Raw genomic sequence first — 288358 nt, 5'->3', positions numbered from 1 at the left:
GGAATCAGATCCCATTACAGATGGTTGTGAACATGTTGATGCTGGGAATTGAACTCAGAACTTCTGGAAGAACAGCCGTGCTCTTAACAGTTGAGCCATCTCTCCAGCCCATGTGCAAGCCTTAAGCTTGAAAACACTCTTACTTCAACTACATATATGTGCAATATTTTAGCTGGTTATAAAACCTTGGCTTCAGCAATGTTTTTCACAAACTCTTATAGACACCTCTGTCAAGCTCTTACACAGGGTGCTGCTGGGAGAAAATCTAACACCGAGTTGGTTCTCCTTTAAAAACTGACCTGCTTTCCTTACTAGAAGCCTTTGGGTTTTCTTTTTGTCTTTCATGTTCTCAAATTTGCCCATAAAGATATTAGTTACTGGGTCAGTGGAATGACTAGTGTGAAAGGGTGCCTGTCATCAAGTCTAAATCCTGAGTTTGATGTCTGGGTCCTACATGCTGGAGGAAAGAACTGCTTCCAGCAAGTTGTTAACTGACCTTCCCCTACCTCACCCTACCCTACCTTACCTCACCCTCCCCTTCCTCACCCTACCTTACCTCACCCTCCCCCTCCTCACCCTACCTTACCTCACCCTACCCTACCTTACCCTACCCTACCCTACCTCACCCTTGTAAGGACTCAGGCATTACCCTGGCCTGCCGCTGTCACCTGGCAGAATGCACTCAGGCAGTACTCTGGTCAGCCCAGGGTTCCATGAGTACTAGTGTGCAGGCAGGTGCAAAGGACCCCTTTAAAAGTCAGATGTCTGCTCACTTCCGCTTTCTTTTGCTCCCTCTCTCCTGCTTTCAGTTGGCCACCAGTTACTCCCCTCTTCTTCTCTCCCTTCCCCTCCCCCTCTCCTTCTGTTCCTTTCTCCTTCACTCCTCTTTCTAAATAAACTCCTCATTTAAGCTCTATCTGCCATGTGTGTTATTCCCTCCCGCCTTGGTCACCCTCCCTTGCTGTGGAACCTGCTAAGCTCTTCCACGTGGTCCCCACTGACCTGGGACCCCCACTCAGGACCACCTCCCCCCCTCCACCATTTATTCTTATAACTGTAACTAAAGAACAACAACCTTACCCTATCCTACCTTTCCTTACCCTACGCTCCCTTTCCTTACCCTACCCTACCACATACACACAAAATAAACAATTTGAAAGAACTTAGTATTTTATGTGGGTTCTGGTCTTTGATCTCTTTAAATTTGAAGTATTGCATATTTGTTTTCTTGATCACTTATTTCCTAACATTTTCTACTCCATTCTTCCTTCTTCATTCTACTCTTACTTCCTCCCAGGCTTCTGTCACATAGAGCTTATCATTTTTATTGCTTTTCTTCATATCTTTATAGCTTTTGCTCTCTATTCTTTTGGATATTTTCCCATAAATTATTTAATCAGATTTTTGGTCTTCCACTCTGCCTTTTAAGTCTATCGATGCTGCTATTTGATTTGTTAAATAAGTTCTTTATTTTTATCAATGGTTGTTTCTATATCTAGGGTCTTCAGCTGATTTTCCTTCATTTCTCTGAGAAGCTTTTGTGTTGTGTGTTTGAATTATTATTATTTTTCTATCCTATCTACAAATTCCACTTTCTCTCCTATGATTGAGATGGATTTCTTTCCCAATGTCTATGCTTCTTATATTATATTCCTTCTAGGGATTTTCATTCACTCTAGTGTGCCAAGTGCCTCGGCCACTGATGTGTTCCTAGGGGGACAGACACAAAGCTAAGGCCTCAGCTGACCTGTCAATGAATGTCAGGAGGACCTGAGTTTGAGTCTAAAGCCTCTGGCATTGCATTTGTTCCTGTTTATCTTGCTCTGCAGATCACACACACACACACTGTGTGCACACACATAGAGGGGAATCTCACATACTCAGGGAATCTGCTCATCTCCTAAGTGTCTGTCTTTTGTGATTTTCTTACCTGGGGGACAAAGTGTTCAGGGTCACCTGGATCACCTGCATTCTTAATCATTCTTCATCCACTTCAGCTAGGACCTAATACTACCCTGACTTCTGCTTCCTTTGGCTAGAGAGAAACTGGTTCTGTTGTTTGTCTCTTCCACCAAGATCCTAAGACAGTTCTAGCAAATTGTGAAATACAGAATAAACAAACAAACAAACAAACAAAACCACAAACACTGAGACAAACGCACACATACATATACATAACAAAAAAACAAACTAACAAGCAAAAATCCCAAAGCAAAACAAGTAGAGACTGTCTTGTGCAGAATATCTTGGTCTCTGTTCTCTGGCTCTCCCTTTGTGTAAATCCAGCATTTCCTATCCAGACTGGGACTCATCCTTGTCTTCTTCCAAATCTCTCTCTCCCCCCTTTCCTCCCCGTTTCCCTCTCCTGGGCTCCAAAAGTCACTCTCTTGCTTTTGTGACACATCCATGGTTGAGGTGAGGTGAGGAAGGAGGAAATTGTTTGTTCTTTTTTCTTCTCACTTCCCTGGCAGCCAATCTATGATCTGCATGCATGCAGGCCAGAGACACTGTTGACAACAGTTGACGTATGTCTGGGGCTGCTCAGTCTGTCCTTTGTTGCATGCGAGGCTCTGTCCCACTCAGGCATTTGTTTCATGTTGGTCTGCATAAGGCTGGGTACTTTTCCTTCAGGGAGAATTAACAGTCCCTGTGGCTACAGGGGTGCAAGGCTTGGGTTCTTGGTTTGTCTTGTCATGTAGATAAGTGTCAAATATGATGCATGGCCCAGGTTGGCCTGGAACCCCTGATCTTTCTGCCTTTACCTCCCAAATGTTGATTTTATGTGCATGTACTGCTACACTGGATCTAAAATCCGGTTCTTAGCTAAGGTCATCCGTTAACATTATCTGCATCATGTGAGTTCAAGGGCATTCTGGAATGTAGGTAGGCTTCCTGGTTTCTGCAGAGAGGCTCTGTGGGAATCTGCATTCCTGAGGAGATAACACTCCAGCTCTTCCCATTCATATGCACACTGTACCAGCTAGAGAAAGCCTGGCTGGTTCTTCAGAAGGAAACTCCTTCCTATTCCTCCTCACAGATTAGCTGTGAGCACAAAAGACAGAAAGGGCGTGCAGTGCCCAGGGTGAAGCCCCACTGGTAAAGAACTCATGACAGGGCAGATTCCATGGCTTTTGAGCCTTAGCTTGGCTGCTGTTATTTTGCTTTTGTGAGTCCTTAAGCCCCTGTGTCTTCACTTGTAAATAGCAATGATTCTCATTTATATACTGGAAGGTTGTTTTGAAAACAAAAGGTTATTTCAAAATTGAAAGCAACCACTCAGAATGGGGCCTGGCATGAAGAATATAATTGCTCTAATTTTTATTTTTATGGAATCTCCAGGGTTTCTAAGCCATGGGGATAAGGGCATGCTAATGCCTGAATGCTGGTGTGTGGCTCCTGCATGGCACAGTCCATGCTGCCACCTCTGAGGAGTGCCACAAAGGTTGGTGAGTGGAATACAGTGTCAGACCATTCATCCCCACCCTCTTGCTCATACTCTCTTGCCCACCGTTCAGGTCGCTCTCTCTGCATTAGGACACAGTGGCAGACCTACTAGACAGCAGAAAGATATTAATAATATTTATATACTTAATGATGTGTATATCTTAGCATTCAGATTTAGGCAGTATTTAGAAGCATTAATTTAGAAGTATCAGTGTCCTCCCCTCCCAGTCTGAAATGTCATGAAATATTTGAATCAAGTGCTTGCTCTGCAATGTTGTGATTTCACACCTTGGAACAGCCCCACTTGAGCCCCAGCACTGTGCTCAAATGAATCTTCAGGAGAACACAAACTTTTTAACCCTGTTTCATGATGTCACTAGCAATGTTTCCCTACCCCATGAACATACATTTGCATAATCTCAGAAAGCCAGTTTGAATTCAGTTGTTCATTATGACCTCTTAGAGCCACTTGAAATGACTTGAGGCATGAGCTGTGCCTGTTGCCATGGAGAAATAATTAGTGCCACATCTGTACTCAACTTCTTTGCCTTGTGAAAAGACCCAGTTTCCCCCAGGTTTTCAAAATCTGTAATTCTAGACCTCAGGAAGCTTAGTTGGGGGGTTCTGAGTTTGAGGCTAGCTAGGCTAGGGAGTTCCTGTCTGGCTTGGGTTATATAGAGACCGTACCTCACTCCCCACAAAACAGAAACTGTGACCATTGTAGGTAAATGTGTTCTCTTCAAACCATTTTTTAGTGCCCTGTAATACTCACAGCACTTTGTTATATATTGAACATAAAGCACTTATTTTCCTGATAGATAAGTTTGAGTCTTAAAACAGGGTTCATCTTATATTTTAGCATATTTGGTTATTTTTTTTTCTTTTATGATGCTAGTACCTATTTTGTTATAATAAAAATTAACTGAGATAATATAACTAAGGTCCAGGGGACAGTGTCTGAAGCATTGGGGGGACCCTGGGATTATTGTCATTAGCAGTTATTATCATCATGGCTACGTTACCCATGCTCCCTCCCATCCTCGTGCAAGTGGGAAACAAGAGAAAATAGGCTTAGACTTTTCTCATCACTTTTCCTGAGGTAGGGACTAGGGCTTTGTTGGAAGGACAGCCCTCCTCAAATATGTGTTAAGGTAGATGGAGTTTCTATTTCTCCTAGTCCCACCACCTTTAGTCTCAAATAAATACACAGAGGTTTATATTATTTATAAACTGTTTGGCCAATGGCTCAGGCTTCTTACTGGCTAGTTCTCTCTTAATTATTAACCTACTACTATTAATCTATGTATTGCTACATGGCCTTAACTTCCCTGTCTTCTGGTACTACATGTCATCTCTCTCTGGCTTCTCTCTGTTTCCTCTCTCCAGAAGTCTCCTTGTCTCATAGCCCTATACTTCCTGCCTGGTTACTGGCCATTCAATGTTTTATTCATCAACCAATAAGAGAAACATATATACAGAAGGACATCCCCATCAGTTAAATGTCACTGGCATGTAAGCTATGTCCCCAGTATGGCTGCCAGTTGTGTCTGAGTTCTGTTAGGAAACTACAAACACTGGATTGCCTTTCTATTTATCTGGCTGCAGCTGAACACCTACCTTTCCTATGTCACAGATGCTGCTGCAGGAGGCGTGGCCTCCTCACCAACCCAAAACCAGAACCTGAGGCATATCTAGTTCCCATAAAAGTCTCTTGACCCCTTCTGAGGACACACAAATTCCTCTCTTTTCTGCAAAATGAAAGCAGACATCAATGAATTCAGAAGTCACTCATCTTGGGGATTCAAAACCCAGGTAAGGAGCAAGACAATCTTCCAAGCCTGCTTGGTAATAGCAAGAGCAGCAGAATCATTATTTCAGCCACTCTGTGGTTTCCAAGAGAAGGGGAAATACTGTTTTTATTTTGAAACTGAAAAAAAAAAAAAAAAAAAAAAAAAAAAAACACTATTGATGTGAAGTTTTTGTCTCACCCAGTCCCATAGCCTTTTAGTCCCAAATAAGCACACAGAGGCTTATATTAAATATAAACTGATTGGCTGATGACTCAGGCTTCTTATTTGCTAGCTCCCTCTTAATTATTAACCTATCTCTATTAATTTATGCATCTCTATGTGGTCTTGGTTTATCAGAGAATGCCTAAGCCTCTTGCTTTCTTGGAAGCTACATGGCCTCTGCATCTCTCCCTTGACTCACTCTCTGCTTTCCTTTCCCAGAATTCTCCTAGTCTGGTAGCCCTGCCTGGCTACATCCTGTTTGTCTATTGGTTGAAACAGCTTTATTCATCAACCAATAAGAGAAACATATATTCGCAGCATACAGAAGGATATTCCCCTTCACCTGACTAATTAAAAGAATAGCAGCAAATTGGGATTTCCCCCATAATGGTCATATTCTTCATCCTACAGATTGAAAGGCCAATCTGACAGTGATCCATATTTCAGTGTGACTCAAGTTAATGTAATTATTAGGCCACATTGAGAGAACCTTGCAATGTGACTTTTTGTTATACTAAAGAAGGCGCTACCTCAGGGTCTGTAGAATGGAGGGTACTTTAAGACAATGTTACTCAAGTTTGGAGAACATTTCACTATCAGAATGGATTTAAGTTTGACATGCACAGCAGGCAGACAGATGTGTATCAAATAGCATCTACAGCATATGAAAGTTAATTTTTCGTGACCAGTAAGATATAAATATAGCAATGTTCCTCATTTGAAAGTGTCATTCATATCAAATGGAAGTGTGATATGTTGTGTGTGTGTGTGTGTGTGTGTGTGTGTGGGTGGGTGCTCAGTCAGTCTATAAATAGTCCTGCTTAGGAATTCCCATCTTGGTGTGGCTGAATGAGAGAGGGAAATTGGTGGAGTATTCTATCTGACTACGAGCTTCAGTCTAGCTGTCTGCAGCTCTGACATTTGGTTGTCTCCAGAGTTCCCTGGGCTCATCATTCTCTCTCTCAAACTTGGTTCTCTTCCTGACTGTCTTTGTAGATGACACCATTGTCTGGTTAAAAAAAGAAGAATGATAAGCTCAGGAACAGTCCTAGCTGCTGCCTTTTCCCCACGCCCGTATCCAGTCCAACTCATTCCTCCTTTATTAACTGTTAGTCTTCTTTACCCTTGACCATCACATGTTTACACCATTAGAAATGGCCTGTCCAACACAATGCTCTTACCTTTGAAAGTGAACCTGTTTCTAGTCCAATGTTATAAGGCATGTAGACACAGGAAGGAAGGGAAAACTGTATACACACAGGTATTTAGAACTGGAGCCATGGGGGAAGGAGGGACTTGGGGACACTCAGGTTTGATTAGGAGTGGGGATGGACATGAGCAGCAGACTTGGCTGTGGTTTCCATAAGAAGGACTGGGTAGACTAAAGGTTGGCTAGTTAGGTAATTCTGGCAGATACCTGAGCATGGGGGCAGTTCCTAATTGTCTGGTACCTTGTCCTCAGAGATGAGGAAAGTGGCTAGAAGCCAGAGAGAAAACTAGAGGCAAGAGGGTGGTTGGGGATTCAAAAGAAGAAGCTATGTAATTGGTTAATCCTGAAAAGGGTTGTCCTCCTAGGATTAGCAAAAACACAATTAATACACCTATTCCCATCTTCTCACAGCCACTCTTCCCAATCAGCATGAGAGCCCTGAAAAGAAAGAGAGGGTGAGTCTGGTTGCCCAGTCCTCATTCCATCAGTAATACCTTTTTCTAAGATGACCTCGAGTAACCTGGTCCTGACCATCCCACCTTAGCAAGCCTCTTGGTTTATGACCCCCAGCCATGTTAGCTTGCTTTCTGGTCCTTACATGTGCCATGTTCCCTCCTGGGCCTGTATATGTGGCCCCCCCACACGCACACACACACATGCACACACACGCACACACATGCACACATACTCACACACATACATACACACACATACATACACATGCACACACACACACACACACACACACACACACACACACACACATTCCTCTTTGGACAGAATGACTTCCCTGTGGTTGTACCTAACCTCTCTGGCCATCAACCAAAGCATCACTTCCTCGAGGAAATCTCTCCTCCCCATGGCATGTCTGCCTTAAGGTAACATTTCATGCTCATCCTTCCACGTGCCTATCAAGGTTCATGACTGCATACTTATTTTTACGATGAATTTCTGCTTCTGGGGAGGCAATACTGTATCTATTTGACTCAAAGTGCATTTTTTTTTTTTTTTTAATTTTACATATCGATCCCAGTTCCCTCTCCTTCCCAGCCACCCATGTCCCCGCCTCATCCCCCGGTCCCCCATCCCATTCCCCGTCCACTCCCCAGGGAGGGTGAGGCCTTCCAGGAGGGATCATCAAAGTCTGCCAAGTCATTTGGGGTAGGGCCTAGGCCCTCCTCATATCTCCAGGCTAAGGAAGTATCCCTCCATGGGGAATGCTAGCAGGCCACCTCAATACCTGTGGAGTGTGCTTAACTACTGAGCCATTGTTCCAGCCCTATCCACCTGAGTTTTTGAGACAGTATCTCTCCCTGAACCTGGAGCTTTACTGTTTCAACAAGGCTGACTTGCTAGAGACCCTTTGGACTCTACCTATCTCTCTACCTTTAAGTGCTGGGATTGTGGACACACGCAGCCATGCCTGGCTTTTGCATGAGTTTGGGGATTAACTCAGGCCTTCTTGATTGCATAGCAAGAGTTCTTATCTACTGAGACACTTCTCCAGCCCCTCATGGCTGTTTCTTCAGGGGATGGGGATCTGTGTGACAATCATTTCAGATGGGAGCAGATAGGGAAATTTTGTGTGTTCCTCTTAATCATTTATAAAAGTTTCATTATAAAAAGATGACACACCAACTTCCCCTTGTTGTTTATCAAGGAAGAAAGCATAAAACAAAGAAAAAGAAGAGTATTAGAGTTCACGTTTTTATGAAGTAGCGTTTCAGATGAGTCACTTAACGTCAGTGCCACAGACCGGAGGGGACAATGCCATCAAGGGGCTCCAGATCTGTACAGGAGATGCCAGAACTTTTTGCTTTACATCATTCTGAAAGCACAGGGGACTTTTAAAATATTTTAAAATAGGATTTAAGATTTTATATGTATGTGTGAGTTATGTGTATGTGTATGCTGTGTGGCAGGGAGTGCCCATGGAGGCCAGAAGAAGAGCTGGGTCCCCTAGTGCTGGAGTTATAGGTGGCTATGAGCTGTCTCACATGGGTGCTGGGAACTGAACTTTGGTCCTCTGCAAGAGCAGTACACACTCTTACCTGCTGAACTATGTCACCAGCCCCCTAATCTTTTTCTGCAGTATAATTCTCCATTATCTATATATCTTCTGTTTCCTCTCTAGGGTTTATTTTCCCTGGAGATTTAAGGACCCACTATAATAAGATCTGCAGATAGGGGTTAGAGAGATGGCTCAGAGGTTAAGAGCATTGGCTTTTCCTACAGAGGTTTGAGTTCAATTCCAAGCAACCACATGGTGGCTCACAACCATCTGTAATGAGATCTGGTGCCCTCTTCTGGCCTGCAGTCATATATACAGGCAGAATACTATATACATTAAAAAAAAAAAAAAAAAAAAAAAATCCTCAGATAAAGCAGAGATTTCTCCTTTCTCATTTGGGCTGACATTGTTCCCTCCAAGATACAGAGACCACCTACCAAACTCATGAGATGAGAAACCCTCTTTTGAGTTGTTGGCTAGGCCTGCCCAAGAGACTCTCAAAACATACAGTCTATCGCTATTGTCCTTGATTACCCCTGAGAGGTGGAAGGCGAGTCCTATTGTAAAAGACACCATACACTTCAGTAACAGGCCCAGAGATCCTTTAGCTAGAGCTGACCTGAAATACCCTTCCTTGGAGACTAGCTTTAATGGCACCAGAAGGTACCATGAAAACTTACTATCAATTCTGCCTATCTATGACACTTAGGAACCATATCAACAACCAGCATGGCACAGTAACCCCAAGGACTCAATTGTGGCAAAAAAAAACCCAAAACAAAACAAAACAAACAAACAAAACTGCAGTAACCAACAGTTCTCTAATTGGACTTAAGACCTACTTAACAAGAGGGAAACCATGCCTGGTACTGGAAACCTAGCCAACCTAGTAAAATCATGGTTTTGGGAGAAGAACATATAACCACTAATTTACTAAGCTAGCATAATCCCTTGCAACATTCTAGACATTTGTCCTTATACCCACAGATAAGTGTAGTCTTCACCCCTCATCAACAGATGACACCACTACAGAAAATCAGTCAGAATATAGAGTCGTGAAGTCCTGTCTCAATAGCTTTTTCACTTTCCTGATAATCTGCTTACATATGAAGATTTGGAACTAGAAATGCTAGAAATGAACCAAAGGTGAGAAAGCCCATATGGCATTTGTCTTTCTGGATTTGGATTATCTCACTCAATATAATGTTTTGTAGTTCTATCCATTCACTTACACATTTCGTGATTTCATTTTGCAAACAGTTATCAGGTATTTCCCTTCATCTCTGTGATAGGGTAGCGTCTGGGCCATGTGACTCCTAAGTTCTAAAGGATGGCATGCAATGGCTTTTTAGAAACATCCCAGTACATTAGACTTGTTTTTTTTTTTTTTTCCCCAAGACAGGGCTTCTCAGGTTAATAACCCCTGCTCTGTAGACCAGGCTGGCCTTGAACTCACAGAAACTCACACTTACCTCTGCCTCCTGTGTGCTAGGATTAAAGGCATGGCCACCACCACCCAGCTGTTGCCTTGTTTTTTTTAAATGCCCACAAATCTCAGGGATGGACATCCTTCACTGTTATCACAACTGCGGGGTCAGGTGCTCACCTAGCCCATTTACTTTTCCTATTACTTCTGTGTTCTCTTTTTGAATAGCTGGCATAAAATGAGTGACTAGGCATTGAAGGACAAGACATGGAACCAAGACATGCAGAAAGAGAGAAAATATGTAAGTCAAGAGAGCTGTATCTACAGCTTATACAGAGAAAACTTCTGTTGTTAGTGGGTCTTATTATTCTTACTAATTTACATACTGATGAATAATTTAATCCACAAAGTGGGAAATTAGGTTATCTTTCACTGACTGACTCCTTAACACACACAAAAACCAGTACTTTGTAGATGTCTGGTAAAATAAAAAAAAAAAAAAAAAAAAAAACAAATTAAAGATGCCTTTTAGGTAAACAAATATATACACATAGCCACGAGTGAGCATGGTCACTTGTATGAAGGCTAGAAAAAAGCTATAACCTTGACCTTTAGTGTCTGCAGGCTTTCCATGCATAGATTCCAGCATCTGCCAATCAAAAAGGATTTTATCTCAACTGCAGATGAACACACATTATTTCCTATTATCACATCCTGGATGATACACCATAATAACTAGTTACAGCATTTACACTCTGGCAGGTGTTATAACTGATCTAGACATGATGGAAGTGTGTGGTAGAATATGTGTAGGTTATGTGAGATACTTTGCCACTTGATTATCTGTAGATTTTGTCATATGTGGGGACTTCTGGGAACAGTTCTGTACAGATACCAAGGAATGGCTGTACATTCCATATTAAAAACAAAAGCAATCCCACTTTATGACAGAATGGTTTTGCTTTTTTGTTTGTATCCTGAAATTCTTATGCTTCTGAAATATACATCTGTCTGTTCTTTACTACCTACCTCAGAGAATTATTCTACATACAGTAGTAGCTTACATTTTGATATCTTTGACTAGAACTTGAATTCCTGTCTCCTGCTGGCTTCTGGGAACCTTACCTTTGAATCAATTCTAAAGGACTCTCTTCTTTACTTCTTCTGTTACTGGTCTTGTACCCTGACAAGTGCAGGTATGTCTGTTTGTTTCTGTAACTTGGGGTTCCTTTTATGTTGCTTTTAAAAATAGAACGGCAGAGCCTGGGAAATGGCTTGGTGGGTAAAGGTACTCGATGCCAAGCTTGATGACCTGAGTTTGAGCCCAGGACCCACATAGTAGGAGAGAACTGACTCCTGAATATTGTTCTGACCTACACAGGCTTGCCATGGTACTTGTACACACACACACACACACACACACACACACACACACACACACACACCATAAATAAAAATGAACTTTAAAAAATAGAAATAGAATACAAGTTTCTGAATTCCCATCTCTAGATCATATCATCTTGCTATGTAGCCCAGGCTACCCTTGAATTTATAATCCTTCTGCCTCAGCCTTCCTTTCAGAGTCCTAGCATTACAGGCATATGTCACTATGCCCACCTACCTAATCATTTGTGGTAGAAGGAGTCATGGGTCACACTGCCCATTCTCCCTAAGTTATGTTAAAAGATGGTACTGGTGTAGATGTTTTGCTAGTGTTCACTCTGAGTGAGTTGAGCTGAGGCTAAACACAATAGACCCACCTGGAAGGAACATGATTGGTGGAGGTGCCACTTGTATAGCCTTGAATGAGGCTTGAAGATAGATAGTAACTCAAGGATGCAACTTTTAAACATTGGAGCAGGCCTTGTTCTCAGGTAGCAGGCAGGCTGTGCCTCTCAACTAGGGATAATGAATAAATAATGGCAGCATACTTGCCAGCCAGCCAGCCAGCCAGATCATGTGAAAATCAGAAAAGACTTCTCTGCCTCACAAGATGAAGTGATGCTGGAGCAGGAAAAAATGGGTCAGGACTGGAAATGCAAAGTGTGGTGTTGTTCTTACTGTAACTTCAAGCAGCTTTCTGAATTTGATAGGAAATCATGGTCCAGGGCCCAAGGTCAGCCCTAAGAATCAGAGTTCCTGGAGGGTGGTCCCCATTTCCTGATGTTGTCTATGCACTTTACTGTTTGAGAAGCTCCAGTGTATAGTACAGGGTCTCTCCTTCCTGGTGGAAGACTGTTGAGATGATGTGGGTTGTAGCAGGGTTGATCTTGGGAGTGGTGTGAGAGAGGCTAAGTTCCAAGCTCTGAAGAGACAGATTATCTTTAAGACAAAAGGAAATTTTAAAGTAGTACCCCAGCTCTGCTAAGGGGAAGGTCGTTAACCCACTTACTCATGAGACAATTCCAAGCTGAATACGGAGTTGCTAGAGATGAGGACAACAGTGAGCCACTGTTGATGGCTCTGCTCTCCTGACTTAGTCACACTTCAAGGCTCTACCACTGGAATGATCACATGAGGGATTAGGTTTGAGTGCATGACTTTTGAGGAAGAGATAGGCATTTAAACCATAATATGTGTCTCTTACTGTATGGAGCAAATCTGCTGTCTGGGCCTTCTAGATGCTCAGACAATCTTCTTGGGCAGCACACTCATCAGGAGTTACTCCCTGGAAGCCCAGGTACATGCTGCCAGCCACAGGAGATGTTCCAGAGTCCTCTGCCTCCCCAGTGTGGTTTTTTTCTTTTTTCTTCTTTTTAATGAAAGGTGTGTGAACTAAGACTACATTTATTCATGAGGGTGTGGGTTATCATGAATTCTTTCTCGCTTTGAATGGTAGGTCAGTGTTTCCTGTCAAGAGTAAATATATTGTTTCTATAATTTTTCTCCAATGTAAAAAAATATTTGTGTATGACATATAATATGTATGACACAGACATAACCACATGTATGTCTGTGTACCATTTGTATGCAGTGCCCATGGAGGCCAGAAGTGAGCATCAGATTCCCCTGGAACTCGAGTTACAGTAGGTTGTGAGTTGCCATGTGGTTTCTGGCACTCAAATCACAGTCCTCTGGAAGAGCAGTGAGTATTCCTAAAAGCTGAGCTATCCTTCCAGCTCCAGGAACTGCTTTTTCTATCATGTCAATCACCTTAAACATGTTCATCTATTGTTCAATAGCATTCTTTCCTGACATGGTTAACAAATCAGTAGATTTTGATGGTAACAGTCACAGCTTAAAGCTGCTACAATAGTCATGGTTAGGATAAATTATTTCAAAGATGCACAGTCAGAGAGATGTTCTATGATGAAACGCTATACTACGTGCATGATTCAGATCCACTGACAACATGGTCTCAGAAGATACTGATTTTAAATTAAATACAAAATTTAATCTTTTCCATCAAAACAAAAGACCACGTGGAAACAAAAAGGAAGATGGAGTTTGGAATTTTGAAAGTAAATGAAGATGTGACCATAACGCCCAGATCAATCTCGATGGTATGGGAAGAAGAACCTTGCCATGAATTAGTGAATGATAGCGGTGTGTCTTTAGGATGTTTGCTTATTAGCTTACTTTCTTAGGGGATCATTTTAATTGGCGAAACAGGTGTGGAAGGAGATGAGTTTGCATTTATAATTTGTGCTGTTTCTCTGTCTTTATACAATGCTGTATGTGACAGGTCACTAAATTGTACCATTTTCTTTCTAATGTTAAACAGATGAATCTCAGAGGAGCCACAGTGTGGTCAATGACTGAATGTAGGATGTGCAATTCACTTGACCAAGACTCCAAATAAAATGTTATTTCATAGAAAGACTCCAAGAACCATTGCACTTTATTATTTCAACCAGACCCCACAGTTAAACTTGCTTTTGAAGTAATGGCTATTTCTTTCAAGGTCTGATTCTGGGCTATGAATGTCCTTCATGTTAAACTTGACATTTTAATGAAGTTTTCTGTGAAATCTTTGAGGCTGTATGACCCTGATATATCATGCTGGAGGCCAGAATCCTGTGTGTTGGGCTGAGGACAGATGGAGCTGTCCGTTCCATTCCTGATTAACACCATCTGAATATAGATCCAGGATCCAGGTATGAATCCCCAGTGATCAATCCATCATGGCTTGCTAAATAAATCTGCTGCTTTATAGCTATATTAGTTATGAATATTTAATTAAATTTGGTTTAAAAAAAGTTGAGCCTATACTAAATATAAAGACCTGGCTCTTCACTTTTTCCAGAGTACTTCATTCATGGTCTTATTTGTCCTTCACAATACTTCACCTCCGCTAACAGTGACAGATCCCAGAGTAGAGCCTGTCCCCCCTCACCTCCCCACCCCCTGTCAGAATTCTCTTCATTACTCTTATCTCTGTCCAGCCGGCAGCACAGTCATTGACCTGTTGCCATCTGGTTGTTATTGATGAACAATGGGTGGTAGAGAACACCAGGGTACAAAGAATTTCCTGGTTGCTCCTAACACTGGCTTCACAGTTTTTCATCTGCCAAGTAGCCCTGACCTGGCATGTGCGAGGTTGACAGTGTCAACAGGTGCGACCCGTGCAGTCATCTGTCACTGTAACAATGTCACTTCTATTCTTTACAACCTTGCTTTGAAGTATAGCGCTAATGCTAAAACTCTATTTTGAGTGGAAGGAAAAGAATATGTCTGTCTTGAGGAGTGTGCCTACTCCATCAACTGCTCCTTGGGATAAGTCAAAACCTGTTCCTTCTTCTTTTGTGAAACCTCACCCCCAGAGTGCATTGGAGAGCCTATGCTAATCCCATCATAGTCATCTAATTTTCAGGAAAATGCCAAAAATACATATTGGAAAAAAGAAAACCTCTTCAACAAATGATGTTGGCAAAAACCTGATATCCATGTGTTGCAGAATGGAACCACATCAAAAGAGACCATTAATGAATTTAAATTCATTACAGAATTACAGAATGGAAGAAAACTTTCACTTGCTGTCTGATGGAGGATTAATATCTGTAATATATAAAGAGTTTAAAAACCCAAATGAGAACTCAAGCAACCCAAGCAATATGTATGCCAATGAAATAAACAGACTGTTCACAAGAGATGACATACAAATGGCCAGGAAAGATATGAGAAAAATGTTCAGCCTCACTAATCATTGGAGAAATGCAAGTCAAATGTTGAGATTCCATCTCACCCTGGCAACCATCATGAAGGCAAATCACTGAAAACTCTGTAAGGATATGGACAAAAAAGACGTCCCCCCTCCATGCTGTTGGTGGGAAGGAAACATGTCCGACCAATATGGGGATCTATGTGGAGGGTTCTGAAAGCCTAAAAGGAACTCCACCTGAGCCAGCTGTATCATTCCTGGGTACTTACATGAAGCCCCACAAGTCAGTATACACAAAGACACTTCATACCACAGTTCATTGCACCAGTACTCACAACAGCTAAGTATGGAACCACTCCGAGCATCCAATAGCCTTGAAATGTATAAAGAAGGTGTGGTCTGTGAGCACAGTGGGATGTTCTTATCTACAAGAAGGAAAATTATGTCACTTGTAGGAAAATGGATATAACTGGAAGTGATCATATTAAGTGGTTTAAAGTCTCAGAAAAAACAAACAGCACATATTATCTCATTTGTGGGTCCTAGTTTTTAATATAGCTACATGAAAAATATAAACATGTACATGTGGGTATCAAGGGGAGATAGAATGGATGGATGGATGGATGGATGGATGGATGGATGGATAGATAGATAGATAGATAGAGAGATAGAGAGATAGAAGGAGAGGGCTTAGAAAGGGAAGGTACCAAGGCATGCAGAGGAATATGCTTAATGTCCAATGTCATTGTGTCATTGGGAGAAAGTGTTCTTATATGACATAGTATCACATATACAACAATTGGACGATAGTAATGGTGACAAACTAAGAAATGCAGAATGCAGAAGCTGGGAGAGACAGGAATACATTTTCCCCTTAGACATACAGAAGGAGCACAACTTATGAACACCTTGATTCTAGACTTCTGACTTCTAACACCATGTGAGCATGACTTTGCCTCATCTTAAACCACCAAGTTTGTGCTCATTTGCCTCAGCCACCACGGGACGTGGATATACTATAGTTGGCATTTTTCCCCCCCTGGGGACAATTTCTAAGTCAACTCTTACCTGTTTTTTTTTCATGCTCTTGAGGAATAAGCTCAGATGTTAACTCTGAATGGAAAATGTTCCTGACACTAACTAGATAGTTTTCCCTTCAAGTATTGCTTAAAGTGGTAAATTATTCTAAAAACTAAATCCTACATGAACATAAGTGATGCTTAGTTTAGTCTCATAAAATTAGTATGTTCCCCCAAATATTTCAAAAGATGTTCTTACAAAATTATACTTTATATAAAAAAATACAAATTTAGCTGGATTTCTTGTCCCTCCCGTCCCCCAACACACAATAAGACATGGCAATGGTGTAATAAACAGAAATTGCTATGTTTCGAGGGAGTGAGATCCTGTTAAGAGGTTACAAACCTTTCCTTTAAACATCTTTCTTTGCAGTTATTCTCCACAGCTTTAGGTGGTGCACCAGTGAGTTCACCTGCCTTCCTTTGAAACCAAATTAGAGGAGGACCACTTGGTGCTCCCACCATCCAGGGAGAGGAGGGCTGTGCTGGGAGAAAGCTCAATCAACTTCATGAACGTATCTCTACTCATGATGGTGCGATCAGGTCAAAATCCCAAATTGTCAAGGGCCAGTGGATTTCTCTATACTCCATACAATGTAGAAGACATCACGGAAGATGGGAGGGCAATAAATGCTTCTGTTGGTGCACAGAAAACCATAGGCAAACCTCAAGATGAATAGCACAGTACTGAAACAGAATGACTGTGCTATGCCCTACAAGAGGAAAAAGCAGCTGTGCATCACAATGCAAGACTTCAAAATAGTCAATGATCATGAAAATTGGCCATCTATTCCAATCTCTATGTAATTGCCCATCATCTATACTGGTTAAACACCTTTTCAGATGTCCAGTTTTCATTTTTAAATGGTCAGTATTATTTTCCCCCCAATTCAATGGAGTATGTATGTCATCCTCCCTCATGTCCAGAGCTGGAGTTATAAATTATGTAAAGGCTGCCAGCCATTGCTAATCTGTTTCATAGTTTGGGCAAATCTGATGACATGAAAAGCCACGGTCACAATGTACATGACTGTAGATGTAAGCATAGAGTGGGGTTGTGGAACACAGTCGTGGGGCACGCCTGTAATCCCAGAACATCAAAGGCAAAGAGAGAAGGCCTGTGGGGGGGCCAGCCTGCATGTCTCCAGCATGCATGCATATACACCATACACAGAGAGGTGGGGGAGGGAGCTGGAGGGATGGGGGAAGGAGAGAGAGGAGAGGGAAGGGAAGAAAGGGGGGAAGGGAGGTAAGGGGAAAGAGCACCTCAGAAAGTTAAAGTTTTTTAATCTGTAGCCTCTGTGAAAGAGCTCCCAATGGAGTGCTTATCTAGGAGGCATGAGGTCCTCAGTACAATTTCCAGGGCACTAGTGATCAGTCAAGGTGATGGCTCTCTGGGTGGCTTATCTTCCGTGTAGCCCATCTCATCAGGAATTTTGTCAGTGCCTAGTAAGGTGCACTTGCACATTGTACCTTTCATACCTTTCTGAATGTCATTGGTCTGTTTGCTGTTGTAATGGCTACTGTCACTTTATAGCATTTATGCTTAGAGAGGAAGGAAGGACATTATTGTCTGTCCTATTGTACGAGTGATCTTTCTTGCTTTTTGTTTCTTTGAGTCAGGGTTGATATGTAGCCCAGATTGGCTTTAAACTTGTAATCCCCTTGCCTCCAACTCCCAAATATTGAAACTACAGGTGTTTCACTAGTATGCTTGTACTTAAAATTGTACATAAGTATATTTTAAATAACTTAAAAATTATTTTTCCAGAATATTTCCTGGATTTTGCTCTTTAGGCATTTGCAATTTTACGGGTTGATTTTTGGTCATATCACCACTTTGGGCTATGACATTGAGATTACATTGTAGGATTAAGACTCAGAGTCAACCTGAGTATAGGCAGAATCTATATCATGGAACTACTTACATACATGACAGCAATGTAAATATTTTGAGAATGTTTTCATTCTTTGTTGAGATTTTTGGGCATGTGCTATTCCCCAGGACCCTAGCCAGTAGGATAAACAGAGAAGTTGAACTTGATGTTTCAAATGCCACTAGGGATTTTTGGTGATGGCCATCTTGTTGTCTGGGGTCCCTTTGCAGCTCACATCCATGCATGATCACAGGTTGAGGGGGAAATCAGAACTGGTCACCCTGCCAGAGCAGGTCATGTTCTCTGTGGGATCAGGAGAGTCACCTGTGCCAAGAGGGCAAAAGACCATGCGTGGGTTCCAGTGGCTCGTTGCCAGCCAGTTCCATTAAGTATTGCCTACAGGTCTGTGTAGCCAGGGCATTCTCACAGGGAGGAAACTTCGGGAGTTAGAGATATGACCAACTCCCTAAAGCACTGCCCTGCTCACACGAAGTGTCAGTATTCTTTTCTCGTTGGGTTAATGTAGGAATACGAAAAGGGGAACAATTACTTCCCACTAGGATGCTGCTCCAGGAGACAGCTCTTATTTACAGAATAGAGTTGCCAGTGCTGTGGACAGATCTTACTGACCTTTGCTGGCCACTGTGAGGCCAAATACTTCTGCTGGACAGCGTGACAGCTTGGACATTTAATAAAGCATACCCTGAGACCTGTGTTACCTTCAAGTCCCTTAGAATCTAAAAATAGGAGTTCTGTGCTGGAAGGCTTTCCACCATTAAGGAAGGGTCCAAATGCAAACCTCAGCCTCTATACCTCAGTCTACCCCAGGTGTAAAACACCTCAAGTCTGCTCCTGTTTTCTCAATTAGTTCAACCCAAACAACATAATAAAATGTTCTAGGGAAAGAAACTCAAGCAATGACTGAAAATTCAGGGGTATCCTTAGAAACAGTGCATCTTTTTATTATTCACCTGTTTATCTTTAATTTTCATTGTACATGGGACTATGTTACATAGGGACAGTTTTCAAAGAGTGTACATTGTACAGTGAGCATTGCCCCATATCCTCACACCCTCCCTGTCACCCTCCGGCCTTCTATTAGTCTTCCTTGTTTCCTTCTTCTACTTCCAGGTTATATAGCCATTCATGATTTTATTTTTCTATATACAATTTCAGAACAAAAAGAATTAGAGAAATAAACCTGTTATTCTGAGGCCACTTACCTTGCTCAATATGATTATCTCCAGTTACATCTATTTTCTGGCCAATGGCACAATGACACTCTTTATGTATGTTTATAATATGTATTTCCTTTATCTGTTCCTTGGCTGTGTGACTCCATGATTTAGCTATTTACTCCCACTGAAATAAGCATTGATGGGCAAGGATCTCTGGGAGTCATTGATTTAGGCCCTTTGCATAAACACCAACAGCTAGAAGAACTGGGTCGTGTGGTTGATCGCTTTTGAGTCTTTTAAGGAACCTCTAGACCAACTTTTACAGTGGCTGCATAGGTTTACACTCCTACCAACAATGTATTAGGTTTGGCTTTGGACCACATGCTTAACAGCTGTGAGGAGCAGAGGAAGCCCTGAGTGAATGTGTAAAGAGCAGAGGAAGCATTGTTGACATGAGCACAGCCATGTCAAGGATCCTATGCCTCAGACCCATGGGAATGTCAACACCTTCCTCAGATCAGGCTCAGGGAAATGGCAAAGCCTTACCTTGGTCTGTGTGCAGATCTTGGCAGTATGTCCAGAAGGTATTAACTGCTGATCCCTCTTTCCATGTGTTTATAGTTTGAGTGATCCCCTGTAGAGATCTACTACCAAGATTCCCTAAACCTGCCTCGTTGTTCAGCTGTATACGATAAACCCACCACTCAATGCAGAGTTTCTTTGCATCTCTTCCAGAGCATACTATCTTCCTGATCCCAGTTCATTCCCCCCACTGAGTGTGTCTTTTCTTCATTCACTTATTTCTTGTTAGGGCATCCCCAAGCTGTGCTGTGCAACCAGCATTTGCTGTTATTGATAGGACTCTCACTTCATTCTACATGTGGGCATCTACTTTGTGTGTGTGTGTGTGTGTGTGTGTGATTGTTTTTCACGTTTTTATTGTGGGGACCCAACAGGGAAAGGGGTCTCTTCCATCAGCAGGGGTATTCACAGCAGGGCCATTGTAGGTTTGGGCCCTCAGAGTCCTGGGGGTGGCTAGGCACATCAGGTATATTCCCATTATTTTGCACAGACACTGCGGAGTTGTAGAATGTGGGTTGGTTGATCAAGGCAGCAGATTGGGTGTAGGGGCTGACTAAGGATATAATTATAATCCCAGCCTTCTTGGTTTTGGTGGCAACAAGAGCCAGGATATCTACTTTTTAAAAACATAATTTGTTTTCTTTTTCCATTGTGTGTTTTTATGTGTTTGCCCAATATTAGAAAACTACAAATACATGGATTTATTTGGATTCTCTATTTTGTTACATTGATGTATGCATTTTTTTGCCACTACTATGTTGATATTTATATTATGATTCAAATATAACTTAGAATCAGGTATGTTATTGTCCTTTGCTTTGGCCATCTGAGATCATCTGTTCCTTAAGATTTCTTTTTTTTTTCTCTTTCTTCCTTTTCTTTTCTTTCTTTTTTCTTTTCTTTTCTTTTTTTTTTTTTTTTTTTTTTTTTTGGTTTTTCGAGACAGGGTTTCTCTGTAACTTTGGAGGCTGTCCTGGAACTAGCTCTTGTTACCAGGCTGGTCTCAAACTCACAGAGATATGCCTGCCTCTGCCTCTGCCTCTGCCTCTGCCTCTGCCTCTGCCTCTGCCTCCTGAGTGCTGGGACTAAAGGCATACGTCACCACTGCGTAGCCAAGATATTTTTTCTTTGTGTGAAGAATTCTGTTAGATTTTATTGGAATTGCATTGAACCGGCAATTTACTTTTGATAGGACAGTCATTTTCATTGTGTTGATTCCAACAGTCCACGAGTTAGGGAGTCTTACCATTGTCTAATATCTTCTCCAGGGCCTTTCTTCAGTGTTTGGAAACTTTCATTGTGGAACTTTCTAGGTTAGGTTTATTCCAAAGTAATTTAATTTTATTTTGAGGTCATTGTGAACAGGATTAGTTTTTTATGATTTACTTCTTTGTGTGTGTTTTATAAATGTAGAAAGGGTATAGACCATTTTTGTATATTGACTGCATCATGCCACTTTGCTAAATATGTTTAACAGGTCCATTTCCTATTAGAGTCTTTAGGGCCTCTTGCTTAGAGACTGTATCATCCTCATGTAAGGATACTTTGACTTCTGCCTTTTCTGTTTGTATCCCCTTTATTTCTTGTCTTACTGCTCTAACTAAAGATCTGGGCACCATATTGATAAAGAGTGGGGATAGTGGAGCCCTGTCTCATTCCTGATTTTAATATAATTGCTTTGAGTGTTTCTCCATTTAGTGTCATTGATAGCCTTTATTATGTTGATTTACATTGTTTTTATTCTTAATCTCTTTGGGATTTTCAGTTATGCATGTATGTTCGATTTAGGCAAAGGCCTTTTAGGCATCTGTTAAGACGACTGCATGATTTCTGTCCTTGGAGTCAATTTTAATTATATTCATTTATTACAATGTCAAACTGTGCTTGCATCTCTAGAATGAAGCCAAATTGATCATGATGGATGATGTTCAAGTGTTCTGTAGTTTGATTTGCTAAAATTTTATTGAGAATTTTACATCTACTTATTCTGTGTGTTTGTGTGTGTGCGTGTGTGTGTACATACGTGTGTACATGAGTGTCGTGACATACATGTGGAGATTGGGGGGCAACTTTCAGGAGCTGGCTCTCTTTCCCCACCATGTGTGTCCTGGGGGGGGGTCAAACGCAGGCCATCAAGCTTGGCAGCAAGCCCTCAGCTATAGTCTGTGTCGGTTGACTAATGAATTGAAACCATTCATACACAAAGTTATCACTGAATAGTGAGCACTCTAATTACTGCTATCTTACTGATTTTTAGCATTGTTGTTTTCTTGTTCCTCAGTTGTATAACTAGTGTTGTGACAGAGTGTTTTGCTTCCCTGTAACTTGACTATGCTTATCTTTTTCTTCAGCCTGAAGGATCTTTACACACATCTTTACTAGAGCTGGCTTGGTGCTCATGAGGCCCTTCAGCCAGATTTTGTCATTTTTCTTTCTCCCTCAGTTATGACAGGTGTTTTTCTGCGTATCGCTATCTGGGTTTGCAATTATTGCCTTTCAGAGCTTGAAGTTCACCGTACCAATCCATCCTGGCCTTTTAAGTTTCTGTTGAAAAATCTGATATTGTGATGGGTCTGCCTTTATTGTCTTACTGTTCATCTATTATATCTCTCAATATACGTTCTTTCTTCTCATTTAGTGCTTAAAAATAGCTTTACATGTGTAGCCTCTTTCCTGGTCTTGTCTGGTCTGTGTTCTAAACATCTCTTGTACCTGGATGGGCATCTCTTTATCCAGACTTGGTAAACTTTCTGCTCTGAGTTTATTGAAAATTTTTTTCTGTACTTTTGTCACGAATGTTCTCTCTTTCTTCTATATTCATGATTTGTAGAGTTGGCATTTTAAAGCATTTTTAAATGCGATATTATTTTCTTATTATCTGTTATGATCTGAATGTTCTAATTCTTCTAGCTTCTTTTCAAGCCCTCATAGTTTATATATCCCTTCATCATTTCAATTGGTGAGGTTTTCCAAGGAGATTTTTATTTGGCTTATTGAAAATTTCCAGTATGTCAGTTTGAACTTTCTTCAATGTTTCTATTTCTTTATTCAATTCTATTTTCACATACTGAATTGATTTCCTTATTTCATTCAGCTCATTTTTGTGATCTCTTGGAAACCACTAAGTTCATCCATGTCCTCTTCTATTTTTTTGCACATATTTTGAATACTTTATTTAGGATTTCATCTAATTCACTATCATTGGAGGCAACTGCTATGGGATGAGCTATTTCTGGAGGAATTATGTTGCCTTGAGTTTTCATGTTTCTTGTGTTTTTGCACCGAGGCTTGCATATTTGATCTCAGGTTATTATTTAGATTTTTTTTAATGTCACCCTATTCTAGTAAAAATCAATTGCGATGAAGAGGAAACAGATTGTAGTAGAATGGAAGCATCGTTTTCTTCCCCTTGCCTGGTGTTTAGGGTATCAGGATCAATCCCCAGTACTTCCCCCAAAGTAGAATATTGTCAATCACTGTCATAGACATACCATAAAAACAAATTGATAATCAAATAAAAACAATCACCCTTTAAGCACCAATCACTTTAGGAAGTGTAGAACACTTACATTACTGTATATGCTAATGCATCAGTTATATAAGCATGAATAAAGTATAAATCAATCAGTTTAAGACTAACAGTATTGAGTAGATAGAGAAAGAAATAGGAGAGGGGAAGCAAATAAAAAGGACAGAAGGCTTAAGGGAAGAATGAAAAGAAGTGCAGCCAGGGCTGGTGAGGTAGATCCATGTATAAAAGCACTGACTACAAAACCTGAAGACCTGAGTTCGATTCCTGGAACCTTTGTGGTGGAAGGAGAAAATTTGCTCCTTCAAGCCAACCTCTGACCTTCATATGCTCATCATGGCATGTATACACACACACACACACACACACACACACACACACACACACACACACAGTTAAAAAAGAAATGCAACCAGCTAACCTAAAATAGTTCAAGGTCTCAGGAGACTTGAAAATGATTCTTTTACTGTTGACCAGTAAACAAATCCTGTGCACAAATATTAAAGGAAAAGGAAAACCTTGGATGGATTCAAGGTATCATAAGAACACCCACAGCTTTTCATTTCCAGGCTCCAAAGTGGCCTGCACAACCTTCTGGACCAGTCTCTTCCCTCTGGGTCACTCTTTCATCTTGGTCCTCTTAGAATCGCTGATCCACGGACCAGTGACATAAACAACAACCATGTAACAGAGTCTGAAACATGGAGACTTGGGAAACCAAGCTGATCTGTGTATTGTGTGATGTCCATCTCAGATAGGGAACTAATGACAGACCAGAGTAAAAATTGCTTACAGAAACCAGGGTGAGGTGTTACTTTTCCAAACAGAAATAACTCAAAGACAGCTGCATCACTGAACCTGCCCACCCCAGCACAGGTGACAGACAACTCAGGACAGATAGAAACCTAAAGGGCACTGTGCAGCCTTCAGGGAGCTCAAGAGACTGGAGAGTGTCTTTTCCAGGCAGCTCAGCTGACCTTCCAGGAAGCATGTTTGACTGTGTCTCTTCTAGACAGTTTGGCTTATCTGAGAGTTGTTTAGCTTTCCTTTCTGGTTATATATGCTTGTGGGCAGTGGGGCAGTATATCTGGTGAGTTTCAGGAACTTCCTGAAGCTTTTGAGTTGTTTACTTCCTGAGTTTTAAGGATCTTCCTTGAATGATGGACCATTTCACTTCCCTTTAGCACATCCTGTGTCTTACTGAGCTTCTCTGCAAGATGAAATATTTTATCTCAAGGAGCTTGCTACCCACTGTGTTCTTTAGGTAGGCCTATCTAACAGGATGTGAACAAGGAAAGATAAGAAGAATGAAGAAAGAATCAGAACAGCAAGAAAGAGCAGGCCTGCTAAATTGCCATTGTGTACTAAATAAAGGAGGGATAAATGTGACAAGAGAGTCTGTATGTAGTCTACCTGTTTGCTGGCTCCAATCTGGAGTTTCCCAAATGATGGTCACACCTCTGGGCAGTTTTTTGCAAGGTAGAGTTACAGTTAGTGTTCTCACCAGCGGGTGGTCCTCCACACACTAGGTCATAGATACTGGTCAAATGTCTCAGCCATCCTTCAGCAGTCTGTCAATGTGGGCTCCAACCTTGGGCAATCCTTCCTGGTATCCTGCATGTGTTTGGAATCGGTTTCTGTGTTCCCCTGTGGATTCTGGCTCCACACAAGTTTATAGGGTAGTGAAGACTGCAGTTCTGATTTATAATTTCTTCCCCAAAGTTTGGAGGAATCTGCTTGACTCTGCTCCTTCAGTTTCCCTAGAGCAGGGTGTGGTTCTCAATGGGTCTGGGGTGACCAAGTGGCTAGCTCAACAGTGGTCTTTTTAAGTGGTATCTTAGTGTTGTTCCAGGTTAGTGTACGAAGATGCTTCTCTAGCTGCATACACGTTGTGTCTCCCTTCCTCCCCCTTTGCCTTTAAATGCTTGTTGCTGGGAGTGGAATGCAGTTTCATAAGACTCTCAAATTTTAGCATGGCTCTGCTTACTGTCCTTCACTGAGTGAAGGGGTGGGGATTCCTTTACCTGCCAGTCTCTCTGGGATAGATTAGATGGTTTTTGAGACTCTCCAATTAAGACATGGCTCTGGTTACTACCCTCTACTGGGGTGATGTGGTGGGGCGCCCCATACCTGCCAGTCTCACTGGGATAGACTGGGTTTTTTCCCCTCCCTCTGTTCGGTTTTGTAGTTTTTTTATTTTATTTTGCTGTTAAACTAGAGCTTTTCAGCCACCATACTCCCTTGCGATAGGCATTCCCCAACTTCCTCCAATTTATTCCCTGGAGATTGTAACTCACTGTGCTTGTGTGTCATCCACCATCTTCCTAAACTATAAACTAATTTCTGTTTTCTTTTAAACATCTTTAGCACAATTCCCCTCAATCTGGCCGGGAGAAAGGGAAATGAGAAAAAAATTCAAAACATTGTCCTTGGCTGGTTCCTTTCCCATCTTCCACAGTTTTTTTTTTTTTTTTTAATTTTGTCTTTAAGAGTACAGATCACTGCAGAACTGTCTGTTTTTACTCAGAACCAGCTGAGGATGCCCTGTGATTCTTGTTTTCTACAACACATTCATTTTCCATCTTAGAGAAGAGGCTGAGCCCTAGTGGCTAAGACTAGAAGTGGAGTGACTTTTCCAAAGACCATCACTAAGAACTGAGCCTGCCAGGAATTCACTCTTTGAGATCAAGTGTTTGAGATTGCCAGTACATAATTTGCCCATTTGTATTCTGAAGACTTAAAAAATGAAAATCTGACAGACAAGCCCAAGCATTTAAATTATTGTATTTGTTCTAGAAAAAAATAATGATCCAGGAATTAACAGCCACATTGGTGTAGAAATATCAAACTTATTTTCATACAGTGGTAACATGCCGTGTTGAGGGGTTAGCTAAGTGGATTTGATCACAGAAATTGATCTTCTCTAATGAAAACAGTAAGATCTGAGTTGAACCTTATACAAGAAGATTCTCAGTTTTAGTTTCACAATACCTATTATGTAACTCCTGTAAATTTCTAGCAACATTTGAAAATCTTTAAGGCTGTATGTGCTTTAAAAAAATTCCTTTACTGTATTATCAACTAATTAAAAAAAGAATTCATTTTAAGAAGAGAGCATATACTCTTAATGCTTTTATTATTGTTCTTAGCTTTCTCTCTATATGTAAATATATATTTGTAAAAAATTCATTTTATCAAGCAAGAGGTTCCCTTCCCTTTCCATCTCGGTCCTACATTGGAGTGATAGCGTTGGTAAGTTAGTGTAGATACTTTCTGGCTTTGTTTCCTGTGCACAGAGAAATATTATTTTTGTTTACTTTAGTCTTTGTTATGGAAAGTTGGAAACTAAAACAATAATAATATAAACTAGTTTTAACTGCTGCTGAGCTACAAATATAATAAAAACATAGTCTTATTTTTTTTCCATTTCCCACTCAGCTTTCCTTCACACTCCACTGGAGAATTTGCAAGCTAATCTACAACACAGTCTCTTTTCCCACCCCTGGCATCACAGAGGCATGATGACTGTCTCAAAATTGTACATACTTATTTTTGCCATCATGTCATCTTTTTACCAAATGAACTTATCTATTCTAATTCTTTCTTTTTTCACATATAGAAAAAGGATTTGTCCTTACCTGCAAAAGCCTTCCGATTTTAGTAAGAATTCTATTAAATCTGTATGATGGCTAATTTTACATGCAATTTGTCTGGACAATGTGATGCCCAGAAATCTTGCTAGCCATGAGTTCAGGGTGTGTCTTGGGGGTATTTATTTTAAGAAGATAGGGTTTCAGTCAGTAGATCGAGTAAATAAGTAAATGCAGCACAGGTAGGCATCATTCAGTTGCTGCTTTGATAAAACAAAAAGATGCAGAAAAGTAGGGTTCTCCATTTGGCTACTCAAGCTGGGAAGCACTTCTTTCCTTAGATTGGAATTTGTAGCATTGGACCTTGAGTGCTCAGGCCTTAGAATAGAATTGCACACAACTACTGGCTTTCCAGGGGTTCCTGCTTGCTGATAGCAGATCATAGGACTTGTCATCTACCATAGTCACAGGTGTCCCTTTATGTATAACAGCATGTAATTAATCTCTTTATGAATATATATGTTATATGGCTATAATATGGATTTCATATAAGGTGACAAATACATTATGTATTTCACATCTGATTTTAGAAAAAAATTATTGTGATAAATTGCTTTATAATTGTTTATTTTGAGTGATTATATATATATATATATATATATGCATACTATATGAATACAGCTTGTATGATAGTTTGTGGAGAAGTAGCATCCTTTCCATGTTTTAAAATTTTTAGTTAATTTTTTTAAGGTAACATACAGAGTAATGGGTTCCATTGTGGCATCACAGGACATAGGTGTCACACTGTGTTTTCATCTGTTGTGTTCTCCCCTGCCCACTGACCCCATGTCCTGCTGGTTCCCCACTCCTGCTTTCCCCTTACATGTATTTCACAACTCTTGTATTTTCTACCTCCCTTAAGGGCTCTTACTCCCTCTTCAACAACCTTCTTCCTAGTTTGTTGACCTACACCACACACACACACACACCCCACATTTTGAATTGAGGTTCTGCAGATGAGAGAAGATATGTTGTTGATATTTCTGAGTCTGGCTTATTTTGCTTAACATGATGATTTCCAGTTGCATCTATTCTCTGTAAATGACCTAATTTTTCTTTGTGGCTGCCCAAAACTCCTTTATCATCTGAACCATGATTATATGCATTTTTTGCATTTAGTATATATTTGCATGTATAGTAAATGTTAACATTGTTTATTATTTATGCATCAGATTTTTCTACTAAATTGTATGTTTGTGAGAGATTAAAGCCACTATTTTACCTTTTGTTCATCAGCATCTCCAACCCTGGCCAACAATAAGTGACCAAAAGAACAGATAGTTTTCTTCACAGTTCTCTCCAGTTGCACCCATTTTCCTGCACATGACCCTGGTGACTGTGTCCTTCACTGAAGCTTCTTAATTTTATGCATTCTCATTTGTTAATTTCAGGGTTATTTCTTGTGCCCTGGAGTCCTTGCCCAAGCTTATATCTTCAAGTGTGTTTTTCCTCTATTTTATGTATGTCTTTTCTTCAATATGTACACACTGTATGTTTCTTCATGTAAATCTTCTTTATTGATTTCTTTAACATTTTTAGGTTTTTCAGAATACAGGAACCACACACCCTTAGACTTATAATGAGGTATCTTTTTTGAACAATTTTAGTTCACATATTTTACAAATTTGTTTTTGTCAGCAAACTCTCAAGAAATCTACAAAATTATATAATTAATAAGTGGCCTCAGCAAAGTTACAAGATGTAAGGTCAACATTTAAAACTCAAGAATGAAACTGTACCTTTATTAACAAAGATTAACCCATGCAGCCTGGCAGTGGTGGCAGTCCCTTTAACCCCAACACTGGGAAGGCAGAGGCAGGTGGATCTCTGTGATCAAGGCCAAAGCCACAGAGAAACCCTGTCTCAAAAAAAAAAAAAAAAAAACAAACAAACACACAAACAAAAAAACCCCCAACAACAACAACAAAAAAGATTAACTCTCAATGAGGATCCAAAGACTGAATATCAAAGTTATAAAATTCTTCAAAACCACATAAGAAAATTGAAAAATTTTGGTCCTGGATTGATAATAATAATGAACTGCATAAGCCACCCAAAAAAACAGCAGCTGAAAAAACATTTTAAGTTCAGTTCCTGAAAATTTAATATTTCTATACATCAGAAGCTATAATCAACAAAATGCAAATGCAACCAATGGGATGAGAGAAAGCATTTGCAAATTGTGCCTCTGAATAGGGTAGTACCCAGTATACATAAAGACCTCAGCTGAACCTCAAAATACCAAATAATATAAAAGTTAATGAACACAAATATTCACCATCACTCACCTTTAGGGATAGGTGGGTCAAAAGCATAACAACCTTCCCCCTCAGTGTGTGAGTCCTGGGCCATAATCCTCCAGCCAGCCTCTGCTGCCCTTCGGAGAGCCCCTCAGTGCACATTCCCATCAGTTCCCGTCAGTCATGTCCCTCTTAGCTCTGTTCACTGTTACCGTCTGTTCTTGATCATTGTCTCCAGGTTTACTGACTCTGCGTTTCTTCTGCCCACTGACTCTTCTGAACCCCTTTGCTTAAAATTTCAATTCACACATGATTTTCAGCATCAGAATTTCTGTTTGATGTTTAAAATACGGCTTCTCTCAGCTGATGTTCTCATTTTGTTCACATACCACTTTACCTTCGTGTTGAGCTGTCTGTTCATGTCCTGCTTTAACTTACCGATCGTATCTAAGTTGGCTTAAAGCTGTGGTCAGGTTGGTCTGAGGCCACTGTTCAGGGCCACACCGCTCTGTTTCTTTTCACTTTCTGATCTTGTGATGAGGGCTGAGCGTTTGAACATCCCCATATCCCCATCATTTGCTGACTCCATGCAGGGAAGGAAGACTGTTACTGCTCAGCTCATCGTGCATCTTACCTACGTCGGATCTTCTTGGTCTTCGCTGTGGGCCCATTCCTCTAATTTCCCCTTCTGTAAGGCCTCTTCTAAGTGTGACAGTTTCCACGAGTCCCAGGGCCTGCTTCCTTTTAGGGCTTTTGAATTTCTCTGCCATAGTTTCTTGCCCAGTGCCAAGGTGTGTGGTCTTTGTGCATCACTCACACACCTAGTGATCCTCACTAGGCTTCCTACTTGAATCTGAACTATGGTACTATTCCAGTGACATTCAGAGAAACACAAAGTAGAAACAGGTCCTTTATGCCTTCCTTAGGCAAGTGGACATTGCAAATAATTTTTGTCCCTTTCATGTAGTTCAAAAGGAACAGATTCAGCTAAGCTTTGTCATACTGGGGGCCTGTTTTAGGTTAGGTCACCACACTATGGCAATGAAGAGTACCAGTGTCCTGGGCAGCTGACTTTACTCTTTTTATTCTATGGATTTTGCCTCTGAAAATGTCTATATTTCTTCGGGAAGGAAGACCTAGGATAGATGCCATGTATTACCACGGTAATTAATTCACCTGAGTTTTGCTTGAAAGAGAAAACTGACAAATGGAAGTACTTTCCAGTTAGGAATTGGGATTTACAGAGAGCTTCTTGGACTTCAGTACAAATGTGAATCACCCTGTAAGCTGTTTTAAAATAGCCTGGGGGCAGAGCTCAGAGTCTTCATTTCTCATTAGCTCCCAAAGGCTTCTGAACCAACCCCAAAGGAAATCTTATAAGTTATGAATTTTCCTGAAACTAGACGTTGTAACTTCTAGTACAGAAGGATCCATTGTGTGGTACAGCTTTATCGTATCTGCATTCGCACATGACCCAACCTGGGTCCTGCCTGCATATCTGAATTATTTAGAGGCATGTTAGAAAAGGGTCAAGGCCTGGGCTCTTCTATCTGAAGAACCTAGACAATGACATGAAGTAGTGTTTAAACTGCTGTTAAGTTTAATTCAGCAGCTCTGGCCTGGAGAAGCTCATCAGCTCATTTATAGATACAATACATACTCGGGGCTTAGCATTAAAATAATTTTAAAAATGTCTTTTTATTTAAGATTTGACTGGCTATAGCAAGATTTTCCTTTGGGCCACCAACCAGCTCCTGGATCACGAGATGGAGACTTATTATTAGTTTTGGGTGCTTGGCCTACCTTAAGTCTTCTCTGGCTAGCTCTTTTAACTCTAACTAACCTGTTTTCTTTATCTCCCTTTTGCCCTGGGGTTTATTACCTTCCTTACTTCTGTATAACTTACTTTCACTGCTTCTCTTGTCTGGCTGGCTAGTGGCTGCCTTGCATGGCCCTGGACATTTCCCTCATTCTTTCCTTCTCTTGTTCCTCATGAGCCTAGATTTCTCCTATTTATTCTCTCTCCCTGCCAGCCCCACCTATCCCTCTCCTATCTAGCTATTTGTTGTTCAGTTTCTTAGACCAGTCAGGTGCCTTAGGCAGGCAAGGTGAAACAAATGCGACACATCTTTACATAGTTAAACAAATGTAACATAAACAAAAGCAACACACCTTTACTCAGTTAAAGTAATATTCTGCAGCACAAACAAATATAATACATCTTTTTGCTTTTTTTTGGTTTTTCAAGACAGGGTTTATCTGTGGCTTTGGCGCCTGTCTTGGAACTAGCTTTTGTAGACTAGGCTGGTCTCAAACTCCCCAGTGCTGGGATTAAAGGTGTGCGTAAAACATCTTTACCCAGTTAACTATTCCACAACAGTTGACTACATACTTCTCAATGTAGAAAACAAAACCCAACCTGATCATGTGTGCACGGTTTTCTGGAAACATCCGTGTACTTCTTTCTGGAGGCGATTATCTGAAAAAGAGAAGAAACTGATCCTACTAGACTAGATAATCAATTGTAATCATTTGGCGTCATCAAAATGGCACATTCTCAGAAATGAAGTGGTAGATTGGGTTATTGCTGCGTTCTTTGTTTCCTTTGGTATTACAGAGTTATAGGGCACTGTGCCTTTCATCTGTAATTTTGCAGTACCTCTCACAGTAGGTACTGGTGTGGGCTGAGAAAATGCATCACTAACACAGCAGAGGTATCCTAGGGTTCAGAGTGATTTTGCTAGCAGGAAGTCACACCTGTGTCAAGATTCTGATGAAGATCTGGGGGAAAGTTCAGGTTTGCATTAAACTAGACCCAAAAAGTTTGCTGAGCTTATATGGCTTAGAGGATTAGAAAGTAAAACAGCTGATCCAGATCACTGACAGGGGCTTGAAAGTTAAACCCATGGAATACAGTTTATCAGCTGCCAGGGGCTCTCAAGGAGTAGTCACTGTGAGTTACACTGTGTGAGCCTTCACCAAGCAAAGTATTTCATTTAAAGATTTTACTTAAAATGTGTTTCTGCTTTTGAAATCCTTGTCACTTTCATAACATGATAGGGTTAGCACTTTAGTGATGTTATCATGCCTTAGAAAATCAATATCCCCTAATGTGGGTAAGGTACAAGGATAAATGCAGAATTTTTACAGCATAAAAACCTAAAAGTCTCACTTTTCCAAATCTGACAACTCCCTTCCATGTGGACGAGTCAATCAGAGAGGGGGAATGTCAGGTGAGAATCAGCCAGCTTGCTGTTGTATCTTTCTATGTGGCTGGTAGCATATGCAAAGTAAGACAAAGGAATCTATATTCGGATGCTACCCTCAGGGCCATATTTTGTCATTTGTCTTTGCTGTGACTGCATCTTAAGCCTGTGAGTCTTCTCTGCAGAAACCAAAGACAGATAAAGTAGAGTTTAGCTAGGTGTACTTTGTCATGTGGCTATGTGAAAGGCAGTCTTCTGAACAGTGTCAGGAGCCCCTCTAAAATGACAGTTGACTCGTCTTTCTGAGATTGATAACTAATGCCAGACTAATGGTGTATTACCTGCTGCAGTTCCAATGTTAAAAACAAAACATTTGGTAGAACTTGTCCAGTACAGTCAACCCAGCAAAACTGAGTTTATGGGTGAAGCCATCCCACTGTTTAGGTGTGGTAGGAAGCACAGAGAGCAAGGCAGAGCAAGACTGACTGGGGCAGTCCTGGCTTTGGTGCTGGCTCTCTGGGTGACCTTGGACTCCACTTATTCCTGAGCTTTGGTTTAGATAGTGTGGTTTTAAGTACGTATCAGATGAAGAGAGAAGTGAAGTGACTTGGGCTGTTATTCCTAACCAATTTCTTGGCAAACAAGGCTACAGTCACAGAGCGGTTAACTGCCCAAACCACACAAAACCTAACACTTGGTCCTTTTCATCTAGATCCTTAGAAATGGAGAGACTAAGGGCAGGATTTGAGAGCTCAAGTCTTTAAATGAAATCCTGAAACTTGATGAAAGCTCACAGTGTCCCTAACTCACAGTGACTACTCCATAACAGCCACCAGCAGCTGGTAAGGGGTGTTCTACATGTTTAATTTTAGACTCCTATAAGGTGTTTGTTTTACTTTCCAATGGCTTCAAAAAGCTATGGTCTAGGTTTTCCTTTAGGTAAATATGAAAAATATTGTTTTTTAAAAGTGAGATTATTAGATTCAGAAGAAATACTTGATAATCAAAGTCAACTCTTTGTGAATACTAAGTGCCCCGAGCCTCTAGTGCCCTTAAGAAAACCCAAGAACTGTTTGCTAACTCACAGTCTTGTTCCCATTGCTACTCCGTGCACTTAGGAGGCATGAGCAGCTGGAAGTGTGTGCTGGGCCTTGCTTTCTTCCAGCACCTTTTGCTCATGTTTATTTTTGCACAGGAGCCACCCGAGATCTCTAAAACATTGCCTAGAAGAAACCTTGACATCTTGAATTTGCACATCAGGAGATCACAGCACAGAAGTGGTCATTAATGTTCTCGAAACCACATAGAAAATTTCAGTTAAGGCTGGGATTCTGCTGCAGGCTTCCTGGTGTTGAAGATGTACCAGCCTAATGCTCTTCCAGTGTTAGCTGGCCTCACACACTGATTTAGACTGGAGGGCTCCTGGGAAATACATCTTTAACAATCCTAGAGTCCCTGGATATGGGCACAGGTGGCATTCCTAGGTAACAGATGACAGGTCTTGTCCAGGAATTCAGAAACCTCAAACATCAAGGCAAGTTTGAGGACACTGAATGTCACCAACCTGTGGCCTGGGTTTGAGCCCCAGGATCCATTTCCCGCGGAGCTGACCACTCCAGATGGCCAGAGAGCATTTGTTTTTAATCCCATGCTCTCCTGAGACCAATGTACAAGGATATAAAGACATTGTCTCTTCCATTTAGAATTTTTGTTTGTTTGCTTAGTAAAAGCATATTTCCGTGCAGTTAGTATGAACTCCCCAGAATGGCACTGCACAAATCATATTCAAACAAGTTTCCCCAACCTAATTAGAATACTGTTTTATTACACTGCACATTTCCTAAATCTCACGCTAATTAAATGTATGTTGTTCTTCATTATTACCAACAAAAACTATCTGTGCTCCAGATTTATGCTTGTGTACCGTGGCGGTTGACGGCTATATCAGCATTTCAAATTGAAATGCATTTTCAGAGGTTTAGAGCTTTTTCTGGAAAATTAATTGCAGCTGGAACCTGGCACAGCGGTGCTTGCAGATCAGCCTGGGGGCCCCTGTAGCTCCTGGCTCTTTTTTTCTGGAACAGTGTGGCTAGGGGAGAGGAGGAGCCAGGAGTGTTGGAGAGGGAAGTAAATGGGAATGGAAGGAATGGAGTGCTGTTCCTCTCCTGAGCCTTCCCACCCTTGCTGGCTCTGTCTGCAGGGACATGAGAGTACTCCTTTGTCTACAAACTAGTGGGGAGAGCTGGTTCCCTGCCTGCCATAAGCAAGCCTACTGGAAATAATAAAAGAATTTTCCCTATGTGTATTGTCTTGAAAGCCAAAATTTTAGAAGATTGCTTATTTGTAGTTGATCTCAGCTGAAAGAGGGTTGTAGATCTCCATGTGTTTACTAGGTTAAAAGTAAATTACTACCTTCTGTGGTAACTTAAATGAGGGTTGTCTTCCATAGGCTGTGGTATGTGAACCTTGGTCTCCTGTTGGCAGTACTGTTTGGGAAGGTTTAGGGGGGGTGTGGCCTTGCTGGAGGAAGTATGTCATTGGGGTTGGGATTTGAGAGCTCAAAGCCTCACCGTGCTTCCAGATTGCTAGCTCTGCCTCATGCCCATCATTCAGATGGGAGCACTCAGCTTGCTGCTTCTGCCAACATGCCCCCTGTCACCATGCCCCCTGCCACCACACCTCTCCGGCACTATGGACTTTATTCCTCTGGAATGGTATGCCCAAATATTCTTCCTTTTGTTAAGTTGCCTTTGTCATGGTGTTTTATCACAGCAACAGAGAAATAACTAATACACCTCCAAGGTAACAGGACTTGTTTCCTTCCAATTTGTCCCTTAACTTTTCCAAAAAAGAAGAGAAGTGACATTAATAACTACACCCTTTGTAACTCAGGTTTCGCATTCCTGCTTTGTGAGGTTTTCTGGATCCCACCCATGCTCCATTTTTTTTTTTTCTTTCTTCTTCTTCCTTTCTTTTCTTTTCTTTTTTTTTTTTTTTTTTTTTTTTTTGGCAAGGAACAAAAGACGATCTCAAAATACAAAACCCCAAATCCCACTGGTCTTAGCATAGATGAGGGACTCTCCCTGCTTATCCTGAACAATGAAAAATAAAGACTCTATTGGCTCCAGATGCTCGTCAGTGGCAGAAACTAGGGCACTCTGGCTTATGGAGGTGGGACCTGAGAGCAGGAGCCCAGGAAGTTTGGATTGTAAGCTGAGGAGCCTTCAGGAACAGATTACTTACTTGGTCCCACCTCTTCCTTTCCCATGTCTCCACAGCCTATTCATTCTGCAGAGTGTTTACTGTCTGCTCTTTTCTGCCATCTGGTCACCCTCTGCTCACACCATAGCCTGCTTGTTTCCTATGCATCCACTCAGTCCCCAGACTATCCCAGCCTTCAAAGTCCATTCAGCCCTCCAGTTTAAGTCTCTTAATAAGGGAATGGCCTCTGTTGCCTCAGTGCGAGTTGGATGCCCAGCTTGCGTTGAATCCATTGTGATGGGTGTGCCAGCACCACAGACACTAGCTAGGTTGCTTTGCAGAGTGTTCAAGAATAGCATTGTCAAAGAGCAGGGGTTGGCAGGGCCCAAGTTTATACCTACATATGTCTAGGTGGATATGAGTCATGTGTAGATGTGACTGAGAGAACATTATCATTGGTGAAAGATGGCTAATGTAAACTAGTTGAATTCATTCCCTTCAAAGCCCCTGATTGAGAGGACAGAGAACAGGAGTCTGCACTCATGAGAAGCCCTTGTGGTGCATCTGATGAAGTAGCCACCTACCATTTTTGAGAAGCACCTGCTGGCATGCTGGAGGCGTGCTTCAGGGTAACCAATGGCTAGTGCTGAAGTTTTCCTTCATGAAAGTATTTATGGTAGTGAAGGACTTGTGACTGCCCCTTTGTAGCTGGAAGAGGTCCAGTAGTGGGAATGGATGCTTCCTTGTCCTGCCTGGGTGGGGCCTAGACACACACACACACACACACACACACACACACACACACACACACACTTCTGGAGTTGATTCAAAGAACCTCAGGGTTTCCGTCTCACTCGCTCTAGTCCCTGTCTGAAAGAGAAAAGGAAGTTAATTATCAAATAACATGGTCATGTTAATAATGCAGTCCCAGTCAGCACTAGTGAAATATGCCAGGGTTGATTGCATTATCCAGCCCAGGGGCTTGATTCGGAGCTGTCAGGAGGGACAACTCCATCGCTGCTTCTTCAAGCAGGAACATCAGCACAGAAGAAAATATAATGTCTTTCATTCTCGTTTCCAGGGTGTCATACCTTGCTGAAAGTGCTAATTTCTAATTTTAAAGAGCATGGATTTGTGTTTTTGTAAATCCCAAAGTTAAAAATACAATTCACATTTGCAAGTTTGCTGTTCTCTATTTGCTTCAAGGGTGGTTATGGTCTGCCGCTGGGCAAATATCTACTGCACAAAGCCCAAGGTTCATCAGTGCTTTATTAGGTTAAAAAAAGAGAAACAAAAACAAAACAAAAAATACCAAAAAAAAAAAAAAAAAAAAAAAACCCAACAACAAAATGCATGCAGGAGAATGAAATTAAAAAGAAATTAGGATATATAGTATGTACAGCCAAGCTCGCCATCTTCCTGCCACATGCAGCACAGAGGGTGGCCTTACAGCAAGCAAGTAAGCACACGGCACCTGCATTCATTTAAATGATTACATGTTCACAGCATCTGAATGTGTGGTGTGCAGTCACATGAAATGCTCACTATGCATTAAAATAAACCTGGATAAACACAGCCTGTTCTCTCTGCCATTGAGAAACTAAGTGAATTAAATAAAAGAATGACATAAAGGCGATGCAAGGATTAAGATTTGACATACAGGAAGCAGAGAAGTCACAACTGTCTTTGACCATGAGCCAGTTCCTTTTAGCCCTGAAGAAATGTAGTTAGAAAAGCCACAAAAGAAAGGGGCGTGTCTGCTGCATGCCTCTGACCACCAGACCACTGGCTTGACACATGGCTTTGGGCAGTAGCCCAAGAACTGTGTAGCTTAAAGGAGGAAAGTGGATGGGGGGTGGTGGTTCCAGGGGGAGATGGGAGGACAGAAAAAAATCCCTGGGGGGGGGTGTAGGCTTCTCCCGATGTGTTGTAATTGTCTCTAGTTGTTGTCTGTTCTTTTTGTGTTTTTTACTTATTTACTGGGATGGGAGGGTTGCTCATGCCATGACCCACATGTGAAGATTAGAGGACAACTGACAGGAGTTGGTTCTCTCCTTCTACCATGTTAGTTCTGGGGATTGAATTCAGGTCATCATGTGAGGCAAGTGCTGTTTCCAGCTGAGCCATCTTGCTGGCCCTTAAAAAAATATTAAAAAAAAATTAATTTGGTTTCTCCAGCCAATTTGAGTGGTTTTAACGTACAGACACTGTGTTTTCTGAGTTTGTTGTGTCTGTTCTTAGCTTTGTCGGCATGTGAAGAAAGCACCTCCCACCCTTTCTGGAGCATCTTAGTTCCCAGCATGCTTTCCTGTTCTCCTGAGGTTCCTCTTCCTCCCCCATCAGTGCCTGCATGACTGGCAAGTGCCACCTTTCTCTCTTCAGGTGACCATCACCCCCCCCCCTTACACACGTAAGCAGGTGAATTCACATTTGCAACCCTAGCCTGCAGGGCTTCTGAAGTCCACATTTGCCTGTCCAGTAGTTTTGACACCTACATCTGAAAATCTATAAAGATCTGGAACTCTATAGGGTATGGTGGACGTCTACACCGTCGTTCTCTAGGCCACCATCTACCTGATTGCTCAGGCAAAAACTAAGTCCCCTCTTCTCCGGCTTTCCCCCTTTCTTGTCATATGCAGGCCATTCGAACATTACCTGGAGACACCTCCTCCCAGTTGTCACATGGTGACTGCCACAGCTAACAGTGCTAGCTCCTCTACTTCCCATGACCATGAAGCCTTTCCCTATTTTCTCTTTTCACTCTTGCCCATCCACCTGGTATCGCTGCTAGTCACTACCACTGCCTCTGAACTGACCTAACAAGGCAGGCAAAGAGATCCTCCAGGAGGACACGGTCAGATATGGTCCCCCACCCCCACAACGTACATATCCAAATATATGCTCTCTGTTACACTTGGAAAATATTAAAGTATATAGTGGCTCCATGCTCACATTTGCCATAATTGTTAATCATCATTCCTCAGATTAAAAATCTTCAAAGTCTAATAATCCTTACCACATTGAACAGTATCTTGTCTGTTAAGAATGTGTTTGGCCCTGAGTAATGGAAAAACTGACTAATGAATAAAAGGATGTGTTTGCTAACAGAACAAGGCATCCCAAGTAGGCAGTTAATTGTGCTGGTATAGATTTTTGATTAATGCAAGGAACACTAAGATTCTTTTTTTTTCATTCAGCGTGCTAATGCCATTTCATATCACACTCCATATGCTTGTCACCTCATGGGTCCAAGATGGCCCTCACGGCTGCAGACATCACATGTGTGCCATCTATGTTCAAGGCAAGAAAAAGGTAAAAGAGATATAAGTTGTAAGGCACATACATTCCCACTCCAGAGCTTTTGCATTCATCATTTCTTCCAGCTGGCATGTGTTTCCCCCAGGTTTCTACATTGTTTATTCTCTATAACCACTCATGTCAAAGCCCAAATGTCAACTACGAGAGAGGAATGGTTAAAACTGGCATTGCCTTTTGCTCTCCATCATACCTGTTTTATGCCTCTGTCTTTTTTTTTATATAGAAATCTATATTAATTGCTAGGATTGATAGAACCAAGTATCATGGGCTATTTATCAATAAGATTACTGTCTCTTTTGATGTTTAATTTTCCGTTCTTTCCCTAGTTCTGTATGCTGTTTCTTTACACTGCTATTTGAATCTTGGCTGTGCAGAAGCTTTCCAGTTTTATGGGATTTCATTTGTCAAGACCCACTGTTATTTCCTGAGACATTAGCATCCCATTCACAAAGATGTTGCCTGTACTGTCTTATGACAAACTTGACACAAGCTAGAGTTATCTGAAAGGAGGGAACCTCAGTTGAGAAAATGCCTACATAAGATCCATTTGTGGGGCATTTTCTTAATTAGTGATGATGTGTGGGGGGGGCAGCTCACTGTGGGTGGTGCTACCCCTGGACTGGTGGTCCTGGGTTCTATAAGAAAGCAGGCTGAGCAAGCCATGGGGAACAAGCCAGTAAGCAGCACTCCTCCGTGGCCTCTGCATCAGCTCTTGCCTCCAGGATTCTGCCCCTTTTGAGCTTCAGTCCTGACTTCCTTCTGTGGTGAACAGCAATGTGGAAGTGTAAGTCAAATAAACCAGTTGCTCCCCAAGTTGCTTGGTCATGGTGTTTCACCACAGCAGTAGAAACCCTAACTCAGACATTGCCCCTGCCTATATCTTGACATGATTTCTCTGTCTTCCTCTAGCATTTCCACAGTTTTGTCTCTGACATTAAGGTCTTTGGCACAAGTTGGGTTTTTTTCCCTGAGCGATCAGGGTTTAGTCATTAACCTAGCCCATTTTCGAAGCCCCACATCCGTTTCTGTACCATGCCCCTTTTGTTCCTTTGGCTGTGTAGTGTTGCTTAAAAGCAGGTGTTGTGAATAACTTTTTCCCAGGTGCTGCTTTGGTCTCCTGATTTCCGAATGACTTTTAGGGCTTTAAAATTTTTTTTTCTGTAATGAATATCAATGGGTATTTGATGGAAACCAAATCAACTTTGGATTATTTATCAAAATGTTCATTTTATCAGTGTTAATAGTGCTAAATCTAGTATCTTCATGGTTTTCTTTAGAGCTTTGAAATTTATTTTTAAGTTTTTAAAACTTAAAAAAAAGTTGTAAATGAGGTTTTGTTTCTTAATTTCTTTCTTACTAGTTCATTATCAACATATAGAAAAGCCCCCTATTTTATTATTTGATATTTTTTATTTTACATATCGATCCCAGTTCCCTCTTCCCTCCCATCCTCCCATTCTCCCATGGCCCTGTCCCATTCCCTATTCTCTCCCCAGGGAAGGTGAGGCCTTCCAGGAGGGATCATCAAAATCTGTCAAGTCATTTGGGGTAGGTCCTCCCTCCTGTCTCTAGGCTAAGGGAGCATCCCTCCATGGGGGAATGTGCTCCCAAAGTCCTTTCGTGCACCAGGGATACATCCTGGTTCCACTGTCAGAAGTTCCTTAGACTGCCCAGGCCTAACTGAGGGGGTCTGGGTCAGTCTTATGCTGGTTTCCCAGCTCTCAGTCTGGGATCTATGAGCTCCTCCTTGTTCAGGTCAGCTGTCTCTGTGGGTTTCTGCAACCTGGTCTTAACCCCTTTGCTCATCACTTCTCCCTCTCTATTACTGGCTTCCAGGAGTTCAGTGTTTAGCTATGGGTGTCTGTTTCTGCTTTCAACAGCTACTGGATGAAGGCTCTAGGATGGCATATAAGGTAGTCATCAATCTCATTATCAGGGGAAGGCATTTAAAGTAGCCTCTCCACTATTGCTTAGATTATTAGTTGGGGGTCATCCTTGTAGGTCTCTGGACATTTTCCTATTGCCAAATTTCTCTTCAAACCTATAATGGAAAAGCCCTCTAATTTTTGTGCATTCGCTTTGTTTCCTGCTTTAAGTGTTTTCTGGTGGGGACTTTTTCAGGCTTTCAAAGGATGAGGTTGTGCCATTTGCAAATAGGACTAGTTTGAGTTTATACCATTTTTTAGTTTTTTCCTTTTGTCCTCTAGGTAAAGCTTCAAGCATTTCACTAAATGAAAGTGGAGAAGAGTAGATGACCTTTGTTCCTTATTTTAGAGGACATGCTTTCAACTTTCTCTCCTATAGTATGCCAGCTATAGATAGTTGCTTGCAGCTTTTATTATGTTAGGTTATGTTCCTCTACTCCTAGTTTCTTCAAAGCTTTTATCAGAAAGACACACTAAATTTTATCAAAGGCCTTTTTTTCTATCTATTGAAGTGATGGGAGAAAACCAGGGGAGAAATTTGTTCATTTATAATAACTTGGGTTTCTGAACATTCTTATTCTGATTCTTTCTTTTTTAATCCATGTTTTCCTTTGGTTCTTTGAATTTATAACAGTTGTTTTCAAGTCTTTTTATGTTATATCCAAGTTGTGTATTTCTTTAGTTTGTATTTCTTTATTTATTTTATTCTTTAGTTTCTTCAGTTTTACTGCTTTTCATTTAATTTTTTTCACGGTTTTAAAGAACATGTTTTGTGGTCTTGGGGGCAGGCAGATGCTTGTGAGAAAATTCAACACTTGCTAAGACAGCCACCTTTCCCCTCTTGCTGATCACAAGGGAGGTGGTATCCAGGACTTTTGTGGGCTTAGATTTTAGTAATTTTCTTTTAAGTGTTTTAATTTCTCTAAGAGTCTTACACTTGCTTCCAGAACATTATCAGCTCATCCTCCCCACAGTCATTTGCCTCTAGATGATTATGGGTATGACATTTACTTGTATGCTATTTATTTATTTTTTTTCCTTGTGCTCAGTTAGTTACCCATCACTTGTTGTAGAATATTATTTTAACTAGGCAGAGATGTGTTACATTTGTTTATGCTGAGGAATATTCCTTTAACTGTGTAAAGATGTGTTACATTTGTTTGTGCTGTATTTGTTATTATGTAAAGATGTGTTGCATTTGTTTCTCCTTGTCTGCCTAAGGCACCCAATTGGTCTAATAAAGAGCGTAATGGCCAATAGGTAGGCAAAGAAAGGATAGGTGGGGCTGGCAGGCAGAAAGAATAAATAGAAGGCAAAATTTAGGCTCACGGGGAACCAAAAGAGGGGTAAGAGAAGGAGAGAACGAGGGAGACATCAGGGGCCAGGATCCAGGCAGCCACTATAGTGCCAGCCACACCAGAGAAGCAGTGAACATACGATATACATCTTATATACAGTAAGATATACAGTAAGAAAGGCATGAGCCCTGAGGCAAAGGATAGATAAATAGAAACAGGTTAATTTAAGTTAAAAGAGCTACGCAGAAAAGAGCTAAGCTAGGCTGAGAATTCAAAACTAATAATGCCTCTGTGTCATGATTTGGGAGCTGATTGGTGGCCCCACAGAAGAAACCTGGTACAACAATGGCTGTTCATGACTTTGAACCTGAGAGCCAAGTCTTGCAGCCATTCCATCCCTTCTGTTCCCGGAGCAGGTGATACAGAACCAAGCCCTCGGGTGTACTGCAAGTAAGTTTTTCATTCTTTTCCTTCCATCTTGAAAGAGGGACCTGGGAATTCATTTCCACCAAGCTATGCCATCTCAGGGAGCTGAGGAGGCAAGGGTCAAAGTGGGACTTTTTTTTTTTTTTTTTTTTTTTGGATGGGGCATTTGACTGTTGAAAATCTTTGACTCTTTCCCAGGGTTCCATTTAATTTAATCATTAGTGTTTATTTGATATTTCCTTGGGGGAAATAAGAACATTCCACTTTGCATCTCTCTCTCTCTCTCTCTCTCTCTCTCTGCTAACATCACTGAGGAACTATGCTCTCAAACATACATGAAATATTTAGAAAAACAGGTTATGTATTAGTTAAAAAATCTAGTCTCACAAAATGTGTTTGTATTGAACTAAAGATTTTCTGTTATTATGAATTTAAGGTTAGACTTAATATAAATGAAATCTTTAAAAGTTTAAATGACAGAATAACTTAACTCAGATAAAATAAATCATACCCAAGCTGCTATTTAAATGTTAAAGGGAGACAAAGGCATTCATGATCTTAAATCCTCAAATTAAAAAAAAAATAATGATCTAATTAACATGGCCTCTGACAAGTAAGACAATACCTGCCTTTTAATATACAGATGTTAGTTGAGTGAATTAGCTAAATTAAATAAATTAAAGGAGAAATCACAGTTGATATGAAGGCAAAAAGAAGGATGTATTAGTCAGAGTTCCTATGGCTGTGATGAAACCCCATGACCAAAAGCAACTTGGGGAGGAAAGGGTTTATTTGGCTCATGCTTCTATATTGCTGTTTATCATTGAAGGAAGTTAGGACAGGAACTCAAACAGGATGCTCAAAAAGACAGACATACCCAAGTTGGGGGAATGTGATTCCCAAGAGAGTGGGGGAGGGTGGGTAGAGGTAAGAAAAGACATATCTGTGTGTGTGTGTGTGCGCGCGCGCGTGCGTGCGTGTGTTTGCACACACACACGCACATACACATGTTTCCCAAGAGAATACACAGGGAAGACATCCCAAGCATGGGTATAGACTTCTCAATGAGGGTTGCAGGGAATTCTCAGCACTAGCCATTGGTGTCTCCTAGGTTACATGTCAAAAACATTCCTAAGAAAACCACCCTCCTCTTTCTCTATTTTGTGACAAGTGAGATTGTGGATAGTTCTGGAGATGAAATTATAATTGGATAAGGTAGAAGTATATCTCTCTGGTGCTGCAGGAGAGGTTAGCATGTGTCTTCCCCTGTAAACATGTCTTTGATGCTGCTTAGAAAACTCAGATTAAAAGCTGGGAAAGAGAAGGGCCTCCAGCAGTTTTCAATCACATGGGAATTCTTGCTTCTTTGCCCAGATTCCTGGGCTAAAGATTCTCCTCTCCTTTTCCCTCGAGTCTACCTCGGCCAGCAAGGAAACACGACCATGACTCTTCTTCAAGCAGTTTATTCAGGAACCTTGTATATCAGCTTCTTCCTCTCTCAGCCCCAGCAAGCCCTTAAATGTGCGCTCATTGCCCAATCAGCTCATGCCACCTGGCGATCCAGGATAGGCCACAGAAGGAGGAAGTGCACCAGATCCATCAAGTACTTCCAAATAAGGCTTGTTTACAGCTAAGCTCGGACTACCTGGCATCCAGCCAGGTGCCATCTTCGGGCTGTGGTGTCCCACACTTCTCATGTCCCTTAGTTTGTCTGTCGTCCTATCTTTTCTCAATCCTAAACATAAAATGCTGCAGTTGGCTGGCTCTTTATAAAACCAAGTCTTTAGCCAGACAGTGGTGGCACATGCCTTTAGTCCCAGCACTCGGGAGGCAAAGACAAGATGATCTATGTGAGTTTGAAACCGCCCTGGTCTACAGAGCAAGTTCCAGGACAGATTCCAAAGCTACAAAGAAACTCTGTCTCAAAAAAACAAAAGGAGGGCTGGAGAGATGGCTCAGCTGTTAAAGGCTAGGCTCACAACCAAAAAACAAAACAAAAAACAAACCAAACCAAAAACAACCAAACAAAAACAAACCCAAGTTCTTGGTCTCACTGCTTTTTATGTTAATTTTGAAAAGTTCTGAATTTTTATTTATGTGAATCAGCATAAATCAGAAAAAAAGGCTAAGTTTATTGCATGTGAAACAGAAAATGTTCAAATAAAAGGTAACTACTTTTCAAAATAATACAGTGAGCAAACCAGACAGGCATTGCCTTATATTGTAGATGTCTGGCTCAATCTTGAATTTAGTTGGAAGCTAGAACCCACAATTGGGAGCCTCTGCGAAGTCATCCATGCACAGAGAGGAGCTGAAGACACAGGCAATGAGGATTTGGGATTAATCTCAAGTTGTTTTTCCTCTAGGGCCTTCTGTTCTGGTCTCAGGGCCTCTGAGAGAGCCAGGCTCACTGAGAGCCTCAGGTCTACCTCTGACCACTGACAAGCTGCCCCCAACACCTGTCCACACTTCTCAGCCGTGTTCTGCCCTTGAGGATAACCAGGAGGCAAAGCTCTGCACTCAGTGGGGGACTTCTGTGCCCCTGCTGTCTGTCCCTTTCCTATTGAGTGGTATCTGTACACTTGCTTGCAGGGGGAGGGGCGCTATGGTGACTCATCACAGGTGTACAACATGTAATTGTCAATTGGGAGGCACAAGTGTTCTTATTTGTTAATGTTTATCTATTCTATGTTTGTTTGATACTTGGTTTTTCTCCGAAGCTCAGTCTGGCAGGGAACTCAAACTCACACAGCTTATGCTTTTGTCTCCTAAATCATCATTTTTTGTACGTTATTTTAAGCAGTTGTTACCAATGGCGCTACACAAATGAGAACTAATTGCTCCTGTCTGTTTTGGTGCCACTCATCTGATGTCATTCTGATCCCATTGCCAGCCCTTCCAGTCAGCTGTGTCATCACTTTCAATCCTCATTCTTCATAGGCCAGACTGCAGCTCCCACAAATGGTGACGACATGTGCCATTTGTCCTCCCGTCGCTCATTTATTTCACTTAATAATGTCCAGTTCCATCCATCACCGGAAATGACAGGCTCTCTTTAATTTTGATAGCTTTAAAATATTCAGCTGATTACATATAGCATACTATGCTTCCATTCATTCGATGGTGAGCACGTCAGCCGATTCCGTGCCTTTGTTCTTGTGTGTAGCTCTGCTGTAAGTGTGGGCGCCAGTATGTCCTTGCTTCATCTCCTTTGGATATGTTTCTTGATTTCTGGTAGTGGGATTGCTAAATCACATGGCAGTTCTGCTTTTAGTTTTTTTTTTTTTTTTTTCCTTTTTGTTGTTGTTGTTGTTTTTGTTTTTCAGGACAGGCTTTCTCTGTGGCTTTGGAGCCTGTCCTGGAACTTGCTCTGTAGACCTGGCTGGTCTCCAACTCACAGAGATCTGCCTGCCTCTGCCTCCCCAGTGCTGGGACTAAAGTTGTGCACCTGCTTTTAGTTTTTTAAAGGAGCCTCCAGCAAATGGGTCAAGAAATCACAAGCCCCTGGACTACAGAATCAACTAAGCAAGGGTCATAGGGTTCACAGAGGCTGAAGTGACAAACATGGACCAGATATGGGTCCGATCTAGGTCCTCTGCATATACCTTATGGTTGTGTAACTTTGTCTCTGTGGGACTCCTAACAGTGGGAGTGGGGGTGTCTCTGACTCTTCTGCCTGTGCTTGGGATCCTTTTCCTCCTACGGGGTTGCCATGGCCAGCTGGGATATGAGGGTTTGTGCTTAGTCTTGTTGTATCTTGCTAGGCTGTGTTTAGTGGATATCCCTGGGAGGCTGCTCTTATTTATTTGTTTGTTTGTTTTTTATTTATTGGAAAGGAGGAATGGACAGGGGTGGTGTGACTATGAGGAGTGGAGGAGAAACTGCAGTCAGGATGTAATATATGAGAGTATGAAAGAAGAACAAATATTGAAAAAAAGAAGTGAAAGAATATTGTATCAAAAAGTAGTATTTGTTTATAAAAATGTAGCTGTGGTTTAATATTAAGAATTGATAAGGATGGAATTCAATGCATTGCTCACTAATGGAGAAAAACTATAATACTAATAAGACATTTAATGAAATTTAAGTGTTCGTTACCAATCCCCAAGAAACAAAAAAACAAAAAAACAAAGCCTCCACACCATTTCCCATGATGGCTTCACTAATTTACATTTTCACCAGTGTGTCTGAGATGTTCCCCTTCTGTGCATCGCCGTCACCATTTTAAAAAATCTAATGGGTGGGTTGATGAGTTGCTGCCACTGCTGCTGTTTGCTTTTACCTGACACAGTCCTGCCCTGTAGCCAGGGATGGCCTCAAACTCTGGGGTTTTGATTTGCATTTCCCTGATGAGTAGTGTGATAGAACATTTTTTTAAAAAATAAACATGTTGACCATCTATAACTATATCACCTATATCAATGAGAAGTATCTACACCTTTATTTAGCTGAAGTTTGAATTGGATTTATTTTCTCTTGAAGTTTTATTTTTTATTTATTTTAAATTTATTTTTATTCATGTGTATGTTTTTGTGAGTGCCCCCAGAGGAGCTGGAGTTACTGATGGCTGTGAGTTCTACTGTGTATGTATGTCCTGGGAACTCCCTAGCTTCTGGATTGATCATTTATGTATGTATTAATTTGGTAATTAGAATTTCTTTTTTTTTTTCTTTTTTTGAAATGAAGGCATTTAATTGGGCTTTGGATTCCAGAGATTTAGAGTCCATGAAGGCAGAAACAAACTATATGGCAGCAGAACAGTTGGGAGCTCACATCTTGAGCCACCTGTAGGAGGAAAGAACACACTGGGAAATCTCTAGCCTGCCCTCAGTGACACACCTCCTCCAACAAGGACTTGTCCAATCCTTCCCAAACAGTTCTAACCTTTGAGGATCAAGTATTCAAATATACAAGCTTATTAGGGCCATTCTCATTCATACCACCACAGACCTTTTGAGACCATCTGTTTAGCTGAGCAGAATCTGAACATAATCCTAGGTGTCAATTCTTTTTTCTTCCCTCTCTGTTTTTGAAGTCTCATCTAGGGAATCCACCTGTGCCAATATCCTGGCGGTTTCCTTATGCCTTATTTTGGCTTCAATATGGTTTTACTTAGGTGTTCTTGGCCACTTGAACTCCTTTGTGTTTTACATGAATTCTGGGATTTTTTTCCAGTTATGCAAAGCTACTCTTGCTGTTCAAAGTCACCCACTGTTACATTGGGGCCAACATCTTTTTATGTCTAGTAGTATTTTGTTTTTATAAAATTAAGCGGTATTCCAACACATGGCATATACATTTACATCTCATTCTGATTTTCTTTGAGTAGCTTTGGATATATATTATTTCTTTCTGTTTATCTTACACATTTTATGGTTTACGATATTAGTAGTATTTCTTATTTCCTATGGGAATGTTTTTTTATAGTGGTGTTTATTCACATTATTAATGATAGTATTTACTAAATCATTTCTCTTCTGGGTATAGGATTCTCTGAAGCACCTCTTGTAATTCTGGTCTCGTGGCCATAAATTCCCCCGGTTTATCTTTATCTTGGAAGGTCTTTCTCTTTCCACTGTGAAGCACAGCCTGGGTGGGTACAAAAAAATCTTGATTGGAAGTTATTTTCTTTTAGGACCTGAAATATTATTCCATACCCTCGTGACATGTAGAGTTATTTCTGAGAAACCTGCTGTTAGTCTAATGTATTTGCCTTTAAACGTTACTTGACATTTCTCTTTCATAGATTATAATATTCTTTGTCTTATACTTTTAACCACTTAACTATAATATGTTGTAGTGATGTACTTTTAGGGTCATGTGTGTTTGGGGTTCCAAACACTTCTTTCACCTGGATGTCATGTCTTCTTCAAGATTTGGGATATTTCTGTTATCATTTTTACTGAAAAGGTTTTCTATGCCTCAACCTATATCCCTTCTCCCTCAGGTATGCCAATGATTTTTAAAGGGTATCCCAAAGCTCCTGCATTTTCTTTTCATGCTTTTTTCCCTTCTATTTTGTTCTGTCTGACACTAACAATTCAAATTATTTGTCTTTTTTTTTTTTTTTTCTTTTTTGCTTGATCTTATTAGTTACTGAGGCTGCTGGGATGGCTGCAGTTGGTATTAACTCGACTACATCTGTAATTAACTAAAGTTAATTACAGTGGCTGGGTACACCTGTGAGGTTTTCTTAACCATCAGAAGTAGAAGAACCACATTTAATTTAGATGAGGGGGAGATCCACCTTTAATCTGGGCCACACCGTCTGCTGGCAGCCTGTATAAAGAACATGGAAGAAGGAAGCCCTTTGCCCTTTACCTGCTTGTACTCAGCTTGCTACTACATCCTTCACTGGCAGTAAAGCCTACTTGTTGGGGAATATTATTTTAAGGTGTGTGACTTTTGTTTATACCGTGTGACTATGTGACACTGCAATTCTTTGTCTAAAACACCTGATGGTCCTAATAAAGAGCTGAATGGCCAACAGCAAGGCAGGAGCAAGGAAAAGCAGGACTGGCAGGCAAAGGTATAGATAGAAGGAGAAAGGAGGAGAGAAGGAGGAAGGAGCAAGAAGAGAACAAGGAGAGGAGGACATCAGGGGCCAGCCACCCAACCAGCCACAGAGTAAAAAGGAAAGTGAGAAAGACAAAGCCCAGAGGGAAAATGTAGACAGGACAATTTACTTTAAGAAAAGCTGGCTAGAAACAAGCCAAGTTAAGGCGGGGCATTCATAACTAAGAATTAGCCTCTATGTGTTCATTATTTGAGAGTTGTTGGGTAGCAGCCTCCTCAAAAAGACAAAAAAGCTAAAGAGTCAAAAGAGTAAGAGCAAAAACATAATTTGATACCTACTTCTTTGAGGATTCCAGGTGAGACATCCAGCCTTGTAGATTGAGCAACTACTGGACTCTTGGACTTTCGGTTGGACTAGCTGAACCACATCCTTTAAGCCACCCTAATAAATCATATATGTATATATGCATATATGTGTATGTATATATATATTATTCATTGTACACAGCTGCTAGCTAGTGTTTCTATATGAACTTTAGAGCTTCTTCTTTCCTCTGTGATCTCTGTCCAGTTTTCTTTCAGATTCTGTTTCCTTCCTTAATTCATTTAGCTTAAATCATTGGGTCTTGATATTTCCCATATGTCTGTGTTGAGAATTGTTCATTTATTGGCATAGGTATCTTTTATGAGATTATGTGATAGCCTCCTTAGACTTTCTCTCGATAATACCCTGGGAGGCATCAATCCTGGGTTTGACTCACAACACAGATTCTCTCTTTCTTACCACAATCTCCAAGGGCAATCTCCCACCACATTGTTTTCCTCACCTCACCCTGAAGAGGCAGAGCTTCGTGCTCTGATTTTGAAATTCCTCATGCACTCTCAACAGCAATTCCTTTTTGCATAGTTTGTGGATGTTTTCTTCCATGCTGCAGGTTGAAGCTCTCTCTCTCCCTCTCCATCTCATTCCCCCCCTCTCTCTCTCTCTCTGTGTGTGTGTGTGAGAGAGAGAGAGAGAGCAAAGGATATAGAATCTTAAATACTTTTTTCCGTGTTTTGAGATGAGCATGTGATCTTTGTCCTCAGTTCTGTAGCTGTAGCTATGTTGTGTCAACATTTGTGCAATGTTGAGTCATCTGTATATCAGGATGAAATCCATTTGATCATGGTGTGTGGCCTTTTGATGTGTGTTAAATTTTGTTTGCTAGGATTTTGAGGAGAATTTTTATACTGTTCATCAGGGGTGTGTTGGCAATTGTTCTGTAGCTGTTTTGGACTCAGGACTATGTTGGCCTCATAAAAAGTTTTGGCAGTATTCCCACCATTTGAAAATGCTGATAGTTTAAGAAGAATTAGAATTAATTCTTTTTAAATGTTTTATAGACTCTAGCAGGAAAACCTCCAGAACCTGGACTTTCTATAGTGGGAGGCTTCTAATCACTGCTTCAATCTTATCACTCATTATAATCTGTTTATATTTTCTATTTATTTTTGATTCAACTTTGGCAGTTTATGTATATAGGTATTTACTTGTTCCTTCTAGGCCTCCAGTTTGCTAGCATATAATTGTTAATGATAGTATTTCTGTTGTATCATCACTTGTTTTCATTTTTCTCTTTTCTGGTTTTATTTAATTGGTTCTTTTGCATTTTGTTGTTGTAGCTAAGGGTAATCTTGCTTTTATTTTAAAACCAACTGTTATAATAGTCTTTTGTAGCGTTTTTGCTTAATGTATCCCTGCCCTGGTCTCTATTCTTTTTCCCTACTAGTTTTGATTTTTGGTTTATTATTTCTTTTCTAAATCTTTGATATGTACCATTTTTTCCCATACTGGCATATTTTGCCATGCTGGGCATAGGATACAACACATAGTAGCAAGACATCTACTCTCAGCCCAATACTCTCCACCTCCTGTTTAATTCTTTTCAACATATGCATTCATTATTATAAAGTCATCTCTTAGAACTGCTTTTGCTGTATGCTATACTTTTTCCCCTGCTTCTGAAACAGCATCTTACTGTGTAGCTGTAGCTAGCCTGGAACACGCTGTGTAGACCAGACTGGCCAAGCACTCACAGAGATTCACCTGTATCTACTCCAAAATTGTGGGATTAAAGGCATGTACCTCCATGTCCAGCTTTGTGACCTATACATTTTGAATTGTCATGGTTTTATTTTTACTTATTTCAAGATGTTTTGAAATTTCTCTTAATTTTTTCAATGATTCATTGTCCATTTGGGACTGTGTTGTTCAATTTCCATGTATCTAATATTTATTTTAAAATGTTTGTTTTATAGTTTTATTCTACTATAGTCTGAATAGATACATGAATAGAATTTTTATTTTATTTATTTATTTATTTTTGAGTCAGGGTTTCTCTGTGTATCCCTGTCTAAACTGAAACTCTCTCTGTAGACCAGGCTGACCTCAAACTCAGAGATCCGCCTGTGGCGATATATTATTTATGGTTTATTAAAGCTTGCCTGAGGATTCAGAAAGTAAAGTAAGCCACAAGTTATAGAGGTTTGGAAGTGATGGCTCACACCTTTAATCCCAGGACTCAGGAGATAAAGGCAGATGGATCTTTGTTAGTTCAAGGCCACCCAGGGATACATTAGAGTGAATCAGTCTAAAAGAGAATTATAGCTCACACCTTTAATTTCAGGACTCAGGAAAGGTTTATAAGGCAGGAGCAAGGTCTTAGTATTGAACATTCATTCTCCAGCTACATTGAGGATAGGAAGACATTCAGTCTTAGGATTCCACAGCCACACCAAGGATAGGCAGCAGGATCAGCCTGTTCAGCCTGAGGTAGTGGTGAGAGCTATTGCCCACTACTTTGCTTTTATGATCTTCAGCTTGAAGTTTGAACTCCATTATCTGTCTCTGGGTCTTTTATTTCTTCGTGTTACATCCAGCTGCTTCCTGAGCCCTGGTATTAAAGCTGTGTGACACCACCAACAGCTAGAATTTTTTAGAACTTGTTGAAACTCAGTTTGAGGCTTTCCATGATGATCTATCTGACCTAGCAAACTTCTGTGTGCTGATGAGAATGAAGTATGTTCTGCTGCTGTTGAGTGCACAGGTCTGTAAGTTCACTGGAGGTACAGTATGTTTAATTCAGATGTTCTCTGATTTTCTACATCAGTGATCTGCCCTGAGGAAAGTAGGGTGCTGAAATCTGACTATCACTATATTAAAGTCTTTTTGTCTCTATGTCTAATATTTGCTTTATGTATTTTGACTATCATATTAAAGTCTCTTTGTCTTTATGTCTAATAACATTTGTTTTATATATTTAGTGGCTCAGTTTGAGAGAAACACATACACATATTGTGTCTTTTTGTGAATTGATCTCTTTATCAACATTCTCATTCTCATTCATTCTCTTTCCTTCCCTCCATCATTCCCTCCCCCACCCCTGTCTGTTCCCAAAATCTCCATGTGTTAGATTAGGCTGGCGTTGACTTCAGTAAGTGGCTTAGGCTGGTCTCAATCTTACAGTTCTCTTTCTTCAGCCTTGTGCTAGGGTGACAGGTGTACATCATATCTGGCCCTTTGTCTCTTTTTATGATTTCCACTTACAGCTTTCTTTGATGTTAATACAGTCACTCATCTTTGTTTGGAATTTTCATTTAAATGATATAGCTTTTTCCAGTCTCTTACTTTCAGTCTGTGTTACTAATGAAGTGAGTTTCTTGTAGGTAGCATATGGTTGGATTTTGTTTGCTTGTATATTGTTTTCTAGTTGTGTATTGTTTTTAGTTGTCTTTGATTGGTAGATATAATGCATTTACATTCAAGATGTTACTAATTAGTATGACTTTCCTCTTGTTTCATTCACCATTTCTAGTTATTTTTTATATTCTTTCCCACCTTTCCTTATCTTTGTAATTTGGTAGTCTTTTTTAGTCAAGTAGAATTCATGCTGCTGTCCTAGTAAGTTTCATACATTTATATGTGCCTTCATGGTGGTGGGTCTCATCCATTTGTGTCTAGTGTAGGATTCATTTCAGTATTTATTATAGGAATAATCTGACATATGTCTCTCTATTTCTGTTTACTTGGGAAGATTTTATTTCTCCTTTTCTGAAGGATAGTTTTTCTGGGTGTAATCTTGGCTGACAGGATTTTGTTCATCTCCTTCCAGGAGTTTGACTATAACATACCATTCTCTTCTATCCTGACAGTTTTCTGCGGGGAAGTAAGTTGTGTCTAATAGACATCCCTTTATATATGAGTCAACACTTTTCCCTTACCATTTTTATAATTCATATTGTCTCTCCCTTTTACACATTTGATACAGTCTGGATAGCCTTGGAAAAGGTTGTTTCATAGAAGGTTCCAACTGAAAAGGTGGGAGCTCTATGTTTTACTTTTTAAATTATGAATATCTTCCAGGTGTTGGTGGCTCATGCCTTTAATCCAAGCATTTAGGAGGCAGAGGTAGGTGGATCTCTGCGAGTTCGAGGCTAGCCTGGTCTACTGAGTGAGTACCAGGACAGCCTCCAAAACAATAGAGAGAAACCCTGTCTTGAAAAAAAAAAGTTATGTATATCCATGTATTCCTATGTGTGGGTATGTGCACATGAGGGCACGTGCTCATGGAGGCAGGAGAAGGCACTGGATATCTTGGAGCTGGAATAATATAAGGTGGGTGCTAGGAACCAAATTCAGATCTCCTGCAGGAACTTCAAGAGCTTTTGATTGCTGAACCCAAGGCTATATCTGTAAATGAAGGAGGGGAGCAGGGCAGAGCCCAGTGGAGACCCCCAGGGCTCCACCTCATCATGTGAAGCATTAGAATCATGCGACCATGGGTTATACTCGTCACATTGAGTGGGTAGCAGCCTTTCAGAAGACAGCATGATAGAAACTTATCTAGGAATGGTTTTGTCTTGGGCTCTTAGTGCCATCACCTAGATTGAAACAAGGAAGGTAATGAAGTGATTTATCCCAGTGAAGAGAAGAGGGCCCACACATTCACTTGCTTGCATCATTATATGTGAAGGCAAGCATTTATGGGATGGTTTCCTCTGCACTCCATCCAGTGAGAGTCCTGGGGCTGATTTGCCCCACCAGTCATGTTTCTGGAGAATTTCCTTACATATATTTGCTTTCAAGTACTTGGGCAATGGCCAGAATGGACTGTAAGTTTTTCTTGGTTATATGCAAACAAAGCAGACCATTTGAACAGTACCTCTCTTCTGTCCTTTTCTGGAAACAGCGTTACTTTACAGTTTGGGTCCTAAGAAGTTGAGTCCTAAAAATAGAACCCTGGAAGAGCTGGTGCTGCTGGAACCCAAGTATTTGAGAGCAAAATTTTACTTTTTTTTCTTTTTCTTTCTTTTTTTTTTTTTTTTTTAAGATAAAAGACCCAGTGCTGAGGTGAGTCCTTGAACTGTGACTCTGCCAGGACTTGTGTCCTGTTCTATATGACACAACAGTGACTCAGCTGTGGGAAGGCCATTTCACCTCACATGCCACAGACATGGTAGCCCACATACGAATCCACTCTGAACAACATTGGGGACTGAGTCTACTGGCTGGACTTTCATAGGAAGTGGTTCTAATTACAAGAACCGAGTTAAGGTTCCAGTGAAGTAGGTGCCCAATGAAAATGGCATGCGTGTAGCAAGAGCCTGGCTAAGTGAAAAAAACTCAAACCACCATTGCAAAATGTTGCAAATGTAAGTGCTGTTTCAAGAAGGAAGACAAGGTCTGAGGGGCATTTGCAGAACCTTTCTTTGTGAGGAAAAACAAACCAAATGAAGCAGTCCTGCCAGTCCCCAGGATTGTTTTCCCATTTATGCTCCACACACTCCAAGGCTGTAAGTGAGGTCTGCACTCTTCTCCTCTATTCAGGAATGCCACACTACAAGCCCTCATTGTGAGAATTGTCACTGTGGCTTCCATTGTTCCCCTCTGAAGCCTTCCCTAGACTCCCATGCCCAATGATTTGATGCCCACTTTCAGAAGACTCACTTAGTGACTACCAGCACCCCTCCCCTCTGACTCTTAGCCAAACTAAAGTTTCCAAATATTTGCCCTCCACACCCAGCAACAACCACCTCCTTTGCATTGATAGCAATAGGAAACCAAACCAAACAATAAGATTATTGCTACATAGCTTGATATAGCAAGGAAGTCAACAGTCTTCACCTCTATTTGAACACAGACTCACAGCAAGGCAGAGGAATGGGAAGTTGTGCAGAAAACGAGGGCAACAGGTGTACCGTTCCTGACTGGAGATTGTTGGCAGGGAAGTGATTGGCAGCTGCTAGAAGCTGGTGTACTATGGGGTTGGGTAGGGATGTGTATGTAGCATTCTCTGATTTTGTACTAGGCTGCAACTGGGGACAAAAGATGTCAGTTACTAATGAAGCCCTGGCAATATCAGGTCAGTTGTTACAAAAGTTCCTGTTTGTTGACTAGAGATGGTGTAAATCTGGCTTACAGCAATCTGGCCACCTGACTGACTACTATAGGTAAAGGATTAGTCTCCTGTGCCAGTTGCAAGCTCTTTTCTGATTCATGATCTAGCCACTGTCCTTTGTCTGCTCATCCCCTAGATAATTTGGGTAAGAAGGGGGACAATGCTCTATTTTAGGAGGAAAAAATACTTCTGGAGAGTTAGGTCTTTGTAAATTCATAGTTATAACCTCTCAACTGGATAAAGAGGAAATGAAGTACCACAACTTTATCCAGATATTTTAATAGCATGTATCACTTACAAATATTGGGATTGTTCTTAACTACTGAACCATCCCTTCTGTACCTTTCTGTGTCTGTCTTCCCATTTCATCCATTTTGCAGAATTTCATTTTTCTTTATGCCTAAATTATACTTCATTGTGCATGTATGACATATTTTGCTTATCCATTTGTAAATGGAGATTTTTCTGTCTAGTCTGGGTCCTGCTGGACTTGTTTTCTCTCTAGCCACCAGTTTCCACAGCTGCTTAATGAAATTAACACCCCCCCCCCCCCCGTGCTTCTTTGTTTGGAATTGCTACCTAGCTAAATCCTGCCTGCCCACTGGCCAAAACAGCTTCATTCATCAACCAATAAAAGCAACACATATTTGTAGCATACAGAAGGACATCTCATATCATCCAATAATATGTTATGAACACCTAGACTGAATCCATGCCTTGGCTATTGTAAAGAGTATTGGAGTAGGCATGTGTCTCTTTAATATGGTTAAGTAGACAAGCTGGATCACTGGATCATTTAGTAGATGAAGGGTGTGTGTGTGTGTGTGTGTGTGTGTTGTGCGCGTGTGCGTATTACTTTTTATTATGTATATGCATTGTATACTGGTACTATATATGTATTTACATTATCTATACAATGTATGTATAAGTACATCTTGCTTCCCTCCTTTCCTGCCCCTTTCTCTTCGCTGCCCCTCCCATGAATTCCCTTTACCCCAAGATGTTTGCTTCTACTTTAATATTGTTACCATATAGGGGTCCTTGATCAGTTCATTTTCTCTACCACTTAAGGAATTAAAAGACAAGAAAAATTCTTGATTGGCGAAATGTAAAGATCACAAATAAGAGCAGACAGGAACAGGTGTTGAAGAAGAGCATGATTTGGCACCCAGAGAAAAAGACCCTCCCTTTACAGAGCATGTTGTAGGCACCCAGAGAAAAAGATCCTCCCTCCACAGAGGGGTGGGGCACAGGAAGTTGAAATCTAATCTCTTTTCATAGACTACTGTCTCTCTCCCCTAATTTAACATTTGTCAGTGAAGGAAGACTGGATGATTGATTGGCCCACAACAGTTGTATAACTAGTCTTGATCTAGCCTTGAACTTGTTGAACCAGTCCATAAGCAGGGGCCTACCAGTGGGAGGAAAAGGTCACAAGGCCTTTGTTTTAAATTGTGGGGCTTTTCTCTCAGGTCCCAGGGTGAAGAGGAAGAAGTCACCATCTTAAAAGTTCTCTACCCTTATTTCCTAGCCATGGCCCCCCTCCCTATCTGTCTGCCTTCCAGAGAGTCTGCCTGATTTCCAGTGTCTCAATGTCATATATACATGCATGATTTTATATAGCTATGTGACACAATGTGAAGTCACAGGTATTTGTTGTTCAACACAGTCTCAGCTAGTGCAGCATGGTTTCAACAGTTGGCTCCAGTTTCTTGCAAACAGTAAAATCTTCTTTATGGCTAAAAAAAATTCTATTTGTACATATGTATACCATTTTTTTCTTTATCCATCTTCTGTTGTTGAACACCTATGTTGGCTCCATAGGTTAGCTATTGTGAAGAGGGTTGTGATAAACATTAATGGACTAGTTTCTCTGTGTTATGGTGACTTTTAGTTCTTTATGCTAAGTACTCAGGAGTGCTATAGTTGGGCCATACAGGGTACTTTTTTTTTTGTTTTATTGAGTGACCTCTGTATTGCTTTCCATAGTAACTGGATTAGTTCCTACAGAGGTGTATAAGGTATCCTTGTGTCCACATCCCTGTGAGTATTGATTATTATATATTGTGTATTGATTGCCATTCTTCCTGGGGTAAGGTGGAATATCATTGTAATTTTCCTGGTGGCTAGTGAGTTGAACATGTTTTCCTATGTTTACTGGCAATCTGTGTCTCATCTTTTGTGAATTGTCTATTCATTAGTTCATTTATTAATTAGGTGGTTTGATACCTTGTGCAATATTTTTTATTTATTTTTTTTTAGTTTTTTGTATAGTCTAGATATTAAGCTTGTCATATTTTCCTTTTCTTTCTTCCTTTCTTTTTTCAGCTAATATGGATTTTCTGTAACTCTCTAAACTGCCTCTTAAATTAGCTGTTTCTTTTGCTGAGCTGAAGCTTTTATTTTGTGAGGTCCCACTTATCATCCATTGGTGTGATTTACTGAGTGAAGAGAGTCCTATTCAGAAAGTTTTGCCTATGTCTTTCTCTTGAAATCTTATGCCTACTTTTTCAGTTTTAGCATTCAATGTCCCACATTCAGGTCTTTAATCCATTTAGAGTTGATTTTTGTACAGGGTAATAGAGATCTAGCTTCACTTCATTCTTCTACAGATAGAAACCCAGTTTTCCCAGCACCATAGAAACAGTGATCTTTCTCAAATGTTAATTCATCTTGGCATCTTCATAAAATAACTTAGGTGTTTTATTGCTGTGTGCATTTATATCTGGGTCCTCTACTCTATATTTGCAGTTTTGTGCCAGTACCATGGAACTGTGTCCTATGTTGCAATCAGGTATAGTAATATGATTTTTTGTTCAGGATTGTTTGATTATCTGGGGTCTTTTGTACATCCATATGAATTTTAAGATTTTTTTTTTAATATACGTGAAGAGTGACATTAGGGTTTAATAGAGATGGCATTGAGCCTGTAGATTACTTTTGGCTTCTGGGATCAAACTTAGGTCCTTGTACTTGGATGGCAAGCATTGTGTTGACTATTTCTCTCACCCTGAGAACTTGTCATTGGTACATAGGAAGCTGCTAATCATAATGCTAAAAGTGTGTATCAGTTAAGAGCTTTCTGGTGGAATCTCTAGGATCTCATATATAGAATTACAACCTCTACAAGTAAGAATACTTTGACTTCTTCCTTTTCATAGTTTTATTCATTTTGTTCACTTATCTTACTGCTATAGCTATGACTTCCGGCATTATTGGCAATAAGAATCATAAGTGGATAAAAAAAACATCACTCTTGTCTCCTTGATTTTAGTGGGAATGCTGCAAGCTTTCCTCCCCCATTTGATACAAAGTTAGATATGGATTCTCACATATAGTCTTTATTATGTTGAGTTATGTTTCTTCTAGTCTAATTTTCTTTATAAGTTTTAACAAGAGGAGAATTGTTTTGACTTTTTTTGTTTCTTTCTTTTTCTTTTTTCTTCTTTTTTTTTTTTTTTTTTTTGGTCAAAAGCCTTTCCTGCATCTGTTGAAATGTCTGTGTGATTTCTTTCTGTCCTTGAGACTCCAATTTATAACATTTACTGATTTCTGTGTATCAGCCCATCCCTATATCTCTGAATCAGCTTGACTGTGGTGAATGTTCTTTCTGGTGTGTTTTTAAATTCAGTGGGCAATTGTTTTGCTGAAAATTTTGTATCTATGTCCTTCAAGATGTGTGGTTTGTAGCTTTCTTTATAGTTGCATCTTTGTCTAGTTTGGGCATTAGGGTGATAGGAGCTTTGTAAAGAGAGTTGGTAGTGCTCTTTGTTTTTCTATTTTGGAGAATAGTTAAGACACTGGTGGTAGTTTTTATTTAATGTTTGGTAAAATTCACAGTAAAGTCATGCAGACCTGGACTCTAAAATTGGTGCTTCAATCTCACTTCTTGGTACGTATCTTTTAATTGTTTATCACATCTTAGCTTAATTGTGGTAGAGCATAGGTTTCTAGAAATTCATCTACTTCTTTAGAGTTTCAGATTTAGTGAATATATATGTATATACATTCCCTTCCATATCTAATTTAAATTAATGTCTTCACTCTTGTTTAGTTTGGCAAAGGGTTTGTCTATCATTTTTGTCTTTTTAAAGAACCAACTCTCTGTATTATTGATTCTTTGTATTGCTTGTTTCTTTCCATTCCATTAATTCCTGCCTTGATAGTAATGATTTATTTCTGTCTACTGATCTGGGATTTGACCTGTTGTTCTTTTTCTCAGGTATTTAAGGTATATAATTAAGTTATTTGTCTGAGATAGTTCTGATTACTTAATGTAGACATTAAAACCATGAATTGCCTGCCTTCTTTGTATTGCTCTTATTATATCCCACAAACTTAGTATGTCATATTTTCACTTTCCGTTGATTCTAGAAATGTTCTCTCTCTCTCTCTCTGGACACAATTGAGAAGTGTGCTGTTTGACCTTCATGAATCCATGTGTACTCTCGCCTTTTTCCTGCTATTAATTGGTAGTCTTATTCTATTGTGATCAACAGAGTACAAGGAACTATTTTGATTTTCATTTATTTTTTAAGACTGGCTTTCTGTCCTAAGGCACTGTCTATTTCAGAGAAAATTCTAGGGGCTGCTTAGAAGAATGTGATTTTATAGTGTTTGAATGGAATATTTTGTAGACATCTGTTAAACACATTTGACCTATGATGTCACTTAATTCAGGTGTTCATTTCATTTGTGTCAGGATGTCCAATCAATTGGTAAGAGTAGGGTATTGAACTTGCCCACTATTATTGTGTTTTGGTTACTCGTTGACTTTATATCTAATAGTATTTGTTTTATGAAATTTGGTGCACCTGTCTTTCTGGCATATATGTTCAGAGTCATAATATCTTCTTTGTGAATTATTTCCTTAATCAGTATTAAGTCTCTCTCTCTCTCCTCACTAGTTGTAGTTTAATGTCTATTTTGTCAGATATTAGAACAGTACCATCGTCCTGTGTTCATAAGTCCATTTGCTTTGAATATCCATTTTCCATCCTTTCACAGGAAGGTACTGTCTGTAATTGTGGTGAGGTACATTTGTTGGAAGCAACATATTGTTCCTGCATTTTGATCCAATCTACTAGTGTATGCCTTTAAAAAATTACTATTACTTTGTTTTGCCCACAGTTCAAACTCCTTTTGAAAAAAAATTTTAATTAGCTGACAAATTTATCACTTATTTATATGCTTATTTATTAGGGGTATGGATAGGCATATGCACCATGATACGTGTGTGCTGGTCACAGTGCAACTTGAAGGTGCCAATTCTCTTCTTTCATCATGTATGTTACATGGGTTAAAGTCAAGTTGTTAGTATTTACCTATTGAGCAATCTTGCAAGTCCATTTGTTCCTTCTGATTGGTGAACTGAGATTATTAATACTCAAGAGTTACTATTGAAAGGTGTGCATTGATTCCTACAATTTTTGTTGATTTTGTAGTCTTGGGTTTTTTCTCTCAACTATTAATTAACTTTTAATCTATTAATAGTTTATTGTTTCCTGTGGCCTCATGGTGAATCTGTTTTTCTCAATCTAGATGATCCCTTCAAATATCTCTGTAGAGCTGGCTTAGTCACCATGAAGTCCTTTAATTTATTTTTATTATAGAAAAATTTTATTGTTCCCTCAGTTATTACAGATAGTTTTGTTGGGTAGAGTAGTCTTAGTTGGTGGTTATCTTTCAGAAGCCAAAATACATCTTTCCAGGCTATCTTGGATTTTAAAGTTTCAGTTGACAAATCCACTGTTATTTGGATGAGTCTGCCCTTACAGGTGACTATTGGCTCTCTTTATTTTTGCTGTATATTTAACATTTTAATTTTATGACAAGGAGGGAGGATTCTTATGATCTGGTCTATTTGATACCCCAAATGCCTCTTGTATCTGATTGGCATCTCAAATCCTAAATGAGAAATTTTCAGTTATAAATATTTTGAAAATGTTTTCATGTCTTTAAAATGAAATTCATCTTCCTTTATGGCCAGTATCCATAGAATTTTTCCTTTTAATAACATCACATGTATCATTAAACTCTCAGGAGTACCTTGTACTTTTGTGTTTTCTTTGTTGGAGTATTGTTTCCTCCACATTGTCTTTAAGTTCAGATGTTCTGTCTTCTTGAGTCAGTTGCTCATGGAGACGTTACATAGAATTTTTTTTATCGTGATTATGTTTTCTATTTACAACATTGCAGATTGTTTTCTCTCTGGTGTTTCTATCTCATGGCTAAGTTCCTTTTTCATACTCTATGCATTACCTTTCTTATTTTGTTCAGATGTTTGTGTCTTTCCACATACTAAAAATCATTATTTTGAATTTTCTGGGATTTCATCTAACTCCCTTTCCTCACTCTTACTGTAGGGTTAATAAATTTCAGGAGAATTAGGTTGCCTTGGATTTTCATATTTTTTGTTGTGGTGGTGAAGTTTTGTTTTTGTATTGGGATTTAAACATTTAGTGATATTTTGTTGCTTGGTTTATTTTTTAGCTATATTCTTTTAGTTAAAATATCTGTAATATCCAAGTGGGCCTCAGTTGTAGTAGAGCTGAGTGTGTGGTTCAGAAAAAAAAAATACCTCAGTCCTGGAGCTGAGGGTGTCTGATATAAATTCTGTATTTCCCAAGTAGAGTATTAACTGGGAAGACAAGCACAGTTATATTAGCCAGTTCACACCAGTGGTCACTTGGACTTCAATAACTGTTGGAGGATAGATAACTAAGGGTAATATAGTGTATACTTGGATTTCAGTCAATAGTGTGGGCAAGGGTAAGGATCAACTTGGGACAAAAAATGGAGGTAGACAAAGTATAGAGATACTAGAGTCTATAGATTTTAGAGATTGCCAAATCCACGGAAGGTTTCAGTTAAGAAGTAAAAATGGAGCAGATAAGAGTGAGAGGAAGAAGAAAAGATGTAGGAGTAAGGAGAGTAGATGAGAGGTAGCTGAAGATTATAAGAAAAGGAATATGGAGAATATAGAGAAAGCCTTAACTGAGTGGAGAGACACAAACAACAGTCCTAAGTCTAACCAATCAGAAGAAAACTGGGAGACATGTGCAAACTGGGCGACATTAAACAGTACAAAGTAAGGACAGAGTGAGAAAGCTGGCATTAGAGGTGTGGGTGTGGGTGTGGGAGAGCCAGTCAGATGTGTGAGCATGGGAGAGCTGGCCCCACCCCTCACCTGGCCAGAGAGGAAGCCTGCTTTGGTGGCATGGATGCAGGAAAGCTGAAAGGTTGACCAACTCAGCTACCACCCAGGTCCAGATCCAGGGCTTTGAGTTGGCCCACATCAAAATCTTCCCTATCTAGAAGCTGTATGAAGTGTTGGAGTGTATGAAGGGGTGGGTCCTACAGGACACCCATGACTCATGGCAACAGTAAGATATCTAAGGGTCTCTATGAAGGTTCAGTATTGGTGTAGTAGCAGAAGCCAGAGGCTAGCCCAAGGACTTGTTGCAACAAACCTTCCCAGGTAAAGCTGTTTAGGCTGTTCTGGCAAAAGGGTGTGCCACTATGAACAAACATATGATGGAGATGTGGGAAAGATGGAGGAACCATACATGCCCAGGATGCTGCTGCTATTGATAAGGGAGCAGGTTATTGCCCAGAGGGGTTGATGAGATGGTTTTGTTTTGTTTTCTTTCTAATTTTTATTTATTTTTATTCTAATTTTTATTTATTTTTTGCAGGGGGAGGTCTACAACAGTACATTGCTGATATGGAAGGACTGGAAATGAGTGGGGTTGGGGTGCATGATGTGAAATACACAGATTCAATAAAAAAAAAATTACGTTAAAAAGAAGGAAACAAAGAATCCTTATGGAGAGAATTGCCAGCATGGCTATACTGAGTTTTAAGGGTGATGTTTTCAGGTTGCGGTTCTCAACCTTCCTAATGCTGTGGCCCTTGGATACAGTTGGTGACCCACATCCATACAATTATCTCATTGTAACTATAATTTTGTTGCTGAGTGGTGTCTCAGTTACTAAGACCATGGAAACATGTGTTTTCTGATGGTAGTGACCCACAAGTTGAGAACTGCTGCTTTAGTTCTAGCAGGTTCTATATGGTACCGTGCAGAGGGGAGAGTGGGAGTCACTCTCTACAGCTAGTGCTTGTAGGGTTCTGGTGTGGCAGGGAGACTGTAATGTAAGTTCCCTCTGATGCCTGTAGTCCACCATGGCCCCCTCTGCTCCTGGAGTTCCAGATTATGTGAGGGACAGCATTCATGCAGTGTCTGCTGTTTTCAATTGTTCCTTATCAAATTCATTTTTGGTGAGTAAGGACTACTGTTTTTCTTTTTTCTTCCTTCCTTCATTTTTCTTTTCTTTTTTTTTTTCTGTGTCAATTTCACATTGCTATTTTCCAGAATTAGTTTATCAGTTCTAATGGTCTTTAGTGTTTACCTTTTTCTCTGGAGAATCATATCATTTACAAACATATTTGTGACCTTTATTTCTTTCTCTTGCATAATTTCTAGGGTTCTAAAATGTGTTGAATAAAAGTAGTGTGATTGTGAACCAAAATTTTGTCCTTGATTTTAGAGGAAATGTTTTCCTTGTCCACATTCAGTATGATGTTGGCTATGGATTTGTTACATACAGCCCCATTTTGTTGATGATCATCCTTCATTTGTTCAAAGCTTTCACTGTGACAGGATGCTGAATTTTGTCAAATATATTTTTGGCTTCTATTGAGATAGTTATGTTACTGAAAAAAACCTGCCATTGTGTTGATGTGTTTATATTTATTGATTTGCATGTGTTAAGTCATTCTTGTATTTCTGGCATGAAACCAGTTTGATCATGGAGTTTTACCCTTTTGATCTGCTGTTGAACTTGATTTGAGAGTATTTTTCTATGGACTTCTATATCAACAGGGATATTACTCTATAGTTTCTTTCCTTCCCTTTCTCCCTTTCTTCCTTCCTTTACTCCCTTCTTTTTCTGGTCTCAGCAAGAGGGTAGTGCTGGCCTCCTATAATCAATGTGGGTGGCCTTCTCTGCTCTTTCAATTCTATGGAGCACTTTGAGAAACACAGATCTAAAGTTTGGCAAAAACTCAGCAGTGAAGACAGCCAGTTCTGAGCCTTCCTGTGTTGGGAAGAATTGTATCACTGATTTCATTATTGGTCACTTTCCTTTCTAGGTCAATTGTTATTGGTCTGTTCAGGTTTTTAACGTCATCTTTGTTAAATTTTGGTTAATGTTGTATCTAAAAATTTGTCCAGTTCTAGTTTTTTCGGCTTTGTTAGCATAGTTTCAAACAATAAACAACAAAAACCCAAGCAAATGAATCCCTAATAAAACCTTGGAATTTTTGTGTACTGTCATCTTCTGTAATTCTAATTGAATTTGGATCCTCTCCCTCATGCCCTATCTCTGTTAATTGTCAGTTTTGTTTCTTTTCAACTAATGAACTGTCTCACTGATTCTCTGTATTGTTCCTTTTGGCTACTTCTTTATTTCTGCTCTGATCTCTTAATTTCTTTCACTCTGTTTGGAGTGTGGTTTATTCTTAATTCTCTAAGACCTTGAGATGGGACATTAAGATGTTTTGATTGGGACTCCACTATAAATTTCTCTGTTGGAATTTCTTTTTAATTTTAATTATTATTTTTATAATTTCACATATATACTTTGCATACTGACCACACTAGCCTCCTACCTCCTGACCACTACTGACCACTCTTCATACATCCCATGAATCTTTCTGGTGCACTCAAGTCCACTTGTTTTGCTTTGTGATTCACCAGAGGTAATAAGGGCCATCTGTGTGACTGTTGGAGTCTGATGGACTCAGCAAAGGGAACATAACTAAAGACAGTTGATTCTTACTCTTCCAGAATTCATTGATAGACCATAGTTGAGTGGTAAAGGGTAGGGTCCCAAGAGCTGATCCCCTCTCCTTGATTGATTGATTGATTAGGCTGCTCTTGTGAGGGTCCATTCAGGTAATTAGAGCTGGTGTGAGTTAATGATTCTAATAGCTGCATCATTTTGTAGCCCTTTATCCTATCTTCTGACTCCTACATGCTTCTACCTACTCCTTCTGTGATGTTTCTTGAGCCTTAGAGGGGACAATATAAGTGATCTGCTTACAGTTAGGCCCATATCCTTCACTTATTTTTTGCATCTTGGATAGTCATGAATTTCTCCATTTACTGTTGTTATTGCAAGAATAGGCTGTTCTGATTAAGGCTGGAAGCTGCCTTTATCTGTGGATGTAAGCATAGGTAGTTAAAAGGCAGTTTGCTGCTATGTTAATTACCAAAAATATATCCCCTGAATGGACCTACTACTTCCTTATGTGTAGATTATTAGCCAGGTTTACATTACTGACGTGGTGTTTTCAGTCCATTCAGAGTACAGTTGGTTACCTCCGTGAGATGGGTGGGTACATCCTGCTTTCCACATGTTTTCTTCATACTCCCCTTCTCCCACTGAATCACCCACCATTCCTACACTCATCTCCCCAGTCCCTTGCCTTCCTCCCTGTATAAACCCTTGCATCCACAGTATCCTCCTCTTTACTATTTAATGTTATCCTCTTCCTTCTGCCTTAAGTTAATTCCTTCCATTTGCATCCCACAGGCTATGGTATTAGGCTTCCACCTCATTTTCGCCACACAGCTTTTTAATATACATTCAGTTCACTTGAGAAGTGTCATGCTGTATCTGTTTAAATATTTTCCAAAACTTCTCTGATTTTTAATTTCATTTTACAGTGATCAGAAAAGATTATAGGATCTGATATTAACATTATAAAAGAGTTCTTTGTGGGTTGATGTTTTCTATTGCAACAAGTTTATATCCTGATGGAAAGAATATGCATTTTTTATAGCAGTTGGGTTCTTCTGTAAATGTCTGTTAAATCTACTTGATCTGTAGTGTGATTTCTGTTCATTCATCTTTGCTGACAGGCTCTCACTGTCTCTCAGGCTGGCCTCAAACTCACAGATCCTCAGGCTCTGCCTTGCCTTTTATGTGCTGGGGTCACAAGTGTGTGACACCATACCTGGCTTATGCACTGCAGTTTAGCTTTGATGTTACCTAATTTGCTCTTCCTCTTTTGATTCTAATTGGTAGTTTTGTTAAGTATAGCAATGTTGGTTGGCATTTATTTTCTCTGAGGACTTGAAATATATCATTCCACAGCCTCCTATCCCATAGGACTTCTACTTAGGAAATGTGCTATTGCCTTAATGGGGTTGCTTTTAAGCGACTTGGCATTTTTTCTCTCCTGGCATTTAAAACGATCTGTTCTGTACTTTTGGCAATTTGACTGTCAGGGTGAGGATCTTTTCTGGTTGTGTCTATTTTGGAGTTCTATAGGTTTCCTGTGCCTAGAAATGCGTGCCATTCCAAAGACTAGTTGAGTTTCCCATTACAGTTTATTGACTAGGGTTTTCCATGCCCCTTGCCTTGAATTCTTTCCATTTGTTTATACTGATCTGCAGATTGGTCATTTAATGGTGTTCATGTGTGCTTTCTTCATTCATTTTCCCCACCACCCCCTACTTCCATGCTGCTTTGAAAGCTTATTTTCAAGCTTTGTCACTCTTCCTTATTTAATCCAGTCTGTTGTTTGTACTTCCAATGAACTTTTATGATATATAGAATTTTCTGGTTTTAAGATTTTTTTTAAAATCACATCTTTATAAAAAATTCTTATTTCTTGCTGTATTCTTATTCATATCTGTCTTTGTGTTTCATTTTAACTATTTGTATTTTGTTTGATCTCATTGACCTTTTCAAACAATCATTCTTTTGAATTCTTTAGCAGACATTTTAATATCTTGAGAGTCATGATTTAGTAGGTGTCATATTAGTGTTTTTTTTCATTTTTGTGGGTTTTAATGTGAAGTTTATACATCTGGTAAAATGACTCTCTCTCCTACCTTCATTGGCAAGGCCATCTTAGTAAGTGGATTTCTCTAAAAGAGGTGTCTTAGTGTGTCAATCTGACATACAATGTTGAGTTTACTAATAATCTCATATCATAGTTATTCCCATGGTTTGATTAGTGACTTGGAGCACAAGCTGCTATCATGTTGGAGTTTGACAGTGTGCTAGATTTTTTTTTTTTTTTTTGTCTCTCTGACAAAAAAACCTGAGTGAAACCACTGGGTAAAGAAAGGACATGTTTTCGATATAGTTTCAGGGCTTTTAGTTCATAGTCGGCAGAGTCCATTGTTCCCAAGCCCGTGTGAGACAAAACATTCTGGTGAAAATGCGTGGTGGGACAGAGATACTCACCTATGGACAACCAAGAAACAGGAGTAATAGAGAGGGGCCAGGGTAGATATAGACTCTGTAAAGACATGCCCTGTGACAGTTACCTAGAAGAGGGAACCTCAGCTAAGAAATCCTTTACATCATATTGGCCTGCAGACAAATCTGTGGGGTATTCTCTTAATTAGTGTTAATGTGGAAGGTCCCAGTCCTCGTGAGCAGTGCCACCCCTGGGCAGGTGGTCCTGGGTTGTATAAGAAAGTATGGTGAATAAGCCAGTAAGTGTTCTTTCATGATCTTTGCTTCAGGTCCCACCTTAGCTTCCATCGATGATAACTCATGTGAAAGTGTATGCCTAATAAACTCTTTACTCTTCCCAGTAGCCTTTGGTCATGGTTATTACAGCAACCGAAACCTAACTAGAATACCCATGATTCACTTCTCCAAGGATACCTCACCTTCCATAGTCCTATAACTTCCTGCACTCTATTCAAATTCTGAATCCATGAATGGGTTAAACATTTGATGAGTGTCTTAGGGTTACTATTGCTGTGAATAGGCACCATGACCATGACAACTGTTATAAAGGAAAATATTTAATTGGTGCTAGGTTAGTTTCAGAGGTTTAGTTCATTATTGTCATGGTGGGGAAACATGGTGGCATGCAGGCAGACATGGTGCTGGAGAAAGAGATGCGAGTTTTACATTCTGATCTGCAGGCAACAGGAAGTGAACTGTGTGCCACACTGGGCTTGAGCGTAGGAGATCTCAAAGCTTACCCCAACAGTGACAGACTTTTTCCCAACAAAGCCACACTTCCTAATAGCGCCATCCCCTATGGGGGCCATTTTCTTTCAAACCACCAGTCATGCTGGTTGATAAAGCCCTCATGCTCTGTCAGTTCTGGGAAATGTTCTCACAGACATACCTGGAGGTGTGCCATACTTATTTCTATCTAATCAAATTAACACATAAGATTAGCCATCAGAGGGAAATCACAGATTAAGAGTTGATTTTTATTTGTGTAGCTATTCTAGAAGTTTCGGGATGTGTGCTGTTGGCACCACTATTTGTGCTCCCTTGCAGCTTTCCCATGTGGTACTTAGTATTGGGCTTCCTCAGGCACTGTGACTTGAGTGACTCATGGTATGACTGCCCAACTAGATCCAAGGAGCCTAACACGTTTGTCCTCTGACATTGATGTGGAACCAGGCGCTTAATGAGAAGCAGTGTCAATAATCACAGTACCTGCTCTGTCACGTTCATGAGGTTTCATCAACACCACAGAATTGGCAAGGAGCCAGTGGTCAATGTAAGTGACACACATAAATGTTGATGCAGGACAAATTGTGCATTCTACTGCTGTAGTGGGCTTTTGTGCGCAGGCACAGGGCTTCCCTCCAGCTGTGCATGCCTGTGGGTGGATGGGTGATGGACAAGGTCTTCTGTCTGGTTGGAGCTTTTAGTTTTAATGATCACCAGAACAAGCAGATGTGGGCCACAGCTGGAGCCAGCTGAGCCAGGAGGAGTAGGATGATGATGATATCAGAAATAGTTTCTACCTAGACCTTGTCACTCTGTGCTTTGGAGTTGGGGATACAGGCAGGCCCTTGGCACTAGAAGAAACTCAAGAGATTTTTTTTTTCAATAGCAGGGAGGAGTTGCACCTAAATGAAGCCACACATACAAAGGTCTCAGCAGGCTCCTGCCCCCCCCCCCCCAGTTCTTATGGATGGTACCTTCAGCTTCTTTCTGTGTTGCCACACCCAAACTCCATTATGTAGCACTCAGTGTTAGCTTTCTGATGACTATGACAGAACACCTAACATTAACAGGATAGGACTTACTTACATTTCAGAAAGCACAGTACATGGTCACTGGTTTCTGTGACTGTAGTGAGGCACAGATGGTGGGCATGTGGCAGAGAAGGTTGAGTGAGGAAGGGTGAGGAAGGGTCTGGGAACCATGCATAAAGGTATGCCCCTAGGAACCTACCTTTTCCATCTCCGTCCTATCCTAAATTTCCCACAGTCTCTCCAGATAGTGTCACTAGCTGGTGATCAAGCATGCACTAAATGACCTTGTAGGGGACATTTGATATTCATATCATAACAGTTGGTCTGTGACAGTCACTCCACCAAGTCAAGTCTGGCTCCTGGGAAAACCATCAGCTGAGCCAGTATGGTAGAATGTCTGTGGAATCCTAGAGATGGGATATGCAGGAGTTTGACTCTCAAATCTGTCCAAATTTGGGTACTGTCTCTTTTCAGGATAGGTCTAGGTTGTCGTATTCTGAAAATGCATGTTTATTTCTAAACGCTTTGAATGCCTTCATCCTTCTTCCTTTCCCTTCCCTCTCCATCCCTCCCTCACCCCCTTGTTTGAACAGGTTATTTTAACAGTTTGGTTTGGTAGTCAAATGTTCTTTCTTCCTGTTAAATCCAGTTTGTTGTCGAGGCTCTCTCTCTCTCTCTCTGTCTCAGTCTTACTGAGCTGTTCATTCATAGGCCTCCTCACCCCTGCACCCCTGGCTCTGAAACCAGGGTCATACCATGTCCTACCTTCCTCAATCTTTTAAGATTTCAGTCTCCTGCTCATTTCCAGTATTCAGTCACCCCTGTGCTTCTAAGCACCTGTGACTGATTCTTCTGTGGAGAGAGAAATGAGTACTGGGTCCATCTATTTAGCCACCCTGTGTTCTAAGGATTACTTTAAAAACATTAAAATTTCAAGCAGAAACAAACATGCAAGTCTCTAAGATACTGGATGGAAAATTTGCATTTTCTGGTCAGATACTGATAAGTTCCCCATTGAGAAAGGGGTGCTTTGTTTTAGAAGTAAACTTGTAGTACACTTTTGCTGGGTTTACAACATTTAAAGTTTATTAGTACTGTTCTGAAGTGCATTTAGGGTCCATGTGTGATGGCTCATCTATAGTTCCAGAACTTGAGAGGGTGAGACCAGCCTGAGCTACAGTGCAACCCATTTCCAACAGAACAACCTAAAGAGAATGCTTGTGGTGGTTTGAAAGAAAATGGCTCCCACAGGGAGTGGCTTTGTTGGAGAAAGTATGGAAGAAGCGTGTCACTGCGGAGAGAGCCACACCCAGTGTGACTCACAGTTGCTTCTGCTGCCCGAGGAGCAAGATGTAGGACTCTTAGCTCCTTTTCCCACACCATGTCTGCCTGCATACTGCCATGATGGCAATGGACTAAACCTTTGAAACTGTAAGCCAGCCCCAATGAAATGTTTTCCTTTGTAAGAGTTGCCAAGGCCATAGCATCTCTTCACAGCAAAAGAAACCCCAACTAAGACAGTAACAAAGGCCTGCCATCTATCTTACCAGTGACTCTAGTGCACCTGGCTTGGGAAGTCTGCAGTTCCCCTGGATTTATAGGCTCAGCTCATCTCTAGAAGCTATCTAGGCTGAAACCCTATCTCTAATCTTTTAAGAAAGTCCATGTAACCACAGGCCATGGAAAGTCATTTTAGATATACTCTATGCAGTGGTATATATCCATTATCTAACTTATACTTACCCCGTTGCTGGCAAATCTCAGGAACTGGTTCCCTTAAAAACACTAGTAAGGCAATTGAAACTAGTTAGCCCACAGAATTGTTTGTAAAACTGAATTTATTAAAATGCTCATAATTAAAAAATATTAAAATGCATAGAAATGAACAAACATCAGTTACAAACAATACTGATGCTACATTGCCTGGGAAGCATCATGATTTTCAGCCCCTTCTTAGCTAAGCTGTGCACTGCTTCCACTTCTCGACCATAATGGGAAGGTGAGGAGAGCACAATAAGTGTGTAACCAACACATCACGTTCTGCTGCCAACGAGAGTGTCCTGTGAAACTCACGGCGCATGTGCACTACAAAGAGGAGAACTTGACACACTTGTTACCACATGGCCTTGTTTGATTTCAAGACTAATAAAGGCCTTCTATGTCTAATGGACTATCTAACTGATCTGAGGAACATGTAAAGGAAAATCCCCTGAGTTATTGGGTCTACTGATTCCATTGATTAAGATTCGAAGGCAATATAAACTTTGCTAGTGGTTAACGCTGAACAGGTGGAGAGCCGGATCCTTCCCCCACTGGCCACTGTCATGCCCTTGATGCCCTGGGACTGGGGACTACCTCACTGTGCTGGCAGATGCAGACTGCCACTGCAGGTGTCCCTTGTTCCTCTCCATCACCAACTTGACACAGGCCTCACAGGAATGATACTGATGCCTCGGGATCCAACAGCTCACTGGAACTTAGCCTTCAGCACTCCGGCGGTGTCAGACGCCACACCTGCTCCCTTCGGAAAAGCCGGTTTTGTTTTGTTTTATTTTGTCTGTGTTTTCTTCTCCTGTCCACAGTGGCACTTTCTACACTGTGAAGGGAGTTCTTGGCTGGAGGATACTGATGAATAAATGCACTTTTCACTTGCAGTTTTCTTTGTGCACACAAAGAAAGGAGGAAAAAACAGACGCAAGGCTGATTTCCTTTTCTGTTATGTAAAGTGCGAGTACATCCTTAGGAAATGAGCAAGCATGGGCTCTGGAAAGGAGGTAATATAGTGAGGCACTCCAGGGCAGTCTGAGTGGGGACAGGGAGTGGCACCTGGTGTCAGCTGTGGAGGGAGGCCATCCCCGGTGTGGGGGGAGGCAGTCGTTTATGTCTCAGCACAGGTAGACACTCTATGGCAGCTCCTGGACTCCCAGTACAAGGGAGGTGGGGAAATGTTTCTGCCAACCCACTGGTCTACTTAAAAGCCCAGAACACTGCTTTCTTAATCATGTTGAACACTCTAATACACTGTTCTGGGCGGGCATTTAGAACTGTGGCCCTGAGGAGGTCTCTAAACCTGTTCACTTTCCTTGGGGCTCCTGGGCACCCAGGCATTCCATACCAATCTAGTCAGCAGAGGCCCATCTCAAACTGTGAGGCAGGCCCTCCCTTCTTCACCCAGTACTGACCTCTGTCATCCATCCTCAAGGGTTTGAGGTGTAGCCACGTCTCCTCTAGACGTGCTGGAGGAAAGCTGAGAGCGCATAGGCTGCAGAGCTCAAGAAAACTTTCCAGTGAGCAGCAAAGACGGCAAGGCACCAGTGGGCTAGGGCTGAGCAGCAAGTTACCAGCAGACAAACCAGCCATTCCTTTAACTGCCTGATGGCTGAGAGGAGGCTGGGGGCTCAAACTAAATCCAGGGTCTCCTTCCTCAAATGGCAGTAATCCGGGTAGATTTGTCTCTAGCACAGCTGGGATTACAAATGGGATACTGGACCTAGGAAATGAAGAGATGGCAAGCAAGCTGGTCACTGTGGCAAGCAGAAAGGTCAGTAGGACTCCCAGTGGGTGCAGCTGGCCATGCAAGGTTCACAGGACAGGGCTAGTTGCTGGCTGTTGCTCTGACCACGCCCATTGCTGTCAGGGCACCAACCTTTTCAGCAGACAGGCTGATTGTAGTGCCTTCCTTCCGGGTAAGTCAGTTTGTACACAGTTGATGGGCTTACAGTTCCCAGCCCACTAATGGTGATAACAACACAGTCACAATCATTTGATTATCACTTCCCCAAGAATCTTACATAATCAAGAAGAGGTAAATTAAATGTCCAGATCGGTACATCGCACTCCCTCACGATCTACAGAGCAGTCAATGTTGATTGGGCCCAGAGCATGCTGGGAGTGCTGCTGGAAGGCAGGTGTCCCATGGAGTAACAGGGACAGGCTTCTTTTAATACCCTCTTTCTTCATGCCTATCTAAGGCTGAAATGAAGAAGGACGTTGTTTCTTATACCACGAGGTCTCCTTCCTTAGGGGTGTAGTAAGAGAGACTGAAATACTGTGAACTCTTCAGTATACCTGGCACCTAATATGGCATCCAGACTCAATTCTGAGCTGGCTATTGTTAATAACACAAAAACGATTAAGGCTGAGGTATGCCTGGTCTTTGGTGATGCTACGGTCAGGACGGATGAAATAGGTCTTGGATAGATTTGGCAAAATGCAAAAATTAAGCACAGGAAAGTACTTGAGACCAGACAAAGTCCCCAGGAAGGACTCAAGCAAGCTTCGAGGCTTTTCCTGTTACTGAAATTCCAATTTATCAAAAACAGGGAACATATTCAGGTTTTCCAGGTAGGTAGTTTTATGCCTTTCTTGATCAATGTTTTCCATTTTTCAGTTCCCATATTGCTAGCTGAAACTGAAAACCAATACAGGCAGAAATGGGCACAGTGAAGACTCCCATTTGCCTGAGTGAGTGAACAACATCCTCTCTAGAAATTCGAGACATGCCTGAGAGCTAATTCTTTTTAAAGTGCTTCTCGGGATATATACTCTTCCTCATTCGAGTTTTGGCCGCACACTGTTGTCAACCACCTCTCCCATCCTCTCGGCTATAAGCCCCATATTTTTGGTCAGGTCTTTGAGATGACTCTCATGAAGCAGCTTTTGTGTGAGGTATTTCTCCCTCTTGATCTTGCTCTTCGTGACTTTTGACACATCTGGAATTGCATATGAAATGAAAAACTTCACAGAGTAGATGACATGCTGTTGGGGAGAGAGAAGACAATGTTAGGGGCACCGACTCCTTAAGATTATCCGTGCTTGTCATCTTGGCAGTGTGTCTGGACAGGGCAGATATTGTAGCTCTTCAGTCTCAAGCAACAGGATATAAGGAATGACCTATTAGCATTCAGCTATCCTGTGTTTCTCTGGCACATGGGAAGAAGTGTATCCCTAGTGTGTGCATCCTCACCCATATAATTGCTACTTAGAAAGGGTGAAGAATAAATAATACATCACAAGAGACTGTCTGAGGTCCATCTAGGCTATGTAGTAAGAATAAATAAAAACATGTCCCCTACATCCTCTGCAAGTTACAAAGTCAGGCCACTGACAGTGCTGTTGTATTTTGTATGCTTTTTCATAATTCCCTGTTCCTTTCTCAAAGGTCAATATTATCCTACATGTACTTATAAAGAAAAGTACCAAAATATGTATGTATTCACCGTTAGTAAATTTAGTCTTACTTGATTTGAGCATTATAAAAATAGGTAGTACTTTATAGTCATTTAACAACTATTTTTTGTGTGTTTTCCCTGTATGTATATATGCATGTATGCATACCATGCTTGCACACTGCCTATAGAGGACAAAAGGGGGCATCAGAGCTCCAGGAATGGAGTTAACACACAGTTGTGAGCTGCCTTGTGTTTGCTGGGAACTGTTTCTGAGTCCTTGGCAAAAACAGCAAGTACTCTTAACTGCTGGCCCGTCTCTCCAGCCCTTCCACACAGTCTTTGGAAAAACATCCCTTTTCAATTCAAAACCTGTTTTTAAAATTCTTCACTGCCATTCCCATAGCACATTCAATTCCTTTCACTGTGGTACAATGTTCCTGGTGACTACACTGTAACATATTTCTTTCCCTACTGATAGGCATTGGGCTGCTTTCCAGTTTTCATATTAGCAGTGGTGCCCTTGTGAGTATGTAGATCCTGGAACTATCTCTGTAAGTTTCCAAGGGGGCGCTGCTGAGATACCCGGACAAATGAATGTCCAGTTTTACAAAGTAACAACCTACTTTCCCCCAGCAGTTGCACTGGATTGGCTTGTACCAGGGGCAGCACCTGGGAAGTGTCAGCTGTGCTTCATCCTGTCAGTGCTTGGTGCTAATTTTTTCTCATTTGCAAACAGACCCTCTGACTTTGATCTGGCTTTATATTTCTGTGACTGCTAATGAAGTTAAACTTCATTTGTTACTCACCATCCTAAAGTCCCTTTGGTTATGTTGTATATTTTGGGGGGGGGGTGCAAAAGGGATAGATGAGTTGCATAAAAATACTTAAAAAATGGATTGCGCCTAGTGTCAAAAAGTGCTTAGAGCTTTGGGAGAACCCGGAACAATGCAACCCCACTGAGTGTGACAGGATGCTGGACACATCATAGACACTATGAGGAGTAGTTTGCACATAAATAACTCGTCAGAGGGTTTAAGGGGTGAGGGAACAAATTATGCAGAGACCAGGAAAGCAGAGTCAAAGTAGGGGAAGCTTCCAGGACATGATCTAGAATGGAGAGGCTGAAAGGAAGGAGTGACAGGGAGGATCACAGACATGGCTGGACAGTGTGAGGCCTTGGGTAGAACAGTAGAGACTCTGGCTTTTACTCTGAGGTCAGAACATAGTGGTCTCCAGGCAGAGACCAGGCCCCAGCCAGGCAAGAAATGATGGTGCCTCTGGCCTGGTGGACCTTGATTTCTATAAAGTTTCTCCAAAACCCTGTGTTAAATGTTGGCTGCAGCCTGCAATTCAATTGAGGGGATAGGGTTTGGTAGGAGGAGGTTAGGTTATTGTGGTGTGTACTTGAAGGGGACACTGGGACTCTATCCCTTACTCTCTACTTTTTGGCTGCCACAAGGGGAGTAGCTACCTCTCCATAGTGTTTTCCTGGTTCGGGATGCTGTCTCAGTAAAGGCCTGAAGGCAGCATGTGACCATGGAAGAAACTATTAGCCAGAGTAAACTAACAACCCATGGTGAAAGCCGGCAAGACTATAAGAAGTGGTCGGTGGTCTACCGTTGAGGAGTAAGCCAACGGGCTTGGATGCAGGGGTGAGAGGAAGGGGAAAGGGGCAGGAAGGACTCTAAGAACACTGTCCTGAGCAGCTGGCCAGAGGATAAAGCTACAGTGCAGAGTAGCAGACTGTTCGGAGCAGAGGGTGAGTCTGGGGTAGACCAGAGTGGATACGAGAACACATGGGAGTAAGGCAGCTGCCTGGGATAACCAAGCAGAGAGGTTGGTGGTGCTGGGCTCTGACCGAGCTGAGGAGAGAAGTTTGTTTCCCGTTCTTGAGGTAAGACAACAGGCTCTTTGGGATTCTTCTGCTAATCTGATGTGTCTACTGATAGAAACTTACCTCAGTATGACCTTTATTATATTCCATAGGTTTTGGCATGTTTGTTTCCACTATTATTTGTTTAAAGGTTAAAAAAAAAATCCCCTCTTAATTTCTTTATTCATTTGTTGGCTGTTTGAGAATGTCACTTAATTTCTCTGCACATGTGTACTTCCCTAGATTTTTTTCTGATTAATTTCTTACTTTAATTGCACTGTTCTCAGGAAAGCCGCTTGGTATGATTTTAAGTTTTAAAAATGTGCTGAGTGAGACTTGTTTTGTGGCTTCCCAGGTGACATGCTCTGGGAGATGCTGCTCTGTGGAGAGGAATAAAATGTGTGTGTTACCCTGGGCACAGGGTTCTGTGGATGTCAGTCAGACCCACTTGGTCACAAGTGAGACTTAACTCTGCAGTTTTGTAGGGAGGCTGATAAACATCTCTGTCATTGATTTGAAGGTCACTTCTCCCTTTAAGCACATAGATCTTTTTATACTAGATGATCTACTACCGAGGATGCATTGTCTATGGTTGTTACTTCCTTTTGCTGAATTGAGCCCTTTATCATTCTCATGTAGTGGCATCTTGCCTGTGTACCTGTAACAGTGGCCACACCCCTTTGGGCATGGCTTCAGGTGTGGATGGAAGCAGAAAGAGAAAACTGGCAGAGAAATGCTGCAGTGTACTGTTAGAGGTTCACAGGCAAGATGCCACTACATTCTCACTTTCCTTGACTTCTCTTTCCTGCTTAAAGTGTTTTCTGGAAGCCTCAAGCGAAGATGCTTTATGGAAGAGTCAGAGGTTGGCTGTGTGGTGGTGCTCAGGGCTAGGTAACATGTGGGTGGAGGGGCTGCTCAAGGAGTTCACCACAGGACAGACTGATGGACAGTCACTATAGCTGGATCAGGTTCAGTGACTTTGGTAGAGGAAGGGGAGTGTGGAAGGCAAACCCTGCCATGTCTTTGGGGACCCTGATCTCACTGGGGGAAGAACAGTAGAGTTGGTGTGTGCAGTAGGGTGCAGCAACCAGGTGTGGTGGAAGGGAGCACAGCAGAGGAGGGGCAAGACTCATCTTCAAGTTCATCCATGTAGCGGTTGCTAACACTCACAGGCTGTGGGGTTCATTTTCTGGTTAAAATCAATATGGTGTGATGCTGTTTTTTAAAAATATCCTGCAGGTTCTACATTCTACACACATTCTACGAGGACTTCTGTATTTATGACCTGTGAGAAAGCATTCTCTTTAGAGTTTTGGATTTTTTTTTTTTGTTTTGGAGACAGGGTCTCACAGTGTAGCTCTGGCTGGCCTGAGACTCACAGGGATGAGGCACCTCTGCCTCCCCTGTGCTGGATAAAAACATGCCACTATGTCCAACCTATGTTTGTCTGAGGCTACAATGTATATATAGGTCAGAGGTTCTCAATCTATATGTTTCGACTACCAGAAAACAGACATTTCCAATGGTCTTAGGAACCCCGAACTATAGATTGATTTTTATTGCTACTTCATAACTGTAATTTTGCTTCTGGGCAGTGTCTCAGCTCCTAAGACCATCAGAAAATAGATCTCTGCACAACACATTTTGAGGCTCCATAATTTGTTACTAGTTAATCTGCTCTGAGAAAGACATTGGCTAGCTCAATTGACAAACTACAGCTGTGACAACTTACAGCTGTGTCATTTCTCAGTGCTAATTTAAGAGAGAAAAAACAAAACAAAACAAAAAACCACTAGAAAGTGTTGGGTGTGCTACATGCAGCGGCTGAATGGTAACACAGATACAATACAGTTCTACAGGCAGAGACTTTCACAATCCAACAGGCTGCTGTTCAGAGCCCCAAAGTACAAAAGACACCCAACCCAGTTAATACTGTACTAACTGGAACCAAATCTCCTTGGACATAGCACACTTTTTCACATTTAAAGCAGACAGTCATTTCATTCATATTATGGAAGATCTATTCTCAGGCCAACATTGATTAGCCCTTTCTCAAACCGTCATTAGCAACCAGTAAGAAGGAAGGATTATACATTTTATAGAGTCTGCAATACTTAAAGGGCATAGATGGCCTAAGAATGTGCATGACTATAGACCATCTGGGAGCATAGCTCTCTCACCTCCATGACAATGATAAAAGCCAGCTTGGCAGCAATCACATGCCAATAGTAGATATTGCGTTTATACGCTTGCGGATGCCCAGGTGGGTTTCGGAAGTCTCGGTACCTGAAAACACAACAAGACATATTAGGAGACACATCTTTTTGATTAATATTGTAAACCAGGGCCCGATTTAAAACCAGTCTTCTTTGATGCAATGATTTTTAAATTGGACATCACATACATTTCACTTAAAGTTCAGTTTGGTATCGAATACTGGAGGAAATTTATCCAGTAGTAACTTATTGAGCATGTTATCAGAAAATGACAGATTCTAGCTGTGTAAAATAAGGTGCATCTTTATAAAGTAACCAAGTATTTACGTATTTTCCCCAAGGCTTTATCCTTGCATTTTGAAAAGACATAAAACAAGCGATCATCTTGACTGGGCCATAGCACCCAATACTGCACACTGGTCAGAGCTTTTCACCTAACTCTGTTGCTGCATCAGGCAGTCACTTCTAATTTCCTGGCTGTAAACAATTAGACCCACAAGAATGCAATTATTGAGATCAGCATATGTACAGTCCGAACAAGCAGACCACTTCTCCATTGTGTTACTGAAGATCTGAACCAGAATGGCTTTGAATGGTTGCCTTAAATGAGTTTGGGTTTAAGAATCTGTAGTAGAGAAGATAAACTTGCATGACCTACATGTTCAACCCTACCAACCGGTAAGTGAGCTAGGGTGCACCATCCTTGTTGACCTTCCAGCCACAAATGCAGAGCACTGGAGACACCTCACTCCATCCATCTTTATGTCTTTGCTAAGTGAGGTGCTAGCATGTCATTGTTAGCTTTAGGTTGTCCTTGAGCTGTCTTATTCCTCTTTCCTTTCAATGTTGGGAACAGAACCCAGGGACAAGCCTATGGGAGGTAAGCACTCCTACTGCTGAGCTACAGCCTGTGTGCCTCTTTTCTTTTTCTTTTTTCATTTTTTTTTCTATTTCATTTTACTGAACTAGTTTGGCCATGTATTTCAGGTTGGCCTTGAATTCAGGTTGTATCCCAGGCTGGCCTTGAACTCACTATGCATTCCAAGCTTGCCTCCACTAGAAGCAATTCGCCTGCACCTACCTCCTCAGTGCTAGGGTTATGAGCATGTACCACTACTGGTTTCATGCATTGTTCAATCTTGGCAAGAATTGCCAATTGAGCTACTGATATCTTATTTGTACTCTAACAAATAAAGCTTGCCTGAAGATCAGAGGGCGGAGCTAGCGACTAGCTAACCATAGAGGTCTAGAGGTCTGTACAGACAGACAGGAAGTGATATAGCTGGACAGAGAAGAAGTAATAAGGCAGGAGGAGACCGGAACTTGGTCTCTTTTCAGCTGGGAAGTTAGGGAGATAAGGTGGCTGTGGTTTGTTCCTTTCTTTCTCTCTGATCTTTCAGCATTTAACCCTATATCTGACTCTGAGCTTTTATTAAGACAAATTAGAACTTGTGCTACATTCCCCAGCCTCACAAAGGCAGTCTTAAGAACTGAATGATTTGAATGTGTAAAACTCTTAGTATTTCTAAGAACTATAAGGTTCTTTATCAGTTATGATGTATCCATTTGAACTCTTTTTCACATTTGGTTTAAAAGTCCTACCCTTGGTCTTTATTAGCTTTAATTTTTTGGAATAATATTATTATAAAAGAAAACCATGTGAAAACTATCCCTTAACATAGACTCAAATGATACCACATAAGATGAAGTACATTTTTTAAACAGGTAAATCCAAACTTGCCTGCACAAGGTATAGTTGCCAAGCCCAATGTACGGGTTTTCTTTGTCTGTGTTTTTGAAGTCTGTGATGTTGAAGACGGAGAGAGTGTTGTTGATGTAGCCATCCATGGTGTAGTAGGAGTGGTCCCCATAGGGAGGGATGGAGAAGGACCAATAATACACGAGGCGAGGGATCATGTCTGATGTGAAAGCAATGATCATGGCCTATGTTGTGGGAAATGAGAAAGGAAATGTTAGTTTAGACTTGTAGCTATGGCTTGCCATATGACAGAATCATTGTTTTTATCAAGTTGCATTTCTAAGTGTGAGGTGTACATATTTAAAGTAGAAGACACTTTGGGAGGTCTTCCATTCTAAGCAGAGTCATGAGGGAAAGACCCAGTAGTTGCTCGCTGAGTTTTTGAAATACACCATTGAGAGTAATCGTCTTGTGGCACCATGAAGAGCAGGACTGACTTGCATAATTTGTACGTAAATCTGTGCTGTTCAAAGTGTGGTATCTGGTTGACCTCAAAGCTCTACTAAAGAGAACTGGGAGTCTGCCATGGTTTAGATTTAGAATGCTTTTATAACACTAAGGTCAATATTAGGAAGATAATCTTGCTTTATGGAATAAAAAATTCATACAAAATTGATTTTTTCATAAAAATCACTTTTTTTTCTCACAAAGAAGAATGAGAACTGAATAATATACCTCTCTCTTGATGTATAGCTGCAGAATGGCCACTAAAGTCATACTCCTTACTCCCATGGTATCTTAGACTTACTTAGACAATCCATGGCCTGAATAACTAGATTGGGTTTGTTCTGTTCACTCAGTCAGGAAACAATGGTAGCTTTAAAACATCTAATATCTGAGCATCCAAACTTCTGAAAGATTAACTGGATGAAGTTCTGAAATCATAAATTATCATATAACACAGTTTAGTATGTTTCTGCATAGAAGGAACACAGACAGGTCAATTAGGAGTCTGTGTCTATCACAGGCAGAAGTATATTGGATGAAAACGCCTATTTAGAACTGCATGGACCTTCCCCAAAGATCTTTAATTTGGCTTTTAACTCAGTATATGAAACTGGTTTGCAGGAAGGACAAAGGGCCAATCACCAGCTGGAGCACAAGAACAGACATGTTTTTGGCACAGAGTGATTTGTAATAGTATTAATCTGGACACAGGGTTTAGCTGCAGTGAGACCACAAACCAACAAGCAAGATTCAGGCAAAGCAAGAAAACAATTAAGCCCCCCCACCCCTCACTAAATTCTAGTTTCCTTGCTTTCTGTGAAGTGAAGAATCCATGTGTGTGCGCACATATGTCTGCCTGTCAGCAATGAGGTATATGTGTGTATATGTATGTCTGTCATCAGTGAGGGGTGTGTGTGTGTATGCATGCGTGTATACATGTGTGTCTGCCTGCCAGCAGTAAGGTATATATGTAGGCATGCATGCATGTGTCTGCCTGCTGTCAGCAGTGAGGTAAGACAAGAAGATCTGGTGTGTGCTAGATTTCAGGATATGAAATTTTCCTGTTATCACGTAACTCAACACTATCTTTATACAGAATCACTGGGAGATGTGATTCAGGAAGGTACAAAAATTCCAACAAGGAAGATAATGTTCTCATTTTCTGACAAGGTACCTTTTCCCCCTGAATTGAGCTACTCTGAGATCACGGCAAGAATACACATAACGGAGCTTGCCTCATTGCCCATGCTGTTCTACACACAAGTTCCATTTATATCAAAATAAATTAAAATTGCTCTTCAATAGCAGATGCTCTGGCAAGGCACAACAATGTCAGCTGTGCTTATTTATGGAACCAGCCTTAACTCAAATGACTTCACAGCACATGCCTGCTTGGTGTCTCCTATCTTGGTGGCCTTTCTCCCTTCTTTTGTGCATATTAGATTGTGGACATCATGCAGGGTGTGTGAGGGGGAGGGGTATACATGTGGGGTAACACATGTTTCATGGTTACCAGTATGCATGTGTATTGACATGCATGTGTAATGACAATGTGAATGAAGGATTTTCCTTAGTTTAGTCAACAATGCAAATCTAGTAAGGGGCTTTGTTTAGGGTATATTATAGGAAAAAAAATAACCAGGAGTCCCAATTAGCTAACGAGTGTCTGTGCCTGTGTGAACACAGTGCTTTGGAAACCCAGCCAATCACCCATCTGTGCTCATGGAGTAGAGCCATGGCATGGATATAGGGAAAAGGTATCTAACACAATCACTCCAGAATGCTTGAGGAATCAGGAATTTGAACTAGATTTTTTTTTTTTCCTGAAGGCCAAACAAAAACCCTTCTAGTGTCAAACCTTCCTGCCCAAAGTCTCCCTAAAGCACAGAGATCCATGTTCCTGCCCTGCCTAATGTAGTGTAGCATACTGGATATGACAGATCTGTGCTCTCATGACTGTAACACTTGAAAGGCCTTGCTCTTGTGGCTCTAAACATCAGTCTTCATTTTGAAACACAGTGGGCATTGAAGGTAGGGGCTATTTGGGTGAAAGGAAACTTATTTAATCTATCAGTTCCCCAAAGCTAGATGTAGCCTGAAATTCAGAAAACTGGTGGGGGTGACAGCTATGTTCCACATAATTTGTTTCATTGTATCCAGTCAAGGGGGGTGAAGCTGGTTTTGAGGTGCCTGTCAGAGTCCTCGGGGAGCCACGGTTAATGATGTCAGGTAATGAAGTTAAACAGCAGCGACTGTGTGAATGAGGACAGGGCTCCGTGTGTCTGTGGTAACTCACTGACTTCCCAAACCATGCTGAGTACAGAATTCATTTAACAAATACAAAATGGGGCTCTGAAGTGTACAGGGCCAAGATCACATAGCTCAAGCTGTGGTGTGGGAAGTGGAACTCAGACAGACCTGACTCCACAGCCCACTTCCCTCCCCCAGAGCCTGAGACAGACCCAGCCACTCTCTCTTCTGCTTTCGCAGGAGTTCATGGGGACTCAGCAACTGCGGCTTAAGACGCCGAAATTAAAAAATCATTTTGCTTGGGAAGCTGGCCCGGTGACATTGGTAGTCAAATATGGGTAGAGATAACCCTGGTTTGGAGGACATTTGTAGGCAAAGGATGGGCTGGCATCAAACTGCTGGGCCTAAAAGCTGCCTCTTGGCCTGTGCCCAAACAAGCAACCTGTGCAGGCTGTACAACCCTGTTGTGTTCTCTCACAGCCAGGGGCACATGCAGTCACGAGGCTGCTGCAGTCATGACATAGGGACTGCTTTACCTCCTGCAAGGTGTTCCCCTGGAGAGGACAGGGTAACTGACACCCAGTTAGGATGGCCAATTGATTTCTCCTTCATCACAGTTAATATTTTAAGATGTCATTTAGAATATGGTGGGGTACTTTTAGGGTGCTCTGACTCTAAGTGAACCCATATGTGTCTATGTTTAAACGCATCCTGTGGTGATGCCTTTTATGTCACATACGAGTCAAAAGTATCAGTATTTATTACAATACTACCTGTGGAGGCTGGCCTGAGTGGGTGAGTCAATAATAATTATAAAGCATACTGGGGGCTAGAGAAATAGCTCAGTGGTGAAGAACACTGGCTGCTCTTGCAGAAGACCCAGGTCCAATTCCCAGCCCCAACATGGTGGCTCACAAACATCTGAAATTTCAGTTCCAGTGGGTTCTACTCCCTCTCCTGGCCTGGGCACCAAGCACACATGTGGTTTATAACCATGCAGGCAAAACACCCATAAAAATAATAGTGGGAGATGGGCCCTGTGGACCCCAGGACTACTCACATTGGTCACTACAGCCAGGATGGCTATCCCTTGCATGATGGGCTGCCACGCGCCGATGTCCTGGGCTTTTTCTGGTACCATGCGTCTAAACTGTGTTGTCAGCTTCCAGGCATCCACTCTTATTTCCAATATATTGTTCACCAGAGCCAGCAGGGGAGCCAGTGGAAAAGAGGCCACAAATAAGGTGACGAACCCAAACTGAATAACTGTCAATGGAATGGACACATATCATGGAGGGGACGACAGATGACAGGACAACACAATTTCCTTTACTCTTGTAAAGAAAAAGGCAAACAAAGAACCCACCCGAGTGAGGAGACACATTCACAGGCCAATCACAACTCAGTGCTCACAGCAAGACAAATTAAACAAAACAAAACAAAATATGAAACCTAAAGAAAGGAGACTAAGTACATCTTATTTCCTTCATATATATTCCCTCAAAAGAAACAACATATTGGAAACTCTGGATCAACCACAGTTACTTCCTGGTAATGCGTTTTGAGGCATCCTAAGCATACTTCCTTTGCATGGTAAGATAATATTAGAAGCAGATTCATGGTTTGGGATTTCAAGAAAGAACAAAGTAGATGTATCTAGTAACCAAAGAGAAGCAGAAATGTGTGGATATGAGAATGTTCAGAGAATGTTGGAGGTGTGCTAGCAACAAGCAGAGTGCAAAGCCTTCAGAGACTTCTGCCACTTAGCCCTCAAAGCTCTACATATCACAGGCCCTCACCACGGCATGGAAGCTACAGAAGCCACTCGTGTCTCCCTGAAAGTGGCTGCACATTCCAAAGCCCAGGAGACTCTTGACCCTGCTACAGACATACAGTTTTTGACAGGGCCAAGCATCTCCACTTCCATGGGATGGTTTTCCTTGACTTGTTTTGCTTTAAAAGCCAAGTTATATATTAAATAAGAGCCTCTAAAAAGACTTACCCATAGGGCTTCAACCACTTTTCCAGTTGCAGCAACTAACAATGTTTTAGCGCTGACTTTCTCTCCTGTCTTCTGCACCTTTCTGCCATGTTCGAATCCCCCCCTGAGCAATGATGTCATCCTCAAAAGTCTTCTCTGCAGAAATAACTCTGCTCAAGTTTTCTACCTGCTTTGCTCCTCTGCCCTGGTCTCCTCAACATCTGGTAGTCTCTCACAATTCCTGTTAGGTATGCCTGATCGACCCACATGACCTCACCTACGCTCCTTAGTGCCTGACCTGGGCACCCATGTTTCCCAGAAACATTGCCATCCTGATGTTCTTCAGACACATTGCCACACCGGCAACCCTCCTGCTTACTTACCCTGCACATTCCATCTCCCAGGAGGTAGTCACCCCTTCAGTACTCATCAAACCACTTTCCCCATTTCTGTTCCCATGCCCATAACCTCTGTTCAGGTACTCATCTCTTAAAAGAATTAATTGCTGATGACAGTTGATGGTGGCAGCGGTGGCGGCCACTTGGGAGGCAGAGGCAGGCAGATCTCTGTGAGTTAAAGGCCAGCCTGGTCTACAAATGGAGTTCCAGGACAGTCAGGGCTGTTCCATGGAGAAACACTGTCTCAAAAACAAACAAAGGAGCTAATTGCTGTAATTTCACTACTGTCCTCCCACCAAATACAGACCCCATCCAAATTAGCTTCTACTCTACTTCTGGAGTAATCTGACCTTCAGTAAAAACACCACACAATTCTCTTTCTTACCAATATTCCCACAAACCCCCATTCTTATGAAACCCAAGCCTTAGCTATACACACACAGGCCATCACATATGTCTGTAGTTTACCCGATATTCCCATCATCAAGCCTCTGCTTTGTCTACATAAATCTGAAGCAACCAGAGGGCGTGGCTTCGTATTTAAAACATGCCCAGTTCTCCACTACTTTGCATGTATCACCCATTTCCTTCACCATACTTTTGACACCACCATTCACTTTCCCAAGTCACTCCAACACCTCCTGCTTGACCACTAAGTCTTCTTGCACCAAGTCTTAGCATCTCTGGCAAATACAACAGTGGTACACCCGACACTGCTACTCAAAGAAGAGACAGGCGTTCCCTATCTGCCATGCTAGAAAGAAATTCCTTTAAAGATTGTTTTTCCCTGCATGTTGTGGACAGGAACACAAGAGACAAAGAAGAAAGGCAAACCCAAAGTCACTCAGAGTGTGTAGCATTTGATAGATGTGGTACAGGGAGGAAAAAGGTTGAGCCAAGGCGATGCTGACAAGCTGAGACATTTGCAACAGTAAGGAAATACAGAAAATATACGGAGATCATTGTGATGCTTGGTGCTGTCACCTTGACAGGACCTAGGATCTCCCGAGAGATGGGCTTCTGGGCATAGCTGTCAGGGAGTATCTTGATTACATTGTGTTGATGAGGACTCTTTGATTGTGGCCAGTAACTCCTAGGCTGTATATAATGTCAAAAATCAAGGTAAATATTAGCATGCATACATCCTTCTGTTTCTGTGGATATGATGTAAACTGCTGTTTCAGGTTCCAGCTGCCTGGACCTCCCCATCACAATGGGCTGTGCATTGAATTGTGAACTCCAATGAACCTTTTATCTCTTAAATTGCTTTTCTCAGGTATTTTAACACAGCAACAGGAAAGGAATGAAAATAGCTATTATTGTCGTGACTCTGCAGAAAGGCAAAGATGGAAAAGGTAGTCCAGGGACACAAGGGACTCACTGCATCACTTTAGTACTCTTCACTATGCCATCTGTCAACTATGAAGATGTCTGTCACAAAAGAGATCTGTGTCTATGGCAGTTAGAACCTAGGTACCAAACAGTATCTTCAGCTTTGGGTTTTAGGATCAACTACTGCTCTTCATTTTACATTCTGTATCCTAAGTTCTCAGAGTAAGGGCCTAACTCTGGCTAATACCTCAGAATTAGTCAATCTCAAATCATAGGGAAATGTACTAGATACAAAACAAAAACTTTGCTAGCAGCAAGCAGTTAAGAAAAATTTAGGGCATACAGCCTCAGTGGGCATTGAGAGGAGGCAGGGCAATGCAAATGTAAGATTGACCTGCAATTGCAAACATGCTCTAAAGTCAACAATTATCTGTAAGTACTAGGTTCCAAGTACTGGTGCCAAGGGTTTGATAGCTGAGTATAGCATGGGAGAGGCATTCATGCACACACGGGACTATGGGAGCTGGGGATGCTTGGCCCTACAAGTGCAATAAAGCAGTGACAAGAGCTGACTGGATCTGCTGAGGTCCAGCAAGAGCCAGTCAGGCAGGAAAGAAAGGGAAAGAGCGGGGTTGGTGGAAGGAACAGGCAACCTGCAGGAAGGTGGCTTTGCTGGTGAGTTGGGGGACACTATGAAGGTCACCTCAGAGTGACCCCACTCCCAGAGACAATATTTGTTTTTAGAGAAATGAAACAGCAATTCAAAGGGCACTGAAAATTGCATCTTTCATAGCTTAGGACTAAACACAGATTTCACTGTTACCAAATACAATGTAATATATTGTCTGTGCAAACTCAAGAAGCTTCTCCAAGTCATTGGCAATTGTTGACATGGCTATAAACATTGTAAGAAACCTCAAAGTCTGCCTACAGCAGCTGCTATGGTAGAATATCGTATATACATTTTAGAGCAGGATAAAACCAATTTAATTCGTTCATAACTATTTAATAAGCCTACAAAGCTCTAAATGTCTGTTTTTCTTCTCCCCAAAGTATGGCTATGTAACTTTCCCCCATAACATCATTCATTTAACTAATCAATCAGGCAAAAAACGACTTCCTCTGAAGACTGTACTGGAGACTCAAATAAGTAACATCCTATGCCAGGGAGCCACTATTAATGCTAATAACAGCTCTGGTAGGAGATGTTAGTAATTGTCTTGTAATCCATTCCGCATGGATGCTGCACCCTTAATACAGCCCAGTCTTGATAAAAAGCAACAATTTTCAAATCTGACCCCAGGCTGCTACACACACCAAGTGGACTGTTTTACCACCCAGACAAACAGATATTTCTGTGTATTATGCATATTTTCTAAAAGATATTTTATACATAGTAGGTAGCTTATTAAATTATACTCTATCTGCAGGAAACACTGTCCTGGTAGAAACATAAAGACTTATGCATACACATGAGGCCTGTCAAATTTTGTACTTGTTTTCCTGTTCCCTCAAGCTTAAGAAATTGTGACTCATTGTAAAGGATAGGTCAAGGACAGAGATGCAAAATCTGTAAATGGTTAGCCATCTTTTAGCTATAAGCAAGCCATTCCCAATAGAAAGATTAGTGTTTCTGATAAAAATCTGTTTTGATATGTTTTAGGCAACAGAGTTCAAAACCATGTTCAGCTGATGAAGAGAGCCTGCCAGGTAATCCACAAATGGCCAAGATGTTCAAGAAGGTGGGGTATCCCCATGCCAAATCCTAACTAATTCCAGGCCAGTAAAAGGGCTCCTTACTTAGAGGGTCACTCAAGGCACCACATACAAACCCTGCCTGCACCGAGGAAACAATAGGTCATCTAAAGCAGGAGTGAGGTATGAAAGGGGGACAGGGACCCTTTCTGCCATGAGGGACCATGTTCTCACAGGCTTGCTCAGTGATCCTCTTACGGCCAATAGCAGTGCCTGCATGGACTTTGGCCTAAGCAGAATGAATCATACCTAATGACAGTGATGGGGTCCATTCACAGACAACACAGTCAAAATGTTTTGAGAATGTCCAGTGAGGTAGAACCTCAGGGAAAATTCCATTTAATTGCCTGGTAATAAATCCTTAGCTTCGAACAATATAAATACTAACAAGAAACACACACAGCTATCATATATTTGAAAGCTTTGCTTTTTTCCTCTACTATATACTTCTATCTAGTGGAGAAAAACATATTCATATCAATATGTTATAATAGTTTTGTGGCTCAACCACAGATTCCTTCAGCTCCAACACATGTCCTGGCATATTTTACTGAATACTTACTCATTTCGAGATACTCATAGAACAACCCCAGCTTGCCCATGGGCTGTAGATGGTAGTCCTGTTCCCACCGTGGAATTATCTTTTCTGATCCTCCTGAAACTCGTTGATAGCGTCCAATCAGATTCATGACCCATCTGCCAGAAAAAAAAAAAAAAAATCAAATTATAAATTAGAATGAAAAGTGTCAGACCCACATCATGAATTATTTCTTGCTATCTCAGAGCTGAACAGGAAATCCTCCCAAGAAATCAGTTTCTCCTTTGCAATGCTAAATGTCTCCAGTTTTCCATATTTTCCTTCTAATCATTAAAAACATTTTTGTTCAGCATGAAAAATAAGTCAAATGAAGATAGCGATGCAAACTTGTGATACCTGCTGTAGGCATTACAAAAGTTCCATTTGTAATGCTGTGCAGGGAGAACTGGGGATGTTATCTTGTGACTGTGTGAGGCAGAGGGCTGAGCAGCAGGGCTAGAACCTCCAGGCTGGGGACTAGTGGCTACAGACAGCACAACACAGATGCTCTTGTGCGGCCTGGAAGGAGGAAGCAAGGCTTGAACACTAGGGTGGGATCCAAGAGGGAGGATTTGCATGCTCCTAATTTAGGGGAGGAGTGGCTGCTGCAGAACACTAGATCTCAGGCTCTGCCTTGAACCAGACAACTTCAGGACAACGGAAGAGGTGGATGTCCCTTTAGATCAGCTGCAGAGCCAGCCCTGCACACTGCTCATACTGCTCCCACCCAGCCGTCTGTTTTCTCTTTTTGAACATCATGCTTCTCGTGTCCCTGATACATGCCTCCCACCCTTTGCAGGGCAATCTGCCTTGAAAACAGACCTGAGATGGCAACAGAACTGGCCACATAGCTGTGACAAAGAAGCTCCGCCCCGTCAAGTAACAGTTGGCTTCAAGTCCACACATAGCATCTCCTGCACTTTGGTGAGTCAGACACAGGTTTGTGTGTCTCTGAAATTCTGACACTGAGGACTCATCACAGAACTGTGCAGACAAATGCTACAAGAAAATGGCACAGGCCCTCACCAGTTCCTCCAGCATACCAAGTGCTTAAGATTCGAGGCTGGCAAGAGTGGACTCGCTATGCTGGGCTTCTTCCTGCTACTGGTCTCTCTTCAACCTTCCTGGACCACTAGTAAGACTTAATTAGGGTAGATGTTCTCCCACAGAACATAGCCCTGGCTTCCCCATCTCTCCCTACTTCCCTACTTCCTCTGTAGGAGGCTGAGCAAATAGAGGAACTCAGACTTGGAAACTCTTGAATCTGAACCCACACACTCCTGCTTCCTAGCTACTGTACTTTGGTAAAGTTAAAATGTGCTGATGTACATTGGCCAGGGCTGATGCCAGGATTAATGGAATTTGACACGGGTAAAAAGGGCAAGCATATTTCCTCACACACACAGGACCTCCTGCTAACCAACACGAACTAACAGGCAGAGGCCACTGAAGACAGAGCTATGATACTGGGACACTGGCTTCAAGGTATGGAGTATTTGTGGACAGCAAAGCTCCTCTTTGTCAACCCAAAGATCTGAGGATGCTCTGGAATCCTCAATGTTGTAGCCATTCCAGGAGCCCTTAACACAGGTGGTACCCAAGGGCCACACCTCATAAGCCTTCATGACAAATCATGGCTTGGCTTCCATTGGTTTATTTTTTGCTCTGCCTCCCACTCCCCAGCCACTTCTGAACACTGTCCGAGCTCTAGAAAAAGCTGCCGTTTTCCTCTGGGCCTTCCGATCCACCTCTGTCCTGGTACACACCTAACTCAGTAGATACTTCCCTCCTACCATGATGTCTATAGACCACAGCAGACAACTCTCTTGACCTGTCTTTAGGAGCTAGAGACTCCAAGCCTCTTGCGCTGTTTTCCTGAGTTGAATCCCTTAAGTCCAATAGGAATCCATCCAACTTTGCCCTGAATCTTTTGAGTTTTTCCCCCCCTCTGTTGTTGTTTTGCTTTTAAACAAAAACAAATAGACCAAACAAACAAACAAACAAATGATAACAATCAAAACAAAACTGGACTGTGATTCTGGGGTCAGATCTTAACCTTGACGACACATGAGAATTTCCACAGATCTTTACAAACAACAAAAACAGAAACAAAACCACCAGAGAGCCTTTAACCCTCTCTCTCCAAGATTAGGAACAGAGGTTACAAAGTAATTTCTGTAAAAATTTACCATAACATTAACATCTTACTAAATTTCCCGTTAATAAGTTGTGATAGTATTTTTATATCTCACTTTCTCAGCCTTTTATCAAACTAGAGCCAGATGCCATTCCCATCTAGGTACATCCCACCTACAAGCACACATCCCTGGGTGAATGTGGCTATCAAGGCCTCATCCACAGCCTCCCTTGAAGGCAGGTATTTTCTACAACAACAGTCCCTTCTCTGGTTATGTAAGTTCACAGCCATTTCCTGGCTAAATGTCCACAGACACTAATGTTCCACATGTCTTAGGGGTTTCATTATTTTCTTTCTTTAATGTTAACACCATCTACCATCTTTTGTGAAGAAAAAAGAAAATCCCTAGAATATCAGTGCTGGGATGACCTGTGGGCTGACATTTGCTGGGTCCAGCTAAACACAGTATCAATCACTGACTGATGACTACAATTGAGGTCAACACTCACTCCAGGCCTCATGCCCCGTACCTGCACTGCACCTAGGACAAGTCTAGGTATGGGCTCAGCTCAGTTAGGAAGCCAAGCCAAAAGAAGGGTGTGGGACCTGAAATGACCAAGTCTCAGAAATTTTGACCAAATACCCTTTCCTGCATTCCTGTGATTAGCAACCTCATATGAAAGCTGTGACAGCTTTTCCCTGATGCCAATACTCTTCAGGGGCAAGGGACACACCACTGCAGTGGATTCTGTGTGGAACTAAGGAACAGGCCCACACAGAGAGCAGCACAGCCCTAGGGACACTGAGACTTGGCATTCTCAGGTTTCAAGCCAGGGGAAGGGAATTAAAAACATGACATCATTATCTTCTGCCAGAATGGAAATCTCTGAACTTGTTAACAATAAGCTTACTTGAAGTCAAAATTTCTCAGAATTGATTTAGGAAAGACGCCCTTTCTGTTAACTTTTTAAAACTCAGAAAGTAGCTCACTGTTAAGCAGTTACTTCTCAAAAAACATTTGGAGTCAAATAATCTACTTGGTTCAGGAAATGCTGCTTTAGTCATACAAGAATGAGTTAAGTGGGGCTGGAGAGATGGCTCAGCTGTTAAAGACTAGGCTCACAACCAAAAATATAAGAATGAGTTAAGTGTTTTTTGTTTTTGTTTTTTTAAAATCCATTTTCATATTGAAATGGCATGATTTGCCCATGACCTACTTTTACTTATCTGGAAAAACACGGATATGAACTTGATGAAAGGAAGGCTTGTTTTCTGTGTAGCAGGATTAAAGTTATCTCACAGTTAAAGCTGGAGCCCTTTCCTGGGATGGGAGTGTTGTCTTTGCTGGGAGAAGGCTCTCAACCGTTCCCACTGAAGAGGAAAAAAGCCCGGTGATGTGGATACACTGAAACCCAGGCAGCTAACTATTCCAGAGAGAATGAACAGAAACCTGGCAATGGAGGAATGAGACGAACATTCGGGGCAGAAAAAGAGACAACATTGTATGTGGTGAGGGAACACAGTGGAAGATTCAGGAAGGTTCAGCCTAAACCAGGTGGTGAGCTTTAAGCAAATCCATACCACCGAATGGTGAGGTAAAAGACTATACAAAGGAAGGACTTTTATTTCGAAATGTAAATCCCAAGTTTACCTTCATGCTCGAGTGGGTGGCTCAAGAGGCCGTTAAGGCAAGGTGACACTCTGCATTGGTGTAGACATGCCTTCATGGAGGAGGCAAAGTTGTAGAAGGGGGAATCGGAAGTTTCGTGAAAGCACAATTGGAAGCCAGAAACTACTTTGAAAAAGTAAGCATGTGGTCAGGACAATGTCCCAAGGAGGTTCCCTGATGGGAGATGTCATTCTGTATATATGTTTTTCATACTGGTTAATGAATAAAGCACTGTTGGCTAATAGGTAAGGAAGCTAGGAGAGACTAGGAGACAAGGAGGAAAGAGGAAGTAGGAAGGGTCAAGATGGAGAGACCAGGGAGAGCACAAGGCCAGCCCATTCCCCGGTAAGATGAAAGCACATAGAAATACGTAGATTAACAGAAATGGGTTAATAATTAAGACAGAGCTAGCTGATAAGAAACTAGTACCTGGCCAACAGCATTATATCAAATACAGAGTTTCAGTGTGTTAATTGGGGCTGGCACGGCGGCGGGACAAGACTGGCGGCAGGAGGAAAAATCCTACTCCTTATATATGGCGCCCATGTGGCTAATAAGAACTTACACTTAAAATTTAACAAAAGCTTAAAAAAGGGTTTTAGAAACAAAAGAACAGAGACAAGCAAGGTTTCTTGGTAGCAGCATTTTCTCGGTTGGACTCTGATTTGTGAGACAAGCAGATATTTGCGTGGCTCCTTTAGGGAAGATTCCTGACTCAGCATAAGCGGCAAAAAACCACACGGCTTTAAAAAAGCACTGCTAACAATTTATTGGTGTGTACGAGAGCTGGCAATGACAGTGACCACATCTCCAAGCCGGCAGCATGCTGCTGGATAGCAGCGCAGACAGACAGTGACCACAGCTCTCAGTGCTGTCGGTAAAATAGCTGCCGCCATCTTTGATAAACCGAAGCAGAAACAACTATGACTTTCATTTTAGCAATGTTGTTGTTTAACAGATAAAGACTCATGGCCAGACAAAGATAAAGATTTACAGTAAAGACAGATTCACATTAAGAAAAACCACAAACCACTAAAGGTTTACAGTGTGTTCTAAAATATATGTAGGCTTAGGAGAGAAAAGAAATAAAATGGTTTTAAAAAGAGAGAACAGCTGGGTGTGGTAGCACACGCCTTTAATCCCAGCACTCAAGAGACAGAGGCAAGCAGATCTCTGTGATTCCAAGTAAACCTGGTATGCAGAGTGAGTTCCAGGACAGATAAGAGTTACACAGAGAAACCCTGTCTCAAAAAATAGAAAAGAAACAGAATAATAAAAAAGCCACATAAAGATGGACAGAATCTGCATACTGTATGGCATTCTATTGTCTTTGTATCATTTGATTGCTGAGGAAATAACAACTGTTAAAACAAATGCTGCTAGATCAGTCCAATTTATATATTTTAAAAATGCTTTGATTTCAAAATTTAAATCTAAAGACAAGTTACTGGGGAAAAGGATTTCTATTTTTGTTTCCACAGAAAATGAAAAGCTGTGGATTCCTTCCAGACTAATGTGGTTTGATTAAGCCAGACCCCCTGAAACAACGTCCCAGGTGATCCAACATTCAAAACAGCTTGGACAAGCCAGCCTTGCAGACTACAGCCAGGATTTCTACGTCTTCTTAGGATCCCCATGACAGCGCCCCCCTATCAGCAGGAAGCAGTTTGGAAAGATGACACCCAAATTCCCAAATATTGTTTATGTTTGTTTACATTTAAATGGGGTTGGTTATGATCACAATCAATCTCTTTTTAAAGGTTAAAAAGGGAATTATGGTATAGATATGAATACTTTGTTTTGGAATTGATTTTTCAGTTATTGATACAATTTAAGGTCAATCTTGTGATATGTATATTTCTCCTCTTGTTTAGGTATTGTGTTTTTATAGCTCATTTAGAAATGTAATGCATAATTTAATGCAGATTATAGATTGTTACCTATAATAGTCAAAACTTATAGTTAAGTTAGTTAGGTTTTCTAGATATACAGAGATGTATTTGAGATGAATAGGCATTCTTCAAACCTTTCAAAGACCTACAGAATATAGCATTTAAAATGGTTTAGGGTTTTCTTGACAGTGAGACATAAATGCTCCTGGCAACACCATCTATGTCAGAAAGAAAGATGGACATCGAAGAAACATGTATGGAGTTTGCTTCCATTATGGCAAGACTAGCCATTTGGAAAAGATACTGTTCTTGTCTGGACTGTTTGACTTTATGCTGTATAAACTGGACATGCAGGACCCACAGAAAAGTGACTGCTGATTCAAGATGGACATTGCTACAGAGTTCCTGCTTCATGGAAGAGTCTGCCAGATAGTCTACAAGACACAAAGGAAAGTGACTGACAAACTGCCAATACAAGAAGACAGTTTAAAGTTTCCTGCTTTGCTGAAGAGTCTGCCAGACACACTATGGCCATTGGGCTGAAGATGGAACATTACAGAAGAACTTCAGGTGACTGAGCAGGCAAGATGTCTCTGTCATTTCTAGAGTTTATAGACTATCCTTCTGTGGTCTTTGATGGGAGTTGAAGACAGATAGTTATGGTTATAGTTTTCCTTAGTTAGGATTAAAGATAAGTTACATAGACTTTAGACACACAAAGATAGGATAGATGATGAAATATTTTCTTAAATCTTGTTAAATGTTAATGGACTAAATATTGTTAACTGTGATTCTTATTTGATAACTGTTGTGTGATATATTTTGCTATGTTAAGGTTAAAACCCTTCCTTTTATTTAGACAGAAAAGAGGAGATGATGGGAGAAAAACCCTACTCCCTATAGTTCCCTGCCCATCTCCAGAAGACCCAAAGAGTGTTGGGTACCATGGAAGCATCAGCTATAGGACACGGGGGACCATCCTGGATGATGTAGGGCGGGGTGAGAACCACAGAGCAGGCAGAGGCATGACAGGCAACATCCCAAGAGAAGGGTCTATCTGGGTGGCCCAGAGACCAGAAAAGGCAAATGCCTGAGACCTTCTGCAAAGGCCCTGGCTAGCCAGCACCATGGTGTTAGCTCAGTGAGACCCATGTTTGACATCTGACCTCCAGACTGGGAGACTTCAAATCTTATTTTAACCCACTGACTTTGTAATAATTTGTTAAATTGCAACAGAATTTTTATATTAAGTGTTCTGTTTGCAGGAAAATGTAGACAGTGCTGTCTACATAATAGGGCCTTTGCTACCTGTCTGGAGGGTAACTGGTTCCTGCCGCTATTCTCATTTTTACTATTCAAAACCCTGATGGTAACTGTTTCTGATGCTTTGTGGGATCACAAGAGACATCTATTCCTGACAACACCAAGTCTGGAATCATGTTATCCTAGAATTGAATCCCACGTTAGCCTCTCATTGCCAGTATGATCTTAGGTAAACCATTTAACCTCTTTAAGCCACAGATCTTCATTAGCAAAAGGAATACCTATGGAATTAAACTATATAAACATATACATTTGCACATCAACATATACATGAAAGCATATAGCATTTGCTGCAGAGACTGGCACATATTGGGCACATAACACATTACTATTAATGACTTCTAGATGCATGAAGGTGGGGGATACTTGTGAATGTGTGACAGTAGCAGTTCACAGCTCTAACAAGGGCCCTTTCTCAGAGGCTTCTGCTGAATCAGCCACAAGCCTAAGAGGCATAAACTACAGCAGGTGGGATTTCTGTTAAGTATGAAGATGAAAGGTCTTATAGGACTGTCTGTGCTTGTGTGTGCACACATGTGTGTATGTGTGTGTGAAGGAGCATGTGAACTCCAGAGGTTGACAATAGGTGTGTTCCTCAATTAGTCTTCACCAGCTTTTTTCAGCCATGGTCTATCATTGATCCCCAAACTTCTCCAATTTGGCTATGCTCACTGGCTGGCTGATGAGCTCTGGGGATCCTTCTGTCTCTACGTCCCCAACCAGGAGGTTACAGGTGTGTACAACAGTGCCTGGCTTTTTACATGGCTCCTGGGGATTCCCAGCTCCAGCCTTCATGCTCACAAAGGAAGCACATTACAACCCAGCCATCTGCTGGGCCCTGTATATAATCATTAAACATGTAGAAACCACTGTTTAGACCCTTTTGTCGAGAGGCCTTTAATTTTAATGGATTCTAGTCTGCTTTAGAGGTAGATGTATGGCTATGTGGGCAAATTATTTCAGTGGGTGGGCTGACCACTCTCCCATCCTGACACCCAGGACTATGTATCTAGTACTCACGGGAACAACACTTCTTGTATGTTATTCCAGATCGCCTTTCCGCCCATGATGATTGTCAGCTGTGTAGTCAGTTCAAGGAGACAGCCGCCCGGGTCGCACTGACATGTTACAAAGGAAACAACACTCAGATTTCAGGTGTGTAACTTGCAAAGAAACACTGCATTAACATCTCTATTTGTTCTCTTAGGCTAAAAATAGCTCAGAAATACACAAGGAAGTCACTTTCATTAGGCAGCTGAGAGAAAGCGAGCAGCAGCTTTAACTGTCAAGAGAGTAACAACATGATTGTGTTTTCGCACCTCTTCGTTTCTGTACTTGCCCAGCCAATACACTGGGTCCCCTGGATAGCCGACAAATTTGCCCTTAAAGAACGCAATGTAGAAACACGAGGAGTAGTAGTTGACGAACTGGAACAAGAACATCTTCATGGTCAGGCTATTCTCATAGTCAGTCTGGGTCCTTGGGAGTTCTGCAGTTAAAACAGCAGCAAGAAAGATGCTGAGATCCTGAACAGCTCTGAGACCCTAATCAAAGGCTCGGATCCCCAAGATGGCATGCTGAAAGGAATACAATTCACACTGTTCCTGTTTAATCTGCTTTCCACTTCTTAATATAGCCACTGTGTTAATTCTGAGTTTACACATTGTTATGAGTTCTCGTCCTATATAAATACAATATCCTCCATGGCAAGCAACACACACACACACACACACACACACACACACACTTATTTTCTAACTGCTCCTTAAAATTTAAAAAATGTTTTTATGGTCAAATGTCCAAGAATGTTTTTGTTCTAAAACCCCAATGCTATTTTTGTTCTGGTGCTAGGGATCAAATCCCTGTTGTCACTGAGCAACATGTCCAACCCCATATGGGCTTTAGAAAATATGTTTGCACTCAGAATTTCCTAACAATCTTAACCTACAGGAATGAAGATAGCTAAAAGTGCTCTAAATCTCTCGGAAATTGTTCCAGCTGGGCAGGACCTCACCGAAGTTGGTGATCATGATGGCCACCTTCTCATAGATAGTGTTCAAGATCATGATGATAATGAAGCTGATGATAGAAGCTGTGATGGATGTGGCCATCTGTGGTGTCAGGTATTTCTGGATTGGGTCAGTCCCGTTGAGATTCTTGGGGAGGGTTGTAGAGAACACAATAAACACCGACAGCCTGTAGACGATGATGCCGATCACAGACGCGATGATGAGCAGGATCTGAAAGCACCAGCATCAGCAGTGTGAGCCTCGGTGGGTCTCAGACTGTCTCCGAGATGGGCCCGGTGAATTAGATAAACAAGGGGCAGGATATAAGTGCCAGGGAAGAGCTGATAAATGGGGCTAGATGGGAAGAAACATGGGAACGAGAGAGGGAACATCTACCATAGTGGGATACTGTTGACAGTCAGACTGGGCCAGGCAAGAGGAGATGTGGTATCCCTCACTACATAGTCTATACAATTGTCCTATAAAACTAAGAACACCAAGAAAAAGTCTCTGTTAGAATGAAAATGTTCCTTGTATAATACTCAGTGGTTCATGTGTGGACCCATCAGGGGCTTTAGTTCTACTCTAAGGAGAACCATTCCTCCTGTCAGAGAGCCAGTCACAAAAAGTCAGCATGGGCTGGCTTGCCTTTACCATGGTAGTATCAGGGTCTTCCTGGAGCAGTGGCCAAGGTACTAGGCTGTTGGTATTGGCAGCAAGCCTCTGCTTTAAGAGCTCATGATTTCCACACTTGGGTTCAAACTTTGCACACTCCTGAGCCATCATTCACTCTCTGAGCCCAACCATTCTCACCCTCAGCTCCACAAGCTCTGCTGTACAACCTGCTACATTTCTGACTCCTATTTCCCAGGGCCACTGGGTGGCGTCCGGCACAGCCTGCACGTGGCAGGGTTTTACTTTCTCAGGAAACAGGATTTCTCTCTCTGGTCAGCATTAACTGCATGTTAAAGATCTAAAGTTGATTCAGCAGTATTTAACTTAGACAAGTGGTTCTCAACCTGTGGGTCTTGACCCCTTTCAGGGTTAAGTGGCCCTTTCACATTGGTGGCTTAAGACCATCAGGTATATCTGATGTTTACATCATGATTCATAACAGTAGCAAAATTAGTTGTGAAGTAGCAGCAAAATAATTTTAATAATTGGTGGTCACCACAACACGAGGAGCTGTAACAGGTTACAGCGTCAGGATGGTTGAGAACCACTGATTTAGACACTTGAAATTGTCCCCTATTTCTTCTTTCTTGGACATACTTCAGAACCATGGACTCTGTCTGAATGTTCATGATCAGAGGCAGGGCAAAGGTACAGAGAACAGGAACTCTAGCACCAAGCAAGGCACAGCATGTGAACCCCAGCTCTGGCACTGGCTGTGGAACCCTATAAATGTTAACCTCAGGCATCACTTTCCCATGCGGTGGGCAAATACTACAGGGAGAATACTATACCAAGGCCTAGGAAAAGCACTGGGTAGTACTAGCCGTGATCATGGCGACCAAAGTGTTAAAAAGACATTTTCTTCCTTGCCGTGCAATCTTTGTATAGAGAAGGCATTGTGTTTCCCTGTAATCTCGCTCATTATCTCCTCTCCTTCACAGTTAAGTCTTGTGAAATGAAAAGAATTGGTGTGTGTGTGTGTAAATTAGCTAGGGCTGAGAAGAAATTGGAAAAAATGTAGTGTCTTCCTCCCCCAGCATAATATAAACAGACCACTTAAGTCTCTCTAATAATCACCCCCACAATTACTTTGCTAATTATTCATCACAAGAGCACCCTTTTGGCGCTTACTGCTGACCTCAACACCCTTTCACTATTGAATTCTCTCACAAGAAGTTGGCATAGCAGGCAGTGTTAGAAGGAAGAAATACAGGCTGAAAGTAAAGATTTGTTCTGGAGTGAGTTGATAGGAAGGGAAAGCATGAGAGTCACAGGACTCAAAGACACAGCCTGGCAGCTCGGCTACCCCCTTGGCTTGGGTAAGGCTCTGGTTATCTCCCAGGCCTGCTATGATCCCGAACTCCTCAGCCTTCCAGGCATCTGCTCAGAGCAGGGTACTTTCTCCATTTAGGTTTACCTTTTGCTGACTCTATCTTTGATGTAAGTGCTCTAGGTGAACAGACATAGAAACTTTCCCATCTTGGAGAAAAGCCTGGCTTTGCTCTGTGGGGTCAGCCTCTCCTAAATTCTACCAGACACTACCTAGGTTACAGGCACTAGACCTCATCAAAAATTATACCTCAGACCCAGAGTTCAGTTTCAGGAATTGAAACCAGCCTTCCCCAATTTCATTATTATACATTCCAAATAGAAATTGGCTTTCTCACCTACAATTTTAAAAAACCTTTTAATTACAAAAAGTAATATAAAAAAATAGGTAAGATCTGTCGCTATTAAAATAAACGCAAAATTCTTTCAGAACTATGCCTTATTTGCATATTAAAAGCCAGTTTTTGTATTTTTATCTTTCCTTTTAACTCATCATAAACCTTAAGAATTTCACACATCATGGGATATTTCATGAGCATACTTTTGCTAGGATGTACAATATTCCATTGTCTGGCTACGTCTGAAGGGGGAAGAACATTTTTGGCTGTGGTGTTCATGTGCGTATAGGCCTCAGTGTGTGCACATGTGTTGTAAAATGGGATAATGTCTGTGAAGAAATCTTATCTCTCTGTAACACCCTTACCCTTAATGACGTGCTCTTACTATGTGGTCCAGGCTGACAACTGTTCTGCCTTGGCTCTGTGAATACTAGAATTATAGATCAGTGCAGCTACTCTAAACTTTGACATAGTTCTTGATTCATGGTTTCTAAAAGCTAAACAAAGCTAGTGCATATAAATCTTTCTGAGTGTATCTTAATACATGCTTTTGAGGAAAGATGAGAAACAAAATCACCTGTCCCAGAGGGAGAAGCTGACATTGCAGCCTGTCACCTCAATGTGGCATCTCCAAGGAGATAGAAAGGAGAATCTCATTGTGTGTACCCATACTCCCAGGGTCAGGCTGTTTTCCCAAATGGGCCACTGAGTTTGTCTTGGTTGGTACACATGTATGTATGATGTCACCTGCTGCTGAGCTCCTATAGCTGTCTCACAGCGGACTGGGCCTCCATCCTAAAGGTATCAGTCCTTGCATACCATGTGTTCGTATTCTGGTATTTCATTTAAATTCAGTGTATGCAAATCTTTACTTTTCTCTGAAATGTCTTTCACTGCTAGCAAAATTTAGAAGGTCATCTTAGACCTACAGACTGCATTCACTCACATTTATTTCCAGTTTATGGCTTACAGTTTAAAAAGTATTTTGGAATTTATTACAGAATGTGGTTCAAAGTATGACCCGACTTTTCCTTCCCCCAACAGCTAGCAAACAAAATTCCCACTGTTCATTAACTCAGTCTGGATCAATAACCCTTCCTCTCTTATGTATTAAATCATGAGACAGAGCTTGGATCTGGCTGTCATGCCCACTTCTTTACTCTGTTTATTCCTAAGCCAAACAAAATTCTCATTAATAGTATCTTTTAGCAATATCTTTATTTTTTTTCCTTCCTCACCTAAAACCAGTTTTTAAAACTTTTCCTTTCTTTAGTGGCATATCTTTTTGTTATGGAAATTCCTACTATTTTTAATTTTAGTTGCAATTTCAGGGAGTTCTTACTGCCTCCCTACTTGGTTTCTTCAGTAGCAGCTGGAAATCCTGACCTGATGGTAGGAATGAGGTAGAAGGAACGAAAAGCCACAGTGGACAGGAAGGTGTCCCCACCTGGCAATACTCGATGTGGCAGCCAGGGAACACTTAGGGGCCATCTCTCTCAATGACACCATGTAGCGACCACACCTATCTGGAGGAGACCACATGGGCACCTGGCTTGCACTTTCCTTGATATTTTAAATGAAATACTAAAAAAAAAAATTGTCACAGAATAAAAAAATTAAACATAAGGTTTGTGACAGTTTCTTACCCAGAATAAGACAGCGCTCGCACACAGGGTGATCCGGATACACTTCCCACAGGTAGTAAACGGGATACGTTCCTCCTCCTGATGAAGAAAAATGGCTGGTCAAGGAGGCAGCACCAATAAACTGTTCATATCTCTGGATGCCTCAGCATATCTTAGACTTAACTAAAAACAAACAAAACCCAAGTATGCAAGTGTACTGTTCTCACTGTTAGATGTGAGGTTGATCTCACACAGACACCAGGCCAAGTACAGCATTTGTTTGTTTATTTATATAGTGGTGGTATTACATATTGAATTCAGGACCCTGAACTGGCTTGGCATGTGCTCTCAGCTATCACATCTGTGGGCTTTGGTAAGACTTTACATGTTAACATGGTGTAACAATGAATTTTTGGAGGTTTCCATCTCACGTTTATCAAGAGAAGAAAACAAGAGGAGTTCTAATTTACCTGGAAGAACAGCCAGAGTGTAACACCAGGTGTGAGCTTGGCTGGCGTTCACTCAGTGCCAGGTACTCTCCTGAGTTTTACACACAAACGCCATCAATACTCATGATAGTAACATGGAAACATTCTGTCACTTCCACTTTATAGACGAGGAAACCGAGGCACAGATCCAGGGTCACCCAGCCCATAAGCTGCTGTCATATCTGCAATGTCAGCAATGTCTCCTCTCTAACCCAGGGATGCACAAGGCAACAAAGGTGACACAAGGAATAAAGGAAAGTGAGATTTCATTAGAAAGTTTTAGCAAGCAGCATTTTGCTGGGGATTGAATTCATTAGCTGGCAATTTTAAATGAGCGGACCATCTATCTACTTGAGTTTCAGCTTTCATATTAAAATATCCACTCATAGGCGCTGCCCTGTCCTCTGCAGCAAATAGCAGTCACTATTCAGAATGGGGACAAATGCCACCTGCTATGCTACTCATAATGGGGATGTTCAAGTGCCCCCTACCTTCTAGCACCTCTATTCTGAAAATCTGGGGGTGGAGTTAGAACCCTACAGTTGGGGACATTCCTCAAGAATTTTCCTTCCAGGAGAGACTCCTGTTCCCACACTGGCGACTAAGAGCAGCTTTGGATTCCCTATGTTGACAGAAATAGTATGGAAAATTCAGAAATCAGCTCTTGGAGGTTTGGGGATGAACAGGGAGACAGGGAGAGGTGTAATGTTATTTCTTCTTCCTCTTCTTCTTCCTCTTCTTCTTCCTCTTCTTCTTCATCTTCTTCTTCCTCCTCTTCTTCCTCCTCTTCTTCCTCTTCTTCTTCCTCCTCTTCTTCTTCCTCTTCCTCTTCTTCTTCCTCTTCCTCTTCTTCCTCTTCTTCTTTCTCCTCCTCTTCTTCCTCCTCCTCTTCTTCCTCCTCCTCTTCTTCCTCCTCTTCTTCTTCCTCTTCTTTTTTTTTTCCAGCAGTTTTAGCTAATATACTCTTCCAGTGGCGAATGCCTCACACAGTGCTGGCTCACAGTAGGATCTCTCAATGTGTGCTCCCCTCCTTCAACCCTTTCTGACTTTAGATTAAGAGTCACAGTGGTTTGTTTGTTTGTTTGTTTTTTGTTTTGTTTTGTGAACACCCCAACCAGGAGGGCCAGTGACTGAGCGCGCCAGAGAGAGGGACAGCAAGCTCAGGATGCATACTGACAGCAAGAAAGATGCCTGAGACATCTGTATGCCAACATATCTTACCTTATACAACTATGTCATTCTCACTCCCTCCAAAATATATGCATTTTATCACTATTGAAAGAGAGGGACCACAATGGTCTCCACACACACTGTCCTAAGCAGTGCCCAGAACACATCTGGGATACTCAGCATCTCAGAGATGCCAAAATGGGCTCAGGCACCTGCACTGTTCAAGCCCTATAATGGCTTGGCAGATTGTGGTGTGAACCACTTCAGAGAAAGCACTGAATTACCTTGCTGAGCACTTCAGGGAGAGCACTGCACTGCATCACCTTGCTGACCACTGCAGGGAGAGCACTGCTTTGCATCACCTTCCTGAGCACTGCAGGAAGAGCACTGCACTGCATCACCTTGCTGAGCACTGCACGGAGAGCACTGCTCTGCATCACCTTCCTGAGCACTTCAGGGAGAGCACTGCACTGCATCACCTTCCTGAGCACTTCAGGGAGAGCACACTCTACAGCAGAACAGACACACACCTGAGTGATCTCGTTTATTACCACGTGATTGCACTGGGCTTCATACTCTGGCCGGGCCTGTTCCTCCTGCTGTAGCTCAACGGTGTCCCATTCGTACTCAAGCTCTGCCTGGCGCCGCTTCCAAAACTCCAAAAACAGCGTAACTGACAAGAGAGAAGAGGACAGTGTGGCTCTGAGGCTGGTGCCAGAACGCCATGCCAGGAGTTAGCACTCCTACTCATGTGGTGAGCATAATGTATTTATAGGTTTAAATGACATTTAAAAGGCAGAAAATGTTTTCTTTAAATAAAAGTGTTGGTAATTTACAGATACCATAAAACATGATGGTCTGTGGGGGGTGATCGGGATGGTCAGAAGGCAAGTATGTGTGCTGGACACAAAGCTTGCAACCCACGCTTCACCAACTGAACACACAAGTAAATTCACTATTCAAGAGCAGTTCATGGTTTGGCCCTTCCCTACATTCTCATTTCTCCTCTTCCTCCCTCCCTCTGAGACAGGGATAGAAAGGACACTTTAGTGCTCTCTACATAAGCTGAAACAATATTTTTAGATGGAATAATCGATCAATTTCTCAGTTTTGTACAAATATGAAAAATATTAGGCATCATTATTTTTCATAATCTGTAACTCAAAAAAGCTAAAAATGTTAAATGTTAATTGACGATACAGCTTCCAGGTCAGTCCCGTAGGCTTTTTTAATTAGTCTACAGTATTTAACCCTTCTTAAAAATTCTGAAATTATCATGGTTTCATTCATAATTACTATTCAAGTGTCCACTAGATGCTGAGAAAAAGAACGAGAAAAAAGAGACTTCTAGATGTATGGGAATGACAGTTACCGCAGACAGAGCAAGAACACAATGTTCTGGACACATAAGTGAGACATCCAATGAGCCACCCATCGGTTCTCAACCTGTGTGTTGTGACCATCACAGGGGTCACATGTCAGATATCCTGTGTTATCAGGTATTCACATTACAATTCATAACAGTGGCAAAATCACAGTTATAAAGTAGCAAAGAGAATAATTTTATGGTTTGGGGTCACCACAACATGAGATACTATATTAAAGGGTTGCAGCATTAGTAAGGGTGAGAACCATTACAACAGATACTTCAGGCACAGATTTCTGTAGGAGGGGACCGTGTGGGTATCTTGGGATGGCTGAGATGATCGGGTAAAGGAGAAAGGCAGCAGGTGAACAGTTTAGCTTCCCTGGGGAGTTGCCCATGAAAAGTTAAGGAGGCCAGGGCACCAGGTACTTTCCATTCTGGCTGTCACTGAAGTGTTATGATGAGGAAGGTGGCACAGCCGAGTGACAGACCTGCAGGAGGGCATGTTACAAAGACATTATGAGCCTTGAAAGGAGCTAGGAGTTTAATAAAGGTTGGGAGCACATGAAGGCGGTCTAGTGTGAACACAGCTGCAGGAAGACCTGCATGCGAACAACAGAGAAGGTGTGAAGGATGTTGAAGTGAACAGAATGGATGCAGGTGTAACGAAGGGTCAAGAATGCAGGCCAGATTTCTGGCTTGAGCAGTGTAGTAGAGGAACACATCTCAGAGGGGAGACACTGGGCCAGTGTAGTGCAGTGAATGAGAATGACACCCCACTCCCTCAGGCCCATATATTTGAATTCTTGGTTCCTAGTTGGTGGAACTATCTGGGGAGGATCAGGAGTGGCCTTGTTAGAAGAGGTGTGTCACTGGGGCAAACTTTGCAGTTTCAAAACCCCTGGCCATTCCCAGTAAGCTCTCTCTTTCTGCCTCCTACTAGTTGATCAAGATGTGAGTCTCACCATGATAGACTCTTAACCCACTGAAACTGTAAGACCAATTAAATATCCTTTTGTAAGTTGTGTTTTATCACAGCAATAGAACAGTAACTAAGACAGACAGTGATGATGTGTGGCTGTGGACAGGTGTCTAGAGTATTGGAAGGGCCAGCCAAGTCAGGAGTCTAATGCCTGACTAGGGGTGGACGGGATCACTAAATGAGGGGTCTACAGTGGTAGGTCTCAGGTGGGCTGCATGCACTTAAGAGGTACTGGGGAGCTTTAAAAGTCCGAAGCACAGGTACCAGCCCTGAGATTCTGGTTCAATGAGCCTGGAATGGGGAATGCTGCCTGAGCACAGGTGGTGGTATTATTTTTTTCTTGCCTTCCAATCAGCAGTCAAGGTTGAAAGTTGGTCCTGCAGAGCAGAGTGGGAATCCAGAAGCTAGAAGGAAAGTCTAGGATGCGGAGAAGGAGCCTAAATGCAACACTTTCCAAGGATGAAGAACAATGAAAGGGGCAAGCACCCACTTCACAGTTTTGCTTGTATGACTACTTCACCAATGGTCAGTTGGAACAGAAATGTCCTTAGGGTTGGAATCGGTCTCTCCCCCCCCCCCCCGCCCCCATTGAGGGCAGAATGATGGTCCCACTGAAAAGCATCCAGGCCTTCAGTGTCCTTGAACTTGCCTAAGGGGAAGTGAGGTAAGTGCTTGTCACTGGATAAACACCTTCAGGACACTAGGCAGTTTTGTGGTGCAAGCTGTGACTGCTACTCTTATTGCTCACAGGAGCTCTGCTAGCCTCAAGTGGCAAACATTTCCTGAGACCCCTGCTGGGGAGTATGAGCCACCCTAAGGCAACCCTCTCAGGCTAACTATGGAGCTAACGGCCCTCAGAAAATACCCACACAGTCTATCAAACAGAAGGCCTACTTTAATTTACCCAAGAATTCTGCCAAATATATGACCTACTCCAAAAGCTGACCCCACTGTCTCAAAACAATGTGATTATTCTAGTAAAGTATATTCTCTCTCACAAAGAACACACTATTCCCTCCATCAACCCTTTTTCTCTTCAATACATATAGCATGCATGTAAGCCTAGGCTTATCATCTGTCATGGCCATAGCATCACTGTCATGGAGCAGGGATGAATGAAGCACTAGTATACAGTAGGCACTTAACAAACAAATGCACTGAAGGCAATGTACCAGAAACTGGGTACCCCTCCAACCTCAGCTTGAGAAACCAGTCTTAAGAGTCCCCCAGCTTTACTGCCTGCTTACCTCTGTGTGACGCTCCCCTTCACCTCTCTACCACACCAGATGGCCTGGATCAGGTGCTTAGTTTCAGTGAGTCTTATTTGTTCATCTGTTTCCCAATTCATTAATTTCTACCCTCATTTAAATTATTTCTTCTGCCTACTAATTTTGGGCTATTTCTTATTTTTCCAAGGCCCCAAATTACCTTAAATTACTTACTTGCAACATCTTATATCTTAATGCTAGTACTGGTAACTACAAGTGTACTTACAACTGATTTCATTGTACCACACAGGTTTTGGTAGGTTGTGTTTTAATTTTCATCTGAGTCTCAGAACTTTTTGGAGCTGTTTCTTATTTTTTTCAGTGATCCATTCATTCATCATTCAACATTGTGTTGTTTTATCTTCAAGAGTTTTGTCTGTTGTGTTTTTAAATGTATTTTTATTATTTTAAAAGCTGCGTGCAGGTTCCCATGAAGGCCAGAGGTTTGGACCCTCTGGAGCTGGAGTTCCAAGTAGTTGGGCGATACCTAAGACAGAACTGGGAACTGACCACAGGGCCTCTGTAAGAGCAGTACCACCTGCAGAACCATCTCCTGCCCACATCTTTTCTATAGTTATTTCAATCTTCTCATATTTGGGGGTTCTTGCTCTGTGTGCTAAGATATGATCCATTTTGGAGAAAGCGCCATGGGCTGCTAAGAGAAGGTATTTCTTTGGTGTTTGGATGTAGCTCTCCATTTGATCATTTAACTCAGATACTTCTTTGTGGGATTGATATTTTCTAATCCATTCCTACTTTTCTGAACCCTAAGCAAAATATGAATAAAAATATAATTAAATCAATAAAGCTAAACATTTTTGTCTATTTCTAAAAACCTTATTGCAAATTTTTAAATGTATATTTTAGTTGTTGTTCAGTTTTTTTTTCATTTTCTTTTATTAAGACAGGGTCTCTCTATGTGGCCCTGGAAGTACTAAAATTCACCATGTAGACCAGGTTGGCCTGGACATTACAGGGATCTGCCTGCCTCTGTCTCTGCTGGCTAGGATTAAAGGTGTATGCCACCACTGCCTGGTGTACACTGTATGTGTCACCGATTGAAGGTTGAGAAAAAGAAAACCTTCTGCTGAGCTCTTATTTGATGAGGCCATGGGCAACTTAACCTACCCAAGAGTTATTTTTCTCACTTTTAAAATCATGACAGATAAACAGAATCTATGAAATAACTCTATCAATAGAGGAGGGTTCACTAAAATAACTTTTCTTTCAAAAAGCAACATGAGATCAACTCTAATTGACACCTAAGGAGAGAATAGCAGCTCCCTTCCCACCACTCCTGACCTTAGGAGTTGAGAGCTATTTACTTCCTGGGCAGTTACACTTCGGAAGTGACTGGATTTGAAGGGAGCAAGTGACTGGGTGGGAAATACAGAGTTGTTAGCAGATTTTCCATCTTGAAGGCAAACCCAAGGGTTGCAAGAATGGAGTTGGTATTCATCATTTCATTCACAGCCAAGAACTCTGTGGGGTGCAATTACCCAGAATACTCCTAGGAACTCTTAGTGTGGGTTCTTATCCAGAGTGTCTTAAATGGGAAGAAATGCTGTTCTGTATAATACAGTAAGCCAAGTTCAACTGGCTGACAGTGTACTTCAGTACCTAGGCACACACCAGGAGGCTCTAGTACAGTGGTTCTCAACCTGAAGGCCAAGACTGCTTGGGGGGGGGGTTGGACAACCCCCTTTTAGGGATCACATATCAGATATCCTGCATATCATATACTTACATCATGATTCATATCAACAGCAAAATTAAAGTTATGAAGTAGCAACAAAATAATTTTATGGTTGGGGTCACCACAACATGAGGAATTATATTAAAAGGTCCCCCCAGCATTAGGAAGGTTGAGAACCCCTGCTCTAGTCAATTAGATGCAGTTAAAATTCTTCCAGTACCCACCGACATAATAAGAGATGATTAAGGGTTGCATGGATCTCAAAATCAAAACAATTTCTATATATTATGATAGTACTGCATCGAAAGAAAATATGTATTAGATGAAGATGCCGAAACACACAAAAAAGTTGATGGCAGTATAATATTATGTTCTGTAACATAAAAGGGCAAGACATAAGCTCCAAGAGACGGAGGTGTTCTGATGCTGTAAGAGCATGAGATGTCTAACTTTTCAGACCTCTGTTAACAATGTTCTATAAGGTAAATTAGCTTATTCACTCCATTCTGTCTTTCTAACCTAGACTCTCTTGCAGCTGGGGTTCTAGAAATTACTTTTTAATTGCTCACCAGCTGTGTCATGTCTGTCCCTCAAATAGAGACAGAGAGGATGCAGCAGGGACATCTTAAGCCTGGGACCACCATGTGCAGCCAGTTCCTAGATGTGTGAGTCACTGGACCTTCTGACCCCCTGGGTCTTCAGGAGCCATGGGTCTGGTGGTCTCCCAGACAGCACTAAGCCTTGTTTAAAACTTGCCTTCACATGTGATTACTAAAAAATGTATCATGTAACCACATGTCTAAGCCAGGAGAGTCAGGTAAGGAGGAATGACAGGACTGGGTTGTACTCAGGATCTTTAACTACAGCTTGTGTTTAAGACTCCACGAGTCAGCACAGGCTGGAGCAGCCAAAATGGGGGATATTTCTAGGTAAGTACATGATTGGTACTTATAAACTTATAAACTTATAAAACTTTTCCTGCCCTCAATGTTTCCCGTTTCTAGAGAACAGAGAGAAACAGTCTTTGCCAGACACACTGTGAGAAGGGAGATGTTACAGGAGTGGAATGGCTGTGGTAAGGAATGACTTCATTCAGAGCCTTCCACCGCCTCCATTCTGCAACTTCAGACTTTCTGTAATGAGGTTCACAGCGGCAGTCCTTGCAAGGCAGAAGTGACAAGGAAACCAGCATAAAGCACATCAAATACACACGCTTAGAGACATGTGCATGTGATGCTACAAGCCGTACAGAGGCGCTTTCTGCATTCTAAAGTCAGACAAGATGGATCAGCAGCCAGGTGCAGGACAGTTCCATAACAGGGTGCAGTTAATGGTCACAGAAGGTAAAGCTAATTAGGAAATTTGAGGCTTGCCTCCCCTGTATAAAAGTTATACATATAAATTAATATATATTGATATATTAAAATTAATATGGCATACACAATTTAAATGTAATTAATATGCATTTTAATATGTCAACACATTAACCTATATAGAATATTATACTGTTATATTATGATTATATTATAAATACATGCATATATGTGCATATATACATAAATGCATACATACATACACACATACATATATATGTATGTGTGTGTGTATATATATGTATATATATATATATATTCTAAACAGAAGTATATATATATATATATATATATATATATATATATATACTTTATTTAAAATGGCTTCTGTTTAGAGTCATAGCAATCACAAGCTGTGGCTAAGGCAACATGAAGAGTGCTGATCCCTGTGCATAGCTCCCTGGCTACTACTAGGGGAAAGGGATGTATTTCCAATAGCGGAGGATGTAAATACCCGAATCTGACCCAAAGCCTCACTCATGCCAGGCAAGCACACCACCACTGAGCTGCATCCCCAGCCCTCTCTGTGCTTCTGTGGCAAGTATTTCCCAGAGTGAGGTTTCCAGTAAAACAAAGAAGAGTCTCAATGGCAATGCCTTCTCTTACTGGCTAAGTGTGGCCACCTTAGACTTCGCTGTCCCCTAACAGTGCCCATGGGTATTTCTAAAGGGTACAAAATAGCATTTGGTGGCCTTTTACAAGTACAGCCACCACCCATCCTGCAAGGACCCTCAACCCCCACTTCCATGTGCTTTGGTGCATGTTTGTGTGCATGGGCTAATGCCTCCCCTTTCAGGTTGAGAGACATGGTTCAGTTCCTCGCTTGCACTTACCTATAACCCAACGCTACTGATCTTAACCTACACAATACAACTGGAAAAGAAATGCATGTACCTTTGAGCATGGCAATGTCCAATCTATATAAGAATTATTACACTAATTAAACACTCAAAAGTCCACATTTTAATAAAATGCTTTCATTGTAATGTTCTTAATACTACATAGATTAAAAAGGATGACCACCACCGAGTTTCTGTGCAGAAGTTACACATAAAGATTGATCTTTTCTATTTATTACAGAACTTGCTATTACCACTTCAGTGAAATAGACTTAAAAGCCTTTCAATCCTTGCCCCCACCCCCACCCCGGGCTGGATCCCAGCTGTGGAATTGTAGCATGAGGGATAAGATAAGCATTCTTGATCTACAAACCATGCTGAGTGCCTACTTATACTAACTGTGATTTTGTAAGTTTAGATTTTGTATTTTGTTTTAAAGATGTTCCTGTGATAGTCTATTCAAGGGGAGGAGGAAGAGGAAGATGTAGAAGAGGAGGAGCAGAGGGGAGAAGAGGAGGAGGCGACTCCAAGTTTTGAGGCACTTTCAGTCCTGAGCATTTGGGACAGTGGGTACTGAAACTATAAGGGCTTCCAATGACTCATGCCCTTTGCCCTTGGGTAGCCGTCTCCACCTCTTCCTCTCATTGCTCAGACTTGGCTGCCTGACTTGCTGCAGCTGATAATAGGCCAAATGCCACTGTTGCACATGTGGGTACACCTTGCCTATCAAGTTGGTACCCAGGGGGCAGTAGTGGCATGACTTTTATAGGGTAACCAATTGTTTTCTGATTGGATTTGGTCTGTTTCACAGGAGAAATTTCAGGCCTGGTACCACAAACCTGTTCAAAAGCTCATGGCTGAAGAAGTCATAGGGCCTAGGGTAGGACCTACTCTTGTTACTTTGCTAAATGGTTATGCTATGAAGCTATCTTCATTTAATTTAAACCCATAGATCTGGGCTGCTCTCAACTCCAGAAGAGAAGCTTTGCCTTGTGCCGTGCATCAGTTAATGAACACTTATAACTGGTCAAAGAGCTGATAACAAGTAACCACGAGTGCTTAGCCCCAAATGGGAGATCTTTTATCAGACCAAGGTTAGGTAATATTGCAGAAGAGGAGGTAAAAAGAATTTGATAGCCGGAGGAGCAGGGCAAGTGCCATGCTTCTGGGAAGATGTGGCTATTGCACTAAAAACTTATCATTTATGGTTACCTGCAGGAGACCCACACAAAAGAAGCCAGCTCAAATTACAACACAGACTGGGAGTGAGCTCACAAGACCTCACCCCTAACAGAGGAGCTGTTGGCATTCAGTAGTTGCTTGGAGAGGGAGAATCATTCTTTGGAGGGGTGGCCATAGGTAGGTCGCCCATGCTCCAGTGGATGGTGGCACACCCAGGTAGCACAAGCTGGACTTAGTGTGTTATTTTAGAAAAGAAAAGGACTCCAGGAAGTTGAGAGAGAATCTGGAGGGAGTAGAGAGGAGAAGTGTGTGTGTGTGTGGGGGGTGACATTTCATTGTATAGACGTATGACATTCTCAAAGAATAAATAAATATCAACAATTTTTAAAGCTCGAGACATTGGGACCTGTGTTCCTTTGCTTCCTCTTGTAGCTCTAAAGCCTCAAAAAAAACCCCATAGGATTGACCATTTGAGGGTGAGAAACCACATGGAATCCCACAGACCAAGGCAGCCTTCTTCCTGCCAGATCACCTCTCAAGCCAGTGGCTTACCACAGAAATCAGCTGAGCCAGGCCAAGTATGACTCAGGGAATTGAGAGAAATAATGAAATGAGAAACCAGGTGTGCTTGTGAAGCTGCAGCCTTTTGATACAGTAAAATCTAATGACACCTACAAATAAACCTCTTGGGGAGCTGCCGCTCAGCCAGGACATGGTCCTAAAAGTGGACGACTTTAATAGCTAACACAAAATTTTACCAACGCTAGCAAACTGAAAGGCAAAAGTAACTTACCCCACACTCCCATAAATACTGCAAATACCAGGGTTCCGAAACTGTCAAAGATGCACAATTTCTGGAAAATAGAGCAGTGACACATAAATAAATGAATCCTTCGCTTATCAGCATTCAGCAAATACATAACGCTTCGTGCTCTCTGCAACCTGAGTGTTCTCTAGGGCTGATGCCGGTTTAGCAATCACAACACATACGACATACTCACAGATGGAATTTCTCACATTTTAAAGGCAAACAGCTTTTGCCATCTGAGCCCGAGTGCATTTTCTAGTGGAATCTCCCCATGCCGTAATAAAGATGTAGGCACATCTGCTAAGATTGTGAGCTGCTAAAGCCTCTTTTATGAGCTGTCAGAGTGAAGGTAAGGATGCAGCCAGTGGCTCTAAGAATCTAGTGCCCTCTAAGCAACTTTACGATTTGCCTCTTATCATTGTCTCATTCCCCTCAGAGGATAAGTTCCAGAAATACTTCTTTTCTTATTTAAAAAAAAAAAAAAAAAAAAAAAAAGGAAGAAAGAAAGAAAAGACAAAGCTGAGTTGAGTTTCTGTGGCTATGGCTTTCCTCCAGGAGTGTTCTGCTTCCTCCAACCCAAGAATGGCTTGGCTCCTGTAACGGCCATGCTTCCTTCCAGTGGGATAAAGCCTGTGCAGGTGCTACTGATATCCCCAGTACAGTTATCACTAAGGATCACTCTCTCACTGCTGCCAAGCTTGATCTCTTTGCGGATAGATACACAGCCTTTATGACATCCCGGAAAAACTTTTCCTTGGTTACCAACTTTCATTAGCAAGCATCTAAAAATTTCCTTTAGAACCTACAATGCTAATGGGAAAGTGGGAGCATGTATTCTGCCTACTTTACAAGCGGCCACATGAAGAGTGAAGTTGGGGGGTTGGAATTAAAGGGGGGGCAAAGGCTCTGAGTAAATAAGGAAACTTACAGTGATGACATATTCAAAGCCATTTCTAAACAGGAAGTGTACTTTGCTGTAGGTAGTTTTTTGGAGGTTGCCTTTATACTCAAACAAAGTGATGTAATTCTTATGTATGCAAAATCATTAGTTATTTTCATAAGGCATATATCTAGTTAGTTATATTCTCATCCACCTGGTTCCCAAAGCAGATATATGTCCCCTCACCGTCCATGTGGACCTTGAAAAACTACCACGATTCTAAATGTTCTCCTGAAGCAATTCCTCTTAAAAACCCTCCAGGTTAAGGAAGAACTTGTCATGCTTAGATGTCCAGGAGAACAGAGCCAATGCCTGTGTCCCACAAATGATGCTTTCCATAGCTTTTATCTTTTTGTCTTTTGGAAAAAACACCTGCTCTGAGATGTCTTTCAACATTATGTTCTACCCTTTATTGCAAATAACTGCACACAAAGAGCTGTGAAAAGTATTTCAAATGTGTAATCTGCTTCTCAAGATCCCTTCCAATGCCATTCCCATTTTGGAATTGGTACAATTCATACCTACTGCCCAAGGAGGGATATGTCTGATACCCTAGGGCAGAGGTAGACATACATGAAGCTGCCATGCTAGTCACACTTGTGTGAAGCATGGGTACAAGAAAGGAAGTTGACATTTGGCCTTTCTCCTTTGTCCCAGGAGAGCGATGAGGGCAGGAGTACAGGAGGTAGTAAGGGACTGCTTGGTTAGCAACCTAACTTAGGTCAACTGGCAGCTGGCACAGAGGACCAGATGCCCCAAGTCAGCATTTGGTTGGAGTCCTGTCAGTTAGTGAGCATCTCTTCAGAAGAGAGGTAGAAATTAGTAAGTGGATCAATGAGTGAAGATGGAAGAAGGAAGAACTCCTCTTTTCTGCCCCACCCCTTCAGCCCTCAGATGCGTGTCTTTGTCTCCTCTTTGTATGCAGCTCCCACAAGATTCCAGAATTTCTTTAGGAAAACCAACAAAACCAAAGAACCCCCTTAGGCACCCCCCCAACAATAAAAGATACTTGAAAGTCCTGAGCTAAGGTGGAGTAGTAGGTGGAGTCTAAGGAATGAAATCTTGAGTGGGGGAGGGGAGGGAGGAAAGGACCTCTCAAGAAGGGACCCCACCGCACCTGCCTCAGGTCCAGAGCCTCTGGGAATGCGCTAACAAGTGCCTTTTAATTTATCAGTCAAAAACCAGTGACCAGCAGCTTCCCAGAGTCTTATTCTGTGTAATCTGCAACATGCAGGCCACTACTCCATAGTCTCGGCATTGCTGTGGCTCAAGTGGCAGGTGATGAAATCTTTCTTTTTAAATCTATAAATTCAGTGTAGAAACGGACAAGGCTGACAATGTACCACAAGCATCACAACTAGCAGTGGGACAAGTTTTTCAAACACCAATCTGGATTTCAGGGTCGTGTGCCTGATGGCAGCAGCCAGTGAGGAACGTGGCAAGGCCATGGTGACCGGCACAGATCTGCTGCAGCTCCTGTCCCTGCCAGCATCTAGGTGTGTGAGCATAACAGGCCACTTAGTCTCTCAGGGCCTCAGTGTTTCAACTTGTAAAATGAGAGAATGATTACAGCAGGGACCATTATAGTCATGAGAGGACAGGCTGTTTCCCTCCCTGCCCAGGAAAAGCACCTGTGATGCAGAATCACTTTCTCATTTTACAAGTTGAAAGCTGAGGACCTAAACGACCAAGCTCTCTGTTAAGGTTGCTTCTTCTGTGTAATCCCTCCTATTTCAATGTTCAACCCAAGCTTCCTGGGTCTTAAGAGCTCACCCTGCTTGCCAGCATTTGGGGCATCTCTTACCAATCACTGAGATACAAACCCTTCCTTCTGCATTAATAGAAACAGTCTTAATGGACCAGCAGGGTCTTTTAAAATCCAAGCATCATTTCCCCATGCTTTGAAAGGGGGAAATACAAACTGCATGATTATAGACGTCAGACTTTATAAGCACGCATTTATGAGCACAGGGTTTAGGTTTCTACTCAGTTGAATTAAAGCAGTAAACCTATGGCTGAGGTGATAGCTAAAAGGTGGCAACCCCCAGCCCTGAGAAAATGAAAACTCTACTCAAAATGAGTTTGGAACTTTGGTTGGATTAACTGAGATACTTCAGTAGGTTCAAACCCTCCATGTCTTTCCTTTCCCTGACGCTGAGCGGTCACTCCCAACTCATTGCCTGTAAATGTGGAATAAGCATGTGTTACCTTCTAGTGTTGGCGGGTCACTTAAGGACTCCTATCTTAATATCCTAATGGGGGAATAATGTTATGATTAAGTGATTAATTAGTGTAAATATCTAGAAGAGCAATAATTACCTTCGAAGACTCACAGGTGATATTTAGTCTCCAGAATGGACACAGCTTGTCACACTGGGGACACATTAGGATCTGGCCGCCGATATCAGGATCACAGACCTCTTTGCTACCAAAAGAGAGATAAAGCAAGTCAGAAACCTTAGTAAAAGGCTTTCATTTTCTAGTTGCCTCATAAAATCCAAGTCCATCCATCACAAGCAACAAAACTGAAGCCTACAAAATAGTATCACGGGTAACAGTTATTATTCTGATAAAGACTCACCATATAGAAGCTATAAAAAGCATACAGAATAGTAAGCGGTCTACTTCTTTTCTTCAAAAAAATATTTTTAACCTTTATTTTTATTTACATGGGCGGGTGTTTTGCCAGGCTGTATGTCTGTGCATGGTGTGCATAGAAGTCAGAGAGAACATTGGACTCCCTGGGACTGGAGTTATAGATGGTCATGAGCCAGCTGGGTGCTGGGAATAGAACCCAGATCATCTGGAAGAACAGTCAGTATTCTTAACCACCTAGGCACCTCTCCAGATACTAATATTTTAACACATTTTTTTATTTATCCTTTGAGAATTTCATACAATGCCCAAATGCGCCCTTAACTCAGGGATATGACAATGGTCCTCCTCCATAACCACTTTGGCTGGAGGTCTCTGAAGCACAGAGAGCCCAGAGAAGCAAGGCTATGAGAAGGGGGGGCTGTCTCCATGTACCTCCTAGGAACCTCCCATTCTCCACAAAACCCTCCAGTTGCTGGTTTTATTTGATATAGAAATTACACTTCTACTTCTCCTTCCATGAGCCTCAGACAGAAGCAACCTAACCCGTCCCCCACCCCAGAGCCTAATATTTGTCAAACATTCTGTCTGGCCTTAAATCCAGAGATAATAAGAACATATTTAGTAAAGCTTGTGGACACAAAATCAATATACAAAGTATACATAGGGAAAAAAAAGAGATTTTCTCCTTATCTACCTGTAACAATTGGGAAATAATTTTTTAAAAGCTATTTTTCAGTAGCTTTACAAGTAGAGTGTCGATGAATGAATCTAATCAAAATATGTATTAAAGATTTATATGAAAAAAAACTGTAAAACTTGGTTCAACATAGTGAACTATGATTTTCAGAATTGTTTACGGTAATGGAGATCAGTGTTTGTGTTAGATCACTTCCATTTGATCTACAAATCTCACCGTAGACAAGTTACTAATTAGGCATGGCTCGCACAGCTAAAACAACTAACCAATAGCACAAAATGAAACATGCAAAGATTTCTACCTATATCCAAAGATCTGGTCCCCAAATTAGGAAGAGCAGAATGGACAACTCAATTCATGACACTAACAAAAACATGAACATAAATAAACCCCAATCGTATCAACAAAATAAATTCCACTTAAGAAATAAGAATGACGACACTACAGAATAGGAAAACTAGATAGGGCTGGAGAGATGGTCTCCACAGTTAGAGTATATACCGCTCTTACAGAGGACCTGAGTGGGTTCCCAGCACCTACATAGGGCAGCTTACAACTGCCAACAACTCTAGTTCCAGGGGACCTGATGTCCTCTTTGGCCTTTGGGGCCCCTGTGTACACACACACACACACACACACACACACACACACACACACACTTGAAAATGAAAGGAGTCTTTTAAAAGAGAAAATAACAACAATAAAAGAATATTTCATTAATCTTAGGTTAAAGAGAAATGCTGTCAACATGGAAACAAAAAACACAGAGGAAGCTACTGATACATTCAGGATTTAATGAGAAGAGGCAAGAAGTTGTGGACTGCTCCTACAGGTGGTGCCATTTCAGATGGACCCTGCTGGAATGGGGCCAGCATTATCGTTGACTAGGTGACCTTGCAAATAACTCAGAGAAATGAGTGGGTTTGGGAAGCATGTCTGAGAGAGCTGAGTAAGCGCTTAGAAAACCTACTCATTCACAAAGTCAATGAGAACAATGACTAAAATGTTCAAACTCACCCTTTGCTGATCTCTGAAAGTTAACCGAATACTTGCAGTTGCCCGTGTGTGTGTGTGTGTGTGTGTGTGTGTGTGTGTGTGTGTGTATGTGTGTGTGTGTGTGTGTGTGTGTGTGTGTGTAAATGGGCTGGCCAATCTGAGAATACAGCTTTGTCATGCCCATCTCCCCAGGTTTGTGTCAGCTTTCAAATCCAGCAGCCATCCACCCACTACGAACAAGAGCACCCTCAAAGCCACCAAGTGGGGCAGGCAGTGTCTGTAGCTGCTCCAGGAACCCCTCCCCAGGCGTGGCTGTGTTTCACCTGTCCAGCAGCTCCCTGGGAAAGCTCCATGATGAGTTTTGTTGGTTTTTCACTTCATACCCAGAGCTGTGAAAAAGCCTAGTCTCCCAACTGTCCACTTTAAGAAACTCCAGGAATTACTTAGCATAGCACCTGCTTTAGTGATTGTAGATGTAAACTCAAAAACTTTAAAGGAAGAACTAGTGTGTGGTATCCTTCAACATATCTGTGAGACATGGAGGAGCATCATGCATGTGAGCTAGACAGTACATACAGGAAAGATCCCAGAGGACCTGGAGGCTAACCCTGGGCTTCTGCATAAGCTAGGAGGAAGTCTTAGGAGAACTGAACATGTCTGCTGGAATGTTAGACACATTCCCACTACACACCACACACAAAGAGGACATGGCCCAGCACCAAGGAAATCACTGCAAATCCAACTGCTGTCTAAAAATCCACTGAACACAGACTTTAGTGCCCATATAAGGCAGGTAACACAGACCATGGCATCAGTCCAGGAAAAGAGCAAGAGGAGCAGAGGCAGTGAAACAAACAGAGGTGGCAACAAACCCTCATGGAAAATCCGATTCCCAGGGTTCTTACGGTGTAATATTTAAAACGCCATGTTCTCAACCTTGCAAGTCGCAGGCACACCAGAAACCTGAAAAGTATAGCTCTAAAAGAAGAAGGGCTGACCGGGGGAGACCAGCACATTCTCTTTAGTAAAGTCTTTAAGCAAGTGTGCACACAGAACTAAAGCAATCATACCTAAGGAATTAAAGAGATGATGTAAGCCTGTCTCATGAAATGGGGAAGCAGGAAGTTAAAGAGAACTAAGTAGAAACTTATGCAAAGCACAATAACGTCAATGACAAAAATTCATAAAAGGCAACCTCTGCAGATAAGACACACAATGTTGTATCTGTTAAGATTTTATAGTCTGAGAAATGGGGGGGGGGGAAGGTGGCAGGAGAATTCATAGCCCACCCCTCTTTCACCTTTTAGCCTCTAAAGCTAGCACCATGTGAACAACACTGCTAACCCTGGTTGTCAATGGACGATGGACTCTGGCCCTCTTGAACTTCACTAGCAGCAGCTTGTGTTTACTATTGCTTTCTGGGAGCAGAGAACACCCTAGGTCAGAGAACACTGGAAGCTCAGTGGGCGGGTCTTGCCTTCCCTTTGTTCCAGTGCAGAGCAGCCCTCTCCTTGGTGCAGTCTCCCTAACAACTACAGCCTCTCTGCCAGCACATTCCTTAGCTATAACATTAAGCTGCCTGGGGCCCCTTTTCTTTCAAATCTCCTTTTGGGTCTCTGTCCCACTTGCTCTTTTTCATTATAAATCTGCATAAACCATTAATAATAACCATGCCACAGATTCAATATCATGACACCTTATTGCTTCTTCCAAAAAAAGAAAAATTACTCCATTAATTTTAATTTAGTGTCAGGCAAATTCTCAAGACATAGGCAGAAAGCAGCAAGATTCTTTGCCAAAATATTACTGGAACGGCGTCTAGCCCCATGGCTAATATTGTTCCCTCTCAAACTGGGCTTCCAAGTCCACACTGTTCTCAGCACTATTGCTTTCCAGGATCCGAATAGTATGGGCCTTTAGGCTCTGCTTACAGCACTTAACTGAAATAAAGCCACATAGTTTTGGACACAGGTAGTATATTCCTAAGACCCTTTCCATTTTCCATAACCTGTGTAAAGTGTCAGGTAATAGGTGACTGTCATGGTTACTTCATGAGAGGTTTATAAGCACCAGGGACTGAGGTGATGGTTTAATGGGTAACAGCATTTGCTCTGTGGGCATCTCATCATCAGCACCCATGTAATGATCCAAGCATCAGTGGGCATACCTATACTCTAATACTAGGGGATATCGACAGTAGGATCCCAAGAGCTCGATGGTGAGCCAACCTAGGAAAAAAGGTAAGCTCTGGTTCAGTGAGAGATGCTGTCTCAAGGTGATAAGACTGACAGCAGGAGAGGAAGACACAGGTTCTGTTCTGGCTCCTATGTGCTCACATACTCCTGTGCATGGACCACAGCCAACATTCAAAACACACATGCATGCACACACGCACACACTCTCTCTCTCATGCATGCACATACCACCCAATACAAACACATACAAATGAACCTTGCAAAAGTAAAGCCTGCTCAATCTAAAGATCAATTCTGAAATGCCACGGGGAGCAGAACAACGTTAGCCCAACAAAGAAGCCATAGACAGAGGGAGAAGGTACCAACATTCAGTCCTTGGCTGAAAATTCGTTTTCACAAAGAGAGAGAGAGGGGACTTCAAAGAGATATCTTGGGCACACAGGCTCTGCAGCCTGTCAGTGGATTGGGTAATGTGCCTATATATCAGGGTGACAAGCAAACATCCCACTTCAGAGCCATGATGACATGCTCAGGACTTGAAAAATGTCACCACCTCAGCCCTGAAGCCCAGAAACTGCAACCTGCCTGTTACACCTGGGCTGAGGCCAATCCATCAGTAGACAGTGTCTGGCACAGTGAACATCAAAAGCAGACACATGATAACATGACCCCAAATAGCACACAATAATCCAGCATGCCACAGGACCCAGGGACTCCCCTTGAATGAAGCTGGCATTCCACTGCCAGTATCAACTGCAAAGAGATTCTTGGGTATTTAGTTACCTTCTCCCAACATTTTGTAAAATTAAAAACACAGAACCACAACTGAGTTACTTAAGTTTCTGATCATGCAACTGTTCATATAATTTAAGAAAAAGTCATTTCTAAACTCAGAAAACCACGAGCTTTCTGTAACCCCAAGAATTCAGAGCTTTCCTTGGCTCAGGTCAGCAAGGATGTGAAGCATCCCTCAGAAGTTCAAGGGCAACCTTATCTCTTTTGTTTTCATAGAAAGAACTACTTTTAAAAAACCAGAGTTTTGCTTTTAAATTTGAGACAAAATGCTCCCATCAGAGGCTGTGTTGCCTTAGCTGTGAAAAATATTTCCATTTCATTCATTCCTGTTCTCAGAGCAAAGGAGAGAGATCATGCAATGAGCTTTTGTAATGAGTTCTCCTTTCCAAGACTGTCTAAAGCCCTGGGAACACCATCATGACTCATAAGGGTGGAAACAAGGGTTAAAGAGAGATTACCTCCAAGTGCAGTTATCCTGATTGAGATAGCCATAGAGGAAGCAGGCCACGCCCACCACAGCTGCAAGCAGGAGCATCTGAGTGTAGTAGCCTAGCCAAGCAAAGTAGATTCCAATCTTCTCTCCATAATACTTCCTGGAGGGAGAGAGGGAGGGAAGGAGAGAAGGTATTTTTAGAGGATCTTCATTGTGCAGCTTAATCCCAGTAAGGCTGTTTGTTTTTTAGGTAAAGGAGGCTTTTTACATAAAACCTTGATTCAGTTCACTGCTTCAGCATGCTGGCCTTCACAGTGGTGCCTTTAGTTTAACTATGAAACAGCAAGGCCGTGTCAGGCGCAGAAGCAGAGTGAATTTCAAAGTGACCAATGGAGGGAAAAGAGCTGCAGAGGGGCCAGATAGGGTGTCCCTTGTCCTTGGTGAAGAAGAGTAGCATGTTACAGTCTGGGAAAGACCTGTTAATATGTGGGAATCTTCAGCTACCTGCTGTTCCATACTCAAGAGAAAATGCAAGAAGCTCAGTACAAACCCAAATCTTACTGCTGATACAGTGGTCTTCCCATGTGTGAGGTACATTTCTGAGAAAACAGCTGGTACCTCTGACCCCAGGTAGTGCCACCCCACATACCAACTGTGACTTCTCTCTATACAAATATACCTATGGTACTTGAAGAGAAAACTAATAGGAAAATAGAAGTCATTCTTTTTCACATGTTTTTTTTTTTTTTTTTTTTTTTTCTGACCACAGGTAATAGAATGAATAAGATGCAGGCAAAAACGATTCCTGCCCGAGTGGCGAGTGAGGCCCAGGCGGCTGCTGTGCAGTGGGTTTCTACTTTGTTTCTGTATTGGTCTGTAGGGACCACAGGTTCGGTTTGGAGCTGAGCCAGTCTCCTCAGGCCTCACCTAGTAGGAACTCAGCTGTGAGTATAGCCTAGGTCCCTGGGAGGCTGGGCCAGCTTCTAGAAAAAAGGCAAGTTCAGCACCACAGGCTGCAAAGGAAGGCTAGGAGCCACAAGGCACCGTGTTAACAGAAGCACACAATACTGCATGTCCTTGCACAAAGCAGGCCACAACCCCGGACACGGATGATGTCACCGCAGCAAACGCACAGGACAGGGGTGAGCCTCAAGAACATCACAGTGCCCAAGCCACCAGCTTCTGAACTGTAACCTTTATGTTCCGAGAGACAAGCCCCGGTGCAGTCATGATTTCCTCTGAAAATGCTCTCACCTGACCATGCAATGAGCTACTAATTCTAATACTGACTCCTGTGCAACAAAGACTCCTAGGTTCCTGATGGGTAAACTTTAACCCCTGTGAGAGAAGTTTCTGAGAGAGAAGAAAGTCCTTTCATTCATGGTAACATCATCTAAGAGCTTCTTCTGCCCAGGTAAGTCATGCTGGCGCCCACATGAGATGACTCAGGACAGAGCTGGTCATGCCAGAAAGATCAATCAGGATTGTCAAGTCGGGGCTGTGAGCCAAGTGTGACTGCCGGACCTGCAGGGGTAGGAAGGGACTAGATTTTTTTTTTTTTTTTTTTTTTTTCAGTGCTAGGGATCAAATCCAGAGCAGGTCTTTCTTAGATAAATGCTCCACCACTGATCCAAGAGTAGACACTGGTGCTGTGGGACAACCTTTTTCTACACTATGAGTATATATTACTCTCATTTTGCTAGCAAAACGTTGATAGCTGGGCAGGAAGAGACTGAGTGAGAGAGGCAGACTAGGAGAATGCGGGGAAGAGGAAGAGTGGATTCAGAGAGTCACCGGCAAATGCAGAGACACAAGATGAGAATGACGTACTGAGAAAAGGTACCAAGCCCTGTGGCAAAGTGCAGATAGAGATATGGGTTAATTTGAGTGTAAGAGTTAGCTAGTAACAAGCCTGAGTTATCGCCAAGCATTTATAAGTACTATCCAGCCTCTGAGTGGGTTATTTGGGACCAGACAGTCTGGAGAAAAATGTCTGATCACACACTGGGGCACGTAAGTTATAATCTATCCACCATGGGCACATAAGAAAGCCTTGAGAAAACCCTGGGTATCACAGAGCTGGGTGAGCACCTCTGGCTGGCAATACTGTCTGAAAGCTGTCATGCACAGACACCACAAGGGACCCCTGAGTACTTCTCACTGGAATGCTCTCTCATGCTCACCTGATAAGGTCCAAAGGCTGCTTCTTATAGATGCTTCGAGGGTGAGCCCATTCCCTGTACAGGAGGTAACGTTCACTAGGACAGCTGGGGTCCTCCGACTCATAGTTAAATTTGCACTGAGAAACAGAAAGGAAGAAATGAGTGTCAAAGTCCTTGATGTACAAATCTGACCATTAAATATGGCACCAATGGCCATTTGTGGGAGCTGGGTCCGCTTGCTGGAAGCAACAGCTACACCATTTAATTCTTAGTGATTCTAAAACAAGGGTGATTAATTCTTAGTGATTCTAAAACAACACTACTGCCCTTGGGGGATATTTGGGAACAGAGATGGCAATGAGTACTTGGATAGTGATGCTAGCAGTGGTCACACCTAGGGAACAAGGTAGGGAGGTGGCTGGAGCTTCTTGGATGCTAATGTCAAGTGAGGTAGTCCTGATGAATGAGATAACTGGGCCACTCAAGACCTCAGATCCTCACAATCAAGGAATAGCTATCTGAAAGCACACCCCTTCTTGGATGCTGGGGGACCAGGACACTGTCTGGTTAGCAGCAGGCCACTGACACTGCCAATGCTGCCTCTCTCAGTTCAGCAGTTATATTGATGATGCACAGAAAACAAGTGGCAAAGACTATATCATGTCACTCATGCACAAAACCATATTACCACAGAGCCCAGCCTTGGTGAGAGCCCCCATCTTTGTTTGATTCCCCCTCACACCACACAGGATCACCTCAGGCTTGGAGACAGACAAGACCCAGGCCCTTGCAAATGTCAATGAATATTCTAGGACTGTGGTGTCCCACACTGACATCCAGAGAATGGTGCACAACTGTCTCTGAAGTTCAGAAGCTTCCATTGCTAGGGCACAAAAACAGGACAAACTTTCAGGCTGGGTGGCCACACAGGCTCTCCCTGGAGGCTCAGTTTTTGCCATCTTGCCCCTGCCGCCCTCTTTTTCCTTATCCGCGTGAGTCATTCCCTCTTTCCTTATCTGTGTGGGCAAACACTTGTTTGATGTTCTAGTTTTGTTTTGATACATGGCACACTTTAAGATAGTCTTCTCCCCCCAATGCACATAACACACGGTAGCAATGATCAAACTCAGGCCTTTGCTTTCTTTGGTTGTAGAGATTTAGATAAATTGGCCTGTAAATGCAACAAAGTAACAATGTGATTGATGTGGAACTTAATGCATTTCAGGGACAGGATATGGTAAATACTTTTAGATACATGACACCCTCCCACATATGTGGTCATGGGGGACTGGAGTGATCACGTTTAGAATTTTCATTCCATAAGAGATGCTAGGAGTTTAATAAATACTCCTGAAGCCAATGGGTCACTGTAGACTTTGAATAGTCCTTTCATATTGTCAATAATCTGGGGCTTTGTCACGGTGACATAAACCCTGATAAGCTCCATTTTAAAAGCCCTGGTATAGCCTGGAAATAATATTTCAAGGGGGTAAAGTCTATTTACAGAAACTAACATGTTTTCCTTACAAAACAAAGGCCCCTGCTTTTTTCTGGTGATGGCATCTGCCAGTAATATTTTATATAAATTTCATTAACTCTCAAAACAACTCTGTGAGGTAGGAACCATCACTACACCTTCCTTACTGATAAGGACACATGCAAGCAGAGACCATTGAGCCAGGGAGTGGAAGAGCGGGACTTTACTTCCAGACACACAGGCAGCCGCAGCCCTGACCTGTGAGATCTGTACTGCTGCCACATTGCCTGAGGGAGGGAACTGTTCTTTCTCCCTAGTCCAACCCAGCACCGTCTCTACACCTGAGGTCCATCAGTAAAGATGCTTTGGATCTTTCTTGCCCTGGATCAGCCTGTGATCCTTCGTGATATTTTCTTTGTCTTATAGAGAAAAGGACAGAGGGTCAAGAAATTGAGTCCTTCCCTGTAAGCACCAGAGTACTCACTGGACGTCTCTACTGTTGCCATCTGACTTACATCGTGCAGAGGGAACGCTGCCTTGTAGATTCCAGAACTGACCAGTCTATTGATCCCAAATTTGTTAACGTTGTTCATCACTTGGTATTTGACTCGAGAGAGGATGAAATAAACCTAAAAAGATTTTGAAACAGACCATGTGGTTTTTATGGTAGAACTAGCTAATGCAAATCATTTATTACTGTAGCAGAAATCTGTCCACACTGAAATAATACCAACAGTACTAATAAAAGTTTTTTTAAGTATATATTTTAAAATCAGAAATGCAATGACCCAACCAAGCAGCTAATTCTTCAATAGCAGGTTTCAAACCACACCAAAACAGAAACGGTATTCTGTCTAGACTTACAATGCGGCTTCTGGTGGCAGGGTTGAAGAAGGAATCTCTATCAAGGATATAAAAATCATTCATCCGGCTCTTCTCAAACGGGGCAGTGAAGAACTCCTGCTCTGGCTTGATGACACTCTCATTCACGCGGAGGACCTTGGTAAACCAGTTGAGGGTGCCAAAGGCTGAGCGGGTCTTCAGGTCATTGGGTTTCAGGGGGAGTTTGATGTGCATGATCTCAGCATAGGTGCACAGCACTTCCCAGGGTGCGTGTACTTTTACAAACACAAGCTTGTCATCAGAAACCTATGAAGGGACAACAGAAACCAAACAACTATGGACACAATTTTAAAGCACAGATGTTTCCCTACTGTGCTCCAGTAGGTTTTAAAATGAAAAAAAAAAAAAAAAATCCATGTCAAGAGGACACCAGCAAAAGGGAAGATAATATCAGATCTGCAAATGATTATACAATTTTTACTTAAAGATAATTCTTTAGTTTGAATTAAGAGACACAGAATTAGCGATTTTCTAAATAGTTGTTTTGTTTTTTTAAGTTGTATTTGTGTGTGCTTGTATGTGTGTGTATGAACTTGTGCAGGTGGCCCACAGCAACCAGAAGAGGCTGTCAGCTCCCTTGGAGCTGGAGCTACAGGCAGATGTCCTGAGAATAGGACTTTGGTCCTCTACAGGAGCAGCAAATTCCCCAAGACTCAAACTAATAATATTTTTAGTGAGAAAAGCAAACTTAATTTGCTATCACACAATCTATTAGTGACCCAGAATCACAACATTAGAATATCCATGGCAAGGCTGTTCCAATGAAAAAAATTTCTAAGCCTGGAAATGGGCGACTTAATCTATTTTATATCTACCCATTATACTATATGGCCACTGATGGCAACAAGTTACCCTCTCTGCTATAGATATGCTGTCTATGTAGCAAAGAGAAAAAACAAGGCACAAAACTGAAATGTTCTCCCTTTGAAAGAAAAAAGTATGGACATGGTGTATCCATTGTTCACATGTGCGGAGGGCAGAGGGTGACTCTCGGTCACCAGCACTCACCCATGCAATTCTGGGACTGAACTTGGGCCACTGGGCTTTTTGTGGCATGTGACTTTGTCCACCAAACCATCTATCTCACTGGCCTGTAGTACAGGCTTTATCTGTCTGCTCTACTCTCTGTGCAGTGTGGCTGAGGCTGCATGCCATGCCTCAACTCCAGGTGATGCACAAGCTCCCAACTACAGTGGTTCACAAAGCCTTTCAAATAAACTAACACTTACTGATCGTGTTGCTTCCAGCTGCAGGCCATGACAGATGAGGTTAGACTCATAGGCTTGTCTTTTCCTCTGAAAAAGAAACAGGAATATATGTTAGAATGCCTATTTTAGCAGAAAAGACAAGTTTTTTAAAAGAAAAATAATAGCCAAGTATTTGGGCCTTGAAGAGACATATTTGCTCATAATGGAGCAGAAGCAATGAGCCTGCTGGTGATATATAGAAGTTGGCCTCCAAGAGAATGCAAGAGAGTGTACTGGATTCCCTATGCTCTTCAGAAGGCCATGGGCTGGCCTGGTGGGGCTTTGGTCTTTTGGAGGTACATAAAAATTACTATGGTACAACCTCTGCTTCCCAAGAGCACACAAAAGGAACTTTTTGAGTTTCATTCACTGATGTTATTTTTTTCAGAGTTAAAGATTCCAGATTTTTAAACTTTTATTTTTATACTATATTTTCAAGTGATTCAACATCAGATGCATCTGGATTTCAACATATACCCACGCACACCCACACAATGAATGCATGCCTTAACTAAGTCAACACAGTAATGCAAACACTTTAACAAGATTCAAAGTATTTGCAATGTAATGTTCAGAAAGTCACAAATATGTTGAGGTCTACAAATTAGGGAACTGTCTGCTAATATACTCCTATCCCCTTGGTTACAAGACCAATTCAGAAGATGCTGGATACACTGGGTGTACTATCGAGTTCCATATGGTCAGACATCTGCAAAACAGAAGCCCAGGACATAAGGAAAGCATGCAGACATGTGGACTGCTGCTTGAATTCCTGCTCCAAGATCCCTTCAAGATGTACTATGAGGTATAAGCTGAAACAAACCGTCCTTGCCCAAGTTGCTTTTGTACTTGGTCTTGATCACAGCAATAAAAAGGAAACAAAACAATAAGGAAGCTGCTATTCATCTGTTCATACTTCAGGAGTGTTCTCTTTAGATTTTCATGAGAGTGTGAGTTAAGTGGCCTGATGCACATAAACCCAAATTTCCATTTCATTCTTTTAAAAAAATATTTTACTTAATTATTTTAAGAGTTCTCTATCTGCATGTATATCTTTATTCCAGAAGAGGGCATCACATCCCAGTATAGACAGTTGTGAGCCACCATGTGGTTGCTGGGAATGGAATTCAGGTCCTCTGAAACAACAGCCAGTGTTCTTAACTGCTAAACTATCTCTTCAGCCTCCTGAATTTCCATTTCTGATAATGGCCAGAGATGAGTTGAGGCAACCCTCTCACTGAAGGCAACTCAGAATGGCAGATGAGGTTTTTGTTTTTTGTTTTTAATCCTTTTAAAAATAATACCACCAGCCACCTGCTGCCAGACAGAGGTCAAGACAATCCAGGGGAATCAGTCAGCCACTTTTCCTAGGGAGTATCACTTCTGACTTCATACTGAGAGCAGCAGAGTTGGCCCTGAGCTGCTGTGCCCCAACACAGAAAGCTCCTACTAAATAGGATGTGGACACTCAGTATGTGGCTCACTCTGAGTCCACACGAAATCCCTGATAACATTGCGCAGAAACATCGGAAGCAAACATGGTTTCATTTGTACTCAATGACCATACAGTTCTAATAATAAGCAAATACCACTTTGCACACATTCGAGATAACTCAGCAGAGAGACACCCAAGCAAGTGCTAGAACTTCCTCAAAGAGAGCACCCGGCTGGCCTGAAGGCCCAGGGTGCTGTTTCCCACCTGCTGCCCAGTACTAGGCCCTCTGAGGCTGCCCTCACTGACTCTCCAAACAGTCTTTGGGTATTTTGATCTTTTATACTCTTGGACTGTCTTCTTTCCAGCTTGCCTTGGGTAGTAACTCAGTTAACTCTCAACTCCAAAGCATCTCACCATCTAGAGTCTCATGGTACTGCAGCCTTGTTCCCAACCACGTCTTTACCAGTAAAGAAAAACACTTGGATTTTGTGGAATTTGAATGAGAATGGCCCCCATAGGTGAATTTATATGACTGTCTGGTTCCCAGTTGATAGAACTATTTGGGAAGGGTTAGGAGGCGTGGCCTTGTTGGAGGAGGTGTCACCAAAGGTAGGTGGGCTTTGAGGTTTCAAAATGTCCACACCAGTACCAGTCCTGGTCTCAATCAGTCAGCCAGTCAGTCTTCCCATCTCTCTCGTGCGTGCGTGCGTGCGTGCGTGCGTGCGTGCGTGCGTGTGTGTGTGTGTGTGTGTGTGTGCAGATGGAAATTCTTTTTTTTTCTTATTTTATATATCAATCCCAGTTCCTTTTCCCTCTCTCCCTCCCATGCCTCCCAACCACCCTCCCATCCCACCCACCCCCACTCCACAGGGAGGGTGGTGCCCCCCAGGAGGGGTCAACAAAATCTGTCAAGTCATTTGGCCCTTCCTCCTGTCTTTAGGCTAAGGGAGTACCCCTCCATGGGGAATGTGCTCCCAAAGTCCTTTCGTGTACCAGGGATCATCCTGGTTTCATTGGCAGAGGTCCCTTAGACTGCCCAGGCCTTCTAACTGAGACCCATGTTCAGATGGAAATTCTTAACTGTACTGAAAAAACAACAGGCTGAAGTTGTTAAGATTCACAGTGAGAATGAATCCTCCATGACATTGTGAAAGGGAGAGGAATTCATGCTGGTTGACTGTCAAAGTTCACACTGCTGATGTTAAAGCCCCAGTACATGACACATTTAGTGGAAAAGCATTGCATGGTGAGTGTGTGTGTGCGTGCAGAATTTGGTATTTGGTGTGGTCTATGGCTTGAAATATCAACTGGGGTCTTGGAATGCATTTCACAGATGAGGGGAAAACACTATATTCAGTATGCATTTATTAATTTATGATATAAATATTTACTAAGGTCTTACTATTTTTCAGGGAACTTGCAAACTTCTCAAGACACAAGGATTTTTTCCATGTCTGTTTGGAGGATCTAGAGACATTACCCATGACTTCAGACTTTCTCCCATTTTAGGACTGAAACAGTTACATGCTTCAAGGCAAAACAACTGAAGCCTGCTGTTTTCTATGGACATTTCAGGTCACTGCAGATCTTGTATCTACTACAGCAGGCATGCACAGATGGTCTTTCTCCTAGTGCAGTAGTTCTCAACCTGTGGGTCACAATCCCTTTGGGGGTTACGCATCAGATACCCTACATATCAGATATTTCTGTTATGATTCATAACAGTAGCAACATTACAGTTATGAAATAGCACCACAACATGAGAAACTGTACTAAAGGGTTGCAGCAATAGGAAGATTGAGAATCAACTGTCCTAGAATCTTGTCAAGTTTAGCTCTACTCCAGACTCTGTGTCCTGAGTAGTTCTTTTGTTATTGTGGTGGTGGGCTGTTTTGCCAAGTTAACACAAATTAGTCTTATGAGAAGAGGAAACTCAATAGAGGAAATGGCTTTACCAGATTTCTTGTAGACAAGTCTGTCAGGCATTTTGTTGTTGTTGTTGTTGTTTTTCATTAATGATTGATATGGGATGGCTCAGCCCGTTGGGATTGATGACACCTCTGGCCTGGTGGCCCTGGGTTCTATAAGAAAGCAGGATGAGCAAGACATGAGGAGCAAGCCAGTAAGCAGCGCTCCTCCATGGCCTCTGCATCAGCTCCTGCCTCCATGTCCCTGCCCTGACCAGTGGTAGGGTGTGACCTGAGAGTTGTAAAATGAGATAAAACTTTTTGTTCCCAGGCTGCTGTTGGTCATGGTGGTTATCACAGCAACAGACTCCCCCACAAGACCCCTGAATTGGAAACCAAGTGCTATCATGCAAAGCAGAACTAACTCTGGGGTGATGAGGAGGATAGCAACTCCAGGGATTGATATACAAAGCGGTTGGTGACCCCAGTAGTCACAGGTATTTCAGTTAATGCTTTATCACATTTCCATCAGTGTGAAAAATTCCCAACAGAAATAAAGAAGGAAGACAAGTTACAGGCATGGCAGTACTCATGGTGGCAGGAGCGTGTAGCAGTTCACATGGGAATAGATAGGATGCACAGGCCAGAACCGAAGGTGAGCACAACCTTCAAGAGCCCTCCCTCCTGCTCCACCTCTGCCAGCAGCCCTAACTTATTAAGAGCTCCACAACCTTCTAATATAGCCCTAAAAGCTGAAGAGTATGAGCCAGGAGACATTTCAGAACCAAATCTAAGAGATGTAAAGACTCAGGCTCGAGCACTTAGGTCTTAGCAGTCAGCTAGAGGCGGGTCATCTCCTAGAGGTTAGGGAGTATTTTAATACTGGTGAGTGGCCCTGTTACAGATCCCCTGCTTCACTATAGTTAGGCCCATCATGATGCTCAGCTATCTCCTCTCTGGTCACCAACCCCCCCCCCAGGGAACTGTCCCATACTTCCAAGGTGCTCCACATGCTTGGCCCCCAACTAGCAGAACCCCATTCTCTGTGGGCTAGCTTCCTTCCTCATAGCGATAATGGTGGCCACTTACTGCACACCTACGGGTGTGCCCATTTAATTGCTGATACCATCTCTCTTCTTGGCATCTGAAATCCACCCGTTATTTCTCTCCTTGAGCTTACTGGGTAATTAAATGCCTTCTATTTCTTCACTGATCTTACCTGTCAGCCAAACTATCACTCCAAATGTTTCCCATTCTAAGACTATCAAATCTCCCATGGTCCTCTCTTTCTTTTCTTACCATTCCTGCCCTTGAGATGTTAGTGTTTTAATATCAGTAACTTAAGTACTTAATACAGGCCTATAAAATAGTATGCATACCATAAATGTCTGATGACTTAATAAATGGAGTGCATTGTATACTAATGGCTCCCTGTTACTCAGAAGCTGAGAACACTCCAGTGTAACAACTGGGCTCCTTCACCTTTAACCCTTTACTTGGGGGTATTGTAGGCTATGTGGAGAGGGACATTTTATCTTAGGGTATCCGAATGGCAGAGAACGCGGGGCTTCCAAAGCATGTGAGGTTCCCAGATACCTAATAATGAGGAGACAAAAGTGGTAAGGTTCTAAGAGCTAGGCTGTTCTCTTATCAAACACACCGAACAGACCACTCAGAGTGTCAGCTGTACCAACCATAGGCACTGCACATGCAAGCCAGAAGTGGTCCATTCCTCCACTTTTGGGGGGGGGGTTCTGATGGAGGCTACAATTTCTCAGTACTTTCATGGGGCACTTTCCTCTTAGATTCTGCTGTATCCCAAATAGCCCCTTCGGTTTTCACAATTTGGATTCCCCTTTATTCTTGGGTTAGAGCCAAAATTCAAATCCTAGCTCTTCCATTTCCTACCTCTGTGATGTTGGGCAACACTTTGAGATAAGTATCATTGTTTTCATCTCTAGAGTCAGTGAAGAAATCACTTCACTTTAGGGTTAAAGATTAAATGTGGCTATCAGTATACAGCAGTATACAGTGTAACACATGAAGCCTGGTACACAATCCCTTCTATTTTTCAGGACTTCGAGAATCACCATCCTTTAATATAAGAAATCTAAAAAGACTAGCAATAACCATCCACTCTTCCTCTACACTGTACACCTCATGACCTTCCAGTGTGATACACTCATAGCAAGAAGCACAGGACTATCACTGTGGGGAGAGAGGGCTCACAGCTCAAAGTGAAGGCAGGAAAGAGTACCTACCACCCACCCTCCAGAAACATTTATAGCTCCCTTTCTGAGAGATTAGTAAAGCTCTGAGAGAAATAAAGAATGCTGCAATTAAAACTACAAAGGACACACCAACATAACTAAAAAGCCTCATGTTCCTGAGCATTGTAGATTACCAACTCCATGTCTCATTAGCTTAATAGAGTGATTTCTCTATAGGACTTACCTGTGAATTACACTGTGCAAACCCTGATTATAAACAGTGATCTCTGCTGCTCCTTCTCAGGACCCTGCTTTGTCGAAAAAGCAGGGAGTATAGTGACTAAGAAATCAAATAACGGAGTACACTGTGATGAAATGCCAATTACTTAGGATTAATGAGACATATGTAGATTAACTTCAAAGAGTCTTAAAACTCTGTTAAGCAAAGTACCAAGGGTTTTGCCATTTTATTTTTATTTGGCTAATCTTTGCAAAGTCTACAAAGACACCTGAGAAATAAGTCAAAGGTACTTAATGCATGTAAAAAGCATTAATTACTTTATGTGCTAATTTTGTAGTTATATAGCATGTGCTTCAAAAGGCTTGGGATGTAGAATATATAAACTAATTAATTGCAGCTTAATTTAAATTCACATGTTGGTGATACATTTACTGTTGGTGGACCAGTGTGATGAGGAATTTACTCAAGCAGGTAATGTGTGTTGACAAAGGGCCAAAAAACAGACAAGCATTTTAATTGACAAGCATAAATGAAAGTGAATATTTAGCTGAAATCCAGCTTCAAACTTTACTTTTAAATTAACATTTTTGGTTTAATTAAAAAGAAATACACACTCGTGGGTCATTTGAAAAGCAAGTTACCCAGAGAGAAATCCATTTATAACCTACCACTGAATAAAGGGAGCAAAAGATTGTCAAGGTGGTTTACAAACTTCTCAGCTTCTAAAAACAACATGGAGAGCTCATGTTCAAACACAAGCCCAGGCCTTTCATCTAGAGCAGTGGCTCTCAACCTGTGGGTAGCAATCCCTTGAGAATGGTAAATAACACTTTCACAGGGATTGCATATCAGTTGTCCTGCCTATCAGATATTTAAGTTACAATTCATAGCAGTAGCAAAATTACAGGTTGAAAATAGCAACAAGATGATTTTATGGTTGGGGGTCACCACAACATGAAGAACTGTATTAAAGGGTTACAGCATTAGGAAGGTTGAGAACCACTGGTCTAGAGCTACTGATTCAGTAGAGATGAGAGGAAGTCAAAGTAGTCTGTACATAGACAAATCTAGATACAGTCAACTACTGTTGTCTAGATGATGGAGGCAGGGCTGTGAAATGCAGGGTTCTGGACACAATGTATGCATTGTACCATGATCTCACAGCAGCTTTGGTTACCTGTAGGAATTAAGACCTCAGCTAAGAATTCACTCCCCTTCCTGCTGCCCTAAGCTATAACCACTGGAAAACATGGAGACATGTTTTCTAATGCAAAATGCTAATGCTCTTTTGGCTTCCATAGCCCTGAAAGCACCCTAACTGGTCCTTAGAACCTGAGATGACTAACCACCCCCTCTGCTTCCCCCTCCTCCATCTGGTGCTGAGGTATATAAGCTAGCCCCCCCCCCCCCCAGTAAAGGGAGATTAATAAAACAGCCTTAATACCAAGCAAGAGTCCTGTGTTATTAAGCTCGACACCCTCTGCAGTTTCTTGGGCTTCCACAGCAGCACGGGTGCCACAGTTACCTACATAAGACCTGCCCAAGATGGGCTTGTCTATCACTGGTGGAGAAGGAACTCATGAGCCCTGTCCTTCCCCTATGAGCTATTGGCAGTTATCCATAGCTACAGAGGAGTCCTTTTCTTCAGGAGTAAAGCCCCTGGTAAATTGTCCATGTGCCAGTGAATACACCATCCAAGTGTTCAGAAAACAAACAAAACGGGAACATATGAACACAGCGGCAGGGGGCAGTATCATTTAGAACAAAGGGATCCCCTGGAATGGGAAGAGAGAGTAATAGGGGAAAATTAGCACCATACACTGTATTTATAAAACTGTCGACTAATAAAGAAACACATTCTTTAATGAAAAAAGGAAGAAATACTTCTTCCCAGAATGCACCTTTTCATATGCATGTGCAGGTGTACATAATTTGTTCGTGGTTGCTTATCCCCGTCAAGCTTTTTCTGTGTAGGAATGTAGTCTAGTTGAGGAACCCCTGGTCCCTTGAATGGACGTCATTTAGAAAGGTAGAACACAGGGCAACACAGGTAGAACACGCTGGTCTTCCTTCAGACCTAAGCTAGACAGTAAGAGAAACATTCAGCAAAAGGGTGCTCTTTCCCCACCTTTAAAGTACCAAGGCCTTCGATGGGCTGGCTGGGCAGCCTGCCTTCGCTTCCCAGCATATCACCCATCACTGTTCTCCATCTGGTCTCGAGGTTGAAGACCAATGACACTGACCGTTTTGGAAATAAGCAGCGAGATCCAGATTCACTCTCTTGTGCTGCACATTCAGGAGTAAAACCAAACATGCGACACACTTCCTAGCTGCAATCGAAAACTCCTAATTCTGATTTAATTTATTTCCTTTAAGCTTCAGTTTTAGTACAGTAAGCAGGGTAGAAAGCAAAGAGAGAAATCTTTAAAGGGAGCTCATGGCATTAGTCCAATTTTTTTTTTTTTTTAAATTGAAAGTAGATCTGATTTCTCTCTAAAACATGAGCCTGAGTGCCTACCACCTGGGAAGGAGAGGTCACGAAAAAAGGGCTGTGGGCATCCTTCAGTAACCTATCATAATGTGAACCTCTGGCTTCCAATTCCTGGACTCTGTGGGGAAATGCTCATCTCAGAATGTTCTCAGGGTTACTAGGGTTCTTTGTCATTTACCTCCCTCCCTTACTTGCTGATTTTGAAGTCGGAGGAAGTTTTCCACCTGTCAATCATGCCTCCAGAAGGTCCGCCCAGCAGAGCACTGATTTCCATTTGAACAATCAAGGTTGTTTGTAGCTGTGTTGAGAACATTATCCCACATTATTGGTAACACCCCCAGTTCTGCACAGATGAGGAAGCTCAGAGGCAAATGTGCTACTCACCTCTAACTTCTGAACAAAACCTTATGGCTCAAAACACAATTCATTTTAATTTTACGGACTTCATATTCCTTTCATATTCAATTATTAATGTAATTTACTTTAATCTTAATTCATTTCTTTTTCAGCTTGAAATGGGTTTTCCCCTTTCTCCCCAACTTTTCTACTTGTTCACTTTAGGTGGCAAAAGTGTATGCATTTATCATCTATACCATGTTCATTTCACATATTTATATATGTGGAAGGCTAGCTTTCAACTAATTAGTATTCCATTGCCTAACACTTACCCTAGGAGTCTGAAAACTATTCTCTTAGCCATTGGTGGCAATGTAGTATATTAACTATGGTCTCTATGATATACTAAAGATCTCTTGAAATTATTTTTCCCAACAAAAAATGTTACACCCTCCCTTTGACACTCTCCTCCCAAACCCTCTACTCACACAAAGCTCTGTGAAGCTATGATCTTAACTTTTAAATAGTCCACACAACTGTCAAATACTTTCCAATAGCAAATTATTTAATGTAGTCAGCAGGGAGAAACATAAATATGAAACTATATATCACATTAAAGCCAACAAGAAACAATTTTGCACTATCTACACTGCTATCTGTTGTCTGATTGGTCACAAACAACCACATACAACACATCCTTCATATCTGTAGTTCTTTGTCCACAGGGTCCGCTAAACTAAGACAGGAAATGTTTGGGAAAAATGCATCTAGAACCACACATACAGACTTTCCCCTTGTTATTCCCAAGCAACAAAGTTTAACAGCTATTTATGTTTTATTGTGTTATATAACATCATCAGAGATGAGGAAAAGCACCTAGAAAGATGTGGGATTATATGCAAATATCCTGCACCATTTTCTATAAGAGACTTGAGCACCCTCAGATCTTGGTATCCAATGGTACCTTGGAACCAATTACTGGGTATACTCAGAGTCTATCTGTGCTTCACAGGAAAATAGGTACATATTAATTGCAGCTATTTTGGTGCTAGACACTAATGGCAATTTATGGACGCTAAGATCTTACCTTCTCCTATTACAAAGAAAAGCCTAAACATTTTTTTTTCTGATACTGGGTAATATGGTGACTCAGGAAATAAATGGAACCAATCCTGACTAGCATGGGCCAGTGAAAGATTCCATCTTATTATTCATCCAGCCCCCTCTGCAGATACAAGGATAGATGCTAGAATGGCCATAGAAAACAATCTTCATGGACACTGAAAGGGCCCTGACATAAAATGGAGCAGTATTTGGGTACCACCTACATACATTCCCCCATACATCTTAAACCATTTTCGGATTGCTACTAAACCTAGAACAGTGCAAATGGTTGTTTACATTGTATACCTTACTAAACCTAGCATAATGCAATGTTTATATTGTGTACCTTAGAGGATAATAAAGAGGAATGCATTTGCATGTGTTCAACAGGAACATTAAAAAAATAGGCTTATTTATTTAATGTGTATGCTTTCCCTGCATGTGTGTCTGAGGACCAGCGTATGACTGGTGCTCATAGTAATCAGAAGAGAGCATTAGATGGCCTAAACTGGAGTTACAGATGGTTGTAAGTCATCATATGGGTGTCCAGAACCAAACCCAGGCCTCTGTGAAGACAAGTGTTCTTAATCACTTACACATCTTTCCAGTCCCTTTCAGAACGTTATTATTATTATTTTTTAAATCCGTGGTTGGCTAAATACAAGGACGTAGAGACAATGGACCAGTGAAGCTGGCTATTGTGGAATTATAACAGACTATGAGATGGCAAGGGATGTAACTCAATTAGTAGAATGCTTGCTTAGCATGCATGATGCCTTGGGTCCCATTCCCCAAATCAATAAATCTGCTGTCCTGATTTGGCTGTGCTAAACGCCATACCCAAAAGCAAATTGGAGAGAAAGGGTTCTCTTACACGTTAGAGCCCATAACTGAGGAAAGACAAGGCAGAAACTTAAAGTAGAAACTGAAGCTGCTTACTGGCTTGCTTCCTGTTTCTGTACAGATAGGGTTTTTGTTGTTGTTGTTTTTTGTTTTGTTTTAAATACATCTCAGGTCTACTTGCCCAAGGATACCATAGTCCACATTAGGCGACCCCTGTTCTGTTATTTAGAAATCCAAAGAATATCCTCATCCTCACATCTGTAGACATGTTTACAGGTCAAACTGATGACAGCAACTTTGTGAGGTTATCTCTTCTGCTGAGGTTATCTCTTATAAGCTGTGTCAAGTTGTCAACAAAGATTCACCACCACTTCTGGCATGATGACATTTATCTGTAACCCCAATACTCAGGAGTTAAATACAGGTAGACCAGTAGTTCAAGGCCATCACTAAATAGTGAGTTCAAGATGAACCTAGACTACATGGGACCTTGACAAAGGAAGAGAGAGGAAAGGAGGGAGGGAGAGAGGGAGGAGAGAAAGAGAACTATGATCTATGCTAGACAGGGAATGACAGTGGGAAGGCTGCACAGGGTCCTTCCTGAGGAGCTTCCTTGTCTCTGAAAAGAGAGACATCCCTTCTGTTGCTAGCTGCCTGGAGTCCCAGTTGTCACCTCATATCCAAAGGATGCTTGCTTGAGGATCAGGGCAGGAGGAAGGAATGGCCTCATTAAGCAGGAAAATCACCAGCCTCAGAACTGGCTCTACCTCTGATTAGTTACGTAATTATTTCCTTCTAGCAATTAAGCCATTTGAAATCTTGTTTTATTGTGACTTACAATAAAAATCATTTATACCGATTCCTACGAAAAGCACAGTGTAAGACAAATAAAGCTTACTGAAACAACTCACAATCACCCCCTTATAAAATGCAAAAGCCAACAACTTATGCTTTAAAGGGAAGTGTCAAATTTAGGATGTGATTTCACCAATACAGAGGGGTGAAAATACAAACTATTTAAAGGCTTGGCTGAAAATGAATTTTCTCTTGCTCTTGAGGAGACATCAGTTTTTAATATATGTATATTTAGGGTGCCTGTGGCCCTATTAGTCCCATTTTTCCACAGCCCTAAAATTTGCTTACAGGACTCTTTTGATCAATCCTGGTGAACTCAATCACGATGTTGTTTTAGGAATTCAATACAACATAGACAAAAACCATTTCCATTTAGGAGGAACAGGACTTTGAAATTGCCTTTTCTTGGTGTTGTCCTAAATCCTCACTAAGCCCTGACAAGGAATACAACAAAGCTCAGAAAAGTCTGTCCAATTAATAAAAATGTGGTTCGAAAACTAGGCTTCCAATTTTGACGGAGTATAGAATTAAGAAATATATACAAATGCAAACTGAAAACACTAGAAAGCAGAGCTATGAATATCAGCATCAAGGTACATCACTCACTGTGTTGGAGGGCTGCCAAAATTAATGATGACTTTTTTTTTTTTTTTTTTTTTGGCTCCTGGCTTATGAGAATCACCATGAGACCTACATTCATGTCTAAAGCAAACACAAGGAACTTATTACTAATGTTAGTAACTCCAGGGGCCCTTCATCAAGCAGTAAAGCTCTTGTCCAAAGCTGATTCCTTTATACTGTTATGGACTGATTAACTTGTTTAACTTGCTTTACATAAACTCAATCCAGCTCTATCAGCAGATGGGGTGGTCCATGACTATTTGATAACAGTAATTACGGGTGCACAGGCTATTATAGCATCCAGGTAACACGATCAAGTCCACTAGCTACTTTATTTTAGTGATAAAGCAGGGTATCAGGAGAGTCACACCTTTTATAGCAGAGCTTTGCTTTAGGAGCACACCAAATCCAAGCAAAAATAGAAGGTACAACATTAACCTTTATAACTTGTATGTATTGGAAATTTATGTAACATCTATGCATGCTATTCTGCTTCATTTGTTTCATTTTAATCATAATACCACATGAGAGATGCTGAGGTCCTATTTTTCCGAATCTAGGATACCATATGATGAGCCAACCTTTTATATATCCATAAGAAAACATTTCAACCAACTAGTGTTATGATAACCCGTTTTGGAAGATGCAATCTAAATTCAAAGAAGTCTAACTGTGGGGGAAGCTACACAACTGACAAGGAGATTTGTCTGAGGTACAGCTCCACTCCAGCCTGAAGTCTCCCTTGCTGAGCTCAGCCTGTGCTGTGTCACACCTGTGCACAATGGGTGCAGTCCCTGCCAGGACCAGCCGTGAAGACTCATGAGCTCTCCCTTCATCTACTCCAGCATCTTCTCTGCTCTTTGTGCTGATGCCCAGGTTGATTCTGGAACTGTCTAATGAATATGGCAGAGCCTCTGTCCAAACCTAGTTCCTGAACAACTCCACACAGCACAGCCCCAACCCTGAATCATGTGTTGAGCCAATTGAGAATGACACTTTTTACTTTGGTGTGAGCAATAAATGTACTTATTTACTTATTTTATTTTGATGCTCCATATACGCCAAATTGCTCTGGCTAGGACAGAATGATAATCTAAGTGCCATTTTCTAAATCCTGGGCTTATTTTGTTATACCAGGCAAACCTAAAACTCTAAACTTAACCCTCTCTTCAAATTTTAAACACATGAATTAAAAAAAAATTGCTACTCATTTCATTTTACAAAAGGATTTCATCACTTGTTTTCAATGAATAAGCAGTAATGAAAAGATCGGTATAGTTTATGGGTAAAGTATGGATAAGGACAATGAAAGCTGTGTGTATGGCACATTCTCGAGGTAGTAGACATAATGATGGAATGATTTCCAGAGTGGATCTCAGCATCCACATATTGCACTTCCTCTGTCCAGTTTGAGTTATGCGCAGTTTGCATTGCAACAAAGAAGATCCAGGAGGCTGTACTAGTTCTGGCCTGTTGTTTGAGTTTTGTCAATAAGAACGGCTTTGTTTCCTGAGGGGCCTAAGCAAAGGAAAGGGAGGGAAAGCATGGGTGCCAATGGATGCAAAAGAGGAAAAGATGGCGACAGAAGACACAAGGTTCACAAGGTCTGGATTCAAGAGAGAAGCTGAACTTGTCCCCACCTTGACCAGCAGCTGCAGCCTTGGGTGATCATCTGGCTTTTCTGATGTCAGCTCTCAGTCACATATGGTATGGTGACAGAGCCCAGCTCAGGTGTGGCAGGAGTTAAATGAGAAAAGAACAAAGTGCAAGCAGAATGCACCCCTGGCAGCAGAGCGAGCTCTCACACACACAGATTGCTAGCTGTTATTGCACTTGTCACTAATTATCAGCCTCCTTTCCCAGCCAGGTGCAAGCTGCCTGCCCGCCTGGTGTACCTCAGTGTAAATCTCCTCTACACAACAGAAAACTCCTTAAAGGAAAATCTCCCTTCAGTTTGAAACCACCGAGGAAGAACATGAGTAGGTTTTCCAATCCAACAAAACTCCCTACTAACATGTCTTGAAGGAGTGTGGACTGAGCAAACAAGGAAGGGATGTCTGGTTCACCATCCTCCAGTCAGTTCCACCCAATTGCTTACCTGAAAACAACACGCCTTTTCTCATTGCACAATATAAAAGAGAATGAACGAAATTAAAATAGAGGAAAGATCTTACCCTTTGTTTTTCATTTGTTCCTTTTTTATTGTTCTCCTTTTTAGTTTCATCTTCGTATACAAGAACAAAGTCGATCCGTCTCTGGCCGTCGGTAAAAAAGAGGGAGTCAGGCTTCCCATTAAATTCTTCCTGTGAGGAATAGGGGAAACGCAGTATTGTGAGTTTTCAGAAAGGCATTGATTGGCAAGTGTGTCTCTTCTAGTTTTTGTGAGTTCACGAAACACAGTCATTCGTAGTTACTGATCGCTACAGCATTATCTGTTTTTGGTGAGAGGGAGCCTGTGACTTGAGGAGCAGGAGATTCACTTAGAATACTTGGGAATGGTCAGTACCACATTCAGGACACAATTTCCCCGAGTCTACCTGGCTGGACAGCAGAGGGAGTCAGGATTGGACAGGAACTCACTAATAATGACTTGCTGGTTATGGACTGAATTTTTTTTTATTTTTTTTTTACCAAAAAGAAAACTATGAGATCTAATACTATTGATGGAAGCCTCACCATTTGTCTCTTACTTCCTTGCTTCTAATTTGTTTTCGTGACATCCCTCCAGATGTCATCACTTCTCTAAGGTATTATTTTAAACAAATGCCAAAAACAGCTGCCATGTACACAAAGCCATATTAGTCATCAGGATTTGTCTGTAGAACCACAAGCAGTGCTCTCTGACCCATAGGAAGCAAAATTTAAAACTTACAAATACTGATAGTAACAAATTGAATGAGTCTTCAATTAAGAGCTTAAACGTTTATAGCCTAACTGTATATGGTGGTTCAAGCTACTACACCCCCAGCACCAGGGTGACTGAGGCAGGCCAGCCTGGGCTACAATGTTACACCACCATCTCTCAAAAAGAAGGGTGGGTGGGTGGGGATAATGAATATGACAACAAAGTAACATATTACAGCAGAAGATGGGCCTAATATGATCATTATCACTCTGTCCCCCCTCTCCACACACACACACACACACACACACACACACACACACACACACACACGGTTGGTTTAGTCTACTGTGAGGAATACTATAAAAAGTGCTATGTTAACTCCATTGTTTAAGAACCACACTGCTTTTTAACTGGTAAGTGATAGTTTAAAATTTCCCCCATTAAAAACAAATGGGGGTTTGTGTTTCGCAATCATTTGATGGAGCGACTTGCATGATATGTTCATTATACTGATTAATTCTCTTGTGCAGTCAAGCATCAATTAGCACAGAGAATCATGTGAGTCTGCCACCACCCCGCCTCATTTCCTTCACACTTCTGAGAAGATGTAATCTTTGCAACCCATAAAACCTCTATGTGTTCTTCCTTTCCTCTCCCAACAGGGGCCTGTGAAGTCTTCTCAACTGTCACTTTCCACTCATCAAGCTACCCCACCTGCAGAAGCTGCCTCCATCCCCACATCCTACTCAGCCAGTGGCTCTCAACCTTCCTAATGCCGAGATCCTCTAATACAGTTCTTTATGTTGTGGTGACCCCCAACCATAAAATCATTTTCATTGCTATGTCATAACTGTCATTTTGCTACTGTTAAGAATTGTAATGCAAATTTCTGTGTTTTCCAATGCTCTTAGGTGACCCCCATGATAGGGTTTTTTGACACACACACACCCCCACCCCAAAGGGGCCATGACTCACAGGCTGAGAATCTCTTCACTAAGGGCTGCCATGAACAGTATGGCTCTGCCTAGGGAGTGATCTTATCCAGGGCACAAAATGTCCTGGGAAACAAGACACATCTCTCACTTAGACTGATGTTACTGCCCCCCCTTTTTTATTTATTTTCCATTCCAGTTATTTAAACTAACAAACCTTAAAAGTAAAGATATATAAACATGCTAAGTCCTGTGCTTTCAGTTTCACCTACAGGGCTTTTTAGGTGTCTTTGTGTCTACTCTTTGTTGAGGGTTTTACTATGGGTGATGACCAGGGCAGCCTTCAGGGGAAAGGTCCCGTGCAGGAGAAAACCAGGAACGGTTTCTCAGAATGGCAATGAGAAGCTGGTAGTGTGCATCAGGAAAGCCTGTTGATCACTGCAGACATCTGAGACTTTTGGGAGCCTTCGGAGGAGCTGAACCGCTTGAAGGGCTGAAGAACCAGGCCTGGAGAGGGGCAGCACCATAATACAAGCCACACACGCTAGCCAGGCATTGCCCCTGCACAGCAGCACAGGCTGGCAGCTACCTCCTAAGTCGGCCAGTGACACAAAAACCTCTTGTGTGGACTACAGGGCCATGGTTCTTTGTTTGTACAAAGAACACAAGGAGTTGGCAACAACTGGCTATGTGAAGTTAATGGTGAGAGTCTGACATGGAACTGTTAGGTTTAGGCGCCAGAGAAAAGGGCGCCAACCTTTTTCTGTTGGAAAATCCAGACGTCTCACCTCTTGGCAGAAGGCATACTACTGGGCAGCTGGGAGGAAGGAACAAGACTAAATTAAAAAAAAAAAAAAAAAAAAAAAAGTTGATCTATGAATAGAACCATTTTGTTTTGGGGAACAACAAAAAGGTTGGACTTCTCAATGCAAATTTCACTGATAGGCCTAATTCATATAGCAGCCCGTTAAAATGACAGGCAACCTAAAAAGTTCATTTCCCAAAGTTTTCCTTTATGTAGAGAAGGAATTTTTTAATAGTTTTTCAAAACAAACTTTGAGCATCTTTTAAGTGACTGAAAATTCAGAGAGAGACCATTCATCCCTGGCCACTGTGTCCTCTGTTGGCATCAACTGGATTCTGGGGTTTAGTCCTTTTGTCTGTGATACAAAAATGAACAGACAAAAAGAGTCAAAAATTGTGGAGCCCAGTGATTCCTGTTAAGCAACTTAAGTTTAAAAAGACTTAAAGAAAAGGCTTACAGTTCAGTAGGTAAACTTGTTTTAGAGCTAAGAGCGTATGCAGCTACTGACTTTCTCACTGGGAAATTTAATTCTTATGCTCATCAAGGTGACTTCCTAACTTTTACCCTGAGAGTCTTAGGTAAACGCTTTCAGTGTCAAGGCAATAAATATCCTTTTTAGCTTATATGATTCACCCTCCTTCTTGGGAAAAATGTCCAGCAACTTCCTAGTTACAGTGTCATGTCTATAATATACTCCATCTTTTTGTATCTCTCCCAACCTGGTCCTGAGGACAAAAGATTCCCATGAATCCACTGTGCAGCCTCCACTGGAAACCTGAGCCAATGATTCACCTTTGATAAGAGGTCAAAGCTTGGCTTATATTTGTCACTGCATCAAAATAAGACAAAACACTGTGTCACTCACTGCTGAAGAGTGGCTGGATCCCAGTGTGTTTCAGCTTTGACAAATTATACTTGGGACAGAGAGGAGATGTGCTTGATATGACTTCTAGGGCATCTTACAATCAACATTTGGGTAAGCAGGCTACCAGTGACAGTAGAGAGGAAGGCCAGTGACAGTAGAGAAAGGCCAGTGACAGTAGAGAGGAAGGGCCAGCAGTGCTCAGCCACATGGCATTTCCTCTCAATCTGGCCTCTCTCACTCTATTTGCTCCTTCAATGATGTAACCGAAAAGGCAGTGTCTTAGTCAAATCAGAACAAAAAGAATTGCATGCCACTATGGGCCAGCCTTTATGGCTCAATGGATAAGGGTATTGTTACCTGGGTTCAACCCCTGGAACTCACATGGTGGAACGAGAAAGCTGACCCTTGGTGGTTTGGCTTATGAATGGAAGCCATCAGGCATGTGTTGTACACACATGCATGTAAGTATATAAAATGTAAAGGAAAAGGACCAAATGTTGGTAGCAAAATTACATTGTCCACGGATTGTAAGATCGCAAGTTCCCATAGCTTCTTCATGCATACTTCATTTGGGATGAGCCTTCCCGAGTCCTCGCTTCACCCCCTTGCTCCCACTATTCCCCTTTGCAATTTTCACTTCATCTATATTATACCCCCTCCTATGCACCCCTCCCCTAGAATGGCCCATTCCTAGTACTCGACGTTAAACACACAATCTCTGAAGCTAGGATTCACATACAGGAAAGGACATGCCACTTCTGTCTTTGGGAGCCTGGGTGACCTCACTCAGTATATTTTTTTTCCCCAGTTTCATCCATTTACGTGCATATTTATTTTTCTTTGTATATAGACCACATATCTATTTGTTAGTTGACAGACCTTTGGGTTGTTTCCATTTCTTTGATAATATGAATTGAGCCTCAAAGAACATGGAGGTACAAATGCCTCTGTAGCAGAGGTATTTAGAATTCTTTATGCCTGGGAGTGACATGAAGAAGATCTGTGATTTCCAGGGATGCTGAACACTTTTTTTAAAAAGTGTTTGCAACCATTTGTATTTTACCATTTGAGAAATCTCTATTTGGTTCCATCACCCACAGGACTGTTTTCTTCATGTTTAGCTTTTTTTATTTTTAATTCTATGTAAATTCTAGACACTAATCCTCTGTCGATGTGTATCTGGCAAAGATCTTACCCAGTCTTGGGTTGTCTCTTCCCTTAACTGACTGTTTTCTTTGCATGTCACAGGCAGGATGTGCCTGCCACTGGGGGAATAATGGCAGGAAAGTTATGGGGGTAGCCAACTGACTGGATCTCTTGACTGGATTTGAGGCCTGCTCCACAAGAGGTAATCCATACCTAGCACTATAAATATGACAAACAAACCATGGCTAGGGAAGCCAAAGGACACAGAAGAGAACCTATTGAGGCTATTTTGCTAAATGGTCATGCCTTTTAGCAAATTGTCTTCTAAATATTTATGTTTTGATATGGGTATCAGATTCATGAACTCATTGCAACTGTGGTTACCTGCTTCATAACTGTACAAGACAAAGCCAGCCAAAATCCTGACACAGATTGTGGAGGTGTTTTCTTCGAAGGAGCTATCGGCAGTTGATACTCTACAGGAGGAAGAATCATTCCATTTGGAAGGTGTTCCCTTCAGTAGACACAGTGCATGGCCTCACATCCATGCACACATGGGCAATACTAATTGAAGCTGGGAGGGGACCATGGTGGCTTAAATGAGGATGCTCCCCATAGGCTCATATTTGTGAATGTGTGGTTCCCAGTTAGTGGAACTGTTCCGGAAAGATTAGGAGGGGTGGTCTTGTTGGAGGAGGTGTGGCACTGTGGGTGGGAATTGGGGTTTCAAAAGCCCATAGTGTTCCGAGTTATCTCTCTTTCTCTCTGCCTCCTACTCGCAGGTAAGATGTAAGCTCTCAGCTACTGCTCCAGCACCATGCCTGCCCACCTGCTATACTCCTTGCAATGACAGTCATGTCCTCTAACACTCTGCAACTGTAAGTGCCAAATTAAATGCTTTTTTTGGTAAGTTGCCTTGGTCATGTTGTCCCTTCCCAGCAGTAGAAAATCCACTGAGATGGGGTTAAATTGGGGGAGACATGGCAAGATTAACAGGGATGAATATGATTACATTTTATTATATATGGCTATGAAATTCTAGAGAATAAAGAAAAATTCTCAAAGATAAAAAAATAAAGATTTGTGCCCCACCCAACTTTGGCCAAAGACACTTACTTACTTTATTTATTTGTTTAAATTTTTATATAATTGTTTTTTAGTTGAGCTATACATTTTCCACACTCCCCTCCTCCCCTTCCACCCCCATGCCCCCCCCCATGGTCCCCATTTACTCAGGAGATCTGGTCTTTCCCTTTCTTAGGCAGATCCATGTATGCAAAGATGCTTCTTATGGCTGGTAGTGGTCAATGTTACTGTCCAAAGGGCTAAGAGTAAGTAGCTGTGGACACTCAGCCATAGACAGAACATCTGCATAAGTCCCCTGCCCAAGGCCCAAGGAAAATCAGAAGGAAGGATGGTGGTATAAGAGCCAGAGGATACTGTGGGGTGTTGTGAAACTCTGTCCTCTGCATAGGACATGGCTGTGGGGCACATGAACTGAGTAACAACTATGGTTAACTATATAAGATCAGGCCAGTTAAATATTCCAGCATGATGATGGGGCCAGCAGGGAGATAGGACATGGGGGATGTGAGGGAAGGTCAGAGACTATCAAGATACAAATATGGATCTTGAATAAATATATGGCGATTTCCAAAAGTAAAAGAAAAAAAATATTTAGTTCTGTGCCTTCAGAGTAGCATGGATTTGAGAAGGTAAAAATTGTACATTCTTTTTGCTGTTGTTGAGGAAACGCTCGTGGGCCCTGATCCCAGTCATAGAATCAAGTGAGACTTCTGGTTTCTGTAGGGCAATGGCTGAGAGAAAATGTCTTAGAGTGAGTGTTTTCCTGTAATAATTTGGCAGGGAAAGTCTACCCAGGCGATCTGGTTGAAATGTGGGCACTGAGCTTCTCCTTGAAGAGGATGCTACAGTCACAGCAGAGGGAAATGATATAGCCATATGGATCTGTCTTCTACCAGACGTGAGGAGTGGTGGTAGCCGGGCCTGAGGAAAAGGCTGCGTGCATGGAGGTGCTCTGTTGCCACTCAGGGCAGGCATAGCAGAACACTCCTCACCTCAGTAATACATACTCCCAGGATCCTTGATGTCAGTATTTCTGTGACTATAAAATAACTAGTCAATATGGGTATAGTCTCACATGTTTTAAGTGTCATTAAAGTGGGCCCCCCAAAATCCCTGCAAGGAACCCAGTGCCACCACACTCCACCAGAATCTATTACCGTTGTTTGAAATGCTGAATTTAAATTATTTATTCACAATCAGGATGAAATGTGGCTGCACTGGAATCTGTGCTCAAACTCATGTTTATGTATGAGAAGGTCTGACACTTGCCTTGGACAGTGAAGCTGATTACATCACAAGAGTTTCTAAACAACCTGGAATGCTGGAGTGCTGCAGGCTTATTTGGGCTAACAGCTTTCACCTCACACAAAGCAGGCTGTGAGAAAGGCTTGTTTCCCAACAATAGCTGAGAAACTGCACTATAAAAATGCAAACTTTCATATAATTAAAAAGAGTAACTGTAGTATGAGTATAGTTCTTATGACTAGAAGAATGAAATAGTTAATTCTAATATCATGGGGGTTGGAGGGACACTACTTGTAACAAAACTAAACTAAAAATATATTACTTTCATCCTGTATCCTCTAAATTCAAACACACAGACAACACACACACACACACACACACACACACACACACACACACACACGTCAAGTTCAGGTCAGAAGCATAAACCTTTATTGAGATCTCAAAACACTTTTTTTTTTTTTTTTTTTGAGACAGGGTTTTACTGTGTAGCCTTGGTTGTTCTGGAACTCACTTTGTAGTTCAGACTGACCTCAAACTGACACAGATCTGCCTGCCTCTGCCTCCCCAGGGATGGGATTAAAGGTATGTACCACAACCTCCCAGCTTCAAAACAAAATTTAATTTCACTTGCATGCTACAAATGACATATTTCCATGTTTTCCAAACTAGAAAGACACAAGATATGAGTGTTTTCCTCTGAACAATGATGCAAGCATGCTACAAAGCAAGTCAAATTTCACTCCTTTTATTTGATCAAAACTCAAACTCAAAATCAATGACAAAAGCCAAATATTGAGCTAAAAATGTTCTAGGGCTGCTTCAGCTTCAGGAGGGTGAATATTGAGGGGGAAAGACAAATATTTGAAGAGAGCTGGGGTGGGTAGAGAAGGACATAACACATTAGTCACAGGGAAAGGAGAAGTGTGTGGGCACACAGAGACACACAGGAGCTTCTCTGACTAGACTGGGCATTCCAGAATGCCGACTGCAGAGAAAGGGGCAAAGGAGACCACTGTGGGAGGGTGGAAGGGTGGGGGAGTGGGAGGGTAGGCCCGGGAGGGTGGGCCCTGAAGCAGGGCTGGTTTTACAGTGTCTCAGGATGTTGGGAAACAAGCCTTTCTCACAGCCTGCTTTGTGTGAGGTGAACATTTGGTGGCAACTATGTAACAATCAGCTTGCACTCAGAATGGCCCTGGTGATTTCTGTATAAACCCCCATCCCCCTTGGCTCTCTGTTAACTACTGAGCTCTGAAGGCAATGACCAGTCCTTGCTCACCATGGGCTCTCTGTGAGGCCTCTCCATGTGTTAGGATTTGAGGGTTTTTCCACACCCCAAACCACACAGACTCTTCTCCTAATGGAAAAAAACTATGTTCAGTACAAAATAACTCTGAACAACACAGTAAAGTATAAAGGAAGAAATAAAAGTCATATGTGACCCCTGTCTCCCAGAAATGAGCTGAGTTTTTAAATATTTTCAGAGAGCATCCTTCCAGGCATGCTCACACACATATTAACTAAAATGGCACCATACGCACACACTGTTTTACAAACATCGATCAGAGACATTTTCTAGCTTTATATAACGCTCTGAATCATCATGTTTAATAGCTGCAATATAATTTAGCTAAACAGTTCCTCCACTGATGAACACAGAAGTTGCTTCCAATTTTCTGCTTCTGTAAACACTGCTGCAGTATGCTTCCTTGTACATATGTATATGTGCACATGTTCAATTACTATTTCATTAGGCTAAATTCTGGAAGCAGATTTTAAGTGCTACGGCCTGTTCAAATGCTTTAGATACTTGAGTCACTAAAACCAGCATCCCAAGTCACACGCCCACCAGCACAGTGGGAGGAGATGACTGAGCCAGGTACCACCCTCCCTAGATTACAGCCTCCAGCCTCCTATTTTCCCACTACCACAGCCAAAATATGTATTGTGGGGTTTTTTTTTTTCTTTTGCACCTTTTAACTAGAGGACACTAACATCATTACAGGCCCCACCCAAAGGAACTACTACATATTTAAGTAGTACCTATTGCTACCATTGACCTAACTGGACTTTTTAGTAGATTCCCAGGAGCTTCAGTGGTGAAATCTGAGGCCACACAGGGAAATAGGCAAAAGGGCAAAAACAGCAAAGAACAACCTTACAGGACTCTATGTGGTGAAAACCCCACGGCTAAAAAAACGACAAGTCAGGGACAGCTCCTGCACCTCTTCAAAGGTAACTCCTGAGGAGATGTAAGGGAAGGGCTGGCAGAGGGGCCGCTGCACCCTTGAAGGAGCCCAGCAGCATGCAGAAGTCATGATGTATAACCACTGTGGATACTGGTACCCACCTGATGCAGAGTGATACTGGCTGAGACGGTCGTTATGGAGGAGATGGGGATCTTTATGGATAGAGACCTTAGAATGCACTCATTTTTACCAAGTACTTCTTGAAGGAAAAGGGAGACACACTCCAGGCATGGTCGGCACAGTCAGCCTACCCTGGGTTCAGCAGTTCTGACCCATTATTTTCACGTGAACATTAAACTGAAATGTGCTCATTTTAGAAGGTCACCAGAACAGCGGCTGACTTTTCATCACAGATTACAGGCCACCCTCGCAACCACCAAACACGGGTTATGCATTCCATTTCTCTATATTTAGAACCTACCATTTATTTGGCTTATAACGATTTTGGTTTCAAGTTAAATTTGGTGTCACAGTCTTCAAAACAAAAGTGCTATCTTTTATCTGTAAATTATTTCCACAATTTTCCCTGTGGCAGAGCTTGTTCTTTTCAGTTATTTCTTACAAGACACAGATGTGGTAGCTGGTATATATCGGGCTATATCATTACGACGTCTTTTTACATGCCAAGGCCTCCTGATACAGTGTGTGCATTTTGTCATTGTTTTCCTTTACAAAACACTAGAGTTCTATTATTAGCAATGCCAGCAAGGATGAGGGCACGCCTTCTCCACCATCCTTGTTACTGTTTAAATATTCTTCAATTTTCTGAGCCTGAGTAGAGGAGAGGACATATGAAGACAGAACTTTGAAGTGATTTTTAAAATAAAATAAAAGGAATTCACTGGGGCTGGGGCTGGGGCCAAGTGCTATCAGCATGGTCCTGGTTTCCATTCCAAGTGCCACACCCAGAAAATTTAACGAGCTGCAGAGATAAACAGAGTCTTATGGGAGCCTGCAGTCAGGTGTCTACCTGCTAGGAACTGTAGTGTGACTGACTTTTTAATTTCCTGTTTTCTTAGCTTAAAAAAATAAAATAAAACAAAATAAACAAAAACAACCCCCCCAAACAAACAAACCAGGAGCTGGGTGTTGGTGGTGCATGCCTTTAATCCCAGCACTCGGGAGGCAGAGGCAGGCAAATCTCTGAGTTCGAGCCAGCCTGGTCTAAAAAGCTAGTTCCGGGACAGGCTCCAAAGCTACACAGAGAAATCCTGTTTCCAAAAGCAAACAAACAACAACAACAAAAACCACATCAAAAAGTAGACAAACTCAGGCTAGCCTTAAAAATAAGAAAGGGAACAGCAAAGAAATGTCAAGCCATGAAGAGGAAAGTGAAGGTGCCGTCTTAGCTCTTTTTATAGCTTCCTTTTCTAGAATAAACGGCCATCTGTTTACACTATTCTCAGCTGTCGGGGGTAGTGCTGGTGAAAAGAACTGTGAGAGAGGAACTGCAAGGAATTTTCACCGCACTACCCACTAGACAACGGTGCAGTGGCAGGCTAAGGGCGAGCAGCACAAGAGAATGTGTTTGAGAGAAGAGCTGTCCTCCAGAGGCCTCCAGAGGATTCTCGGCTCAGTGTAGCTTAGTTTAATGTCATATTCCATCCACTTGCATAAAACTTTGGATCTATGTGGACTTTTAGTTTATGCCATCTTTTGAAGAATGTTGTATAGGGTTTTCCACCTGAAACAATTACATTTTTGAACGTCTAAGCAATAGCTTCCCATCTTGTATTCTGGAATCAATTGGAATCAAAATTGTGCTGCCCTAGCTTCTAGTGTCTTGAGTTGTAAGATTCTTCAGAAACACTAATTTCAGTTGAACTTTATAACAGTTATTATGCTCTTCTCCACCCACCTGTGTTCTTCTTTGTTAGCCACATTTCAGCTACTTTTAACATATCTAATGTTATGCCTTAAACACACTGGTAGATCCCCTTCACCAAGCTCATAGCTGCAAACTGCTCCCCTTTGCTCCATCTTTCATGTCACACGTTCTCCGGGTCAACAGTCTGTTTTTAAACAAAGACCCATTGTACAACAGGTTCCTTGCTGAAAATGAACACAGCTGTTTCCCAATACAGCTATCCAGACCGCGACTTCCCGATACAGCTATCCAGACCGCGACTTCCCGATACAGCTATCCAGACCGCGACTTCCCGATACAGCTATCCAGACCATGACTTCCCAATACAGCTATCCAGACTGTGACTTCCCGATACAGCTATCCAGACTGTGATTTCCCGATACAGCTATTCAGACTGAGACTTCCTGATACAGCTATCCAGACTGTGATTTCCTAATTAGGGCCCAATAGCACATTGATGAGTCTTCAGATCTTTCCTGAGTTCCCTTGCAATTCTTCCAGACTCCATCAGGGTTACAATCTGTCACTCCCCTGGTGAAATGAGGTTGACAGCCATCTAGGGGTTTTCCTGACATGGCGATACGTCTTTGGTGAGTGTGTCATCTTGGGGAGCAGCATCATGTTATCTTCAGCTCTTCAACTGCCCGAATCCACAGCAGGAGTGCTGTCTCCCCTCAACTTTTTCATGCCCTGTTACCTCCCAAGCTATAACGTATTTCATTCAAAACAACAGGAGGGAAAACCCAGTGCCCAGGGGAGCAAAGGATTATGCCAGTTGATACTATTTTCCCCTTCAATACAAACGGTGGTCCTATGAGAAGGGCTGCTGGCTGTGCAGGGATGGTATTTCCACAACACACAGCCCCAACAACCCATCGACAAAAATGGTGGGAAAACATTTTAAATGCATCACAAGGAGGAATATAAGTAAAACTGTGTGGGTTGGAGAGATGGCTCAGAGGTTAAGAGCACTGGCTCTTCTTCCAGAGGTCCTGAGTTCAATTTCCAGCAACCACATGGTGGCTCACAGCCATCTATAATGAGATCTGGTGCCCTCTTCTGGCGTACAGGCATACATGCAGGCAGAGCACTGTATACATAATAAAAAAATAAATAAATCTTAATAAAAACTTTGTAAAATATGGCTCAATTATTGGGAATGTTCTGGAATTAAGTGCGCTAAAGAAATGAGACTTTTTCTTTTCTTTTTTTCTTTTTTAAGTTTTGTAAGACAAGATTTCTCTATTTAGCCTTAGCAGTCCTAGAAATCACAGAGATCTGCCTGCCTCTGCCTCTGCCTCTGCCTCCTGAGTGCTGGAATTACAGGCCTGTGTCACCACTTCCCAGTAAGAGATGAGTTTTTAATGGTGTTCTTGCAGAGAACAGGTCATTTCCCAAGATCCACGCCAGGCAGCTGCTTGCTACCTGTAACTGATGTTCCAGGGACCCGATGCTTTCTGGCCTCTGTGAGTACTTGACTTCACATGCCCACACATGGATACACATGCATATACATGTATAATTGGTGAAAACACCTCAAAAGTGGCTACTTAAACTTTTGTGCTTACATATCCCTCATGTATATAGTACTTTTGGTATCTTAAAACAAAATGCTGTACATAGCTTCAGCTACTGTTATTTAGGAGGTAAATTTAAAGGAAGGCAAAAATGAAAAAAGGATGAGGACTTTGGCATCCAGAAGATCTATGTTCAAATCCCAAGTCTTGCTGCAGACATGAGCTGTGTGCCTTGGTGGGTGCATGCTATCCTTTCAGGTCTACTCATGAATACGGGGGCATTGTGGGAAGAAAATCGGGGTTCTGTGCCGATGAGAACTCTGGGGTGCCACAACCCGCCCAGAGCCTGGAGTACAGACAAAGGCCAGTAACTGTGCCTCATGGGTGTTCTCTACTTAAACATGCCCTTTCTGGATCCCTGCATCAGGAGTGGTTATGAACCCTGTCACCATCAGGTGCTTCCTCTGCATCTCCCTCATTCTCTTGCCAGGCCGAGCCTTTTAGTAGGGACTGCCTTTAGTAGGTACTGCAACACGCCATGGTTCACAGCTTCCAGCTGACTGTGACATAGAGACCAGGCTGAGTTTGTTGGATTTCTTTTACTATTTTACTTTTACTGATTTGAGTTTGTTGAATTTCTATGAAACTGAAACTTAGTGCTTTAATATGAGGTATCAGATTTTTTTAGATCTCTCCAGTTTTGAGGAAAATGGGACTGAAGTGGAAGGCCCCATTCCACAAATGAATGAAGGATGCTAAAGCTTGTGTTTGTTACCATTAAATCATACCTGGCCATTCCAGTAGAGGGTGTCAGCTCCTTGGAAGCTGTAGTTACAGGAGCTGTAGTAGTTACTGACATGGGTTCTAGAACCCTAACTCAGGTGCTCTGCAAAAGCAATATGAACTCTTAGCTGCTGAGCCAACTCCAGCCCCCTAAATGAAGTCATTGTTACCACGGAGAATGAGTACAGAAAGAATAATGTACAGTCAATACAGAAGAAGGTTGGGGTCAGAGAAGATACGAGGAAGAAAATGTCCTAGCCATTGTGGCAACTTCGGCTGCTGTGATATGACCATGAAAACTGGCTGGAAGCCTTCTGGCCGGAGCATGAAAGGAAAAGTGTCCAACGACACAAACCTGTTATCAGAAGGAAAGGAAGTAGTCTCAGCCTTCCAGGAGGGCAGGGTCTTGTAGGGGACCTTTTATAGAAACACACAGACTGTGTCTGTTTCTCTCACAACGCCCTTAGCAGGGCGTAGAGTGATAAAATACAATGTGCAGACAGCCTCCGGCATTTTTGGTTCTAACTCACCTCACTTCTTCTAAAATGCTCTCTATAACCCTCCCATCCCCCAGTGCAGCACTCAGACTGAGCTGTATCCTTGGCAGCTGGATCATAGTCCACACTGCACACTCTCTGCTTGCCAATTTACTCCATGCCCTGCCCCCACAGGAAAGCTCCTGAGCAAACATGTCCACAAGGGGACAAACCAGGCGACTCCACGGAAAGTCTATTCTTCCCAACTGGGTGATATGTAGGGTACCTCTTGACCTGAGTACAGCCTTCAGATTATACACACAGTCCTTTTTATTCTAACTATCCAGTCTAACCATCTTTTCTAATCAGAGTTTTGGCTGTCATCTACCTCTACTCCTTGCTCATGTAATGTCCTCTCCTCCTCCAACCACCTATCCAAACTCTACTTCATTATTTTCCAAACCAGGACATGCACATCCCTCACACCTCTAGTGACTCCTGGCCCTTTGGGGAAAGGGGTCTGAAAGATCAAAAACTATTTCTATAACATAAAATGTGTTTGTTTTTCTTGTGTTAATGTCTGCAAGTCAGTGCTTAAGGTTGGTGGAGACGGACTAGAGATGGCTCAGTGATCAGGAGTACTGGCTACTCTTCCAGAAGACCTGGGATTGATTCCCAGCACCCACATGGGGCTTTACAGCCTCTGTACCTCCAGTTCCAGAGGATTCCATGCCCTCTTCTGGCCTCCACTGGTAGCACACAGCACACATGTGATATACAGACAAACACACACAGGCAAAACACCTGTATCTGTCTTTTCAAAGAGTGGGAAAGGGTAGGAAGCTCCACTTTACCGAACACGGTGGTTCCACTGTGTCTTTAATCACTCCACACCCACACTTGTGCACACGAAAGCCCCGGATGCACAGTGACAGTCGGCAGCTTTACTAACTGACACGCTCATCTTGCAGCTGTTTAACATGCTGTGTGAAGAGAGATGCTCTCATAAAACACAGTTATCTACACATCCAAGTTCCCTGACATCTCAGGGTAAGTGCTTCTGGGGTGTACACTGAAACAGGAAGTACTCCTTCTACTCCACAGACAAGTGACCGACATCTGGCCATAATGCCAAAGGTAGAGTTGGCAGATACTTACAGGAAAATGTGTTTGTTGTTAATGACAATGTCCTAAAAACCTCAAGCAAGTATTAGAACTCAGCATAACTGCATGCACCATGGCCATCTGAGAGCTTCCTAATAGTGGCTTTTTGTTGAGACAGAAGGTAATGTTAAGAAATGTGAATGTTTTTTCCTCATTTTGTATAAGCGAACATTTGTAAGAGCTACTAATCTGTAATATCTACTTTGAACTGTTTTCCAACTGTCCTGTGCATGGTGTAAAAATCATACTTGGGTTCATTCCAAAATGTATGAAACTTTTATGTGGTTTTACATTCTAAGGCACAACCAACTGTTCAAAACTACCAGCTGCTGAGTTTTGATGTGAAACCCAAGAATACACAATTACATAAAGTGGCTCTGAAACAGTCCTTCCTCATCCAATGGAAACCTATGTAGGCCCGAATAATCCATACAGCCCAAACAATGTGTTGCCACTAAAAATACACTTTATGTGTATGAGTGCTTTGCTTCCATGCATGTCTGTGTACCATGTTGCCTGTCTGGTGCCCATAGAGCTAGAAGAGGGCATTGGACCCCAGAGCCTGGAGTTACAGTTATGGCCGCCACATGAGTGCTGAGACTCGAACTTGGGTCCTCTGGAAGAGCAGCCAGTGCTCTTGACTGCTGAACTATTTTTCCAGTCCATGCGTTACTTTGAACTAAACAAGCAAATGTGAAAATCCAGCTACCTACTCTTATGCAGACTTGCAAAATACATAAAATTACATCACCTCTCCCATGATAAGTTACTTTACAAGAATAAAAGGTTTTATATTAAAATATGTTAATGCACATTACCATACTTCAATATTAGTTTATATTATCGTCCTTTAGCTTATTATTGGTTATATTCAAATTTATTAACAAATGCGTTCACTTTCTCCATTTTAAGTTCTCGTATACTGAACATTATGTAAGTCCTCATTACTCAATATAAAATGTAAGGCCATAAAAGTTGAGAGGAATGGCTCTATACCATTCTCCTAATTTTGCATTATATAAATTACCATAGTATGATGCCATGCATATATAACATATTGTCATATATTAATTGGACTATGACGCTGAAAGTAAAACTTGTTTTGCTTTTAACCCATAATACCAGGAAAAGCAGTTCAGTGGATTCTTGTTCACTGGCTTGAGTTTACACAGTCCAGTGAAAACATTTAATGAAACCACTTTGCTAAAGTCTTAAAATTAGTTGGCAAAAGATAAATACTAAGGATCTAATCTTGCTGGTTTGCAAAGGTAGATGACATAGAAAATCAGTAACTCCATCCCAATGCAGTTGCAGTCTATCTCTTTAAGGTTTTTTTTTTGTGTCTGCTTTGCTTGTTTGAGATGAAGCTGAGGGTCTTCCTGTGACTCTTGGGACAGCCTTGAGCTCCACAACCTCCTGTTTTACCCCTTCCTGTACAGCTGGGGCTTCAGTGGTTATTCGCCTCATCGTTGTACCTGTAGGTCCTTCTAGGATCTCCTTTATCTTCCCTGGTAAAGTCTCAGGGGGCCTTCCCTTGCCTGCCTGCTGAGGTTTCCTCCCTTATAACTCAGAGCACCTTACCCTCTCTTGAAATGTCATGTCTCGCCATTCTAATTGTTGAGCTATTTGTGCAATGGCTTAATTAAAGTCTGTCTCTCACTAGAACATATGCCCCAAGGGGACACAGACTGTGTCATCTTTTTATGCCATTTCCCAAGAGACTTACAAAAACATTAAATGGATAAATATTATTAAATAAATGAACTGAAATTAATTCCCCATTTATCCCATGACATTTTATAATAAGGCAGATGAAGCAATGGGGGAGAAATTCCACTATGCATCACAGAATGAATGGACTGGTTTGCATTTTTAAAGGAAGCATTTCCAAGCTTGCGTACCAGTGGGTGACATAGTGGTAATGGGAGGCTGTGGTCCCAAGGAAGAAGAGTGGAGGGAACAAAGGCACTGAGGAAAATTACTACTTCCTGCCAAAACAACCTAGGCGCATAGTAAGTTGTCTTTGTAAGGTTTACATGAACACACGCAGGTTCCAACCAGGAGTAAGCAGAGTACGGCCCAGTCCTTTGTTTAGAGCACTGTTTAGGTCATTCTCATTCCCAGGCAGTACTCTGTATACATCCTGGGACTTATCTAACACTCCAAAGGACCTCACAGCCTTTCAGCCACTGACCAGCCAGTATCACCTGCACATACAGCTACCACCTGGACACACAGGTAGACAGTGTGCCACTCTTGGCCCTGAGGGAAAACATCTGACATGCACTCTTTTTTATTTTCCCACTGAGCACATGGGTTAATAAATATTGAATGACTAGATGAATAAATTTTACTACAAAATTTAGTGGTCGATGGTGGTTTATTCAAAACTGAATAATTTAAATAGGTCTCATTCCTAATTCATTAAAAATTCTATTAGCGAGTTTTAGAAAGGTCTCAATATATTTGTTAACCAATTGTGCTGTTGTCATTTTATAACGCTGCTAGGTATAATTCATTCCCAACCCACTGATGATTTAGTCAGTATGTAAGAAATGATAACTGTACTTTCTCGGGGATACATGCTATCAATGCTTTAAAAACCTTGTCTTCTAAGAACGGAGCCAATTTCTGATACCCACAGTGTGACGGCACTTAAAAGAAAAGTGGCAGGGCTGGTTGAGCAATGTGCTCTGTGGCCACATCAATGCTTGGGCCTGTACACTGACAAGTACCCGTGACCATTTTATGGACATGTTTTCCACATTGCTCAAATGTCTCTCAATCCTTGTGCACCCTCTCGCTGCACCATATGCTGGCGAAGAAACCTACGGCTGACTCTCCTGTTTTTTTTATGTGTAAGCAAGTGGAAGTCCTAAAGCAAAGAGGAAGTTGTCTTCGGAGCTCAAGGGAGAGCCAGGAAGAACACAGAGGCTTCCAGTGCCCCAGTTCTAGCTCAGGCTCCACTTCCTAGTGGGAACAGCTTCTGCCTACAGCAAAAAGAACAGTTCCTACCAGGATGCAAAAATGTTTTAAAATCTTAAAAGTTCCTCACTGCTCTCATCTTCTTCATTCTTACTTTGCATGTCACATATTTACCTTAAATATACATGACGTTTCAGGGTGCAGTGGGGGCATGCCTGTGGCTCCAGAACTCAGAAGGCTGAGGCAGTAGGATCAATGGTTCAAGGCCAGCCTGGGCTAACAGTTGGACCCTGTCTGCAAACCCACAACAAAAAAGCTCTTGAAGCTGCAGAGAGCATAGTTGACACAAAAGCCCCACTGAACGGCCTGTTAAATTGGATGGTCTGGTTTTTCTGGCGTTTAACTGAGACCAAATTTTACCCCAGCAACAACTCAGATGCAGACCTGCTATATTCTAATTCATGTTAACATTGTAGAACAGAGCGCTCCAGTACTGGCTTGCTCATTGTAACTAATGAAGATGCTGTCTGGTAATAATTACAATCTGTCAGGTCACATTAATCTGTATCTCCAAAGGTGACTGGGGGAGGGGGGAGCGCTACAAATGCACTTTTCCTTTAAAGAAGAAATTTGGGTTTTCTAGGTAAGTGTTTCCACAGTTTCTTACCAGAGACTGGCTTAAGGAATCCATGAGACTTTTAATAGGACCAGTAAGATGGCTCAGAGTATAAGGGTGGCTTCCACATACACACCAAGATATATGTGGAACACACACACACACACACACACACACACACACTAAATGCAAAACAAGAATTTAAGACTTATAATAAAGATGCACCTTTTATTTCTATTTGATGAAATAACAGAAAACTACCATTAACAAGGCTTCAGAAATTAAGGGATCTTGCAAAGTGCAAAATACCAAAGGGATAGACATAGTACCAATCCCACTGGTCCTGGTCTCCCCTCTTTCATTTCCCAGGAATCCTGTGAATTCTTATTGCGTTCACATTCCTGACACATCCTGTGTTTTCTCTTTACATTTTTAGCGTGTTTCCCCATACATGCTGCTGCAGGTCATGGCACGGTCAGGCTGCTGGCCAGCAGACTCTTAACTTTCCTGGCCATTTCTGTGCTATGCTTCCAGATGCCTTCTAGTCAGAAGAGATCCGTGGTAAATACAGACATCATAACTGTTCAGAATGCCCAGGGCTTCCTGCCTTCCTCAGCATGTTTTTTGTTAAATTAATTTTGACATCCCCACAGAGCAGAAAGCTCACTGAATGTCCAATGTGATGTTTTGTGAGGCAGGATTCACGAGACATTTACAGTCACGGATTTCTGAAAACGAAGGAATAAAACCAGGTGGAACGAATGGTTATGAGCAGCAAAGGATTTTAACCAATCACCATCCTGAGGCTGATCGTTATGGGTTGAGTGTGGGGAAGATAAAAAACGAAATAATTCAGATGCAAGTGAGATACACTGAACCAGAGGCAAAGGGTATTCGCAGCCACTCTTTATCATTCCACAGTCCCATTAATGGGTCCTGCTCTATGTGAACCACCCATGGTCTGTCTTTCTACCCACTGACATATCCTGATTCATGTGTCCATTGTCCTCATCTGGCCCCGTTCATCTGACTACATCAGAATATAGCTAGGTTGTTGAGTGTTTCCATGGAGAGAAGCCCTCCTCCTGAAATACAGTCTATCAGCCATCCTTGCCTTCCTGATATTCATGGTCTTTAAAGTTACACATTACAGGGCTAGAGAGGTGTCTCTCAAGAGTTCAAGAATACTTACTACCCTCCAAAAAGAACTCAGTTCAGTGCCCAGCACCTACAATGGGCAGATCACAATTACTTGTGACTCCAGCTCAATGGGATGGCACATGTCTGGCCTCCTTAGATACCTGCATGCATATGCATGTATATGCACACATGAGTAATTTAAATTTTTTAGAGATAGCTTTGTAAAATGGATTTTTAATTTGTAAAGCATAAAGAAAGGAAGGGAAGACATGCCCTATGTTGTAGCATTATGGACCATTTGCTACTGCTTGACAGTCTTCAGGAACTGTCTCTCAATAGGTCCCTTCCCAAAGGGGGCACTCCGATCAGGAGGTGGCTTCACCAACCCTGAGCAGAAGCCTGAGTCTGTTTTCTCTGGGGGCAGGTGTGGATGCAGCCTGGATCTCCATTGACTTCCTGACACTGTTATCACTGGCTCAGTGCATTCTGTGCTAAATTGGTCCAAGGCCTCAGCGCTCCAGGTCATCTGCCTTCAGCTTCGCTCTTTACTTACACAGCTAGGATTTATGAATCAGGGACAGGAGCGTACTTCATGTTGATTTGTCTCCTCTGAAAATTGATTTTCATCCATTATCCACATTCTTCCCAAGATCAATTACCTAGTAAGTGCAACCTTCAGGACTGTATTTCTTCATTTTAAAGGCGCTCCCCTCCTGCATCCCCTGACTAAAATCAAAGCCCATGAACATATAGTCATTTTCATCTACTCCACCTGTCTAATAATTTCATTAAAAAATAACATGTTCAGGCTGACATGATCAACCTCCTGCTGGCTCCTGGTGACCTCTTTCTAACATTCATAAACAATCTACTTAAAGACTCTTCATAACGTTCTAGGAGACAAACAATCCTGCTTTGACATACTCACTTATCAGTTTGGTCTGTATTCAGTATTTCCCCTAAATCAATGCCCTCCCCCATTTTTTTTTTTAATGTCCCATTTGTCACTTTAGTTTTCTGGTACCTATAATACCTCACATCATCTCATGATGACTCACTGGGGCACACCAGTATCTCAGCTTTTGGATACGCTGCAAGACACATAACACCAACCAGAAAGTTTAAACCTATCTGGAGCGATCTGACTCTTCTCTGACACTTTGGCAATCTCACTGTGGCCTAGAACTAGCCATCTTCCTGCCTCTGATCCCAAGACAGAGATTACAGGTGTACTTCTCTGGAACAATTCTGAGCAGCCTGGACACCTGTGGCTGCTTGATAGGGTTTAACTACTTCCACAAAATTCAATTCCATTGCAGAAGCTTTACAGTGTGTTTGCTCTGTCACCTCCTATGTGGAACTAGCTTCCTCCCCTTAGGGCCTATCGCTGCTGCTTCCTTGTCTATCATTACTCAAAAAGCAATCAATCAGTTTATGCACATTGTCACACTAAGCATTTGTTGATTTGATGATGTACTTTATTTTTACCTACTTCAGAGTTGTGGGGATGGGGTGCTTGGGTTTGAGCCAGGAGTGGTGAGCATACTAAGCAATCACTATCTCTGGACCAGCCAGATTCTATTGAGACAGGGTAGCCTTGAACTTGCAAACCACCTGCCTCGGCTCCCAGGTGGCTAGGGCCGAGGCAACCGGACTGGCTTATTTTAACAGTTTTAAATTGGTGATTTAATGATGTACAGAATGTACAGAATGGGATTTGTTAGCATTTTAAGTTAAATTGGCTCCAGGGTTTGGCCTGGATGGTCCTATGGTCTAATTACCACCATTCCTCTTGGAAAAGAGCTTCTGCACTCCACAGATGTGACTCAGACAGAAATTTCTGAATGGCATCTTCTCATGTCTGCCCACTTCTGTTCATCCTCCTCAAATCTAATAATTCATAAATTCAGCCTCTGGATCAGCTACACAGAGCAAGTAAGTATTTTTCCATATTCAGAGAGAGTACCTGGTTCATTATACTTTCCCCTGGATGCAGAGCAAGCTTGCAATGTTAAAACACCCTGTGAATGCCAAACAGCAAAATGACCTAAATGAGCGGTTCTTACTGGTTCATTCATCTTTGATTTCACTCCTCTTATGAAAGTCCTTCTGCCAAGTCAAAAACAAAATTCCTTTGTTGGTGTGCTTGGCACTGGGGGCACTGAGGTCCTTTTCTCTTCCCATTTAGAAAGGTCAGTGCAGAAGACACAGGACAAAGCCATCCTGTACAACTGTTTACACACGAGAAGTGTGTGCATCTGAGTGAGGGAATGCTTGAGGGGACAGTGCCATATCACTCCCACAGGACTCATCCTGAGCATCTTGGAATTGGAGGCAGAGTGTGGGACTTCAGTTGATTCAGGAGATTAATCAGAAAGACCATGGATTTGAACCCACAATAAAGTACTTTTCAATCGCTCTGGTATCCAGCTGCCTTAGAAAACAAAGGGGTTGGGGGCATTAAATGATTAAAATTCTTAAATCCATTTTGATTGGATTTTTGTTGTTTGGCTTTTTTGTCTTCGGGGTGGCGGGGAGGCAGGCTAGCCTGGAATTCACTATGCAACTGCTCAGCTTACCTAGCACTAGCATTACAAATACAAAGTCTTCACAACCAGCATTGAAACAAACCCCCTACCCCCCTATTGGAAACAAAATCTGCAAACAAAATTCTGGTAGATTATTCTCTCAGAAAAACCCCATACCAGGGAGAGGACAAAACTGACTTTTCCACACGATTCTAGATTAGTCACCATCTTGGGGGGAAATCTCTGATAAGGCCATGTGAGCAGAATGTACCTAGAGAGCCCCTTACTTGAGTTCTCCCAGAATGGACCACCTACTTCCCCACCGCTGCTCCCCACAACTCTGCTATACTCACACTGCCCACTCCACCATGTGTCTCCCTTCACCACACGATACCCAGCTCTCAGCCCTGGCTTTGGGCACCCTGTAGCTCCTCAGCAGCATAGCTGCTGGTCATCAATGCTCTCGTCCCTAACTGCCATAGCCAATAAAGGACACTGCCATCTCTCAGGAAGGTTCCCTCCCTTTCTGGCCAGTGCCACATTCTTCTGCTGTCACAAAGAGGCCAGAGACCTTGGTCTGTTTCTAGTCACTTCCTCTTCCTTCTTTTCATTCCTTCTCTAAAGTCACATCACAGTTCCTCCTGCCGGTGACACTGTCTTCACACCCTCTAGCTGAAACCGTCTCTCAATTCTCCATGTCTGAGGGACTCTATGAGGGGACAGATGGGATCACCAGCCCCATTCTGATCTCTCTGCTGCCAAGAAATCTTAGAACCGTTTCCTGATTTTTCTGTTCCCTTCCTTCTCCTCTCTCTCTCTCTCTCTCTCTCTCTTTCTCTCTCTCTCTCTCTCCCTTCCTCCCTCCCTCCCTCCTTCCCTCTCCCTCTCCCTGCCTCTGCTCTGCACCCTCCTCACCCTCAGTGGCTGAAAGCAGTTGTTAGCTGGTGAATCTCCGAGCCTCCCTTTATGACTGCTAGAATCCTGCACAGCTTCCTGATCCAGGTCCTGAGCAGATGTGGGCTCCTCCCATGCCAGGCTGACTCCTCCCCAGCTGTGCCCTGAGAACCCTCCCATGCCCTTCTTCTTGAGCCCTGTCTATGATTTATGAACCAGACTCCATCTTTTCTCCTCTACCATAGTTTGTATCTTGTGTTGAAAGCTTAGTCCACTGGGAGTCCTGTTGAGGTGGCAGACCCTTTAGGAGGTGGGGCCTGTAAGTTCATCAGGGTGTGTCCTTAAGGCAGTTGTAGATTCTGGCCCATCTTCACTTTATTTGCTTACAGGCCATGAAAGGACAGGTTCTACTCCGTCATGCAACTCCTCAATCCTCACCACAGACCCAAAGCAATTCTGCCAGTCAGTCATGCGCTGGAACTTCAAACTGTGAGCCAAAGAAAGCCTTTCCTCTTTCTCTGTGCAAGTGTCTTAGCTGAGATCTGGAAGACTGATACATGTCCCCTCAGTTATAAGCATCTGATACCTCACCTCAGCAATCACCTTTCCCTTATCCTCTCTAGAACATTCCAACTTCAAAAAGTGTCAACCAGGCTGGCATCTGAACCCATAAACCTGGAGGTCTCATGTCCATCTTCAAATACCCCTTAGCTCTTTCACCCTTGGCTTGTGTTGCTGATCTGACTCGAGACAATCCAACCTGGTTAAATCATATGCTTGCCTATTCCATCCCTCCCCCTTGTCACCATGACCCACCATACTGGCCCTGAATGGCCGCACACACGGCCATTGTCGTGATCATATTAGTTACTTTTCTACTTGGAAGGGTCAAACACTTGACTAGAAGCAACCTGAGGGAACAAGGGCTATTTTTAGCTCACAGTTAAAAAAGACACAGTTTATCATGACGGGGAAGAAAAAGAAACGGATGCCAGTGCTTAGCTGGCTGTCTCCTTTTGATTCAGCCAGGCACCTCAGTCCAGGGAAGAGTTTCACCTAAGCTTTGGAGTGAGTCTTCCTCCCCCAACTAACTCAATCTAGGAACTTCCTTCCCAGACATATCTCCAGTGCGATTCTAGATTTTGTCAGCCAATAATTACAGTTGCTCACCTCACACAGGCTCTTGTTCCTGTCAACACTCATTTTAGATTTCTCCAGCATACTTGTGCTCTTTCCAGCCCCTTGGTTACTTTTCTACTGCTATGCTAAGATATAGTAAAACCAAGGCAACTTACAAAAGAAAGCATTTAATTTGGGGTTATTATCCCAGAAGGGAGTAGAGTCCCTGACCATCATGGTGGGGAGCGTGGCAGTCGGCAGGCATGGTGCTGAAGCAGGAGCTGAGAACTCGCATATGGAGACTGCCTCTCTCTAGACTGAGGGAGAGAGAGTTAACTGGGAATCGCATGGCATTTTAAAACTACTCCCAGTGACATCTCCTCTAATAAAATCACACCTAATCTCTCTACTCTTTAGCACTCATCTTTCTGAGACTGTTTTCTAATTTAGTTACTAAAACCCATAACTTCTAACCTTCCTGGTTTAGCCTATTGCAATCCTAATATTATTTGGCTGATCCAAATTTTATTATTTATTCCAAATTTGGTAGAAAATAAATAACAAAATAATATCAATTAACAAGAGATCAGAAGTGGTAAGATTATTCCTGCCACGTGGAGTGCCATTTTGTAAGCATGAGTGTCATGGCCCGGCAGGTCCTGCCACCCAAGAGCCCCGAATAAACACACAGACTCTATATTAACTATGAAACTGTTGGCTGGTGGCTTGGGCTTCTTATTGGCTAGCTGTGTCTTAATTATTAATCCATAACTACTAATCTGTGTATTACTACATGGTCTTATCTTACCAGAGAACGCCTGACTTCAGTTCTCTCTTCCCAGGCTCACATGCCGACTCCTCTCTGCCTATACTTCCCAGAATTCTCCTCCTCTGGTAGTCCTGCCTATCCTTCCTGCCTGGACACTAGCCACACAGTGCTTTATTCATTAACCAATAAGAGAAATGAGTACAGAAAGGCAATCCCCATCACGAAGTCAGGAGAATTATATGCAAAGGCAGATGGGGTGCAACAGTGGGGTTCAGCTCACAAAACAGTCCCTTAGCCTTCCATCTCCATAATCCCATGTTGACTGTGGTTACAGGCTGATGCAGGGATATTATATCAAAGTCCTTCACACCCCATCTCTCAACTGTGTGTGCTCAGACTGTAAGTTCCTGGGTCATTGTTAATAGTTAGGGTTTCTAGAAGCGAACATGACCATCACCTCTCTCCATTGCTGACCCTAACGTCCAACTCCTTGGGTCTAAGAATGAAGTAAAGTCTATAGAGCTGGCCACAACTCACTAGCTTTTGAATTTACCCTGCAGAGCTCTTAACCAGTGTGGGACTGGAAGTCTTGGGCATCCTGGGATTCTGGGACATCCTACCTAGCAGGACACTTTATTGTTCCATTGCTATAGGGGTGGAATCAATCCCAAGTTCTAAGTCTGTGGCCTATTTTTATAGCCTCTGGGTTTGTTTAGTTCTTACATTTATTTATTTTGTGTGTGTGGCATTTGAGTGCATACTTGCATGCATGCACACATGTGTTTAACTCAGAGGACAACCTGTGGGTCAGTCCTCTCCTTCCACCACCTGGATTTTGGAGATCAAACTCAGGTTAACTGGCTTGGAGGCTAGCCCTTACCACTGAGCAACCTCACTCCACCCTCTACTTCCCGGTCTGAACTCTTCAAGAGGAGCCAAGGCTCAGGCACTCAGTTCCCAGCCTCATTTTCACCGTTTTCTTCCCCAGAATCCTAATCCTCCAAGTCTATTTCCACCCATGACAAAAGACAGTTGTCATTCAGACAGCCACCATCTCTCTAGATCATGAACTGACCTCTTCAGAAACCATAATGTGATGAATCAGACTTCATTCATGGAAGAGAGCAGGTAATAGTGAGAAAACAGTACGGAGGGCCTCTGCAGGATGCAAGATAGCTCAATGGGAAGAGCTGCTTGCTGCCTGATATGAAAGCCTAACCACCTGAGGGGTCCATGAATCCCTAGAACCCATGTAAAGGTGAAGGGAAAGAACCAACTCTGCTCTCCACAAGAATGGCATGGTGCATGTGCCTCAAACAATAATGTTTGGCTTTGTTTAAAGATAGCAGTATAGGGAAAACAATCGCAATAAAATGTTAACTATTTTCACTGTACTCAAGCAAAACTGCACCAGGACTGAAATGGTTGCCTACCATACAAGACCACCAAGTTTCTCTGTAAACCAGTATTTAGCCTTTTCGTATTGACACCCTCCCACACATGTGCCCTTACCCCACAGTGGGCATATGCCAACATTTCTAGCTTTAACATGTCCCAAGTTCCTACAAGTCAGAGATCACAAGAACACATGCCCCTGGTGTCTACATCTCTGTTCACCCTGTTAACATTGTGGCGTTCTGGCTAACTCAATGGCTTCAGTTTACAAAGGGAGCAAAAAGCAGCCAAGAGTGAGGACCTGTGTGGGGGAGTGAGAAGGCTAAGCAGAGGCTACAGGAAGAAGAGAGGAGGGCAGGGGAGCCGCGGCTGTCCTTAGGCTACAGGCAGCTAACAGGGATGTCCGTCTACTCAGGATTAACTACTCAGAGACCCTACCACAGCCAGGCTCATCCCGAGAATCACACTAGACACATGAGTGTGACATTCCTTCCAATAGCAGTGACCAAGGCTAGTCAGTGAATGCTGCTCTAAAATAGACCTTCTAAAGAAAGCAAACTGAAGAACACTCTATTCTTCCCCCTGTTGAACAAACTAGATAAATAATGGTTACATAAAAACCACAGGTTCTTGATCTGCCCAAAGTCTCAACTAGTTGAGAATAAGGCTTGAACAAACACATTCTGTGGCTTCCTACAATTCGGCAAACTGCAACTGAACCGCCAAAATGCCAGGTTAGGAGGAAAAAAAAAAAAAAATAGAAAGTTGATGTTTCCAATTTCTTTTGTTTTTCCTAGTATGGTTTGCAACTTTGCTCTGCCCTTAGGTCTTCTGATTCCCAGGTCCCATCATTGGCCGCAATTTAAAGATCTGGTTTGCATCAACTTACCTGATGTCCTGGCATCAGGCTGGTTCACTTGTCTGTAAGAGCAGAGTTGTCTTCCCCAACACTACACCTTCCTCCTGCCTCTTAAATATAACACTAGGTTCCCTGGAGTGTCCTATTCCCAAGGGACCTCCCCTTACCCTGCTTGTTTACCATGGAGACAGCATCGGAAAATATATGTTTACTGTGGGCCTGGGAGTACTGGCAACAATGGTGCTGGGAAGAAAACACAAGCAGTCGTTTACAAGCTTTGAAAGAACTTGTGTGTCATGAGCATCACAAACAGGTAAGGTGATGGCAACATGAAGAATTTCTTCCTGAAGCCCCACACCAGCAGAGGAGCTATTGGCTGCCTGGGGGAAGAGTCCATTTCCTTTAGGGATGTGCATCCCCCTATCCCTACCCTAGAAATTGTACATGCTTCAGTGGATGGCCTACACCTGTGCCCATACTGGAAGCACTAACTGGACTCAGTAGGTTAAACATAAGAGGAACTGAAGTTGGAAGGGAGATATGGTAGTGGGCAGTCAGGGAGGAGCTGGAGGGGGAAGTAGAGGGGTAGATATGATAGAATATATTATACATATATAAGATTTGATATACACATAATATATGCAAAGCTCAAAGAATACACTGAAAAATATGAGCCTGGCATTGGTGGTGTATGCCTTTAGTCCCAGCACTTGGGAGGCAGAGGCAGGCAGATCTCTGTGAGTTCGAGGCCAGCCTGGTCTACAGAGCTAGTTCCATAGCAATATAGAGAAACCCTTTTGGGCGGGGGTGGGGGGTGGGGGGGTGGGTGGGTGGAGGGGGGGGAGGTTAGAAACAGGAATTACTTCCTGGATGGTAAGAACGTAAAGAATGTATAATTAGAAAAAACAGTAACCAGGCTTCCTGTTGCTCTGATAAAATACCGATCAAAAGCAACCTGGGAAGCAAAGCGTTTATTTCATATCACACTTTCAGGTAACAGTTCATCATCAAGGGAAGTCAGGATAGGACACTTCAGGCAGGAACTGACCAACTTATTGACTTGCTCAGCGATCTTTCTTCTATAAGTCATGCCCTACAAGTCTACAAGGCAGGCCCCTGCCCGCAGTAAACTGTGGCCCTCCTTCATCAATGAACACTGAAAATGCCTGCAGACATGGTGGCTGTAGGCTAACCTGATGGAGGCGATGCCTCCGCTGACATTCCCTCTCTGCAGGTGTGTCTTGGTTTGGGTCAAGCTGGCAAAAACAAAGCAGCACACAGGGACACAACACAGATTGTGTTGTTGAGTACACATACAGGAGGATCATATATATTGTACGAGTATGCTCTAATAGTAAAAACTCAAGTGAAGATTTTCCTTCTGGCTTCTACACCCTCAGAACCAGGTTGAAATAAGTCACTCCAAGACACCTGCAGTTGGTGATTCTAGATTCCATCTGTGGTCATCTGATCTTAGACTAGCCACTCTTCTAACTTTGAAAATGAAAATGTGAAGGCCAAGAAATGCATGCTGGCGATGGAAAATGATAGACATTTTATCTCCACTATGCACTATCTGTATGGATGTTGCTAAGGAGGGTCAAGCACCAGCCTACTGCTGAGAAAACTTACATTTCCATGCAGAGAATGGATGTAAAGTCTGTATGTTTATGAGGCACCTTGCTGCATACAACTCTTGTTAAATTAGTTATGATATTTTATAAAGTTTCAATTAAAAGCAGTTCAGCTGGGTAAAAGACGAGCTAAATCCGTATCAGTGGTGTCTTCGTTTGTATCAAATCGCTGTGCCCTTTGAGACATAGGATTATTGGAGTGTACTCACAGTTCCCCTTCACAGACACTCACACTGACTGTAACAGGGAGTCACTGAGTGCCAAACCTCTGTATTAGAGCCATGGGCTTTTCACAGCAGGCCATCTGCAAGGACACCATGGAAGCGCCACTTTGAAATGAAATGGCACTCAGGGTACAGTTTTTACGTGCAATCCTTGCCAGCTTATAGCCCTGTCTTGTTTCCATACTCATGGCTCAGTATACCAGGCAATCCACAAAGAGTGAGAGATGGGAAATGCACAGAATCTGTGATGCAGTCACACTCTGCCAACTACTGGAATGGTGAAGGTATATCACACTTTGAAAATAAACCCTCCAAAAGACACACACACACACACACACACACACACACACACACACACCTCTTTCTCTTTCTCATACACACACACAGAATCTCTCTCTGTCACACACACCCAGATACCTCTCTCTTTTTCTCTCTCTCTCACACACACACACATACACAGACACACACCTTGATCGTGCACATGCACATGAACATGAACACACACACACACACACACACACACACACACACACACACACACACACTCCATTACAAAAAGAAATGGTAGACAAGTTATTTGCAGCAATGAAAAAGCTGGGTAAATCCAGGTAAAGGCTGCTATGCCTTCTCAGTCCAAGAGTCTAGCACTTTAGGAGCCTAATATAAAACTTATTTTGGAAAAAAAAAAAAAAAAAAAAGAGCAACTTTCCAAAAGGAAAAAAAAAAAATTCTGCTTTGAAAGGCATTCTGCAAAGCACCCTACATGCTTTTCTGCTTTTCTTTAAACAAGGCACTAATAAAATCACAGTGGCATCTAATACCTTTTTTTTTTTTTTTTTTTTTAATTCCTTGAGGGTTGGAGCCATGGCTAATCTTCAGTGTCTAACTGAGTAGGACCATTAGTTTCCCTTTTGGTAGAAACAACCAATAAAATATTCCTAGCCCTACCAGGTTGCATTGCTGAAGGTTCCTGAAGGAAATGATAAATGGGCCATTCCATGGTGAATAACAGCACCCAGGCCAGAGCATTGTCTGTACTCAGTCAAGACTAATTTCCAAGGGTTAGGAAAGCAGAAACTGATAGTCACAGAACCAGCCATCAAAGCAGGTAATGTTGGAAACATCTCGCTCCTTTCCTACAGAATGAGTTCCTGTCAGGGGGCACAAACACAGTGTGAAATCAAACCCAGGATGCTCAAGTTCCATCAACCTGCTTCTCAGAGACACCAGAGACCAAATAGTCACAGAGAGGTACCATGCCAGACTGAACCACTGAAGAACAGGATCTATTTCTCATAAACAATCTTGATGACAAGTAACAATTTAAGATGAAATACTTACAAACTCTGGAGTTCGGAAATCCTGCTGGTTCTCCAGCGAGCTGAAGGTGGGACAGACAATTGTCTGGTCCAAGTTTTCCAGCACTGAAAATAAAGGAGTAAAGGAAATAAGACAAGGGCAAACTTCCCTTGATAAACCCAGTGGTACTCAGCATCTGTGACCCATCTGCAGGTTGAGATATTCACACACTCCATGACTGAAATCTGCAGCAACTATTTTATCCATGTGGCTAGGTCACAAACTGCCCTAGACTATGTCGAGCATGGAAAATTACCAGCCTCTACACAGCAATTAAATGTTGAGTGCAGCTAAGGAACTCATTATCCTGCTAGCCTCTCGGGGAACTCATGAGTCAAATGAGGATGGTCACGTTCTGTTTTAAAATATATTGAGAAGTAGCACCTGATAGGCATTTAATGGGAGTCAAATAAAATTTTCCAGTAGGTACTTTTAACTAGCTACAAACAAGTAAAATTAATTACAATATCATTTAACCCATAACAATCTATTAACATTTTAATACATTATCCTTATTAAAAAATTATCCGTGAATCATTTTACATTTTTCTAGGACTAAGCCTTGGGGATCGGGGCTGAATCATAAAAACATTATCTCAGAGTTAAGATGTAGGCTATGGGAAGAATAAGAGGTCTGGACTCTCTCTCTCTCTCTCCCTCTCCCTTTCTCTCTCTCTCTGGGAAGACCAGTGGAAATACTTAGATTAATAGAAATAAGTTAATATTTAAGACAGAGCTAGCCAATAAGAAATGCTAGTAACCAGCCAACAGTTTCATAATTAATAGTGTCTCTGTATGCTATTTTGGGACTGAGACGGCACTGGGACCAGGCTGGCGGGAAACTGCTTGTAACAAAATGGCGCCTACAACATGGGTACTGAGAACTTCCACTTAAAAGTTAACAAAAGCTTAAAAAATGATTTTAAAAACAATAGAGACAAGCAAGGCTTCTTGGTAGCAGCATTTTTCTCAGGTGGGCTCTGCTTTGCTAAAGACAAGCTGAGACTCTCAAGTTTCCTTTAAGGGAGGTGTCCTGAGTTGGCATAAGCAGAAAAAAATCGAAGGACACTTTTAAGAGGCCCTGCTAGCAAATGAATGGTGTGTATTAGCAGCTGACATTGTCAATGACCACATCTCCAAGCAGGCAGCATGCTGCTTGATGGCAGCACAGACCAAGGCGGTGAGCACAACTCTCAATGCTGACGGTAAAGTTACCTCTGCCATATTGGAAAGCCAGCAGCTAAAACAGCCTGGCTTTAATTTTATCAATGTTGTTTAGCAGATAAAAGACATGTGGCTAGAAAAAAGGTAGAGATATACAGTAAAAATAGATTCAGATGAAGTAAAACCTAAAAGGTTTTTACAGTGTGTTTAAAAATATACATAGGCTTGGAAGAAAAAAAGAAACAGGATAAAGTGGTTTTAAAAAAGAAAAAGAGTAGCTGGGTGTGGTGGCACACACCTTTAATTCCAGCACTGGGGAGGAAGAGGAAAACAGGTATCTGTGATTTCAAGGCCAGCCTGGTGCACAGAGTGAATTCCAGGACAGCCAAAGTTACACAGAGAAACCCTGTCTCAAAAAAAAAAAAAAAAAAAAAAAAAAAAAACAAGTAAAAGAAATAGAGTAATACACAGAGAGTCTGGGTACTATATGTTATTGTGTTGTCTTTAAATTGCTCAGTTGCTAAGGAAGAAACAATTGCTATAATACACTTGATTATTAATGCTGCTGAATTAATCCAACTTATATATTTTTAAAATGCCTTGACTTCAAAATTTAAGTCTAAGGACAGGTTTCTAGTGAAAAGAATTTCTATTTTTGTTTCTATAGAAAATAAAAAGCTATGGATTCCTTTCAGACTAACATGGTTTGATCAAGCAAGACCCCCCGAAACAATGTCCCAGGTGATCCAACATTCAAACAGCTGGGACAAGGGAGCCTTCCAGACACTACAGCCAGGATTTTCTGTGTCTTCTTAGGATTCCCAAGACAACAGGAAGCAGTTTGAAAAGAACAACACCCAAATTTCCAAGTATTGTCTATACATGTTTGTTTTCATTTAAATTGGGTTGGTTATAAATGGTTAATGACAACTAATCTCTTTTTAAAGGTACAAATGGGATTATAGTACAGAAATGAATACTTTGTTTTGGAATGGATTTTCATTTATTGATACAATTTAAGATCAATTTTGTGATGTGTATATTTCTCCTCTTGTTTAGGTATTGTGTTTATATAGCTCATTAACAATGTAATGTATAATTTAGTACAGATTATAGATAGTTATCTATAATGATCAAAACTTATGTTAGGATTTCTAGATATATAGAGAAATATTTGAGATGGATATTCTTCAGACCTTTCAAAGACCTATGGCATTTAAAATGGTTTAGGGTTATTCTTAACAGTGATGCACAACTGCTCCTGGCAATACCACCTACATCAGAAAAGATGATGGACATTGAAGAAACTCATTATGAGTTTGTTTCCAATATGGCAAGACTAGCCATTTGGGCAAGAAACTGCTCTTGTCTGGACTGTTTGATTTTATGCTGTATAAACTAGACATGTAGGACTCACAGAAAAGTGACTGTTAAAACAAGATGGACATTGCTACAGGGTTCCTGCTTCATGGAAAGTCTGCCAGACATTCCACAGGACACAGAGAAAAGTGACTGACAAACTGCCAATACAGGTGGACAGTTTAAAGTTTCCTGCTTTGCTGAGGAGTCTGCCAGACACTCTATGGCCTATGAGCCAAAGATGGAACATTATAGAAAAACCTCTGATGACTGACCAGGCAAGTTGTCTGTCAATTCTAGAGTTTATATATTATTCTTCTGTGGTCTTTGATGGAGTTGAAGACAGTTATGGTTATAGTTTTCCTTAGTTAGGATTAAAGAAAAGTCACATATAAGACTTTAGACTCACAAAGATAGATGATGGAATACTTTCTTTAAATCTTGCTAAATGTTAATGAACTAAATAAATATTGTCAACTATAGTTCTTATTTGGTAACTATTTTGTTACACATTTTACTATGTTAAAGTTAAAGCCCTTCTTTTTTATTTTAGACAGAGATGATGGGAGATGTCATTCTATAAATATATTTCTCTTATAAAGCCCTGTTGGCCAATAGGAAAGCAATATAGTTAGGACAAGGAGACAAGGATTCTGGGAGATGTAGTAGAGAGGAGTCAAGATGTAGGCCATGGGAGAAGAAAGAGGTCTGGTCCCTCTCTCTAGTAAGGTAAGACCACATGGAAACACTTATATTGATAGAAATAAATTAATATTTAAGGCAAGCTAACCAATAAGAAGCTCTAGCTATTGGCCAACAGCTTTATAACAAATACCATCTCTGTGTATTACTTTGGGACTGACATGGCTCTGGTGTAACGAGTACGGTTTTTCCGCCTGCCGCCTGGTCTAGTCCTGCTGCCGCGCCAGCCCCAAATAATACACAGAGACTCTGTATTTGATACAATGCTGTTGGCCCGGTTACTTGTTTCTTATCCGCTAGCTCTGCCTTTAATTATTAACCCATTTCTGCTGATCTATGTATATTCACATGGCCTTCTCTTACCGGGGAGGCGGCTGGCGTCCAGCTCTCTCCAGACTCTCCATCTTGACTCCTCCTTCCTACTTCCTATTTCCTCCTTGTCTCCTAGTCCCTCCTATCTTCCTTTCCTATTGGCCAACAGTGCTTTATTATTAACCAGTATGAGAAACATACAGAATGACATCTCCCATCATCTTCTCTTTTCTGTCTAAATAAAAAGAAGGGTTTTAACCTTAACATAGCAAAATATATAACACAACAGTTATCAAATAAGAATCACAGTTAACAATATTTAGTCCATTAACATTTAGTAAGACTTAAGAAAATATTTTATCATCTATTTTATCTTGTGAGTCTTTATGTACCTTATCATTGAATCTTAACTAAGGAAAACTATAACCATAACTATCTGTCTTCAATTCCTTCAAAGACCACAGAAGGATAGTATATAAACTCTAGAAATGACAGAGACAACTCACTGCCTGGTCACCCGAAGTTTTTTTGTAATCTTGTATCTTTAGCCCATAGGCCATAGTGTGTCTGGCAGACTCTTTAGCAAAGTAGGAAACTTTAAACTGTCTTTTTGTATTGGTAGTTTGTCAGTCACTTTTTTCTGTGTCCTGTAGACTGTCTGGCAGACTCTTCCATGAAGCAGGAACGCTGTAGCAATGTCCATCTTGAATCAGCAGTCACTTTTCTGTGTGTCCTGTATGTCCAGTTTATACAGCACAAAGTCAAACAGTCCAGACAAGAGCAGTATCTTGTCCAAATGGCTAGTTTTGTCATATTGGAAGCAAACTCTATAACGAGTTTCTTCAATGTCCATCTTTCTTTTTGACGCAGGTGGTGTTGTCAGGAACAATTATGTCTCATTGTCAAGAAAAACCCTAAATCATTTTAAATGCCATATTCTGTAGGCCTTTGAAAGGTTTGAAGTATTCCTATCTATCTTAAATACATCTCTGTGTATCTTGAAAACCCTAACTAAACTCTAAGCTTTGACTATCATAGGTAATTATCTATAATCTGTACTACATTATACATTACATCTCCCATCACTCTGGGACCAGGCTGGCAGGAAACTGCTCATAAAAGAGTTGCTTTGGTCATGGTGTCTCTTCACAGCTATTGAACAATGACTAAGATAGTAGCCTTGCCCATATTTCTTCGAAAACCAGCCAATAGCTAGTTCAGTTAATAGCACCAAAAAGTAAATGAAGAAAATACTAGTAATGTAAGTTAATTTTTCTGAGTGATTGTTGCTGAATACAGTACAACTAATTGAGGCATATTTGGAAATCCTGATTATATAGACATGACTAGTGTCATTTAGGCTGGGCTCAGTTCTACAATAACCAGGGAAGCTACTTAATCTTAAGGAAATCAGTTTCCTCATTTATAAAATGCATAAATGAACCATGTGTTTTATTTATTTATGAAAGATTTATTTTATTAAAAAATAAAGAAAAACATCTCAGTACAATATAGCTACAACTCAAAGGGTCAGCAGCCACAATGACTACTGGCCACAATATTAGGTGACTGCAGGAAGTGGGTCATTCCATTCATGACTATCCCTGTGTTAACATCAAGAACCTGTCACAAATAAAGGGGCTGGTCCAGTGGACAGGACACCCAGAAAGCAAACCAATCATATGCACTGTGTGGTACTCGATCCAAGAGCATTAAAGAAGCCAGAAGTGAAGGACTTCATAAAGGAAGTGTTGGGCACTGGGGGTTGGTCAGCAGCAGAGAACTGGCCTGGTTCAATCATTAACATATAAAAAACAGGAAATTTCAAATAACAATAAAGTGATGGATTATACTAGGAGTCACTACAAAGCCATATAACTTTGACTTTGTAAAATAATTAATTTAAAGAGGTATGAAACAATAGTTAAGAATATTGAAAGATCATCAACTGTTTAAAGAGGTTTACACAGATATTCTCACTTATCAACATGCCCATGTCTCTTCAGCAAGCCACTGACATGAAGGAGGACAAGGTTAAAGATGTAAAGAAGGCTGGGGCATGCAGAGCCATCTGCATGCAGCACGTGGCTTCCAAAAGTCCTGACAGAGCAGCTAGACAGGGCCTTAGTTTTCCCTGTGATAGTGTTATGAATTTTATAAGTCACTACACACCTGACTTCTAACAGGTTTTATGAAATAGCTGGTTCCTATTGATGAAAACAAAACCAACCAACAAACAAACAAACCAAAACTTTTTCCAGTGACTTAAGAAAGAACTGCTCAACTTGCATAGGGAGATTCATTGAGAGACCCTAAGATTGTTTATAAAGCCAAGTTATCAGCAAAAGCTGAGACAATTCATCTATTTAATACAAAACAAAACAAAAAAACCAACCAATATCAGAATTACGTTTTAGGTTCACACTGAATACCTTTGCTTGTATACTTCACTCACATATTAGTATCCCTTAGGACCTGAAAAGAAAGCTAGTAGATGTGTCAGCACAAGAGGGAGCCACCTCTTTATCAGAGGACCCCCTAGGTAAGAACCATGGAATGGGAAGCAGAGGTGAGAGGAGGCTGGAAGGCATCTCTCAAGGGTGACAGTCAAGGCAGGCGCCTCTGAATAGCCCAGGAGGCTGCAACTTCCATACAGCAAGTTAAGTTCAGATCTGATTATTCCACCAGTCAAACGATAGTTGTCCAAAATAATTACATTCCTATAGACTACCTTCATAACTTCCCAAAACAGTTTCTCAATCTGTAAGTCACAACCACTTTGGGGGTCAAACAACCCTTTCACAGGAGTATTTTGCATATCAGATATTTACCTTATAATTAATACAGTAGTAAAATCCCAGTTATGAAGTAGTAATGAAAATAATGTTATGGTTGGGTGTCACCATAATATAAGGAACTGTATTAAAGAGTCACGGCATTAGGAAGGCTGAGAATCACTGTTCTAAAACATGACTGTCTATACATCAGGCTATAAGAAGTTCTCCACAGATGGAGTACAGCTTGGTTCACCTGGAATTAAAGACTTGACCATTCTACAGCATTAACTGTAGAGATAGTGAAGATAACACAAGCAGATTATTTATAACATATTGCTTTATAAAGTTAATGAAACATCATACTTGCATGTATTTTTATACAACCCCTATAAATCTGATGGCGTGACTTCATTTGACATCTTATCTGAATTCCTACAGGATGAGATGTGCAATTTATCTCTGTGTAATGGAGGTCAAAAGCTCAGTGGCATTTCCTTTTGTTCCTTTTCTTCTCCCCTGGAAAGGGAGATTTAAGAAGGAATTCATTTTGCCTAGTGACAGAAGAAACAATATATAGTGCCCTGGTGTTCCATTAAATGACAGGCAAGGATGTAGAGGAATAGATTTGTGAAAAGTATAGAATTTAGAGTTCTAGTTATTCTCATAATGGAAACAAATATAGTCACAGATAATGTCAACATAGAAGAGACCCTGAATTTGAGTAAATAAAAACAAAAATGGCTTTACTGAAATACTGTGTGAGCAGGATAAACTACAACTATTTCTCCCAGGACCTACCACAGCTGAGAAGCAGATGATACATGGTGCTAATACAACAATTAATCTATTAAAATAATAGGGGGGGTACTTCTGAGAGAACAAACACTCATTTTTTTTTAAAAAAAAATAGTTTTACTTAATAGCTTTTGGAATGTTAAGTACACTGGTTCCTCTTGCAGAGACTCAAGTTTCAATTCCCAACATCGATGTGGTGGACTACAACCCTCTATAACTCTAGTTCCAGGGGATATGATGCCCACTGTTCAACCTCCAAAAGTTCTAGGCATGCATGTAGTTCACATACATGCAGGCAAAACGCTCACATACATAAAATAATCTAAAAACAAAAAAAAAAAACCATTATCAACTATATTAGTACGAGTAAAAACCAAATCAGTGAATGTTTAGGCCAAAAGAAGCCCATAAAATATCTACTTTTGATAAATATAATAATAAATCAATCACCTAACAATTATCATAAGTGAAAGGAAGTAATTTTTTTCAAACTTTATCAATGCAGTTTGTGCAATAAAGTTTGAAGGTAAAACTATAAAACCAAGAGCCCAATAAAACCAAATAAAGGTTTAGTCATATTAATGGGTTAATAACAGGACAGTGGCAGCCTCACCAAACATGACAGTCACATGGTTACTTGTGTACCAATTAGAAAAGAAGTGACTTGAATTTACTACCCTGACTATACAATAAATAGATAAAACCTCTACTGCAACAGTGATTGAGATTGTGATACAAAGTAGCCAATAAAGAATCATTATATATAATCTTATAGCTTTGACAATCTATTGCATAACAGAAGACATTCAGGAAATCCACCAAAGAAAACCAAAGTGGCTGCTAAGCAGGGCTCTGGAATAAAGCTGATTTAAATAAGAAGATACTGTATCTAGCATACAATGCCAGCAGGGGCAAGGAGTCAGCTCCTGCAGACTTATTTATGAAGGTGACTGCTTACCACCAAAATGATCAAAAACACAGTGAATATATGAGAAAGCAGGTAATGCCAGGCCTGAGCTGGAGGCATGAGTCTGGCATAAAGCTTTTGCCTATCATGTTCAAGGCCCCAAGTTCAACACCCAGCACTAGAAAGAAAAGGAGTAAGAATGGCAGGGCCAGATGCTGGGAGGAGGAGAAGGAGGAGGAGGAAAAGGAAGAGGAGGAAGGAAGGAGGAGGACGAGGGCAGGGCCAAGTGCAATGTACCTGGACTAAGGACCCTGATGGGGCCTAATGCTACCTGCTGAGAGCAGATTATTATCAGGGTATTCATCCCAAACTGGTGATAACAATTTGCCCAGTGATGTCACAGGGCTATACAAAGATATAAGTGACATTTCAAAAGCATCTGTTAGAAAAAAAAAAAAAAAAAAAAAAAAAAAAAGAGGAGCCAGAGAAATGACAGTTAAAAGCACTGTCTGGTCTTCCAGGGGATCTGGGTTCAGTTCCCAATTCCCAGCACTCACATCTGTGACTCCAGTTCTGGAGGATCCAGCACCCTCTTCTGGCCTCCCAGGGGAACCAGACATAAACTTGGTATACTGACATACATGCAGGTAAAATACCCATACTTTAAATATAATAATTTTAATTGAACACTATATAAATATAAATTAACTTTGCAAATAAAAACTCAATAATGTAAAAAATGATAATGCAAAATTACTGGGCATACTAATCTGTACCTGGCATTTTCAAAAGTCTGATCTATTTATTCCTATGTTCATCTTTATTTCCTTAGATGATGAATAACAATTTAAGGTTGTCAGTCACCTCAGTCAACAGCTAAAAATTAAAAAATTGTACTGTGAATCAGTCGGATTCCAAACTGTACATCTTTTAGATATATTGGCTTTTGTCTTCTGGGTTGCTAAGAATAATTCAAGGATACTCTACTACATGTGAGTTGATAAGAGATTAAAGTAGCATTGAAAATAGAAATCAGAAGAATATCAGCAACACAACTGTGCCAACATATGGCTAGCTAGAAACAGATTAACAGGCTACATGAGGTGGCACAGCACTCTGGAGGTGTTGGCAGGCTGAATCAGGTGTGTTAAACCCAGCCTTGGCTACATAGCAAGTTTGCAGCCAGTCTGGGCTACATATTAAATTCTTTCTCTAAAAATAAACAACAAACAAACTCATCTTGAGAACCAGAGAGAGAGAGAGAGAGAGAGAGAGAGAGAGAGAGAGAACAATAAAATTGACAGCAGTTACAAATGGAAGAACATTCATTTATTCAGAAGCTCAGCAAAATTAAGACATGCCGGCAAGCCTACAGACTCATGAGCTAGGGGAGATGCACATGCATATGCTATTATAAGTAATTATGTAATAATTACTATATGTTCTTACTTATACATGGACTTTTGTTTGTGGTGCTGGGGACTGAACACAGATCTTATGATATGAGTACAAATGATCCCAGGAATAGTAAAAAGAAGTGGCCTTCAAAAATTCCATGATCTAGTGGACATACGATTAAAAAAAAAAAAAAAAAAAAAAAAAAGTAAGTCAAAGGAATGACCTGCTTCACTTTGGGAATATGGATCCATAAATATATCCAGACAGGGCAGGAGGTCTAGTAGCCTAGCAGGATATTTTCTTTTCCCACTTGATAGAAGCCTCAGGAATTTGAATCTTAGGGTATATGATACTTGACCACAAAGCCAACCCTCACCAGCCACAATGCTAACACACTTGAGACATTCTTCCCAGCATGCTCTGCTTTCCACAAGTGCGAGCCTGCCCCACATCACTTAACTACCCAGCCTATCCATCCCTCACCATCCTGGACAGTCACATTTGGTCTCCAGCTTCCAATGTCCCTTTCTCTCATCTCAGATTAACAGGATCCACTGTAATTTGGTGACAAGCAAATGATACCATTTTTCATACTATGAGGAGGTTGTAAGATTACAGACGGTCACATCAGACTTCTAAAATAGGTTCACTCAGGGTCATAACTGAAAAGAATATTAATAGTGAAACTGTAATGGTTAGTTTTTGTCAATTTAACACAAGCTAATTTCACCTAGGAAGAAGAACTTCAATTTAAGAATTGCCTCTATCAGACTGGTCTATGCTGGTCCCATTCCTGGGCAGATGGACATGGACATGTATAAGAAAGGTAGCTGAGCTAGCCAGGAGAAGTGGTAAGCAGCATTCCTCCATGGCCTCTTTCAGCAACAGAAGCAAACTAGAGCAGGAACATGAAATACAGAGGTGGGAATGTTCTTTCGATGGGTGTCGTGCTGTATTTACTACTCAGGGCCCTAGACTGGAATAGTAAGATCACCCCGGAATCTGTCTCCACAGCTCAGGCCGAGCATTAATCCCACGCCTCAGTGAGTTATTGTTGTCTGTTTGTTTGTTTTTTGTTTGTTGTTTGTTGTTTTGTTTGGTTTTAGTTTTGGTTCTTGGAGACAGGGTTTCCCTGTATTGCGTTGGAGCCTGTCCTGGTACTAGCTCTGTAGACCAGGCTAGCCTCGAACTCAAGGAGATTGCCTGCCTCTGCCTCCCGAGTGCTGGAATTAAAAGCTTGTGCCACTACTGCCCTGCTGTCTCAGTGTTTTTATCAACAAAATACAAATTATGATGTGTTCATCAAAAGGCAAATACAACAAATCTTATAAAATACTGGCTGATGCTTTGTATTTCATAGTTTGGTTGGTTGGTTGGTTGGTTGGTTGGTTGGTTTTGTTTTTGGGTTTTTTTTTTTTCCAGATTGTAACGCCTTTACTCCTGTTTGCCACCATTTTTCCTTCTGCCATTTATCTTCATCACCTGATCATCACAACTGTTCATCTCCTTAAATTTTAAACTAAATGCAGGCATAGGAAGGGGAGGTGTTAATTAATTTAACTAATATTTTTGAATGGCAACAATGTCCCAAGCACTCCTGGCTACTTCTCTTTAAAAAAAAAAAAAATAAATAAAAAAAGGTAATCAGGAAATACCTTTGCTAAATCTGGACATATCTATCTTTAACCCTACCACCCTGCTACTGGTATGGACACTCAACAACTGTGAGTTAGAAATAGGAGAAGGTAGCGTCCGCGTCAACTCTGGAATGCAACACCAAATTCAAACTGAAGGCTCCCACACAGCTCTTTCCCTCCTGTCCCTCCCCCTCTAGCTTTTCCTAACACAGGTAATTTTGGAATTATCTACTCACTTACTTCTGAAAACAAGAAGGGATGGAGAGGGAGGGAGGCCAGGAAGATGCCATTCATAAAAATCTAAACTGCCACACCAAGGGAGTTTCTCGTTCCTGGTGGGGACTAGGAATATACAGTGGTAACAGTCTGTGATTTACAGAATTCAATATTTCCCTCAAATCACCCCCCACACACACACACCATGCTTTCATTCCTGAATGATGTATATCATGGATGCTGAGATCATCCTCAACTTCTCTATTACCCTGGATTCTTCCATTCCATCTGTCATCAAATCCCCCCTTTTCTACTTGGACTCAGAGCATCTTCTGTCTGGAATGCACAGCCCTTAGCCCTTACAGGTACAGGTGTATTAAGGACAATCAAGGAACTGACAAATGACAGAACTGGCTATGGCTTCCCTGTCACTCTTGCAGAGCTCTGTCCTGGTTAGTTTTTTTGTCAGTCTGATAGATGTTACAGTCATCTGAGAAGAGGGAACCTCAACTGCAAAAATGCCCCATAAAACTGCCTTGTAGGTACACCTATAGTGTCATTTCCTTGATTGATGATCGATGTGGAAGGGTCCAGCCCAGTGTGGGTGGTGCCACCCTTGAACAGATGGTCCTTGGGGTGCATAAGAAAGCAAACTCAACAAGCCAGGGGGAGCAAGTCAAGAAGCAGCGGTCCTCCATGGCCTCTGCATCAGCTCCTGCCTTGGCTTCCCATGATGATGGACTGTAAACTGTAAGCCAGGTACAGAACTCCCTTCCCAAGTTGCTTTTATCACAGCAATAAGAAAGCACACTAAGACAAACAGTGGCACACTGTTCACAGGGTGCTTCTGTAATAGACTTGACCATGTTGTTGGGGGAGGAGGAGGAGGAGTTTCGAACCTTGGGCTTGAAAAGCCATTGGACAATCAGAGCTTACTGAGCTGTTGTGGGAACCTGGAAGATAATGCTAAGAGCAGTGCAGGTGCTGGAGGAGGTCTGGCTTGTGATGCTCCTGAGGGAACTTAGGAGTTCTTCAGATACTCTCTCAGGGTTTTTCCTGTGCTATTCTGAATTAAGAGTATGTGCATCTGGCCAGCTGGACCTGAGAAAATCAGATGTGATTAAGAAGAGACCTGCATCACTGAGGCGAAATCTTCCAGGTGTGTTCAGAGTGAGGCAGAGGCAGCACCTCAAGCTGTCAGCTGAACTAGGTGATGTGTAATAGTCTCCCACCTCTCCCGCAGGATGCTGGTTTTGAAGGCACAAAGGGGAGATGGAGAGCAGCTGAGACTGGGCAGGAGGGGCCAGGAGAGGCCACTGGCAAAGGTGCAGTCTCAGTGGTCATGGGAGATCCCAGGATGGAAGGGGTCATGGAGAAAATGTGAGGTGTGGCATCCTTTGGCAGGGTCAGAGTTCTTGAATGGAGGCCAGGAGGCCACTGGGGAAGGAGTAGCTACGGAGTGGAGCCTGCCTCAACTGGTGAAGTATGGTGAGTGAGCTGTGGGGGTGGGGCAGAGCCCAGCAGCTGTGGGGGGCAGGGCCCAGAAGCTGAAGCTGCCCAAGCCCTTTGGTTCCAAATGATTGTAAGTGAATCCCAGATGCAAGATATTAAGCTGCAGAATGTAGTTCATAGTTTGGTTTCACTCTGTCCAGATGTGGCTATACACTGATTCTTACCTCTTGAAATAAGAAGTATCTAACCTATTTTTGTATTTTACAGGAACCCACAGTTAAGAGACTATATTTTTTAGAGAGATTTTAGCCTTTTAGAGGACTTTGGGTATTTCAAAGAGACTACTTTAAATTCAAGTTTGCTAAAAAAAAAAAAAAAAAAAAAAAAAAAAAAGATTTACTTATTATGGATATAGTGTTCTGTCTGCATGTTTGCCTGCAGGCCAGTTGCTGAGAATTTAACTCAGGCCCTCAGAAAGAGCAGCCAATGCTCTTAACCTCTGAGCCATCTCTCCAGCCCTTGGACTAGACTTTTAAAGTGTTGAATTTTTCTTTAAAAACCGTGGGACATTCACACTTACAATATGCTTCATACTGTAATATTAACATGACATCTTTGGATAAACGAAAAAGGGATGTGTTTGTGTGCTGAGTTGATAAGCAGTCAGCTGTGTTGGTTAGTTTTTATCTTTGTTTTGTTTTTTCTAACTCCACACAAGCTAGAGTCGTCTGATAAGAAACCCTCAATGTAGAAAATGCCCCTTTGGACTGACCTAGTGGGAATTTTCTTGATTGATGAATGATATGGGAAGGCACAGTCCATGATGGGTGGTGCCATCCCTGGATAGGCAGTCCTGGGGTGTGTAAGAAAGTAACCCGAGAAAACCAAGGAGACCAAGCCAGCAAACAGCCGTGACTTGTGCTTCAGTTCCTGCCATGGCTTTCCTCCATGATGGACTGCATAAGCTGTAAGGTAAAGTACACCAGTCCCTCTGCTGCTTCTGTGCATGGTGCTTTAACACATCCACAGAAGGAAAAGTAGGGTGAGTTTCCAGTGTCCTGTCATTCTTCCTAATGAATGGAGCTACTTACATCAGAAGAAAGTTCTGCTTCTAGACACACTGCACTGGGCCACAGTGAGACTCACATATACAAAGAAGACATGGCATGGTGTCTCTTCTAAACACTATTCTTCAATTCCTTGGTAAACACTTGCAAGAAGGAAAAGACTCAAACTCCTTCTCACCCTCCCCAGTTTCCAGCACATCACCACACTCCCCTACCAAAAGCACAAGGTATCCCACAGTAGAACAAAAATGGGGAGAAAGCCTCTGTCCTTCCTGGCTTCAGTCAGTCCAAGAGAAACTATTTCTAGAGATCACTTCCATCCACAAACAGCAGCATCCCCAAGAAACCTCCGGTAAGAACTATCATTGCACACTCCCTGTTTAGTGCCAATTTGGGATCCTCTTATAAACACTTTGCCACCACACCCCTCCCCAATAATTCAGCTCTGAAAATATCTCAAAAGTCCAACATGTCAGCTTCAGAAGAGCTGAAACAGCATCACCTTGTTCATTCTCACAGCCCACATGGCTAGTTAGTGCTCTACAGAAACACTGTGTGTGCTGTGAACTCACAATAGACACACGCAAGTCCTTTGTTCTTTTACCAACTTGTGCTTTCTAGCAGTCACGTACAGACATATTATTGATGTTGGCCAGTTTTCAGTGCACCATTTAGTAGCGTTAACTGCACTTCCAACATTGCACAACTGTAACCACTTTATTACCAAATCAATCATTCCCAGAGATTCTGTAACCATTAGGCAATAATTTTTAATTCCCCTTTCCCTCTGCCGGAAAATCTCTAAAATCTTTCTGTTCCTACTCATTTGCCTGCTTCTACATATGTCCTGCACTGGGAATTATACAGAGTCTGTCTTTTATTATTTTATGTGCACAAAAATTTTGCCTGCATGTATGTTTGTGCACCATGCACATGTAAGTGCCCCAGGGGACAGAAGAGGGTATCACATCCCTGGGAACTAGAATTAAGAGATGGTTATGAACCACAATATAGGTGTTGGGAATCAAATATGGGTCCATGGGAAGAGCAGCTAGTGCTCTTAACCACGGGGCCATCTCTCCAGCCCAATACCTATCTTAGTATTTCACTTTATCATAGTGTTTTGAAGTTTCATCCACCACCCTTTGTTGTGACTGCCTCCATTGTATGCCCATACCACATTTTGTTTGGGCTAGTACAAACAGTGCTTCAGTGAACATTAGCAGACATCTAAGTCCCTATTTTGTAATTCTCCAGAGTATAAAACTAGGACTGGAACTGGTGGGTTGGACAATATGTCTTAGCTTTTAGAGGAGCTACCAAATCGTTTGCCAAGGTGGCTGGTGTGTGACAATCCCATTCACAGTGTTCTAATGTCTCCATACCCTTGCTCTCTTCATGCTGGTTGTTTTTTCAATAGCACACATTTGGTAGGTGCGAAGGGGTCCTGAGGTTTTAATTTGCACTTCTCTAATGACCAGTGTTGCTGTGATACTTTCCACTAGTTACTGGCCATCTTTACATACTTGAGATTTGTCAACTCAAGACCTTCCCCAGTTTTCAAATGGTTTTGTTTTGTTTTGTTTTTGGAGCAAGGCATTATTTATGCACTTTGGATATCAAAGATTGTCTAGCTACATGATTTCTGATAATTATTTCTTTAAAAAGTCTCACTTCTCAGTAATATCCTTTGATGCACATGTTGTTTGTTTTGATGAAATTCAATGGTCTGTTTGGTACTCTTTTGTTGCTTAAGCTTTTTGTATTTCTCCAAGAAGCCACTGTCAAATCTAAGGTCATGTGATCTGACTTTGTTTTCTTCTAAGAGATTTATGTTTTGCCTCTTACATTAGGTTATTGATTGACTTGGAGTCAATTTTTATATGAAGTGTAGGGCAGGAACTCAGTCTCACTCTCTTTGTGTGTGGAAATCCAGCCACACAACGTGACTCTTCTCCGCCCTTACAGAAAACTCAACCAGCCACAAAGGTATGACTTTACTTCTGGACCCAAACTCTGCCATGGTACCACACTGCTGATGGCTGTGGCTTTGCATTAAGTTTTCAAATCAGATCGTGAGAATCCCCCAATTTTCTCCCTTTTCAAAACTGTCTTGACTACTTTGGGGCCCTCTGAAGCCCACAAGTTCAACTTTTGTATTTCTATAAACGTTTCCCATTTAATACACATCTTTACATTAAAATAACCTATTATATAACTGAAGAGCAATGCTATTTGTGCTGATTTGGCATGATTTTCTACGTCGTGGCTGCAAGAGTTGAGTCTCTATAAAAGACAAGTGGTATTCATTATAGAAATATTTTCAAATCACCACTTGGAAGGCCCACTATCACTTTGCATCTGAGGGATTTCATATCCTGGGGCCCCCAGAACTCCCAACTCACACCACCCTGGCTTTGCAGTTGGCAGCAGCTCAGGTGAAATTCAGTCTAGTCACTGGCCTGTCAGCTCCTTGATTATAGTGACTGTATATGTCCTGGGAAGGACAAGGGCACCACTCTGAGCAGCTATATCCCATAAACTCAAGCCATATTTGAGGTGTAATTCCATGCCTAATCTACCAGAGTAGACCTGATTTCAAAACTCAGTTTTTACAACCAAAAAAACAAAACAAAACAAAACAAAACAGAAAAGAGAGGGATAACCATCAAAAAAGGCTCATACAGGTTCACATCTCCTTATTTTCAATCTTCTAGAACAAAACTTTTCATCTTGAGAATTTAGAATTTATAAACAAAAGAACTCTTACATGTGGTCATTGTATGTTAAGATGAAGCCACAGCAGGCCCTGAAACAACACACTTCATCAAGTGGGCTTACATCTATCTGGTATAACAATCAGAGGGCTGATCGGAAAATTCCTTCTAGCACTTTCTGAATGTTTACTGGAAGAACTAAGAATGTTTTCCCCACAGGACAGCAAAATGTAAACCTATCACAGCAAATGGCCATAGTATGCAGAGCAGTAAGCTGGCCATTTCCTTAGAACTATAAGAGGGAAAGGGACAACAGCCCCACACACCGCCTCACAGGCTGAATCTCCACCATACCAACACCACCTAGCAATCACCTACAAACAACTCTAGCCTAGGAAATGAATCCTAAATTTGGGTAAAGGGAAAAAAAAATCAGAAATGATATAGTATTTTTCATAATTAGCAGGTTACCAAAATCTCTTTTAGCACAGGGCACATGTTTTGTGAGAGATCTGACACATCACAAAATCTTCAGTATTAGTTATATTTTTTTTTTGTTTTTATAACTGTAAAGGAAGCAATATTTAGGTACTTGAATCTTTTAGAACACAGCTATAGGATACTAAGAATGGTTGTTTTAAAATAACTTAGAGGAGTCACACAGAAAAATTTTGTCTTTAAGTGGCAGGGGTGGGGGTAAACAGGAAGCTATATCGTAAAACTGGTTTGCCTCCTCCACCCCCAAAACACTGAAATCAGAAATTCAAATAGATATTTGCGCATCACGTGTAACAAGGCATTACTTACAACAGTGAATGGTTGAGGCTATCCATGTCTACAACAGATGAATAGATAGACAAAATGTGGTCTGCACATACAACAGACTACTGCTCGGCATAATGGGAAGGAAATGCAAATATGCTACACAAGGGAGAACCTTGAGGACATTATACTAAGTAAAATAAGCAGTCATAAAATGATAAATATAGGATTCTATTTATATGAAGTACCGCAGAGGTCATCTCCACACAGATGTGAAATGGAATGGTGGTTGTCCAGGAAGGGGACCATGGGGAGCTAGGTTTAATAGGTACAGTTTTCCTTCTGCAAGTTGAAAAGAGTACAGAGTTGGATGCAGGGGATGGACATACTATGATGTATTTTATGTAACTTGGCTATATAATTACAAATGGTAAGATGGCACATGTTAAGTTATATATATTTTACCACAATGAAAAAGAGTTGCTTAAGAACATCTATTATTTGATGTGGGCTGGATGGCACCAGGCAGCAGGAACTGTCTACAAACAGGGCAGCTCAGCCCAAGCCCCACCCCCCTCAAGCTGAACCCTCTCCAGGCTGGAGACCAGCACCACAGTGGGTGGGAACGGGTGGGGAACCTCACATGGTGCCAAGATCCCAACTCACCCCTCTGGCAGGGATTGTATGCCAGAAAAGTCTCCAGTGCATGACTTTCAAAGATGAAACAAAACTTCTACATATCACAATGCCTAAGACTTCAAGGAAATAAAAAGAAAGTCAAGCAACATATGCAGGGAAGAGAAAAGTGATTTTAATTAAAAAAAAAAAATTGCATTTCTACAATGACCATGGAACATGACCACACCCGGAGCACTTCACCTTAGCACATCCACCCTCCATTACACTTTTCACAAAGAGTGTTGCAAATGCTTGAATCTCCCACTCATCCTCCACATCCCATTTCTCAATGAACCCCATTGGGTGAAGGTGCTGCACCCTGAAACCAGCTACTTCTCCACCCCCTCGGGCCTAGAAAAGCAACTCTGACTCAGAGTCCTTTAAGCATCCCAGTGCCTGTTTCCCATCCAAGCTCTTTCCAGCCATAATCATGTCATCTAGGGGTAGGGTTAGCATCTCTCGGCAGCCCTAACTGGAAGTATCAATACCATGACTATCCCTGTATTTCTAAGGAGGTACAGAGAAGTCAAGCACTGTCTAAAGCCACAGAGCTAGGCTCTGGGGGATCTGAACCCAGGAGCTCAGGCTTCAGATCTCTGTGATGATATACTGTTTATTATTTAATTAAGCCTGCCTAAAGATCAGAAAAGCAAAGCAGCTAGCCAGTAGCTTTTACCTCTACCAAGGCTGAAATGGAGATCCTGTCTTCCCTGTGTCTGAAAACTGAATCTCACATGAGACCCTTTGCTTCTTCTTTATATAGCTCCCTAGTACTAGAATTAAACGTGTGAATTCTGTTTCTCTTTTAGACTGATTTACTCGCATGTAGCCCAGGGTAGCCTTGAACTCACTGATATCCATCTGCTTCTATCTCCTGAGTCCTGAGATTAAAGGTGTGTGCCACCATTGCCTGGCTTCTATGGCTAGCTAGTGTGGCTAGTTTTGCTTTCTGATCCCAAGGCAAGCTTTATTAAATCATAAACAATGTATCACCACAGACCTCTCTACATATCACCTTTGGGTCTTCTACCATTCTGCTACCTTCCTCTCTGTACTCTCTACTGCATCCTAAGACTGCACTGAGTCTGAGCTCTCTGAGGGCACAGTGTTCTGCACAACAAGAGGACAGTAGTGTCCGGGCTATGGGCACTCCATTGTTGATGGATAGATGAATGCACGCTCTCTGTAAGGGTAGTTGTTAGAGGTATGCAGATCCGGATTCAGACCCCAGACCTATTGTTTCCTAACTGACCTGGGCAGCATGAACTTCACTGTTAGCATCTAAAGTGAAGCAATCCTTCCCCCTCAGACTTGGTCTGAATAAAGTGCAGTGTGTGTGTGGTGTCTAGCTTGATGCCTGTACATGGAGACCCAGCAAGTTCTCATACTGCAAATAAGGAAAATTACAAGTGACTAAGCTGAGAAAGATGCTACCAGCACTTATTACACACTCTGTTCCACCAAAAATTAAGGAAGTACAGGGCTGAGAATGGAGTTCAGTGGTAGAACCCACAGCAGGGCTGTGTATTCCAAGCCCCACACTATACTACAGAAAATAAGAACACATAGAAATGTGTAAATGCCCCCCAAGCAAAGAGAATTCAGACAAGCAAGCTCCATCTAAATCCCATTTGCATGCACTCATCATGGAGTGCTTTTCTAAGTTTTGGATATAAGGAACTATTTTAAGTCACTAGTTAATAAATAACAGACTAGGGAAGACAACAGAAGTCCCTTGCCAAATGATCCATTTTTTTAAAGCTTGAGTTAACATTTCAGTGAAGTTGAAACTGAACAGTCAGCTGACCTGAGTTCAGTCAGCCACTGCCAATGTGTGGCCACCAGAGCTCACGGTTGGAGTCAAGTGCAGCCCTACAGCAAAAGCCCATCTCAGGCCCCCACTTGGAGCCTCAAGGTGACTTCTCAGATGTGGGACATGGTGCTCTCTGGCCAACCTTTCACTAACAGAAGCAGGGTGAGGGTTGCAGTGCTAACAGCCTATGAGCTAACTAGCCACTCTGAGTAAATTGTGTGTTCTGAGGAAAACAGATTTGGATGGAGAGAGGGTGTGTACCAGCAGCACCTGGCTCTGTGCCAGAGTCTGTAATACCTACAACCTCCTCAGGGGCAGACTGTCGCTGAGATGCAGTGACTCCAAGTAATTACCCTTGTAGCCTTGTGACAACAGCGTTTCTCAGCCTTAAATGCAACGTCTTAGGAAACTTGAAATAGCCATCTCCCTTGAAGTTCTCATTTCCTGGTATTTTATTTCACTGTGCTTCAGAACTCTCCACTCTTTCTTGTTGAGGAGGTAGCTGGCAGCTGGTCACTCTTACTCTCTATGCTGCTGGGGTGGTCGAGGGGACAAAGGGAAGCTGGCATGCTAAGTGCTAGCACTGCATCCAGCTCCAGGCTCTTGATAACCCAAAGAGTTATCCCTGGAGGAGCCCACATGCATCCTATCCCCCTGTGCTCTCACTCTCTCCTTTATCTCTTTCTTTCTCTATCACCTTCTCGTCCCCCTCCATTCCCTCTTCTCCCTCCCTCCCTTTCCCCCTCTCTTTCTCTTAATCAAAGCTTTGAAGCACTTTACAAAAAAAAAAAAAAAAAAAAAAAAAAAAAAAAAAACCCTAATACCAATGTGTGATATAAGTTGAAGGAGGAAAGCAGAGGTGGAAAGGTTCAAGGTTTAAGCAGTCAGGAGGCAGAGAAATGGGGGAAGGGGAAAGGAAAGGGAGTCAACCAAAACTAATACACACACACACACACACACACACACACACACACAGAGAGAGAGAGAGAGAGAGAGAGAGAGAGAGAGAGAGAGAGAGAGAGAGGAAATCCAACTGCTGGTAAGCTAGTCAAAACCAAATTTAAGTTTGAGTACCCTGTATAGGTAGATAATAGTGCTATCAGAGACCATAAGGTTATCAAACAAAAATCCCTGATCCAGGGCTAGGCTGCCCCCATTGAGTTATTCCCTGAGGGACTCATGATACCCCAAAACAAAACAGGTAATCGCCACTGTTCTTGCTTGCCCACTGACACTAGCTGGAAAGACCCTGCATGACACACCTTCATCACCTGACATGAAGAAATCCATGGAAGCCTCTTCCCCGTGGCCTAGCCATACTTGGCAGTGCTGAGTAGACTGCTGAGGGAAAATTGCCATCCACCATCCTGTGCAGCTGCAAACTCTATGTTCAGCAATGCCAACCACACAAACAGGGAGCAAAAGTAGCAAGTTTGTTATGGGAGTAATCAACTGCTTTTAAAAATTGGATCTGAGGCCTGCTCGCCCTGAGAGAACTGATATCTGGGCCAGTAAATGCAGTCAAAAGCCTAGGTCCGGGAAGAACAAAGGCCCCTAGTGAGGAAGCTACTGCTGTTGTTTTGCTAACGTGGCCCTGATGTGCCCATCAAACTGCATTCCAAATAGCAATGTTTACATTTGTATACTAGATCCCCTGGAGCTTGGTGAGAGGAGCTTCTTCCTGCAGTCATCAGTGATGACCACCGAATGCCTGGTCATAAATGGGATATTGATGGCAACCCTTCCAAGTCATAAAGAACAGCAGAGATAAGGGGCAGACGACTGTAAGAGCCTGAGAAGCCAGGACACAACAGAATGTTGACTTCTAGATATAATGTGGCTGTTGCACTACTGAACTCAAACATTCCTGTTGATTTATACATGATCCACCTAAGACTGGGCTTGCCATACCACCCTGTGATGGTAGGAGCTAGGGTTCATGGGGCCCTACCCATCTTGGAGGATTTAGATGCAGATAATGACTGATGAGATATGGGGAGACCTTCTCAGTGGCAGAACCACGGGTGTACTGTGCATGACTTGCAAACAAACTCCTAGCCATGCTCCTGTGAACAAACCATAATGAAACTCATTGGGTCAAATGTGAGCTTGTGCACCAACAAGCACACAACGGCAGTGGAAGTGGACTAACAAATGCCAAGAGGGCAAGCGGAGAGAAGATGACCTAAAGCCACTATGCACATATGTGAAAAAGGCATGATGAAGCCCATTGGGTATAGTTATGGCATATTAACAAAACATTAAAATTTTTCTAATGACTAAATTGGGTGTCTTCTCTGATTTGGGCCAGAGTTCACTGTGTAAGAAGGAACTTCCAAATCCCCAACCCCTCAACTGGTTTCAGTAGGAAATCATAATGTTTAATTTTTCAAAAATGTAAGCTCCTGGAAGGAGTGGCTAGTTATTCGACTATACATCGAAGCAGCACAATGTTTTGAATGCTTGCACTGGGCAAGCTCTGAAGATACAGCAATGCTAAGGATCCTGTCGCCCTCCACCCATCCTTCCTCCTCCTTATAGCTGGGTGGCTTCTCCCCTCTGGCCTCAGCACAAAGCCACCTCCTGGACCATGGTTCCCATCCCCACTGGCCTTCTCACCATTGACTACTCAACATTTTCCTCTGTGACTTCAACTATTCTTTATTCTTCCCAACATCAATGCTTTCTCATGGTTACATATCTTCCATCTATATTTAACAACAACAACACACCCCTAAATGAAGCATTATCAAAATGTCAAACTGCTTGCCCTTTGACCCCACAATTCCACTTCAGGAACTTTGTAGCATAGGAAGAAATACAAATATACCCAAGGATGCCACATGTTCAGAGAAAAGCTATTGGAGAGCGCAACAATATCTAAAGCGCAACAATGTCTAAAAAAAGCTCAAACTTCCAGAAAACACTGTAATAAACAGTAGTACAGCTAACTGCAGACCTGTAGCATGTCTGACATGAACAAAGTGCAATCTGTAGAAGATTCCACAGCAACACGCTCAGCATGAGGAAGGAAGCAATCCCATGAATGCGTATCTTTACAAACTGAACTTCTGTAAACTGTTTTGAAGAGTTCACGCACACATGTGTGTGTTAGTTAACACACAGGAATCTTGATGGTCATATCCCAAATGGCTGTGACTACATATAAAGAAACATAGTTATGGACATGATTCTTGGTTATATGTTTAAAGCTTAAAACATTTACACTGAGTATATACTGCTTTATAATCAGAATAAAACAATAAAGATAAAGTTATCATAAGAAGTTAAAACAACAACCTTAATCAGCCTTTCTCAGTGTACTTACTGCACTCTAACACAGTCCAAAATCCTAAGGGCTGGGAATTCAGCTCCACAGTGACATGCTTGCTTAGCATGTGCAAGGTCCTAGATTGATCCCAGCAGTACAAGAAAAAAAAAAAAGGGTCCAAACCCATACTACTACTGATGAGCACCCAGGTATAGCTGGCACCCCTCCAATGTGCAATCTGCTTCTACCTGCTCCAGCAAAGGTCAACAGTGGCTATTACAGCCTGCTGTCTGTCTTACATATTTGCCTCACAAACATCTCAGTGATTTCTGTCACAGCTGACCAAGACAACTTTGAAAGACACTTGTTGAGATTCTATTGGGTATTGTGGGGACTGGTGTCAGTTGTTCTATACCCTGGGCTGACCTTGAGCTCCTTCCTAGCTGAGGTTGGCTCCTCCTCAGCCTCCCCGGTGCTCATATTACACAGGTATCCTCTGTGTATGAGGTCCTTCTGACCTTTTGGATTCTTCTACTGATATCTCCTCCTTGGCTGGACCTCCCTTCGGGGGAACACTTAGAACTCCCCCACAGTCTACACCAGGACATCTGTTAGCACATCATGACTCCCATGCCTGGCTTTGTTTCATTTCTCATCTCCCGTTGTCTATGTGTGAGTGCCACACAGAAATGTCCCAATGTCTCAGACACACACTCCCACCCAAAAGTCCTTCTCCTTGATTTCCACCAACCGTCACTCCCTGGCCCTATACCAACCAGCACACTCAGCCTCCTATGGGGCTAAGGGTTCTGAACTCCATCTTCCACTCTCCCTCTTGCCCTGCCAGCCCCCTGCACAATGGCACCTCCCTCTTGTCTGTTCTGTCAGCAACTTTTACCCTCTTCCCGGCCCCATCTCCTCTTAGCAGTCAAAGTGACCTTTGAGGAAACAACAAGCAAACAAACAAAAAAACTGTGAAAAAGTATCTTTGTCCTATAAACTGTTTAGTGACTTTCTATGAAGGAAACCATTTTGTAGTGTGTAACAAGCTGCAATAAAAATTTATCAATCAATTACAATAAAAATTTTAAAGAAATCAGAGAAGGGAAAATTGTATTTTTTATTAAGAAAGACAATAAATAAAATATGGTCAATTTGTTATAAATAACTTTAAAATAAATGAGGCAAATTTTACATTTTAAAAAGTCTGGTTAAAAAGAGACTAAAGAGACTGGTAAATCTGGGTATAGCGGCACAGGCCTGTAGTCCCAACAGTAGGGAGGGTGAGATGGGAGGATTAGGAATTTAAGGCTAATCTAAGCTACATAGTTTGCCCTTACCTGGAGAGGGACATGCTCTCAATTCTCAAAAATAATGAGGGAGGGGTAGGGGCCAGGAAAGAGGCTCAGAGTGAAGCTGAGTCCTTACTACATCTGCGAACACACCAAGGCAGTCACACTAGCCCAGGTGTAGAATCAGCTAGATATCCATGAATGGATAAATACTATGTGTGGAATGTGGAGTAACATTTATCACAATGAAATGAAATTTCTGCCATTGGCTGTAACATGGATGGAACTAGAGGTTATTGTGGTAAGTGGGATTAGCCAGGCACAGAGGGACACACTGCACACTTCTGACTTCTACACAGAAGCAAAAACTCAGGTCTCATGGGAATAGAGCAGAATCTTGGTTTCTAGAGTCCTGGAAATGTGGAATAGTGAGAGCAGTTAGTAGGCACGGTGGTGCAGTGCGATAAAGCCTTCTAATGTTCTACAGCACAGTGCAAAAACAACAGATACCAATAATCGATTATACACTGCAAATCGTCAGTAGGGAGAATTTTGGAGTGACCCCCACATAAACAAATACCAATCAGTTATTCTGATCTGGTGTGTGTGTGAGAGAGAGAGTGAGAGAGAGAGAGACAGAGAGAGACAGAGACAGAGAGAGACAGAGACACTGATTTCCATGGGTATGTACAATTACTATGTCAATTAAAAGTTTTAAAAAATGTAATGAGCGACTATAAGCCTTTTGAGAAAAGGAGTTCTATCTATTCTGCTATAGATTCTGGGGGCTGGCTGAAGTCCTTGTGTACTGGCTCTAATAAATCTTTAATAAAGAATCAATGGCAGAAAGCAGAACCTAAGTGACCATAAAGTTAAAGAAAACATGTTTTATGTCTGTCCTGTGGTTTGTTTATGTATCCATATGATATATTCCTACATACACAATTTTATTAAGAGAAAAAAATGAAAAAAAAAATAGGAGGAGCCATCGGAGGAGACAGGCATACTAGCATCAAAAACAGGCATGCGAGCTAGGAGATGGCCTAGTCAGCAAACTGCCAGCCCTGCTAGCACACGGACCTGAGTTCAGAGCCCAGCACACATGGGACATCTGTAACCCTAGTGCTGGGAGGCAGGGGACAACAGACAGACAAATCCCTCGAACTCATTAGCCAGCTGGCCTAGCTTATCAGTGAGCTCCAGGTTCAGTGACAGACCATATCTTAAAAATAAAAATAATAAAAAAAAAAGATGAAGAAAGGATGGAGAGATAAAGGAAGGGCCCCAACGTCCAGCCTTCCCCAGCACACGCCCCCCCCCCCAAATGTACATGTGCACATGGCCACATGAACAAATACATACACATACACACACACACACACCATACATGTGCACAACCCCACATGTTCATACAAGAAAAAATGAGAAATGACAGTAGAATGCATTGGAATTGCATTCTAATCTTACCCTGACTCAATCCTCCTGGTCGCACGTGCTTTCCTCTCCTCCCCTTCTCTTTCTCCTATTTCTCTCTCCGTTCACTGCCCCCCCCCCACTTCCCCTGTCCTCTGGGGAACTTGTCCCTTCCCCCTTCTATAAGGGACTTTATATGAATCTCTTAGAATATACCTTGTATCCTAGTTCCTCTGGTGGTGTGAATTATAAGCTGGTGATCCTTTGCTCTGGGTCTAAAATCCATATATGAGTACATACCATGTTCCAGGAGAGAGAGAGAGAGAGAGAGAGAGAGAGAGAGAGAGAGAGAGAGAGAGAGATATAACATAAAAGAGGGAGCTATTATTGGTTTGAAGAGAAAACTGAACCTAAAGAAAGGTCTAGAGACCTACAAGACTGCCGCCAACTAACAATTTGAGCAACAGTGGAAAGGCTACCATAAATGCCCTTCCCGGATAGTGAGATCAACAACTAACTTTTCCACCATCATGGAGCCCTCATCTAGTATCTGTTGGAAACAGAAGCAAACACCCACAACTGAACACTGAGTCGAACTAGAATCCAGATCCAGAGGGGGAGGACAAGACCAGGTTGCAGAAACACATAGAGACAGCTGACCTGAACAAGGAGGAGCTAACGGGCCCCCAGACTGATAGCTGGGAATCCAGCATGGGACTGACTCAGGCCCCCTGAATATGGGTCTCAGCCAGAAGGCCTGAGCAGTCTAAGAGACCTCAGACAGTGAAGCCAGGATGTATCCCTGGTGCACAAAAGGACCTTGCGGGCACATCCCCCATGGAGGGATACCGCCTTAACCTAGAGACAGGAGAGAAGCCCTAGTCCCTACTTCAAATGACTTGACAGATCTACATAACCCCACCTGGATGGCATTGCCCTACATGTGGAATTGGGGTGGGGGATGGGAGGGGAGGGTGGTCAGGGTGCATGTGAGAGGGCAGAGAGGTTAAAAGGAAGGGAGGGAGGGGGAACTGGAATCAACATGTAAAATAAAAAATTAATTAAAAAACAAAAAAGAAATTGCATTCTAAGTATAAAATGTGATTGTAACTATTCAAATAATATACAACATATGAATTATTTGCACATGTGCTTCGGTAGGAAGGAGACATAAGCTGAGGCAGTGCCCCTCACACGTTCCCATTGGCCCTGAGCAAGATCTACTATGAAGGAGAAACATGGGTGCCAACTGAGGAAGGCCAAGTCTCAAACAGCTTCTATGATTGACAGGACTGTTGACCAGCTAGCTGCCCAGGCTTCTTTCAGTCTTTTTTTTTTGCCCCCAAGTTCTGCAAATACTTGAAAGCCTGGGCTGGTTTTTTTTTTTTTTTTTTTTTTTTTTTTTTTTTGGCCTCCTGTCCCTAAAATAATGGTTCTCAAATGTCAGTACAAGAACCCAGTAAATAACAACCACCTGATGAACTACCAGAACAATCCGTATACCTTTCCAAGGACGTGCTAGGCTTGCACTGGGGTGGGGTGGGTCAGCCTGTGGGATCTGCCCAAGGTAAGCCATCCCCAGTCAGGCCACAAGCCCATTTTCTCCTCAGTCACTGTACTGACCACAGTGGAGTGTGCTGGGTTAATGATTAAACTCTCCAGTCCAAACCACAGTGACAGGCAATGCCCACTGCCTGCTGTCCCAGCTAAGAAAAGCAACTTGGAGAAAAGAATATATAGATGGTACTATTATCTCTGCACACATAGATCTAACAGGAAGGGCACAGTTCTTGGAATGTACTACCAGGAGGCCTTCCCTTCTAGGAGGCAAAGAGGGGAAAACACACCCCTTTGTATCTAGCTTTCCTACCCCACCCCCAATGAAATTAACATCGCCTCACTTCTGAGAATGTACTCAGTGTACTTCGATGCTGAATGGCCACCAACCAAAAGTGTCCTCAGGGAAAAAACTTCAGAATATTTAACCTTTTACAAGTTTCTTGTTCATGAAACGGGTTGCCGTTTTAGTTAAAACTTGAAGGTTTATTGACTAATACAAGGAACACTGACATTTCACATTTCTTCTGTAGACTGTAGCATCTCCACTCCCTATGCTAAAGCCTAGTTACACATAATTTTAATTCTTTAAATGAAATAAACCTTTGAGTAAAAGGAAACTTGACACCATCTGCTTCAAGGCTTTGGTCTTAAGGACAGGACGAAAAGCCAGAAGAGAGTGGGCATGTTTATAGAGGTGTGGCTAATCTAGAAACAGAGCACAGGTCTGCTCCTTTCCCTGTCCTCCCACCTCAACTGAAGTAAACACTCATGAACTGGAGAGTCGGAGCCTGCACAGAAACATGTGATCGCACGCCTAATAAACAGAGATCAAAGCATGTAGCAACAAGAGCCTTGACCTACCAGGACATAAACCAAGGAGGACAGAGGACATGGGGACATGTGCGTGAATGACAGAGAACACACAGGCAAGCAGTAATTAGCTTAGTCACTGGAGAAGCGCCGTCCTAAAAGGGGAAGGGCCAGGGGCCCTTCTTCTAGAAGAGGAGACAAAAAATAGGGCAGGATGGCTAAGGCAAATTCCATTAAAAATCAGTCTGTCCGTCCCCCCCCCCACCCCCCGCCCCTTTCCTGCATACTCCATGGTGGTGGGGGATGGGACAGAAAGCCTCTACCCCAGTCCCACTAAACCTATGACTGTTTCCTCAGCGAGGATCCATGCACTGGTTCTAAGTCCAACTCAGAATGGAGATCCACACAGAAAAGACAATTAACACAGAAGCTGTCAATGTGGAAGCTCCAAGACTTCTCCCCAGCCCCCCCCCCCCACTGCTTCTGTTTTCTCACAGAAAGCTAACATTCCTGTGGGGGGGGGAGGGGGCAGAGCAGTCAGTGCTAAGGACTGAACACAGAGCCTGCACAAGTGCCCTGGCCACGTCTACAGTCCACCTCCACCCCTCCCTTTGTTTTTCTCTTCTCATAGGAGAAAAAAAATTCATAAATAGCTGGAGTCAAGAATAATAAAGACCTAAAAATATCAATATCAAGGCTTCCTAAAAACAGACCATCCAGACAAGTCACTGTGAAGGAAGCCTGGAATTGCAGGAGGAATCTGCAAAATTCCTTAGATAAAAGCGCTGGGGGGGGGGAGGATGGGATGGGGGGGTTGTGGTGTGTGTAACAGGGAGAGGGATTAATACATCGTCAGACTGATCACCTGAGACAAATACATCCACGAAATAACAAAAGACATTACCAAAAAGAAAAACATTGGAGGACAAAAAAGAAAGGAAGGAAGGAAGGAAGGAAATGAACCTCAAATTGTAGCAGAAATTAAAAATTAAAATTTCTCTAGCAGGCTTGAGAGATCCAATTCAGGGAATGTTCATTAAGCTGACCAAGAGATCAAAGAGGCACTGTGCAAAGTGTGTGGGGGACTAGGGTGGTGGCAATATCAGAAGACAGAAGTATTCATGACCAGAGAAACTAGAGAAAAAAAAATCTGGACATATAGGACATTTTTCTTTTCCTAGAATCAAAGGCTACTTTGCTCCCAGAACTAAACTTTCTTCTTGAAAGGAAAGACAAGGCTTGGTGGTGCACACCTGTAATCCCAGCACTTGGGAGGCAGGCAGATCTCTGAAAGTTCAAGGCCAGCATGGGCTACATCAGTGGCTGTCAACCTATGGGTGTGATCCCTTTGGGGGTTGAATATCAATCATCCTGCATATCAGATATTTACATTATAATTCATAATAGGAGAAAAATTACAGTTATGAATTAGCAATGAAAATAATTTTAAGGGGGGTGTGTGTGTGACCACAACATGAGGAACTGTATTAACGGGTGACATCCTTAGGAAGGTTGAGAATTCTACACAGTGAGTTCCAAATCAACCAAGCGCATTTAAGAAAAGAAAATAAATGAAGGAAGGAGAGGGCTTGCCAGAATGAAAGGAACTGCTAATTCCCCATGTATTCACAAAAATTTCTAAGTTAGGATTCAAAAAGAAAAGCTCACAAAATTCCAGGGGGAAGATTTTCACACAAAAATTCAAGGTCGGGATCTGATGTGTGTCACTTTCCAAGAAATAGCTCAAGAAACAGGAATGAAGAAGGTATCCAAACTCTGAAAGCTGATGGCTTCCACCCTGAATGTCTACACTTAGCTAAGGCATTACCCTAAGATCCAGGAGGATGAAGGCATTTTCAGACATACGTCTCTCACCTCTGGAATCCCCACATTCCTGAGGCACTGGAAATGTGTTCAGGAAACACTAAACCAACCATAAGACAACACATAGCAGGGTCTTCGTACAAGACAGAGACTAAAGGAGTTGGTGGGATGGTGCTAACGGGGTACCATTCATTCTCATCCAAGAGGAGCAGGTGGTTTCTGAGGCTTTTCCTCTAATGATGACCCTGACGGATTCCTGTGTGACTGGCTATACTGAAAGATTTACAAGTGTAAAGACATTATGGTTTAATTATTTATAACTATATCAAAAATTAAGGATAAAAATCCAATATTGGTCATGTAATCTAATCTTGAGGGAAAACATAAACCAAACTATGTTAAACATCTCATCTGTGGAGAAGATTCCACAGTTGCAATAAAGTAAACACTGAATATTGATCTCACCCAAATTACAGTACAATCACAATATGATTACAATTGGCAAAATGAGAACAGAGAAACAAGGGGCAAGGAGATATGAAAGCAAACTAAATACTGGCACCGAAGGAGAATGCCTAAAACTGAAAAACAGATAAATTACAATTTTAATGTATTGATTAGAAATATACTGCAGGGAGATGACTACAAGAAACAGTTCAAGTGGAAGACACTGGTCGCTAGGAACATGGAATGGGAGACAGGGCCACTTTCACAACAAACCTTAGGAATTATTTAATTTACCACTTGTGCAAGCATAAGGCTAACTTTGTAAGTCTTTTTCATTTTTTTTTTTTTTTTTCTGTTTCTCTTCTTAAAAGGGAGAGACCAAGGAGATAGATCTGCAGTTAGGAGTATTTGCTGTTCTTGCAGAGGACCCATTAGGATTTGCAGCACCTACATGGTGGCTCACAATGCCTCTAATTCTAGTTCCAGGAAAATCTGATGCCCTCTTCTGACCTCCATGGGATCCTGCACGCGCACGTGCACACACACGTACACACACACACACACACACACACACACGAAATAATAGACAAATGGGTTTTCACAAAAAAGAAGAGGAAGACATGTAGTTCAGTTGCAGAGCACTTGACTAACAGACATACACTCTGGGATGAATCACCAAGACAAAGAACCTATGTTCTTGTTAAACATCTCATGATATCCAGCACCTAAATATGAGCATGCAAAAGATGCGTCAATGCACAAATCATAAAATATCGGTTTTTGGGGGGGGGGCTTTAATTATGCAACCAAAGTCTGGAGTAAGTACCTCTAAAGTAACTTACACTGCTTAGTGATAAGAAGGAAATAAGCAGGTTGCTGTGACAGATAATACTACAGACAACTATTTGGGGTGAGTGGTGAGAGGAGAGTCCCAGAGGAATGACATCTGAGACCTGAGAGGATGGGACAGACATTGACTGAAAAGGAAAGCTTTGGGGAAAGAGGGGAAGTGGATGACATGGCAGCAGAAAAGGGTTTGGTATGCTGAAGACAATGCCTTGTCGTCAACCACCAAGACTAAAAGAACACAATGGAGAAAGCATTCATCCTCATGTCAGACACCTCATGATATCCAGCCAAGGTGACCCCAAAGGAAGGCAGAGATGAAGGGCTCAGCAACCAACTGAGGTGAAGGAAGAATCCAGAGTGAATCCAATGAAACTCACACTGCCAAGCAATAACAGCAGGGCATGACAGCATCATAGAGCACTCTGATGCAAGAGTGGGAGTCACACCCCAGTCAGTAAACCACTGCTGGGCGCAGGTGACAAGGCTGACCCACGTGGAGACGGAGGGGACAAACACAAGAGGGAGAACTCACATACTGGAGGGAATAGACAACAAGAGAGGCCATGGCTGGTTCCCACCCAGTACATGTAGATAACATTTCAATTCTAGAAACAGGGAGAGAGTAACACCATCCATAGATGGGAAAAGTACCAGAAGAGCAGGATGGGTGAGACGTGAAGCAAATTTAGACTTCATTCTTGGAGACGGAGCCCAAATGACACCAGAAAAAAAGTTGACTTTCTGATATCTTACAGTGAAGGAATTGCTAGGAGAGGACCAAAGAATGGATACAGGAGCTGGGAAGGCAAGTTGGGAAGTAGTTACAAGAAGGAAGTGAGCTGTGCGCAGAATTCCGGTGAAGTAACATCCCAGAGCTAGGGAAACAGTACATTTTAGGAAGGTGACACACCAGATAAGCCTGAATGCCACACAAATACCTATGTGACTCACTATGCAGGAACCGGAACCTCACCACATTCCTCATCTCATCTAGAAGTGTGTTCAGATGGCCCAAGGGTCCAGAATATCGATCCTCAGCTCAGTTAGAATAAGGATGTCTCATCCCGCCCAGCTTAGTAAGAGATCTCCAGGAAGCAACCAGGAAAACCCTGTGACCCACCTAGGAACCCCAGAGGGTTGATGGACAAGCTTCCCAAACAGGAAGTGGACAGTGTCCCAGCAGAGAAACTGAGAACCGTTTTATAGGAATACTCTGTTTTTCTAACTCAGGGCCTGTGGGAAGGAAATAACTCAATGAAGCAGAAGCTAACACAGAGGGATTAAGTGAATTGCCCACAATCACACAGGTAGCACACTGTGGAGGCCAGATTCTCAAATCCAGGATCTCGGTGATGAAGCACAAATCACTCACCATTTTGCTCATCCTCTTCTTCCAAATCAAATGTATCTGAGACTCAGATCACAGATCTCTAAAGCTATGACTTTAGACCACAGGCGACCATTAGCTCTACCCTCTTAAGATTATGTAACTGGCAAAGAGTGAACACACTCACATAAGAGTCTTTACTGTGCACATACATCGTCAGTCAGGTTCATAACTGCGCACACCACCACGCCGCTGCATACTGGTACTTGGAACGCATTCCCCTTGAAGTCTTAAGTACTGTTTGACCAGCACCTGTACATTTTCTCTCCTCCAGCCCTGACAACCAGCCACCACTGTTCAGTCTCTGCTTCAATGAGTTTGACATTTTTAGATTCCACAAATAAGCAGCATTTGGCTTTGGTTTTTTTGTTTGTTTGTTTGTTTGTTTGTTTTTTGTTTTTTTGTTTTTTTTTGGTCTTATTTTACTTAACACAATGTCCTCTAGAGTCATGTATGGTATCACAATTGGCACAATTCCTTCTTTTTACAGTTAAATAATACTCAGTGTATACACACACACACACACACACACACACATAATTTCTTTATCCATTTATTATCAATAGACAGGTATCTCCAATTTGGGCTACTGTGACTAATGCTTCAACAGCCACAGAGACACAAATATTAATCTCATTTCCTTTGGTACATATAGAAACCGGACTATTTGATAGTGCAGAAGTTCTACTTTTAACATGTTCATAAAACAGCTTGACAATTTACATTCCCATTGACATGTATATCCATTCCCTTTTCTCCACACTTCACAAACAATTGTCTTCTCATTAACGTACCAATGCTTAATAATCCAAGAAGCTAATGCAGTGGTTCTCAACCTTCCTAACTCTGTGACCCTTTAATACAGTTCCTTATGTTGTGGTGACCCCACCCCAACTATAAAATGTTCCACTGTTATTTCATAACTACAATTTTGCTGCTGTTATGAATCATAATGTAACTATATGCTATGTGTTTTCTGTTGGTCTTAGGCCTCCCCTGTGAAAGGGCCATTTGACTCCCCACCACCCAGGGGTCTCCACCCACAGGTTGAGAAACACTGAGCTAAAGCAAGCACTCTTCTATCAGGACAGTACATTCTCACAGTTAATAAGCAGTCTTACTTGGAGACCTCAACACCAGGCCAAAGACACAGAACTTTGAAATCAGAAAGACTTGAGTTTAAATTCCAGCTCTGTTCCCTCATGAACAGGAGTGTAAGAGTATATGAGAGAGAGTGTGTGTGTGTGTGTGTGTGTGCGCGTGTGTGAGAGAGAGAGAGGACGAGAGAGAAAGAGGAAGTGTGTGTGTGTGTGTGTGTGTGTGTGTGTGGTGTGCGCGCGTGTGTGTTTACTAGTAAAACCTGAGTCCTAAATTTCAGGGCAGTTACAGAAGACAGAAGGTCAATAGTGGATCTAGATGGGAACATTGTGCCTTATAGGTTTAATACAAATTTCTTTCTTCCTTTTTATTTCTAGAAAATGTAAAACAACAACAACAAAAAAAAAAATCTGGCAGAAATTGCTCTTGAGATTTTTTTATTTTAAAAGTGATGAAAAATGCACTTTTTACAATATAGTAAAATCCCAATATGAAATGTTTTACAGTCTGGAAGTAGGTGTGGTGGCCCACACTTGTGATCTAGTCCTGAAGGGGTGGAGACAGGAAAATCAGGCATGTAGGGATATCTTGAGACATGGTTAATTCAAGGCCAACCTGCAACCGGAGAACCTGTTTCAGAACACAGGCAAACAGAAGCCCTTTGTGCTTATCTCCAGGTAAACCTGTTTTCTTTCTGCTAACACTTTTAGGAGTATTTGTTTTTGGAAGTGTTTCCCTGACATATAGGATTTGCTTCCACACACCCTGGCTGTGACAGTCCCTGCTAACAATGAACCTGTGAAATGTCTTAAGCAGATTTCAAAGTAGGTCTATGCACTTTGGCTTTTGTTCTTCAACACCTTAACATCCTGGGATCTACCCCCAATGCTGCCCAGCTTGCTGCCCTGGTTCCAAGAAAGTTCAAGTCTGAATCTTACACCTGTGACAATCGTTTCATGCATCACATTCACACTGAGCATCACAGCCACCTAAAGGCTAAGAGCCACAACTGGGAAACACAGGCACACTGAGCTGACAAAGATGTCCCAGTAAAAACCACAATTCTAAATACGTAGGATGACAGAAGAAAGCACTTTTTTTTTTTTTTTTTTTCATTTAAGAAAACTTGCATATCTGAAGCCAAAGAACTTAATTCAGCTCTTTGGCCCATGGCCTCTCACAGTTACATACTCAGCATGAACACAAAGATGACTTAAGCACGTTTCCATGAAATACTATTTTCATCGGACAACCTTCAATGTGCTGAGGGGGGTCACAGGCTCCCTTTCCTCACATCAGCACCCTGATGGCAGAAGGCTATTCAAAGCACCCTGAGCAACGTGCCAAGTCACCAAAATCTTTTCATTATATTGCCATTAACAGTCTTGCCAAACATTCCCTACCAGCCAAAAGGATCCTGACCCATAATGCAGTAGGCCACGGGAAATAAACTTAGCTGTCAGAGCTAGTATACAGAATCCGATCATTTTTAGCAATGCACATGGACTGACGGATTAACCAAAAGTTAGGGAGTTACAATTCAACAAGTGGTACCTAAGACCTAACACATACCATCAAGTACACAATGGACAACAACATTAGGGGCTGTTCTCTGGAACCGACCGCATGAGTGAGGGGAACCCTAATTAAAAGTGTCATTTCAAACACAACCAAGGGGATCTTACCCAGACCGGATGGTAGGAGAGAATGAGGAGCCAGAAAAGGTCTCCTGGAGTCAGGAACATCACCTGAAGGATGAGGAGGTATCAATAAATACAATAAACAAACATAAGGACTGGCATTGGGCAACAGAAACCAGAAGAGGCATCAGGCCTGAGTCCCAGGCCTGCCTTGGCAACAAAGGCCTGACCTTGACCAAGCCACTGTCCTGGATCTCGCTTTTCCTTGTCAGGACATGTTTAGGTTAGTCAGTCAGTTGGCCAGACTCTTGCTGCACACAGGAATTGCCTGGGGGCTTTTCAGAAGCCCATTGTCTCCTCCAGAAATGTGGTTACTTCAAAACCTCCAGGCACTGCCGATGTGTGGCCAGGCCTGAGTTTCACCTCAAACCCCAGGTGTCTTAACCTGGAGATAGATTAATTCCCCTAGTAACTTCTTAAAATCTCAGTGGAGACAGACAATTAAACCAGCACCTTAGGGTTGGCGATCAGGTCCCTGACATCTGAAAATTCCCAAGCTGGTGCTCAGCTCTATCCAAGGTTGGTGTAGACCTTGGTTTCCCATATGGGCAATGATGGATGGGAGAAGGAAGGGGGGAGAAGGAAGAGGGGAGAAGGAAGGGAAGAGAAGCCCCCCCCCTCCCTCATTGTCCTGTTAAATTAAAAAGGAAACACCAGAGACTGCTGGTGAGTTTGAAATGGGTTTACACACAGTAGCTGATTTCTGGTGTGTGTGTCCTTCACGTCAGTGCCTGACAGGTAGGAAAGTTCCAAACTGCTCTTGTTCTAAATTGAAAATCCGATGGCATGCTTTTCTAACAATGACTCCACAGTGTGTGCTCTGCAATCCTCGGGTAGAATTTGATTTGCATGATTGCCTGTAACATGAGCATTGCATTCCTCACTCCTGAGGTTACTTACATCCACTTATTAGGCACTGGTGAACCAAACAAACAGTAATTAGAAACCCTGCAGACAACCCTTTAAATCTATTGCTGAATTACACATTTCCTGTTCCCAGGCCCACACACACAACATGTCCCACAGCACCACAAAATCAGAGCCTCGGAAGAACCAATGCCATCAGGGAGACACATGCCACCTCAGGGCTTCCTTGGCTCTGCAAAGGGAGCCAAAGGCTGCTTTAGAAGAGGACTATTCTTTCCCAGCCCTTCTCACAGCTGGGTAAATATGACACTGGCCTTGTGTGTTTTAGAAGTTCCTGGGTGAAAATGAACTCTCCAGGGCCCTGGCAATGAGGAACACCTCTAAGACACAGCCTCTTTTTCCAGAAAGACCAAGAGCATCTGCATCATGGCACAGCTTATAAAATAATGGCTGATGACACCTAAGGGTGAAAGAGGCTAGGGTAGGAAACCCTGAACAAAGCACAGCACTGCTCCACCCTCAGCATCCAAGCAACATTGGTTGGGTTACAGGGTCTGCTAACCTCAAGAGCCGCCGGCCACCCTGGCCTGCACTGAGATCTTGGTGAGTGCTAAGACTGCTCACATTCCAGTACATAGCTGGCTCCTTGCCACCTTGCCAGAGGCTGGGGGCAGGCAGAAAGGAGTCACAGGCAACAGCCATTAAGAAAGTCTGTTCGACTTAACTGCAAGTGGGCACTCCTGCTAGTGACTCAGACAGACCCCTATTCCTGGGTAGGGCTGAGGGTTGAGATGACCTCAGTGGCCAAGGAAAACCCCTCCCTTCATAGCGTGGGCCTCTTCCAAGAGGTTGAAAGGTGCATACAGCCCTAAACAACAATAAACAGGAAACTGGCAAACAAAGCCTGTTTTCACCAAAAAACGTCTGGCCTACTCACTTTATTAAGTGGCTCTTTCCAGCTTAGGCTTTAAAGGGAATACAGCTCTCCACTTGGGTAGTTAGGAGTGGGAGTGGCCTGGAAATAACCTAAATGCCCACTAATAGCTGACCACACACACACACACACACACACACACACACACACACTGGAATGATAGATTGCTACATAGCATTTCAGACGAGTCAGCGCATGGATGCCTCCCTACAACACTAACACATGGAGAAAACCACATCCAGCCTCACTTGTCAGGCCAGGGCTAGGAGAGCGAAAGTTGTTTTTTCTTTACTATCAAAGCAGTTTTACTTATTTTTTCTTCTCCTTGTCCCTCTACCCCCTAAGAGCAGGCAGTACCATGGCAAAGTATTAATTTTGGTGTCTTCTTCATACTCATCTCCCCAAATGAAAACAAAACAATGTTAAAGAAACTGTGACTCCTCAGAACACTCATGTCCAAGCCCTAATGCTTGGTTTGGTTGGAGGGGACCATTTGGAGATGCAGCCTTTAAGGGAATGATTGTGTTACCTAACATGAGGCTGTTAGGGTGGAGCCTAATCAGACTGGTTCCTGAACAGAAGACTTCTGTCTGCAGGAGGAGATACCATGTGTGCGCACACTGAGGAAAACCATCTGGAGATACAGGGGGCAGCTGTGTGCAAGCAGGGAGACCTCCGGAGACCAGGGAAGCTGACACCTTGACCTAGGTTCTCCAGAACTGTGAGGAAATAAACATCTGAAAATAAACATCTGTTGCTCTCTGACCTGCTCTGGGATACTCTTAAGGCTGCCCTTGCAAATGAATACAACTGAAGAAAAAGAAGACTCAGCTAACTGCATGCGGAGCAGTGAACCCCTGGGACTCTTCAGTGGCTGCTCTGACTCCCACGGCCTCTTGTGACACATGAGCAAACTGACACTGTCAAACCCAGAATGCCCCAAATCTGTTCTAAGTTGCTTTTACATAAAAGTAACTGCACAGGCTAATGCCAGTGAGTTCTAAACAACTGAATTTAGTGGTTTTGGCTTTATACTTGAGAAAGCCATTTTCATGATGAAAACACCAATGCTTTCTAATTATGGATGGAACTGCCAACATTAAGAAAGAATACTGACAAGAAAAGATGAATCATTCCTTCCACTCTGAAATGAAAGGGCTTGATAACACAGTGAAAGGTTTTGAGATTTGAATTACCGGAAATTGTCTAGAATTTAAACCTGGGATTTTTTTTCCACCTGAACAACATTTGATTCAGGGCTTACAGCCTCAGACGAATCCCATGGCCTTTCTCTAATTCTTGCTGTCACAGCCCCTGGTCCTGTGAAGGGAAGATGATGGTACCATTTTTAACTCAGCAATGCTAACATCACATATGTGTGACACTGAAGATATCTAGGGCCTTGCCACATGTCAGGCAAGTCATGACCTACACGTCCACACTCCCCCCTTGTAAATATTGCCTTAAAAGGAAGATCAATTGTGTATTTTTAAAACATACACAAACTAGCACAAATATGCATGCTTGTTGTTGGAGCTACATCTTAACAACTGCACATTCTCTGTCAGCCATCACAAAATGAATATATCAGAAGCCTGTGTAGCAGCTCTGTTCTACAAAGTAAGACTTAATAATAAACTGTCCTGCTCAAGCCAGGGCAGGCCCCTGCATTCACTGTAAGATGTACTTGACTACTTTCCCAAGATAACAGAAGTTCTCCAATAAAGGAAAAGCTGAGATGCAGCGAACACCCCACGAGGACTTGCGTGTGGGCTGGGGACAAAGAGAATGAGGAACACACTCACTGCGTGACTCGTCCCTACTCCAGTCACCAGTCAGTACAGCTACATCTTTAACACAGAAAGAGACAGAGAGGACACCTATAGGCCCAGAGATTGGAGCAAGGAGGCAGGAGCGTGGCAACTTTGAGGCCAGCCAGAGCTACACAGTGAAACCCTGATGAAAACAAAAGGAAAAAAAAAAAAAAAACGACAAGAATTCCTTCAGGGAGAAAACAAAGGCTAAATATGAAATATGAGCAAAGATTTATATGAATAAACAGCTGACAAATATTACTATTTATGAAAGAGAAGAACTGATGCATGAGATTTGTGACAACCAAGGAATGATCTTGTAAATGAAACCTCAAGTCAAACTCTCCTGGCACCACTGCAGGACTCAAACTGGCCACTTCCTCCTGGATCCTAAGGTCCCATAGAACAAACACAGTATTTCTGAATGTTTTTAGTTTTACACTCACAGGTGTTTTACCTACATGTCTGTCTGTGTATCACAAGTGTGACAGGTACCCAACAAGGGTCAGAAGAGGGCATCAGACCGCTTGGAACTAGAGTAACAGACAGTTGTGAGCCACCATGTGGGTGCTGGGAACAAAACCCAGCTCTTCTACAAGAACACCCAGTGCCCTTAACTGCCAAGCCATCATTGCTCCAGCCCCCCAGACCCCGTATTTTGTTTACTACCTTAGTCACAAACTATGACAGTGAGCACAAAATAAATACCTGCTATGTGTTTGCAGATATAGTACATTATATGCGACAGACTATTGGCTACGTAATGTTGTTTGTGAGGTAATTTTTACAGATATAGAATGTAGATAATGAGAAGTTCCAGAAATGTATAAGGGTGATGGTTGCCTAAATGTATATGTTCAGTGCTATGGAAATTCGAAAATGGTTAAAATGAAAAAGTCTATGTACATATGATCACAATGAAAAAAATAAAATAAGCAGAAGGCATGGTTAGAGAGCAAGGAAGTGAGAAGGCAGGAGAGAATGCCTAGGACTGCAAACGCCCTTCTGAAGGGGCAGGGAGGCAGCTTGCCAAAGCATGTCCGGTGCTTCTGTTTGGGTGCGAATGTTAGGGCTGGGATGTTTGTTATTGTTTGGTTCTCTTTGCAGCTTTCCACCATTTCCAGTTTTTCTATAATTGCTCACACATTCAACGCTTGCAAATAAAAGGGGGTGTGACACAGCTGAGGTGGGAGATGAGGCCTTATCATCAGCCGGTTACATTCGGATCAAAGTTGATTCACCTTGCTGCCACCCTGATGGACTCTACACTGCCTATGGCTTTTTTGTGCTTGCCTCTCCCCGTGACAGTCCAAATATGTGCCATGTTACTTGAGACATTTATCTTTATTATAACGAAATTCTTTCCTTCCTTTTTTTTCCTTTTTCTCCACCCCTGAAAGCAAGCATTTCAGATCTGTTGTACCACTGAGCACGCCTCAGCGGGGCTGAGCAGTCTCAACAGACAGATTTGTTCAGGGCACACAAGTAACTGAGTGGATCACAAACAGCCACTCTCGGGAGACGGTGAATGTCTTCAGGAACCTGCGACACTTGTAGAGGTGACCTGAGGGAACACTGGAGTCACCATAGTTGTGGATGAATAGAAACATGACATTTAGAGTCACATAAACTCAGGCAGGCACTACACTGAAAGAACTGCCATCTATCAGGAACCACATTTGTCTTAGTGAGCCCCAAAAGGAATGCTTCCCCCTGAAAAGGACCAAGCCTGCTCCTAACAGACTACCAAGCCATACCATAAGCTTCCTTCTATTTCCTGTTAAAATGGAATGTCTAATCCACAAAGCTGTTAAATGTCACTATGCCAGAAGCATAGGAAACTATTCTACATACTTCCTAACTGACCCCAGTGAAGACCTTGTAATAAAGTTCACGAAAATTTTCCTATTCTTTGTTCCTCAATAACTGAAAAACATTCATCACTACAGCTCAGTGACCTCATACACCAGAAAAACCATCAAGACGCTTGCATTTCCTTTTTTGACAATCCTGTCTTTGGAATCTTGCATTCCTTTAACTCTTGTGGATCTTTAGAGCCCTCTGAAAGATCCCTCTAGGGTGTGTTGTTACCCTAGCAGGGCTGAAGACAGTGCCAGGCTAGCTCCTAAGCTTTAAACACACACACACACACACACACACACACACACACACACACACACGCACGCACGCACGCACGCACATACACACAAGAGACAAGACAACAAAACAATAAGACCCTCCATATCTGTTCCATGACCTTTGTAGAGGTCAGGAACTTGAAGGTACCCATATTGTTTAGTGAACAGATAGCATCAAAAGTTGCTTCAGATCAACACTGAACCAAACCCCTCCCATGGAAAGGCAGCTCCTATCTTTGCTAAAATCAGACTCCCTCCCTTAGAAGCACTCTTTGCCTTACTAAGCCAAGAATACCAGACTCTCCAGCTGTCAGGAACTTCCTTTGTGCTCAATAAACTATACAAACTGAACTCGCTACTTTCAGGCTGAAAGCTCAAGCTCCCTCTTTCAACAAACATGGACATCAGCAGTAAGCCACTCTGGCCTGATAGAAGAGAAACAACATCTGCCAAGTCCATCCTGGTCTAGAACAGAGATATGCAGACGGCAGAGATACGTCTGCACTGAGTGAGGAATCTGCCTGGGCAGGGTCCTAAAGGCCAGAGCGTTCAACATCTCTCAATGGGCTGCTGGGGATGAAGAAGTAGAACTACTGTGTCTGGGAGGTAGGTGCTGCTTCAGTCTTCAGTGCTGGAAAAAAAGCTGCCGCGGAGCCATGCTTGTAGTGCTGGCTTGCCTGCTCTCTTCAGAGCCACTGCAGAATAAAACTCGGGCACTTCCATTCTCTCTCAACCCCATGTTCCCTGCCCTAGAGAGCTGCCCCAGGAAGAACAGTGCAATGGTGGTTGGAGCGAATCAAAAGGCAACAACCAGCCTGTGAAGGATCTGAGAAAGGCATCTGGAGCCAGAATCCAGAGCATGCTATGGTCAGTCCCTGTGGGGTTCTAGCAGGTGAGGGTGCCTGCCAAGCTCATCTGGAGCCAAGGCATCCTCCAACCAAGTCTATGCTCTGCCCTGAAAAGTTTCCCCTCTGCCAGCACAGCGACCCAAATCAGACCAAATCAAATGGAAATAGAAAAAGTCCAAGTTTAATGAACAAAACAGTCCTGGATGATTTTCTGTCCCCTCACGGGCCGCCAAGCCAGAAAGGAGATGGGAAAGAGACCCAAAAACCAGGTGGGGGGGGCAGTTTAAATACCCCATAGGAGTGGTTGTGAGCATCTCTGGGGGAGGATCCCTATTTAGCTGGCTTTCTGGGATGGGGCAGGGTTTGCAGAGAGGGGAATGGGGGAGGAGGATTGAGGCAGAGCTTCCACCAGAACATTCCATACTCTTTGGGTATATGGATGCCAGGGGCTGGGGTGGAGGTTCCATCAGAATACCCCCCCATCCTAGATTTTTTGTTTTGTTTTTCTTTTGTTTGTTGTTTGTTTTTTCAAAACAATGGCTCTTGGCTTTTCATACATGATCCTTTAACAAAATCTGGTAAAATTCAAAAGCCCTTCCCTTAGAAAAATTCTCAAAGGAAGACACACACATGGAGAGTATTGTGTAGAATCTGTGGGAATTCCCAAACTCCTCAGTCCACCACAGACCCTAGGAGGAGGGATACTATGCAGTGTGAACATTTCTGAGTGTCTACCACATACCAAGCACAGAAAAGACCCCACCTCAAGCCCAGCCCCTCACCAATCTGAATTCCAGTCCATTCTCCCATGACCTACCTGCCTTTGTTCCATGGAAAACTCCAGTTGCGAACATCTCCCTGGCTCTGTGTTAGCTATTCTGGAAACGGCGAGTCAGTACTTTAACTCTTGGATAGAAATATGAAATACTTACACTACCCCAACTGTTTCTCCAAGAGCCACTGCTTCCTTCTCTCCTACTGGAGGCCCTGCACCAGAGATCCTACAGCATTTATTGCCCTCATGAAGACATATGCCCTCTCTTTCTGTTAGGACTGTCAGCAACATGGATGGCACGGTCGGCTACTAAATCACATTTTATTTCCAGCTTCTAGTAAAATCCCTGCACTGGAGAGAAGCATTCCACTGGGGTACACAGACATAAATCAGACAGTTTTAAACAGGTGTCCTAATACTCAACCGGATGGGACCAGTGATGTCAAGATAAATCTTAAAAGGGACAATGGCAACAACCTAGACAAAGGGATGAACAGCAAAGGTAGGCAGAAACATGTGTGAACAAGGAACATGGTACTTGAAGAATCATGGTGACTACAAAGTCAGGGAGAAGGTTCAGGAGCTGAAGAAGGGATAAGGCAAGAGGAACATGGGATGAAACACACACACAGGGATGTGACTTTATCCTCTGGAAGATGTATCTTTCTGTCTCTTGTTTCTACTTGGTAAAGTAATGAATAACTGTTACAGAAAATGGAAAGTATAACTAAACAACCTCATTGTACATAGATAAGCACCATCTGTGTCTTCCATCTTTATGTACTTTATAAACATGTGTGCCTGTGCACGTGGCTACTGTGTTTCAATTTTACTAAAATGTTTGTGTTTACTATGTACCAGACCCTGTGCTGAATATGAACTCATTTCATCACTACTATTAGTCATAATTATTGATGAGGGCAGGCGCTGTCCAAGACCACATAACTCACATGCAGCTAGGCCGAATCCAACAATAAGTATTTTCATTTCAAAGCTTCACTTCTTTTTTTTTTTAATTCTCACTTAATTGATTTACATGGAAAAAATGAATTCATTTTTCCGGTTTTCTCAGAGAAGTCCCTTTGAGGTCCTGATTAGCATGCTAATACTCCCAGGAAATGAACTCTTGCGTTTTTCCCACACAAGTCCTTTTACCACCTCATCTTAGTTCGTGGTTTTCCTCACTGATGACATGCAAATCATGGAGGGTGACATGTTCATACCCCTGCTTTGGACAGATGGATCTGGAGACAGAGTGGAGAACGGTGCATTTGGAATAAGTCAAGGCAAAATGAAATTCAACCCAAGGTGTGGTCGTACTGCAGGCCTAGAAACGTGACCGCTGGGAGAGAGCAGAAGCCTGGCTGAGAACATGGAGAGGGCAGAGTTTAAAGGGTATTGTGTTCCATTGAGAGCACAAAGAGGAAGCGGGGGTGTAAGGAGGAAGAGGAAAGGAACACTGTGGGTGGACAGTGGGTGCCATTCAAGAACAAGGGGAAATCAGATGTGATCTTATGTGGCTGAGGGAGCCATGCTTATGAACCCCACTGGGAGCAGCCAAATGCATCCTAGAAACCCAGGATTGGGACAGGAAGAAAGGAGACACAGAGGGAGAAGGGGGGTGGTCATAGTGTACCCAGGAGCAGGGACTCTAAAATGCCAGGGGTGTAAACAGCATTGCTCCTGGAGAACTGGCATTGGAGAGAGATGGCAGAAGGGACCCAAATTCACTATGAATTAAATAGGAGGAGCAGGGAGGGAAGAGAAGGATCAAGCAAGAAAGAGGAACCATAAGCCATCTTGAGACTCTTTGGCCCTTGAACTTCCCAGAAAGAATCTTTTTTTTTTTTTTTTTAATAATTAGGAGGTCAGTCAGTTAATCTTAAACAGTGAACTAAATCACATAAAGTTCACGACTGGGTAGAAATTGACATCTCCAGGCTGCCGCTCAGAGCTTTATCCGGCAGCCATATGGAGTCTGTAATTAATATTCAGTAGGAAAGGAATTTAAAATCATGAGCCTGCCACTCAAAAGTGAAATGTTTTCTGCTCAGTAACCCCAATAATATCTGAATATATCTCCAAGTTCAGAATATGGTTATGAATAATTGTATAAATTTCTTAGCAAGAATGATAATACAACAATCTATTTTCGCTGCTACATGAAACAAAAAGGAGGAATAAATGGTTGTTAATCAGGGAATTTAATATGCTTCATAATAAATATCAAACAGTCATTACTTGGGCTATTTAAAGGCTGGCTGGGGTCAAAAGATGATTATAATAGCTAGCATTTGTGCCCACATTTATTTTCTCTCTGTTACTTAACATTTACAGAAGGGACTTCCTAGATTCACAAATTTGCTTTACCACATTAGAATGCTGGAAATAAAATTTGGTTTTCTTGATTTATATACAGGCAGTAATAATAAGAGTCTGCAATGGTTAACGGTGGTCACAATCAAACAAATGGAAAGCACAGCCTAACTCTAAGGTAACACTACAACAAAATACAAATAGGAAAATAAATTACCCAAAATACCTTTGGTAACTGTGGTCCAGAATCTGAAATGACCACTGTGGTGGTGCTGGTGGTAAATGAGGCTAGAGACACAGTAGACACAGTGCATGGTGATCTGTTATCTGTCTCGTGTGTGTGTGTGTGTGTGTGTGTGTGTGTGTGTGTGTGTGTGTGTTCACACACATGTGCATATGTCAGATACATGATCAGTTTTATGGCACCATGATCATAAAGAGATAACATTAAGGGGACACACCCAGGGACAGATAGAATCATCTGGATGACACAGTGCAATAACACACTATCTCTATCCCAATATGTCCTCAACAAACACTGCTATTAAGTCACCTATTTTGGGCCCAGGCCACTTACTCCATCATGGTCTCTACTGGTGGGGATTCTCCGTTTGGGATTTATTTTTCTATGGTTTTGTTTTGATTTTGTGTTTTTGAGACAGGATCTCCCTATATAAGCCAGACTAACCTCAGACTCATGGTTCTTCTGCCTTAGTCTTCCTGGGCTGGGTGTACAGGCATATACATAACCTGACTGATTTTACTGCTCTGTTTGGGATGGCTCTTCCCAAACTAAGAAGGTTGTGATTCCTAGGTAACACCTTCACAGATAATATTCAAGGAGTTGGGACTGCAGTAACCTCCTCCATCACACATAGGACAAAGCTGCAGTGGGGGCCAATCTTTTCCAAGTGGAAAGGTGACCAGCAGATTAAACATGCAGGATTGGAATAAAAAAGGGAAGGAAGACAAGAAATGGGATTGCATGCATAAATTCTAGGAACAGGTACTCATAAAATTGAGACTTCTCTAATATATAGACATTTTGACAATTTGAGTATGTTAAAATATAACACTGGTGTCTTGATTTGATAGCATTCACTACTATAAGAAAGAGGTACTTACTATATGGAGAAATTTTAAGGAAAAAAGCAGCTTATTCTCAATTGCAAAACAGAGAAATAAAACATTGTCAAATCTTGAACAGAGTTATTTTAAAAAACAGGATTGTTTCGTGACTTGCCACTCAAAGGAAAACACATAATAAAATGTCTGAAGCAGGAAACTTCACTTTCATGAATTCAAATACACCTTGCATAATGCAGGTTCCTACCTCATTATTAGCTAATTGGTAGGTCTTAGGATGATATCATTTGTAACTTGGGGAATTTTTCATGATTCGTCTAATCACAGGTCTTCCAGAGAAAAAGTTAAATACTGCATTCTCTACCAGAGTATGATAAACACTTGATAAAAAGCAAAATTATCTGAATGTGAAAGCAAATGCCTGTAATCCTAGCACTTGGAAGGTAGAAGCAGGAGAGGCCAGGCGTTCATGCCCAGCCTCAGCCATAGCAAATTCAAGGCCAGCCCGAACTCCCAGCTCTAGGGACTCTGTCTCAGAAAATAAACAAACAAGTAACAAACAAAACACCATAATAATAATAATAATACACTTACATTATTTTCTGAAATCAAATTTAAAGTATGGAATAAAAAAATGGGTTCTAGAGCTTGAATGATAGATGGTCAGTGAGTAGAAAGTCTTGCCGTCATATCTCATCAACTGAATTTGCTCCCTAGGACCCACAGGGTGGACAGAGAGAACCCATTCCCAAAGGTTGTCCTCTGACTGCCACATGTATGCACTGTGGCAAGCATGCATCCATGACAAAATGAGGGGAGAGGGAGGAAGGGAGTGAGGGAGGGAAGGGAGAGGGAAGGAAGGAGAAATAAATGGGGAAAAGAGAAATAAGTAGATAAATATAATGTTTTAATGGAATATATATGTTTTCTAATAGTTCTAACAAGCAGTTGTTAGCACCTACAAAACCTTCAGCAAACTGCCCAGTCCCACACAGCCCATTCTGCTGGCAGAGGTATAGCACAGTGGTGAACGTCACAGACTCAGAAACAAGAGGTCCTATGTTCAAGTGTCAGATAAGTCTCTTGTACGTTATGTGACCTTGCCAAGTTACTGGATGTGTGTCTTGGCTCTTTTTTTGCCCACAGAAAGGAGATCACAGTAGCACACATCCATCATGATCCTCATGAGGAACCACTAAGAAGCGTACCTAGCACACAGTCCATGTTGTTAAGGGCTGGCTTAGTGATATAGTCTTACAATTATCACCATGACTACTAGTATAATTATCCATGATATGGGCATTCCATGAAACACAAACCAACAACTCAGGCAGGTCTGTGTACTCAAGCCTAATAATCAGCGCTGCTAATAGAATTCCATATTCCACTGTATACCATAATTAAAATCTAAGTGTGCTCTTAATGAGCTACAAAAGGCCATTATTCAAAGGCTAGTGAAGGGGAGAGATAGAACTTAGCATGGGTCTCTCAACACAGGTTGATGTCCCTTCTTTTCTTAGTGGTTTCCATGGTTCTCAGTATACTGCAATAATATATACAAAGAAGGCCACAAGTAAATCCCCTCCTCCAAGTTTCCCCAGAGATCATTTTGTAGGGAACATATTAAAAACATTCAATTTTGTCTTTGAGAGCACAGGAAAGCTGGTCTTCACTGGGCCAAAGCCATGGATCCGAGCAGTCAGACATCACCTAGCAACCTCAAGAGATACCCAAACCATGAATGCTCAAGTCCCTGATAGGAAATTGCATCGTGTTAACATCTGACCTATTAACCTCCTCTATACTATAAATCATCTGGAGACCACTGACAGCCAATTTGACGCAGATGTTATGAAAACAGCCATGGTGCTGTGTTGTTTATAAATAATGATGGTGACTACTCCTGTGTGTACCACAGTCCTTCCCCAGTATTTGGATCTGCAGTTGGGTGAATGCAAGAAAGGGGACACTGTAGATACAGAGGCATAACTACACTGCCTCCCCTGACAATAATGGCCAACAACATCTCCACCCTCCCTCCCTACTTCTGGTCACCTGCAAGAGGAATGCATGACTGTATTACAGATTCAGGTTTTAGAATCTCCCAGTAACCTTTGCCTCCCAGGCCCTTCAAATTAAATCGCTCAATGGTTTTTTATTATTGCCTTCTTTCTTTCTATTCAGCATTCATCCATCAAGCCTCTCCTCCATAAATTGCAGAACCTTCTGGAAGAGCTTTTGCAAATCTAAAGCATAAATCAAAATTCCCCAGCCTCTTTACGGACATTATTAACACACAGTTATGAAATCAGCAAGCTGGGAGAACTCTCGATATACAATCTAATCCAAATCCTGCAGTTTACTGACAAGGGAGCTAGGATATTGGTGATTACCCATAACAAGAACGATAACTGGCTCTTAGTAACCTAACATGTTTATATAACTTGGGCGGAGCACCATAATTATATATCACCCTGCTTTGAGACCTTAAATGCTTGTTGAATAAGATTATTCATTTAAATACAGGTCCTTAATGATATCTTGTACTGTCTAACTTGTATAGCTATAAGGCTAATACTTAAATTTTTTATCCTGTGTGCCTCTTCCTTGAACTCCAATTTTACATCACTGTTATTAATGGTATCAGCATGTCACTCTCAAATTATTTCAAACAAGGAGTAATTTTGTATGCTTAGGATTTCTGAATTTTATTTTCTCTGCCTACAATGGGATTAATGGCCAGGGCTTGGAGGGAGATGGAAAATCAAAGTTTGGACTCCCGTTGACTTCAAATGAGAAAACCTAGTAGGGAGCTATATAATGAGGAAAACCATTAAAACTACATTTATTTTCCTGAGATGTGATGTTCTTCTCAGAAAATGCACCTTCTTTCTGCTACAGAGAAATATTCCGATATTAAATAGGTAACAAAGTAAAATGTAAATTTTTACACCAGGACTGATGGTGCATGCCTTAAATTCCAGCATGCAATAGGCTGAAGGAAAAGAATTGGGAGTCAAGGAGCATCTTTGGCTATACAGGGAAACTGACTCAAAAAAACAAACAAAAGACAATTTTAAAACAAGTGAGAAAATAATCTTTCAAGTCTGTGGCCTCAACTTCTACGTCTCAAACATAGAATATCACCAGTGAAATCAGCCTAGGGGGCTTCAGGCAGGGGCAAGGTCCCAAAGCTACTGTCAGGCTCTAACATCTCATGACAAGCAGGATATCCACAGTGCTCACATCTCCCACAGCTACAAGCAGAATATTGCCATGTAGGAAGCCAGGATCCACCCTGATTATTGGTTACCTTGCTATAAGGACTGCTAAACAGCCTTTATTTTACTTAAAAACCAAATGTTGACAAACATTAGACACCTTTTCCTTTCTCTGAATGGTCTTATTCTACCCAGTGACTATATGATACATGGGCAACTTAACAAAGGTGATGCTGAACAGCCAGAATTACAAACTGTTCCCTGCCCCCCACCCCACATTTGAGGGTCTCAATGGATATCTCCCTCTTGGTAAAGCAGACATCTACCACTGAATAAGGAGGGGGGTGCAGTCTGAAAATAAACAGACACAATAAGCCCTTAATAAAACAAATCTATGTCCCAGTCTGCATCCAGAATAAGCAAGAAAACCTCATTGATAATTTTGTTCCTCAAGGAAGTTGAAAAACACAGACATCAACACCCCAAATTCCAGAAGACAATTTGGTAAGAAGGTAAAATCATAACCTGACTAATGTGTTCCTCAGAGTCAGCATTTACGCATTTATCTATTTTTAAGCATGCCATAACTAAATCACCATATGGAAAATATAACGTAATGAAATAAAATACAAACACTAAAATAGATGCTTGCTATGATTTAAATCTACAACGTGCCCCACAGGCTCATGTTTTGAAGCTTCTGGTGAGATTCTGTTATGGAATATCAGGGGTAGGGTGATGGAAGCAGGCTACTAGGCACAAATCCCTGAAGGTCATTCCTGCCCTTGCTTCAGCCATGGTCTCTATTTCCTGGTCTGTATCATGTGAGCACTTGCAGGCATCTGCTCCTGTGGTCAAAGACAGAGCCACCCTGCCTGCTACCATGCCCTCACTCCCAGGAGAACTGAAATCTCCCTGAAACTGTGAGCCAAGAGAAATCTTGCCCTCCTTGGTTTATCTGTCAGGTATTTTGGTCACACAGCAACCCAAAAATGCCTCTTATAATGCTAGCCTTCCACAGCCATACTATTAGCTCTGAACTCTAGAAAGATGTGAGAATTGTTTTGGTTCAACAAGAGAGAAAGTTATCCTTAACTTCCAATTGTTATGGGCCCTGGGCAATGAAAATCCTTCACAGTGCAAAATGAGCATCAAAGAGGAACACTAATGGCCACCAAACTTCCATATGGACTATGCCTAAGAAGCAATGGCAGTTCATCATTTAAAAAGCCATCCTCAGCTATAGAGTAAGTTCAAAACCAGCCTGAATTACATGAGACTCTGCCTTCAAAAGAGAGAGGGCTAGAAATATAGCTCAGCGGTTACGAATGCTTACCTCTCTTCCACAGAACCTGAGTTTAGTTCCCAGCACATACATCAGGCAGCAGTTCACAACCCTGTGACTATAGCTCCATGGGATCCAACAACTTTTTCTGGTCTCCAAGGATACCCACTCAGAGGTGGCATGGTAGATAATAGAAAGCTTTGAAAAGAAGGAGGCTGAGATATTTTCAAATGGGAACCATGTGCCCTGACCATGGATCAGTTCTTGCAAACACTGATTTTTCAACTGTTCAGCAGCACATTCAGGGATGAGAGAGTTCTAATGCTCTCAAAGGTACTTTCTGAGTATGCAAACCTTTATTAGTTGCAGAATATCTAATAGACCAAAATCAAAAAGACAGATTGTAATCCAAAGAAATAAATATCTCAGAAGAATCACTCAAAACAACAAAGAGAGCCTAAAACTATCTCTCTGAATATTTCATGAGCGTGACAGGATGGAGAAATGCCCTGGGGTACAGCAATCTCTTAATAAAACAATGTGCTTTTTTAAATTATGCATACTGGGGTTCTGCTTCTTTGATATGGAAACAGAGTTTTGTTCAAACTCTTTTCTAGGCTCTAGTACATAAAATACATAGCAATGGGGACAAGTCTGTACATTAGCCTGTAATTAAGTCACTTGAAGCAGGTTAATGCCTACTCTGTCATTTGGTCTTCTCCAAAGTCCTACATGGTGCCACTGGCAGATATGATTGTTAGCAGAGGTGAGGCCCTTGGAGGTGTAATGTGCTACGTCAAGGCTGCCATCTGACTCGGAGAACAGCAAACATCTGATTGGGGAACATCTTTGACTCTAGCAACACATTTGCCCTCAGGAGACTTCAGGGGACACAATATGACCTGCACTGAATTCTAAGCTTGACTAATGGCAATCTGCCATAACAATGTATCTTGATCCTATGGTAGGATCTTCCTTAAGGTTTATCAACTTCAAGCTCCAGCTTTAATTTTGTTTTCCTAAGGTTCTTGTTTTCTCAGTTTGTTTTGTTTTGTTTTGTTTCCCTAGCTCATGTAGTCCTGATAATCACAAAAGAAAAAACCAGTCTAACTGCCTATACAAGTTTCTTAATGAAGGAACAAGACCATGGCAGAAGTACATGGTCTGTGGTTCCCTGGTCCATCCAATTGATGTTGGATATAAGTGTCCTAAGAAGACAAGTGTGTCCTCAAGGGAGTGATGGTGACACAAAATGAACTCAGATCCATCATATATAAAACATCAGGGAAAGGAAGTGAACTCACAACAGTGTTTACCCAGTGTTGGAATTTCCCTTTTGTTAATTCAATTTGTTTTCTACCCACAGAGAGTTTAGCAGAATTTTCAAGCTAACCAAATAAAATGAGTAGAAACGAGACAATATACATTTAAAAATAAAATTTAAGCTGGAAATTTAATCCTAGCACTCAAAAAGATACAGCAGGAGAATCAGGAATTTAAGTCAGCAGCCTAAAATACATAGGAAGTTTGAGACCAGACTGGGCTGCATGAGACACTGTCTCAAACAAACAAAATGAGATAAAATTACTAAGATGCCAGGACATCAGCTAATCAAGTGGTTATACTGCTCCTATTGGTTTATGCTTATGTCTGTAACTAGATGTTGTAAACTAACTGTATCCTACCCACCTTCATATCATAAAATCCTGGCTGTCAATTTGATGGGATTCCCCGGGGCCTCTGGGAGGTAATGATGTCATGAAGGAGAGGATCACCATGGGATGAACACTCCTTTAAGAGGAGACAGGAGTGAGCACTGCAAGCCAAGGGGAGAGCTCAATGGCAGAGCTGCCCCCTCCACTCACATCTCCAGCCTTTTTTAAACACAGCCATGGAACACAAGCTCCATCCAGTCTGGGGCTACAGGACCTCCTTACAAAGATGGGACCAAACCACTGCTTTGTTTACATTTAAAGATTCTTAAGATGGCAAATCTATATCTGGGGATCATTAAGTGCTTAATTAACTCCCCAAACCCATGAGGACTGCCTGTATATCCACCCCCACATTATCACAGGCCACTGCTCAGCTTCTTCGGCCCAGGCCCAAGGACTTCAGCCCACTGCTCTGTCTTCACTGTGGCAATGTTTATTTCAACTTGAATTCTCAAATGTAGAAATATTTCAAGAACTCTGTTGACCCAGGTTAAAAAAATCCTGAAGAACTCAAAAAAGGATTAGGCTGGGAAAGTGCAAGCAAACCCAAAACCACAAAACAAACTTCCCCTGGGTTTCAGTCCCTTGCTGCTTTCAAAGAAGGTTGCTGGCGACTGGTCCTGATCAGAATCATTTATTGCAGAAGGTAAATGAATATATTCATTTTAACTCATTCCAATTCTAACATTAAGAACAGTGAGCCTGACTAATAAATGGATGAAGTCACCTGAAGAGTAAAAATCAATTAAAGATGTACTGTGTGCTTACACGAAGACAGACTTAGGAATTTGGTGGTTTAAGCTAATTTCCCTTTTGGTGTTTCCAGACCCTTTAGTAACACAAGCAATGCTTATTAGTGATATTAATGCGCCATATGCTATCACTGTCAACTTAATAATCTTGATTTTTTTTTTTACTAAAATGTCAATCTAACTTCTGAAATCCCACCCAAGAGAATCTATGCAAAATTCTAATTAACAGATTCATTCTATAGGCAGAGTAATTCACTTTGAGCTCATTCAATGAATGTCTATAATTAAGCTATTTTATATATGGCAATAGTTTTATTTGAAATCATGAGATTTACAATATCAGGCAAATATAAACAGCAGCTAGGCCCAGGGTCTATAGCCATGGACATGCATTATCTCATCTCACCTTCAGAGTGAAAAAATGCAAACGCTCCAAAACTCAACAGCTTACTAAGGTTGTCAACTCACTATGTACCCGAGTCACTTTGTAATTCAGGGATTCTAATGGCAGAAAAGTCTCCTAATGAGTCATTCCCGTTGCTTTATACTAGACAGAAACTAAAAATATTTGCCAGGAAGACAGTGAAAAAGCAGATTAATGCTAGGAGAGTGTTTTCTTTAAAAGAGCCACTGTTGATAACTCCAGGAGGAAGGAGGGGGAAAAAATCCATTTCAATTTTTTCATATGACAAATCAACACAAAATGTGATGCAGCTGATTTTTATATTAAAAACCAAACGACCTATTAAAAATTACATGTTGGTACATGGAAATAGCTGATGACTTCACTTTGAGATACTACAAAGGTTCAAAAGAAATATTTGTTTTCCAACGCCCCTTACGCAGCTGAAGTCATTGTCCTACTGGAATGCAGGAATAATGGCTTATACCTGCCCACAAAGTGGTCTCCGGTACTATCTATGACCCCACAAAGCCACTTTCTGGGCTTCTAAGAACAGAAGCTACCAGAACTTTTTCTTTGTTCTTTCCTTGTTTTTCAAAATTAATTCTCTAAGAATTTCATACCATTCATTTTGATCATAATCACCCCACACTACTTCCATATACCCCCCACCACTGCCATTCCTTACCCAACTTTACAGCTTCTTTTTTTTTTGTTGTTGTTGTTGTTATTATTACCCTATCAAGTATAATTTGTGCTACCTATCTACCCTTAGATACCTGACCTTGACAAGAGGGCGGTCAACCCACCAGGGGCCACACCGACTGTAGATTTCATATGTGCAACTGCCCTAGCATATCCAGAAAACACTGTTACACTGTAGTCATCTACCACCTCTGGCTTTTACAGTCTTCCAGAATGATCCCTGATAAAAATGTCCTATTCAAGGCTAATCATTCTACAGTCTCTTACTGACTGCAGCTTGATCAATTGTGAGTCACCATCTACAACAAATAGAAGCTTCCCTGATGAGGATTGGGAGATGCACTACTCTGTGTGTACAATGAGAAGCCATCAATTTACATCCTATGGCCATTCAGCAAAGAAATAATGGGTTCTAACCTGCCTGTCACCTGCCGAGCCATAGGTCTGGCCCCAATTATAGGACCAGGTCAAGATAAGTTACTCTTACTGAAGAGATTTTACAGATGGCAAACCACCACAGCACATCTGCTGTAAGGTAGGAGGAGTTCTGAACTCTCAGGGTGCCCAAGACCCAGCCTGGCTGCTGAGGCTACAGCCACCACACTCTGACAAACCGCTGTGTGCTTGCTCAGGCTGCATGTTTTGAACTTAGTATGTCCTGTGACCGAGTAATTAAAACAGGAAGTCAAAAGCAAGGGAGAGAGGGAGGGAAGCAGGTAAGGGGGAGAGAGAGAGGAAAGGAAGAAGGGAGGGAGGGAGGGGAGGAGAGAGGGAGAAAGGAAAAGCAAGAGCATTATGTGCCCTTTTTATCCTCTTGAGGGAACTCATTCTGGTTTGCAAAGGCTAAGGCTGCAGGCAGCAGGGGGGGAGGGCTTCAGTATTCTCTATCACTGAGCAGTCAAACTTTAACTCCTCGTAATTAACTCATAGTTGTCCTGGTCCCCTTTACCATCTAAGGAAAATTATGGCTATGTTCACTAGACACCTACAAATCTATAACAGACTTCCCATGCAGCTTAGGGAATTCAAAATCTACCCATGTAGTCCATAGACCCGGATGAGAAACTTCTACATAATTCCCACGCTTCAACAATGAAGAAAACAGAATTGGGGCAAACAGCAAAAACTAGATCAGTTTGTACAAAGCATTCATTATTCTAAAATTCCCATGATCTTCCTCAAAGGTGTTTGGCATCTTTATGTGTGCCTATGATGCCAGCTCTAGAGAAACTGAGGTGGGACCAGCTCCAGTTCAAGGCCAGCCTGGGCTACAAAGTGATACTCTGTCTCCCACAAGGTGGGGAAGGGGGAGGCACCTCTGATAGCACCAAAAATGTTGGAAACTGATATAGAAAAAACCTAAACTCTTTACTGCAGCAGCCTACCACTACAAATTAAGAATACAAGGCCCACATGACTCTAATTATTAGCAAATCCATTTAGAATGCCAAAAACTAAAAGGCAATCTAGAGTAATCATTATCTTATTCAAATGATATCTCATTACTGGGGACAGAATGACAAATGAATATTTCACACAGCAGAAATGTAGGTGATAGGGTTTTACAATTATATGTAGAAACCTAACTAATATATAGTCAGCATTTCTCTGTCTCTGGATCTGCATCTAGAGCTTCAACCATTCTCAGATTGAAAATATTCCTGGAAACAAACAAACAAACAAACAAACAAACAAAAAAGCTTTGTTTTCATACTGTGGTGGTTTGAAAGAAAATGGTACCTTGGGCACTATTAGGAGGTGTGGCTTTGTTGGAGTGGGTGTGGCCTTGGTGGAGGAAATGTGTCACTATGGAGGCAGGCTTTGAGTCTCATATATGCTCAAGCCACATCTAGTATCTCAGTTTACTTCCTATTGCTGCAAGACATAGAACTCTCAGTTCCTTCTCCAGCAACATATCTCCCTGCACACCGTCGTATCATGCCATGATGATAATGAACTAAACTCTAAATCTGTAGGCCACCCAATTACATTTTCCATTATAAGAGTTGCTGTGGTCATGGTGTCTCTTTACAGCAAAAGAAAGCCTAAGACACACACTGAGCATTTACTTTTTTTCTTAATATTTTCCCTAAGGAATACAATGTCAACATTGTAACATCATAACAAGTATTAATAGCCTTTGCAGTGTATTTGATCCCATAATACAGACTGTCTTATAGTATATGGTAGGTTATATGAAAGTGCCACAGCATTTATATAAGGGATCTGATCATTTGAAAACATTTAAGACCAGGAGGCCTTAAATCCAATCCTCCACAGATACCAAGAGATTTAAGTCAAGAGATATAAACATTATTTTTCAAATGCATATAAAAACTGTAACATATTAAAATCAACACTCAGGAGTATGATGGTTAGCTTTAATTGTCAACTTGACACAACTTAGAATCACCGGCAAGAGTCTTGATGAAGGGCTGTCTACACTAAGACACATTGTCTTAACTGATATGGGAAGACCCAGTCCACTGTGAGCAGCACCATTCTCTAGGTAAGAGGCCCTAAACTGGGTCAGAACTGAGAAATCATGCTGAATACATATAAACTCACACATTCATTTCTTTCTTTTCTTGGCCCAAGTTCTTGCCTTGACTTCCCCACCACAGTGGACTAAAGCCTGGAAATATAGCTGAAAGAAACTGCTTTCTCCGCCACTAAGTTGCTTTTGGTCATGGTATTTTATCATAGCAACAGAAACAAAACTAGGGCAGAAGGACTCTTCTCTGTCCATTTAGAACTTCATATGTGAAAGTTCACAGAACTTAGGAGAACAAATGACAAGTCACCACACATACTAGCTCTGAGAGAAGTCCAATGATAAACCCTGAAGTTTACTTATTCACAGAATTTATCACATTCTTAATTAAAAGTTGACCCAGCCAAACACACACACACACACACACACACACACACACACACACACACACACACACACACTCAACCATGTATGTCTCAGTTCTATCCAACAGTCAGGGTATGCTGCCTATGTACTCGCCCACAAATAACTAATTTTCTCTCCTAAAACAAACAAGACCTTTCTGCCCTCCACAGAAACTTCCATTCATACCCAAATCCACTCACCCACCCCAAACAGAATCCAGGCAGGGCAGAGGAGACCAACTGCAAGGACAAGGCTTGCCCCAAAGGGGACTGAATAAAGCCAGAAGATGCAGGAGGAAAAGCACCTGGAGGAAGTCATAAAAACCTGAGACAGGGGACACACTAGCTAAGGACATTAGCCTCCAGGAGGGAAGGAAGAGTGAAGAGCCTTTCAAGATTTTTTTGGAACCAAACAATTTACTAAACAATGGTGGCTTTCACACTGTAAAATACAGAGGACAGATTTTCAGTTATGGGCACTGGGGTTCACGCACCCATACCAAGCCACCAGCATGTCTTTTTCATTTTGCTCAGAATCATGCAGCTCAGGGTCGCCAGGTCCTGGGGAGCTGCTTCTCAATAAAACGACATTGGTAACAATCTGGACCCAAGATTTCAGGCACCACCAGTGCAGTAAAGAGGAGACCTGGAACACAGCATAGACTATTAAGTCCAATAAGGGACACCGAGATAGGCAAGCCCCTATCCCGTCTGCTTCAGGCAAGAGGCAAGAAGTACTATACTGGACAAGGATTCCAGGCAATTAGAAGACACTAACAAGAGCCAGATAGAACCAGTGGACCTCAGCCAAGGAAAAACACTGCCAAGAAAGGAATATGGACACATGGGGGCATGTGCTGGGAGGCAGGCAATGTACTCAGAAGTGACTCTTGAGGTTATTGCTGGGCTAATAGTAAATACTGAGTCTTTTGATGCTTCTCACATAAATCCAAAACTGGTTCCTAAGACTGGGGTGTTGCCCTGCTAAGAAGTGGGAAGCAGGAGCTAGCTCCAGGAGTGTGGATGGGGCAGCCATTTGATTCAGGCAGCTCCTGGGCCTCTCTGTAACTCCGGCAGTGAATGACTAATAGTGTAAATCAGACTCAAGAAATCATGAGTCACACTTCAGGGAAACCAGCATCGGTGCCAAATAACTTCTCTGAGAACTGGGAACACATGGGCTTGGACAAATATTGTGGAATGTAATATCTGGGGCCAAGACTGAATACAGCTCCTTCCCTTTGCATAGGTCAGTTTTAGTTTTGGGTTCTCGGAGTGCTTCGGTTACCAAATGAGGCTAAGAATATCCATCTAAAACATGCCTCAGGCAGAAAACACCAATAAATGCTGACCTTTCGGAAAAATTAACTATGATACTTGACATTCTTATGTGGAAGGAATAAGCCCACATGCACTTCTGGATGGATTGTTATCACACACGCATCAGCAGCATGCTCACTCTGGTAGCATGCAAAGTGACTTTGAGTTTGGAGTCAGACAGCAAGCAATTAAAATCTGAATTTCTATACAATGAGCTATGAGTTCACTATTCCAACATGCCACCCCCACCCCAACCCTGCTTCAACTTAAAGTTAGTTAACTTCCTATTATAGGTGAAGGCATTGTGTGAGCTGCTGGCAAGATTACCAGAATAACTAAGCCCAAAAAATAGCTGGCTTTAAATGCAATGAAAAAGAGTAATGTTTGGTAGCACTTTAAGATTTAACCCAAAATGTTTTTTAATAGATATTCTTGTAGTTCAAATACACTAAACTAATAGGGGTAGATAACCACAAACAGATTAATCCCCCAAAATACCATTCAATGTGAAAAAGACCAGGCATGAAAAATTATTATCCTCCACTTGGTTCCATTTACATGAAACTCAACAGCTGGCAAACTGTTTGCAGGAGAGGTCATTAAAATGCTCCCCTGGACTGAGGAGGGAAGCAGTATAAAAGGGAATAAGGGGCGGAAGAAATGGCCCACACCTGGTAGCGGGTGTAGTTACACCCAGAATTAAATGTGCCAAGCTGAACAGTTAATAGTGTGCATATCACTATATAATCAAAAGCATCTTTGAACCCAGGCAGCGTCAGACAATAGCATGGCTGAAGGCTTCATCACTATCTCTCATGCTTTCTCAACTTCACCTCTAAAGAAAATTCTCATTTGGGAAGGAACCACATGTAATGAATATAAAAGCAAATTGAGGTGTCATTCTAGCATAAATAATCCTAATATAGGAAAACAAGCAATGTGGTTTGTTTCAATAGCAAGTGAAAAGAGAGTTTGGATTCATGCCCTCCTGCCCCATGGCTTGAGAACAAAACAAGCCTTACTGCTGCCTGCCCATATCAATTTAGGTGCTTTGAATAGTCACAGGGAAGGGATTCTAGAGAGAGATTCCTCAGCTAGGGTTTCAAGAGGGAGAAGCTAGAGAAGGATATGAGAGTCACCTGTGGGGCTTTCACACCTCACATGCCCCAGGGGCTTGCTCATGACTCCCAGGGAAGTCAGTCCCTCCTCCTCCCCACTGAAGTGACTCACTATGCTGAGCAAGAGCAGCAGGAAGAGAGCCTGGCCCTGGCTGAGAAGATTTGTTCTCCTCTGGGTCCCCATGCCTTTGAGGTCCAGAGAGGATCCACTGTCTTTCCTCTTCCTTTGATAGCTCAGGAAAACTAACAGAGTTGATGGTATCAAAGGTCTCTGAACCCATCCTTTACAGAAGCAGGAGGATTGTGCTAAGTTGAACTGCAAGGCCATTATGAAAGGGATCTGAGGAGGCAACCAAGTTTTGTTGCTTCTAACCTAGTGTGGCTATTGTAGCCAACAAACCAAGGCATAGTGGGGCTTAGGACTGTGAGCAACAGCATTCTGCAAGGTGCATTAAAAGCCCAGAAATCGATATAAACCAAGCCTGTGTCTGACCAGTTCCCCAGGACAACAGGAATTGGAAGCCTGAAAGCACACGCAGGGTTTCTCTCATTTGCCAAAAGTACATTTGAGCCTTCTCTCAGCCCTGCTTCTCAAAGAGATGCTCCTCTTAAGACCATGCTATTTTTAGAATCATGAAAACAGCTGCACTGCCAGCCATCCTCCAGTGAAAGCTCCTCCCCTGGATATGGTGGGCACACCCAAGATCTTTTTTCACTTTGCCCTCCTGGTTTGCTTTCCTTTGACAACCTTTAAATATAGTTTGATGCACTCAGTTGATAGGTCCGCTTTACCCTGCCATGGCGGTCCATGTGCTAAAGGTAGGGACATTTATCTTCTCTACTGCTCATTTCCTAGTGCCAAGCACCACACTTACCATCCTGAAGGCACTGAGTGGACTTGAGGTAAATGAGCAGAATCCTGCAGGTGCTAGGTGTTTATGTATTACATTTAGACTACAAACTCCACTGAAGGAGGAGCCATCACCTCTACCTGCTTCTGTATTCTCAGACCTTATAGAGCACATAGCCTATAGGTGATCTTCAGTAAATATTTACCAAATGAATACAGAAAGAAAGGTGAGACCATATATATTTATATCAGGTCTGACTTGCAAACAAAAATCACTACTAGCAACCCAGTCAGAATCCAAAGAAACTTTTCTAGTCAAATAAGTTAGTCAGCACTATCTATGATGCAACCTCCTCAAAATAAGTACACGAAGTATGAAATGAGCCAGAAGCCACAGCTTAGGCCGCTGTAACGCCCAGGAAAACCATGATTACCCTATTGCTGAAAAGCCTTTGGTGTTTGCTTACCCTAAGCATGATGAAAGGCTTGTCTGCAAGTGTTTGCATCTTCTCTGTGATTTTAGGCTTCAATTTAATGAGCCTGTTATACACTCCTGTACCCAATGGTCACTAAACACTATTTACATTTAAGTGGAGGCAGGAAACATGAGAGGCCCGCGTGGCAGAGGCTGGACTACACACAAGCCCTCTGACTGAAGGATGGAATCAGGCTTCCACTGGAAGTTGCTTCTACTAAAGGCGTAAATGTAAAGCAAACAGCCTTAAACTCTACTCCCCTCTTCCTTCCACTTTTCTCTCCCTCACCCCAAGGGGATGTAATGCATTAGCTTTCTTCAGCCAGTGCTTCTGGAAGGGTGGCTGCAGTCCAGCTCCAACAACTGGATACAGACCAAATTGTCCCCCACCTTCTCAGGACACAAAATGATATACCTAGCCTGCACATGATGTAGAGCTTTCACTTTTGGTATCACTAAATTCAAAAGAATTAAAACCACAAGGGCAATAATACACAGTATGTTCACTTTATCTGTCATGCCCTTATTTGTGTCTTTGGTTTTGTTTAACTTTCAAGCTTTTTAACATTACCCAATGAACAGAAAATTTTAAGTCTCATGGGCAATTAAACATTCTGGAATTTTTCCTTTTAAATTAATCTACTATTAGAATAAGTAAAAAGAAAACATAGAACTTCACCTTGCAACCTGATACAGCTGTGCTGGCAGCTCCTCTGTACGCCTGTGATGCTCTCAGCCTTGATCAGACGGCTTTTTTGCAGTGGCAAGAACCAATGCAGACTCATGACTGGTCCAAGTGCTGAGAACAAGTGACTGTAGTACTCAACCCTAGACAGAATATCTACATCAAAGGCCCCACCTGAGGCTTAGTGAGCATAGAGGAAGAATGCACGGAAAGAATATAGCCCGGAGGAGCGGAAGTGGGGGGAAAAGGTTGTAAATGACACAGTCATTACAGCATGAACTTACAGTTACCTGCATAAGACCAAAGGATCAAATCAGCCAAAATTCTAGCATGGATGGGGAGGGGCTCCCAAGGCCCAAGCTAGAGGAAGGAAACTTTATTTTTCTTTGGGGGTGTGGTGACTGATAGGTTGACCATACTCTGGTGAATGGCCTAGTACCATATCTATTCAGGTAGCACTAATTAGATTCAGTAGGTTAATTAATAGTGGGGGTAAGGAGGCTCATGGAAAGAGAACATGAGTTGAAAGGGGACATATTAGGTGGTTCCAGAGGAACTTGGAGGGGTAAGTATGATCAAAATACATTTTATACTTATTTATGGTCTCATTTCTTATACATTTTTTAGAATAAAGGCTATCAAAGTACCACCTATTGTAATGGTCCTTTACACTATATCCTCTTATCTTCCTGACTAAAATTGTATCAAGGTGATACCATCCTGTAATGAAACGTATCTACTATTGTAAAACTTTACCTGCTTTTAAACACCCCAGTCACTTACATTTCTTCATATTGTTCTTGAATGACTAGGACTGACTAGCTTGTGGGCCAAGAACCATCCACTGTTGTATGTATTAATCCTGTAACTACCATGCCCAGCACCAGTCACTATCCAAAAGGCCTAGCTTTCCAGCCATATTTCAGCTCTTTGTCTTATTTATTCAGCAGAAACTATGCATTAAGCGCCATGGTGCCCACTAGGGCCACAGTCCTCAAGATAGTAATGTAAAAAATGAAAACTACAAAGTGACAATGGGATGTAGGATGTGAAAGTAGAAATCACTGGCTTGGGGAAAAGGCGAAAGTTCTACAGAACTACCAAGAGGCAATCCCGGGTTCAGACTTAGCCATTAGCAGTATCAGTTTACAATTGTGGAATCCTCAGTTCAGCAGGCATCCCACAAAGTACGTGAAAGTTTTACATGGTATCACTCATTCGCTATTCCCACACCCTGCGTGTCCTGTGTTCTAATGTTAGCCCTATTTTACAGAGGAAGATCATGTTCATCACTCAAGGTGGTATATATCTGCACCAGGTTGTGAGCTTGCATGCGCTCCGTCTCTGTGTGGAGCCAGACTAAGACATCTGAAGAAGTATGAAGACTTACGTGATGAATAACTGAGAGTCCAAGCAGCTGACATGAGATGAAAAAAAAAAAAAAAAAAAAAAAAACCCAACAACCTAGGAACTACTTCCAAATCACAGGCAGCCAAAGTACAGACCCCAGGTCAACACAGGGCTACCAGTCTGTAACATAGCTAGCCAAAGCATGGCAGGACACCAGTCCACACCACTGGCCAACTGGCCAAATAAAAGTGATGCTGTCACTAACAGAAGGCAGAAATAATCTTTCAACACAGGGGAGAGTCATCATTTCCTCCCTATCTACAGAGTCAGTCCATTCATGCTAACTCCCCCCCATCTACAGAGTCAGTCCCTGCATGCTAACTCTCCTCCCCCCATCTACAGAGTCAGTCCCTGCATGCTAACTCTCCTCCCCCCTCATCTACAGAGTCAGTCCCTGCATGCTAACTCTCATCCTCCCATCTACAGAGTCAGTCCCTGCATGCTAACTCTCACCCCCCATCTACAGAGTCAGTCCCTGCATGCTAACTCTCACCCCCCATCTACAGAGTCAGTCCCTGCATGCTAACTCTCCTCCCCATCTACAGAGTCAGTCCCTGCATGCTAACTCTCACCCCCCATCTACAGTCAGTCCCTGCATGCTAACTCTCACCCCCCCCATCTACAGAGTCAGTCCCTGCATGCTAACTCTCATGCCCCCCATCTACAGAGTCAGTCCCTGCATGCTAACTCTCATCCTCCCATCTACAGAGTCAGTCCCTGCATGCTAACTCTCATGCCCCCCATCTACAGAGTCAGTCCCTGCATGCTAACTCTCACCCCCCCATCTACAGAGTCAGTCCCTGCATGCTAACTCTCATGCCCCCCATCTACAGAGTCAGTCCATGCATGCTAACTCTCATGCCCCCCCATCTACAGAGTCAGTCCCTGCATGCTAACTCTCCTTCCCCCTCATCTACAGAGTCAGTCCATGCATGCTAACTCTCACCCCCCATCTACAGAGTCAGTCCCTGCATGCTAACTCTCACCCCCCCATCTACAGAGTCAGTCCCTGCATGCTAACTCTCACCCCCCCCATCTACAGAGTCAGTCCCTGCATGCTAACTCAGGGCTTCATCCCCAGCTTCAGATACTTGGCTGACCTGATCCACACTTCTCAGGATTTGGAAGGGAGGAGAGGACTCCTCCAGTACACGGCCTGGTTTCTCCTTCCCTCCAGATCCATATCAAGTCCCAAGGCAACCCTATAGTCCTGGAAGTCCCTACAGAAAGGAAAGTAGAGCTGAGGAGATCAAGACCCAGACAACCTTGAATTTAGCCAGACATTCAGAGACAAGGAGAGTGAAATGGGTGCTCTCTGCCGACACAGTGGTAGGAGACTCCAAGGTTGAGGGAGTGAAAGTTTAAGTGTTTTAAATACCAATCTACCCATCCCTCCTTTCAGGAGGTTTCTGACAGGTTGCCCTCCCTAGGATTGTGAATGTGATTCTGCTCCTTCTTTCGTCATGTTCCAAGAGCTAATTTATAATGAAAGCTAATAGCTGTCTTAGTTAGGGTTTTATTGCTGAGAAGAGACATGAAGACCATGGCTACTTTTATAAAAGAAAACATTAAATTTGGGCTGGCTTACAGGTTCAGAGGTTTATGAACCCACTATCATAATGGTGGGAAGCATGGCAGCGTACAGGCAGACATGGTACTGGAGACGGAGTTCTACATACAGATCCACAGACAACAGAAAGAGAGAGTGAGCCACTGGGCCTGGCTTGAGCTCTGGAAACCTCAAAGCCCTCCTCAAGTGACACACTTCCTACAATGCAGCCACATCTACTCCAGAAGACCGTACCTTCTAACAGTGCCTGTGAACCTTTGACGACCATTTTCATTCAGACTACCACAGTTACCTACTTGAATGTCTCCTTCCTCACTTACGATGTAGGTATACACACACTTCATCAAAAACTGTGGGATGATATGTGCTACAGAGACTATAATCCCCACATTTCACCAGCCAAGTATTAGGGAGCCCACGATGCATTAACTCCTACAGCCTTTACCTAAGGTTCCCTAAGAAGAATTACTGTAGAAATGACTCTTGGTGTTTGGAAAACATTATCAGCCTGTGAGACTATAGAGAAAAAAAAAAAAAGCCACAATAATTATCTCTACAGAAACTGTTGGGTATTATTACTTAACTCTTACCTTTAAACACATAGGGCTGCAGAATAGCCACTGTTGTGACTACCCTCAGCCAATCACAAAGCTCCTGGGTATATAATAAGATACAACAGAAACAGGCAGCTGTAGTTCAGAGGAAACAGTCTAGTGGTGTCAGAGGTTAAGAGGAGCAGTTCCCATTACTGCCTTCTTAAGAAAAGAATTTACTATAAGGGTAACATTGTGACTAGAGACTATAGCCTTGCTGAGCAGCACGGTGCCTGATGCATAGGTTCTGATAAAGGATGAATAAATAAGAGAGAGCATGGTACTTACTGATTGATGAAGAACAGGTGTGTGAGTGCATGTGCACGTGTGTTTGCGTGTGTGTGTGTGTGTGTGTGTGTGTGTGTGTGTCCTCTTCCCCGTACTGATTACTGAAAAGCAAGTGTTTAACTGAGTGTGCACGTGTGTGCAGCCTCTTCTCAGGTCTAACAATATCAGCCTACATCCTCCTATCAACCTCTTAGGGCTGAAGAGATAGGCTTTGGTAGGTGAGAAACTGGCCTTGGGTGACAGGCTCTAGATGAATACCACCAGGTGCTAGCTGACGCAAATGCAAATTCAGATGTCAGACTATTTCCCTCCTTCCTACTCAGCAAGGAGGACAGCACTATCTTTATGGGCTCCCTTTTCTTCCATAAAATTTCTTTCTACTCTCTATAAGAATTGCCTTTGCCCCAAAGAAAGCAAGAAGCTCCTAAAAACTCACTTTTGTTCTTCCTTAAGTGGCATCTAAAACCACTAATCTTACACCCATTTATTTCCATATTACTGGGAAATTCTGGCTTTTATTTTCAGAAGTAATAAATTGTGTCTTACACCACTGACATATACAGGACCTGTATCATAAGTAACAGAAAGAGATGAAATGAGTCAAATGAATGCAACTATTTCAAATCATTATGAAAATGAGGGTAATACCTTAAAAACATTTCGGATTGTGTTTAAAATAAAACTTTTTTTTTCTTTTTAATGATTTTTCTCAAAAAAAAAAAAAACAAAATGTTTAAGATCATGTTTATATGCTGATGCCACAAGAAAGAAAAAAATCAGCCATCATTTTGAGTGTGCAAAGCTAGGACACATATTATTTTTTCAAACATCTAGCTGTTGTGTCTGGAAAGATCATAAAATTTCAATTATGCAAACAGGATCTTGGTTTCCACAAAACAAACTTTTGCATGATTGTCCTTTGTAAAAGAACATCTATTTATATGACTTTGGCCCAAGGGTAAAGTTCTATCAAAGTTAAAAGAAATACTACAGGGGGGAAAAAAAGACTTTAAAAGATCAATACCTCCCCACATCTTAAGTATTTGTATTTTAAAATAATGTGTCAAGTTGTAGAATTCTGACATCCTAAAATAAAAGTATTGAATATAAAGCAATATCTGAACTCCACCAAAGAACGTATTTTCATTTGTGTTTTTAGCTGCTGAATAACTTCCTATAGCACAATCTGTCAGTTGTATTCAGAAGTGTAGCCAGGGCACCCATAAATGCAGAGAGAGGGAGAGCTGTCATTAACCCTTCAATGCATCTCTGCCTCTTCCACCATATCCTGGGACTGAATGATATCTGCATTGCTCTTTGCCCATATCTAAAAGCTTCTACCATTGACATATCCATCGTATGTTCCTCAAACTGGCTGTTTCTCAGGATGGATGCCAATTAATTTTAGCTGCAAGGCTGAAAAGACAAAACTAAGCAAAAGCAAAAAGGAATCATAGGAATCATGACAAGGGCCAGGAGTGGCTCAATGGTGGAGCACTTGTTTTCGTGTGCATGAGGCCCGGGGTTCTACGAGTGTGACAAAATCAATTGGCTACCTTAAATTCCCACACACTTGGTCCTGAAATTTATGAGTCAGTCCAGAAGTCCACATTTTTTTGGTTGAAAGTAATTAGACATATTTCTTTGTTCTAATGCTAGGCTGTTTTCACTCCATCCCAGGATTGTAATGCACTGTTTCTAAAGTGGACAGGCAGCATAAACCATATGGCGTGAAAACCTAAATCAGCTCTGTAACAAAAGCTGTGCTAGGCACCTACTATGTGAAAAGCATCTTGATGAGTAACATTAAGCACCCTCCCCAGTGGGACTACAGCTTTTGGTCACAATGTACTGTTAACAGGCAACAAAGTGGTAGCTACAGGGCAACTTTAACTAAAACACACTCATTTCAATCTAGCCTATTACAAATACCACCTTCAGCGTCCAATACCATCCTGTATCTTACATAGTACTATACAATTCTTAATACTGCATTATCTCCCACAAATGTCAGAATTAAAACCATCTCTCTAATAGAAATGTCTGTAGGAGTGTTTGATCTAAATTCCTTGGCTTCCAAAGGGGGGGGTGTGAGGAACCAGCAACATATGCCACTGTTGACAACCCCACCCTCACACAAACTCTTTCAGAGCTCTTAGAGCTCTCTTGTCACGAGGGGAACAGTAGGTTGCCAAAGAGTAGAGAGACTAGGGGAACTTATAGAAAGCTATTATTTGACTTAAAAGTTAGAATGTGGATGGAACTAGGTGTGGAACACTAGACTAAAAGAAGAAATTGTCTTTGATTCCTGTTTTAAACTCTCATCTTTTTGTTAAAGAAAATGCATATATGCACACACACACACACACACCCCAGAGGAGGTTAAACCATTGTGCCTTTAGGAATCCTTTCCCCATCATCTATATTCTCATCCCTCCCCAGCTCACTCAGCCGCTCACACCTCTCTACAGCTAGATCAACAAGGTTACATACTTTCTCCTTGGTACCATTTCCGCCTTACCAGGACTTCGCCTGACACACCCCTTGGTTACAGCTCTAGTAATTGATTACTGCAATATGGAGTGCAACGAAGCAGAGTAACTGAGTGTATGTGTTTGTAAGATAACAAAGAAGATAATTCTACAGAGCCATAAAACCACTAAGCATTATGTTAAATCATTTCAAGAGTGAGTCATTGTGTAGTAGCTCATGTCTGTAATCTCAACACTCATGAGACAGAGGCAGGAGCATTGGGCATTCAGAGCCAACCTTAGCTACATACTGAATCCAAAGGCAGCGTAGCTGTAAAAGACTGTGTAAGTACATATATGTACACAGATATATAAGTAATAAGAAAATATTTATGTACATACACACACACACCTACTTAATCCCAAAAACCTTAAAACTCAAAGTTAATTTATATTGTAGAAGAGGGTGAGATGTGTCAGACTTTGATGATCCCTCATGGGAGGCATCACCCTCCCTAGGGAGTAGATTGGAGGGTGGGTTGGGGGATTTGTGGGGGGGCATTGGAGGATGGGAAGGAGAGGGAACTTCAATTGGCATTTAAAATAATATTGTTTTAATTTAAATAAACATTTATTGAAAAGAAGAGGATGAGAAAGAACCTGATTTTAAAAATCTGTATGACCAGATACATTTGATAGTTTATAAAATCTCTACAAGACTTAAGTGAACTCCACCCAGCACTAAGAAATTTACACTTCAATTATAGTAAACACAAAGATAATGAAACACAAAGACAAAGCCAGGATGAAGACTAAGTGCACAGAAGCAAGAGTCAGGGACAGGAGACTGCACGAGAGGTGCCTGAAGGATGGTCTTATCAGCTTATCTGCAGGAGTTTGTAACAGGCTTGTAAGGAGGAAGAGTCACTGAGAAAGAGAGGAAGTGAGTTTGAAAGCAATGGTCTGAACCAAAGCAGCCAAGAAAATTAGGACTTTAATAGACACCAGCACCCCACCCACGCTGCCCATCCTTCCCATCACACAACTCAAGAGGGCAGTTACACTAGGTGCAATAGCTAGAATTGGGTGCTTAGGGTTCTGTGAGCTCCAGGACATATTCCTTAATCTTTGGATCACTACAGCCACTTCTAAACCGAAATCCTGGGAAGGGTTACAGAACCATCTCTCTCCTACTCAGCTTCCCAGCATGGAGTTCTGATCTTCCATGACACCTTTCTGGGGCTCCCAAGTTACAGGTGAATCAAGATCTTTAACCTGCATGGAGAAATTCTTCACAGGATGGTCCTTCCTCTTCCTCCATGCCCTCTCACCCTGGTGTCTGTGCCCTAGAAACCTGCATGAGCCAGACTCCCCACAGCTTCATCACTGCTTCTGCACAGCTCCCTCACACAGTTTTGCATATACTTCAATAAAGGCCGCCACCCTCTACAAGTGTCCTGTTTCAAGGGACCCCATCCTGTGAAAGGGGCACATCTTGTCCTGGTCTAAATACACACCCTTCTGCACTTAGCACAGAAGGGCTGCTCAACTAATGCTGATGAGGCATAGCAAAATAAGCCTAGATCTGGGGATGATTAAACATGGAATGGACCAAAGGACTAGAGTTCACATGGGCAGATGAGTCTAAGACTGGCAATGAATGAGAACAAAGTCTCAAGAGGCATGGCCGGACTATCACCTCACACGGCCTCTATTCACTTCCCAAATGGCATGACAATCGGGATGAGAAATCATAGAGTCAACTAACAGAAACAGATAGATGGTAAACGTAAAGCTTTCAACTCGTACCATTTAACCTAACTAGGAAGTCCAACCTACCAATCAACTATCTGTATCAAATCAATCCATCTGAACCCTGAGTTCTTCCTCATAGCTCCAATGTCTAGAAGAACTTTCTCTTGGCAGAGTTTGAACATTGAATAATGCAAGAAGATAAAACTTTAAAAAAAATTAAAAAAAAAACCTAATATTCAAACTATTTGAAGAGTGAGAAGCTCTAAGGAAATATATTAATCGTGGGCTTCTACATTCTGCCATGAAAGCTAGGGCTATCACTTTTTAAGGGGTTTCGGGGTGGGGCTGAGTGCCAATGTACCAATGAAGGTCACAGAACATATGAAAGTATATTCTGTATATTCTCTCCTTCCACCATGTGGGTCCTGAGGGTTGAACTCAGGTCCTCAGCTTGGTGGCAGATACCTTTACCCACTGATCTATCTCATCTGTCCTATTCCTAGCACGTTTTAAATCAAGAAGAAATGATGCCCAGTTAACTCACTGACTAATTGGAGGTGAGGAGGCATGTGGAGGGAGACAAAGCTGCCAAGGACAGTTCTCTGCAGCACCAGACGCTTGCAGTTGTAACTGTCTCCACTAGGGCACTCCTGCAACTGCTGCCAAGACAGGATTTCTGTGGCTGGTTGGTGAAACTGTGAGTACAAGATTTGCCCAAAGGTTCATTCATCAGCACGCCTTTTAGGCGTAATTTCTGGTGGCCATGACATAAGTCAATGAGAAAGACCATGGGTAGTTCACCATTTTCAATTTTCAGTGTGGGTTCATTCTGCATAAGGAGGCCAACCTGGCACCCAAGTACCTAACAGCTTCAAGAACAACCTGAATTAATTGTTTATAAAGCTCTATAGCCCAGTCCTCCAGTAGGTTTAACTTCACACATGTAGGTGAAACACCTCATGTCAAAGTAATTTTCCTGCTCTGAATTATAAAACTAAGAGAAATTCAACAGAAAATGCCAATACTGAGTATGCTTTAAACTATTATACAACTATTAGAAGAGTAAGGAATAGTGAAGAAACATCAATCAAGAGCTTTAACACTACAGAGATTTGAGGAAGAGGTTACAGTTACAATCTTCATTCCACCAGTGTCTCCTCTCCCACAGCTGGAAATCAGAATTGTTTTGATATAGCCTGTAAACCACTGTTAGTGTACTTCAGTAACCTCCAAGAAGGCTTATCTTTCTATCACTATCATTTATAGGATATAACACTCTTGGGCATGGTAAAGCATTTTCTGATGCAAAAGTCAGTGTACTCCACATTAAAATTGTAATTGAATAAAAGGACTACCAAAAATAGCCAGAACCTGCTTAAACATTTGTTGCCTGGCAAAATCAGTTGTAGCTATCTACACTAAAGTATCAATCTAAATACTGAAGGGCACGGTGAGAAAAGGCAGAGGTAATTAACTGTATCTGCTGTTTTACTTCATGGAACAAACCTGAATTACATCGGTCACTAAAAGCAAAGCCAGCTCTGAGGCTACAATGCCTAATCATGGAACCTAATCATGAAACAGAGGCTAGCCCAAATTAATTTCCTTTCTAAATTAAAATCTGATGGTGCCAACTATATACACTGAGCCCCTTGCTTATGTCAACTTCTATTCTGGCTTGATTCTCGCTTGAGTACCTCACTATGACAGACATGAATATTTTCCTAAGAAACTGATGGTGCTAACTTGAGTGTAACTTTTTAACTGTTGCTCCCAGGGGTGGTATTTTTATGTAATGATCACTTACTGTTCAATCCCACTAAACAGTGGCATCCTACATCTTCTGCCTGGCAGAAGCCAGGTGCAGAGCCTTAATTTGCACAAGTCTGGTAAATCAGAAACTTGGGCTTTACAGCCTGGGGCGTCAAGGAGGTCAACCTGTGCACACTTTCCTCTCCTCTTTAAAAAGGAATACTGTTTGCTCTCTCTCCAGAAAGATGAGTATCTGACAGATCGCTCTGTCAGAACGAAAGGTCGAGGCTAAGTCCTGGCATGTGCCCCCAAGTTTGGCCTAGACCGGAGTGTCATCAAATTCCTGTGATTTAAATGATTTGTGGGTAAAATCTGAAAGGAAGGAAAAGCCACACCCAATTCCTAAATTTACTTTGTAAAGTGTTTGGAGGCCGTGCGAAGAAACTGTTTGACAAGCAGGAGGCCTGGTGGAAATGGGCCACCGTCCTCCTCCCGGCGTCGCCCAGGGTCCCTGCCCCGCGCCTGCTGCTCCAGCCCTTTTGTTTGTGTCTCTGCGGGCCGGTGCGGGGCTGTGGGCGGGACCGGCATGCGGCGCAGCCAGCGGCCTCCGCGGCACCAGATCAGGTGGGTCGAGGACCTGGGATCAGGGATCCCGCAACACCGTCCGGAGCGAGAGCAGGAAAAAACCCAAGTTGCTTCTGAGGCACGGCTTCCGCGCAGAGGCGTCCGCCCCGGATCCCCATGCTCCGGCCCCGGGCACTCACCGATGTCTCCATCCTCATCGTCATCATCTTCCAGCTCCATGTTCAGAAGAACGTTCCTACTCATCATCTGCATGTCTCCCCTAGACTGGCGCTCGGCTCCGCTCGGCGCTTCTCGGCTCAGCTCGGCTCGGGCCGCAAGCTCCGCTCAGCCCTGTCGGCGCAGCTTGCTGCACTCCGCCCGCGCTCTGCTTCCTTAGCCGAATGGCCAGAGACTGAGCATGCCCAGAGAAACGCCGCCGCCACTCCCGCCCCAGATCTAACCGCCCCGGCTTCGGGGCTCCCAGGAGGAAGTGGGGGGGGGGGGGGCTGGGTTCGCCAGACTACGCCTGCGGGACGCGCTGCAGCTGCAGACGCGGGCCGGCTCCGAGGGTTCGCAAAGGCTTTTAAACGGTTCTGCAGAATGGCAAGAAGACAGAACCTGCCAGATGATTGTGCGGCAGATGACACGTGTGTATGGAGAGCCTGCTGTCCCCTTCTGAGGGAGCAATCGCAATGAGTAATCATGGGGTGCAGCGGGTGCTGGCGATGCAAATCAGACCTCAAAGCCAGGCACTAGGCCGAACACGTCATGGCTACGTGTAAACTCTTCAATAGGCCGATGTGGGAAACCACAGTACCAGGAAGAACAAAGAAATGAAAGGGGAAATATGAAGACTCCGCTAGGCTTGGAGAGTGAAGGAATGTCTCCCTGAAAACTCAAGGACTCTGGAGCGCAGATACAGCGGGAGTTGGCTCCAAAAACGCAGGGAAGCAATTAGAACTGCAGGGCCCTTGGGTCACCCCTGTGAAGAGCTGCTATCAAGGACGCTGGTGAAAATTCATTTCTCTGCAGTTCACTGGTGGAACACTTGCTTCCTGAGCCCATTCCTATTATATGGGCCAGCATTGCTCAATGAGGCCAACTCTACCGTGTATTTTACTCTTTCATGTACTTCCTCTTTTTCCCTTTTCCCTCTCAGATGCTGGATTCCATCCCAACACCCCTGGTGTGCTGGGGAGCACCGTACATTGACCTATACTCACTTTTAGTGTTCTCACGTGAAGAAAAAAAAAAAAACATTGAGATCAATATTAACGAAGCAATATAACCACGAATATGCACTAAAAGAGTGCAAATTACTCTTCAGAAAATGACCAGGAAACAGTACCCCTGCATCTTAGGGTACAGTTTTAGAAAGAAATATATTAATATATAGCATATATTACACATGAAATATAACAATTGTCTTTTAGAAGACTATCCTAATATTAAAAAGTAAGTGCAGAGCCCTGGAGATATTGAGATGGGGGTTGGGGAGGAGACAGCATGTGAGCTCTAGCTATAGGCTTCAGCAAGACTGGTCTTCTGGACAGAGCTGGAGGGGTGAGAGAGGGGGGTACCCTTAATGAACTCTCAGTTCCAGAGGTGTTTGGGTTACGGAAGCTGTTTTCATCTTCTTCATTCAGCAAATACTTGGTGTTTTTTATGAGCTGCATGTGGTTCTAAATGTCATCATTTCCTCTCACCCTAGCAGTTGAGCCCATCACTGACCTGCCACAGTTCTCAACAATGTTTTTGGGTTTTTGGGTTTTCCAACCCAAGACTTTGCTCAAAGCTAATCCATAGTTAGAAAATTCTTGGGGTTGCAGAGAGTCATTTGGAATTCTTAGCAGATTTTAGAGATTCCATCTGTACCTTTCTTGATAAATGTTGCGGAGACATGTCTTTTATGTAGATATGGCCTTTGCCACAAGGAAACTGAATTATTTACTTAGGCCAGCAGTGGGTCTATTATTAGTATACCCTATTTGATCCGTTAATGCATTCCCTACAGTTCTTCTCATGCATTGTTTTGTTTCGATTAATCAATACATATGCTGTAAAAAATAATCCAAGTCATAGGCCTGTTTAGGAGCCACACCCTTGACCCTAAAGAATTGTCTGTACTATATATAGTTTGTGAGAGAAAATGCTCATAGCATTGTGGCCAGAGTATTTGTATTTACAAAGCTTTCCCAAGTGAGGAGTCACAGACCAAGTACTTTCTCCCCTATTTGTCTTCAGCCATAGGATGCTGTGTCGGCCCAGCCTGTGAATGTTGGTACTTCACTGGATTTGACCCTCAGCCCTCTTCTCTTTCCCTATAGAACTGATGCTGGTTTTACAATTTTAACTATCACAAGAAAAAAAGAGTTCTATGGCATTCAGTGTGCCTCTATATTCTGAAGCTCCTGATATCTGAGGTTTTAAAACCCTATGGTTGCCATCTTGAATTTCTTTTATGTTTTATTTATTTTTTTGTTTTGAGGCAGGGTTTCTCTGTATAGCCCCAGCAGTCTTTGAACTCACTCTGTAGACCAGGCTGCCCTCCAACTCAGACATCTGCCTGCCTCTGCCTCCCAAGTGTTTGGAATAAAGGCCTGTGCTGTCACCACCTGGCTTGAATTTCTTAATAAACTATCTTTGAAATTTTATTTTGTCATCGAGGTCAAATGAACAATGTCTCCATTCATGTGCAATCCCACTTCCTATCATTTCCCTGTCTCTCTGTGAAATGGGCTCTTAGCAGTCAACTGTTGTGCTCTCTGACCTCTGCCCTGCCTTTTTGTCTTCCTGGGCATACTTGAAACCACCATGGAAGTCTGGGTATAGACATAGGGATCAGAGTCGTGGTGAGGTATCCCTGACCTGGATTGCCCATAGCACAGTCAAATCACCCAGACTAAAGAGTAAAGAATGTCTCATTCCTGCCCAGGCACGGAGACTGCAATCTCAGTCATGTGAATTGAAGGGAAAAGCCAGGAGGGAGAGAGATGCCTGACTTGACTTCTGCCCCTTGTCAAAGCATAGTTTGTCAAACAGAACCTGATGGAATGGAGACCTCGGAGCTACTGGGAATTAGATGCTCTTTTAACAAAAGGCTCTAATTTTTTAGTAATTTTATAATTCTAATACTTAAGATTTATTTTAATTATTTGTATATACAATATCTGTGTGTGAATTTGTGCACTCAAATGCAGTGACTGAGGAGGTCAGAAGTTGGGTCCCCTCGAGCTGGAGTAGTGAGCTGCCTGACATGGGTGCTGTAATATTCTTAACCACTGAAATATCACTCCAGCCCCCTTACATTTTTATCTTGTAGTTATGTGACTTTTTCTGGAGAGGCCTGAACAAAATGTCTCCTTAAACCAGATAAAGAACCAATAACAGCCCAAGTCACAGTTCCATCGGAGTCCAATATATACTGGACTCTATGTACTGGAATTACTTATAGGAGCATGGATGGCTTAAAGGCAGATACCTCTCCCACACAGGTGATAAAGAAAGAAACCTTCATCCCCAGAGCTCTGCTTCCTTAGTGCTCCCTGAATGACCTGTGTGTGGTTTACCAGGTCAGAATCTCCATCAAGCAGCTCAGACCTGGGAAATCTCTCTTCAGCTACTGTTGCTGTTTGCATAACCTTGGGGGTTGGGGCTTCAGAATCTTTCAAGTTTAAGGGATTTCCCAAGACTGAGAATGCTGACTCCCTGACTTTTAAGGAACCTTTCTCCTAGAAGGGAGGTTTAGGTACTTTCATTCAGAGGGGATTGCTACAGCACAGCACTGACCCCTGAAAATTGTGTAGCTGGAACCGACTGCATGATCTGCTTGCTGCCAAGATCCCTGTTCATATTTCCAGTATGTCAGTATATTTGTGTACACATTGGGTATCTCTTGACCTTTCTTACATGGTTGAAATTTGGCAGGTTCATTCTAAGTGTATGATCTCTGCCTTCAAGCTGCGAGACCCAAGGATTGGAACAAGTTCCTTTCAGAAACTAATAATCTTAAGACTGAAAGACAGACATAAGCTCCACAAGCAAATGTTTTGACCCCTGCTTTTTCCTGTCTACCTTAGCCAGCTGTGGTGGTTTGAAAGAAAATGGCTTCCAAAGGCAGTGGCACCATCAGGAAGTGTGGCCTTGTTGGAGGAAATGTGTCAGTGTGGGGTGAGCTTTGAGGTCTCTTTTGCTCAAGCTTCCCCCAGTGTGTCTATCAGTCAACTTTCTTTTACATGCAAGATGTAGCACTCACTCCCAGCTCCTGCAGCACATCTGCCTGCACACTGCCATGCTCCTCATCATGATGATAATGGACTGAATCTCTGAAACTGTAAGCAAGCCACCCCAATTAAATGCATTCTTTATTAGAGTTGTGGTGGTCATGGTGTCTCTTCACAGCAATAAAAAACCCCAAGACACTAGTCCATTGTTAATGTACACATGTCCTGGCTACCATAAACAGAGCCTGTCTTATCTATTGTAGCATTTAAGGGAAGGAAGGTCCCAAGAAACTAAGATTAATGCATGCAACTACTATCTGAAGGGCCAGTTTTAGACAGAAGGAAAAGTAAATACAAGCATTCCTAGGAGATATACAAATGAGATGTAGCCTAATGGGATGATGAGAAGTGAGAAGGTGCTACTTAGAGCAGCAATAAATACATGCTAGCTCAGTTTCTGACTGAGTGCCTTCTTTGAAAGGTACTGGAACTTATTATTACTGATAACATAGAAGGAGACCGTTTATCAGGAGGAATAAAGCAAGAATTTTGGTATCTCCTTAAGCAATACTGTAATAGAAGAAATTTCTACAAGATTACATGTTGAACAGAGGCATTAAGAGGTCCATTAGAGCTCCATGTGATGTTCCCAATGCTCTAGGAAGCTTCCAGGCCAGCCAGGAAATCCTGTCTTAAAATTTTTTTAAAAAATGTTTGTGAAGTGTGTGTGTGTGTGTGTGTGTGTGTGTGTGTGTGTGTGTGTGTGTGTGTGCATGTGTTGCTACTCAAGGCACAGCGTCTTATTTTTCACTGTGGTCATGGTGAATACTGGACATCTCTGGGTTTTATTTCTCTAACTGAAAAACCTCTACCTTATTCTCTGCTTTTGTGAGACTGACCTTTTTACACTCTATAGTGGCCATAATACTTTGTGTGCTGAGACTGGAGGATCATTGGCGTTCAGGAGTTTCATCAGCCTAGGAAACATAGCAAGACCCAGTTTCAATCTGTTCTTTATAGAATCAAAATCATGCCATCTTTGTCTTTCCATGACTCCTTATTTCACAGAGTTTAATATCCTCAGGATTCATCCATGTCACCTTGGATAACACTTCTATTTAATTATGTATATGTCACATCTTCAGGTTTTTTTCTTTGTTTAGGGTTTTCTTTGTTTTTATCAACACAAGGTTTCTCTGTGTACTCTTGGCTTTCCTGAAACTTGCTCTGTGGATCAGGCTGGCCTTGAACTCAGAGATCCACCTGCCTCTAGCTCCTGAGTGCTGGGATCAAAGGTCGCACCACCATACCAGGTGGGTCTTCTTTGTTTTGTTTTCATTTGTTGTTTTTCTAAGATAGGGATCTCACTAGGTAACTCAGATTGGACTTGAACATGCTCAGGCTGGCCTCTAATTCTGGATTCTCTTAACTCTACCTCAGGACATTTGAGATTATAGACATCTGATACTGCACTTGGCTTTTGACTTGCTATCTTGACTGTTGTGACTAGTAACAAATGCACACATGAGGGCAGGTACTCTCTGGCACAGATTCCATCTTTGTTGGATACGGACCTAGTATTGGGATTGCTGGGTCATGTGCTGGTTCTAGTTTTTATTCTTTGGAAAGCCTCCAAACTGTTTTCACCAGCTGCATTACCAATTTACATTGTGACACAGTAGCTTAAAAAGGTTTTCTTTTCTCCATCCTTGGCAATCCTTTCCTTTAGTCTTTTTGAATAATACTCATTCTAAAAGCTGTGCACTCATTTTAATGGCCTTTAAAAAAACATGTTTAGTTTGTCATGTTCAGAATGTTTTCATATACTATTATCCATTCATGGGCTTTCTTTTGGCAGATGCCTGTTGAGGTCTTTAGACCATTCTCCAGCTTTAGCTCATATACTTGAGTCTTTTAACCATTTTGCATTGACCTTTGTATGTGAGATGAGATGTGGATCTGAATCTCATTTGACTCTTCTGATATGGACATCTGGGTGTCCTGGCAGCATTCAGGAGACTGTCATTTCCCATTGTATGTTCTTCACACATTTGTCCGCAATCAATTGACTGTAAGAATGTGGATTTATCCCAGAGATCTCAACTCTTTTTCATCAGCCAATGTGAGCTTTGCATTTATGACAGAATCTCAGTCAAAAGCTCACTATGTAACCCAGTGTAGTGATATGAATGAGAAATGACTCCCATAAGCTCAGATGCTACACACCTTGTCCCCAGATGGTTGCCCCTTTGGGAAGGTTTTGGGATGGAACTTGCTGCAGGAATTATTTCACTGGGGGTAGGCATTGAGAGTCTATAACTTCTCCCACTTCTAGTTCACTCTCCTTGCTTTCCATGCAAGCTGAAGGTGTGCTCTCCCAGCCTCCTGCTCTGGTCCCCCACTGCCAAGCCATCCCCAACATTATGGACTCTCCCTCTGGAACCAAAAGCTAAAATAAACTTTCTTCTGTAAATTGCTGCTGGTTGTTGTGTTGGCTATTTCTGGTTGACTTGACTACATCTGGAATTAACTAAAACCCCCAAATGGAGGGCACACCTATGAGGAATTTCTGCCTAATTTCAAGTGGGAAAATCTATTTCTAATCCAGATTTGTGATATAGGAAAATACACCTTTAATCTGGATCTAAACCAGGCCCCACCTTCTGCTGGAAGCCTGCCTATATAAGGACATGGAAGAAGGAATCTTTTGCTCTTTGCCTGCTTGCTCTCACTTTGCTACCAAGTCCATTCCCTTCACTAACATTAGAGCCAACTTCAGGATTCCAGTGTATACAGAAGACCAGCTGAGACCATCATTGCAATAAATCCCAAAATACATAGATAGACAGACAGACAGACAGACAGAGATTAAGTCTATAAGTTTTGTTACTGTAGAGACCCTGACTAATACAGTCGTGGAAAAATAGTAATACAACCAGGATGACCTCAAACTTGGAATGTGTCTTGTCTCCTGCCTCTACCTCCTGAGTGTGAGATTGAGGATGCAAACTACCACATGTGGCTCTTGTTAGAGAGTGTGTGGTTGTTTTCTTTTCTGACTGCTGGGGATTGAACCCTGGGCCTATACTTACACATGTTCTAACAACTGAATTAGTGTCAACCTCAGAGGGAACACATCTTTATGAATATATTCAACTCCCAGAATGATATTCTTCGTACCTTTATCTCATTTGCTGAGCCTACACATCAGAAATATTTATTTGTTGGCCATTTCAGAGAACATTTATTGATCCTTGGATTATGCTGTCCCTTCCCTAACTTACTTTATAGAAGGTACATTCTAGTTTTGAAATGGCACTGCTTCTCCTTGTGAGTAATCTATAAATAATCTACAAATAATCTTCTTTATAGATAATTATAAAGTTTTGAATTTCTTGATATAGGCTCTCACTATTTGGCTCAGTCTGGCCTTGGCTTTGAACTCTGTTCTTCTGCCTCAGTTTCCCAAGGGCTGGGATTATAGGAATGTTCTACCATCCCTTCTTAAATATTCTCTTGACTAATCTAGAAAGAAAATAAAATGGTGACCAGGATGTAGATGAAATCACAAGGACTGTAGAAGCTCTGCATGTTCTCTGTACCCTGATGTGTAAGCACCAGCTCAGTATGTTCTCAGTCTACTGCTACTGCTCCTTGCCCAGCAGCCTCTGAGCATTACCACCCTGGTGAAGCCAATTCCCTGGCCAGCCTGGGGCTGCACTGCCTTGGGATAAATGAGTAGCAGGCGGCTGGAGAGGTATGAGAATAGAATACAATCATCTCACTGGAAAGAGACTGGAAGAGAACAGGCAGTGGTTTTTGTTGTTTGTTTATGGTTAAAAACAACAAAATAGCATAAAAAGGATCACTTCAACATTTGTGTGTGCTGTTTAGAAGCATTGCATACATCTACACAGCTATATAATGGATCCCCACAGATTTTTTTTTCCCTAGGTTGATTCAGTTTATAAGCAGCACAGTCAAGACTTTCAGTGAGTCAGCTATATTTTTCTTCCAAGAAAACTCAGCACAAGAGCCCTCACCATCATGGGTCAGAGGACTAAGTACTGGGGTATCTGAGCCCCCTTCTGGGCTTTGGGTGGTCTTGAGCCTCATCCTGACGGCATGCATGCAGGGAGCTTTCCTCTGGTCACTCACCTAGCTGTGGAGATTCTGAGTGGCGCCTCCAATAATTCTTCCATATGCTGTAGTAGCCAGATGGCTTCCTAGTACACCCCATTCTTTGTCTCTCCCATGAACTTGTTCTCCTCTACAGTGACTTCACTTGGCACCTTCTATGCCAGTTTTTGGCTGTGGTTCTTAAGAGCTCCAAGCCTCTTCATGGCAGAAGCATCCCCCTTTGTTTTATTAGAACTCACAGAGATCCATCTGCCTCTGTCTCCCCAGTGCTGGGATTAAAGGTGTAGCCACCACTGCCTTTCTTCTATGGCTAACTAGTGGCATAGCCCTGAACACTGATCTTTAGGCTAGATTACAAAGTATCACTACGTACACCAACTTCACTTTCCATTCTTTTGGATGAGGCCTGTCTGCTGAATCAGCCACACCAGTCCTTCACACAGTGACAAGAAAAAGGAAGCTTGAGAGTTTTTGACAAAGAATGAAAGACTCCAGAAAAATGTACTTTAGCTCATGATACTCACTTCAATCTACTAAGTCTGCCATTTAAACCCTGATCTAGCCCCAATTCTCCCTCTGCCTAAATGCATTTCTATTCTCTAATTACTCTGCATGGTGGTTTGAATGAGATGCTCCTCCACCCCCACCCCCCATTCTTGGGCATTTATGCATGCGGCCACAAGTTGGCGAGACTGTTTATGGAGGCTTCGGGGGTGTGGCTTTGCTGAAGGTAAATAAAGAGAAACAGGTTAATATGAGTTAAAAGAGCTAAATTTTCCTCTTCAGAAGCCAGTCCTAACCACTCTGTTTACATGAACCTGGCCATTGCAGTAGGGGTGGGGCAGGCAGGCTTTTCTGCCGAACACTGCCTTATCTTGCTGAAGACCAGCTGCTCCTCTGTCTCTGATACTTAGGCTGAGCATGCAAAAAGCCTTGCAAATCAGTTAGAGGAAAAACATGGCTATCTGTTTCTCCTCTATGTCACTCCATCCCCAGGACCAAAGGCTGAAGATTTGCCAGCCTAGCCATTCATCAGAGAGGCTTTTTGAATAGATTGTTTGATTTCCCCCACAGGTATCTGAAGTTCCAGCTGTATTCTACATTAGGGGAAGAAGTGGGAGGGGCATCTTTAAATGGGTTGTCTAAGAGACAAGCAAAGGAGAGAATGGCCACTGCTATTAGGTTGTAGGATATAGACAAGTTCATAAATAGAGGGGAATGTTCCTGTCCCCGACTTCCCATTTCTCCTTCCAGTTGCATCTCTTGGGCCAGTGTTTTTCCCCCACAGGTGGCTCTGTACACAGAGCACCTAAGTTGGAAATGAAGTTCTCCCCTATGTAAACTCACTGAAAGTCTTGACTGTGCTGCTTATAAACTGAATCAACCTAGGTAAGCTGTTCTCTTTCCCATGCCAGGTTCTTTGTTGAGAGGAGAAAAGATGTGCTGGAAATGAAATAGCCAACACAATTTATATCAATGCTCACATCAGGAGATGCTACTTAGTCTCCCATGGGCTGTCACCTGCGACATGGGGGTGACCAGGACACTACTTGGTCCTCGGGGAGCTTATATTCTAATGCTTTTATTTAAGTGTATGCATGTGTCATGCATTTGGTAGAGACTTCCATATGGCAGAAAAATTACAAGTGAACTGTCATCCCTCAGATTTCCTGGCCACTCACCACCTCTACTTTGGTTAGCATCTGGTGGAGCAGTCACCCTCTCAATAAAGTGACAAGTGGCATAGTGACATGATATGCCTAGAATTGTGCTAAACACCTGGGATGCAGGGAGAGATGCTTGCTGAGACAACTGGACTTCATCTGATAAATATGGCATTTCCTGATTTCACTCAAACTATATTTGGTTTGCCTGAGAAAGTAATGTCTCTACACAGTGAAAAATCACAGTGTTTAGCTGTTTGACATTTTGTTTCTGTATTTTCGGACTCACTGACAACATACATGAAATAAGTATTTCTAAATAACAGAAGGACAGACAACAAAAATTCATCATGTGCCTCTTTCGTGTTAGGCTGTGCCTAATGTGTACGCTTTCTCATTCAATCATCATACCAAGTATGATGGTTCACCTTCATTGATGGCTTGCTTATCTGCATTTAGAATTGCCAGGTCTGGAAGAAACCCCTTCTCTCATATCTTGACAGACAGACAAAAGCCAGAATTCCCCAAGGAACGTGGGGAACTAGTTCCCACTTGCCAAAAGGAGTCATTCTCCTTGTCTTGATCAAAAGGGACAAATGGCTTTTCCATTAACACATGCCTGTTGTGCCTATTAACATTCCAGAGGTCCATGCCAGCCTACAGGCTCCCTTAGTCCCTACTCGCAGGCTCCCTTCCTCCCATTCCTTTATAATCCAGATTTTTTTTTTTCCTGTCACATCTGTTTTCCAGAGAGACAGCCTTGGCAGTTTGAAATAAACTTTTAACTCCCCCCCACCCAAAGTGGTTCTTTCAATTTCTTTACCATACCCCTTGCACTCAAGAATCAGCTAGAAAACAAAACTCTGGGCAGCAGCATCCATGGACTGGAGTTCTGGGCTGAACACAAAGGAGGAAGTGAGCAGAGCACCACCAGCGTCCATCACTTCCTGCTTCCAGACGGTAGATGGAGTGTGACCAGCTGCCTCCTGATTCTGTTGCTACCTACGCCTGCCACACCATGTCACACTGCATCCTGCAGAGCTGTCAGTGAAAAACTTGTTGTTCAAGTAGCTTGTATCAGGGATTTTGTCATAGCAATGAAAGTCAAAAAAGTAATACAGTAAATTGGTATTAAGTAGGGGGGCCATAGCTGTCATAAAGAGAACCATATTGTTCTAAGGCAGTGGCTCTCAACCTTCCTAAGCTGTGACCCTTTAACACAGTTCCTCATGTTGTGGTGACCCAACCATAAAATTTTTTTTTCCTCCTTTATAACTGTGATTTCCGACTGTCACAAACTATAGTGTAAATATCTATGTTTTCCAATGGTTTTAGACTATCCCTATGAAAGGGTGCTCAACCCCAAAGGGTTATGACCCACAGGTTGAGAACCAGTGTTCTAAGGCTTTTGGAACATGTTTCTGAGAGGAATGTAAAAGCAGAGGTTAATTGACCATTCGGGTAGGAGTTTGAAAGTTCACAACACCAACAGAAATGCAGACTCTGGAGACTCCTTATACGGTATCAGAGGGAAGCAAGACTTTGTTTAGGAACTGGGTTAGAGATCATTCACTTTATTAATCCTGGGGGAAAACATCTCAGGACACTGGCTGCTTTCTGCCCCTAAAGGAAACTATCTAAATCTCTATCCTTCTATCAAACTCAGGATTCAAAGGTTGAGGTGAAATCCTGCTAGCTCAGAGAGACTGTAGCTGACCTCTCCTCGCTCATGTCTCCCAGAAAAAAGGCTGGTCCTTCTGCTCGCCCTGAAGCAAGAACCCTTCCTACACTTAGTTCCTCCTACCACTTCCTGCCAGCTAGTTGCTGAGTCAGCTTCCTGACCCTGGGTTAATTTTATTTAATAAAACAAATGTAACATGTCTTTGCATTGTTAACAAAAGCAGCAGAAACAAATTTAACACACCTTTACATAGTTAAAATAAAATTCCATAGCTATAGTGGTTTTGCACACAAATGATGTAAGAGTTATAGGGCCACATCGGAGAACACCAGGTTTCCAGAAAGCCACCAAATCTATTCAGCATGCAGCTGGGCCTGCTTCTCTGTAAGCAGATCCCAAGAAGCCATTTATGAGCCAAGAAGCCTACGCTGCAATGGAGATGCCAGGATGTTGGAAATGCCAAGACTATAGGACATCCATGAGGGAAAAACCTGCAGGTGTGGTGTGAAGCAGGCTCAGGGGAAAGGCTGAGCATGTTACACAGGTGGCAGTTAAGAAGCCATTGTCACCCAGATGACTACAGAACAAGTCTGTGACATGGTGCTACAGGGTTTGGAATTTGTCCTTCTAAGTTTTGGCTTTCTTTGGTCTGATGTTTCTGAGGCAGGAGAGCTTTTTGTAGGTAGCAAGAAGAAAGGTCTGTAGTGAAAACTGCAAGCTTGCCACACACTTGTGTGATAACTAAGAGACTCTCGTTTAACAGCCAGCAACACATTTGCAAGGATGATGATACCAATCAGGCCTAGTGCTTAGTCTAGGTTAGCTACAGATAGGTCAGTGGCTAACATCACAGATGGTCAGAAGAAGGCTTTCATTTCTCCCTACTTGAGGGAGAACTGTGTGACTAGGACGTGGTTGTCTCCATGGTTGGGCCAAGAACTTGCACAGAGTGTGTCATCCCCTAATTGGTCCAGCCCCAATATGTTTAGAGAATTAACCAGTCTCATACATTAAGCCCCTGGGTCATGCCTATCTAGACTGAGAAAGGTCCATTACTCTTACAGAACTGCCTTATGTGTGCCCCTAACTCTCTCCCTAGGAATGGGAATGCTCATTCTGTGTCATTGTGTATCAGAAGTGTGTAGTTCCTTATTAAGGAACACTTGAGTCTCAGAAGGGACTTTAAACTTCTGAACAGTACTGGAACTGTTGAAGACTTAAGGGATATTTAGGGATAGGCTAAGTTAATTTCTTACTCTGAGACTTTAGGGACTAGGGGTGGCTCGTCTTCATTATCAACTTGACTGAATTTAAAATCAGCTAGGAAACACCTCCAGGCATGTCTGGAAGGCATTTCCTCATGGAGGAGAAAAATCCTACCCTGAATGTGGATTACATCATCCCATGGGCTGGCTCCTACGCCCAAAGCAAAGGGGAAAGTAAGCAGATTGCCAGAAACCTTCCTGACAGTGTGACTAGCTTCCTCAGGCTCCTGCTACAGCCCAGAAGAGGAGCTGTCCCTGCACAGGAGCACAGGGTCAGGTGGAGTGTGTACGGCTCTGTCTTCTTGCTAACCATGTAACAGCAGTACTATGAAAGTATTTCAGGGTTGCAGATTACTGGTTCAGCTCAAGGTGACTCAAGCAGGAGTCAGATGGAAGGCTGAGTGAAATGTTTCTTAAGTAAAAAGTTTCTTTCCCCCTCATGTTACTAGAGTTTTCCAATTAAAACATTTCTGTGGGAAGGAGACTCATAGAGCCTATGCTAACAAACTACAGGGCCCAGGAAGCTCATAAAAGTTACACGGTTAACCTTCCCAAGGTTCTGTAGCAATAAGCAAGGTCCACAGTGGGGAGACTGAAGGAACAGCCCACAAGGTATACAGGGGGCTTCAGAAACGTAGCTTCTGTGAGTCATCCACCCATACTGGAGTGGGCTTCTGGTGATTCAACTGCCTCTCAATCAGCCTTGTTCCTGTAAGAACACCTCACTCATCCTTTTATAAGCGATTCCAATAAACTCATTCATTCCCAGGTTATACTTGGGTGAAACTGTCTCTTCCTTCTGTCATTGGTGTCCTATCTGGGACAAAGCAACACCTGTCTATGTTTTCCCAGAAAAGGTCCCACAGTACTCCCCATGGTCTTACCAGGCTAGGGCCTTAAGACTGTACACTAGCCTGAAAAAGAAACAAACACAGTTTTCATATTCTTGCCACAAAAGGAGGGAAGAGTTCTTTAGTTCTGGATAGGAAAGCCATCCCATTTTAAACTGTCAATCTTTGCTTGCTATCCATTCACTAAATGGTTTCTAAAGGCAAGGTCTCTCTATGAAGCTCAAACTACCTTCATACTTGCAATCCTCCTGCCTCCTGCCTCAACCTCCCTGCTGGTATTACAAGTGTGCACTACTGCATTCCATTTGTTTACCAATGAGAGTGAATTAAGTTCTTATCTATATTGAGGCCAACTCAAGGCCTCCTGTCCCTTACAGCTGGTCTTCTCCGTGTAAATTAGAAAGATTCCATTCTCTCCTAATTTACGAAGCATGGGTCTGTGGACCACAGGTGCCACCAACATTTCTCCTTTATTTTTCAACCACCTTACTCTCTGAAATAATTTCTCCTGATCTTTGATTCCTTAACTCCAAAATGCTTTCTTAGAGCTAAACATTAGCTTTCCTCTGGTGTTAACTGTGAGCCCCGATCCTTCTTTGAGATCTTTCTTCATGAAACCTCCCAAAACCCAAGCAGACCTAGTATTTTTTTTTTTGATACATCTTTTTCATTTAATTTTTTTTTTCATTTTAAATACCAACCCCAGTTTCCCTTTCCCTCTTCTTCTCCTGCCCCCGCCCCCTGTCCATTCCTCAAAGGGGGTAAGGCCTTCCCTTGGGGAGTTAAAGTCTGGCTTACCAAGTTGAGGCAGGACCAAACCCCTCCTCTCTGTATCAAGGTTGAGCAAGTCATCCCTCCATAGGGGACAGCTTAGGTCCTGGTCCCACTACCAGTCTCCTTCATCCCTAACAGATCAAGCCACATAATTGTCACTCGAATTCAGAGGGCCTAGTTAGGTCCTGTGCAGAGAGGGAGGAGGGCTCATATGAGCAGGGGGAGAGATGTCAAGATCGATCATGATGTAGAAAATCAGAGACAGCTGATCCAAGCTAGTGGGAGCTCACAGACTATGGACAGACCTAGTATTCTTTTCTGAACTTGATCCAGGGAGACCATTCTTTTAGAGCAACATCTTGTGACCAGTTCTCTTGTTTCTAGTCCATTTTCAAGTATTCTAGGGGTGTGTCCTCATGGGGCATGAACACAAGGGTGTGTCTTCATAGCTTGTGACCTCATGGGATGGATGTGTCCTCATAGGGTGAGTCCTCATGGGAGCCAGTTCCATTTTAGAGGCCCATTGGAGAGTGAAGATGTCCCATTGAGGCCAGTGGGCTATATATTTTGAACTCTCTGAGAAAAAACATTAACAGAATTGTATATGCTCTTTGAAATCAAATAAAAACCACCAAGATAAAATAAAAGAACAGAAAAGAAAGTCATGTAGGTATGTAGGTTAGGCAAAATAATTTCCTGTGAATTATTAAGTTTAAAAATCTCTGAGAGCAGCTAACTCTATAATTATTTCTGAAAGGACATGGAGCATGGAATTTATTGCAAGATTATATAATCAAAGATAGAGCCAATGGCAGTTGCCAATGTACCTCTGCTGCTCCTACTGATGGGCCAGGGGAGGCTAACCCCAGTCCTTTGAGATGGATGAGACATCAGCATTGTTGGATGGCATCCTGTGTGAGCAGAATCCTTGTGTTACTGCTTCCTATGTTAGGAACACCTAAGGAAATATTTTTTTTCCTGTGAGGAAGAATATTCTGTGTTCCATCTTTAAAAAAAATGGTTGCATATCTCCTGAGGCATAATGGAAGAAGTCTTATCCAAACCGTTCACTCCCAGAAACAAAAGTTCTGGAAGGAAGTGGGAAGAGCTTTTGTTTCCTGTTGGCACCAGGCTTCTTTGTCTTCTTTTGTATGTGTTTCACTGATAGGCAAAATGACAGTCCTCTGGTAGAAGTTAGAATTATTGCCTAAAATACTGCCTCAAACACTGTATTTTAGTTTCAATTTGACTCCCTTCCAGCCATGCTTCATCGTTTTCAGACGTGTTACTGGTTTCTGTTATAGGTTGCACCCGTGGAAGACATCTTTACTCTCTTTGACCCACTACTGAATTACCCTGATGCTAACTGTACCCAGGGAAATGCTAGCATTTTCTTTAGCAGGGAGAGGAGGACATAAATATTTGATCTTAGATCAGTGATGTGTGTAATTGTTACTAGAGAGAAAACTGTTGATTGCTGCCCAAATCTGGAGGTCTATTAAATTTTAATCTCTAGGTCTTCTCTTTCTTGCACTAAAACTCAGAGCATTTCATAGCATACACATTAACATTTCCTTCTCTGTCCTTGTGACACATTCCTCTTCATTGGGATGGGGGTGAGGGAGAGGAAGACATGCAAGACACTCAATGAAATAACATTTAGGGTTAGAGAAACATTCCTTCAGTGACTGTTGCTAATCCCAGGAAAGAACAACTAAGGGAACTTGTGATTAACTTTTCTGGAAATCCTTAAAAACTGGGACTCTCATTTGTCTGTGTGACATTTGGTTATTAATATCTCTAGGATTAAAAAAAAATAATCGTAGATAAGTACCCCAAGGCTTGGAGAGATGGCTCAGCAGTTAAGAACACTTGTTGCTCTTATAAAGGACCTGGGTTTGATTTTCAACACCCACATGGCAGCTCACAACCATTTTGTAACTCCAGTTGCAAAGGAATGTGATATCCTCTTCTGGCCTCCACAAACATTGCAGGCATGTTTGTGTACATATATACATGCAGGCAAAACTTTCATATGCATAATCTAAAACAAGTCTTAAAACACTACGGAAAAATTATATGGATACCTTAAAAAACTGACACAAAAGCAATATATTAGCTCAACTTCATAAAAAAATTTAAAAGGACAGACAGAAGCTGAAAAACTATAGTTTTGTAGCGATAGATGCTGTTCATAAAGGGTATTTGCAGAAATCTAGCCATAAAGGGAAATCTATAGCAATAGAAGTATAATGTCTGAGGCTTTCCCTTCTGATACTCACACTTGTGAGTGGGATTTGGCTATTGGCCAACTCATTGCATTATATCCAGATGAGTGAAGGCCTAGGGAAGAGGCTAATCCTGGGGCTTAATTTTATTTGTTCCAAAGTGTCTCAGCTGTTCTCAAAGCTACTGTGAGAACACGATGGACCAGCCTACCTCCTACCTCCTCTAGCTTCTCTCTTTCCCTTCTGGTAGGCTGGGACAGGACTTTTAAAAGGGCCACAAAGTTTAGTGAGGTACAAATGTAAGTGACCCAGGAGAATGTAAGAATGCCCAAAGGGTAAATGAACAAATGGGCAAATGGGGATGTAGAACTCCCAGGACCTAGGATTTTCTAGGCATGCATCATGCAATCAGTTTCCACTCTAGAACTTGAGATCAATCTGAGATGCTCAAGTGTAAGTTAGGAAATAAGTCTCAGTTAAATCACTTATTTGGTGTGAAAGCTCAAGGAAAATATTCAGCATTTGTACTGGTTTGTCAACTTGCCACAAACTAGGGTCATCTTGGAAGAGGGGCTTCAGTTGAGTAAAAGCCTCTTTCAGATTGGCCTAAAGGCAAGTCTGTGTAGCATTTCCTTAAATGATGATTGGCATAGGAATGTCCAGCCCATTGTGGTTGGTACCACCCCTGGACAGGTAGATCTGGGCTTTATGAGAAATCAGGTTCAGCAGGCAATGTGCACAAGGTAGCATTTCCCCATGGCCTCTGCATCAGTTCCTACCTCCAGGTTCCTGCCCTGACTTCCATAAGGATGGACTATGACATGGAAGTGCAAGCCAAATAAAGTTTTCCCTATCCCAAGTTGCTTTTATCATGCTGTTTATCACAGCGATATGAAGCAAACTGGGACAGAGAGAAAGCTTTCTAGACCTAGATTTCCTTCCTCATCCATCCCATGAGAAAAACAAAGCTTTATATAAACATTAAATGAAGCAGTATCTGTGAAATGTGAAGAAAGAAAATGGCCACAATAGACTGTTGATTGAGGAGTCATTACTAGCCTCTTCCCAATGATCGTAATTCTCAAAATATCTTTCTATTTTAATAATGACTGTAACAATGGCAGCCTTAATGGTTTCACGAGGCAGTTTCCGGGAAAGAAAGCTAAGTGAGTAAGCCTTTCTCATCTCTATGCTCCTCTCTGACACCACAACCTTCCAGCTTGGTGCTGTGTTTGGCTCTTTGAGATACAGCAGTAAAGAGCGTAAATCACAGAGTGTGACTTTGGTCCTGGATCTGCTGTTCACCTTCTTAGCATGCTATGGTGGAGCTATTCCAGTAATTGAACAAGAGACATTTTGGAGGCCGGAGCCATCTTTCTGAGACTGGCTTAATTCAACTAATGTCATCATTTTGATTAATGTGAATATCATCCATTTTCTTGTATGACATAGCTCTATCCTTTATGGAAAAAAGAAGAAAGAAGCAAGAAAGGAAAACGAAGAATCCTATTGTGCTTATATATCACATTTTCTTTAATCCTCCATATGTGATTGACACCTTGGTGGCTTCTATAACTTAACTACTGTGAGGAGTATTATGATAAAGATTGACATGCATGTGTGATAGGCTGACTTGACTGTGTTGGGTAAACACCTAGGAGTGGCTAGCACATTAGACAGATGACTGCAGTGAGCTTAGAGGCAGAGACAGAGGCTCATCATGCAGCCCATAGCAGGTTATAGTCTCCAAGGCTGGCCTCTCGGATGCTCGGCTAACCCACATACAGTTTACTTCTCAGCCTCTACCAAGTCCCCTTATTAATCCTCCTTCTAAGATGCCCAAATCAGGACAGGGCTGTTATGATTAATCTTGGCTGTCACATTGACTCTATCTGGCATCATCTAAGAGATAAGCTGTGGGCACAACTCGGAAGTGTATTCTTGATTGGGTTCTTTGTCATGAGGAGATCTACTACCCTAAGTATAATGGTACCTTCTGGTGGCAGCCAAAATAAAAGAAACCTGGGGGAAAGCTCTTGCATCTCCTATCTCACTGGTGAGTTCACTGTCTTGTGTGCTCATTCACTCTGCTGCTGCTGTCACCATTGTTACATTGCTGTGCTGCCATCAAGACCCAGCTTCTCTAAGCTTCTGGCTTGCAATGTGAACTGAAGACCATAGTTCTTCAGGAATCCCCCAGGCCTTCTTCACCAGGTGGGACTGTGGAGTGATTCGCAGCCACTCCAACATACAGACAGCTATTTCCAGATTAACGAGACTGTAGTGTGTAAACCAATCTAATAATCTTCCTTTTTTAATATACCCATTCTGCCAGGAAGCCTAACTAATATAAGGGCTAAGCTCCTTCTCCCACTGTTAGGCATTTTATTGTGACTTCCTTATTTCTAGTTGCTGTGTAAGATGATTTACAGCATGTTATGTCCTGGAAGGGAATTTCAAGTCTGGCCAGTGCTGTGGAGGATGGAACCAAGTTTCAGACTCCTGGGACTCGGGGTTCAGGACTGGAAGTTACACATACTATGACTAAGCATGAAAGGCACTGACTACAACATTACAACATAAGCCTGGCAAAGTAAAAACTTGAAAGACATGGCTGCCTCCAATCAAAAACTCAGGGGACAATCAGACCCAACACATCTCCTAAACTGGGCAAGCTCAGGGATCTAAGACAAAGAATTCGATTTAACACTGTGTTTTTCCTTGCAGCACTCTGAGTATAACAACCCATTCCCTTCTGGTCTGAGAGTTTTCTGCTAAGAAATATGCCAACAGCCGAGTGAAGGAACAATGTGAAAAATTTTCTGTGTTTGATTTTTGACAACTTGCTTATAATGGTAAGGACCTGGGATTCATGGCCAAATCTCATGGATTTCATAAATCTAGATGTATATTTCAACTAGATGTATGTTCTTTCCCCCAGAAAGTTGTTCAACTTTCTATTACTGTGGCAAATACCTGCGATAACAGATTCTTTTTCTCTCAAAATAAAGGGTTCAGTGTCCCTGTGCCCTTTATATATCAGAGGAAGTCTGGATGAAGATCCCACCTTTATATATCAGAGGAAGTCTGGATGAAGATCCCATTCACGATATGAGAAGGAAGTAAAAGAGAGAAGGAAGAGACAAGAGTCCCTAAATCCCCGTCCTGGGCATGCACTCCATGTCCTAAGTAGTCCCACTTCATATCACCTCATGTTTGCATACTTCCCGATACTATCACGCTGGACACCAAGCCTTTGACACGTAGACTTTGGAGATGTGTTAGATGGTCATTGCTATGACAAAATACGGGACAAATAGCTTGAAGTTGCAAGGGCACATTTTGGCTCATGCTTTCAGTCCTTTGGCCTTTTGTTTCACTGATTCTGGGCCCATGGTGAGACACAACAGCCACAGAGGCATGTGACAGAGGGTACGTAGCTTGTGATTGACTAGAAAGAAGGGACCATGAATAACCTTTAAAGGTACACCCCAAGGATATACTTCCCCAAGTGAGACTTCAGGTCCTAGTGTATTTTACCACGTGCCAAAACAGCAGTGCCAGCTGGGAACAGCTGGGAACACATAAGCCAGTGGAAAACACTTCACAATCACATTGTAACAGGGGACATTGCTATTCTCAATGGTCCCATGTATGTTTAAGAAGTGTTCAGCCATAATTTCTATGAGTATGCTTTTTTCTTTTTCTTCTGAAAGTCTTTTTTATGTGCTGGTTGCTAGTGTCTTGGAATCCCACTAAGCTTTCTTCCCTCTCTTTTCTTTGCTGCTAGGACTGACACCAGTCGTTATGTTTACTCATCCTTTCTTCTACCTGCTCCAGACTGCTGTGAAACATCTGCAGTGACTTTTCTGCAGTTATGCTCTCTGGGATGCATTGTGTCTCTGTAAGAATTCATACATCAGTCATGCAATAATGTCCTTGAGGAAGGCTAAACTATAAATGGAATTGATTGAGAAGATTTACAAGCAAGAATCCTAGAAGAATTCACTCCATTTCACAAGAACAAAGGGGCACAGAATTTGAGAAGCTAGTGTCAGTTACCATGTTTTCATATATATATACTGTATTTCATACACTGTATTTACATCATTTCTGCTCCTCCCTACCCTGCCTTACTCCCTCTTGGATTCATGACCCCCCCCACACTCTACTGACACAGTTTAGTGCCACTCATATGTACACGGTTTTGAGGCTGCCTATTGTGGGGTAGAGAACCAAAGACCACTCAGCATGACTACTCAGCATAACCAGAGTCCAAAATGAGAGTCTGTCTGAAGCTGCCAGCTGCCTGGAGAGAAACTTCTCATACAGAAACTCCAAATGCATTTTACAGGGAGCCTTTTAAAGGGAAAGAGTACAGAAAAACTACATTCTGGTAGGTATTTGCAGGGGAAGTAAAGCAAGCAGTTTAACAGAAGCCAAACACATGCAGCTACCTGGTATCCTGAGTTTCTAGAACAGAGTCAGGTACTTTCTCATGATGGGGGGTGTTAAGGAAAGGGAGGATGTCAGTTTTAGGCTAAATTAAAGATGGCTCCATCTAAGACAAGATGAAGGAACCTTTGCTTCCTCACACTGACCACTTGGGTTTGGATAGCCTATCAGGAGGCTCATCTGTTAGAGGAAATTGATTCTTGACTCTCCCCCTTCAGGAGTCATTGACCACCTGAAGTTCTTCATATAGGAATGGGTTCTTGTAAAATTTCCCATATCCCTATTGATATGTTAGCTAGAGTGGTCATTATGAAGGTCTTGTTTAAAACAACTGTATTGTTTGTTGAGTTTCATATGTGTATTTTCCATGTTGTGTCTAGAAAACACCATCTCTCAGGTGGCATCCTGGTCCTCAGGTCCTTCCAAAATGTTCCCTGAGCCTTAGGTGAGGGTGCTGTGCTATAGATGATTAGCTAGAGGCAGAAAAGTTTTTTTGAAAAATGGGATACCATAGAAAACTTTTATGACCTGGTTCTTTCAGAAATTAATCTCTTCCTTGGTTTCCTTCTACCTTTATTTTTCAAAGAAAAATATTAGTGCTCTCTACTGACTGGCTACTATGTTACTAGTTTTTTAATTCATGAAAACATACCTGAGGAAACAACTCAAAGCAGGGCAGGTTTGGGGTTCAGTCCATGGTCAGTTGATTCCATCTGCTTTAGACTCTGATGAGGCAGAGGAGCATGCTGGGAGCATGTGGTGGTATAATGATGCTCATCCCATGATGCGCAGGAACTAGGGGCAATCAGAGCAGTGGGTCAGGAATCACACACCCTTCAGAAACATCCTCAGGAAGCCACGCCTCCAGTCAGATCCCACCTCCTTAGCTGCAGTCCTTCCAAAGCTCTGCTGAATTATGACCCCAATCAATAGACTTTGATTAGGTCAAAGCCATTACAATCCAGTCACTCTGTAACAGCCCACTGCTGAGTATTGCACTGGGGGCCATGTCTTTAACACATGAGTTCTTCTGGGGCTATTTTATTTCTAAACCATGAAGCACTTTGACATAATGGGGAACAAAACTGGATCCTAGCCCTAGCCACATGGATCACTGCGATGCTTAGAGCTGGTGATAGGACGGGCGTGTAACTGTCAGTGTCTTTTTTTTTGTTTTTGTTTTTAGATTCTGACTTGTAAATCAATCAAGAATTACTTGAGTAATATGAACCTTATCTAAATATCAAGCTGAATTCTAATTCAGCTAATCTGAAGCCAAACAATGTTCAGATACATAGCTAACTAAAGCACCAGCACACTTGTACTTGGTGAGTATCACCTGTGAAAATGATAGCCTGTTGTCATTAATCTCAGAACTATTAACTCCATTAACCCTATGCTAATTCCTACCTCCATCCAGACATCATCTGAGAAAATATGAATAATGAGCATGGATTCTTGTGTGTTTGTCCTACAAGATGTGGCCTGGGATTCCAAGCTGGCCTTTCATCTATTATTTTATTTTATTTTTTAACCATAGCAGTGTTTCCTGAAATCCTTGGTGATGGGTAGAAAGGTAAAGTAGAATGAAAAGGTGCCATGAGCAAAAATGAGAGTCCTTCAAACTGAAAACACTGGTACTGCAAGGCACTAGATATAACCCAATAGTTAGAGACCATGGAATTAAACCATGATTTATTTGGTACCCATTATGCTCACTATATTCCAAATGTTAAGAATTCAATCTTTTACATTGTTACTACTTTACATCCTGAAATTATCCAAGATATTGATGACCATGTGGTTATAAATTTCCTGAAAAGCCATAAAGCTCTTACAGATTATTCATTTGCTCAAACTGTTATTATAGTCTTTTGTAAATTCTTTTATTGATTATTTGTACTAATGATTTACACATTTAAGTATATTTTTTAGCTTGAAGTTTATATTAAATCTTAAACACTTAAGATGAGGATAAAAACTTGCTTGAGATAATATATTCCACATGAATCTAGTGGTTCAAAAGCCACAGCAGAAGATGCAAATCCAATTGAATCCACTTCGAATTTCCAATGAGTTTCATTGACATGGTTCAAAGTTGTCCTCTATTACATCACAACTTAAAACAAAATTTATTTATTTATTTATTTATGTGTGTGTGTGTGTGTGTGTGTGTGTGTGTGTGTGTGTGTGTGTGATACTATAGCCAGAGCATGGGACTCTGAGGATAACTTTCAGGAGTAAGCTTTCTCCACCATTAGGGTGCTGGTGATTGAATTCAGATTGTCAGGCTAGTCCCTTTACCCAGTGAGCAAGCTTAGCCCCATTTCACAACTTCTGCCCAAACTTAAGAACCATGTTTTCCTTAGTCACTCAAGTAACAAAGTGAGAATAAGAATGAAAAGGCATACCCAAAACACATGCAGAATTTCACAGTGAACTCAGCTAAAGATGCCAAACATGTCTCTAAGACATTTTAAAAATCTGGCATCCCTCCCTCCTCTTCTCCTCCCTCCCCTCCCCTCCCCTCCCTTCTGTCCCTAGCCCATCGTGTTCCATCTTTTCTCCTCTTCTTCCTCTTTCTCCTCCTCCTTCTTTTCCTCCTCCTCTTTTCCTTTCAGTCCCCTCCCCATCCTCCCCACAGAACTCTGTTCTCTTGCTGTTGTTCTCCACAGAGCACAGCCATGGAGGAACCAACAGGTTGTCTACATGTGAAGGTCACTGCCCTAGTTTAAAAACACTTTAACAGGATCAGATATTTATCTTCTTTGTGCTTACAGAATACATGTGCATTAATTTTTAAAGTTTCATTTTAACATGTGATTCACCATGTGATAGTAATGATAATGTTGGGCTGAATGGCATCCTGTATCTGTTAAAATACTTGACTGTGTTTTAATATCATACATTTTTTATAGAACATGAATACCATTACTTACATTAGACTCATTGCAAAGGAAATGGGTAAGAACATTCCAGAAACAGCTGAGCTTCCTGCACCTACCATGTAGCAAATTGTCAGGTCCATTTTAAGAGATAAAGAGGGTAGGCTGGATATAGTGACAACACTTGGGAGGCAGAGGCAGGAGGATCTCTATGAGTTCAAGGATAGCCTGGTCTATGTATTGAATTCCAGGTCAGCCAGGGCTATATCGTGATGCTCTATCTCAGAGAGAGGCAGTGGGCATGAGGATGAGGGGAATCAAATTTGCCAAGTTGATATGGCAAACCAGTGACATGCTCAGAACTCAAGCATCTAGCTCCAGAGCCATCTGTGTACCGTTAAACCACACCCAGGAGCGATTGTAAACAACAACAACCCAGGAGTCATTTATTCTTGTTCTCTTTAAGGACCACTGGACAATCTTAGGCATAGTGATAAAATTAATGTTTCAAGATAGTATTATACCACAGGAAAGGTGCCTTTAGGAACCAGTCTTCAAATGTTTGCTCTTACCAATCAGACAGGGCCTGTGGGATGCTATTAAAGAATCATCATCCGGTATCCTTCTAATCAGTTAGTTTTTCATTTCTGTCCACTCAAATGCTCTTGAAGTGTTTTCATCTCAGCATCATCTCAGATCTCAGCAACATCTTTTAATTAAATTAGTTAGCAGAAAGGAATTTATCTGCAGGTGTCTTGGCCAGCCTCACCTGACACACCCCTAACTATCCCAGCTGATGTAAAGAGGAAATCACTGCCCCTCTACCACTCACTCCGGGCTCTTGCCTCTCCTCTATCAGCTGCCTGTGGTTGGAGCAAGCCACTGTACCTTGGGATGGCGAGTCTTCAAGACTCCAAGCCGTTCAAAAATAAAGTCTTAAAAACAAACAAACAAACAAACAAACAAACAAACAAACAAACAAACAAACAAAACCTGCAATGGTTGCAATGAGCAAACAAGTGGAGTTCAAATGTCCAAGCAGATTCAGGGAGCCGGACCAAAGCTAACCTTTTGATTCCTGGCTCCGTGCTGCCCCCTGGTGGTAGCCTGTCAACAGCTCTGGTTCCTAACAGACCCCTATGACAAAGTCCTCCCTTTCTTTCAATTGTACCCAAGAAGGAATAAAATAATAAAGTGATTTACAAAGCAAGCTAGCAGGTAGGTCTGAATCATGTTTACTCTGCTTTCCATCCTACTGCTTCTAAATATTGTGCATATATCTAGCCTTATAAACATTCTAAAGAAAACATTGATGACAGTATTTATAAGATGAAGAACAGTGTTAACACCTTATTTGTAGGGGTACCACCAAAATCTTAGAATGCTGCCTTTGTAGATTATCTTGCTTATACCTTTTATTAACTTTCATCCTTGTGAGAAAGTACAAATACTGACAATAAAACTCTGCCATGTGAAACTTTTTTCTTTTGCAGTGGTTCTCAACCTTCCTATTGCTGTGACCCCTTAACTGAGTCCCTCATGTTGTGATGATCACAACCATAAAATTATTTCATTGCTACTTCATAATTGTAATTTTGCTACTGTTATCAATCATAATATAAATATATGGCAAGCAGATAGTCTTAGGAAACCTGTATGAAAGGGTTATTCAACCCCCAAAGGGGTCACAATCTCCAGGCTGAGGACCACAGTGTTAGAGCATTTCAAAGGCAAGCACTACATTTGAATACATTCTTCTCACTCCCCTGACATGTCCCTTATAATGATGCAAGGCTCACATGGTGCTGAATGAATTGGCTACTCTTGAGCTGAAGTCTCAGAGGTGACTGTGCAAAATTTCATATGCACAGACACATATATGTACCTATCCATACACAAGCACAAAAAATTGTCCCTTAATTACTATGTTCTACTAACTTTTATAGGTATAAAAAGGGGTAAAAGGCATCTGACTAAAGCAACTTCCTTATGATAGCCACCTTTATCTGCATGAGATATGTATAAAACCTATAGCTATTGCCTGAAGTGGTGGAGACTGCCAAACCCATGTGTACCAAAAATATTCTACATAAACATTGTGTATTCTTATAAGGCTTAATTTGCAAATTAAGTGCAGAAACCAACTAACAGCAACAGTTAATAACAAAACAGGCCAATATAAAAATATAATATCACAGCAGTTATGTAGACAATGTAGTGTCTTTCTGTAAGTATCTTCCAAGTGAAACCTACCTGTGGTCCAGGGGTAATTGAAACTACAGAAGCCCCACCCACAGATAAGGAGGGCTATACCACAATACAGGCTCAAGGTGAAAGCAACCTTAGAAACCATCTTTCTAAATTCATAAGCCAAGAATGCAAGGTCAGCAATCTATTTCTTATGTTTTCCGTAAGAGGTGGAAGGTTCTGGTCCCTCAAGACTCCGTGAAACCCGAGCTTGAGTTCATCTTCATGGGACATTTGCTACCCCAGTGAATTGCAATTGGAAACAGCAGTTCTTGAAAGGCCAACTCCTGATTACAGTCTACAGTCTCTGGATCAACTGTTCCTACAACAGGTGGAGCAGATGGCGACATTTTCCTGAACTCACTCTCAGGCTAAGTTTTGCCCCCCCCCCCTTTTTTTTTTTTTTGTCAAGAGATGAAAAGCAAGAGCGTTGGAGGAGAATGTGTTTTTCTTCCCAGAGGCCAGAGGACTTTAGTTCAGGCTTATTTTCCAAAGGCCTGGTGGAGAGGCTGGCAAATTCTTAGGTATTTGGCTGTGTTCAGGTTGGAGAAGAATAGAACCTTTGTGTAATGTGATGTTTTACTCTTACATTTTGACCTTTTTGAGGGGCCCACCACCCAGCTCCCAAATAACTCATAGAGGCTTATTTTAGTTACAAATACCCGACCTTAGCTTGGCTTGTTTCTTGCCAGCTTTTCTTATTTTAAATTAACCCGGCTACTTTTCCCCTCGGGTTTTTATCTTTCTTACTTCGGTATAACTTACTTTTCTTCTTTCTCTGTGGCAGCTGGGCGTCTGGGTGTCTGGCCCTGAGGTCCTCCTCTCGATGTTCTCTTGCTGCTCCTTCTCTTCCTTTTCCTCTTTCTCCTTCTATTTATTCTCTCTGCCTGCCAGGCCTACCTATCCTCACTCCTGCCTCACTATTGGCTATTCAGCTCTTTATTAGACCATCAGGTGTTTTAGACAGGCAAAGAATCACAGCTTCTCAGAGTTAAACAAATGCATCATAAACAAAAGTCACACACCTTAAAATAATATTCTACCACACCTCTGTGGGGCTGATCTGGCATCCATTGAGATCTGTGCAGGAATCTATGGAGTTCTTCCTTCCTTCCTTCCTTCCTTCCTTCCTTCCTTCCTTCCTTCCTTTCGTTCTTTCTTTCTTTCTTTCTTTCTTTCTTTCTTTCTTCCTTCCTTCCTTTCTTCCTTCCTTCCTTTTTCTTTCTATCCCTCCCTCCCATCCTTCCTTCCTTCCTTTCTTTCTCCCACTGAAACATGATCCCTCTACTTTGGAAGTAAAGAAATGGGAAATGGAACTCTAGTCACCAAATCTACAGAGTGTGATGGCTGATACTGAAGAGGACTTCAATTTAGCATGGTAGGGAAACATGGCCACTTGCTTGCATGTTGTCAAAACCATGAAGGAATGCGATTGTAATTACTGAAAGGATAAATGAAATGTGGGCAGTTAGGTTTCCTGCTTGTGAGTCTAAAGAGTGACTTGGTTACTTCAAATACCTGAATGGTTTTGATGATGCTAATGAAGGCCATCATCTGGTTCCACTTCTCTTGTTTGTAAATAAGAGCTGGAATGTTCTGAGTCTTCTCATAGGCAGAATCATTAGATGTCTTTTCTCATCTGAAGAGAACTCAGGCTGTAAGCACCACCCCTTCTTCTCCACTGTGGAGCATTAAACGTGAGTCATCCTTCATCTACCTTAGACTCTACTCGGTATGTACAGTTCACTCTTGCTTGTATCCTGGCCCTCTCTGCCCATTCTCGGATTTCCTCACTCAGCATAATTTCCCACTTCTCATCCATCCTCCCCATTGCATGCATCTGCCCTTGGCCATTTCTAGCATTTTACATGATCCTAAAACACTTGTTCTCTGTGCTCTGTGGGTTTTAATCCTTGAAGCAACTACTTCCACTTTATCCTTTCATCTTTATCTTCTTTTCAACTGAAGTCAATTAGAAAATTGTTCCCCTCTTTTCTTCCTTCCTCCTCTTTCAGACCCTACAACCTGGTGCCTGTTTTCCTGGTCTGCTGAAATTCCTTGTGATGGTATCACTTTGGGCCTTGAAGCTGAGTTGACAGAAGGGTGAGAGTAGACATGGGGTCAACCGATGTAGAACTACCTTTGACCACCTCTGGAGGCTGTGTGGTCTTAGTGGGGTGTTAACATTTTTTCAGTGTTGGCTTTCTCATTGGCAACATGAGCTATTGTGAGGGAAAATAAGAACACATTTTGAAGTCTGGCCTTTATTGTTGTATAATAACAAAATCAGAAATGAAAAGGGGGACATACCAACGGACACTGAGGAAATCCAGAGAATCATCAGGTCATACTTTGAAAACCTGTACTCAACAAAATTGGAAAATTTAAAAGAACTAGACAATTTTCTGGATAGGTATAACATGCCAAAATTAAATCAAGAACAGATACACAATTTAAATGTATGAAGTAGAAGCAGTCATCAAAAGTCTCCCAACCAAAAAAAAGCCCAAGGCCAGATGGTTTCAGTGCAGAATTCTACCAGAAATTCAAAGAAGAGCTAATACCAATACTCCTCAAATGGTTCCACATAATCGAAACAAAAGGAACATTGCCAAACTCTGTTTTATAGTACTACAATTACCTTGGTAGCCAAACCACATAAAGATACAACTAAGAAAGAGAATTACAGACCAATCTCCCTCATGAACATTGATACAAAAGTACTTAATAAAATGGCAAACCAAATCAAAGAGCACATCAGAAAAATTATCCACCATGACCAAGTAGGTTTCATTCCAGAGATGCAGGGATGGTTCAACATATGAAAATCTGTGAACATAATCCACCATATAAACAAACTGAAACAAACAAGCACAAGATCATTTCATTTGATGCTGAAAAAGCCTTTGACAAAATCCAACACCTCTTCATGATAAAGATCTTGGAGAGATCAGGGATAAAAGGAACATACCAAAACATAATAAAGGCAATACACAGCAAGCCAACAGCCAACATTAAACTAAATGGAGAGAAATGTGATTCCTCTAAAATCAGGAACAAGACAAGTCCATTCACTCTCTCTGTATCTACTCAATATTGTACTTGAAGTTCTGGCTAGAGCAATAAGACAACAAAAGGAGGCCAAGGGGATACAAATTGGAAAAGAAGAAATCAAACTTTCACTATTTGCAGATTATATGATTGTTTACATAAGTGACCCAAAAAAATTCTACCAGAAAGCTCCTATACCTAATAAACACCTTCAGCAAAGTGGCAGGACACAAGATTAACTAAAAAAATCAGTAGCCTTTGATGGGAGATGTCATTCTGTATATGTTTCTCATACTGGTTAATAATAAAGCACTGTTGGCCAATAGGAAAGGAAGATAGGAGGGACTAGGAGACAAGGAGGAAATAGGAAGTAGTAAGGAGGAGTCAAGATGGAGAGTCTGAAGAAAGCAGTATGCCGCCGGCTCCCCGGTAAGAGAAGTACATAGATCAGCAGAAATGGGTTAATAATTATGGCAGAGCTAGCCGAGAAGAAACAAGTAACAGGGCCAACAGCATTGTATCAAATACAGAGTCTCTGTGTATTATTTGGGGCTGGTGGCGTGGGGGCGGGACCAGACCAGCGGCGGAGGGCAGAAAAACCATATACTCATTACAAATGGCGCCCACGTGGCTAGTAAGAACTTCCACTTAAAATGCTTTCTGGGTGGCACTGCAGACCAAGGCGGTGAGCACAGCTCTCAGTGCTGGCAGTAAAAGTACCCGCCACCATCTTTGGTAAACCGCGGCAAAAACAAAGACTTTCATTTTAACAATGTTGTTGTTTAACAGATAAAGACTCATGGCCAAAAAAAAAAAAAAAGATAAAGATTTACAGTAGAGACATATTCACGTTAACAAAAGGTGCTAAAAGTTTACAGTGTGTTTTAAAAAAATACATAGGCTTGGGAAACAAAAAAATGGTTTTAAATAGACAAAGAGGAACTGGGTGTTGTAGCACACGCCTTTAATCCCAGCACTCAGGAGACAGAGGCAAGCAGATCTCTGTGGCAAAGTAAACCTGGTATGCAGAGTAAATTCCAGGACAGATAAGAGTTACACAGTGAAACCCTATGTCAAAAAATAAAAAAATAAAAGTAAAATAGAGTAATAATAAAGGCACGTAAAGATGAAAAGCTCAGAGAGAATCTGGTTACTGTATGCTATTGTGTTGTCTCTACATTGTTTGACTGCTGAGAAAATAACAACAACTGATAAAGGAAATGCTGCTGGATTAATTCAATTTATGTATTTTAAAAATGCTTTGACTCCAACATCCAAGTTCAAGGACAAGTTACTGGGGAAAAGGATTTCTATTTTTGTTTCCACAGAAAATGAAAAGCTGTGGATTCCTTCCAGACTAATGTGGTTTGATCAAGCCAGGCCCCCTGAAACAGAGTCGTTGGTGATCCAACATTCAAAACAGCTTGGACAAAGCCTCGCAGAGTACAGCCAAGATTTCTGCAACTTCTTAGGATCCCCATGACAGCGCCCCCTGTCAGCAGGAAGTAGTTTGGAAAGAACGACGCCCAAATTCCCAAATATTGTTTATAAATGTTTGGTTTCATTTAAATGGATTTGGTTATAAATGGTTAATGATCACAGCCAATTCTTTTTAAAGGTAAAAAGGGGATTATGGTATAGATATGAATACTTTGTTTTGTAATGGATTTGCATTTATTGATACAATTTAAGGTCAATTTTGTGATGTATATATTTCTCCTTTTGTTTAGGTATTGTGTTTATATAGTTCATTCAGAAACATATTGTATAATGTAGTACAGATTATAGATAATTACCTATGATAGTCAAAGCTTAGAGTTAAGTTAGTTAGGTTTTCAAGATACACAGAGATGTATTTGAGATAAATAGGCATTCTTCAAATCTTTCAAAGACCTACAGAATATGGCATTTAAAGTGGTTTAGGGTTTTCGTGACAGTGAGACATAATTGCTCTTGGCAATACCACCTGCACCAGAAAGGAAGATGGACATCGAAGAAATGCATTATGACGTTTGCTTCCAATATGGCAAGACTAGCCATTTGGACAAGATACTGCTCTTGTCTGGACTGTTTGACTTTGTGATGTATAAACTGGACATGCAGGACCCACAGGAAAGTGACTCCTGATTCAAGATGGACATTGCTACAGAGATCCTGCTTCATGGAAGAGTCTTCGAGACAGTATGCAGGACACAGAGAAAAGTGACTGACAAACTGCCAATAAAGAAGACAGTTTAAAGTTTTCTGCTTTACTGGAGATTCTGTCAGACATACTATGGCCTATGGGCTGAAGATGGAAGATTACAGAAGAACTTCGGGTGACTGAAAAGGCAAGATGTCTCTGTCATTTCTAGAGCTTATATATTATCCTTCTGTGGTCTTTGAAGGAGTTGAAGACAGATAGTTATAGTTATAGTTTTCCTTAGTATTAAAGATAAGTTACTTTAGACACACAAAGATAGGATAGATGATGGAATATTTTTTTCAAATCTTGCTAAATGTTAATGGACTAAATAGTGTTAACTGTGATTATTTGATAACTGTTATGTGATATATTTTGCTATGTTAAGGTTAAAACCCTTCTGTTATTTTAGACAGAAAAGAGGAGATGATGGGAGATGTCATTCTGTATATGTTTCTCATACTGGTTAATAATAAAGCACTGTTGGCCAATAGGAAAGGAAGATAGGAGGGACTAGGAGACAAGGAGGAAATAGGAAGTAGTAAGGAGGAGTCAAGATGGAGAGTCTGGAGAGAGCTGGACCCCAGCCGCCTCCCCGGTAAGAGAAGGCCATGTGAAGATACATAGAAATGGGTTAATAATTAAAGGCAGAGCTAGCCGATAAGTAACAAGTAACCGGGCCAACAGTATTGTATCAAATACAGAGTCTCTGTGTGTTATTTGGGGCTGGTGGCGTGGTAGCAGGACAAGACCGGGCAGCAGGCGGAAAAACCTGTACTCCTTACAAGCCTTTCTATATATAGATGATAAATGAGTGGAGAAAGAAATCAGAGAAACATCACCCTTTACAATAACCCCAAACAATATAAAATATATTGGGTAACTCTAACTAAACAAATGAAAGATCTGTATTACAAAAACTAAGTCTTTAAACAAAGAAATTAAAGAAGATATCAGAAAATGGAAGGCTCTCCCATGCTCTTGGTTAGGTAGGATCAACATAGTAATAATGGCAATCTTACCAAAAACAATCTACAGATTCAATGCACCAAAATCCCAGCACAATTCTTCACAGACCTTGAGAGACCAATCCTCAACTTCATATAGAAAAACAAAACAAACAAAGAAACAAACAAAACAAAACAAACAAACAAAAACAAACAAACAAACAAACAAAAAAACAAGGATAGCCAAAAAAAAAAAAAAATCATGTACAATAAAGGAACTTCCAGAGGCATCACCATACCTGACTTCAAGCTCTACTATAGAGCTATAGTCCTGAAAACAGCGTGGTATTGACACAAAAAACAAACAGGTGGACCAATGGAATTGAATTAAAGACCCTGATATCAGCCCACACACCTATGAACACCAAATTTTTGACAAGGAGGTTAAAATTATACAATGCAAAAAAGAAAGCACCTTCAACAAATGGTGCTAGCAAAACTGGATGTTGGTGTGTAGAAGACTGCAGATAGATCCATGTCTATCTCCATGCACAAAACTTAAGTCCAAATGGATCCAAGACCTCAGCATGAATCCAGCCACACTGAACCTCTTAGAAGAGGAAGTAGGAGGTACCCTTGAACACATCGACACAGTAGACCACTCCCTGAACTTAACACCAGTGGCACAGACATTGAAATCAACAATTAATAAATGGGACCTCCTGAAACTGAGAGGCTTCTGTAAGGCAAAGGACACAGTCAACAAGACAAAACAGCTGCCTACAGAATGGGGAAAGATCTTCACCAACTCCACACCTGACAGAGGGGTGATTTCCAAAATATACAAAGAATTCAAGAAACTAGATACTAAAATACCAATTAAAAAATTGGGGTATGGATAAAAAGAGAATTCTCAACAGAGGAATCTCAAATGGCCAAAAGACACTTAAGGAATCACTCAATATCTTTAGCCACCAGGGAAATGCAAATCAAAACAACTCTGAAATAGCATCTTACACCTGTCAGAATGATTAAAACCTATGTGGAATAAGGGGAACACTCCTCTATTGCTGGTGGGAGTGCAAACTTGTACAGTCATTTTGGAAATTAGTATGGTGGTTTCTCAGGAAAATGGGAATCAGTTTACCTCAAGACCCAGAAATTCCACTCTTAGGCATATACACAAAGGATGCACACTCATACACAAGGACATCTGTTCAACTGTGTTCATAACAGCATTATTTGTAATAGCCATAACCTGAAATGTGGTACATATACACAATGGAGTAAAAAACAATGTCATGTTGAAATTTGAAGACAAATGGATGGAACTAGAAAAAACAATCCTGAGTAAGGTAACTCAGACACAGAAAGACAAACATGGTATGTACTCACTTATAAGTGGATATTAAACATAGAGCAAAGGATAGCCAGCCCACAATCTACAACCCCAGAGAAGCTAGGAATGAAAGAGGAACCTAAAAGAGACATAGATGGATTCCCCAAGAAGGGTGAAAGGGACAAGTTCTCCTAAGTAAATTGAGAGCATGGGGGGCGGAGGGGGAAGGAAGGTAGAAGATAGAGGAGGGGAGAAGGGGATGGGGGAGCAGAACATGAGGGATCAGGAAGGTCAAGTTGGGAGATGGGCAGAGAAGGAGAGCAAAGAAAAAGATATCTTGATAGAGGGAGTCAATATGGGGTTAACAAGAAACCTGGCACTAGGGAAATTCCTAGGAATCCACAAGAATGATTCCAAATAAGAATCTAAGTAATAGTGGAGAGGCAACCTTAAATGTCCTTCCCCTACAATGAGATTGATGGCTACCTTAAATGACATCATAGAGCCTTCATCCAGTAGCTGATGGAAGCAGAAGCAGAAATTCACAGCTAAGCACTGAGTGAAATTCCTGGGGTCCAACTGTAGGGGGAAAGAGTGAGCAAAGGAGTCAAGACCATTTTGGGGAAACCCACAGAAACAGCTGACCTGAGCAAGTGAAAGTTCACCAACTCCAGACTGACAGCTGGGGAACGTGCGAAAGTCCTAACTATGCTTCCTGAATGTGGGTGACAGTTGGGGGGCTTGGGCAGTCTATGAGCCGCTGGCAGTATTTATCCCTAGTGCATGATGTGACTTTGTGGAGCCCATTCCCTGTGTAGGGGTACTTCCTCAGTCTAGCTGCAAGGAGGAGGGCCTAGGTCCTGCCTCAAATGATATGAGCTTTCGATGATCCTCCATGGGAGACATCACCCTCTCTGAGGAGTGGGATGGGGAGGTGGTGGGGGGAGTGAAAAGATAGAAAAGAGAGGGAGCTGGGATTGGTATGTAAAATAAGATTGTTTTTAACTTAAATTGAAAAAAAGGTGAGGATGTTACTGTGAAAGCAGATCAACTCACAGGTATCCATGCTATACCACAGCTCACCCAGAGATTATCCACTGTGGTGGTTTGAAAAAAAAAAAAAAGCCCTCCAAAAGGATTGGCACTATTAGGAGGTGTGGCCTTATTGGAGGAAGTGTGGTGGAGGTGGGTTTTGAGGTCTCCTATGCTCAAGCTACAGACAGTCAGACAGACAAGATGTAAGACGTAAGAACTCTCAGCTCCTCCAGCACCATGTCTGCCTGCGCACTGCCATGCTTCCCACCATGACAATAACGGACTAAATCTCTGAAACTGGGAGCCACCCCAATTAAATGTTTTCCTTGTAAGAGTTGCAGTGGTCATAGTGTCTCTTCACAGCAATAGGGACCCTAAATAAGACATCTACCTTACTACTTACAAAGTTTATACACCTATCTCAAAAAACAAAAAAATGTGTATTAGCTTTCTAGGAATGCCTTTAGCTGGATGGCTCAAAACAAGACATTCATTGTCTTACGTTTTGGTATGGTATACGTTAAATACTACATATATGTTCACATGTATATGCATAGATATGTGTACATATTATATATGCATACATGTTATTCCTTCATAGGTTTGTATATGGAATTCTCCACAGAATAGTCCAACAAATAGAATACATATGAGTTTGATCTGGGTCTCTTAGGACTGCATTAAAAATCTCTCTGTTGATTTGGGGGCCGTTTTCAGGTCAGAACTGTGCTCTGTTGAATCATCTAGTTGTACATTTCTCATGTTCTGTCTGATGTCTTCAGTGTCTCACACTCCATGCCCATACTTACTAGATTGTTCAGCCATTATATAATTCATTTTTTTTAAAAAACAAGAACATATCTTAAATTGGTAAAATATCAATGAATGCTTACATATTTGTAATAATTTGATGTAAAATCACTAATTGGAGAAACCTTTTTGAGACTGTAATTTCTCATTGGGTGGGGCTCTGAAATACAATCAATGGTTTTTGGTTCTCATCACTTACTGAACTGTATTAGGCACTGGGGCCTGTTTGCAAGAGGTACCACCTAGGTTCTGCCTGGTTCTAGGGTAAATGGAATATGGACTTGGTGGCTCCAGGCTGGTCCTTTTCTCTGTACTATGCTGTCAGTCTCTAATACCACAGAGCTTTCATTACGCAGTGAACCCAGATCCCAGCAGCATTTCTTCTTACTCCTCCCCATGCACTGAAATACACGCTTTCTTTAGCCTCAGGTTAACCAGAAAACAAAAAGTATTGCTCAATAGAAGTCATCGCATGAGAAATCAAGTCCAATGTGTACAATACTCTTAGGAATCTAGTTTTCCCCAGATGAGCATCCCTGGGCTGACTGGTGGTAGCAATTAGTTAAGAATTTTTTTTTTCTCATTTTGCTTGTGTGTGTGTGTGCAGATCAGTGTGCAGTGTGTAAGGAGGCCAGAAGAGGGCACTACATCTACTCAGACTAGAGTTACAGACTGTTGTGAGCCACTATGTGGATGCTTGAAATTGAACCATAGTATTCTGAAAGAGCAGCCAGCATTCTTAACCACGAGACTTTTCTCCAACTTCTTTCAAGTATTTTTAATCAAATGACAATTTATTTTTTAAAACTATAATATAATTAAATAATCATTTATTTTATAAACCCATGGCTGAGTGGAGGGAAACACATTTCAGGGACAGGTGATACATTGGGACCATACTCATTTATAAGAACATAGTGTCAAGTACTTCCACATTTCTTAAGAGAATCTAGGCATCTTGTGCAACTAACACTTTAGACTCAGCCTGGTTTGCCATTCATTGTTTGGGTCCATCAATATTGGTCATCCATGAAAGGAAATGTGATCACATCTGAGTTTCCTAGCCTGGTTGCTACTGATGGAAGAGGTCTCAGATATTATCAAATGCACCATTTGATAACTGTGATCTCCTCACCCTCTGCTGCTCCTCACAGCTGTTCTGAAGGTTATAGAGGCAGTTGCTTACACAGCTGTGGTAGCAGAGGGTGACCCAGACACAGCTCCAGCCTTCATGCTGATTGTTAATCCTTAGCAGATGCCGTAGAAGCCTGAAGAAATGTCCATTTTATAGTGTAAAGCCTCAGTTCTGATCGCTTTCAGCCACTGGGGCTGCTGACTCAAACTTGCCTTCCTGAATCCAAGATCTTTGCATGTGTGAGATAGAAAGTCAATTTAATGTTTATATTTTAGCTGGGATCCCCTGTTCCTTCTCTCTAACTCTGGATTCTGTTAACATTTTCACATCACCCGTCTCTTAGCAATATTTCAATTTCAGAATCCCCTTAATGTGAAAAAATAAATTCTGGCTTGCCATAATTTCTTTTAATAGCTTTATTTACATTGGGGGCACAATTTCAATTTGTCAAATGCTATTGTAAGAGATACAGTAAGAAAAAGTTGGATTCATTGGCTGTCATTTCAGACAAGTGGCACATTTAGCCACACCGCAATGACAAGAATGTGAGAAGTAGACTGGGTTTTAGAAAGACAAGGAAATTGTCCACAAAACAACCCACCATTGCAGGGCTCTTAAATGTAATGGCTTTATTGACATCACTTGATATAGTGTAAACACTATTTTATTCTGCCACAACCAACACAATATGAATGACTCAACCTGTTTGTCATTATGCCAGGCATGTGCTAGTCATGATAGTATAGAAGTCAATGAGACTGACATTGTCCCTGACATGATGGCATTCACTACTTAGTACAAGAGACATTCAATAAATATTTCACCAAGTAAACAAATTGAAATTCTCAAGAATGTTATGAAGAATATACACAGGATGAGATGGATGGGTGGTAACCAGCCCCACACTGACCAATTCATGCACATATTTTTTTTATTGAACACATATGATATGTTTTATATATCATGGTAGGGAATTCTTAAATAATTACCAAAAGTAATAATTGCAAACATTTTAAGTGTCAAGTGCAGATACTGCACAATGCATTTTTTGTATAATCTAATGTATTTTACATTTTTTTCTTATGTCTTCTAGTTTTCTGAGACAGGACTTACTATGCAGCTGTGATTGGGCTCACCAGGTAGATAAGCCCTTCTTCAAGCTTGCAGCAAGCTTCCTGCCTCTGTACCTTGAGTGCTGAGGTTGCAGGGACATGCCACCACACCCAGTTAATCTCACATATTCTTTATGACAAAATCAAGTGCCTTGGATTTACAAATCTGCCTACTACCTTTGTTTTTAATTATTATACTTTATTATATTGGTCTGTAATTTTGGGCAACCAAAAACATGATGTCTGTGTGGAGAGGAGAGGAGGTTTTATTCAGACTCTTAGAAAATGCCCAGGAGCACACACATCATTGGACATTAAGTTTAGGGGTTATAGAGGAGCAACTACTTTTAACTCATGGACCTTGGGGAGTTTAAGTGAGAGAGGTCTAATAGAAGTTGCACATGGTTTATTCCTCTAAAATCAGGCTAACTATTCTTTTTTATTAGGCATCCTATGGGTTTTGCCAATACAACTATCACATTGCTCTTTCCATATAAATAGTACATTTGGGCTAAAACCCTTGGAAGCTTTCTCAGAGTCTCTGAAATACTCCCTTCTTTCTGTCTGGTGGTTACCTGTGCTGTGGTTCCTTCAGTTCTGGAACTCCGGTCTTGGATAAAGGCCTCACTATAGAGCACAGCTACATAGTTCTGATCAACTGTGCAGAGATGGAAAGGACTGGGGAGTTAGATCCTTTTGGAGTCAATCATGGAGACAGCAGCTTTGTTTTCTTCCCCTTTCCCATAATCCTCTTGGAATCAATCATGGAGACAGCAGGTTTGTTCTCTTCCCTTTTCCCATGCACTATATGAAGGTCTGTGTCTCCTCCTACCCTTGCGGTTTCTGAGTGAATTGCCCTGTCATCCATAGGAACCATAATATTGCTGAGATGAGCTCTGAAGGCTCTGCACATCACCAGGCTTCCCTGTGCCCATCCGCATCATGGTTCATGGGTTGTTCTTTCATAAAGTCTGAGAGTCTTCATTCTTGTTTCAGGCTCTGTTTTAGAAGACACTGGCCAATAAGACATTTAAGATTTAAATTCTTTGAAAATGACATTCAAACTTCATCATATGTATTGACTTTATTTTGCTGAGGCAAAATGACTTAAGTCATGTCTCTATTAAAGGTGGCAATCCCAGCAGCACATGGTGGCACCTGCTAGTAATCTCAGCACTTGGAAGGTAGAGGCAGGATGATCTCCCATGTGTTTGAGGCCAGCCTGGTCTATATTGTGAGTCCTGGGTTATCCAGGGATACTTAGTGAGACCCTAGCATAAACAAAAACTGGTAGTCACTTATCTACTTGAATGAACTTTGGAAAGTACCAGGTTCCATGCCACTGTGAAGCTGAATTAATTCATATTCCATCCTGTCTGCATTTTCCAGTATCAATCACAAATATCTCAATGGTATTGAGCTATCAATGATACCTAAAATATTACAAATGTGTATATACATCAATTGATGATTGGTTTAGAACTCTCAGAATTCCCAGCTCAATAGGTGTGTTCTGACTATTTCAACAACCATTACCTCTATGGGGATGGAGAGAGGGCTCAGCAGTTAAGAGCACTTGCCACTGCAAATTTCCAAATGAAGGAAGCAACCAGTAATCCTACCTAGTTATGATGCCTGTGAATCTCAAAAATAGCATGGCATGTTAACGCTAAGGGTACAACAGTGGCATGAATACCTTGTTGGTAACCAACAGCTCTCTAATTGGACTTAAGGCCTGCTCAACAAGAGGGAACCCATGTCTGATACTGGAACCCTAACCTACTAACCAGAGCTAACAAGGACATGGATCTTAGAGGAAAGCCTACAACTTCCAATTCACCGAACTAGCATGATCCCAAACATTCTAAGTATTTATAAACTTATAGCCACAGAAGAGTACATTTCTCATGCCTCATTAAGGAAGCTTCTCTTTGCAACAGATGTAGGCCCTTACAGAAAACCTCAAATGATTAAAACTCAGAAAACATGTAATTGTGGGATGCCCAGCTCTAGCTAATATATCTAAAACACAACCCCTCCACCTAAGTCTCAGGGATCATTGTGGAAGGCAAGTGAAAAAATTGAAAGATCCAGAGGCACAGGAAGTTTATCCTGACCCATGAAGCCTCATCAACATGACTAATCAAGATCCAAATAAGGATGATACTAATAGATATGCTACCATGGAAGGGGAACGCTCAGGGGCCCTCAACTCTAGACAAAAATCTCAAGTCAACTAAGTAATGCTAAGAGGGAGAAATAGACTTTCCCAGGGAATAAATAATACACCAGCTGGCAATCTGAGAAAACTGACATACAAGTAACATTATATGGACTGAGCAGGTCTCTCTCTCTCTCTCTCTCTCTCTCTCTCTCTCTCTCTCTCACACACACACACACACACACACACACACCAACAACAATGAAAGAAAAAGCAGCCATGAATTTGAGAGACAGCAAAGGCAGTAAGTACATGGGGAAGGTTGGAGGGAGAAAAGGGAAAATGGAAATTATACTATAATCTCAAAAAAATTTGAAAAGCACTGGCTGCTCTTCCCGCAGATCCGCATGTAATGCCCAGCACCCACATGGCAGCTCACAACCAACTGTAACTCTGGTTCCAGGGGGTCTGATGCCCTCTTCTGGTCTCTACAGTCATCAGATATAAAAGTGGTGCACAGACATACACGTAGGCAGAATACTCACACACATTAGAAAAGATAAAGATAGAATTTTGTGGATCACACTTATAGTACCATGGACAGTTTTTAAATGTATTTCATTCAAGTCGTAATATATTAAAATGAGTGGACATGTTATCGTTTGAAATGCAAAAGTTTACACGATTTTCGAAGGTGGTAAAATATGAAGTCTGAAGAAAGAGTAGGCCGTGAAGTGTTACTTTGAGGTAGCATGCCAGATTCCTCCTGGAATTCTCACTTGTTCAGAGTAATTAGGTTGAAAATGTTGAGAAACACTGTGAGTCTAAGTATCGTTGAACATGTTTGTACTGAGTGAGTAACACATCCTATTTCTGGAGCTCTCCTTATGTCTGTGTTCGGGGGTGGGTAAGATAATTGTTTTTCAAAGTAAGATTGGTTTTTAGATTAAAAAGAAGTATTTTTGGTGACCCTTTTGGTTTGCAAAGTTGAGTAACTCTCAGAGACTAGTCTGGACGTAAAAAGGGAGTGAGTCTCTCTTCAGAGTATAGGCAGCTGGTATTCTGTGTGGGTTGGAGGCAAAATGGGTGTGGATCTCTTCTCATAGTATAGGCAGCTGGTATTCTGTGTAGGTTGTCAGCGCTTGTAGATTGTCTTAGAACTTCATGGCTTAAGGGGAGGATGGGCAAAAGCCTGAGTCTCGTGTGAATGGATGATCCCAGAAACAGAGGACCTATGTGGGGGCTATGGAGGAGACTGCACAGAGCACCCTGCAAGGGCATTGGGTGATGGAATGAGAAAAGAGAGACTTTGAAGTCTCAGAAGGCTATTCTTTTTTCTACTGGAATTCTGTGCTTCTAAGTACTCCACTGACCTTCAGGGAATGCAGTTCTGTGCTGGGATAAGGCATACCTGCAGACTCCTAACTGCCAGAAGGGATGGGGAACTTCAGAGTGCTGGAATGAGGGAATGACATCACTTCCTGGCTGTTCTAGGAATTTCAGTGGCTTCCCTACAGGTGTTTCCACTAGCCACTTCGAACTTCTGGGATTATATGATCACAAAAAAGAGAGAAATGTTGGAATATCGGTTGTAAATGAGGATGTGGAATAAAGAAAAACATAGCAGGGCTATGTTTTCTCAGAGGAGGAAGCAGGGCTTTAAAAAGAGGGTTGAGGGAGTGTGTGAGTATGTGAGTGTGTGTGTGTGTGTGTGTGTGTGTGTGTGTGTGTATGAGTGTGTGTGTATGAATGTGAGTGTGTGTATGAGTGTGTGTGTGTGATTGTGTATGAGTGTGAGTGTGTGTGTGTGTGTGTGTGTGTGTTACTGGGGGCTGAACCCAGGGACTTGAACATGTTACATAAACACTCTACCCATGAACTATCTCTTCAGCTTTTCTCTTCTACTTCTTGAGACATTGTCTTCTATGTAGCCTAGGCTGGTCTTGAACTCATGGTAACCTTCCTGTCTTGTCATCCCAAGTGCTGGGATTGGTTTTTAAAGGAAGCTTTATAGGTCAGAACATTATGGAGTAAGAAAACAGGAGGAGAAAATGAGCAGCAAGGTTTGTGGAGGGATCACAACAGTCTTCAAGGCCAAGGACTTACTTCTATACCTAGATGGAATGTTTACAAAGACAAATCTGGCCATCTCACTCATCAAATAGAAGTGTGTCAGTGGTTCCCCACTGTTTGTAAAACAGAAAGTTCTTAGCTTGCTTCATGGGACAGGCTGAGCTGCTGATGCCCAGTGCCAGCTCTGCCCTGTGCATTTCCCTTTCCAGTCATTCTTGGTATCTATGAATTCAGTTTTTAAATTTCAGGTTGTCATTCACTGAGCACTCTTCCCTTTCGTTTTCAACATACATTGTATCAGATATGTTGCTGGCTCATCGGGATCACCTGCCCCAGCTCTGAAGATTATGTGATGTCCCTAGAATACACATGCTCTGTGGCACTCTGTGATTCCTCTATCTGTGGAGCCAAGCACCATTCTATGCATTGGAGATATCTCCTTGAAAACAATGAACACAGTCTTTTGCCCTGAGGAGCTCAGTAGAGGAGGGAAGACTTTATCTTTACTTCTCAGGGGCACAGCTTAATCTGGGAATCAGATCAACAGACAGACTAGAGAAAGTTCACCTGGGAAAAATGCACTTAATGTGTGTTTCACTTGACATGGGAACCTAATAAGGAAATGAGAACCCCAAAGTGGCAAAGGCTCTATGCATTTATACTGGACTGAACAAAAATGGAAAATTTTGGAGAAATAACCAAAATACACGGGAACTAAAAGAAGACAAACATTATTTTAATGAGGTCTATTTGTTCAGAATTCAGTAGGTCTCAACTCCCTGTCCTTTGTGAGAAGGCTGTCTTCTTCCTTCAGCTATGGGGGACACAGGGCTCACATGGAAATATGGGGATTTCATTTCTTGTATTGAAAGAGGAGGAAGTAGACTCTTCATTGAACCTGCTCCTTTTACAAGATCTTTAACCCCCAAATAACCAACTTTTCAGAATGGCATATTTTGGGCTGGAGCATTCCAAATGTCTTCAGCTCATATTCATCACACTTGGAATGACAAGCTTGCTGCTGGTATCATCTGTTGACTCAGTTCTGTGGGGGCAGAGAACATGTCTGTCTCATTTAGCATGTAGTATGATTGAAACCCTTGAGATGGTTAGTAAAATGAATGAAGAGTTCCCACATTCAAAATTCACTGGGGGATAGTTATGTCTATAATCTGCAAGTCTCAAAGTGCCTGCACAGATATTTTAGGCATGGCTGATGGCATAAAACTATGCATCAAGATCAAAAAGCTGTAACACTTGCTAAGAATTATGATTGACATTAAAAAGTGACTTGGCTAGTTAGGTGTACAAACTTCAGCCTGTCTCAGCCAAATATTGATTCCAAACACTTAAAAAGAATTTGATGTTGACAGGAGCAGCATAGATCAAGAAGAAAACTACCACAACCCTAGTGGCTTGTCAGAAGCCGTGGTAAGCCTCCATCAATTCTTGTTGTAGAAGCAATTTTAAAAACCTACCTACGCCTTTGAGACTGTCTACACTTGTAGGATGCTCGGAATGGATT

At 42.0% G+C, this 288358-nt stretch overlaps 1 protein-coding gene across 1 annotated transcript; it reads right to left on the bottom strand.

Moving 5' to 3' along the window:
- Positions 1–71524: 71524 nt before the first annotated feature.
- Ano6 (anoctamin 6) lies at positions 71525–244998 on the bottom strand. Its single transcript, XM_051189739.1, has 21 exons — positions 244776–244998; positions 207953–208015; positions 172543–172625; positions 142293–142421; positions 128058–128123; positions 126790–127074; positions 126441–126554; positions 124470–124585; positions 122312–122446; positions 116892–116997; positions 113618–113678; positions 104649–104791; positions 102482–102559; positions 98499–98724; positions 97804–97973; positions 97505–97602; positions 89449–89582; positions 84481–84686; positions 80706–80908; positions 78929–79034; positions 71525–74462 (listed from the first exon to the last, which is right to left on the bottom strand). The coding sequence occupies exons 1-21, from the start codon at positions 244846–244848 to the stop codon at positions 74256–74258; spliced, it is 2802 nt and encodes a 933-aa protein (XP_051045696.1). The 5' UTR covers positions 244849–244998; the 3' UTR covers positions 71525–74255.
- Between the last annotated feature and the right edge of the window lie 43360 nt (positions 244999–288358).

This window comes from Phodopus roborovskii, unplaced genomic scaffold (assembly GCF_943737965.1).
Source record: "Phodopus roborovskii unplaced genomic scaffold, PHOROB, whole genome shotgun sequence".
NCBI classification, from domain to species: Eukaryota; Metazoa; Chordata; class Mammalia; order Rodentia; family Cricetidae; genus Phodopus; species Phodopus roborovskii.
Note: the sequence above shows the minus strand (reverse complement) of the source record. Positions and strands in the feature narration are given on the sequence as shown.

Excerpts from the sequence above, each read along its gene's own strand:
- Ano6 (XM_051189739.1), bottom strand. The coding sequence starts at position 244,848 with ATGCAGATGATGAGTAGGAACGTTCTTCTGAACATGGAGCTGGAAGAT. Across the intron at positions 84,687-89,448 it reads CTATGAGTATCTCGAAATGA|TTATTCAGTTTGGGTTCGTC; the intron begins GTAAGTATTCAG and ends TTCCATTGACAG. Across the intron at positions 79,035-80,705 it reads GGCAACTATACCTTGTGCAG|GTACCGAGACTTCCGAAACC; the intron begins GCAAGTTTGGAT and ends TTGTGTTTTCAG.